The sequence below is a fragment of the Equus asinus genome, chromosome 13 (genome assembly GCF_041296235.1).
Source record: "Equus asinus isolate D_3611 breed Donkey chromosome 13, EquAss-T2T_v2, whole genome shotgun sequence".
Classification (NCBI taxonomy): Eukaryota; Metazoa; Chordata; class Mammalia; order Perissodactyla; family Equidae; genus Equus; species Equus asinus.
Window position 1 is genome coordinate 39,844,517 of NC_091802.1, and position 240,966 is coordinate 40,085,482.

The 240,966-nt window shown below is 47.2% G+C and overlaps 9 protein-coding genes, 1 long non-coding RNA gene and 1 pseudogene across 24 annotated transcripts; 6 read left to right on the forward strand and 5 right to left on the reverse strand.

Moving 5' to 3' along the window:
• The first annotated feature begins 8,088 nt into the window (after positions 1-8,088).
• Positions 8,089-20,521, forward strand: MSL1 (MSL complex subunit 1). 2 transcript variants are annotated; one of them, XM_014833734.3, is made up of 9 exons: positions 8,367-9,473; positions 11,962-12,185; positions 13,255-13,637; positions 15,546-15,593; positions 16,040-16,104; positions 16,750-16,817; positions 17,220-17,344; positions 17,512-17,584; positions 17,979-20,521. In XM_014833734.3, exons 1-9 carry the CDS (start codon positions 8,706-8,708, stop codon positions 18,067-18,069), a joined length of 1,845 nt encoding a protein of 614 aa, XP_014689220.1. In that variant the 5' UTR covers positions 8,367-8,705; the 3' UTR covers positions 18,070-20,521. The 2 variants fall into 2 exon arrangements, with proteins under 2 accessions (XP_014689221.1, XP_014689220.1); XM_014833735.3 differs by lacking the exon at positions 15,546-15,593 and having other exon boundaries at positions 8,089-9,473.
• A 2,635-nt stretch (positions 20,522-23,156) lies between these two features.
• On the forward strand, positions 23,157-43,294 carry CASC3 (CASC3 exon junction complex subunit). The gene is made up of 14 exons (XM_014833718.3): positions 23,157-23,476; positions 23,825-23,852; positions 24,178-24,215; positions 34,540-34,698; positions 34,779-34,930; positions 35,474-35,650; positions 35,833-36,518; positions 38,536-38,600; positions 38,939-39,053; positions 39,293-39,391; positions 39,649-39,863; positions 40,498-40,620; positions 40,770-40,833; positions 41,566-43,294. Exons 1-13 carry the CDS (start codon positions 23,246-23,248, stop codon positions 40,791-40,793), a joined length of 2,112 nt encoding a protein of 703 aa, XP_014689204.1. The 5' UTR covers positions 23,157-23,245; the 3' UTR covers positions 40,794-40,833; positions 41,566-43,294.
• A 3,437-nt stretch (positions 43,295-46,731) lies between these two features.
• On the forward strand, positions 46,732-62,273 carry RAPGEFL1 (Rap guanine nucleotide exchange factor like 1). Of its 5 annotated transcripts, XM_070483215.1 has the most exons (17): positions 46,733-47,208; positions 47,338-47,661; positions 49,193-49,324; positions 50,451-50,529; positions 51,443-51,578; positions 51,810-51,907; positions 53,650-53,762; positions 54,016-54,183; positions 55,184-55,281; positions 55,390-55,512; positions 56,080-56,258; positions 56,350-56,440; positions 57,010-57,060; positions 57,405-57,492; positions 57,681-57,745; positions 58,111-58,165; positions 58,384-62,273. In XM_070483215.1, the coding sequence occupies exons 1-17, from the start codon at positions 47,142-47,144 to the stop codon at positions 58,506-58,508; spliced, it is 1,992 nt and encodes a 663-aa protein (XP_070339316.1). In that variant the 5' UTR covers positions 46,733-47,141; the 3' UTR covers positions 58,509-62,273. The 5 variants fall into 5 exon arrangements, 4 of the variants coding, with proteins under 4 accessions (XP_070339315.1, XP_070339316.1, XP_044601340.2 ...); XR_011493824.1 differs by having other exon boundaries at positions 46,732-47,661; positions 57,010-57,064; XM_070483214.1 differs by having other exon boundaries at positions 46,732-47,661.
• Positions 62,274-72,805: 10,532 nt separating this feature from the next.
• WIPF2 (WAS/WASL interacting protein family member 2) lies at positions 72,806-118,437 on the forward strand. 3 transcript variants are annotated; one of them, XM_014833672.3, is made up of 8 exons: positions 72,806-73,048; positions 93,623-93,754; positions 99,865-99,997; positions 100,703-100,819; positions 101,163-101,819; positions 108,991-109,200; positions 110,531-110,632; positions 110,870-118,437. In XM_014833672.3, the coding sequence occupies exons 2-8, from the start codon at positions 93,692-93,694 to the stop codon at positions 110,908-110,910; spliced, it is 1,323 nt and encodes a 440-aa protein (XP_014689158.1). In that variant the 5' UTR covers positions 72,806-73,048; positions 93,623-93,691; the 3' UTR covers positions 110,911-118,437. The 3 variants fall into 3 exon arrangements, with proteins under 3 accessions (XP_014689158.1, XP_014689159.1, XP_044601715.1); XM_014833673.3 differs by lacking the exon at positions 72,806-73,048 and adding an exon at positions 73,216-73,379; XM_044745780.2 differs by lacking the exon at positions 72,806-73,048 and adding an exon at positions 93,474-93,521.
• On the reverse strand, positions 106,933-108,695 carry LOC106826367 (small EDRK-rich factor 2). The gene has a single exon (XM_070483217.1). The coding sequence runs from the start codon at positions 107,242-107,244 to the stop codon at positions 107,065-107,067; it is 180 nt and encodes a 59-aa protein (XP_070339318.1). The 5' UTR covers positions 107,245-108,695; the 3' UTR covers positions 106,933-107,064.
• Positions 118,438-118,821: 384 nt separating the features above from the next.
• Positions 118,822-131,247, forward strand: CDC6 (cell division cycle 6). Of its 2 annotated transcripts, none has more exons than XM_014833915.3 (12): positions 118,822-119,116; positions 119,929-120,119; positions 120,912-121,193; positions 121,319-121,518; positions 121,767-121,942; positions 122,338-122,444; positions 122,887-123,026; positions 123,568-123,668; positions 124,835-124,899; positions 127,730-127,932; positions 128,371-128,511; positions 128,799-131,247. In XM_014833915.3, the coding sequence occupies exons 2-12, from the start codon at positions 119,942-119,944 to the stop codon at positions 128,886-128,888; spliced, it is 1,683 nt and encodes a 560-aa protein (XP_014689401.2). In that variant the 5' UTR covers positions 118,822-119,116; positions 119,929-119,941; the 3' UTR covers positions 128,889-131,247. The 2 variants fall into 2 exon arrangements, with proteins under 2 accessions (XP_014689401.2, XP_070339320.1); XM_070483219.1 differs by lacking the exon at positions 118,822-119,116 and adding an exon at positions 119,136-119,234.
• LOC106826419 (uncharacterized) lies at positions 130,378-135,051 on the reverse strand. The gene is made up of 4 exons (XR_011493825.1): positions 134,807-135,051; positions 132,971-133,079; positions 132,227-132,279; positions 130,378-131,199 (listed from the first exon to the last, which is right to left on the reverse strand). It is a non-coding gene; the product is annotated as an uncharacterized lncRNA (long non-coding RNA).
• RARA (retinoic acid receptor alpha) lies at positions 134,667-179,113 on the forward strand. 7 transcript variants are annotated; one of them, XM_044745776.2, is made up of 9 exons: positions 134,667-134,814; positions 155,510-156,052; positions 170,228-170,376; positions 171,700-171,841; positions 173,826-173,986; positions 174,216-174,392; positions 175,750-175,954; positions 176,774-176,932; positions 177,567-179,113. In XM_044745776.2, the coding sequence occupies exons 2-9, from the start codon at positions 155,875-155,877 to the stop codon at positions 177,782-177,784; spliced, it is 1,389 nt and encodes a 462-aa protein (XP_044601711.1). In that variant the 5' UTR covers positions 134,667-134,814; positions 155,510-155,874; the 3' UTR covers positions 177,785-179,113. The 7 variants fall into 7 exon arrangements, with proteins under 7 accessions (XP_044601711.1, XP_070339322.1, XP_014688992.2 ...); XM_070483221.1 differs by lacking the exon at positions 134,667-134,814 and adding an exon at positions 142,218-142,513; XM_014833506.3 differs by lacking the exon at positions 134,667-134,814 and adding an exon at positions 143,659-143,867.
• A 3,238-nt stretch (positions 179,114-182,351) lies between these two features.
• On the reverse strand, positions 182,352-185,164 carry GJD3 (gap junction protein delta 3). Its single transcript, XM_070483224.1, has one exon. It carries the CDS (start codon positions 185,162-185,164, stop codon positions 184,277-184,279), a length of 888 nt encoding a protein of 295 aa, XP_070339325.1. The 3' UTR covers positions 182,352-184,276.
• A 7,775-nt stretch (positions 185,165-192,939) lies between these two features.
• On the reverse strand, positions 192,940-194,780 carry LOC123276390 (kelch repeat and BTB domain-containing protein 2-like; annotated as a pseudogene).
• Positions 194,781-198,562: 3,782 nt separating this feature from the next.
• TOP2A (DNA topoisomerase II alpha) lies at positions 198,563-222,944 on the reverse strand. Its single transcript, XM_014833870.3, has 35 exons — positions 222,787-222,944; positions 221,794-221,949; positions 221,504-221,594; positions 221,140-221,203; positions 219,820-219,965; positions 219,536-219,633; positions 219,097-219,309; positions 218,585-218,758; positions 218,119-218,220; positions 217,872-218,009; positions 216,408-216,546; positions 215,050-215,207; positions 214,636-214,761; positions 214,216-214,326; positions 213,739-213,844; positions 213,538-213,647; positions 213,194-213,286; positions 212,676-212,790; positions 212,451-212,572; positions 212,167-212,315; positions 210,130-210,361; positions 209,806-209,940; positions 209,481-209,681; positions 209,107-209,302; positions 207,284-207,375; positions 207,017-207,181; positions 206,795-206,878; positions 205,716-205,898; positions 205,315-205,405; positions 201,904-202,053; positions 201,534-201,657; positions 201,378-201,421; positions 200,824-200,964; positions 199,975-200,171; positions 198,563-199,659 (listed from the first exon to the last, which is right to left on the reverse strand). Exons 1-35 carry the CDS (start codon positions 222,805-222,807, stop codon positions 199,534-199,536), a joined length of 4,593 nt encoding a protein of 1,530 aa, XP_014689356.1. The 5' UTR covers positions 222,808-222,944; the 3' UTR covers positions 198,563-199,533.
• Positions 222,945-240,966: the final 18,022 nt, after the last annotated feature.

The following is a 240,966-nucleotide window of genomic DNA, read 5'->3' on the forward strand; positions in this document are numbered from 1 at the left end:
AAAAGAGAGAGACTAAGCGAGCAGGCTGTTCAGGACTGGGTGGCTCTCCAGTCCAAAGGGCTTCCCCTTGGCCAAGCCCCACCCCAAAGCCCAGGAAGTCCACAGCTTGGCACCCAGCCAGGGTGAGAGCATTCCTCAGGACTCTGATAGGCCAGGGGGAATGGTGGTGGTGTTCCCACCGCGAGGATGGGGGAGGGGAAGGAAGCGTGCAGGGGAGGAAACAATCACAGAGAAGAGGATAAGGGTAAGAGGCGGGAAGCTGGTTCCCAGTGCCACAAGTCCCTTTTAGAGAGAAGGGTTGAGGGTGCAGGCCTTCCCAACGGCAATGAGAAGGGTCTGCAGCTTCAAAGCAGATGACCTCTAGGTCACCTCTCTGATCACGGTCGTCGCTGACGTCCCACACTGTCCTCTGGAGATTCTCTCTCTCTCCCTCCCTTACCCCCGGGCTGTGGTTGAGCTCGGGAGCCCCCGAGTGGCGAAAATCTGGAACTGCAGCTGGGCTGGGGGAGGAGCCTATCGAGGCTCGCTCTGTCTCTCCATCAGGGCCCCTCCCTTTTCCTCCACTAGGCCCAGGACTCTGGAAATAGCACCTGGTAATGGGAGCGCTGACAGAAGCTGAGTTATAGGACAGCAAGTGTCCCTAAGTCCTTAATGTTCTAGCTTGATCGCGTTTGAGCTGTTTCCCTTGAAACAGAACTCCAGGACTCTGCCCATTCCCTTCCGCACATTGCCTGTTAACATGCCCCTGGGTAGTGTGCTTCTTGGCTACAATGAGGTCTCCCTCCACAAGCCCCCAAACACATCTCTTGGGCTATCCACTACCATCTACACGACCTCTATGGCTTTGAAGGGACAAATGGCCCCATGATAATTCTCATTTTAAATCTACCCTTCCCTACCTTTCCTTCTCTGAGCACTGCCTGATGTACAACTCTTTCTCCCAGTCAGCCTCTAACCACATACCTTCCATCACCCCAGTTCCCTACCCAATCTCTCAACCCCACATCTCAAGTAGGGAAAAGGAGTGGGGAGGAAAATGGGCAAAGCAGAGGTCAGAATTTTTCCCAAGGAAACCGGTTCACTCTGTTTGGCTTCACTTGACCTATTTTCTAGCTTTTCCTGGTTAGTCCTCTGGTTCTATGCATCAAGCCTTCCCACTGGACTAATTTTTGCTGTCCTGCCCACTCCCCCTTCCTCCAACATGATCTCCTGGGGCTCTTCCCGTCCAGGGCAAATGTTCCCAGTGCTGAGAGAGGAAAAGACTCCATTTGGGAAATAATTTATGTCAGCTTGAGGAATACAAGCCAAAAGAGGGAGAACTGCTTCCAGGGTTGTAGGGGAATGGGAAGGGTAAAGGAGGCAAGAAGCAGAACATGCACCCTAGACAAGGCCCTATTTCCATTACCCAGCCCACAATTAAAGAACTCTTGGTTCTCATCTGGTATGTGAGGATCTCAGAGAGCTCTGCAAACATCATGAAGAACTCTAGGGGAAATGGAGTTGGAGTAGAGGTAATCCAACTTTGCAGTTTAGGGACTAAAACTTTACCCAACTCCACCTCCAAAGTAGTTTTCTTAGATGGTATCCCTTCTCTTGAATTTGCCTCATCTTTTAATTGTGTGATCCTTAATGTTATTAACCAGGGAGCTATGTGCCTATGAAATGATTTTAAACAGAAGCAGCCACGTTCCGCTATTGTACTCAAGCTCTCAATCAACTTTCCTCTCCTCCCCAAGCTGCCGCCCCACATTCACCCTGAAGGGGGCACTTTTGTTCAGTCGTTAGTTGGTGCCAGCGAAAAGGGAGCCCCAGGAAGGAAACATAACAATTGGTCACGTGTTGGGGGTGGGGTTCTCGCAGGGGTTGCTGGGACAGGGAAGGGAGGTCCACGTGGAGTGGGCGGAGCCCGCTGAAAGTTTTGGCGGGGCTGGCCAAGGGAGAGAAATACCCAAAATTGAGTTATGATTTTATTTAAAAAAAAAAAAAAAGGCACTAGGGAGAGTGTGTCCTGCCCTCGGAGAGGCCCCGGCAGAGGGGAGAAGGGGAACGGCACACGAGCACCCTAATCGCGGAGACCGGGAATGCAGGGCAGGGTTTCTGCCAGAAAGAGCTCTGAGCCGGGGCCGGGCTTCGGAGCCGGAAACCTCGGTGGCTCCATGCTGGTTCCCCATCCCCCAGCCTCCCGAAGAAGGGAAAGGTGGCCTCTCCATCCGTGGTCTCATTTCGGCACCATGTGGGGCTGGGCTGATGCCAGCCACGCAACCCTAGTCTTTATTTACCTTCCCAAGAGCCTCAGGAAGCCGCCCAGATGAATCCTCTCTCCCTGGGAAGAAGCCAAAACAAGCCTCTTTTTACTACATAGTTATGCCCCACTGTTCGCAGGAAAACACAGCTCCATACAGTCTTTAAGCCGGAAAGGGCCTTAAAGATGATCTGTTTCAATTTTCTTTTTGGTTTGAGGAAACCAAGACCCAGACAGGTAAAAGGATTTGCTTGCTGCATGCTGTTTGCACACCATAGGCATTCCCTTCAAAGAATGTAGGTCATAGAAATGGAATCCCACCATTCTGAAAGCCTCAGAGGGATGGTGAAAGTGTTGGCTTTAACTCCAGCCATACCTTTAGCCAGAGGGCAAGAGGGACTGGTCATTATCCCATTAGGGATAAAATAGGCAGAGAATTGTTAGGGACTGGATATATGGGTCCTACGGTTCTCCTAGGCTCCCTCACACCTAGCAGCTCCATATTCTCCCTCTTGGCCTTTACTGTTTGATGTCCTTACATGTTTCCTCCTTACATGTTTCTGTTTAAGGATTACCACAGCTTAAAACCTAATGGTTTGGAAGCAAGAATTCACTTCCCTTCTTAGAAGAGCTTCTCTTCCCAGGTTTCAGTTTTCTGGTGGTTTATCCACCTCATCCTGTGAATTGAGATCAAGAAGATAAGAGCTCCAACCCAAAAATCCCAGCCTTTTGGCTTTGGGGGCGAAAAACACATTTACTTAGTCTGGAGCAGTGAAATCCTAGACTTTAGATTTCAGAGCTGTAAAGTTTCCAGAAAAAAAAATGTGGGGGACTGGTGTAGGATTGCCAGCTTTTATTTTTGCCAAGTAAGGACAGTAAAAAAACTACCACTACTTGGGGCCGGCCCCGTGGCCAAGTAGTTAGGTTCGTGTGCTCTGCTTTGGTGGCCCAGGGTTCCACCGGTTCGGATCCCGGGCACGGACATGGCATCATGCGTCAAGCCATGCGGAGGTGGCATCCCGAATGCCACAACTAGAAGGACCCACAACTAAAAATACACAACTATGTACGGGGGGCTTTGGGGAGGAAAAAGGAAAAATAAAATCTTTAAGAAAAAAAACCCGAAAAACTACCACTACCAATTGCTATTTACTATCACTGTTTCACAAAAGAAAGTACCTTTTAACACACACAAAATGGGAACCATGTAATCTCAGAATAAACAACAGTTCTAAGCTATCCTGCCTTGACTTCCATGGGTACTATAGAGTGCCTTTTTCTTTTTAATTTTGTTGTGGATAGGTTCCAGTTTGGTCTGTTGGTCTCTAGACTAGTGGTAGGCAAACTACAGCCTGAGTGCCAGATCCAGCCCAATGCCTGTTGTGTATGTGCCACATCCAAGAATAAGCTAAGAATTTTTAATAGTTGAAAAATCTACAATATTTCACGACACCTGAAAATTATATGAAGTTCAAATTTCAGTGTCCCTAAATAAAATTTTATAAAATAGTGGAGTCTTACACAAGAGCCTTTGCTTTTAACCATTGAGTCTCCAACCTGTCACTCCTTCTATATCCCCGTACCACTAGCACCTTAGGTTAACCATTCATCATTAGCCACACTCACTCATTTACAGATTGTCTTTTGTGCTACAGTGGCAGAATTGAATTGTGCAAGAGACCTGCAGCTATCAAAGCCTAAAATATTTACTTTCTGGCCCTTTTAGGTCTGCCAACCCCTGGTATAAACTCCAAAGCAGTAGTTCTCAAACTTGAGGTGCACCAGAATCACTTGGATGGCTTGTTAAAATACCGACTGCCGCGTCCCACCCAGTTTCTGATTCATTAGGTCTAGAGTGAGGTCCGAGAATTTGCATTTGTAACAAGTTCCCAGGTGATGTTGATGATGCCAGTCCAGGACCACACTTGGTCTACTAAGAACACATAGGGAATTTGCTCATGGAATTACCATCTGTCCAGCCTTAGAAATCTTGATCACAAAGTCCTCCTTCTCCTTCACCCCCTCCCCACACTTTGTCTTGATCAACAAATTCTGCCTATTAATAATAATGTGGGGGCTGGCCCCATGGCCAAGTGGTTAAGTTCGTGCGCTCCACTGCGGTGGCCCAGGGTTTCACCGGTTCAGATCCTGGGCACGGACATGGCACCGCTCATCAGGCTATGCTGAGGCAGCGTCCCACATAGCACAACTAGAAGGACCCACAACTAAAAATATGCAACTATGTACCAGGGGGCTTTGGGATAAAAAGGAAAAATAAAATCTTAAATAATAATAATAATGTGATAATTACACTATCAAGTATTACCAGGTGCCACATGCTATGAGAAACACTTTACATGAATTATCTCATTTAATCCTCCCAATAACCCTGTGAGGTAAGGTATTATTATCACTTTGCAGATGAGGAAACTGAGGTAGAGAGGTGAAACAACACATGGTGGAACTGTAAGTGCTGCTTCAGTCCAACACCGGAGACTTTGCTCTTCACCATTGAGTCTCCCACCTGTCATCCCTCTATATCCCCATACTAGTGCCTTAGATTAACCATCCATCATCTCACGCCTGGACTATAGGCTTCAAATTGGTCTCCTGCCTTCAGTCCAAAGATACAAATATTGAAGTTAACTTTCAAAACCACAAATCTGATCAATCCACACTTCGCTGGAAACCCTTCAATATTTCACCTTGGCTGATAAGTTATCCATTCCTTAACTAGGCCTTCAGACCTTCATAATCTAGTCTCAACCCACCTGACCTGCTTTATCCCCAGACTTCCTGCTATCCAAGCTAAACACCAGCCAACTTCTCCCACTTACTCCAATACGTCCTTTTATCCCATGCCTTTGCAGTGTTCTTACCTCTGTCTGAAATGTCCTCCTGTGGTCTCAACCTTTAAGACTCACCTCAGTTGTCACTTCCTCAGTTCCTTCCAGATAGTATATTCTATCTTCTCTGTGCTCCTATACAACTTTCTTCCTGCTGAAGTTTCATTGTTTTTTACACTATATTAATGTTATATGACTGTCCCTCTCAACCAAGCTAAAAGTCAAGGGTAGATGCTTTCTCTTATTATATCTAAACAGCTCATTTACTCATGCAATCAATATTTACTAAGTGCTTACTTTGTGCCAGGTATGATTCTGGGTGCCAAAGATACAGCAGTGAACAAAACATGAAACCTACATTCAAGTGGGAGAAGACAATAAACAAGGTAAATTATGTGTTAGATGGTAACAACTACTACAAGAAAAATAAAGCAGAAAAGGGGGAGAGGGAGTTTGGAGGGGGTTGTGAGTTCACATAGGGTGGCCAGATGAGGTCTGATGAAAAGATGATATTTAGTAAAGAGTTGAAGGATGTGAGAGTGGAAGGCATGTGGATATCTGAAAAAAGAGTGATCCAAGTAGAGGGAATGGCAATGAAAGGACCTGAGCAGACACATGCCATGTAGGCTTGGAGGACAGCAAAGAGGAGAGTGTGGCAGGAGGAGAGTGAATAAGGGGGAGAGCAGTAGAAGCCAAAGGCAGAGGGCAGTACCAGGGGGTCAATCCTATAGGCCATAATAATGATTTTATTTTACTCCGGGTAAGATGGGAAGAGCCAGCCCTGGTGGTCTAGTGGTGAAGATTTGGAGTTGTCACTGCTGCAGCTAGGTTTGCTTCCTGGTCAGGGAACCACTCTACCCGTCTGTGGGTTGTACTGTGGCGGCTGCACCTTGCTGTGATGCTGAAAGCCATGCCATTGTTATTTCAGATTTCAAATTTCAAATTTCAGCAGGGTCACCTGTGGTAGACAGGTTTTGGTGGAGCTTCCAGACTAAGACAAACTAGGATGAAGGACCTGGCCACCCACTTCCGAAAAAATTGGCCATGAAAACCCTATGAATAGCAGCAGAGCATGGTCTGATACAGTGCTGGAAGGTGAGAGATGGTACAAAAAGACCCAGCAGGGTTCTGATCTGCTGTACACAGAGTCGCTAGGAGTCGAATCAACTCAACGGCACTAACAACAAAAGATGGGAAGCCATGAGAGAGTTTTGAGCAGAGAAAGAACATGATCTCACTCACATCTTATCAGGATCACTATAGCTCCTGTGTTGAGAACAGACTTAAGTAGGGGAAGGAAAGGGTTGAAACTGAGAAACTAATTACAAGGTTACTGCAATAAAAAAGTGAGATAGGATTAAGGCTTAGACCAAGGTGGAAGCTTTGGTGATGTCGTGATTTTGGATATATATTTTGAAGGGCAATGAGATTGAAGACAGATTGGACATGAAATGAGAAAGAGAGAAAGGCTGTAGAAGAAGCAGGATTTGGGTGAGGGAAATTCAGGAACATGATTTTAGATGTAAGTTTGAAATGCCTATTAGACATCCAAGTGGATATGTCTCCTAGGCAGTTTGGAGATATGATTGTGGAGTTAGGGGATGAGTCCAGGAAGAAGATATAAATTTGGGAGTTGTCAGTGTAGAGATGGTATTGAAAGTCTTGAGAGTGAAAGAGATCAACATATTCTTTGTGCCTCCCACTACGTCCCTCTTCATTGGTCTCCCTAACCCCAATACTTCCCTTGCAGATCTAAGGCCATACAGTCTGGTGGAAGAGGGCTGGGACTCTCTTGGCTTCTTAACACGTTCACACTCATTTGTTTCAGATTTTCAGTGCTTCACGCTTTAGGTGCACAAAGCAGAGAAACAGTTTTAATTAGAGGGTTTTTTTACATTAGGCCAAAGAATGATAGTCATCTCCATTTCCCTACGGATTGGAAAAAATACACCTCAACAGAAAATAACAACAACAGTCAATTAAAACTAGTTAAAAGTTTTTCCACGAGGAATTCTGTGAGGACTTGTTGGCTAAAGTTACCTGAAAATTAGCGCGCGCGCACACACACACACACTGAACATGAATAGGAAGAAGCGCTCAACACAAGAGAATACTCTCAAGTATTCCTATTCCAGGTAAAGGGATAAATCGCTTCGCAGATTTCCTTCGCTGCAACCCTTCATGAACCTCCAGAAGATGCTCAAGTGACTTAAGAAGGCTGGGGAGATGGTCGTTGGGAAAGAACTGTTGGTAGTTGGCAACACTTCATTCCAGGGAGGTTGTGGCAACAACTCCCTCGGCTGCAGACATCATGGATTTTCCTCCCTCTGGGAACCAGAGGTCCCTCCGTTTCTGGTCTGGATCCCTTAGAGACAAAGAACTTCATTCTCTCCCATAGCAGTGTGGGGCTGCTGGGGAGAGGAGGGTGTGGAGGGGTTAGAATTCTACCCCCAGGAAACACCCACAGGCGCAAACAGGAGCCTGAATCCTGACTCTGGTCCAGGAGGCGTGCGGGGCTGCGGGGCCCCTGCGACCAGGGCCAGGCCAGTTGCCAAGGTGCCCGTGGAAGGGGCCGCCCCGCGCAGGCCGGGGACATGGAGCGCACGGTACACTTTTACGAAGGGCGCATCCGCTCCTGAAGCCCCCTTCTCCCTCTCGACTTCATTCTCTCGCGCCCCTTTCTCCCGGGGAGCCTCCGCATTCCCCATTTACCCGTCGCGCCCTCGCCCTTTCTTCCCTCCTCCTGACCCTCCCCCGGCTCGCCCCTCCCTCGGCAGCCCACCTTCACCCCGCTCCTCCGCGGGCTCCTCAGTCCTCGCCCCTTATCCCCGGCCTCCCCTCGCCGGCCCCCAGCACCCGGGGCCCCCGCGGCCCCCTCCCCGCCCCCCTCGAGGCGGCGGCGGCCCCTCTCACAATAGCGCGGCCCGCCTCCCTCCTCTCCGCTCCCGGTTCGCTCCCTCCTGCTTCCCTCCCGGCGCATGCGCTCTCCGGTCGGCGGCTGCTGCGGCGGTGGCTGCTACGAGCGGCTCCGTTTTTTTAAAGGGAAACGCTGAGGCGCCGGGGGTGACGCGGGTGGGGGGAGCCCGAGCCGCGGAGACCCCCAGGGGAGGCGACAGACCCCCTCCCGGAGTAGGAGGGCTTTGGGCGGACCCATCCCTCCCACCCCCTCCTGAGGAGGAGGGGGGGGAAAATGGAGGCTCGGGGCGGCTGAGGCGAGCTCCGGGGCGGGGGGCCGGGGCGGGGAAGGGGGGTGTGGGGTGGGGAGACGAGGCGGGCCCGGCCGGGCCAGGGGGGGCCGAAGCGAGCTCCGGGGATGAGCTCGGGGGCGGCTGGGTGCGAGCTCCTGCCTCTGAGGCGAAGGCGGCGGCGGCGGCAGCAGAGGCGGCGGCGAGGCCCCCATGGGCCGGCGGCGGGCCTCAGCCGCGGCCTCCACTTCTCCGCACACCGGCGGGATGGCGCCCGGGCCCCGGAGGAGCCGCGCTAGCCGAGGCCTGCTGCCGCGCTGCTGAGGCGAGCCCGCCAAACTCCCCTCCCCCTCCTCCGTCCTCGACCCCCCGCACCTCGCCCCTTCCCCACCCCCTCCTCCGCCTCGGTCCCCGCCGCTGCTCCGGACCACTATGACCATGAGATCCGCAGTGTTCAAGGCGGCCGCGGCCCCTGCCGGCGGCAACCCTGAGCAGCGACTGGACTACGAGCGGGCTGCGGCGCTGGGCGGGCCCGAGGACGAGCCCGGGGCGGCCGAAGCCCACTTCCTCCCTCGGCACCGTAAGCTCAAGGAGCCGGGGCCCCCGCTGGCCTCCTCCCAGGGCGGGAGCCCCGCGCCCTCCCCTGCCGGCTGCGGCGGCAAGGGCCGGGGCTTGTTACTCCCGGCCGGGGCGGCCCCCGGGCAGCAGGAAGAGAGCTGGGGCGGCTCGGTGCCCTTGCCCTGCCCGCCCCCGGCCACCAAACAAGCCGGCATTGGGGGGGAGCCAGCGGCAGCCGGAGCCGGCTGCAGTCCCCGACCCAAGTATCAGGCGGTGCTGCCCATTCAGACGGGCTCTCTCGTGGCGGCGGCCAAAGAGCCTACGCCCTGGGCTGGGGACAAGGGTGGGGCGGCTCCCCCAGCTGCCACCGCCTCGGACCCGGCGGGACCCCCACCACTACCTCTGCCCGGGCCGCCACCCCTCGCGCCCACCGCCACCGCCGGGACCCTGGCGGCCAGCGAGGGCCGATGGAAGAGTATGAGGAAGAGCCCTCTCGGGGGTGGCGGCGGCTCGGGAGCCTCCAGTCAGGCCGCCTGCCTCAAACAGATCCTTCTGCTGCAATTGGACCTCATCGAACAGCAGCAGCAGCAGCTGCAGGCCAAGGAAAAGGAGATCGAGGAGCTGAAGTCAGAGAGAGACACGGTACGGGAGGGGTTAATCTGCGTTCGGGACGAGCCGCGAGTTGTGCGCATGCTCGGGGGAAGGGGGACTGTAGGAGGTTAAGGTATCCCTTGGTTAGGGGTAAGGAGGTTGGCCACCAGCGGAGGAGTAGCTTAGGTGCCGGGTCCTTGGGACCCAGGCACACAGACACGTTGGGTTGGAGGGAAGGGTTAAAGGGCAACCTCCCAGTAGGAGGGGGAGGGGAAGTTTCAGGTGCCCAAGGGTTAATTTAAAATGACAGCCCCAGACTTGTGGGAAAGACCTGATTTGTGAGGAGTTGAAAATGAAAAGGTGGGATGCACATTTGGTGGCTTTCTGGAAGGGGTTAAAGTTAAAGAGCTTTTGCGTTAGAAATGCATCCTGAAGGAGAGGGACAGAGCAGCTGTTGCTCTAACCACTGCTGTAGCATCTTTAGATGGGAGGATAGTAGGCCTTTTAATTGGCAGAGGGGTAGAGGTGATTCACAGTGGATTTCTATTTTAGTTTTCTTAAATGATATTAAGAGAATCACTGTCTTTGATTTCAGGCAATTTTTAATGGGAATCTGAGTTATCAAACATGACCCACTGCCCAGCTCCCTTGTATAAGCATGGTGTTTAGAGGCTGGAAGATTTTGAGGCATCAGGGGAAAGTAAGCTTATTAAATGTATTAAGTGGACCAAAGAAAAAAATCTCTATTTTAGAATCTTAGGGTAGTAGGGAGATCATTTCTTATTTCTTTGTACTTCTGAGGAGCGTGACTATATAGGCTTGTTTTTACTGCAGCAGTAGTTAAGGGCACCTTATGTGTTAAAACATATTCCTTCAGATATGAGGAAAGCTGTGGTGGGGGGGTGTATTACTGTGCTAGCATACCTTACAGCTGCCTAAAAATAAACATGGTTTCTACAATTGTGTTCAGGCTGCAGCAGTCTCTCTCCCTCTCTCTCCCTCTCTCTCCCTCTCTCTCCCTCTCTCTCCCTCTCTCTCCCTCCCTCCCTCTCCCTCTCTCTCTCTCTGGCGTTGTGTGCGCCAAGGGCTGAGCAAGGGAGCAGAGGGCTATTCATTTTGTTTGCTTTCCAAATGAATCGCATCAGGCAGCGGCTGTTTTATTGGAGAATACATTCTGCAAGGTGGAATGGGAGCTGAAACAGGTCTCATTAAAATATCTCGTGTTGATTTGTGGAAGTTACTCAACATGGAGGTGGCACTGCTCAGCTACTGTACTGCAGTCTAGGGGTGTGATGGTACTGTAATTACAACACATCATATCCTTACCTGGGGGGGTGCAGGAAGAGAAGGACCAGTGAAGGAGAAGAAATCAAGGAAATGTCACCCACAAACCGTGGTTAAGTAATGTTAAGGCTGTGCATCAAAACAAGAGATGAAATGAGAGTATGGCTGACAGGGGGTCTCTCTGCTGACTGTGGAGGTTTCTGCTCAGTTCCTGAGGTAATGGCCCCTTTGCAGACTTTCCTAGGCAGGAAAAGTGGGGTGAGTTAAGGATAGAGTGTCAGTCTGAACTTGGCATTCACTGCTTCTGTTGTGTGTTGCAGTCTTAGCGTTGCTTAAGCTTGTTTCTCTTATTCTAGTTGTTGTTTGGCCTCTACTGAAATCTATGCAGCCAAGTGGATATAATGAAGGCAGCATTAATATCACTGTCTAACCCAAATAAAATTCTTATTATAGGGTATAAGTGGTGCCGTTGGCACCTTTTCTCAGAACATTTTAACGTGAAGTTTTCAATGATAATTGACTTCCAGTTTCTGTTTGATTATGTAGTCCTCCTTTAATTAGAGTTTAAAAGACTTTGTTTTTACTAAATATTTAGATAAATAGGTATAATTTTTTTCTGTTATCTCAAATGCAAGGCAATATGCGTATTTCATGATCCTTGGGATTTATGGGTACTGGTTTCTATTATAATTCTTCCAAATTGAATGTTCATTGTTTAGGTGGCACCCTCCCACACACACACACCACTTTTAAATAACACTGCACTGTGACTATGTGAGTTTTTAATTCCTTCTTCATGCACTATTTGGACTTTGCCCTTGCGTATAGAGTTTTGTACTGGAAGTAGAGAGGATAGGATTTGGAGAACCTTAGGGCCTCCTAAAAGAACATAAGGTTAAATCTGGAAACTCCCAAACTGACTTGGAGCCACATGGTTAGCAATAACAGAGACCATGCCATTTAAAAGGCATGTTGTGGCCCCTCCCAGTGAAGAGGATCTTCTTTCAGAAGAATGAACTACAAATTCCCCCATGCCCCTCCCCAACTAGGTTAGCCCCTAAAATTAAGCAGTGTACCTTGTCTTCTCTATTGTGTTTAAGGAAAACTATTCAGATTAATGTCTGCCTATTAAGAATAAGTTCAATTGCTATGGTCCATGGCAAGAGGCAGAAGACCATACTGATTCCTAAATGGGGCTAAGTACCTGTGTTTAATTTTTTGTGTTTTGAGTCTGTATTTTGCCACTCTCTTTTAGCTCCTTGCTCGGATTGAACGGATGGAAAGGCGGATGCAGCTGGTAAAGAAGGATAACGAGAAAGAAAGGCACAAGCTGTTTCAGGGCTATGAAACTGAAGAGAGAGAGGAAACGGAGCTAACTGAGAAAATTAAACTGGAGTGCCAGCCTGAGCTTTCCGAGACATCCCAGACTCTGCCTCCCAAGCCTTTCTCTTGTGGGCGAAGTGGAAAGGGACACAAAAGGTGTGCTGATAACTTTGTTACAATGTCTGGACATGATGAGGAGACTTGTTTCCAGTGACTGAGAGCAGGGGATTGAGACTTATGAATTAGTTCTAATACAGTCATATCCTGAATTAAACTATGAGGTCTTCCCTGCTGAGAAACTATCCTGAAATGGTCTTGCGCGGGCTATAAAAGTCTTTTAAGAACATTTTGGTCACAGTAATAATTACAGAATGCAGAGTACATCATAAAGAGAATGGGCAACAAATGTGACAGCTGAGTTTCTTAAAACTATAGCAGTCCACTTCAAGTTAGGAAGTATTAAGTTCCTTCATTGTGTTAAGCACTGGTAGACATAAAAAAGTAAGATGTAACTGTCCTTGGAATCAAGGAAATTAGTCTAGCTGTAAGGATGGCCTAAATTTTGAAAACTCAGAATTCAGCTGAAATAAAATATGCAGATAGACAGCAGCGATACAAACTAGGCCTTGTAAGATTTAGGGATATTAAAGATTATTCTGAGTTAGAATAGTGAAACTTTAAGGAGGAGATGGATCTTGAAAAAGACGTACAGAATTTAAGTTGGTGAAAAGGAAAGAAGATGGCATTCTAGGAATGTGGGCATCAGGGGAGGGAGAAATTGGTAGGAGAAAGAGAGCCAGCATATAGCAAGAAAAAAGAAATAGAGCTTGTAATTGACATAGTATGGGATTAGGGGAAAAGTAAGACTGGTCTGTGGTTGACGGGAATGAAATAGGCCACAGAGCAGTGGCACCTAATGTTAACTATAGGATCTTGAATAAAATAGGAACCTTTTTAGATTTAGTAGGCAATAGGATACCTTTAGAGGTTCTTATGCGTGGAAACTCACTTATGCAACAAACATTTACTAAGGGCCTGTTCTGTATACTGTTAAGCATGACGCTGTCCCTGCTCATGACTGCCAAATGAACCCAGAGATTTAGATACTTGAATACTGGTCATTTTGGGGCAAGAGAACAAGCTAGTTCTCTTGCCCCAAAATGTAATGAAATCAGGTTTTATTTGAGTCAATAAATTTTATAATGTTTTCTTCCCTATCTAATAGGAAATCCCCATTTGGAAGTACAGAAAGAAAGATTCCTGTTAAAAAGCTGGCTCCTGAATTTTCAAAAGTCAAAACAAAAACTCCTAAGCACTCTCCCATTAAAGAGGAACCCTGTGGTTCCTTATCTGAAACTGTTTGTAAACGTGAATTGAGGAGCCAAGAAACTCCAGAAAAGCCCCGGTCTTCAGTGGACACCCCACCAAGACTCTCCACTCCCCAGAAGGGACCCAGCACCCATCCCAAGGAGAAAGCCTTCTCAAGTGAGATAGAAGATTTGCCGTACCTTTCCACCACAGAAATGTATTTGTGTCGTTGGCACCAGCCTCCCCCATCACCGTTACCATTACGGGAATCCTCTCCAAAGAAGGAGGAGACTGTAGCAAGTAAGGCATAGAGAACACTTGCTCTTATACCCTAGTGGTGGCGGTCAAGCTAACAAGTGTGAAAATGCCTTTGGCATTTTTAAAAAAGTGCAATCAATAAAGCAGAGTTCTGTCAAGAATGAGTAAGTTAACAGCCAGAGACAGACACTGTGCAGGCATTGCAAATAGATGGAATTACAGCAAAATGTGCTCAATGTATTTGCCTGCTTACAACACTGGGAGATGTGTTTGCCAGTAAGTTGCTCATCACAAGAGCACCAGACTTGGGGGTGTAATCTCCAGCAACTTGCATGCCCTCTGAAAGAAGGGTTTTCTGTGCTGTGAAATGCATAGAACTTATACTTTGCCATGCACGACTGTTCCTGCAATTGATATTGTGTGAAACCTGGGAGGGTGGTCTTTGGGTGTTCTCAGGGGCCAATGGTAATTTTTGGGTTGGGGAGCCAGCTTGGGGTGGGGAATTTCACCTGGGCCTCCGCTCTTTAACTATATAAACATTTATCTGTATCTCTATGTCCCGGTCTGGGGGGCAGGAGGAATCTGCCAAAGACCAACAGTCTTACTTTATCTTACTATACTTCACAAAGGTTCTAAATGTGAAGAGTTTACTTGGATTGCAGTAGCCCATTGGTTGTTCATATATTTAAATAAAATGGTCTACAAACTATTTTTCAAACAATAAGGACTATCTTGGGATATCTGAGCTGCTTGGGGAGGGTGTGGGGTGTGGGACCTTGGTCTTCATTCCCTTTTTTTTCTTTATGGCTTCCACACAGAGATGCTCCCCTATGTCCTGCATCAACCAGTAACTGGAATGTGCCTTCAATCGTGTAATGTTAGTCTATGACAGTCACTGCGGATGCTCCGGGGTGATGGTGGGGGAAGCCTTCTTGGATAGAGCTGCAGCCCCAAATTTCTACCACTGTGTCTTGCCCTAGCAGGGATGGGGATGGGAGTCCATTCCAATAAGACAAGAGCATTCTCCAGGCTTTGTTTGACTGTTCTGGTGACAAAATTAAGTGGGCAAGATAGATTACTCTTCTTAATTATCTAAAATTCATTAGGCCTCACCCTTAAGAACATGAGATAGACTAGGACCCTGATCTAGGTTCAGGTTTTTTGTTGGTTCAGTCAGTTGAATAGGTTCATCCTTAATGGTTAACCTTCTTGCTGCCATGGCAATGCTGTGTAACAACTTAAGAGAAACCATGAAGCAACTTCCCATCCGGGATTGGGAAATGGCTTGGTCCGGAGCTGTTCTGTATGACTGGCTGTTTTTGAAAACCCTATCTGCCCTAGTACAGAAAATTCCAAAAACCTCTGAGATTGTGGGCATAGCAGTACAGAAAGAGTCTGATTCGGGGGATCCCAGCCCTTTGAGGAGCCTGAGGTGTGAATAAACGCGTGAATCTATTCTTGATGTCCGTATCTCAAGAGGAAGTCTCAATGGCTTGTTCTAAGGAAGCCAAAGTCTTTGTGCATGTTGTTCAGGCTGGACCAGCAAGGTAGTTTGTTTGGAGGGAGGAGGGAGCTGTTTAAGAAGACTACATATGTAAGTTTTGAGAACACTGATCTTTTATTTGAAAAATAGGGTCAACTTTTACTCACCTGCCATGTTCTGAGTTTAAGGTTTGATATCCTTGGCCATCAACTGTTGCAGGGAAACCACCCTAAATAATGAAGAAAAGAAGTCGTCTCAGTGTAAAAAAAAAAGTGGTGGGCTTATTTTCTTTTCTTTTGTCTGTTGTTCCCTTTCCCCTCCCCCAGAGAGAAATTCTCAAAAGAACAACTCAAAAAAACCAAAATGGCTTCCTAGTGAGAACTTCAGTGATGATCCTTTCCTCCATTTTGGGTATGGGCTTTTTTTCTTTTTACACTGAGATGATTCTTCTTTCCTGCATTATTTAGGGTGTCTGATGCCATCAAGTGTTGCAGGAGAAACTTCAGTCTTGGCTGGTGAGTAGAATAGGAATTGTGCCGGCTGGGCCTGGGGTGGTGGTTGGTGGGATGGTGGATGGTTGGGAGCTGCATTCCCCATCAGTTGGATGTGGGAAAGTGAGATTCCTTGGTGTATGATTACACTATAGACTTCAAAATGACTACAAATTTCAGTTGTTTTTCAGGAACTGCAATAGCATCCATTATATGAATTGTCAGGTATTGGTGTAGGGTTTTTTGTGATCCTGTGTTTGGCAGACTGCAGTGGCATTTTAGGTTCTTTTATACCGTAGCGAGGACACTGAATATGGCTTCAGGTGAGGCCATAGAATGGATTCCTATCACTTGGTAACTTTGTCTTATCTGGGGAGAGACCTCTTATCCTAGTGAATAGCAGGAGGGTTGTGTGACCTTGGACTTAAGGGTGGTTCCACCCCTCCTCCCTTTCTTTTTTTTTTTTTCAGTTCCTTCTTGGAGGGACCACTCAGTAGAGCCTCTAAGGGACCCAAATCCTTCAGACCTTTTGGAGGTAGGTACCCAAGACCTGTCTGTGGAAGGGAGTGAGAGACAGACTAGAAATAGGGGTATAATTTGAATATGTCTTAGTAACTGTATGGATGGGTTAAATAGAACTTAAAGCCAGAAGGGAACTTGAGAGATTATCTAGTCCAATGCGTTTGTTGTATAGATGAGAAAACTGAGGTCCAGAGTGGTTAAGTGATTTATTCAAAAATAAATATCTAGGGAGTGGTAAAACAAGCTAGATTTCATACTAAGTAGAAAAGTTAGCATGTACCACTCAGCAGCAACAATATATATTGCAAGCTCATTTGACTCTTAAAAGTTTGATGTTTATTTTAAACTTAGACTCTTACCAAGTATGGAGGTAGGGAGGGTTTATGGCAGTCTCAAGGGTTTCAGTTTGATGTGACTTTCACTTGGAAAGTTATGGAAATGATTTTGAAATCTGGAGATTCTGTAAGGGTAAGGGTGGGGAAAGGAGGATGTGTTTTGTTGATTTTGTTACCAGGAGATTCCCATGATATCCATAGAACTCACAGACTCAGGTGGGACCTGAAGGTGAAAGATTTTATATTCCTGGAAGCTGGAAATGAGCTACTATACCTGTGTCTCACAGTGATGAAAAGCTTATCAGCATCTATTCTTTACACAGAACCTGGATGACAGTGTGTTTTCAAAGCGGCATGCAAAACTGGAGCTGGATGAGAAGAGAAGGAAAAGGTGAGGCTAGAGATATTCATCCTGGGAAGCTGAACCCTAGGACCCTGACCTCTCTCATCCATGCTGTGGAGAGTCCTGGAGCTCTTCACACTCTTAAATCACTGGCTTCCCAATTGGTTGAGTATCTTAGTTTGAAGTGGTCATTGTTGTAGGTGAAGATGTTTGGCTTCTTTTTCTTCATGTATGCTCTTCTTCAGTTCCACTCTCTGGAACACCAACACATGATCTAGACTGCTAGGCGTAATTCCCTAAACAGGCAGGCAGTTCTCTTTACTCCCCCATCAGGAAGAGTCAACAAAGATCTTCCTATCATCTGGATTGTATGAGTTGCTTTTAAAGAGCAGGTTTTCAGTAATGTTGCGTTTGTTTGTTTGTTTTGTTTGTCTGATTTGTTTTTCCCAGATGGGATATTCAGAGGATCAGGGAACAAAGAATTTTACAGCGACTGCAGCTCAGAATGTATAAAAAGAAAGGAATTCAGGAATCTGAGCCTGAGGTTACCTCATTTTTCCCTGAGCCAGATGATGGTAAGTTTTGTTCATGTAAAAGAGTGGTTTTTCAAAGAAGAAAAAGGGTGCAAGGCTCCAGGATACAACTTGCTGTGAATGAATGAACAGTATTTTGGAGCAGGTACAGTTGCTAGACATTTCCCATCCGTGTCACTAACGAGGTCCCATTTGGCTTTTTTCCATAGTTGAAAGTTTGATGATTACTCCCTTCTTGCCTGTTGTAGCATTTGGACGACCATTACCAAAATTAACTCCACAGTAAGTATAAAGTTTTTTCTCCCTCCTCTCTCAGGTAGCCTGCCCTTCACCTCCCTTTCAGATTTCATGAAAGCCTACATATAAGGTGGAACAAGTGGCTTAGAGATAGCCATGGTTCCTCAACAGAAGTGAGGCTACTGGGGCAACTTTTACAATGATAAGATTCCCAAGCCAGGAATTAGGAGGATTGCTTTTTGAGTTAGAAATAGATTATTCAGTCACTTTAATAGCACACTGTTGCTCTGGCTATGAGGCAGGAAAGATGACAAACTTGGGACTTGGGAATCAGGGCTAGGATTGGTGAGGGGCATAGTGTCTTTTTTGGAGTTACTCTCATTCCCGCATTGAATCCCTTCTAGTCTTTAAAGTTGATTTGCTTATTCTTTTTTGCCAGGAATTTTGAACTGCCCTGGTTGGATGAGCGTAGCCGATGCAGGTTGGAGATCCAGAAGAAACAAACACCTCACCGGACGTGTAGGAAATAGCTGTGCTGGCAGGAACCTTCTGTCTTCAGATAGTTGTAGCATGCCACTCCCAGAGAGTGGCAGAGACCTGTATATGTGACCTATGTCCTCATGTATGTTATCATTCGCTGATAGTGCCCTTCCATACTCCCTTGATCTTGGTTCTGTTTTCATCACTCTGATTTCACAAAGACTCTTTCATTGGGCTAATTGTGAATTATGGAGGGTGATTGGGATTTCCTTTCCCTTTTGGGGGAAATGAGCTCTCAAGCTAAATCTATAGGATGGCAGATTTGGAAGCTTCAGGGGTCTGCTTCTATACATTTGCCTGTGTTAAAGGGGTAAAAGGGCTCTCTTCATTAGATGTGTGGAAGATGAAGCAACCCCTGCCTTTAGAGCTGTGCCTGCATGGCACTCTTCTCACGGTGGTATACCCTTCCTTATAGTTTGCATAGAGTGGTTTTTACCCTAAAAGAAAACAAAAAAGCCTCACCATGAGCTTAAGGACCAGATGAGGAATAACAAGTCAAGTGATGAAGCAAGTCATCTTCACAGGGTAGAAAAGAGATTGGAGAGTTGGTAGATAAATGTCTGAAAAGGCAGTTGTTCTCTTAAAACTATTCTGTGATATAGCCATGTGGGAAGGGATGTTTGGCTGTGATTATTTTCGTAGTTAATGGGTAACTGAATTTCTTCCCTCATCCCTCAAAAAATAAAATATTTGGAAAAGAGAATGGGGATGGTTAGTTTTGGACAAGTTATGGCTCCTAAACAAAAGCAGTTGGTATTTGGGGATGGCATGCCAGAACCTGTATAGATGTCCTTGCATCACTTCACTTCTCAAGTATTCCTTAGTTGGGCTTTATCCTTTTAGCTGAGCTCTTGGTGGTGGGATAGAGATGTAGGGAGGGTGGGGGGTGTATGTGGAAATATGTGCTTCCTTTGGCTGGCAAATGTCTACATCTTGAAACAAACAGATGTACCTAATGAGCTTCTCCATTCACTTTGTAAAGGTAGATTTATATGTGTACCATCTTGGTTCCCCCCTCCCCTCCATTTTGTTAAAAATTTTCAGGACAGCACTCCAGGCCACTTTGGTCTCAGTGTAAGATCCCTGTAACTATCTGGAAGGAAAATAGAGCCAAGACCTCTGGTCTTAAATATATAGGAATTGCCTTTCTTTAGTCTTCAGGACTATTGTGTGAAAACAAGTAGGGGTCTAATCTCCTAGAAGGTAGGGGCTGTTATCCTTGAAGAGACTATGTCCCCAGATTATTAGCACTTTTAGAGGAGAAGCCAAGGTATGTAGGGTGTGTGGCCGGCCCATCAGTGGAGCATGAGAGAATGGGATACCATTGTGGGAAAAAATGAAAAGTTCCTCAGGGGCCTCCCACTGCTAAAGCTTTTTTTGTGAGATGTTGATCTGTGCTCCCTGGGTTTGACTTATAAAGGAATTATTCCGGCAGCACATATAGTATTCTTGGATGATCTTGCTGCTCTTATTTCTCCTTTTATGTGTGTGTGTGGCTATGGGTTTTCATTTGTAACTCCATCTACTTAGGAGAGTGGGCTCTCCACAAGGGAACCTGCTGTGAACTTCTTTGCAGCAAGAATGTAGAGAGAAATAGGACTTATTCCACTAGGGGCTCTCATCTCACACCTTAAGGAGAGAAAGGAGAGTTCTAGAAAAACTGGGCCAGATTTTCTTTGTTCTCCATCATTTTAATATGGCAACCTGTTCAGCTTTCCTACTCTGACCTATGTTATACTCCTTGTAATGTGCCCAAGAAGAAAAAAAGACCAATCAGTGTCTCTTTACTTTATTCCTTCATTCCTCTCAGTTTCTTCTTGACTTCCAGTATTTGACAGATTCTTAATTTGGATATGGGTTAGCAAATTTAACCTTTGTGTTTGTGACCTACCCAGGGGACTACCCAGATTCTGAACTTGAGCTAGACTAAGAGGAATTCATGAGGTGCTATCTGGCCAGACTTAAGTGGATTCTGTTTCCTTGGTTCTCCCTCTACCTAGGACCTTTTATTTTATTGTCCCCTCTTCTAGATCAATTCTCCTTTGATTTGGATATGTTGAGGTTTGTTGAGAGGAGGTTGGAGAGTAGATTAGCAAAGTTCCAAGAGCAAAATTACAGTGTGTTAGAGTGTGGGGGGAAAATTAGTCTTATTTTTTCCCTACATGGGATACAACACTGTGAAATTCAATCTTCAACTGAAGGCCCTGAAATTCTCCTAAAACATAGTTCTTTGTTTCTTTCTTTAACAAAGTTTAAGCTAGTGTTAATAAATTAAAAAGAGAAATTGCTTGTCTGTCCACTTCAGCTTTGTTTTATGCCCATTTCATATTGTTGTCTGTGTTGTAATTCATACTTTTGATACCATTTCTGATGTGTAAAATTGGTTGTCTTGTAAATATCTTATAAAGAGTTCAATTGTAAATAAACTATTGTGGCTGTTAATTTTTGAACTTCTGCTTCAATTTATTAGATCTACTGGGAAGCATTAAATCTGCTTGTTTTTGTTTTTGATGAAGATTAGCCTTGAGCTAACATCTGCTGCCAGTCCTCCTCTTTTTGCTGAGGAAGACTGGCCGTGAGCTAACATCCGTGCCCATCTTCCTCCACTTTCTCTGTGGGACGCCTACCACAACATGGCTTGCCAAACGGTGCCATGTCCGCACCTGGGATCCGAACTGGCGAACCCTGGGCCACTGAAGTAGAATGTGCGAACTTAACCACTGCCCCACTGGGCCGGCCCCAACAATTCTGCTTGTATATTTTAAAAGATTAGAAAAATAAATCAATTTTCACAAAATACGAAAACACACCATTTTCGTTTTTTATAAGGTATTCACTTCCATTTGTATGTGAACACAACATTTCATCCCTCTTTGTCCTGTGTTCTTCCTTACACACATAATTGGCAACTTTAAAAACAATAGAGTATAGGGTGCTTGGTGTCCAAATTTTTACAACCTCATAGCTGAAAAGACCTTAGAGGTGATCTAGTCTGACCTCCAATACATGATTTGCCCTTGTCAACATTCCAGACAAATGAAGTCCTGCTTCTTTTTTTCTATACATTTTTTTTCTGAATGTTAGAAAATTCTTCCTTGTTGATAAAAATCTAACTTCTTGTAACTCAACGCCCATTGGTTCTTGCTTTGCCTTCCATGATGATAAAAAAAAGATCAATCCCTCCTTTTCCTCATAGTCCCTGGAATAAAGATTGCTATGGCTATCCCAGTCTTGTCTACATGGTAAACATTCAGAGATCTTACCATTGTTCCTCAAAAGAAAGGATTTTGAATTTTTCACTTCTCTCTGGATGAGTGAACAATTTGCTCATGTCCATTTAAAAACTGAACCCTTGGGGCCGCCTGGTGGCATAGTGGTTAAGTTGGCCTCCTCTGCTTCAGTGGCCGGGGGTGTGGGTTCAGATCCTGGGCACTGACCTACACACTACTCATTAAGCCATGCTGTGGCACATCCCACATACAAAAAAGAGGAAGACTACCACAGATGTTAGCTCAGCGACAATCCTCAAGCAAAAAGAGGAAGATTCGCAACAGATGTTAGCTCAGGGCCAATCTTCCTTACTCCTCAAGAAAAAATTTTTTTTAATTTAAAAAGCTGGGGGCCGGCCCGGTAGCGCAGCAGTTAAGTGAGCACGTTCCCCTTCTGGCGGCCGGAGTTTGCCGGTTTGGATCCGGGTGCAGACATGGCACCACTTGGCAAAAGCCACGCTGTGGTAGGTGTCCCACATATAAAGTAGAGGAAGTTGGGCACAAATGTTAGCTCAGGGCCAGTCTTCCTCAGCAAAAAGAGGAGGAGTGGCAGTAGTCAGCTCAGGGCTAATCTTCCTCCAAAAAAAAAAAATTAAAAAACTGAACCCAGACCCAACAGCTGAAAGGCAAAGTGGCAGCATATTATTTTCCTTATTTACACTAAACTTGGCAAGTTTATTTGCATCAATTTACTTTGTGATCGATAAGATCCTGCAGATTTTTTTTTTAATTTACTAAATCATCTATCCTCCGTTTTGAACTTAGGCAATTGGTTTTTGGAGCTGGATTTACAAGTTGTCACATTTGGCCACTTGTTTAACCAGCTGACATCTGTTTAGATACTGATTCTATCTCTGAAGGCATTCAGAATGCCTTCTACTTTCAAATTGTCTACGAATTTGTTAAGCATCAGGATCCTTAACCATCTAATTTGTAAAAATATCACACAGGACAGAATCTGTGCTATGCTATAGTGACCTTTCTCTGTTTGATGAGTATTATCAATATGCACTCCTGTAGGTGCACTAATAACTTAGCTCACGCATTTTGCATGTCTTCATTACGGTCCAAAGAAAATACACTGATTTCTTTCATTAGTGACAAATGTCTTGCCAAAGTCAATATCAAAATCCCTCATCTATCCGTCTGGTAATCCTTAGCAAGAATGAAAATATGAGAATATTGAACCACGCCGGTTCCTATGATAATCTCTTCTTTTTAAATCCGTTCTAAAATCTTGGTAAGACTAGCATCATACCAGCCTGCACTTCGGGAGAGGTGATGGCCGGGGTGAAAAGACACATGAAGAGGGAAATGAGAATACAGGGAAAACAGTGTAGTGCTGCAACACCAAATCCTCGGGCTTCACTGTAGACAAGTGGTTTCTCCTTAGCCTTTCAGCTTAAGATGGGCCGGTGAGGCAAATCTGATGGAGCACAACGGCTTTAGAGATTTACCTTGATTCGTGATTTTACCAAGAAAACGAATGCAGTAAAATCTGCTTCAAACGTAGGTAGAAACGAGAAATCGAAAGAGAAAACCATGAAGCAGCTACAATGCCGCAGTAAAGCTGTGCAGGACGCCTTCCACTTGGAAAGCCCAAGATGGCCGGGGCAGGAACCGGAGGAGGCTTGCCGAGCGCCGCTCCCCTTGCCCGGGGCCTACCCAGGGGAAGTCAAGAGCCGCGCCACGCCCCCCACACGTCATGGATTTACGTAATCCCGCTTGCCCGCAAAGGTGCCGCAGGGCGCCAGTCCCGCCCCCAGCCCCGCCCTCTGGAAAGAGGAGCGGCTCGCCGCACGTGAAGCATGCTGGGACTAGCTCTGGAGCCTCCCGGCAGTCCCTGCGACGGGCGCGGTACGTAAGGAGCTGGCCGACGGCGGCCGCTCTCCGTAAGATGGCGGACCGGCGGCGCCAGCGCGCTTCGCAGGACACCGAAGACGAAGAGTCTGGTGCTTCGGGCTCAGACAGCGGCGGTTCCCCGGCGCGGGGCGGCGGGAGCTGCAGCGGCAGCGCTGGAGGCGGCGGGAGCGGCTCTCTGCCTTCCCAGCGCGGAGGCCGAGGCGGGGCCCTTCATTTGCGGCGGCTGGAGAGCGGGGGCGCCAAGAGCGCCGAGGAGTCGGAGTGTGTGAGTGCGCGCAGGCGGGGCGTAGGCGATGGTGGGAGGCTGCGAGTTGATGGTCGATGCCGGGGCATATTGTGTTAGAGAAGGGAGCTATCCCAGTGCGGTTTGCATCCGGAGCCCCAAGGGAAGAGGAGGGGTTGGGGGGTTTTAGGGGGCGGCAGAGCTGTCGCGGATGGAAAGCGGATGTTTATTCGGAAATTGGGGTTGGAGGTGAAGAGGCTAGACCTCCCTCGGTTGGTACTTGTTAAAGACGTACCTCTCCTCATCTCCCTTTTCAACCATTTTGTATTGAATCGTCCACTCTCTGCCGTCTGGAAATCACAGAACTAACCCGTGTCTTATTTCCTTCAGGAGAGTGAAGATGGCATCGAGGGCGATGGTGAGTAGCATCACGACGAGAGTTTTGCCCGTAAACTCAGGTCATCAACTTCCAGCAGTTGACGTCCCCTCGGCCTGTTAGGAATTGGGGGCGGGTGTCACAAAGTGGCTCTTGGTAGCGTAGCGCTTAAGAGAATACGTTTGAGCAGTAAGATCTTGGGCAAGTCACTCTCTGAGGCTGTTTCCCGTGTGTAAATGGAACTGTCCCATAGTTTGATGTCAGAATTAAATGAAAGTCTTAGCCTGACCTATAACAAGCAGTGGGGAAATGTAATTATAGTAATTTGTGTTGCATTTTTTCTTTATGTATTTCTGTTTTCTTTCAGCTGTTCTCTCAGATTATGAAAGTGCAGAAGACTCAGAAGTGAGTGTAATAGATTCTTTTTCCTATGGTGTAGGTCGCGGAATGTACTTTAAAAACATGTAGACGTGTACCATGACCTGCTTGTTACTCCTCTTGTGCATTCTTTATTTATGCTTCTGAAAAACTGCTACAAAAGGTCTTGTTCAGTTAGAGTGAGGGAAAGTTTTGGTGTAAGCCTCTTCAGGCCACATGTGTTGCACTGTTAAAAGGTGGTTTTTCACCGTATCTGAAGAAAGTAAGATTCTAAATAAGAGAATGAGAACATCCTGAAGCCCTTCACAGGACGTTTGACAGTTTATTTTATGCTGCCTAAGTAGTGAAGCCATCTGGTTGCATATTTTTTTTCCACATGTATCTGAAGACCTCGAAGGGGTGGGATTCTGAGTGGTTTGTGCCAGAAACATCCCTCAGTTTAAAGATGGGGCTTTCTCTGTGTCTGGGAGAAAGATTCCCTAAGCCAGTCTTTTGTTAGCTTACTTGTTTTGATTGGATGAACTGCTAGAGGTGCTATCAGAATGACTGTTTGCTGGAGTTGTTAAATGAAGTCCTGAGTTCTGGATTTTGGTCTTGGGGTTATATCCAGGGAAATTGGATTGTGGATTTTCTGTAAATTTTATTGAACTGTTACTACATATTAAAACTTCATTAAGCCCTGGAGATGCAACAATGAACACTGTAACAAAATTCCCATCTTTAGGAATGTTACAACTTAGGAAGTCACAGATATTCAGACAGTCAAAGGACTTAGTGACAACTGCTGGAGGATAGGGTTAAGTAGGGTGTGGATGGCTGGGTACTGAATCCATCTTAGGCAGTCAGAAAGGAATAAGTTGGAGTTAGCCAGGCAAACTGTGTTCTAGGCAGAGGGAACAACAGCTGGGAAAGTCCAGAGATAGGAGAGAAATTGAATGTTTGGAAAGTTGAAAGTAGTTTGATATGGCTGGAATATTGTTGGTACAAGGTGGATACAAGAAATAAAGGCAGATAATGAGCAGAGGCCAGATCATGAAGGTTCTTACTTGTGCTTTCTCTTTTTTTTTAAGATTTTATTTTTCCTTTTTCTCCCCAAAGCCCCCTGGGTACATAGTTATATATTTTTAGTTGTGAGTCCTTCTAGTTGTGGCATGTGGGGTGCTGCCTCAGCGTGGCCTCACAAGCGGTGCCGTGTCCGCGCCTAGGATCCGAACCGGCGAAACCCTGGGCCACTGCAGCGGAGCGTGCGAACTTAACCACTCGGCCACAGGGCCGGTGCCCGATTGTTCTTTCTCTTTCTTGAGTACCTGCTCTATGCCAGGAGCTGTATTAGGCACTGGAATAAAAGGCAAACATGATTCTGCCCTCATTGAATTTATATTCTGTGTCAGAGGGAGAAAATAGACAGTTAAAAAGTAATTACAGTAATGTTTGGTGAGTGCCATGATATTGGAAGCATAGGGTGCTTTGGGAACACTGAGAAGAAGGGCTAGAAGGGATGGACTGCGTGACGAGTTGGAGGATGTGAAAAGTTTAGTATGACGGTTGGTAAGTGATGAGTCCGAGTCTAAATCTTAAAGTACCTTATAAGCCAGGTTAAAAAGTATTTGGATTTTGGGGCTGGCCCCATGGCCGAGTGGTTAAGTTCGCACGCTCCGCTGCAGGCAGCCCAGTATTTTGTTGGTTCAAATCCTGGGCGCAGACATGGCACTGCTCATCAAAGCACGCTGAGGCAGCGTCCCACATGCCACAACGAGAAGGACCCACAACGAAGAATACACAACTATGTACCGGGGGTCTTTGGGGAGAAAAAGGAAAAAAATAAAATCTTTAAAAGAAAAAAATATTTGGATTTTATTCTAAGGAAGTGAAGGAGTATAACAGGGTTTTAAATAAGAGTGTGATAAGGATTAGACTTAACTTTTAAAGCAGTTTGTCAGATCCAAGGGACATATGCATCAGGAAATCCAGTAGGCCAGTCCTCCTGAAATAGAATCTTACAGATGGAGGAAGAACTCGGGCGTTTATATGTTAACAAGTTCCCAGGGTGATGCTTGTGCACAGTAAAATTTGAGAATTATTATTTTTGTTTTTTTGGGTCTTTTTACTATATATTTTTAAATTTAAAATTTTTTTTTTTTTTTGAGGAAGATTAGCCCTGAGCTAACTGCTATCAATCCTCCTCGTTTTGCTGAGGAAGACTGGCCCTGAGCTAACATCTGTGCCCATCTTCCTCTGCTTTATGTGTGGGACGCCTACCACAGGATGGCTTAGCAAGCGGTGCCATGTCCAAACCAGGGATCCAAAGTGGCGAAACCCGGGCCGCCAAAGGAATGTGCACAGTTAACCGCTGCACCACCAGGCTGGCCCCTAATTTTTGTTTTTGAGAAAGATTAGCCCTGAGCTAACATCTGTGCCAGTCTTCCTCTATTTTAAATGTGGGATGCCCGCCACAGCATGGCTTGACAGGCAGTACATAGGTCTGCACCCGGGATCTGAACCAGTGAACTTTTGGCTGCCAAAGTGTAATGTGCGAACTTAACTGTTGCACCACCGGGCAGGCCCCGAGAATTATTTTTTTAACAGTTATTTTGTCTGCAATGGGGAGAGTTGATTTGAGGGGAGCAAGATTAGAGCCAGAAAAGCTAGTTAAGAAAGCTATTCTGAGGGGCTGGCCCCATGGCCGAGTGGTTAGGTTCGCACACTCTGCTGCAGGCAGCCCAGTGTTTTGTGGGTTCGAATCTTGGGCGCGGACATGACACCGCTCATCGAGCCACACTGAGGTGGCATCCCACAGGCGACAACTAGAAGGACCCACAACTGAAATATACAACTATGTACCGGGGGCACTTTGGGGAGAAAAAGGAAAAGTAAAATCTTTAAAAAAATTTTAGGGGCTGGCCCCTTGGCTGACTGGTGAAGTTTGCGCGCTCCACTGCAGGCGGCCCAGTGTTTCGTTGGTTCGAATCCTGGGCGCAGACATGGCACTGCTCATCACAGCCCGCTGAGGCCACGTCCCACATGCCACAACGAGAAGGACCCACAACGAAGAATATACAACTATGTACTGGGGGGCTTTGGGGAGAAAAAGGAAAAAAATAAAATCTTTAAAAAAAAAAATTTTTTTAAAAGAGAGGTCTAGTTCTTCTCTGTTCAGTACACCAGCCAAATGTGGCTAAATTTAAATTAATTAAACTTAAATTAGGGGCCGACCCAGTGGCGCAGTGGTTAAGTGCACACGTTCCGCTTCTCGGTGGCCCAGGGTTCGCCAGTTCGGATCCCAGGTGCGGACATGGCACCACTCGGCAAGCCATGCTGTGGTAGACGTCCCACATATAAAGTAGAGGAAGATGGGCACAGATGTTAGCTCAGGGCCAGGCTTCCTCAGCAAAAAGAGGAGGATTGACAGTAATTAGCTCACGGCTAATCTTCCTCAAAACAAAACAAAACAAAAAACCAACAACAACAAAAAGCACTTAAATTAAAACTTAAGTTCCTCAGTTGCAATAGCCACATTTTAAGTACTAGATAGTTACATGTAGCTAGTTGCTGCTGTATTGGGCAGCATAGATGAAACATTTCCATCATCCCAGAAAGTCCTTTGGGAGAGCACCTGTCTAGGGTAGAGAAAAACTTTTTTTTTTTTTTAAAGATTTTATGTTTTTTCCTTTTTCTCCCCAATGTCCCCCAGTACATAGTTGTATATTCTTAGTTGTGGGTCCTTCTAGTTGTGGCATGTGGGATGCCTCCTCAGCATGGCTGGATGAGTGGTGCCATGTCTGCACCCAGGATTCAAACCGAGGAAACACTGGGCCGCCTGCAGCGGAGCGCGCGAGGAAAGCCGCCACTGGGTCGGCCCCTAATTTAAGTTTAATTAATTTAAATTTAGCCACATTTGGCTGGTGTACTGAACAGAGAAGAACTAGACCTCTCGGCCACGGGGCCGGCCCCAGAGAAACATTTTATATCCTGACTTTCATAGTAGTCCATTTCTTGCTTGTGTTTCTTCTCTGTTACTAACTGTATATACCTAGACATTACAGTTTAGTCTTACGTATTTCTTAAGATTTTCTGTCTCTTAGTCTCCAGATTAGTTTTTCGTCTCTTTCTTATCCTTACAACTTATCCTTTGAAAAGATTTTGATGGTTGCTCACTCATGGTACAACTCAGTGTGCTCCCTTTGTGTGTTGTATTTCCTGCAAATTTGTATTTCCAGATCCGTGGAAAGATAAATAGGAGTCAAAGAGTTTATCTTGAACAAAACTGACTGATGATCACCTAATTTCTTTTTTCTTTTTTCTTTTTGAGGAAGATTAGCCCTGAGCGAACATGTGCATTGAACTAACATTCGTGCCCATCTTCCTCTACTTTCTCTGTGGGACGCCTACCACAGCATGGCTTGCCAAGCAGTGCTATGTCCACACCTGGATCCGAACCAGTGAACCCCAGGCCACCAAAGCAGAACGTGTGCACTTAACCACTGCGCCACCAGGCTGGCCTGATCACCTAATTTTCTTTCCCTTATAAATCATTTGCTGTTTTGGGGGGGAGGGTTTTGAGGAAGATTAGCCCTGAGCTAACATCTGCTGCCAATCCTCTTTTTGCTGAGGAAGACTGGCCCTGAGCTAACATCCATGCCCTTCTTCCTCTACTTTATATGTGGGACACCTACCACAGCGTGGCTTGCCAAGCGGTGCCATGTCCGCACCCGGGATCCGAACCGGTGAACCCTGGGCCGCCAAAGCAGAACGTGTGCACTTAACTGCTGTGCCACCAGGGTGGCCCCGGTCATTTGCTGTTTTTGTCTAGATAGTCCCAATATATTTTCTCTAAGGCCCAGTAATTCTGTTAGAATTGTCTTGGTGTTGGTCATTCTGGGTCAGTGTTCACAGGTATTAGATGTGCTCTGTAGTATATCATGGAACCCTTATCCAAATAATTTCTTTGCCTCTCTTCAGTATTTGATCCTTTCTCACTAATCCTTTTTATCTTTCTCTTCATTTGTTTGTGATTTTTAAATACTTCTTTCCTTTTCACTTTTGTATTTTTCTTAAGGCGTTATTATTGTGTGTCCCTCTTGTGTTCCTTCTAGTTTTAGAGTTTGTATTTGAAATGATTTTTTTCTTTAATTTCTGATACCTTCCTGAGTTCTTTCATTTCATTTTTGAGTTTTTCCAGTTCTGATTGATGTTCTGTCTTATATACTTTTTTTAAAATGTCTTTTTAGCTCATTTTGAAATAGAAGTTACAATTTTGATATATGTGCATGTCTTTCTGAAATGCTTTCATTGTAGGAATGGTTTTCTACTTATTTTTTTCCTCATAAGTTTCTGTGGGATTTGATCTCTGTATTTTTCTGTCGTTGATTTTTGTGTAAAATCAGTTTTCCTGATCTTTTAGAAGGAAGTGTGGCTCAGAGTAGCTTTTTCTAACTTAATAAAGCTCCTTCTGTTCTTCTCTTACAGCAGTAAAAAAATATGGTGGCTTGCTTTCTGAGATTTCCTGCTTTCGTTCCCTTCCCTAACCTGTTTTGAACTTTCTCTTTCCTTTATTCCTTTTGTCACTCTCCTCCTTAATTTCATTCTCCTCTCAACAGTTTCTCTTCAGTGTGGGACCCTATCCTAGAAGGGAACCCTGGCAGCCAGGTCAGTTTCAAGATTTCAGAGCAGTTAGCTTCTTCAGGTCCCTGCAGAACCCTTGTGCTCACATGCTATTGGTGACAGTAAAACCCCTCCTAGTTAGTTTCACCTGTTGTTCTTAGTTTTGCCTTCTGTTGAATACCTGTTGATTAGTTCACAGTTCTCCTGTTTTCAGGTCTATTTACTACTCTCTGCTTCCTGCCGTTACTGACAGCAATCTGACGCAGATCCTGTGGCTGTTGGTGCTTTGTTCTTATGTGCTTGTATTTTGGGGTCTGGGGGATATCTTTAACCTAGTTTGGTTGTAAATGTTGTCCAGAGGGCTTTGATTTTGCTGTCTAGAAGATCTTACTTCATGTGGAGGTTTGACATCAAAAGCTACACTGCTATTTTCCCAGAATCCTCCAAGGAAAGTTTCAAAAGAAATTTGACTCTGAAAGGGGGGCTAGAGAGATGGTAGCTGGAATGGAGGCTATGAGGTAAAGAGAGGGTTTGGTGGTTATTTTTTAAAGTTGGAGAATCAAGTATGGTTAAAGATTGAAGGAACAAGTAGAAAGGGAAAGAAAAGGGAGGAGGTGGGTAATAAGTGTGCTAGTGTCCTTAACTGAGTTTGTGAGAAGAAATAGGAACCAGACAAGGGAAACATCAACCGTTGTAATTATAGAGAGGTGGGAAGAAAAGGTGTGTGGGGAGGAAGCTGTGTTTCCTTCTTTGTTTGGTTTTCCTTGTGAAATAAAAGGAAAGACATTAAGAAGGGTGGTTGGGGTTGGGGTGGGGTAGGAATTGTGAGACTAAAGGAGGTTTGAGTAGCTGAGATTGGAGGTGGCCCTGATGTGTTAAGTTTTATGATTTTTTTTTTTTTGAAGTACCTTTGGTGGTGATCAGTGGTCTGGTTGTAGGCCTAGAAAAAGCATATATTTTAGTTGGTCCAGTCCTGGTACTTGGGAGTAGCAAGGGACTTGAGGGTGTTACTGGTAGTGATTGAAATGAATGGGCCGCGGAGACTAGAGAGAGGAAATTGAATGTGGGAAAGGACTGATTGATCGGGAGAAGGTGGAAAGGTCAAGGGAGTGGATGTCTTAAGAAGTTGGAGGGGCCGGTGCAGTGGCGCAGCGGTTAAGTTTGCATGTTCTGCTTCTCAGCGGCCCAGGGTTCGCCAGTTCGGATCCCAGGTGCAGACATGGCACCGCTTGGCAAAAGCCATGCTGTGGTAGGCGTCCCACATATAAAGTAGAGGAAGATGGGCATGGATGTTAGCTCAGGGCCAGTCTTCCTCAGCAAAAACAGAGGAAGATTGGCAGTAGATAGCTGAGGGCTAATCTTCCTCAAAAAAAAAAAAAAAAAAATAGAAGCGACGTTGAGAACGAGGAAGACACCAGCTCCAACTCTTACTCTGAAATATGTAAGGAGTGGAAGAATGAGCTAAACCTCTGCATGCGAATTCTGCCGGGGAAGCAGTTGCTTCAGGGGAGAGCTGGCTTTAGAATTGGGAAGAGTGTTCGCTGAATAGTAGAATCAGCAGAGGAGCTCTCTCTGGAATAGGGTTTTGATATCAGCCCTTAGCCAAAGCAAGGGCATGTTTATAGGGATATGTGACCCTATGGTAACACCTTGGCTTCAATTAGACCAGACTTTGACTCTAATTTGGAGTCTCCTCAGCAGTATGCTATTAGTGTCTTTCTGTCCTGTCCTAGAAACAAAATTAGTTCTCATTTGGAATAAAAGAGTTGCCTCATTTGACATTCCACCACAGACCAGAGAGGGTGGGGCATAAAACAAAGTTCCCTCATTAATCATGCTGTGATGCTATTTTAGGATGTTTGAATTCAGTCACTGTTTGGGGGCTGGGGGGCGGGTAGTGTGTAATGAATTAAGGTCACATGTACACACCAAGCAGGATTCTTGCAATGTCTGCTTCGGAACCTCCAGGGAACATAGGATCAAAGAAAGAACTGAGGGGCCAGCCCAGTGGCACATTGGTTAAGTTCGCACGTTCCGCTTCTCTGCGGCCCAGGGTTCGCTGGTTCGGATCTGGGGTGCGTACATGGCACCGCTTGGCAAAAGCCATGCTGTGGAAAGCATCCCACATATAAAGTAGAGGAAGATGGGCATGGATGTTAGCTCAGGGCCAGTCTTCCTCAGGAAAAAGAGGAGGATTGGCAGTAGTTAGCTCAGGGCTAATCTTCCTCAAGAAAAAAAAAAAAGAACTGAATGCTTACCACATACCTATCCCCTTCTCAGGAGGGAAAATTTCTTATGATTGAGAGAAAATGGGAAGAATCAAGGGTACTTGGTTGTTAAAAAGTTGTGGTGGGGGGGCCGGCCCTGTGGCCAAGTGGTTAAGTTTACTCACTCTGCTGTGGCAGCCCAGTGTTTTGCTGGTTTGAGTCCTGGGCGCGGACATGGCACCGCTCATCAAGCCATGTTGAGGTGGTATCCCACATGCCACAACTACAAGGACCCACAACTAAGAATATACAACTATGTACGGGGGGGCTTTGGGGAGAAAAAGGAAAAAAATAAAATCTTTAAAAAAAAAAAGTTGCGGGGGGCCGGCCCAGTGGTGCAGTGGTTAAGTTCACATGTTCCACTTCGGCAGCCTGGGGTTTGCCGCTTCGGATCCCGGGTGTGGACGTGACACCGCTTGGCAAGCCATGCTGTGGTAGGCATCCCACATATAAAGTAGAGGAAGATGGGCACAGATGCTAGCTCAGGGCCAGCCTTCCTCAACAAAAAGAGGAGGGTTGGCAGCAGATGTTAGCTCAGGGCTGATCTTCCTCAAAAAAAAAAAGTCGTGGATAAAGGCTTGATTCTCATAGTTTGGCTGTGGTCAAGCAGTCTCCCTCAATTCTGTGGGTTTCATAACAGATTCATCTTTCTGGAAATCCTAACCCAAAACACTTTGAGGCCTAAATACCCGGATGCTGAATAGGGAAGAATGGGAAAGAAGAATTAATTGGCTTATCTGGGCCAATCAGGCGGACTCAGCTCTGTTTGAAGAAAGGGCAGCAACTTTGAGCTTGAAAGTTTCTTGCTTTATCAGGAATCTCACAGAGAGTCTCTGATCAGATTCCTGGGTCTGGAGTTACAAGAGGGCCTGGTTCAGGTCAATGAGAACCCAGTAGGAGAATAAGAGCCCAGTGTACATATATTTACCAGGTTGCAGAGGTGTATTGTTACCCTGACATATTATGCCAGCAGTGGGGACTAGACCACCTTCCCTTGAACTTGTTTCTTTATGTTCTTACAGGTCTCTAAACCTATCTCCTTAGCCTGTAGTTCTCTGCCTCCTTAGATCCAAATCTTGGGAGGACGAGATAAGAGTAGCTCTGTTCTAAAGCCAGGCCCCCTAGCGTGAGCCTTAGCTGCTCCTTTTCCCTGCCTGGAACTAGCCAGACCTCTCTTACCTGATCCTTTCTAGTGGCCCCTATTTCCCTAGAGGATGCCCTAAGGACACCCTTTGTGTGGACAGACCCAACACTTTCTCTGTCACAGGCAGGATTATCTAATCTCGATGTGGTAAGAGAGGGAAGAAGATGGTGGAGAGGAGAGAGAGCAGTTGGGCTTTTTTTCATTTCTAAGAGGCAGTAGTTTTACAAGTTGTTCCCTAAGGTTTTCCAAGTCAAAATCTCATAATTACATAATTTTCGACAGTTGTTGGATAAAGGGATCTCATGCTGCAGAAAATTTAGTGTGCATATCATAGACATCAAAAATGTAAGCCACTATTTCCCAGCTTGAGGGTAAGTAGTGCCTTGGGAAGTCATGGAGTTATTTATTACAAGGAGTTTGCTAGCTCAGCTCTCATTCTCTTTAGACTAAATATCTATCTCCCACCTTTATGTACTGCTATTTTGAATATATATAAATTAATAAAATGTAAATATATTTTATAGTATTAAATGTATAGCAGTTGTTTTTCATTATGTATTTTCTCAGTCATGTATACTTTCTGGGGTATGTCTCATGGGAATCCATGAAAATATTAGATCCTAAAAGGGGTCTGAAAGGTTGGGAATCTTTGCTGTAAGCTGTTTTGTGATGAGAGAATTCACAACTTGAGTTAGAGTGTTGTTATTAGGCATTAATGTTTAAGAGAGAGTTCATGGAAAGGGAGAGAAATTATCAACAAAGATTAAGCTCCTTCTTTATGCTAGGCACTTTAAAGATTTTATTTTATTTTTTTTCCTTTTTCTCCCCAAAGCCCCCCAGTACATAGTTGTATATTCTTCATTGTGGGTCCTTCTAGTTGTGGCATGTGGGACGCTGCCTCAGCGTGGTTTGGTGAGCAGTCCCATGTCCGCACCCAGGATTCAAACCAACGGAACACTGGGCTGCCTGCAGCGGAGCGTGCGAACTTAACCACTTGGCCAGGGGGCCAGCCCCTATGCTAGGCACTTTAAAGCCTCCCATCCATATCCCTTGGGCTCTTTCCCCAGAGGCCGCCACTGTTTAGAGCTCTTTGCATATCTTCCTGGAAAACGTACATGGATCTATATAAGCACGTGTATGTGTGTATATATTTTTTAATGTGCTTTTTTAAATAGTGCCCTTATCCTCTAAAAATTTTAGGAAGAATATTGATGTATTTGCTTTTAATTCTTACATTGTAGTAAAAGTTTGTTGGAAAATATTTTCCTAAAGAATGGAAAGTAAATGAAATGCACCATTCAGATCTTATCTCCATAGCTGATGGGGAAATTTTTTTCAGGGTGAAGAAGGGGAATACAGTGAAGAGGAAAACTCCAAAGTGGAGCTGAAGTCAGAGGCCAATGATGCTGCTAATTCTTCAGCAAAGGAAGAGAAAGGAGAAGAAAAGCCTGACACCAAAGGCACTGTGACTGGAGAGAGGCAAAGTGGGGATGGACAGGTCAGTACCCACTCATTTGGGGGCTGGTATAGTGGCTTTTAACCTTGGAGGAAGTAAGGAGCCCTTTATATGTTCTCTAGGAGAGCACAGAGCCTGTGGAGAACAAACTGGGTAAAAAGGGCCCTAAGCATTTGGATGATGATGAAGATCGGAAGAACCCAGCATACATACCCCGGAAAGGACTCTTCTTTGAGCATGATCTTCGAGGGCAAACTCAGGAGGAAGAAGTCAGGTAACAGCCATTTTCTGCTATTTAGTATGTGTTTAGTATAGTAGTGTGTACTTACTATATGCCAGGACTTTGCTAAGTGCTATGTGTATTATCTCATTTACTACTCACAACATTTTAAGGTATGCATTATGATTCTCCCTCTTGTACAAATGAGAAAAGTGAGGCTTAGAATATTTGGTAACTCTTGGTGAAAGAGTTGGGGTCCAGACCCACACTTCCACTGCCTTCCTTAATCTGAGGCTCAAGGCCCCTGGGATATGAAGTGCTTGCATAGGCTGCCTTATAGGAGAGAGGTGTTTCCAAAGTGCCGAGTAGTTTGAAGTGAAGTCTTTCTTCATTTCTATTCCTGTTAGACTTGAGCCCATCAGACCTGCGGTGCTATGATTCACTCTTGCTTTTCGAAGGCCTGTTTTGTATAATCTGGGAAGATGGGGAGACTACATGAAGTTCCTACTGTTTCCCTGCCCAACCATGTATGTTTCATGAACATTTTTACTTGGCAGAGTCTCTCAACCTAAGACACTTTTCCCTGGTTTTATCCAGACCCAAGGGGCGTCAGCGAAAGCTGTGGAAGGATGAGGGTCGCTGGGAACACGATAAGTTTCGGGAAGACGAACAGGCTCCAAAGTCTCGACAGGAGCTCATTGCTCTTTATGGCTATGACATCCGCTCAGCTCACAACCCCGATGACATCAAACCGCGGAGAATCCGGAAACCCAGGTGAGGAAATTTGGGAGCCTACTCTGTTGGTATTTGTAGAAAGAACTCTGCTTTTAAAAATGCCTTACTAGCCCGTAATTGAATGGGTGAGGAATATGGTAAGTCCCTGACCCTCAGTTTATATGTCTACTGGTCCTTTTGTTATTTCTTTTCTTAAGACTTTCTCCATTCCATTTATTCAGGTTTGGGAGTCCTCCACAAAGAGATCCAAACTGGATTGGTGAGCGGCCGAACAAGTCCCATCGCCACCAAGGTCCTGGGGGCACCCTACCACCAAGAACATTTATCAATAAGAATGCTGCAGGGACTGGCCGCATGTCTGCTCCTAGGAGTTACTCTCGATCTGGGGGTTTCAAGGAAGGTCGTGCTGGTTTTAGGCCTATGGAGGCTGGTGGGCAGTATGGTGGCCGGTCTGGTGAGACTGTTAAACATGAGACTAGTTACCGGTCACGGCGCCTGGAGCAGACTCCTGTAAGGGATCCGTCTCCCGAAGCAGATGCTCAAGTGCTTGGCAGTCCTGAGAAGGAAGAGGCAGCCTCAGAGATAGCAGCTCCTGCTCCTGACACTGCACCACCGGCCCCTGATAGGCCTGTTGAGAAGAAATCTTATTCCCGGGCAAGAAGAACCAGAATCAAAGCTGGAGATGCTGTCAAGGTTGCAGAGGAGGTGCCCCCTCCACCCGAAGGGCTGACCCCAGCACCTTCAGTCCCAGAATCTACCCCTCCTCCACCTGCTAAGACTGGTAACTGGGAGCCTCCAGTGGATTCTAGTACAGGTGGACTTGAGCAAGACGTGGCACAACTAAATATAACCGAACAAAATTGGAGTCCAGGGCAGCCTTCATTCCTGCAACCACGTGAGCTTCGGGGTAGGTACCTTAGAGGTAATGACTAGCCTTTTTCCCTTTGTATCATCAGCTTAGTGGCATGTGACTTATATCTCTGAGGGAGCTGGTGATTGACGAATAACTACATTTTCATTAACTGAAAAAAACAGATGGATTCATAGGTATATTCTTCCAAAGACCTCAGAGCAATTTTATCTACCCCACTACTTTGCCTTCTATTAACTGATCAGTCATCAATATGGACCTCCTGAGTGCAGAATCATTTACCACTTTGTAGAAAAACTGGAAGAAAAAGGTAGTGTTCTTATTATTTGAGCTAATGGTTAAACATTTGAAGGCAGAAACATACTCATTTGAATTTGGATGAGTATCTTCTAATCTCTTTGAAGGTAAAACCTCTCTAATTTCCTTAATCTTCTAGAACCAGGCTGCCCAGTAGAACTTTCTGTAATGATGGTGCTTTTGAGGACTTGTAATGTGGTCAGAGTGACTGGGGAACTGATCTTTTAATTAATTGAAATTTAAGTAGCCACATGTGGCTAGTGGATATATTGGACAGCATAGTTCTAGAGACTAGGACCTATTTACCATCCCTCTTGTCCATTCTTCGTTGTCTTCCTCCAATCAGATAGTTCAAAGGATTTTTTCTTTAGTTTCTTTTTTTTTTTTGAGGAATATTAGCCCTAAGCTAACATTCGTTGCCAATTCTCCTCTTTTTGCTGAAGAAGGCTGGCCTTGAGCTAATATCCGTGCCCATCTTCCTCTACTTTCTATGTGGGACACCTACCACAGCATGGTTTGCCAAGCCATGCCATGTCTGCACCCAGGATCCAAACCGGCAAACCCTGGACTGCCAAAGCAGAACGGGCGCACTTAACCACTGCACCACTGGGCCAGCCCCTCTTTAGTTTCTGAAGTCTTAATTTGAATTTAAAGATTAGAAATCCTCGTTTGGACTGGGAGTTTCAGCATCCTTCTCTGATGTGCGTGATTTTTGAAAACCAAAAATGATGGTAGTCTAAATGGGACCTGGAATTGATCTTTGGATAGAGGAGTACAACTCCTACCAATATCTTATTACCGTTGGAAGATAGTCTCTAGAATATTTCTTTTTTGTCTTTAGTCATTTTCAGCCAGAGGGGAATCTCTTCCTACACTTGAAGCCCAGACTTCTGTGGTCAGGAATAATCACGTGGATTTAGAGAACAGTCCTCCCCTGTCCCGTTGTTGCTCAGAAACTTTGGGGCTGAGATTTTTTCAATATGTTTGATAATGTAATATGCTAATTATAACCTCCCAGGGATTCTTTTTTTTTTTTTTTTTTAAGATTTTATTTTTTCCTTTTTCTCCCCAAAGCCCCCCCGGTACATAGTTGTGTATTCTCCGTTGTGGGTTCTTCTAGCTGTGGCACGTGGGACGCCGCCTCAGCGTGGTCCGATGAGCAGTGCCATGTCCGCGCCCAGGATTCGAACCAACGAAACACTGGGCCGCCTGCAGCGGAGCGAGCGAACTTAACCACTCGGCCACGGGGCCAGCCCCCCAGGGATTCTTTTTTTTAAGATTTTTCCTTTTTCGCCCAAAGCCCCTTGGTACATAGTTGTGTATTTTCAGTTGTGGGTCCTTCTAGTTGTGGCATATGGGACGCTGCCTCAGCATGGCTTGATGAGTGGTGCCGTGTCCGGACCCAGGACTTGAACTGACAAAACCCTGGGTTGCCGCAGCGGGGTTCGTGAACTTAACCACTCGGCCATGGGGCCAGCCCTCCTCCCAGGGATTCTATACAGGGAAGTATGTGGTGGGAAAAATTTGAACTTGGATTTTCTCACTGAAGTAATTTTTTTCATGTTATTGCTATATTAAGGTGGCAGGCAGTGGGGGCAAATTTCCAGATGCTGGTGTTGACAGGAAGCAGAGATAATTTAAAAGAAGAAAGTTATTCCCCATGTTGGATTCTTCAACCTGTCATTTTCTTGATGCTATCTTTAGTCCCACTCACATGTGTCTGCTCTGCAGCAGTGACTTTTTTGGTGTATTACAGGTATGCCTAACCACATACACATGGGAGCAGGACCTCCACCTCAGTTTAACCGGATGGAAGAAATGGTACAGAAAGGGAAAAGTGGGTAGATGGGGAGGGGGCTGCATGTAATAGCTTATGCACTGTTTAAACCAAGATACAGTCTTGAAGTCAGTTTTCCTATTGTTTACCCATGTTTCTTTTAATTTGGGTCTCCAGAAAGTTAGGATAGAGGGGTTAGGTGATTCAGATCTTGGTGTTTTTCAATGGTTTTTCACTTCATTTTGCAAATGCTTTTTAAAGACTTGCCATGTCCCAAGTAAGTGTTTTGCAGCACCTAAAGGAAGGTGCTATGCACCTAAAGGAGGCTTGATACAAGAGTCAGCCCTCTGGAAGTCTTCTTGCTCAGACCTCTTTATTTCAGGGTGTCCAGGGTGGGCGAGCCAAACGCTATTCATCTCAGCGGCAAAGACCTGTGCCAGAGCCCCCTGCCCCTCCTGTGCACATCAGTATCATGGAGGGACATTACTATGATGCACGTGAGTTTTTTTCTTATTGTTGGGGTACCTTTCTTGGCAGGGTGAAGTGAACTAAGAGGCCAGCCTCCTGCCTCCTGAATTTCTCTTCTGACCTCTCACAGTGGTTATCATTGTCTGGTTGCTGTTTTCTTCACATGGAAAGTTGAGAACATCTTTTAAAGAGCTTGGGGGACAAGGAGACTTGTCTGTGTGATATGAAGAGTGAGGGTTTATGAGAGTCCCAATGTGATATCTTACAGTGCAGTTCCAGGGACCAATCTATACCCATGGTGACAGCCCTGCCCCACTGCCTCCTCAGGGCATGATTGTGCAGCCAGAAATGCACCTTCCCCACCCAGGTAAGCTTTGCACCTCTGCTTGTATGCTTCCAGTACGGGAGAATGTGTGTTTGGGGCTTCACAGATCCCATCCTCTTGAGCTCTGTGCTGCTTGCCTATGAGTCTAGCCACTCTTGCTGCTTGGGCAACAAACTCCTCTTGGGTCCATCCTGAGGACTTCCATCCTGAGCCTGTTTGTGCTGAGCAGCCCAGCCAGGCCATCCCATGGAAATGGTGTTATCTTCTATTTCAATTTTTGTTTTCCTCCTCTTGTCCAGGTTTACATCCCCACCAGACACCGGCGCCTCTGCCCAATCCAGGTCTCTATCCCCCACCCGTGTCCATGTCTCCAGGACAGCCACCACCTCAGCAGTTGCTTGCTCCTACTTACTTTTCTGCTCCAGGAGTCATGAACTTTGGTAATCCCAGTTACCCTTATGCTCCAGGGGCACTGCCTCCCCCACCACCGCCTCATCTGTATCCTAATACACAGGTGAGATGGCTAATGAGCAGATTTTTCTAGGTACACATCCTTTAAATCAGAGAGGAATGTGGTATGGGGAGGACACTCAAGGAATTGGAGAGAACATTTCAATGCCACTGATTTACATGTGGCGCCAGGACGCCTCTTGGTGGTGTGGAGCTGGAAATGCAGCTTACGTAATGCCCATCATCCATTTACTCTCTTCTGTTTCTTTGATGGTGTTTTGTTCAAGTGGTTTGGTACATCTTAGGTGGTCACGTCTTCATATTTATTCACCTGCATATAAAGAAACTGTATGGTGCTTAACAGCCCTACCCCTCCCTGTACTGCTTCACTCCCAGCGGGTTGACACCATCTGGTATCTGGAGTGTCACCACTAAGCTCAGCCTCTTCCATTTGTCAGTTGATGATAGGAATTAGAGAAAGCTGGGCAGTACTTTGAAGAAGTAGGAACCAGAGCATAATTATGACATTATTAAGGCAGAAATGAATAATCACTTTATTTTAAAGAGGGGCACTTAGAGAATTAAAAAATTATAAATTCCCTAACACTCTTACTTTTGTGCCTTAATAGTGTTTCCTGTTCTTCATAGTATGGATGAATTAATTCCTGACTTTTTCTTCTGGCTTATTGGGGTCCCAGGCCCCATCGCAGGTGTATGGAGGAGTGACCTACTATAACCCTGCCCAGCAGCAGGTGCAGCCAAAGCCCTCCCCACCCCGGAGGACTCCCCAGCCAGTCACCATCAAGCCCCCACCACCTGAGGTATGAGAGCTCCTTCCTATGCTTAGAGCACATCCTACTCAGTGGGTTTTCCTTTTCCCCAGAAGATTGCATTCCTTTTCTGGGTGTGTTTCTGTGGAAAACAGTCTTTTTTTATGACCTGATAACAAATTCCAACTTTATTATTTCAGGTTGTAAGCAGGGGTTCCAGTTAATATGAGTTTCTGAATATTTTAAATCTAACATCATATAAAAGTAAGTGAATAACTTACCATGACTCTTACAACGTTCATTTTTTCCCCCAGCATTCTTAAAACTAATGCTTAACAAACAAACAATTGTCTGATTTTTTAAGTTATAATCATGGGATGTCTTGGGGGAAGTCTCAAAGGAGCCCCAAAATTTGCCAGCTTCTTTGTTTTGCGAATGCATTGAGCAGGGCTGAAGTAGAAACCATTGATAACTTGGCAGAATTTCATTTGGGAAGCTGCAAGGAAAAAATGCAGGAGGGCGTTTTTTTATTGAGGAGAGGGGAAATCTAAATTTGAGGTGCTAGAACAGAGCCAATTCTAAAGGTCATGGAGGACAAAGACCATGGGAGTTTTGTTGTTGTTTTGGTTTGGTTCTTTAGGAACATTAATAAAACACGTTATTTAGAAGTGTAGCTGTTTTTTTTTTTTTTTTAAGATTTTATTTTTCCTTTTCTTCCCCAAAGTCCCCCGGTACATAATTGTGTGTTTTTAGTTGTGGGTCCTTCCAGTTGTGGCATGTGGGACGCCGCCTCAGCGTGGCCTGATGAGCAGTGCCATGTCCGCGCCCAGGATTCAAACCGGCGAAACCCTGGGCCGCTGCAGCAGAGTGCATGAACTTAACCACTCGGCCACAGGGCCGGCCCCATAGAAGTGTAGCTTTTTGAAAACAACTTGGAAATGCCTAGAAGGTCCATTAATAATTTGGTGGTTCTTCCCTTTTTCCCACCCCTTTCAGAACAGCAGAGGTGAGAACCCAGGAGAGAAGAGAAATACAACTGGCTGTCTGCTACCAGGAGGGCTTCAGAGATAAGGGCTTGCTCCTACTGGCAAGCAGCTGAATGAGGAGAACCCCTGCCTTTCTCTGAGGACAGGCTTTTTTGGAGAAAGGGAGAAACAAGTGGACTTCTTCCCATCTCCACTCTGTACTTGAGTTGGCTGTGCTCAGAGGAGCAGAGATCCAGACAGCCCAGGCTTCTAGCTCTGCATCTAGAAGCCCATGTGTTTTGCTCTTCTACACTTTCTCCTGGGAAATTCAAGTGTCTTCTGCTCCCAGGGAAGCTCTTTCCTGTTTGTTTTGTTTTCTGAGATGTTCGTTTTTAAAGCCTGGCTTGCTATTCTTAACTTAATATTCTTTTAGTTTCTTTCTCTCTGTCTGTCTCTTTTTCTCTCTCAGCTTTTAAATGAGACAAGTTCTTCCTTCTGGTTTGCTAGCTCTTCTGGGTTCCCTTTTGACTCTCTCCTGCATCCCAGATAATTGAGAATGCACCAGCTAGTCTTCTCCCACTAAGTCTACAAAGAGCTGGCCTTTCATTTTTGGTTGGTTTTGTTATTGTATACTTGGATTTTCTTAACTTCTTTAACCCTATGGAAACATAGCTGTTTGCACAGTGTCCTATTATGGAGAAAAGCTCAAAGTTTGTGGTAGGAGCCTTTATTCTTGCCTTTGGTTTCTAGGAGTCTGAGCCTCTATCAGTCCCTGTACTCTGGTCGGCTTCAGTGTTCTGTTGAGGGAAAAGTCTCTACTGTGGGGAGAGAAGGCAAACCAGATGCTTTGATGAGAAAGGAAGGGTAGAGTTGAGAGCCTTTGCATCTTAGGGATATGTATTCACACAGTCCTCGGGGCTCAGTCTTTGAGGTAAGTGGAATTAGAGGGCCGTGCTCCTCTCCTTTCCATCCCTCCTACCACACCCCGTTTCCAGTTGCTGTGGACCAATGCATCTCTAGAGGCAGATATTACCCAGCAAGCACTCTCTCCTGTCCTTTGCAATTGCTCTTCATGTCTTTCCTGCTACAAATGTTTTAGATGTTACTACCTTATTTTTCCCAAGTTCTATTTTTGTCCTTGGAAACAGAAGAAGATACCACACCTGGGCTTAAGGCCTAAGGAAGCCGGTCACTTTTGGGGCAAGGGCTCCTCCCTCCCTCCTTCCCTTCCATGGCATTGAACCACTTCCCTGATGCCTCTGCGGAAGAGATTACTGTTACTGCAGCACTTGTGTCTGCCAGGGGTAACTTGGCCCCTGTCCCTGTCCTTCTACAGAATCTGAGGGAGAAGGTGGCGGCTGTGTCTCTCCCGAAGTAGTGTCACTGTATTTCTATTCCTTCTCTCCAGCAGCTGGCCTGACCACTCTTAGTCACAGGTGTGGGATGGGGAGAGGGGAGAGGCACTCAAGCTGTAACCCCCAAGGAGGAAATACCTAAAACATTCTTCTAGGGGTAGCTGGTGGTTGTGCCTTTTGTAGGCTGTTCCCTTTGCCTTAAACCTGAAGATGTCTCCTCAAGCCTGTGGGCAGCATGCCCAGATTCCCAGACCTTAAGACACTGTGACAGTTGTCTCTGTTGGTCCACTGTGTTTCATTGCAAAGATTTTTCCGTGTGTGTTGTTTTTTGTTACTGTTTTAAAGGGTGCACATTTGTGATCAGCATTGTGACTTGGAAATAATAAAATTTAGACTGTAAACTTGGCTCGTTTGCTAGTGTTTTGCATGAATCTTGATTTGGGAGGGAGGGAAGAGGGCTCTGATCCCCCAGAGTCACATTTACTACTCGAGCCAGGTCAGACTTGTGAAGTGGAAGCCCAAAGAAGTGAGGAGCGCCTTTGAGGCCATAAGTGTGCCTGCACTCCCCATCAGTTATCTTTCCTAACCACCTTGCCATATAGATACCAGGATATCACGAGTCCCTTAGATTGGAAGTATCAAGGACAGAAAAACTGGTGAGATGCTGCTTACCCACATGAACATCTAAGCATCCCTCATGCCTGCCTTTGTGTTTGACAAGTAAGTTTACCAGGGTAATTTATCAGGTGTCAATACAACTCTCACCAGGAACTGGGTGAGGAGAAGGTGTAGGTAGCTAGCTTTTTTTCTTTTCTTTCTTGAGGAAGATAAGCCCTGAGCTAACATCCACTGCTAACCCTCTTTGCTGAGGGAGATTGGCCCCAAGCTAACATCTGTGCCCATCTTCCTCTATTTTATATGTGGGATGTCTACAACAGCATGGCTTGATAAGTGGTGCATAGGTCCATGCCCGGGATCTGAACCCTCGAACTCTGGGCTGTTGAAGCAGAGTGTGCCAACTTGACTGCTATGCCACTGGGCTGGCCCCTATCTTTCTTGAAAAGTAAAGATGTTGGCACTGAAGTATTCAGGACAGTCTAAGAGAGGCTCCTATCAATCTTAGTACAGGTATAGAGGAGGGGCAATTGAAAGACCACCAGCTGGGCTCATTCTGCTGGTTACCTAGGCCACTTGGCCTCCATGTGTACAGGGCAGTTCCTAGCTTTGAGTTGACTGTTTCTTCCTCCAGGTCCTTGGTGGGGTGGAAGTTGACTACAGAGGCTGTCCCTGGTACGGGAGAGCAGTTGAGTTTAATGTGGAGCTGGCAGCATCTGTTCTTGGGTCCCACAAATCCTTGTACAATGGGGGCATGGGCATCGTGGTGCATCTTAAAATGACAGTTGCAACTCTTCCTACACCACTTGGTACTGCTGCTACACCCAGAGGACCGTGACTCTCCTGACCCCCATCCCTAATTTCTCTTCAAGTCAAGTCATGTTGCTTCCTTTCTCCTCCCCCACAGGGTGATGGGTAACTATGGGCCTGATCTCTGAGGTCATGCAAAGAATGCCAGCCAGCCTTGGGGGTGGGTTACTAGTAGGAGGAATGAGTATGTTAAGATGCTTCCTCCCTCACCCCTGCCTCTTGCTTCCCCAGTCCTGCAGTTAGATCCCATTGCTCTCTGTTGCCCTGGTAACCAGCTCAGCAAGAAGAAACTCAAGCTCAGCAAAGCCCCCAGGTTCTCTCTGCCCCTCGCCCCAGTCTGCCTCTCGGTGGGCAAAAAGAAGGGGAGTCTAAGGGGCAGACGGATCATCCTTGGGTAGCCCTGCCCAATCCTCTTCTAGAAGTCCATGGGCTGGGCTCTCAGTTAAAGATTTTTGCCCTGATCTCCTCACAGTTCTGAATCATACCCTCTCCCTCTACTTCTTCCATGATGCCCTGCCAACCCCCGTCCCCCTTGTGGTCAGCACACAAGCTTAACTTGTGGACAACTGAGAACAGCAAGGTCTTAGAATCTCAAAGTTGTCTGCCAGCATCTCCAGCCACTTGGGTTGGGTTGTCCCTCTAGGGCAGTGATTTTCAACCCTGGCTATTTGAATCACTTAGGCATCTTTTAAAAAATACCGTAAACTTTGGCCCCACCTCAAAGATCGGATTTAATTGATTTGGGGTGTGGCCTGGGCATCAAGTGTTTCTGAGAAGTTCCCCCAGGGTTCCAGCATGCAGTTAGGGTGAGAACTACTGCTGCTCTACAAGGACCATGACTTGAGGCTGGCTTTCCTCTCTGATCCAAGGTCTAGAAATTAGTGTCTGCCTGATATCCTTGAGTAATTGGAGGGGTGCTGGAGTCCTTCTCCCCAAGCTTCCAGTTTCCAGAAGTCTCTCTGCCCCTTTTATTTCCACCCCCCCACACCCTCCACACTCCCAAATTCTTCCCCCTTCCTAACCGACAATCCCAAATCCTGCCCAGAGAGGAGGTTACCAAGGCAACCAGCTTAATCTGGTAACTGTGGCATGTGCTGGGAGTAGAGCCCTCCCCTCTTCTTATTCGGTTCATAAAATGCCTGGGGAGCACCAAACCACTCCAGCTAGTTTCACTCTTAACCCCAGTGATATTGGGGTATCCAATAAAGGGAACCCAAGAAACTGATACTCAAATCTCTATTCCAGCTTCTTAGCCAAAATTGTGCTCTCTCTTTTTCACTGTCCCCTTTCCAAATCCACAAACAGATGGGTGTGCAAATCTTTATTTCTGTGAACACATGCTCTAGCACATAGGACCAGATATACACACACAGTGACACATGTGTAGTACACACCCTGTTCAGTTCTAACACCACTCCCAGCCTTTAGCATTCCTGTCCCTGCCTGGTTGGTGCACAGTAAACAGGGGTGGGGCATTGTTGAAGGAGCCTCAACCCATCTGGAACCTGGTGCCACTTCCCCACCTTGTTACCTTAACCTTGATGTGCTTACACTGAGCATGTCTTTATACCCCTCCTCCTCCTTCTGGGGGCAGTGTACCCTTAGGTACACAATGCTCCTGGCATAGGCATCAGGAATAAGAACTATTTGGAGTGCAAATTTGGCACCACTTTCCCCACTCCATGGCTATGTCAACTCTAGAGGGGCTCTCTATGTTTGAAGATGTTGGTTGGCAGTTCTGGATCTCTTTACCTATCTCCACAGCCCTGCTTCCTTCTGCTGCCAGCTGGGCTCAGGTGCCCTTGTGCTCCTGGTCTCCTCCCCCCTGCTACTGTCTCTCTCCTCACCCCAACTAGACCTGCCACAACCTGCTTCTCCCTGCCCAGCTCCTATCTGCCTGCCAGTACCTGCCTCTCACAGACCAGGCCCTCACCACCTACCGTGCCTTACCAGAAAGGGCAGATGAGTACTGCCCCCAGTGCCAATGCCAATCCACCTGGGGCCTTCCCAGTCCTTCTTACGGAAGATAAAGAGCACATATTCCTGTGAGTATGGCAACAGAGCACACTATCGGGGTTGAGAGTGATGGACATCCAATCAGCAATCTTTGTAGGCCTCACCTGAGTACAGGTAGGTGGGTTAAGCAGTGCAGGCCACAGACCTGCCCTGGTTCTTTGAAACGATACGAAGGGTCCCTGTAAGCCCCCGAGCCAGGAGTCCCCCTCCATTAGTAAATCACTCCCTCACCTTTGCCATTAATTTTTGGTCTGCTCTGAACCCAAGCGCACTCAACCCCTTACTGTTTCCCGCTTGGTCAGCCCCAGCACCCAAATTCAAGCCTCGCGCGGCCAGGGGGCGGGCCCAGGAAGGGCAGGGGCGGGGACTGGGCGTGGACTGGAGGAGGGGGCGCGGCCTCAGTTCTGCCACCTTCCCCCGGGCCAGGAGCGCAGCCGCCGCTGCCGCCGCCGCCGCCGCGTCCTCTCAGTCTTGCGCTCCGCCCGCTCCTTCTGCCGCCGCAGCCCGGCCCAGGAGCGCAAAGCCGGGGGCACTGGCCCCGAGCCTACCCACCTTCGGGCCGCGTGCCGGCTGCAGCCAGTATGGGGGGCCACTAAGAGCGGGCGCTCGTTCGCTCTGGCACCTCCCCCGGCCACTGGCCACTGGACTCCAGCCAGCGAGCCTCAGGCACCTCTGGCCCCCAGTCCAGCGCCTGGGACGGCCCTCCGCTCTGCCCCTCCGGCTCTGAGCATCGTGTCCCCGCCCCCCCCGCCCGCGCCTGGGACACCTGGGTCCCCCGGCGGCCCCGAGGAGAGGGGCGGGGGGGGGGGGCATGAAGCCGCTGGAGAAATTTTTGAAGAAGCAGACGTCGCAGCTGGCGGGGCGAACGGTGGCAGGAGGTCCCGGCGGGGGTCCAGGGAGCTGCAGCGGGCTTGGAGGGGGTGGGGGACCTGGCGGGGGAGGCGGTCCAGCTGGGGGACCGCGGCCGCTGCAGCGGCGTCAGAGCGTGTCTCGCTTGCTGCTTCCAGCTTTCCTCCGGGAGCCCCCAGCCGAGCCGGGGCTGGAGCCGCCTCCTGAGGAGGAAGGGGCAGAGCCCGCGGGAGTCGCGGAGGAGCTAGGCAGTGGGGGGCCCTGCTGGCTGCAGCTAGAGGAGGTACCAGGGCCTGGGCCGCTCGGGGGAGGGGGGCCCCTGCGCTCCCCTTCCTCGTACTCCTCAGATGAGCTGTCCCCGGGCGAGCCCCTGCCTTCCCCGCCCTGGGCCCCCCTAGGCGCCCCCGAGCGGCCGGAGCATCTTCTGAACCGGGTTCTGGAGAGGCTGGCCGGAGGGGCCACCAGGGACAGCGCCGCCTCAGGTAAGGAGTCGGCTGGCTCATCCATCCTTGAGTAGGGGGTTGCCACCTGCTTCCTCTTCCTTGCCCTTGGAGAGTGGGAGTGGCTCTAAGCAGAGCCTCGGTGTGGGGTTGAGTGGTCAGCTGAAGTGGGGTGGGGGCCTATAGGAGGAACAGACCCTTCTGCAGAAGAGAAGTGGCAGTGCCACCTTCCTCCCTGTAGCAGCCTCACCCACGGCTGGAGAAGACGCTGAACCTCTTTCTCTCCTTAAGTCACCCCTCCTTTCCCCTGGGCATTTTATGCAGACTCTCATGGGTCTCAGATATTGACTACCTCCTTCTGTGGCCCAAAATGAGGGCCTGACACACTAAGATGGAAGCTGCCCAGAGCAGCCCAGCGCCACCCCCCCTAGAGTACCCAACCCCTGAAAGATCTTCCAGGAGCCTGATTCTGTTTAGAAGCCTCAGAGCACAGGGCTGGCCCCCTCAGTGGGGCAGTGCCAGACAGGCACAGGGCTCAAGCTGCCTTTTGGGCTCAGGCAAAGGGATGCATTGTCCTTAGCAGCTTGGGCTGGAGGGAGGCATTCTAATTGGGGGCTGACTCAGAAGGTGTTTGTTGGGGGAGAGTTGGCTGGGCAGACATCAGAGCCCTGCAGCATCCAGGGGGGTCTGAGCCTCTCTAACTCCCGCCCTTCCAGTGGCAGGCCTCAGCACAGGGCCTGTTAAAAAAAACCACACCCTGAGAGGCTTATTCCCTGAACGATGATGCTATTTCATCACTCCTCGCCAGCACCCCTACTAAGGGGACTTTGAGGAAACTGAGGCCCCAAACTGCTGGTTAGCGGCCAGCATAGAAGACTTTCGGGTCTTTAGGTCTAGCTCTTGGCATGTCACCAAACGCAGCAGGGTCTGAGGATTGGGAGCCCTGGTTGAGGGCCTGAAGATGGGGATTTCACACTTGGCTCTCAGACTTCTTCAGGGAGCCCTAACCTAGTTGTATGGAATGGGGCTCCACTCCTCTAGATTTTTCTCAAAACCCAGGTCCTCTCCTTGGCTCAGGCTGTAGTTGCCCTGGGGAGCTGACACCTTTTGGATTTAATTAGAAAAATATCAGACACACACAGCTCTCCTAACCATAACTTCCCGCCTACACCATACACCCTGTATCTCTATGACACATTCCCTGGGGAGGCTGTGCGTTGGACCAGAGCCTGCCTTGGAAGGGACTGATGCCAAACTGTAGCCCCCATAGCAGCATCTCTCCAACCCTGCCCCATGTTCCTCTTCCTTTGCTCTGGCTTTGCTCTCCTGTGAATTAAAGAGTCCGTATAGGAAGGATGTTGGGCATCCCTATTTCTAGTTTCAACCCTGGAGCTGGGGGTTGGGGCGGGGGCTCTCAGATTCACTTTATGATCACAGCAGGAAAGGAAAAAGGAGAGGAAAAAGGAGAAACTGTCTTTCCCCTTCTACAGGAACCTGGTGCCACAGACTCTGCTCAGTCTCCCCTGGGGAAGGACTCCTGAATTGATTGTCACTGTATTATCTGCCCTGGCAGGCTGGATCCCTGGAGAAACTGGTTTAGGAAACCCCAAACCAGTCCTAGAGTGGATGAGAATCAGCTTAACCTGCTACTCTGATATTCTCCAATATAACCAGTGTTCTCAAGCCATCTTGGTTTCCTCCCAGGGTGTGTGGGAGAAGGGAACTTCCAGAAGGTACCCCCAAACTAGCCAAAGTCTCTGAAACATCTAAGCAGCCCCATATGACCACTGGGCTCTACCCTGACACTCTACTTGTCTCAGGCATATTGAGAAAAGAACAAAGACTCAGGAGTCTGGGTTCTTGTTCCAGCACCAGGCAAGTACCTCCCAGCTCTGGGCCTCGCTTTCTCATTTGTGAAATGAAATAGTTGAAGGAGAGGATCTTGTGTTGGTTCTCCTCTTCCACCTTCATGGCTAGAATTGGAGGCCAGGAGATGGTGAGCCACGGGCCGTCAGAAGCCTTGCTTTTGTCCTGGGGCAGTGCCTGGGGACCTGGCCCTAACCTGTCCTGGTGAGGACACCTGGCTCCCTCTCTGTGCCCTACCTGTCTGTGTGTGCCAGGCTGCCCAGCCCCACCCCAGGGCAGGCTGCAAGTCAGGGCGACCTTGTACCTGGCTGACTGGCTGAGCCAGGCCCAGATGGAGGTGTGGTGGGGAAAAGGGTGGTGAGAAGAGCCACTCCCATCTACCCTTCCATCATTAACCCTTCCATCTCTGGGCATTCAGAGGACATAGGTTTTCTACTTAAAGGCTTTGGGATCAAAGAGATGGCAGTTGCTCCCTCTCCCTTTTAATGGGCTGGTTCTCACCTGCCTAGTTGGAACTCAAAGCTGTTAGGTAGGGAGTGAGGAGGAGAGGAGGAATACATAAACACACACACACACACCCTGCTGACCCTAACCTCTGTGTGTGGACGTTCTCTTTATCTAGAGATAATTCTGTGGGCTACCTCTTTTTTCAGGCAGATCTCGAGCTTGGTGTATTATCTGACCAGCTTCCCACACATTGAAGAGAAGTGGGCGTGGCCATGGAAGGGCACCCCCTCCTTCCCTCCAGCTGCCTTGGCAGCTGCCAACCCCACCCCCGCAGCGGCTGCCCAGAACCTTCACACGTGTGTGTGTGCGCTTGTGCGAAGCATGACAGGGCAGGTGGCTGGGGCTCCAGCCTGGCTAATGAGAACTCAGCCTCAGAGGCAAGAGAGGGGGATGGGAAGTGTCCAGTTGGGTCCTGGAAGTGCCCTCCTGACATCAGTGGCACCAATTGATCTCTACAGATATCCTGCTGGATGACATCGTCCTCACCCATTCTCTCTTCCTCCCCACGGAGAAATTTCTGCAGGAGCTACACCAGTAATATCCTTTTGTAGTGCTTGCAAAAGGGGAGGTCAGGAGGGAGCCACCCTGCCCACCCCACATGTGATGTCAGGCCCTAAGCTCTTCCCTAGAAAGCACACGTGAGTTTCAATTCCAGGCTTTTTACTCACCAGCTTTGTGACCTTGGGCAGATCACCTAACTTCCTGGGGCCTCAATTTCCTCTTCTGTAAAATGGGGGTAAATAGCACCTGCCCTGCCTACCTACAGGAATGCTGTGCAGATCCATCTGATAGCAGATGTGGGAGTGCTCTGGAGACTGCAGAGCCCTGTACAAATGTAAGGTGTCATTATTCTATTAAGAGTGCCTGTTTCCCCACTGAATTGTTGCTCTAAACATCTGGTTGCCCAGTGAGTTATTACAGGGTCTGATGTAAACATCAGGTCATGGCTGTGCTGTAGTAGGGTCTGCTAGAGACCAGCCACTGGCTGGGCTATTCATAGGGTCTCATGTAAGCATAGGGCCTCTCATTGAGTTATTTTAGGACCTAATTGTAAATGTCAGTCTGCTGAATAGAATATCATAGGCTTTCTTAGAAATGCCAGGCCTTACATTGAGGTATGGTCAGGTTTGTGGTAAGCACCATTGGCCTTCATTAGGCTGCTGTGAGCTCCAGGCTGTGGGCCGGCCAGAGGTTGGGTGGGTCCAGGCAGGGTATCCTCAAGTGAAGTTCAAATAGGCAGGAGCTGGATATGGTCAAGTGGGTGCCATCCCTACCTAATCCGAGCAAAAACCTGGGCTGGGGCATGAGGGGGTCTTGGTTCCAGGAATCCCTGGCCTCTTTCTCCCCGGCCCCAAACCTAGAGAATATCTCTAGGAGGTTTAGCCTCCCATCCCCTTCCCAGTTTCCTCAGATCTGCTTGCCCAAGGCTTTTTCTTAACTTAGGGGTCAGCTTTGTTTGGGCAGGAGGCATGGAGGGCCCCGAGGGGCTGGGCCGGAAGCAGGCCTGCCTAGCCATGCTTCTTCATTTCTTGGACACCTACCAGGGGCTGCTGCAGGAGGAAGAGGGGGCCGGCTGCATCATCAAGGTGGGCCTGGGGGAAGAGGGCCTGTGGGTGAGCGGGCTATTAGCTCTGGAAAGGGGCCCTTTGAAGGAGCCATACTCCTCAAGCTGGGTATCTGGAAGGAAAACATGCCAGTAGGCCTTAGCTTATATGGTTCTTCTACGCTTGAAGGCATGGGGACCCTGCCCCAGCCCTTGCAGAGAGTGATGCTCAGAATGAGACCCCTGCCGTCACCTTCTCTCCTCCTCTCCCCAGGATTTGTACCTGCTGATTATGAAGGATGAGTCCCTTTACCAGGACCTCCGAGAGGACACACTGAGGCTGCACCAGCTTGTGGAAACAGTGGAGCTAAAGTGAGGGGAATGGGTCGGGGGAGGGGACAGGAATGAGGGCCCCCATGTTCTTCTATTACAGGGCCTGCCTCTGGGCTTTGAGCTCCAATATGGTTTTATTTCAGTCCCTTTTCTTACTGGAGAATAGCACTGTCTCCAGTCAGTTTTTTGTCCATTCTCCTATCCATTTATTTGTCAATCTGATGGGTGTACTGGTAAATATTTAACAACCAGCACTTCAGGAAAAAGAACCCTGATTTGTAGCTTTTGCTGATTCCCATGGTGTAAACTCTCTGATTTCAAGCTACCAACGAGCCATCACTGCATGTGAAGTTGGGAAGAGCTGTGCAGTTGCAAGCCATTATATAGTATTTTCACCATATAAGTACAATAGATGTAAATAACCTGAAGAGCACAGATAGTACAAAACAATTAGGAAACTACTTTTTTGGTAATAATTTGACTGTACGTTTATAAAACATATATATATATATATATTTTAATGGCTTTGATATATATATGATGATATATGAGATATATATGTGTATTTATTTATTATTACTACTTTTAATGGCTGTGTTTAAAAACCAGTTGGCAAAATTCCCCAAAATGTAACAATCTACTCTCATGAGCCAGTGTCAGTGGCTTCAGGACACCACTGCATCCATCCATCCATCCATCCATCCTTCCATCCATTCCTTTGGCCCTTTTGGTTTTTCTCCACTCCATCCCCACCATCACAACCCTCGTTAGGCCTCATTATCTCTCACCTGGATTATTGCCACAGCCTCCTATCAAGGGCTTCAGCTTATGGTCTTGTATCTTCTCTCCCTTCTTACGCTGACACCAGAGAGATCTTTCAAACTCGACAACAGAATGGTTCAGTTTCAGAAACATCCATGGCTCTCCATTGTCTACAAGACAAAGTTGCAACATCCTAACACAGCATTCAATGCCCTTCGCTTTCTGCCTTCTGCTGATCTTTCCCATCTCATCTCCCACACCCCCCTCCACCCATGACCCTCCATATACACCCCACCATTCTCTGAACTCCTGTGCTTTCCCAGCTTCCCTGATGTCATTTATATGGTCCACTCCAGAAGGACCTCCTCCCATCCCCTTCTCTTCCTGTTGTCCTTCAAGGCCCAGGTCAAATGCCATCTTCTTAATGAAAGTTCCACAGATCCTCCCTTTAGGAGCAGCTTTCTCCCTCCTCCATACCCAACATAACTCTCCTTGTACCTTTGTTATATCACCTAACACCTCCTGCCTTGTGTTAGAAGTAGCTGTATGCACGTCTGTCTCCTTCGCAGACTGTGAAGTTCTTGTTGGCAAAATTCAGCAAACAGCTGATGACCTACACTTACCATGTGCCAAGCAGTGTGCTAGGCCTGGAGGATGAAAAGAAATTCAGTAAGAACTAATCCCAGCCCTTAAAACTTCTCAATCCTGTAGAAGACATAAGACAAACACATAAACAAATATTAGCCCAATGTCCTATAGCAGTTGAGGCAAAAAAGTGACCTTTCCTGGTAGGTGGGGTGGATCAGAGAAGAATTCATGGAAGAGGTGGCATTTGATTTGGGTCACTTGGACAGTTGTGCCATGCTGGTCATTGTCCTCTCTTCTGACCTCCTTCACCACTTTCTGAACCTGGTGCTGGTGCAGCCTTGACCCAGTTCTGATATCCCTGCTTGATGTTGCCTGCCTGGTGCTCCATATGCCTGGCAGGGCTCCCTGATGCCCAGCTGTGTCCATGCCAGGATCCCAGAGGAGAGCCAGCCACCCAGCAAGCAGGTGAAGCCACTTTTCCGCCACTTCCGCCGGATAGACTCCTGTCTGCAGACCCGAGTGGCCTTCCGGGGCTCAGATGAGAGTGAGTATGGGCATTTGGAGGGGCAGGGCTTCCTGAATGGCTCAGGGGCCCTGTGGGGTCTCTGGGTCTTAGGCCTCCTCTGTGGAGTCTCCTTGTGCACTAGAACCAGTCCTTTTCACAGCATCTTTTTCAGAGACCAATCAATTTAGGGTTAGGGGTGGAGTGGGTGGGGAACAGATGTGCCCTGGAGGGGACTGTGCCAGTGTTGCCATGCTGCCCTCTGATGAAAAGCCACCTTCTTCTGTCTGTCCAGTCTTCTGCCGGGTCTACATGCCTGACCACTCTTACGTGACCATACGCAGCCGCCTGTCAGCGTCTGTGCAGGACATTCTGGGCTCTGTGACGGAGAAATTGCAGTACTCGGAGGAGCCTGCAGGGCGTGAGGATTCCCTCATCCTGGTAGCTGTGGCCTCCTCAGGAGGTGAGGGTCAGGAAAAGCTGGGCTGGGGGCCACAAGAAGAGAAACTGACAAGTCCAGTGCCCTGGGGCAGGGGTGAAGACTGAATTCTAGGCCTGGGCTACTTGAAGTGTGATCCCTGGGCAAGCCACATGAATATCACCTGGGAACTTGTTAAAAATGCAGTATTTCTGGGGCTGGCCTGGTGGCATAGTGGTTAAGTTCGCACGCTCTGCTTTGGCAGCCTGGGGCTCACAGATTCTGATCCCAGGCGGAGACCTATGAACCGCTCAAGCCATGCTGTGGTAGCATCCCACATACAAAATAGAGGAAGATTGGCACAGATATTAGCTCAGGAACAATCTTCCTCAAGCAAAAAGAGGAAGATTGGCAAGAGATGTTAGCTCAGGGCCAATCTTCCTCACAAAAAAATAAAAAATAAATGAAGTAAAATAAAAATGCAGTATTTCAGAGCCCACTCCAGACCTGCTGAATCAGAATGTACATTTTAACAAGATCCCCAGGTGATTCCTATGCACATTAACATTTGTGAGGCACTGGTCCAGGACACGTGGATTCCAATCTGCGTGCTTGCCTCTTACTTTGGGATCGTGTTCTGGTCCTTTAACTTCCTCTAATACCTAAGGATGCTACGTTTTTGAGGCTAAAGACACAGGATAGGCCTCCAATCCCTGTGGGAAAGCAAAAAGCCTGCAGTGTAGTCATAGCCTTATTTTCCTCTAAGATGGGAAAAAAATTCCTGCTTTCCCAGTGTCACACGGATGATAGAATGAATCAAGAGCTATGAAAGAACGTTGGGAGCAAAAAAGAGGTTATAAATGCAGAAGAAATCATTTGAAAAGTTTCATATAAATACAGCTTAACCTGGTGTTAGTACGAGTCCCGTTAGTCTAGAACCTGTCCATGCAGGGTTAGGAGCATCTGCATGGGATGGCGACAGTGGCTGGGGTGTGTGGGGGTGCAGGTGGCCCGGGCTGAGGCAGAGCAGCTCCTTCTTCTTCAGAGAAGGTCCTTCTCCAGCCGCATGAAGACTGTGTCTTCACCACACTGGGCATCAACAGCCACCTGTTTGCCTGCACCCGGGACGGCTATGAGGCCCTGGTAAGAAGTTCACAAGGCCTTGGCTGGTAGCCAGGGCTGGGAGGGGCTGGGAGCAGAAACTCACAAGCCCAGGGTGGAGCCAGCCCCTGTGTCCCTGCTTGCCACCAGGTGCCCCTCCCTGAGGAGATCCAGGTCTCCCCTGGAGACACAGAGATCCACCGGGTGGAGCCTGAGGACGTTGCCAACCACCTTACTGCCTTCCACTGGGAGCTGTTCCGATGTGTGCACGAGGTAGAGACTGAGGCCTGGTGCAGGGCTGGGGGCCTGGAGGGAGAAATGTGCCAATGCCGGGGCCTGGAGGGAGGCAGTGTCTGCAGCCGAACTTCCTAGTAGGAGTGCTCACTTGCAGCATGCCTTTGGGCAATGCACAGTTATAACCTCTCTAAGCCTTTGTCCCTTCCTCTGAAAAAAACAATAAACAGATAGACCCCCTAGCAGAGTAGTTCAGGGCCCAAGTGAAGCTTACACAGAACCTGATCCATAGTATTTTTAAAATATTCACTATTAAAGAGATCAAATAAGGCAGCGACAATAATGTCTATCAATTGGCTGTCTTGAGAACAAGTCAGCCTCTAGCAAGGGCGGGGCACCTAGTGAGTGCTCCATAGACGGTAGAGTATTATTAATGTTGGTTGTTTTTTTCCCCATCTCTGCTGCATCCTGTCCTGTCCTGGTTTGTTCTATTTTCTACCCCTCCCGCCCCCGCCCTCCTGCCTTTCCCTCCTCACCGCCTTGCGCTGCCATCTTCCCACCCACACCCCCCACGCCCTGGCGGGCCCTCCGCCACCGTGGGTGCAGCTGGAGTTCGTGGACTACGTGTTCCACGGGGAGCGCGGCCGCCGCGAGACGGCCAACCTGGAGCTGCTGCTGCAGCGCTGCAGCGAGGTCACACACTGGGTGGCCACCGAGGTGCTGCTCTGCGAGGCCCCGGGCAAGCGCGCGCAGCTGCTCAAGAAGTTCATCAAGATCGCGGCCATGTGAGTGCGGCCGGCTGGCGATGGGGGAGCGCGGAGGACGGGCGGCCGCCGCCGCCTGACCGCCCCCTGACCCGGCCTCGCACCCCTACAGCTGCAAGCAGAACCAGGACCTGCTGTCCTTCTACGCTGTGGTCATGGGGCTGGACAACGCTGCTGTCAGCCGCCTGCGGCTCACCTGGGAGGTGATGAGAACTCTTCCCTCTCCTCCCGTCTGTGCTGGCCCCCCCCCCCCGGGGATCTTGGCCTCCAGCCTCAGTCTTGACACCCTGGGCTCACCCGATGCGACCTCCTGGGGCTGCTGCTAGCCTATAGGGAGCATTTGTGCCCATTGGAAGGAGGCGCCCTCTTCTGGCAGATCCGGCCCTAGGGCACACAGCTTGGCTAATGGACCCTGGCCTAGTCCAGATTAGTCCAGAGGCGGAGTCCTCAGCCTGAGTGGGGTCAGACATCCCAGGCAAGGTCACAGACTCGGCTACTGGATTTCAGCCAACGTTCAGTGAGGCACCTTGTCCGTGGCACGTGTATAAGCAGAAGCCTCCATTTCCCCCAGAATAATGTATTCCTTTGGGCTACTGCAAGCTCCCCAGACTGAGCTAAGGGCTGACTCTACTTCACCACCAGCCTCCCAGCCCCTTGCGAGACACACTTAGGCCCTTTCCACCTCTAACACCTGGGGATTAGCCAGAAGCTCCCGTGAAACCCAAGGAGTTTCACTCTGACATTCCTTTTCTTTCCTTCAAACTCTCTGCAGAAGCTGCCAGGGAAATTCAAGAACTTGTTCCGCAAATTTGAGAACTTGACAGTGAGTAGGTTTGGCTCTTTGATCTGCCTCTGGACTTGTACCCCAGAGACTCTCTGTTCCCCTAAACCTTCTTTCTAGGGCTTCCCTCTCAAGGTTGTTAGTGCCTGGGACTCCCCCTCCTCCTCCTTGCCCCACCCTCCTGGGAGGGGCAGAGTGCAACAATGCTACCCCGTTTTCCCTGGAGGAAAGGGGAGAGCAGTCAGGTCCCTCCAGCTAGACACTCATACCCACCCCTATCTGATCGGAGATGTGTCTAGGACAAGTGGATGAGGGAGGGAGTACAGGATGTCTTTGGGATCCTTTGGGCCTGTCTGTCCCTTTATCCCTCTTCTGTGGAATGCTAGGACCCCTGCAGGAACCACAAAAGCTACCGAGAAGTGATCTCCAAGATGAAACCCCCTGTGATTCCTTTCGTGCCTCTGGTCCTCAAAGGTGAGTCGTTCCAAGCTGTGCTCTCCTCTCCACTTCTCCTTGCCCCAGTTCTGCCTCTCAGTCCCCTCTCAACTGAGCTCTGAGTGCCTACCTAAAGAGGAACCCCCTAGATTGAGTGGGTTCTGGGGCAGGGGAAGGGCCCTTTGGACCTCCTCTCTTATCCATTTACTTCCCTCCTCATCCCCTAGACCTGACTTTTCTGCACGAGGGGAGTAAGACCTTTGTGGATGGCTTGGTGAACATTGAGAAGCTGGTGAGTGGCACTGCCAGCTCCAGTCCCATGAGCGGGGGGCTGGCATCCTCCCCCTCTCCTGGCACCCCCCTAGAGACAGCAGCCTTCCTCCTTGGCATCCAGCTTGCCTGGCAGATAGATGCCTGACTATCTCCCTGACTGTCACCCCGCCCACAGGTGGCCAAGCTGACAGGCAGTTGGGGGCAACTCTACCTCCTCTCACCTGGCACCCTGTTACACCTCCTTCTTTGGTCCTCCTGAGACCGTCCAGAATTGGGGACTGGAGGGAGTAAAATCAACTGAGTTTGAGAATGGAGGCAGAGGAGCATGAGAGGGGGAGGGTCTTTCAGTGTCCTTTTTAGGGCTCATTCTTTGTTATCTCCCAGCATTCAGTGGCCGAAAAAGTGAGGACAATCCGCAGATACCGGAGCCGGCCCCTTTGTGAGTACCCAGGGCTCTGAGTGCATTATAGGCAGAGCAGTGGAGTGTTCCGGGGAGAACTCCCTGCCCAAATGTTCTCCATTCTCTCCTTGGCCTCCTTAGGGGCCCTCCTGCCCAACACCTGTTCCAATTCACACCCTTCTCCTCTGGCCCATTTGTGTGTAGAGGAAGAAGGGAGGCTAGGCACCCAATGGGCCTCTCTCTTCTTATGCCCCCAGGCCTGGATATGGAGGCATCTCCCCATCACCTGCAGACCAAGGCCTACGTGCGCCAGTTCCAGGTCATCGACAACCAGAACCTCCTCTTCGAGCTCTCCTACAAGCTGGAGGCTAATAGTCAGTGAGAACAGAGGTTCTGGTCGGCCCCCCACCAGGGTCCTCGGGCACCTGGCACTCAAGCACTTTGTATGATGTCCCAACCCACCTCTGACATCTCTCCCCTGGAGCAGCTTCCCGCCCCATGGGAAGGAGTTGGCTGGATTTACCCCTGGACTCATAAGCCTGTTCATCCTGCTGAAGTCCTCTCCCCCTGGCTCCTTCAAGCCAAAACCACTCTGCTGGTTCCTGCCCTCGAAGGGAAAGGGGGCAGAGAGCTCCTTCCTCTGTCCCCTCCCATGGAGGTCTGTTCTGGAGATGGAGTGTCCGACCTCCTCTTCCCAAGCAGGGAGGAAACCTGCCCACCCTCCTGTCTCATCGAACAGAACTGTGGGCGGGATTGGCAGCCTTCCTCTCTGCCACCTGTCTACCATCTCCCTGGTCAGGGCTGGGACCCCTGGATGTACCCCCCTGCATATTATATTGCCCTTGTGTCTGCGTGTGTATGTGCGTGTGTCCCCTTTTAAGGAGGAGGAGCGCATCTGGTAATTCAGGGAGGGTGTTGTATGTGCTGCGGGGGAGTCCTTCGGTTTGGTGCTACCCTTGTCCACTCTGCCCCTGGGACAGTGCGGGCTGCTTTCCCCACCCGCACCACTCCCTGCTCAGCTCCTCTGCTGCCCTGCATGCCCAGGCTTGTGGGCGAAGCTGCTTGTGAGGTCAGGGAGCAGCCGCAGGTAGGAGGGGTTACCCATCAGCCCTTGTAAGCTCCCCACTCAGGCCTCTTGAAGGTCCCTGGGTGGGCTCCCACGAGAGGGTAAAAGAAGCTCAGGGAAACACGGGCCTAGGCTTCCTACTGGACCCTCCCTCTGCACTGCAGTGAGGTAGGGTGTGGCTGTATCAGGAGTCAGGGGTGCCTGCTTTTGGGGTGTCTCACTGCTAAGAAGGGAGCTGTCATCCCCTTCTGGCTCTTGTATATGACACCAACAACATAGTCTCTATCCTTCTCCCTCTCTCTCTCTCTTTTTTTTTGGTGAGGGAGATTGGCCCTGAGCTAACATCTGTTGCCAATCTTCCTCTGTTTTGTATGTGGGATGCCACCACACCATGGCTTGATGAGCGATATGCAGGTCCACGCCCGGGATCCAAACTGGCAAACCCCAGGCCACTGAAGCGGAGCACATGAACTTAACTCCTACGCCACCAGGCCAGCCCCTCCTTCTCCCTGTCTTGACTCCCCGTTTGTCCTCTTCATCAGAGCTTGGGTGGAGCGGGCCCTTGTACCTGGACCCCTGTACCTGGGGAGGGCATCCCCCAAAAGTGGGGGGAGGAAATGGCGGAGACTGTAAAGGCAAAACTGGACTCTGGCCATGCCTTTGTTACCTCTCTGTCTCCCTTCCCTCTCCCATCACGGGCCTCCAGGGCTGAGGGGTGCAGGGGCTCCTGGCAGCTACTAGGTGGGGTTTCCTGGCGCAGCCTCACCCTCTTCTCTGGCACCACCTCTTTCCCTTCTGAAGAGGCAGCAGCAGCAGCAGCAAAAGCAGCTGCCGCTCCTGCTCTGGAGGTGTATATATTTTTTACCAAAAGCTCTGGAATTGTAAATTTATTTTTTAAAACTCAAAGAGAGAAAGAGCCTTGTATCATATGTAAACAATGTATCATAGGTTATGTTGTACAGTCCCTTTTATACAGCGGTCTGTCTTGCTCCTGCTGCAGAAAACGTCTATGGACTCCCCACCCCCACCCACACATACATGGGCGCTGTCCCCCCCCCCACTTTGTCCCCTGTAGACAATGACCATGGCCCCCCTCCTGCTCCTGCCTCCTCCCTGCAACTGCTAATGCTCCCTCCTTTCCCTGCTGCCACCCTTCCTCCTAACCCCCCTCAGCAGCCTTCTCACTCCAGCTCCCACAGCCCTCCTCGAACACTGGGGCCCACTGGTTCAGTCTGGCTGCTGCCCGCCCCTAGCCTTGACGCCTGCCCTGCTGCCTCCAAGGGGCCTCCTGGTCCCCCCTGGACCCCATTCCTCCCCACCCCGTGCCCCACAGCTTTAACAGAGTGAACCGTGTGTACTGTACAGGCTCGGTTGTCTTTGCAGAAACCTCTGGGTGGAGTAAAAGCCGACAAAGTCTATGAATCAACCCGCCTGCTGTTCTCCATTCTGTTTCTTTGAGCCTGGGGAAGGGCTGAAGGAGGCAAGAGGGGACTGTGCTGGGCTCCTCAGCAGGACTGTTCTGGAGTGACTTTGAAAATGTGGATGAGAGGAAAAGGTGCCAACCTCATGAGACATGTCACATGGAGCCTGGAACTTGGAAGAGTGAATATTTTAGTTGTTCCATGTTCCGGGTGCCATAGATATGTGATCTTGTTTAATTCTAACACTGTAAGGTGGAAGACGGAAGCTGGGCAGTCCCAGCATAAGCTCCAAGTTACAGGGTGAGTGAGGGGGTAGAACTGGGCCCCTAACCCAGATCCGTCCCCTGCAGACAGCATGCATTATTCACACCACCAGTATTTACCATTTACACTAAAGTATGGGGCATCTAGAGCCTAAGCTGCAGGAGACATCATGTACCCAAAAAGCTACACACGAGCCCTTGACCTTCCCTCACCCTACATCTGCTATTCCCCAATCTGCTGCATCTTAAAAAAACAGTCCTCTCATCCACTCAAGTTTTCTTTTTTTAAAGATTTTATTTTTTTTCCTTTTTCTCCCCAAAGCCCCCCGGTACATAGTTGTGTATTCTTCGTTGTGGGTTCTTCTAGTTGTGGCATGTGGGATGCTGCCTCAGCATGGTCTGATGAGCAGTGCCATGTCCGCACCCAGGACTCGAACCAACGAAACACTGGGCCGCCTGCAGCAGAGCACGCGAACTTAACCACTCAGCCACGGGGCCAGCCCCAAGTTTTCTTTTTTTAAAAATTTTATTTTTTTTCCTTTTTTGTCCCCAAAGACCCTCGGTACACAGTTGCATATTCTTCGTTGTGAGTCCTTCTAGTTGTGGTATGTGGGACGCTGCCTCAACGTGGTTTGATGAGCGGTGCCATGTCCGCGCCCAGGATTCGAGCTGACGAAACACTGGGCCACCTGCAGCGGAGCGCGCGAACTTAACCACTCAGCCATGGGGCCAGCCCCCCGCCCAAGTTTTCAATGCCTCTTTCTCTCCTCCCTCACTCATCAGCCAGTCCCATAGGCTACAGTTCCAGAATATATCCTGGATTGGTCCACTTCTCTGAGACTCCTCTATTACCACCAGTCCAAACCACATTCATATCTTCCCTAGACAACCACACTAGCCTCCTACCTGGTCTTTCGGCTTCCTCTCTCTGACCCACCCCTGATCGCACCATTTGGTTCTTTACTCTTCAGTTGGGTGTTCTTTTAAAAAGCCTAAATCAGATTATGTATGCACAAAATTGAAAAGAGTGGCAATACCAGGCCTCAGTGAGGAATGGAGCAATTGGAACTTTTATACATTGCTGGGGAAGTGTAAATTGCTGCAACCACTTTGGAAAACTGTTTGATAGTATCTACTAAAACTTAATGTACACCTAAACTATGACCTAGCATTTCTACTCCCAGGTGTATACCCAAGAGAAATTAGTGCTTATGTCTACCAAGAGATATATACAACAGTGATCATAGTGGTTTTATTAATGATAAAGAAATTATTGTTTCTTTGGGGAAAAGCCCAAGTGACTTTCAACAGGTGAATGAATAAATTAATTATGGTGTATTCTTATGGTGGAATCCTATATAACAATAAAAAAGACAAACAACTACTACCTGCATGAATGAATCTTATAGATATAACATTCTGCAAAAGAAGCCAGACACATAAGACTATACACTCTACGATTCCATTTAGGAGAAGTTCAAAAACAGGTAAAATTATTTTGGGGGAATAAATTATGTTGGGGGGGCTACCCCCATGGTGTAGTGGTTAAGTTCAGTGCCCTCTGCTTCAGTGGCCCAGGATCATAGGTTTGGATCCTGGGAGTAGAGCCACACCACTTGTCAGCCACGCTGTAGTGGTATCCCACATATAAAGTGGAGGAAGATCGGCACAGATGTTAGTTCAGAGCTAATCTTCCCCAAGCAAAAAAAAGAGGAAGATTGGCAACAGATGTTAGCTCAGGGCTAATCTTCCTCAGCAAAAATAAATAAATTAGGTTGGTTGAAGTAGGAGCTGTAAGAATGGGACTAGACGCAAGATGATAAGTGCTCTAGGAACAAAGCCCAGGCGATTCACTACTGGTCTGGAGATGGGAGTTGACACATAATAAGAGAAAATGTTTTGGAAGAGATGACCTAGGCCTTGAAGCAGGCATAGGGCTTGACAGCCAAAATGTGGAAGTGGGAAGTCAGGAGGACAGAGGAAGTAGTATGGGGCTCTCCCCTCATCCCCATCTCAGCCACCGCCAGACTGGTTAGTCATCTGCCCCCTTTCAGGGCTGACGATAAGAGTTGACCTTTGGAAGAGTGTCCTTTGTCACTCACTATGTTTGGCTTTACGTGCATTCTCTCATTTAATCTTCCCAATAAAACCAGGAGGTTGGTTCTATCAACTCTGCTTTCCAGATGAGAATTGAGGTCTCGAGAGATTTCTCATCAGAGGCACAGAGAGGCCAAGTCCTCAGCCCTCATCTCACAGCTAGCAGAGATTTGAACCCAGTTATTCTGACTCCAGAGCCCACAGTTTAAGCTCTGCACAATCCTGGAAGCTTATATAGCTGAGGAACATCCACCTTGCGCTCCCCAGGCTGCAGTGGCCACCTGACTGCAACTGGGAGGATTATCTTTCCTGGTCCCTTCCTCCACCCCGCCTGTGTTCTGCCTCGCTGTGAGGAGAGTGGCGGAGAGACACAGAGGTGGTCAAAGGGCTTTGTGGGCTGTGTGAGGGAGAGGATGAGCTTACTTAGCAGTGTTGTACTTCCTAGGCTGGTCTAGCAATGAACAAAATAATATGAGCATAATTATATATGTATAACAATTGAAAATAATTTGGAGTGGTCAGAAGACCAGCGTAATGCTCTCCTGGTTGCGGGTGTACGTAGAGCGGAGTGTGAAGAATTTAAGCAGTGCCCTTTGAATCCACTAGATGTCACCACAAAGACTACTTTCTCACCACGCTTGGGGATAGCGAGGAGGCGTGGAACGGGGAGAGGTGGGGTAGAGCATTTCTTAGGGGGTATCTTGAATCTCTCTCAGAGGGTCTATCCCCAGGCATGAGTCAGAAATCTGATCAGAATAACTTGTATCTTTCATTCTCTTCCTCTCTACTGTCTCTTTCCCATTTAGCATTTAAACGCTCTCAAGTCCCTATTTTTAAAAACACTTTCCTTGACCTTACATACCTGCTACCGCTACTGCCCTGTTCCTCACTTCAGTTCATGGCCAAACTTCTTAAAAGGGTTGGCTCCACAAACTGTCTCCACTTCCTCATCTCCCATTCATTCTTTTTAATTTTGTCATTTCCCTAACTTTTCATCATGAAAAATTTCATACACAGAGAAGTTGAAAGATTAGTACAATGAGTATTTGTAAACCATTCTAGATTCTATAATTAACATTTTGCTAAATTTGCTTTTTTTGGGGGGGGGAAGATTAGCCCTGAGCTAACATCTGCTGCCAATCCTCCTCTTTTTGCTGAGAAAGACTGGCCCTGAGCTAACATCCGTGCCCATCTTCCTTTACTTTATATGTGGGGTGTCTACCACAGCATGGCTTGATGAGCGGTGCCATGTCCACCAGGGATCCAAACCGCCAAACCTCAGGCTGCCAAAGCGGAACGTGCGCACTTACCCGCTGCGCCACCGGGCTGGCCCCTAAATTTGCTTTTATTCTCTCTCTTTCTCTCTCTCCACACACACAGACACACACACACACACACGCACACACTTTTTCTTTTGCTGAGCTATTTGAAAGTAAGTTGTGAAGATTATACCACTTCACTCCTAGATGCCTTAGCGGGAATCTCCTAACAACGAGAACGTTCTCCTACATATCCACCACACCATTCTCATACATAAGAAAATCAACATGTTTCTATAATATCATCTAATATCCAGCCTATATTTAATTTTCCCAGGTTGTCTCAAAAATATCTTTTAATGAACTTTAAAAAAAACCCTGATTCAATCAAGTTCCACCCATTGCATTTGGTTATGTCACCTTAGTCTCTTTTAATCTAGAACAGCTCCTTTTCTTTTTTTCAATGACATTGACTTTTTGTAGTCTCGGACAGATGTCTTGTAAAATATCCCAAATTTTGACTTGTTCTAATTGTTTCCCCATGTCCCTGTTTACTTGCACCTTCATCCGCTCTATAGAGTATAAGATGTAAGTTCTGTCTAGAGCATTACTGTCCAATACAAATCTAATGGGAGCCACAGATGTAATTTAAATTTTTCTAGTAGTTACATTAAAAAAGTAAGAAGAGGAGCCGGCCCCGTGGCCGAGTGGTTAGGTTCGTGCACTCTGCTTCGGTGGCCCAGGGTTTCTCCAGTTTGGATCCTGGGCACAGACATGTCACCACTCATCAGGCCATGCTGAGGCGGTGTCCCACATAGCACAACCAGAAGGACCTACAGCTAGAATATACAACTATGTACTGGGGGGCTTTGGGCAGAAGAAGAAGAAGAAAAATGGAAGATTGGCAACAGATGTTAGCTCAGGTGTCAATCTTTAAAAAAAAAACACTTCTTTTTCTCTTTGCAGTTAGTGTGTGATGATTTTTGCATCTTGTGATATCCTGTGCATCCCAATCACTCACTCTTGTTAAACAGTTATTTTAAATTGTGTTGTGTAGTATTTCAATCATACAAAAAGTTTAAAGACTGATATAATGAATACCCGTGTCTCCACTGCTCAGTTTAAGAAATGAAACCCTACCCACCGCTGAGCCCTCTGGTACTGGTCCCTAGTCACATCCTCTTCCTTTCTCCCTAGAGGCAACGACTTTCTTGAGTATGGTATCATTTCTGTCAACTTTTACTACCCATATATACATCTCAAAACAATATAGTGTTTTGCATTTTGGGAGGTAACAGTTTTATTGAGATATAATTTACACACACTAAAGTATACAGTTCAATGGCTTTTAGTATATCTAGAGTTGTGGGACCATCACCACAGTCAATTTTAGAACAATTTCATCACCCCAAAAAGAAACTCTCTGTACAAGAACGTTCATAGCAACATTGTTTGCAACAGCCAAAAAGTGGAAACAACTCAATGTCCATCAGCTCATGAATGGATAAACTAAAATGTGGTATATCCATAAAATGGAATATTATTTGGCCATTTAACAAGTGAAGTACTAATACATGCTACGACATGGATGGACCTCAAAAACATTATGCTAAGTGAAAGAAGCCAGACACAAAAGGTCATATATTATTTGATTCAATTTGTCCAGCACAGGCAAATCCACAGAGACAAAGAATGGAATAGGGGGTGGGAGGAAAGCTGAACTGGGAGAGACTGCTAATGGGTACAGGGTTTCTTTTAGGGCTGATGGAAATGTTCTGGAATTAGATAGTGGTGATGGTCGCACAACATTGTGAATATACTAAAACAGCTCAATTGTACACTTTAAAGTAGTTAAAATGACTTCACGTTATATGAATTTTATTTGCTTAACTTGTAGATACATCGCTCCAATCTCTGCCTCTGTCTTCACATGATGTTTTCCCCTCTGTGTGTCTCTGAGTCCTCTCCTCTTCGTATAAGGATACCAGTCATTGGATTTAGGGCCCACTCTAGTCCAGTATGACATCATCTTAATCTAGTACGACTTTAATGTAACAAATTACATCTGCAAAGACCTTATTTCCAAAGAAGGTCAAATTCTGAGGTTCTGAGTGAATGTGAATTTTTAGAGGACACTATTCAACCCACTATAAGATCTTTTGCCCATTTTCTAATTGGGTTACTTGTCTTTTTATTATTGAGTTTTAAGAGATTTTTATATTTGCATGTTTTTAAACTTTATACAAATATTGTCCTACAGGATGTAGTGTTCAGCAACTCTCTTGCCGCAACACTTTTTTTCCCCTAAAGATTGGCACAATCTTCTTTTTTTAAAAATCTCTGTTTTTATTTCATGGTAACTGTGTCCTTTTTCCTTTCCCAGAGAATAGATGGCAGCTATTTTCTAAACTCTTCTTTTTTTAAATTGCTTTTTTTTCCCCAAATCCCTCCAGTACATTGTTGTATATTTTAGTTGTGGGTCCTTCTAGTTGTGGCATGTGGGACACCGCTTCAACGTGGCCTGATGAACAGTGCCACGTCTGCACTCAGGATCTGAATCAGCAAAACCTTGGGCCACTGAAGCAGAGCGTGCGAACTTAACCATTCAGCCACGGGCCGGCCCCAACAATCTTCTTTTTTTTTTTTTTTTCGCTTCTTCTGCTCCCCAAAGCCCCCCAGTTGTGAGTGCCTCTTCTTGTGCTATGTGAGACGCCGCCTCAGCATCGCTTGATGAGCGGGCCACGTCCGCGCCCAGGATCTGAACTGGTGAAACCTTGGGCCGCCGAAGCGGAGCGTGCGAACTTAACCACTCGCCCACGTGGCCGGCCCCTCACCTCAACACTATGCTTGTGAGATTCATCCAGGTCAATTTATCTAACTCTAAAAGAAAATATGTCTAACTCTAGTTGTCTGGTTTTGTTGCTCTTTGTTTCCCTTTCATTCTTCAACCCAGGGCATGTGGCATCCGCCCTTATTACTCACAGAAACTGTTCTTGTCAAGGTCACTGATGCCCACATCTTAAATCCAAAGGACAATTATCTTACTCTTCCTCTCTCTGGCATTTGATGTTTTTGACTGTTCTTCATTTTTGAACACTGATCGCTGCTTCCAGGACACTATGCTCTCAGGATTTCCCTCTGTCCTCTCTTTCTCAGTTTCCCTTGCTGGACTTCTCAATCAGCTTGGTCCTTGTGCCGGGAGTTCCTTGGCTCTGTCCTAAGCCCTCTTCTCTTCCCGCTATACACCTAGGCTTAGACTTCATCAATATATTTCTGTTTGGGGATCTATTGCTGCAGAACAAACTATTCTAAAGTAAGTGGCTTAAAACAACAACCATTTTATAACTTCTCATGATCCTCCGGGTTGATTGGGGCTCAGCTGGACAGTTCTGCTGTCTCACTTGGGGTGTCTCATGTGGCTGCACTCAGAAGGTGACTGGAGCTGGAATGTCCCAGATGGCTGGCTTACCCTGGTGGTAACAACTGGAATGCTGGCACAGCTGGACTTCCCTTTCTTCAGGTCAAGGTCGCTCCTTCCAGGTGGTCTCTGCAGCACAGTAAATGATTTCTCACATGGGAGCTTAGGGGTCCCAAAAGCAGAAGAGTGGAAGCTTCTACTGCATTAAAGGGAGTCACAGGCCAGCCCAGATTCAATGAATACAAGGAGTCCCGGGTTGACGGGGGCTGTCTTTGGAGACTAGCTACCGCAGTTTTGAGTCCCAGATTACTAGGATTGCTTTTCTAAGTTCCAGACCCAAACATCCAGTGGCCTACTGGACCTCTCTTCCCTCCCTTCCCCTCCAGGCTCCTCAGGTTTCTTCAACTCTCTCCAGCCAAGCTTGAACTCCACACAGGAGTTCAAGCCAGAAACTTGGGAATCATTTTTGGCTCCTCCTTCTCTTCAGCCCTCAATTTCCATTTATTAACTATCTCTAGAGTTACTTCTCTCCATCTCTACTGCTGATACCCTAATAATGATTATGGCTAAGATTAGTGAGTGCTTTCCAAGTATGTACACACTTCTTTTTTTTTTTGAGGAAGATTAGCTCTGAGCTTACTGCTGCCAATCCTCCTCTTTTTGCTGAGAAAGACTGGCCCTGAGCTAACATCTGTGCCTGTCTTCCTCTACTTTATATGTGGGACGCCTACCACAGCATGGCTTGACAAGCGGTGCCATGTCCGCACGCAGGATCCAAACTGGTGAACCCCAGGCCGCCGAAGCGGAATGTGCAAACTTAACCTCAGTGCCACCGGGCTGGCCCCTGTACACAACTTCTGATGCATTCTATTTAGTCTTATCTCCATTTTGCAGATGAGGAGCCTGAGGCTGATGGAGGTTGAATAACCTGCCCAAAGTCTCACTCTGTTCAGTAGTGGGGAGAACTTAGACTTGAGGCCTTGGGCTCTTCAGTCAGTACAGGCAACCATCATCTAACACTTAGACTTCCACAGCAGCCTCCTGCCTGGCATTCCTGCCTCCAACCTGGCCCCATCTGAGCCATCCTCCCTGCTGCACTCAGAGTAATCTTTCTAGAAGGCAAAGTGGGTCATGGCACTTCTTGGCTTAAAATTTTCAATGGTTTCTCTCTTGTCCTCAAGATAAAATCTAACTTTTCACAATACATGATACAGTCCTTCACAAATTGTCCCCTGTCACCTTGACAGTGTAGCATGGGGCAGTGGTTCTCCACGGGGGCATTTTGGAAATTTGTGGAGGCCTTTTTGCTGATCACAACGATAAAGGATTTAGCAGGCAGGGATGCTAGAGGCTGCAAGGCAACAGATGGTTCCACACAACCAAGAATCTGAGTTCCACATGACTTTCAATGTCCCACTGGACATTCTACATGAAAAATGTATTTATTACATCTGAGCCTAGAATCTGTCTCCATTAACCCTACACCTAAGGGAAAAGGGGACAGGCTTATTTCTGGTTCACCCTTCCCATGAGGATGTAGTTCTTTGAGGTCCCATCTTTTTTTATTTTATTTTATTTTTTTGGGAAGATTAGCCCTGAGCTAACATCTGCTGCCATTCCTCCTATTTTTGCTGAGGAAGAGTTGACCTGAGCTAACATCATGCCCATCTTCCTCTACTTTATACGTGGAGTGCCTGCCACAGCATGGCTTGATAAGTGGTGTGTAGGTCACACCCAGAATCCGAACTGGTGAACCTCAGGCTGCCAAAGCAGAACATGCGAAATTAACCGCTGGGACACTGGGACGGACCCTGAGGTCCCATCTTTATGAAGGAGACTCTCCTGTTAAACTCCCCTGTGGAGGAGCTCCATGGGGCATTTCCTTTTCCCATGAGACCCTGACAGAAGCTCAAGTTCACCCAGCTAGGCAGCGTCCTCAGAACAAAGCCTGCCTCAGTGTTCCACTTACCTCTCTCTGCATCATCTGCCTTCACTTACTTTGTTTTGCCCTGAAAATTCCTTACTTTTTTCGTCAAAGCATTTAAGACTTTTTAGTGTTGCATCCAGGATTTTTAGTTGTTTTTAGGGAGAAGTTCTCCCAGGTACTTAGCCTGTCATATTATCAGAAAAGGAAAGTACAAACACCAAATATTTTTTGCACGTGTTTAACATAAACTGTCTTTTTTTAGGAATACAACTACTGCGTTGTTCAGAACTTTAACAAGAGTCGTTCACCATTTTGGAAAATCACAAATGACAACACTGCCCAATATAACTCCTTAGGTCAGTCTGCTTTTGTCCCTGTCATGTTCTTATTGATTCTAGGCATGAGTGCAAGCATGTGACTATTTTACTGTGTATCTTCCAGCATAGTGGTGCCTGAGCATTGCCATATTGAAATGCCTCCCTCTTGTCTTTTTTATAGTCAGGGCGTTCTATTGATTTGTTTCTTTGAAATCAGATAGGTTCTATTATCTGTTAATTTCACTTCAGGATGGTGAAACTAAGTTACAGAATATTTGTTATAATAAAGGGACATTGGGTCTGGTAGGGTGCAGAGTCACAGTACGGGCATTAGGAGAACAGACTCCGGAGAAAGTTCTGCTACTTCGTAGGTATGTGACTTTGGGCAAAACAGTTAACCTTGCTGCATCTGTTTCTTCATCTGTAAAATGAGGGTAATATTACCTACTTCAGAAAGTTCTTGCAAGGATTAAATGAGTTATGACATGTGAAGCTATGATAGTGCCTGGCACATGGAAAGGGTTAATAAATGTCAGATGTTATGGTTACTTCTTTGACCTAATTTCTTGCTTCTCCCATAAGTTCTAGCTCTAACCACATCAAAATGCTTTCAGGTTTTGGAACGTGCCATGTTTCTTCTGTTTCGCATATACTCTGCCTCTGCCCTTGCATGCTTTCCCTCGCCTCTGGCCAATTCCTACTTTGCCCTCAGCCCTCACTTAGATATTACTTTCTTCATGAAGCCCATGCCTATCTCCCCAAGTCTGGCTGAGATGTCCCTGTATTCCACCCCATCCGCTGCCCTTATCATGGAGTGATGTTATAGAGAATGGGGGGCTTACGTTAACTAACGTGAGCAGGGAATGCCCTTTGAGGAGGGAACATTTGAGCTAAGAGCTGACAAATGAGGAAGACACAGAGTAAAGCCAATAAAAAGGCCTTGAAGAACCTCTTGGTGCATTGCAGTGATAGAAAGCAGGTCCACACAGTGTATAGTGAGGAAGTGGACAGGATGGAGATGAGATTGAAGAGCTAGGAGGTGTTTTTTTTGTTTTGTTTTGTTTTTGCCGAGGAAGATTTGCCCTGCACTAACAACTGTTGCCAATCTTCCTCTTTTTGTATGTGAGCCACCGCCACAGCATGGCCACTGACAGGTCCGCGCCTAGGAACTGAACCTGGGCGGCTGAAGTGGAGCACACTGAACTTAACCAGGATTGGCCTGAGCTGAGAGTTTAGATCCATTATCTCCCTGGCCTAATCACCCTGCCTTCACATACACGGGACTACATACCTGAAAATCTTCACCTCTGCATCTATGATCCTTATGTCTGGAATGTGTTTCTGGCCTTCTCTGATTGGTAATAAAATCCTACTCATCCTTCAAGGCCCAGTTCAAAACCATTTATGAAAACTTCTCCCATTCTTCTTCTTCTTCTTTTTTTTTTTTTTTTTTGTTTTGGTGAGGAAGATTAGCGCTGAGCTAAAATCTGTTACCAATCTTCCTCTTTTTGCTTGAGGAAGATTGTCCCTGAGCTAACATTGGTGGCAATCTTCCTCTATTTTGTATGTGGGACACTGACACAGCATGGCTTGATGAATGGTGTATTGTGTAGCTCCGTGCCCAGGATCTGAACCCATGAACCCCAGCTGCCGGAGTGGGGCATGCAAACTTAACCACTATGCAACAGGGCCAGCACCCCTTCTCCCATCCTTTAGCAGGAATTAATCACTCCCTTGTCTGATGTCCCACAGCAGATATGTCCCCATGACACTAATCACAGGCTGACTTGTATCTTAGCTAGCTGCTTACATGCCAGTCTGCCCACCACACAGTGAGTTCCCTGAGGGCAGAGGCTCTGTCTTAGTCACCTCTGTAGCCATCTCCTGGTGCCTAGCCCAGTAGGTGGCCCACAGCAGGTACTCAACGAACACTGTGACATTTATTTGACTCATGGGTGGTGCCCAGCATTACTCATGGCAGAAGGAAAACAAAAATAATAACAACTTATGGCTTACCACGTGCTTTCCCATTCATTACCTGATTTGAGCCCTCCAACGACCCTATGAAACAGTCGGGACAGGCACTATTAGCCCCATTTTACAGATAGGGTGGCTGAGGCCCGATGGTACACACTAAGTAATGGGAACTAAGTCCCAAACCTGTCAACTTACTCTGGATTCAGCGCAAGGAAGGATGATAGAGAGACCTGAAGAGCATTTTGAGGATATAAGGCAGTGAGATTGGCTGCAGCGGAAAATCGCTTTTGTGGGGGGACTAGAGAGGGACCCTTAGTCAGCTGGGACAAAGGTAACAGCAGCCCCACCAGGAAGGGCACAGGATTCCTCTCCCTGACCCAAGCAGCTGGAGGAATCCACAGCACCATCCCCTGGCCCTGGAAGCTGGGGAGCCCCCGGCCGCCAAAAAGACGGGTGTTCACGGGTGTTCAGCTTAGGTAGCTAACATGACGTTAAAGATGATTTGTTAGCAGGGGCCTGTCTCTCGGTTGCTATGACAACCGGAACTTGACTACCCGGCCCTTACGAGGTTGACTGAGGCCTTCTTCGTTAACTTGAAACTAGGGAAAGACATTTAGGATGAGTGTGGGCGCTCGCTCGTGCGCGGAGGAATAAAGAGGAAAAAGAGGCGTACTCAAGGAATCTTTAGCTCAGCGAGTCTCCACCTCGACAACGTGTTAGAATCTCCTGCGCAATTTTAAAAGTTCCGATGCCTACGCCGTACCCAAGACCAGTTAAATCAGAACCTCTGAGGGTGGAATGCAAGCATCACTATTTATTTAAGTCTTCCTAGATGATTTCAATTGTAGCCAGAAGTCTGCTTCTAGCTGGTAAACGGAACCCTTGTGACCTTCCCAAGATGGCTGCCACCCGACCGCTTCCGCCTTAACGTCCGTCGGCCGGGGGCGGGCTTTCCAGGGGCGCATGCGTGTAGCGTCTCTTCACTCCTAGCTCCCTCCTCCTTTTTCCCCCGCCTCCATTTTGTTCGCGGACGCTGGGGACAGTGGGAGCAGATCCATTTCCGGGTTGGCAAAAGGGGCGGCGGCGGCGAGAAAGGGAGCTTGCTGGGGGGCGAGCAGGACGGCAGAAGCCGGAGCGGAGGTGGCGGAGGATTCGCTCCCGGAGCCGCTGCGGCCAGGTCGGAAAGGGGCCGAGGAGGCTGGGTCTGGCGCTGAGATGACCTGCGGACCCGAGTGGGAGGGAGAGCTAGGGGAGGGGGGATTGGGGCGGAGTTTGAGGAGAGGGGGGGACATTGGAGGAGGGACCTGAGGGAGCGAGGGGTCCTGGGGGCGGGGCCTGAGGGGTGAGGGGACTGGGGCTGAGTCTGAAGAACCAGGAGGAAAGGGGGCGTGGGGAATCTAAGTAGGGAGGGCTGGTCGGGAATTGGTGTGGGGCGAGCGCTGACTGTGAAAATGGGGAGGGAGGTTAATGAGAGACAGGAAACAAGGGATCCTGGAGGGTTGGGTAAGGTGAGTAAGACGGCAACTCAGGCTAAGGAACGAGGTAACCGTGCGCCAAAAGGGAGATGGGGCGGGAGGACCTGTTGGGAACAGGTGATTAACAGGATTCCCCGGGTGAGGAGGCCACTGTGACATTTTGGGGGTTGAGTTGAGTGAAAACCGATGGTGGAGAGGATAACTCGGGACAACTGCTTACACTAGAGGGAATCTTAAGAGGGTCGGTTGAGAAGGAATCAGAGTCGAGTTAAAGGTCGGATTGAGAAATGTTGAGATGCGCATGGGAGCAACCTAGAGTTGAGAGTTCAGGTTGGAGTGGTGTGAAGTGAGGAAAGATGGAAATCTTAACCTGTTAAACCTGGGCAGTGTGTCGTTGAGTTGCTGATCAGGAAGGAAACATTGTAAAAAATAATACTAGAGTGAGGAACTGGAAGAAACTGGTATGTACTGGAATTTGTATTTTTCAAGGGATTTGAACAATCTGTTACTGCTTTGGGCACCCCCAGCATCCACCTCCTTTTTCATGTGGTTATTTTTGCCTTACAGTTTCTGTTTCTGAATGACTTACTGAATGTTTTGGTGACTTTTTTCTCCTTTTACAAACCAAAAGAGAACCTCAGGGAATAAGGACCGTCCTAGCCCACCTATAGATTTACTTACTTTGAGGCAAATCATTAAACTGTCTCTTTTTTTAAAAAATATTTTATTTTTCCTTTCTCTCCCCAAAGCCCCCTGGTACACAGTTGTGTATTTTTAGTTGTGGGTCCTTCTAGTTGTGGCATGTGGGACGCTGCCTCAGCATGGCTTGTTGAGCGGTGCCATGTCTGTGCTCAAGATCCGAACCTCCGAAACCCTGGGCCGCCAAAGTGGAGCACGCGAACTTAACCACTCTGCCAGGGGGCCGCCCGTATCTCATTTTTTTCACCTTTGAAATACAAGTTTGGTCCCTCTCTGCCTCTAAAAGATTGTTAACCAAAGGGAATATTTAAAGTGGTTGCAAAAAGGTGATCCCCGAAAACAAGACTGAGATACTGATATTTAGAAGATGTGTCTTTCTCAGGTTCCTCCTCTCAGCCTTGCTGCATTTTTTTTTGTATCAGGGAATACTTGATTTTGATTTGATACATGTCCAATTTTTTAAATTTTCTGAGAGTCAACTTTTAGTAGCCAAAAATTTCATATTATTGTGTTACTTTGTATTGGTAGCCAACAAGATGGAGATAGGGAATTTAAGAGTTCAGGGTGAATGAGGTCGGTTGATAGAGAATGCGGAAGAATGCAGTGTTTTGTTTTCTAACCACCACAGTATTTTACTCTTGACAAACACTGACTTTCCTCGTGAACTCTTTGAGAATTCACTGAAAAGTAGTGTCTTAGACAGTTGAACCTTTGGCTTTGGTCCAGTCACTTTGGACCAGTTAGTTGCCAGTTGGGGAGGACCAGTGTGCTTGTGGACAGTTTTACCTTTTTTGTTGTTAATCTTTTGAAATCTTGACTGTTCTAGCTTTTCTTTGGACATAGGTGAACTTGTTTAGCTTAGAAGAAATGTTCCTGAAAGTCTTGGCATTTCTGAGGTCTGACGTGGATTTGCTTAAGAGGGGGCAGTTTCTAATTCTGCCTCGCACTTGGTATCAGAGTAGTGTTTACCTTAGTTGGTAGTGATTAGTTATGTCAGCACAAAGATGAAATGCAGGGGAAGGTGGAAGGGGTTGAGAACAGTGGAATTTTCAGGTTTTACTGATGGCTTTTAAGAAGGGAAGAGAGGAGTGCTGTTCCTATTGAAGAGAAAATTGTCAGATGTTCTTTCTTGACTTCTTAGGCTCTTTGATTGGTTCACTTGAGTCTCTTTTCCTGTTGCTCTGAAATAATTCTGGAAATCATGGGCTACTGGTTCCGGTTGTTTCAGCAACCACAGTCTTCATACGAATCCCGGGAAGAGCTCTAGGCTATGAAGTATAGACACTTATTTGGAGGTAAAAACCTGCTTAATATTTTGCCGTCATTTCAACCTACAGTGTGTCTTTTTGGTTTGTTTTCAAGAAGGTTTTGAAATAAATTATGGAGGCTCAGAGCTCTGGGCAAGCTTTTGATATAACCTGCTTCTGTAACATAATGACTTTCCATTTTTCCTATCCTGTCACGTTTTTCCATTGCTCTACTTGAGCCAGTCCTAAGTGGGAAACGGCAAATTACACATTTTTTTCCTCCTTTTTAGTTTCTGGTGGACATCTTGTCTGTGTCACAGTTTGATACCACCAAATTGAAAGGATTTTTGACTGCTTCAAATGGGGAAAGTAACAGAAGCTAAGCTGGGTTTCCTGGGCCAGAGAATAGACTCTGTCAAAGCAAAGAATAGTTGCAGAGACACGAACTGGGACCTTGAAGCTGTGACTAACATTTTGGCAACATGCTTCCCTTTGGCAAATAACTTCTTTTCTTCTTGAGCGTGATTGTTGATCTCCTTCTCCCAGTAGGCTCTTGTTGCTACTGTTCCTCACACAACACCCGAGCAGGAGTTGGCAGAGTTCCGCTTGACTGACCGTCTCTTGAGGGATATGCCCCGGATTAGAGTGGATGGGGTGTTCCATGTCAAAATGAGGTTCATTGGCAGATCCTGAGAGCTGCCCTGCAGGGAAATAGAAGCAGTGCTCTTTACTGAATGTGTGTGCACTCCTTTATGGTTCTTCAGAATTCAACCCTGTTTCTTATTCATCTGGTGGTTAAATGCAGAATCATTGCCTTTGCCTGGCTTTGAAAGTCCAGGGCATTGAGGAAGAGAGAGAGTATTTTTGACTTTTTTCTTGCACCCCCCCCCCCCCCCCAGGTTTTTGAGCCTTGGGAGCCATAGGCTAAACTCATGAGCGCTTCTCGGTATTATTATAGAGGGGTGTTTAAAAATGCTGAATAGAACTTTATGGAGAAAAATAGTGTTACAGGGGAAAAAGGCCGTAAGTTTGCTAATGTCTGTGTCAGTCTTAGATCTCTTAAGAGGAGAGAGCCAGGAGAGGCAAATAAGTTATCAAATAGAGGAGCCAGGAATCGGCTTCTGACTTGCCATTCGGGCTTGGTAAAGTTGTAACAATTTAGAATGGCTACACTAAATACTTAGTTCTACTTAGTAACTGCGCTTTCCAGTGTGTTCTACTTAGTAAGTAGTCTTTTGTTTTTCAGGGGATAATTAGTTGAAGATAAGTGTGTCTCCAGTAGGTCTTGGGATGGATTATGAAGATCATTTCTTGCAGTATATGACAGTGTGATGTTGGAGATAACCCCGACACAGATCCTCTCGTTGGTGGCCCTGGATTCAGCTTTCTCCGGCCATCATTAGTCCAGAGTGTTCTGTTCCTGATGTGCAGGTTTGGGAACCTCATAGGTTCAGATGTAAAGGTTTTGATTCTGGTCCAGGGCTTTGATTGTGGTAACAAATAGGATTGCTGGAGTTGTGTTTAGTGTCAGATCTTTCTTTCCTAAAGATTGTCTTAAAGTTTGGCAAATCTGTATATCTAAGGAATGTGTGTAGATTTCCTCCCTGTTCTTATAATTGGTTTTCAAAAAAATTTTAGTTTCTTACACTTTGTGGCCAAATTAAGCTCCATTTAGATTTTGTGGCCCTTCAGTGGAAGTAATTTTTTTTTTAGTCAGTATTTATGATATTTCTTCAGGACAGATTCATCAACCTGCTTTCTATGCTTATAGAAATGCTGAATCCAATAATTCCGTTTTTTCCTCCCAATAATCCCGACTTTGAAAACATTTTCCATATGTCCACATTGGGACAATTGGTAGTTAAAAAAAAAGGAATTTTCTTCTAAAATGGTACAGTCTACTATGGGGTAAGCTGTCTGAGTTTTGTGGATAGGTGAGTTTTTCTTCTTTCCACTTCCATCTTCCCAGTGTTCAGCTTGTAGGCAGAATGTTTGTCATTAAAGATCCAGGTATGAGATTTTTAAACTCTTCATCACTGTCTTAGAAATAAGGACAGGACTGTCTTCAGCAAATTTTATTTTATTATTATTATTTTTAAATTTTTATTTTGGTGAGGAAGATTAGCCCTGAGCTAACATCTGTGCCAGTCTTCCTCTATTTCATATGTCGGATGCCTCCACAGCATGGCTGATGAGTGGAGTAGGTTCACACCCGGGATCTGAGCCTGTGAACCTGGGCCACCAAAGCAGAGCTAGACTTCAACCAGTCAGCCATGGGGCCAGTCCCGCAAATTTTATTTTTTAAATACACATAGTTCACAATTCGAAAGATAAAAAGGGTGTACTGTGAATAGTCTACCTTCTACCCTTGTCTACTTATCAATCCAGTTCTTCTCAGAGAAGTTCTTCAAGCCAGTCTTCTCAGAGGTAACTAAAATGATCAGTTTCTTAAGATTCTTTCATGGGGCCAGCCCGGTGGCGCAGCGGTTAAGTGCGCACATTCTGCTTCGGTCGCCTGGGGTTCGTCGGTTCAGATCCCAGGAGTTAACATGGCACCGTGTGGCACGCCATGCTGTGGTAGGTGTCCCACATATAAAGTAGAGGAAGATGGGCATGGATGTTAGCTCAGGGCTAATCTTCCTCAGGGAAAAAAAAAAGATTCTTTCTGAAGATACCATGTACTTGTAAAGTAAATATATGTATATTTTTTGCTTTTTCACTATTTGCATTTTTTTAAACTTATTTTGGCAATCATTCTGTATAAGCAATGAAGAGATTTGACACCTGCCCTATACTGGTAGACATTTTAAATTGTTTCCAGTCTTTCGCTATTAGAAACTGTGCTCCAGTGAATAACCATATATATTTGGCCCTTTGCATGTGTGACTGTATCTGTAGGGTAAATTATAAGTAGAGTCGCTGGAGCTGATGGTTCTCTTGGCCCTGTTATTCATTTATTTGACAAGAATTTTTGAGCTGCTGCTCTGTGCTGAGCACTGCTAGGTGTTGGCAATACAGCAGTGAAAGAAGCTGATTCAGTCCTTGCACTCATGCCGTTATGGTCTTGTGGGGAAGACGTCCATTAAACGAGTAATTAATTACTGTTGCTCTAAATGCTGTGGAGACAGCTAATGGGAAGCCTAACGCAGGTCAGTTGGGAAGGAGAGCAGTCAGGGAAGGTTCCTGAGGACTTGACTTTTAGGCTGAAGCCTAACGGATGAGAGGGGAGGACAAAAGACTCTTCCAGATGGAGGGAATGGCATGGGTGAAGGTCCGGAGGAGGGAATGAACATGGCTATTTTGAAGAATTGAAGGAAGTTCCCGTGTGTCTGGAGCTTAGGGAGTGAGCAGCAGAGAGGTAGGAGGCAAGGCTTCAGAGCGTGCGAGCTCTCCCAAAAACCAGGTAAAAAGCATAGTGAATTTTGAGCTCAACATTTACAGTAGAGATTTTTTCTGTCAGTTCTTTCCACAGATATTAATGTATTAGTGTTGATGCTGAAACCATCAATATCATAAAGAAATTTGATGCATGTACAATGGAACGTCTTTTCTATACGAACTTTCCCGAATAAAGGCTATTTTAAAATAGGTCCTGCAAATTAAACTTACATGGTTGGGTTAGGTCTTAAAATTTTAGGATCTTGGAAATTGGTTTGGAGATTAGTGATTGTTGGGGAACAGTTCTTAGTTTATGGGGGATGGTGGATTGTTAGTTTACCAAAACTGCTATTCAGGAAACAGAAAACCTCTTCACTTCTGGGGAATATTGACTGTTTTTTGTAAGTCTCATAGGGCTAGAGAGAGTGCACAGATGTTCTTGTATGAACTGGTGAATGTGATATTCTTTCATACCCGCCATCTAGGCCATATGTCTTAACACAACGCGTAACTCTTGTTGGACATGCAAATGAATCAGTAGCCTAAGGGCCAGTATAACTCTGAATATTTGAAAGCATTTTTATCTGCAAGTATATTGACTTTTGTTCAGAAATCACAGCACTCTTCCTCAAAGCCAGATGGTCCTGTTTGATTTAGTACCTTTCTTGTGTAATTGGATCAGCTTGCCCTGTTTTCATAACTTAAAGTAGACTTCTGGTTTAGCAGCCCATCACTGGTGATCAGGGAATGAAAATGTGCATATTTTTCTTGCATTTCAGCAAGGAGCATCTGTGTATCTGATGGCTTAAGGGTATTAGAGTGAGAAAGAAGGGACTCCTCGACAATGAAAGTCACAGCTTTGTTATTAGATTATCTGTGGTGTGTTGGGACTTAATATATCATCTTTGAAATGAAGCATGACACTTCTCTCCATGTGAAGTCTGGATCAACATTTTATGGAGCATCTGCTTAAGTTATCTTTCAGGCCTTTTCTTAATGGCAGCTGTCATCACTGGATTTTCCTTACTTCTGACTGTTCTCTGTGTATGCTTTTCTACTTTTATATTTGGGGTGTGTAAGTGCAGATGGCACATGGAAGTTGAGGGTTAGTAATATTAGATATGGCTAGCCTAGAGGGAGAAGAGCTGTTTTTTGTCATCAGTGACTAGGTTTCAGCCTACCTTTTAATCTAATTAACAGTGTCTTAGAACTTTTGAAGATGTTTTGACAATAGATGTTGGTTGTTTTTCTATTAATGTTATTTATTTTTTTTAGGAAGATTAGCCCTGAGCTAACATCTGCCACCAATCTTCCTCTTTTTGCTGAGGAAGACTGGCCCTGAGCTAACATCCATGCTCATCTTCCTCTATTTTATATGTGGAACACCTGCCACAGCATGGCTTGACAAGCAGTGCGTAGGTCCGCACCCAGGATCTGAACTGGCGAACCCCGGGCTGCCAAAGTGGAATGTGCGAACTTATCCACTGCACCACCAGGCTGGCCCCTGGTTGTTTTTGTTTTTCGGTTAGTTGCATTAAATTGAAAACAAGACCTAAAAAGGAGCTAAGGTAGTTGATTTTAAGATTTATCTCTCTATTTATTTGATCCAATTCTTTATTTTATTTTTATTTATTTACTTATTTATTTGAGGACGATTAGCCCTGAGCTAACATCTGCTGCCAATCCTTCCTTTTTTTTTTTTTGCTGAAGAAGATTGGCCCTGAGCTAACATCCATGCCCATCTTCCTCTGTTTTATGTGGGACACCTGCCACAGCTTGACTTGATATGCAGCACATAGGTCCCCAGCTGGGATCCGAACCAGCGAACCCCGGGCCACCAAAGCAGAACGTGCAAACTTAACTGCTGCACCACCAGGCTGGCTCCCTTCTCCTTCTATTTTTGTGCTTTCTTTTGCAATTAATTTTGGTTGTGCTTTCTTATGGTGGCATGTAAGTTCCTCATGTATTTGACCTGTGGTAGAGTAAGCTCTGGGGTGGTGAACGTTGTTTGGTTACACCCAGGCTGTGGCAGAGATTTGGGTCATATTAGATAGCCTGCTCCTATTAGAATTGAATCTGAGACACAGGTTCTAGAATCAAGCGTAATGGCCTTGTAGTTATTTTGGTTTGTTTGGGATTTTCTACTGTCCTTAACTGCATTGGTAACAGATCTGGTATTGACCTTATTTTTTGAAATTTTGGTCAGTCTGAAGTTTGGTTTTGCTTATGCAGTGTTAGGATTTTTTGGGTTTTGGTAATTAAATGTTTTTTATGAAAATGGTGAGAGGGGCTGGCCCAGTGGCACAGCGGTGAAGTTCGCACGTTCCGCTTCGGCAGCCCGGGGTTCGCTGGTTCAGATCCTGGGTGTGGACCTACACATTGCTTGTCAAGCCATGCTGTGGCAGGCGTCCCACATAGAAAGTAGAAGAAGATGGGCACAAATGTTAGCTCAGGGCCAGTCTTCCTCAGCAAAAAAGAGAAGGATTGGTGGCAGATGTTAGCTCAGGGCTAATCTTCCTCAAAAAAAAGGAAAAAAATAGTGAGAATACAGAGTTTAAAGAGTCAAATAGTACTCTGGGGCTTATAATTAAAAAAACCAGCTGGTCCATTTCTCCTTATTTGTCTTCAATCACTTTTAATACTTTCGGTGTTTTTTCTGATGTATATTATCTCCATATTTCTACATGGTATATTTATACTGTTATTTCTTGATTTTTCTGGTCTTAGATATTATCTGTTGAATTTCTACTATGAAAAATGATTTTGCGTTCTTATACTACTGTCTACCCTCAACCCTTCCTGCTGTCCTCCTAAAACACATACATCACAATTTTGATTAAATCAACATGTTGTGTGTTTTTAGGTTATATATTAGGGTTCAATCAGAAAAACAAACCATTCTTGATATTTCAAAGAGAATATTAGATACTTACAAAACCATTGGAAGGCAATGGGAGCATAGGTCAGGGAAAGCCACCTTAAAGGGGTTACAAGAAACTGCTACCATTAATAATCTTGGCTGCCTTAAACACCAAAGTAGGCAGTTTGTAGACTGTTGGAAAATGCTGCAAAGCACGTCTGCCATCTGTTGGAGCCCACACACCTGCTCCTTGCTACTGGAGGAGCAATAATGGCATCTACCTTTCTACCATCTTCCAGATCTTGAGTGAATGACTCATATTGGTGGAATTTAAACCACAATCCTATTGACAGGGGATTCTGGGAAATTTAGTTCCAGCCTCCTCTCCCCTCCCCCATGAGTCCAGAAGGGAGTAGAGGTGATTGTTACCAAAAGAAGAAAAAAAAATTTAGCATCTAATATAATGACTGTGTGTACTATGATTATATTTCCTTCCTTATAAATTTTTCCCCTAAATATAATAATTGCTATTCTTTTCTTTTTTTCACTTGATTCATCCCTAAACTCTGATAGAAGTATAAGTCTCCTTTTAAGATTTTTTTTTTTCCTTTTTCTCCCCAAGCCCCCCGGTACATAGTTGTATGTTCTCAGTTGTGAGTCCTTCCATTTGTGGCATGTGGGACGCCGCCTCAGCATGGCCTGATGAGTGGTGCCATGTCTGCACCCAGGATTCGAACCAGCGAAACCTTGGGCCATGGGGAACTTAACCATTCAGCCACGGGGCTGGCCCCTAAATCTCCTTTTAGTACAAACATGTTAGTGGCACTTCTTCCACAGGCCTTATGGAAAAGAGTCCATTGGAGGGAGTGCATTTTTTGTGGTCTTGCAGGTTTGAATTGTCTGTTTTCTAGCCTTATGCTGCTTACCAATTTGACTAGAAATAAAATGTTATGTTGGAGATCATATTTCTTTGGAAGTTTAAGTCTTGCTCTCTGGTCTTATAACTTTCAATAGTAATATTGTATAGTTTGATGTTATTCTGACTTGGATTCTTTGTATGGGATCTGTTTTTTCTCTGAAAGATTTTAGAGTCTTATCTTTACCCCTAGTATTCTGAAATACAAAATGTCGTACCTCCGTGTGGATATTTTAAAATTCATCATGTTTGGCATTCAGTGGGCCTTTTCAGTCTGAAGCTTATTTCCACCTATCCTGGGAAATTTTCTTGTGCTATTTCTTTGATAATGTATTCCCTCTTTGATAATTATTTCTCTCCTCTCTCTTTCTGGGAATCCTTATTATTCAGATGATGAAATTCCTATACTGGTCCTCTAATTTGTTTTTCCTTGCGAATTTTTTGGTTTTTGTTTCTCATTCAGTTTTCAGATATCCTTAGCTTTTTCTTTCGACTTTTGTGTTTTTAATATTTGCTATCAATTTTTAGATTTTCAAGAGTTTTTTTTTTTTTTTTAAGATTTTATTTTTCCTTTTTCTCCCAAAGACCCCTGGTACATAGTTGTGTATTTTTAGTTGTGGGTCCTTCTAGTTGTGGCATGTAGGATGCCACCTCAGCATGGTTTGACAAGTGGTGCCATGTCCGTGCCCAGGATTTGAAACAGTGAAACCCTGGGCCACCAAAGCAGAGTGTGCGAACTTAACCACTTGGCCACTGAGCCGGCCCCCCAAGAGCTGTTTTTACTCTCAGAATTTTATGTGTAAATTTTCAGATGGTCAGGAATTCTATTTTGTTGGTTTACTTTTATTCCTGTCTTTTGTGTTAGAGGTTTTCTTCAAGTGTCTGATAGTTCTTGGCTATTTTTTTTTTTTGCCTGGGGAAGATTAGCCCTGAAGTAACATCTGTTGCCAATCTTCCTCTTTTTGCTTGAGGAAGATTGTTGCTGAGCTAATGTCTGTGCCCATCTTCCTCTATTTTATTCAGGATGTTGCCACAGTGTGGCTTGACAAGTGGTGCTAGGTTTGCGCCCGGGATCCAAACCTGCAAACCCTGGGCCGCACAGAGTGTGCAAACCTAACCACTACACCACTGGGTTGGCCCCTATCTGTTCATTTTTAAGAATGAGGCACTAAAAAGCTCTGAGTGTGGAGCCCTGGCTCATCAAGTGGTGGGCACCACTTTAGGGTGACTTGGCAGCTGGTCAGCTTCCTCAGCGAGGACTTCTCCAGTCTCCTGCTTAGAGAGTATAAGTCTGGCAGCAGGTGTTTTTGGAGCCAAGTGGGAGAAAAGAACTGGGGAGCGGGGAGAAGTCTCATTGGTGAGTAAGGTGAGTAAAGGTTAGACTTTCACTTGATACCCTATTTTCAGTATGGCACTCCTGCCCTTAGCTGTGACTGATCTCTTGGTTCAGAGGCCCTCCCCTGTGGTTCGTCTTCTCCAGTCTTCTGCCTGCAGCATGGGGAGGGGAAAGAAGGGATGGAGGAGTCTATTTCTTGTGCAGACTTTCAACCGATTCTCCTGTTTTAGCTCCTCCTACACTCTTTCGTACAAAGGTACCAGGTGCCTCTAATTTCTGAACCTTCTCTGAGATTCTGTGATGGGAATCAGCTTGCTTCTTTCCACTGCATGCGTTTAGCCTTTTCCTTTCTGTGAAGTTATTTATCACTAGTGCATCTGCTTTCCAGCTTCCAAAATTTTCTTGACATCTCTCTTTCTGCTGTTCTCTCCTTTCTCATTTTCTTCACTTTTTTTTTAGGTTTATGTCTTTAAAAAAAGTCCTTTTGCTGTAATTTTAATGGTATTTTATGAGGGGGCACTGATAAATGCATCATATTCATGTTTAACCAACATATTCATCAGCTTTTTCTTGCTGATATCCATTCGGATAATATCTCTGTAGTTGATTACTAATGTTCCTTTAGAACAGTGTTTTCCAGACTTCCCTAATACCGGGAATCACTTAAGGTGCTTGTTGAATGTAGAATCCTAGATCCCTCTCCTGGAAAATTTCTGATTTTAGTAGGTCTGGATTAGGGCCCAGGAGTCTTTTTGTATTTGTTTGTTTGTTTGTATTTTAAACAAATGCCCTGGGATATGTCTTATCTTCAGGCAAATTTGGAAACTCTGTTTTAGAAGAGTCTTCTAAACCATTTATTGCTGTCGTAAGTCTGCAAGGCAGACTCTTTAGGCTTCCTCTAGTAGCACTTTTGTATTCAGACTGCGTTTTAGTCTGTGTAGCTTTGGTCTGGATTTTTAAATTAGAATGTGTGTCCTTCATCTGATTAACTCTCTTCTCTAGTTAAATGCTGGCTAATGGTAATAATAACTTTGGCCTTGTGTGACTTTATTTTTTTAGCCAACATTTCTAAATCCACTGGTTCCTGAGAAGTGTGGGTGGGGCAGAAACATTAGTTATGAACATTGAGCTACTCTCTGCATCATTTCACATCCAAATCCAGGAATTTGTTAATTTTTTTTGGTGAAATGGAAAATTGAAACAGATGTACTAATTATCTGCCTTGGCTTTGTGCAGCATCATTTTTGGCGATGTTAAAGTACTGTGATTTGAAGTTTGTTTTTAACTTTGACAATATGAAAGGGCATATTCTTTTCTCCTTTTTGTATTATAGATCCCTAGGCCTAGAAAGGAAAACTTGTATATTCTACTGCCAGTCTGTGAAGCATCTGGAAATGAGACGTTTGCAGCTGCTCCCTGGTTTCTATAAATTGCTTGGAGGTCAGGAGCCAAATGGTACCTATCTTAGTAATGTAGAGGCCAAGTGTAGGACCCTAGTTCTTAGTTCTTGGAAGTCTTGTGGCTGTTATTAACTAACGTACAGTCGTCTGTCACTTCATGACAAGGACACATTCTGAGAAATGCATCATTAGGCAATTTCTTCATTGTGAGAACATCATTGTGTATACTTACACAAACTTAAATGGTCTAGCCTACTACACACCTAGGCTATACGGTACTAGTCTTATGGGACCGCCGTCGTATAGGCAGTCCATTGTTGACTGAAACGTTGTTATGTGGAGCTTGACTGTACAGCCTGAGGAAACCGTGTTGGCTCTGACATAGAGCTGATTTGTGTTCTAAGATGAGCAGCTCTATAGAAATAGCCCTAATATGTTTTTACATGTTCCGTTGAAACGGTTTGAGCACATTAAGTCACAAAACAATGCTAAATCTGAAGTTATTGTGTCATTGATTATTGATCGCTGACTATGTTATAAGGCACAAATTTGAACTATTACTGATTTACTGCTATCTATTTGCTGTACGTGTTTCCCTACCTTCCCAATATTCAGTTTTCAGGATAACAGGATTTTCTCTTTGCTCTAAGTGTGGTAGAGATGTGGTAGAGGTTGGGGATGTTTGGTGAGGTCATTCCCTAATCTCTGTTTGGCATGATTTTGAGACATTTAATTTACAGTTGCTCTTGCATTTATCTCTCATTATCTTTCTTATGAAGCCATTCTTTGCAGCTGTGGTTATTTAATTGACCACAAGAGAAGACTTCTCATTGATTTGCCATCATTAGATGAGAGGACTTGTCTTCCTGGTTACCCTGTATCTGGGAATAACCCACGGTACCTAATATTTACCACATCAAGTAGTATATGAATAAGTAGACTTCTGGGTTTATGTTTTTAGGGCTTTTCAAAAATAATCTGGGACAAGAGGAAAGAGTCATGTTTGAGGGAAAAGCTGTTGTATTGGGAGAAATTATATTTGAAAGGATTTCATCATATAGTTATATATTTTTCTTCTGCCTCCTTCCTTTTCTCTTCCAGGGTTGTGTGCTGCCTATTACAGTGGACAATCTTTGATGTAAAGAGTAAAACATCCAGGTTTAGTTGTAGAAGTCCTAGGATTTTCAGTTTAAATATTTATCGTGTGTATGTAATTTTTTTATTACTTGTTGGATCAATCAGATTTGCTGCATAGTTGAATTTCCATGATGGAAAATGCCTGTAGTTGGAAAGATCATTTTTTCCCGTTCATGGAGTAACATTGGAATTTTAATTCATTCCATCTTGACACATGATAGAAATCTGTTTCACCAGAGGTTTGACTGAATTTAATTTCGGGGGCCGGGTAGCACCTTCTCCATTGAGAGAAGAGGGCTGTGGAATATTTTTAAACTGTATAAAGCCTTTAGGGGCGATGGTAAAATATGTTTAACATGAAAGTTATTCTCATCTGTTTCCTTGTATTTTAGAGAAACCAAAAATGCTTTAGTAGAAACCGTCTGCTGTATTTTGTCCTACAACACATGGAGGTGTGTTCATAATTATGTGTTGACATCAGTTTCCACGTAATTATAGGAACCTGTTTGGTTCCTGCTGTTTGGTAGTCTCCTGGGGTGGCATGTGGATACTCTTAGCGCCTGGCTCTTCTCCCATGTTGGGATTCTTTGGCCTAGGAACTGGATGCCATTATGCCACTGGGATAATGAGCTCCTACCTCCCCATACTGTACTTCTTTTCAGGAGCAAAGTTGATGGGCAGGTGGACAGGCAGGCAGATTATCCAGGTGACTTTTAACCCTGGAAGGCTTCCAGTTAGTACCTAGGTCCCTAGCTGTGCTTAAGCCAAGAGATCAAGTAAAGTCTGTGGGATTAATGAGGTAACTGATTGAAGTTGTTTACTTTGGGTGTGAAGCTGTTCATTGGTTTAGACTTCTTTGGTATTACAGGCATATTGGATAGAGAAGGATACTGCTTTTGGATTTGGAGGCTGGCCTGTAAGGCCTCAGATTTCATCTCCTACCACTCTCCCTCTCACTGTGTTCCAGCTACCCTGACTTTCTTACTAGTTCTCTCACACATCAAACTCTTTCCCATCTCGGGGTTTTCAGTTGCTGTTTGTTCATTCTTTCTGGAATGTTCTTATCCCAGATATTCATAGGGCTTGCTGTGCTCATGGAGAGGCTTCTTTGGAGAGCCACCTCCCCCCGCAAGCCCCCCTCACTGCAACCCTATCTAAAAGAATACTCCACCATACTCCTGCACTCTCCCTTTATGATTCTCTTTCTTAAATTCTTTTTATCAGTAACTGAGATACTGAGATTATATGTTTCCTTGTTTATCTCTTCTACTAGAATGTAAGCTACAAGACAAGAAACTTGTCTTGTTCAGCCTCTAGAACAGGGTTTATCAACCTCAGCATTATTGACATTTTGAACCAGATAACTTCTTTGTCATAGGGAGCTGTCCTATGCATTATAGAATGTTTAGCAGGAGCCTTGTTTTGTATTCACTTGATGCCAGTAGCAGCCCCAGTCATTACAATCAAAAATGTCTGTAGGGGGCCGGCCTGGTGGCATAGCAGTTAAGTGCGCACGTTCTGCTTCTCAGCAGCCCAGGGTTCACTGGTTCGGATCCTGGGTGCAGACATGGCACCGCTTGGCAAAAGCCATGCTGTGGTAGACGTCCCACATATAAAGTAGAGGAAGATGGTCATGAATGGTAGCTCAGGGCCAGTCTTCCTCAGCAAAAAGAGGAGGATTAGCAGTAGTTAGCTCAGGGCTAATCTTCCTCAAAAAAAAAGAAAAGTCTGTAGGCATTGCTGAATGTCTCCTGGGGAACAAAATCACCCCAGCTCAGAATTATTGTTATAGAACAATGCTTTGGCACCTAGTGGGTGCTTAGTAAATATTTTTGAATGGATTAAGTGGTGGGTGCTCAATAAATATTTATTGCATGGTAGATGAATTCATGAATGAATGAATTCAGCAAGTTTTTTTTAAAGATTGGCCCTAAGCTAACGTCTGTAGCCTATCTTGTTTTTTTTCTTTTTCTTCTCCCCAAAGCCCCCTAGTTCACAGTTGTATATGCTAGTTGTAGGTCCTTCTAGTTCTACTATGTGAGACGCTACCTCAGCATGGCTTGATGAGTTGTGCTAGGTCCGTGCCAAGCATCTGAACTGGTGAAACCCTGGGCTTCTGAAGCAGAGCATGTGAACTTAACCACTCGGCCACAGGGCCAGCCCCTCAGCAAGTTAAAAATTCTTGGAACACTGAACTTTGCACGTAGCCCTGTGTTTCTTCCTTTCCTCTTTTCGTAGTTATCCATTTTTCTGTCTTTTCTGTTTCTGGCACATTGATCCTTCTTTTGTTGCTTTTTTACTCCACTCAGACTTGCTTGCTCTTTCAGACAGTGCTGAGCTTAAATTTACTTTTGTTCAGTTCAGCACGTGACTATTGAGCAACTACTCTGTGCTGTAAAATAATAGGAAAAAGCTGTAGAAAGATACGGTCCAGTCTGTGCTTAAGAGCTCATTGGGTTAAATGGACATAGATAAATGAAATGTTCCTTTCAAGTTTAATTCTTAGTTCCGGGTACTGTCTAAACTATACTAATGGGCCGTCATGGGGTATTTGAGTCAGTAGTCGTTAAGTGCTCATCAGAATGGGGTGAAATTGCTGTTGAATTTGGAGTCTAGTTTTAACAAAAACCTACCCACTCACTTTTTATTTTCATTTGTTGCAGTTACCCTTGGTTTCTTGCTGTTCATTCTATTTGTCTAAAACCTGGTTGAGAAATGTACAAAATGGACTTGCTCATTTTGAGCTTGTCTGATGTGAAGGTTTGTAGGGTTGGTGGTTTTATTTATTTATGATTGTGAACAGCTGACTCATCAATGAGTTTTTAATGTCTGTGCTTGGAAAGTCTTGCCACCCCACCTACCTGGATTATTGAAGCCACATTAGGCAAGGCTGGAGTTCCTTCTGGCTGGGATTAAAATATACCAAACAAAAACTCCATTCTCTGTTATGTGACTTTCTTTGTCCTAGAGCAACTGGCTTTCTCTTTCTGCCAAACATTTTATGTTCCATCTCTGATTCCTTTAGAAAGCTTTCTTTTGATTTGAACTGTGGGATCAGAAGAATTCCGTTGGGAGAATATCTGGAACCATTTCCTCTTGAAGACACAGCTGTCTAGATTATCTAGAAGGCAGGGTGGGCAGAGCTGTTGGTCTTTCAGAGAAGATCTTGAAATGTCTCTTTTACCTCTCTCTCTGTTTCTTTATGTTGGGAAGAGGTTTAATAGGATATTAAAGAACTGAACATGTATTTAAGAAAGTTGTAATTTTTTTGTTGACACCCCAAATTCCTGTTCATATGACTGGTTCTTGTAAGGCGGAACTAAGGCCCTTGAGACTTTGCTGAGGGAGGCAGCCTACTTTTTTAAGGTCAGTTTTTTTCCCCTGTGGGATTTTGTTGGATACTTCGATACAAAACCTGTAATTTACTCTGTAATCAAAGCTGAGATCAAAAGAAAGTGTTGTTACCTGAGGTCTCTTAGCATGAAAGTAGATGGCATTAAAATTTAGAATTAAAGAAAAATTTTGTTTAATAACTTGCAATTGAAACCTGAGTTTTTAACAGCAGAATGCTATTTGAAAAGAGGCCCCAAATTGTAGTAGTAACTATGATGTCTCTTAGATCATTTTTAAATATATGAAAAAAAGCAACAACTAAATTCGATTTTTCATTTATTAAATGTAAAAAGCAATAGTCGATGTCTCTGCATTCAGAAAGTCTCTTGCTCTTAAAATTTAGGAATATTTGGAAAATTAGCTTTAAAAAATTTAGGAATATTTGGAATGAAATGTTAGGAAATTGAATAGAAAAATAGGTTTTGCCTTTTGAAGAACAGAAGAAAGCACTTGTTAAAAGTACATTGCTTGAGTTTTGTGAAGACTTATTTCTGAATTTTGTGATAAATTTGACGTCAAGAAGATTTGAAATAATGCTCCCTGATCTTTATTTCAAAGAAACTAACTTCTGAGGATGTGAAAAGCTTATTATATCATGGTTTTTAAGATGGAAGGGCTTGGGGCCAGCCTGGTGGCACATCGGTTAAGTTTACATGTTCCACTTTACTGGTTCGGATCCTGAGTGCAGACCTATGCACCACTTGTCAAGCCATGCTGTGGCATGCGTCCCACATAGAAAGTCAAGGAAGTTGGGCATGGATGTTAGCTCAGGGCCAGTCTTCCTCAGCCAAAAAGAGGAGGATTAGTGGCAGATGTTAGAGGCAACCCAAAATATTTCTGAAAATCAAGGACTCTGAAGAGCACAGATGGTGAGATTTGTAGTTCTGATGTAATAGATCAGAAAGGAAAAACAATTCTGTAGAGAACTCCCCCCCGCTTTTTTTTTTTTGCTTAAGAAGATTAGCCCTGAGCTAACTTCTGTGCCAGTCTTCCTCTATTTTATATATGGGTTGCTGCCATAGCATGGCTCATGAGGGGTGTAGGGTGCCCGTGATCCAAACCCACGAACCCAGGCCACTGAAGCAGAGGGTGCCGAACTCAACCACTAGGCCACGAGGCTGGTCCTCTTTTTTTCTTTTTAAGTTTAATCTCAGGTTTAACCTCAGGAATGTAAGAATCTTACAATTTTAATAGACAGTGTTTCCAGAAGGCCTGAATTTGTCTTTGGATTAAAAATTGGTCACTAAAATTTGTCTTTCTGTCATAAAACTTCATAAACTATTTTTGGTTCATTTGTCTTTAACTAAAAGCAGTTCTCGAAACAGCACTCTGCGTTGGATTACTGATTCTAAGTATCAATACTAAATTGGTTTGAATAAAGGGAAAGGAAAGTTGTATGAATTTAAATTTACATAAGTTGGGCTGCTCTTGGAACAGAAAGAGAGCTGTTTGTATTCCCTCACTAAGGTAGAAATTTGGAATGGGGTGAATTTCCATTTGGGGAAAAATAGTAGAAAATTGCTAAACCAAACCAGTTTCTAGTAGAGATGTTGTTCGTAGTGATTAGCGAAATAGAAAGGGATCAGAAGACCTAGGTTTGAGTCCTAACTCTGCAGTTTACTCCTGAGCGGTCTTGGGCGGTTGCCCTTAGATCAGTCAGTCTTTTTTTTTTTTCTTTCTACTTTTTCTCCCACAATCCCCAGGTACATAGTTGTATATTTTAGTTGTGGGTCCTTCTAGTTGTGGCATGTGGGACGCCGCCTCAGCATGGCCTGATGAGCAGTGCCATGTCCGTGCCCAGGATCCAAACCGGTGAAACCCTGGGCAGCCGAAGCGTAGTGCGTGAACTTAACCACTCGGCCATGGGGCTGGCCCCTCAGTCAGTCTTTCTAATGAGCATGCGTGCATTGCCATTCCTGGAGCTTTGTTGTCCTCACCTGTAAAATGAGAAATGATAATACTCTTCTGTTGTGTACCATTGTATGCTAAATGTCACTGATAGGAGCGTGTCATACATGCAGTCCTTATAGAAGCAGAAGAAAGATTGAAGGCCATTGCCGGTTGTCAACACTAAAGTCTATCACCTGATGAAGGTGATTTTTTTTTGGATGGATCTATTTTGAAATTGGCATTTGAATTGAGCCTATTTTAAGAAGGCATCTTTGGGGTCGGCCCGGTGGTGCAGCAGTTAAGTGTGCATGTTCTGCTTCTGGTGGCCTGGGGTTCGCCGGTTCGGATCCCGGGTACGGACATGGCACCACTTGGCAAGCGGTGCCTCGTCCGCACCCGGGATCCGAACCAGTAAACCCCGGGCCACCAAAGCGGAATGTGCACATTTAACCGCTGTGCCACCAGGCCGGCCCCCACAAATGACGTTTAAAACTCAACAATAAGAAAACAAGCAGCCCATTTAAAAACTGGACAAAAGACCTGAACAGACACCTCACCAAGAAGATATATAGATGGCAAGCAAGTAAGCTTATGAAAAGATGTTCAACTTCATATGTCATCAGGGAATTGCATATTAAAACAGTGAGATACCAGGGCCCGGCCTAGTGGCTCAGCAGTTAAGTTCGAATGTTCCACTTTGGTGGCCCGGGGTTCGCCGGTTTGGATCCTGGGTGCAGACCTATGCACTGCTTGTCAAGCCATGCTGTGGCAGGTGTCCCACATAGAAAGTAGAGGAAGATGGGCACAGATGTTAGCTCAGGACCAGTCTTCCTCAACAAAAAGAGGAGGATTGGCAGGTTAGCTCAGGGCTAATCTTCCTCAAAAAAAACAAAGACAAAAAAACCCAATGCGATACCACTACACACCTGTATGGCCAGAATCTAAAACACTGACAACACCAAATGCTGATAAGGATGTGAAGCAGTAGGAACTCTTGTTCATTGCCAGTGGGAGTGCAAAATGGTGTAGCCACTTGGAAGATGGTTTGGCAGTTTATTACAGAATATAGGCTTACCATATGATCCAGCAGTCATGCTCCTTGGTATTTACTCAAGTGAGCTGAAAACTTATGTCCACACAAAAACTTGCACGAGGATATTTATAGCAGGTTTATCCATAATTGCTAAAACTTAGAAGCAACCAAGGTGCCCTTCAGTAGGTGAATGGATAAACAGTGGTGCATTCAGACAATGGAATATTATTCAGGGCTGAAAAGAAGTGAGCTATCAAGCTGTGAAAAGACATGGAGGAAACTTAAATGCATATTATAAGTGAAAGAAACCAACCTGAAAAGGCTACATGTTACATGATTCCAACTATGTGACATTCTGGAAAAGGCAAAACTATGAAGACAGTAAAAAGATCAGTGGTTGCCAGGGGTAGGGGGGAAGAAGGGATGAATAGGCGGAGCACAGAGGATTTTTAGGGCAGCAAAACTATTCTGTGTGATAACCGCAGCGGTGGGTAGTTGTCATTGTACATTTGTCCAAACCTAAAGAATGTACACCACCAAGAGTGAACCCTAATGTAAACTGTGGACTTCGGGTGATAATGAGGTGTCAATGTGGATTCATCGCTTGTAGCAAATGTACTACTGCAGGATATAGATAGTCGAGGAGGCTGTGTCTGTGTGTGGGGTATATGGGTACCCTCTGTATGTTCTGTTCAATTTTGCTGTGAACCTAAAACTACTCTAAAAAGTAAACATTTATTAATCTAAAAAATTTTGTCAAAATAAAACAATAATATGTGACAGAGACCATATGTGGCCTACAAAGCCTAAAATGTTTATTATCTGGCCTTTTACAGAAAAAGTTTACCAAACCCTGGACTGTATCCCAGTGGAACTAGGAGATGAGGTGCTTAGTTTCTCTCTACTGTCATGCCTGGTCCTCTAGTTCTCCTAGGTACTCAGTGTCTCTAATGGGAAAGTTCTCATGAATTTCTGTTTCATTTGCAGGTATATGAGTGACCTAAAGCTGCAGATTAAAAGGGAGAGAGAGCAGTGCCAACTGCAAGCAGGGCAAGGATGCCAATTCCTCCTCCCCCTCCACCCCCGCCTGGTCCTCCTCCACCTCCCACTTTTAACCAGGTAGGTAATCCTTCCACCTGGCTGTCTCAAAACCTCAATGAATACTTGGGGCTTCCTAGTATAAGACAGCATACTCAAAGACATATGGTGTAGGACGATGGAGAATTAACAAGTCAAGTCTGTCCTCATCAACTAGGTTGTGATTCCTGAGAGGTCATCTTAGAACCAGAGTGGCTTATCTAGTTTTCTCGTCCTGGTTCAGTCTAAAGGGAGATTTGTACAGGTGATATCAGAGTGGGAACTAGTGCTTCTCCCCTAAACTATTTTATAAAGGTCAGTGTGTCATTTCTCTGGCATCCTTGAGAAAAGGTATGGCAATTCCTGGTGTTTGTTTCTTGCTGCCGTTTCATCTCCTTTTCTTCTACTCCAGATCAGTTAGTTTTACAGCCAAGTCCATCAAGTCTAATACACCATCAAGAAAGAAAGGAGTTTATGGAACATATTAGTAAAAAGACTTAAAGGTTCGATAATGGGCGGAAAAAAAGCAGTGTGGCTTCTGAACCAAGGAGGTAGCCACTTTTCCAGTTGTCCCCCCGTATCCACAGGGGATTGGTTCCAGGACCCCCGTGGATACCAAAATCCAAGGATGCTCAAGTCCCGTATATAAAATGGCATAGTATTTGCATATAACCTGTGCACATCCTCCCATATACTTTAAATCATCTCTAGATTACTTATAATACCTAATACAATGGAAATGCTATGTAAATTGTTGTTCTACTCTATTGTTTAGGGAATAATGACAAGGAAAAAAGTCTGTACATGTTCAGTGCAGACACAACCCTCATAGGCCTTTCAGTCAGCGGTTGGTTGAATCTGTTGATGCGGAAATGGCAGATACAGAGGGCCAACTGTACTGTATCTGGATTGTGATATCTAGTGTCACATGAAAAAGAAGCAACCTGGATGCTTTTTCTCATTTTTGTAAAATTTAGAAGCAAGAGTAACTTTAGAGAATGAATATCCTGGAAGTGTGTGTTTGTGTGTGTGTGAGGTGTTTAACAGATGAGAAATGGTTCCCTAAAGAAGAAAAGTGACTTGTATAGCTAATTTATTTCAGAACTAGGACTAGAGTTCAGGTCTACCAACTTGTTTTTTCCCCTTAACTTCTGGTTTTCAGACATTTTATTTGAGGATATGTATGAACCCCCTTTTTGGATGAAATTTTATGTGGAAGTGCAATAAGTGAAGTAGATAAAAGCATAGCTGCTCCACTTATAGTGGCATTCAAGGACCCAAAGACTGTGCTTCGATCTCTATAACTTCTTGGATTACTGCCCTACATTTTGATTTACTCAACAGCCTTTTACTGGGGGCTTACTATGTGTCAGGGACTTGGCTAGGCATACAGTTAGAAAGTCCAGGTAATTTTACTCTGTGCTTACATATTGCTTCACTCTTTTACAGTGATAACTTATTTATATAATTAAAGAGAGGAAAAATATGCAGATAAGCAAAAAGAAGCAAATAAAAATCATCTGTAATACCATCACCAGAAATGAGACAGTTTCTGTTTTCAAGGCTCCCAGTGCAGTGGGTCAGACAGACAAGTCAACAGGCAAATTCTCTGCTATGCAGAGATAAAGAGGGCCACAAAGAAGGGCACCTCACCTAGTGGTTGGAGGGAGAGGAGGCAGTCAGAGAAGGCTTCCAGTAGGGAGGTGATACTTGAGCTGAGTCTTAAAAGGTGGGTAGAGTTTAGCCAGAAAGAGAAGAGGGAGGGAGGTCATTCGAAGTTGAGGAAGTAGCCTGTGGAAGGGTGCTGATTTGTGAGAAAGCACCTAGAGGGTTAGATTATTGCTTGAAGAGCTATGGTGAGAGACGAAGCTGGAGAGGAATGGGCTGGAGTTTGGATTTTTCTTCTTCTGATGATAGGGAGGTGTGTATTTCAGCAGCAGGAGTAACCTGGTTGAGTTTGTATTGGAAAGATCTTTCTTAACAGTGTGGAGAGTAGGTTGTGGGTTGAGACTGGAGACAGGGAGGCCGAAACTAGAGACAGAAGCCTATTGCAATTGAAAATTAAGGCTCTGGACTAAAGCAGTGAGGATGGAGAGTGGAGACGAGAAACACTTATCTTAGAGTTTGATGGCACTATCTAGAAGAGTGAGGAGAGGAAGGAGATTTGAATGACTCTAGTTTGGGGGATTGGTTGAATGACGGTGCTATTTACAAAGAGAATACGAGCTCAACTTTCGACACGTTTGGTAATATTTTAATATTTTTCTCTTTACAAAAGTAATATGTTCAAGAAATTTATGAACTATGGATGAGCAAAAGGGAGCAATTACCCATAATCCAACCATTCATAACAGTTTTATATGTATCCTTCCTCTCCTCCCTCCCTTTTATCTATCTATTTTTTTAAAAAAGAGGTTATGCTATATATACATACTGATTTCTAATCTCTTCTTACTCAATACATCGTGAATGACTTCTCATATGATTAAATGGTTAGTGATACCATTAGAACATTTTTTACTGTACTGAAAATGTGGAAAAAATTAGAGAATACCAATAAAAATAGAAAATGTTAAACTATCTATAACCTTTGTTAACATTTTAGATGTTATATATATTTATTGTAGGAAAACTGGAAAATACAAATAAATGTAAAGAATTACTACCTGAAATTAACTTTTGCTATTATCAGTGTATATCCTTCCAGAAATTTTCTATATGTGTGTACCTTTTTTCTTCCAAATAATAACCTAGGTATTGTTTTTTGAGCCCCTATTATACACCAGGCAGTGTGCTAATTAAGCTCTTGAAAAGTGTTATATTTCACTTTATTCTCAAAACTACCCTAGATAGTTTTGATAGGTTCTCTTGATGGTCCTGTTCGATAGAATAGAAAGTGAATTATGTTGCATATATTGTTTTATGCTTACTTGATTGTGTTAAACATTTACTGCTACGTAAAGATATTTACTTGTACATCTTTAAGAACTTAACTGGCATCCCATTGTATGGTTATACCATCATTGTTCCTTTTGGTTGAACTTTTAGATTATTTTCAGTTTTATGCTATTATAAACTTTTTGCTATTATTAACATCTTTGTGCACTGCTCCAATTGTTTTCTTTTTTTTTTTTTAAAGATTTTCTTTTTTTCCTTTTTCTCCCCAAAGCCCCCCGGTACATAGTTGTATATTCTTCGTTGTGGGTCCTCCTAGTTGTGGCATGTGGGACGCTGCCTCAGCGTGGCTTGGTGAGCAGTGCCATGTCCGCGCCCAGGATTCAAACCAAGGAAACACTGGGCCGCCTGCAGTTTTCTTAAAGTTAATTCCTAGAAGTAGAATTCTTGTGCTAGACTTTATAAGGGTGTTTGATACATAAATTACGTTCTGGAAAGATCACCCAACTTGTCTTACCCCAGGTAGTACAAGAGTACTTGTTTCCCTGGATCCTTATTGACTACCGTAGGACAGTTATTTATTCTACACGTTTTTTTAATATCCTCACTGTGCTAGGCACTGTACAACAGTGATCGGTGGACCCTGCCTTCATGAAGCTAGCAGTCTCTTTAGTTACAATTTTAACTTTTACCAGTTTCATTGGTAAATAATGATACTGTGTTTTAGCCTGCATTTTTTATTGTAATTGAAAAATTTTTTCATATTTGCTGGCTCTTTGATTTCTTTTATGCAGTATTGTTCATATTCTTTGCTTGTTATCCTATTGATTCATAAGTCATATTTATATGTTAATGCTCTACAGATTTAGGACACTACCTTTGTGTCTGTCGTATGTTACATTCGTCACATGTGATTTTTCCTTCCCGTATGTCATCTGCTTATTTACTTATATTCCTAAGTAAATAGTTTGTAATAGGCAAGTCTGTCAATCTTTTCCTGTATTTTAGTTGTCATGCTTTCCTTTCAGTTGTGTCCTTCCCCTTACCTAATTTTTTAATATACATTAATCCCCCCCTCATGTGCAGGGGATATGTTGCAAGACCCCCAGTGGATACTTGAAATCACGATAGTACTGAACTGTATGTACTGTTTTTTCCTATACATACATACCTAGGGTAAAGTTTAATTTATGAATTAGGCACAGTAAGAGATTAACAACAATAACTTCTCTTTGGCATATCTGAATTGCCGACATCACTACTCTTGCACTTTGGGGCCATCATTAAGTAAAATAAGGGTTGTTTGAACACCAGCACTACAATACCTCAACAGTCGATCTGATAACCCAAGATGGGTGGGGAGCATATACAGCATGGATACACTGGACAAAGGGATGATTCATGTACTAGGCAGGATAGAGTGGGATAGCGTGAAATTTCATCACACTACTCAGAACAGCATACAGTTTAAAACTTATGAATTGTTTATTTCTGGAATTTTCCATTTAATATTTTTAGACTGCAGTTGACCATGGTAACTTAAACTGTAAAAAAATGAAACTGTGGATAAGGGGGACTACTGTAGTATTTTTAATTTACATTTTATAATTCAGCTAGAATTTGAGAGTAAGCTATGAGGTAGGGATTTAACTTTGTTTTTTTCCAAAAATTAATAAGTTGTTATTAACAGCTTGTTTTTAGTAATCTATGCTTTCTGCACTGATGAAATATACTTTTATTATTTCTTATATAGACCTAGGCTTGCTTATGGACTTCCTGTTGTGTTCCATTTATCTAGCTGTCTGTCCCTGTGCTCCTGTTGTAGTTGGTCCTAGCCTTTAGTGGTGCAAGTACCATTTTCATAGTTTTTTCCAAATACTTAGTCTTCCAGATGGATTTTAGAAGAATTTTTTTTTTTTTTTTGCAAGATTAGCCCTGAGCTAACCTGCCAATCCTCCTCTTTTTGCTGAGGAAGACTAGCCCTGAGCTAACATCCATGCCCACCTTCCTCTACTTTATATGTGGGGCGCCTCCCACAGCATGCTGGCCAAGCAGTGCCATGTCCGCAGCTGGGATCCGAACCAGCGAACCCCGGGCCACCAAAGCAGAATGTGGGAACTTAACTGCTGCACCACCGGGCCGGCCCCTAGAGGAATTTTTTAATGGTTTCCAAAAGATTCCATTGGGTGTTTTAATTTAAAAAGTTCTACATTTAAAAACTTTGTAAGGGACATGGTATTGATGTGTTGTATTTAGGTATGTGTAGGATATTCATTTGGAGATGTCCTATAGGCATTGGCATATATTGGTATAAAGCTCAGATCAAGGAGTGGGGAAAAGATATAAAGATTTGAGATTTTGGGGGTTATAGGTGGTATTCAAACCCTGAGACTGGATAAGCTTGCTTAGGGATATTTAGATGGAGGCTGAGGATAGAATTCTGTGAAATGACGTTTAAGAGGTAGGTAGAGGATGAAGAACTTGAAAAGAAACAGAATGTTGTTGAAAGAGACAGTAGGGAAAGTGGAAAAGACATGGGCTTTGATGTTGTCAGACCAGCCTTCAGATCTCAGCTCTGCATTTACTAATCATGTGGCTAATTTTCCTCACCTTTGTTTCCTCATCTTTGGAATGGGAATAATACAGTCTATTTTATAACATTGTTTAGAGGATAAATTGAAGTAATAGGGAGGCAATCAGGTATGTTAGTTGGGATAAGATATGAATTTTAGAGTCACTGTCTGGGTTTGGATCCTTTCTTTACTATTTACTGGATTCATGGCTTTAGTAAACTGTCAGCCTTTGGCCCACACTTTCCAAATGAATAATGATAATAGTACCTTTCTCACAGGAATATTGCAAGATTTAAATGAGATAATGCAAGTAATGTTCTTAGCACAATGCCTGAGGCATAGTAGGGACTCAATGAATGTTTGTCCTGATGATGATGATCATGATGATGATGGTAGATGTAAAGCCTGTAACACACAGCCCAGCACGTAGGTACTCAGTAGATAGTAGTATAGGCCTCCTATCAGAAGGTGCTGATTAAGAGGGAGACTGATCACTTTCACAGAAGGTACAATAGGAGAAAAAGGATAGAGAGCGATAGTGCACATTGTTACTGTCGTTTGGCACATATATCTGATTAGATTAGAGAAGCATCTCATGGAATCCAGTTTGGCTTAAGGTATTTATCCCAAGCTTTTGATGAAGGGAACTATTTAGGATGAACTTATATTTCCCTCTTCCTCCAGGCAAACACAGAGCTGCCCAAGCTGAGTAGAGAGGAACAGCGGGGTCGAGGTGCCCTCTTACAGGACATCTGCAAAGGAACCAAGCTGAAGAAGGTGACCAACATTAACGATCGGAGTGCTCCCATCCTTGAGAGTGAGTCTAAGCTTCATTTCCTAGTGAACCACCAGCATCCCAGGATTGACTTGGAGACTTAGCTGGCTTGTCATATTTATTGTTGGGGCTTGAGTGGGAGAGTTTTGTGCTTTGGGAGAGTTTTCTTTGCCTGTCTTCTTATCTGTTCATTTGAATACCTTAGAAATTTCTTTTTTACCTTGGAAGCATTCTCAGGATTAAGACTCCTATCTCCTACTGTAATTAGTGCTGTTTAGGGCACATCTTTGGCTGTTCTCTGGGGAGACTACCACATTCCCAAAAACTGCTAAGCTAAAGCCAATGATGATTTTCTAATTGCTACAAGTGTCCATTCTGATAGGCCTATGGAGAGTTTGCTCACACCTGGGTCCCCTGAGTCATTGGCACCCTTACCAACTGGTACTTGGAGAGGAGAGCCCAGAGAACTCTGTCGAACATGTCTTTGTCCTGGTTATCCCTCTGCCTTAAAAAGGGAAGATTGGCTCTTGTTTCTTTTGTTGTCTCTCTTTCATCACAGTGAGGAGTTTCATCTCCACGTGAAGTTGTGGAGCAGTGGCCTAGCCTTTATTTATTAATGGGAAGGCAAAAGCAAGATTGCTTTGTTTGCAAATTAAAGCCCAGATAGAGGAGGGATTTCTCCTCAGAATTGACTTGGTCATCAGCTCAGAGCATATGAAGTGAAAACCCTAATGGTATGCTTTCCAGAACCCAAAGGAATCAGTGGTGGTTACGGCTCTGGAACAGCTGCCCTGCAGCCCAAGGGAGGTCTCTTCCAAGGAGGGGTGCCAAAGCTCCGACCTGTGGGAGCCAAGGATGTTTCAGGTACCTCATAAGTACTTTCTTGGCACATTAATTTCTGACTGGTCCCAAGTGAGCCATCTGGGGTTGAGGAGTGTGGTAGAGGTGGTAGGAAGGAGGCAAGGAAGGAGGGGAGGAGTTATAGAATGGAATAAAGCAAAAGCTGAGGAATTAAATAAAAATGTATTCAGCTTATATCAGCAGTATTTGTTAATGGGCCCTGAGCCTAAAACCAGATTAAAACCCAGAACTATACAGGTACTTTCCCTGCTACCATGCTGATTGCTCTAGGAGGCTGGGTGAAGTAGGGATACTGACCAACATATATCTGGCTCTGTTGACCCAGTGCTGTCTGGTGTGTTTGTAGAGAACCTAGCTGGTAAGCCAGCTCTACAGGTCCCCAGTTCTCGAGCTGCTGCTCCAAGGCCTCCAGTGTCTACAGCCAGCGGGCGCCCTCAAGATGATACTGACAACAGCCGAGCCTCTCTCCCAGAACTGCCCCGGATGCAGAGACCCTCATTACCAGACCTCTCCCGGCCTAATACTACCAGCAGTACGGGCATGAAGCACAGCTCCTCTGCTCCTCCTCCGCCACCCCCAGGGCGGCGTGCCAATGCACCCTCTACACCTCTGCCTATGCACAGCAACAAAGCCCCAGCCTACAACAGAGAGAAACCCTTGCCACCCACGCCTGGACAAAGGCTTCACCCTGGTCGAGAGGGACCTCCTGCTCCACCCCCAGTCAAACCACCTCCTTCCCCTGTGAATATCAGAACGGGACCAAGTGGCCAGTCTCTGGCCCCTCCTCCTCCGCCTTACCGCCAGCCTCCTGGGGTCCCCAATGGACCCTCCAGTCCCACTAATGAGTCAGCCCCTGAGCTGCCACAGAGACACAATTCTTTGCATAGGAAGACAGCAGGGCCTGTCAGAGGCCCGGCACCTCCTCCACCCACCTCAGCTTCCCCTTCTTTACAGAGTAATAGGCCTCCTCCTCCAGCCCGAGACCCTCCCAGTCGGGGAGCAGGTAAGTGCCTGGAGACACCTTTTTTCCCTTTCTTACAGAAAGTTGAGTTTATCTTTTCTCTTCAACCTTTTCCCCAAAGCTCTCCTTCAGTGACTGAAGAGAATAAGAATTCACTTACTCATTCATCAGGTTTATTGAGTGCCTTTTTATGTGTTTGGACTGTGTTGTTAGGGAAACAGCAATAAATAGAAAAGACAAAAAATTCCTGTTCTCTTGGACAGTCAAGCAAATAAATTAGTAAAAAAATGTGTAAATACATAGTATGTAGGTGCTTTAGAGAAATACAAAGCAGAGAAGGGGATTAGGATATACTAGGGTGGGGATGGAGTGATGATGTTTTCAGTTGCAGAGGTGGGGAGTGAAGTAGGGTCAGGGAAGGGCTTACTGATAAAGTGACAGTTTGGCAAAGACCTGAAGAAAGTGAGGGAGTAAGCTAAGCAGGCATTGAGAAAGCAAACGCAAAGGCCATGAGACTGAGGACAGCAAGGAGACCATTGTGGCAGGACTAGAATGAGGGAGAGGGAGAGTGTCGGGACTCGGAGGTCAAAGAGCTAGATTTCCATGGGAGAACATTGTAGGACTTTGTAAAGACTTTGGGTTGTACTCTGTGTGAGATAAGGAGCCGCTGGAAGGGTTGGAATAGGGGAGTAGGATTGATTGACCTTCTCAAAAGATCACTAGCTCCTGCGTTGAGAACAGACTTGCAGGAGGACAAAGGTGGCAAAAGGAGACCACTTAGGAGGCTGTTGCAATAAACTGGGCAGGTGGGTAGGACCACAGCAGGTTTGGGGGAAGGGAGAACAAGTCAAATTTGAGATACCTGTTAGGCATCCAAGAGGAAATACTGAATTGGTGATTGGCTATCAAACTCAGAAGGGAAGTTCAGATGAGAGGTCTGGCTAGAGAGAGAAATTTGAATGATATTGAAAGCCACATACTGGGTGAGATCACCTAGGAAGTGAATATAAATAGAGAGGAGATCTGAGACCTGAGGTCACAGAGGTGAAGAACAGCAAGCAGAGGAAGCTGAGAAAGAGTCTCTAGTGAGGAAGGAGGGAGGGACACCAGGAGAGTGATGGAAAAACTCCAAGATAGAGTGAGTGATCAACTGTGTCCAGTGCTGCAGATGAGTCAGGTAAGTTGAAGACTAAGAATGACATTGATCTTGGCAACAGGGGAGTCTTTTTGAGGGACCCTCAAACAACATGGGACCCTTTTGAGTAGTTTTAGTAGAATGGTAGAGGAAGGGTGATGGTGGAAGTCTAATTGGGATGGCCTCAAGAATGCAGGGATAGGAGAAGAGGAATTGGAGATAGCAATATAGACATCCCTTAGGGAGTTTGCTGTAGAGGGGAGTGGGGGTGCAGATGAATGGTTGCTGGAGAAGGATGTGGGATTGAAGATTGGGTCCCCCCCTCCAAGAGGAGAGAGACTTCACCATCTGTATACTGGTGGAATGATCCAGTAGAGAGGGGGAAAATTTCCTGAGTAATGTCCTTGAGGAGGCAAGAAGGAATGGAATCTGATTCATAGATAAGGGGTTGATCTTAGATAAGAACACAGATAGTTCTTCTGTGGTAACAGGAGGGAAGGCAAAGCATAGAGGCATAGAAGCAAGTGGGTAGGTGGACGTAGTGATAGGAGCATGTGGAAAGTTTCTTCTGATTTGCTTCTGTTTTCTTGGTGTGATAGCAAAGACATCTGCTGTGAATGAGGGAAGAGAAGAAGAGGGAGATGTGAGAGAGAGAAAAGGGCATGAAGTGGTCATCTGGAAGTGTGCGAGAGTGAATGGAGTAGGGAAGTGTACTAGGATAACCAGCCACAGGAAGGGCCACTCGAGATTAGGGACCATACATTTAAAGTGAGGTGTGTGTTCAGCTGTGCATGTGCAGGTACTGAGTAGGGGCAGAGTTGTATTTAACCAGGGTTAGCATTTTTTAGGGGAGAGTTGGGCAAGGGAGTGTGTAAGGGAGTGATTGTAACAATGGGCCATAGCCCTAAAATGGGTGAGGAGGGGATTAAGGAACCCTAGAAAAGGTAGACGAGGTTGTATAATCTTTTTACAAAATAGCATGACAAATTAGAGGGTGAAGGAGACCATGACGGCTGTCTAGGGCCTTCTTAGAACCAGGAATTTTGGCTTCCATATCCTCTTGTATCATTGGGCTTTGAGCCACACCTTCCACAAATGGCTTTTGAGCTTTTATTTTAAACAATCAGTCACTGCAGGTATAGATCATTGATTAAGAAGTTCTGTCCTCAAGAAGCCTGTATTAAAAGCGCATTAACTTGTCCTGCTGCTTGGTTAGGTACATAGAGATTTGTAGTGTAGGAGCTGGCAGTCTAACATAAGGCACTTGTGCAGTAGCCTGCTGTGTTCCTGATCCCGTGTCTCCCTGGCTTTAGCTGTAAGGATACAGTCCTAAAGTGGACTTTGATTCTACAAAGTTTAGGTTTAAAATTATTATTTTTTCGTTTTGAGGAAGATTAGCCCTGAGCTAACATCCACAGCCAGTCCTCCTCTTTTTACTGAGGAAGACTGGCCCTGAGCTAACAACTGTGCCCATCTTCCTCTACCTTATCTGTGGGACACCTATCACAGCATGGCTTGCCAAGCAGTGCCATGTCCGCACCCGGGATCCGAACCAGCAAACTCCGGGCCACTGAAGTGGAATGTGCAAACTTAACCACTGCACCACCTTAACTTTTGTTAACTTTTGTTAACTTTTTTTAAAAAAAAGTTAAAATCAAGTTTTTTTATTTTAACTTAGGGATTTTTGAAAGACCCTTTATCCGAGCAGTGCCCATATCTTTCCAACGCTATCCAGGACTAGAAGTGGAGAAAAATGTAATTTCTCTGCATTGAACTGAGTAGTTTTAAATGTCTGCGTACTTCTTGCTTTCCATTTCTCAGTTCTTTCTTTGTGGTTTCTTTAGGAAAATGTGAAGTTATGAACCCTGTTCTTCTGTCTGTTGGGCATCTCCAACTTTGAGGGCTGGTAGAGGCCTCAGTCTGCTTTCCTTGTCAGTAACCAGAGCAGCAATTCTTAAGAATGACACACTGGAAAGAAATTGAGTTATTTTAGTCAGATCTTTTGAGTATTGGCCCTCTTTGTTGTGTGACATTGGGAAGATCACTCTGATTCTCTGAGTTTGTTTCCCCATCTGTAAAATGGTGTTCATAGTACTTTCAGAGGTGGTTGTAAATCAAAGTATATATGAAAGTGCTTTGTAGTATACTGATGAATGTGAGTGGTTTTATGCAAAGGACTTCCAGGTAGTTCATGGACTTATCTCTGTTATTAAATAATGTTATGACAATATTATGTGATAATATACTTTTGTTTTCATATGAATTATTTACATTTGAAAGAGTATGGAGTCTTTTGTCTTTTCAGGGTACGTAGGGACCAAAGAAATCCCACATTATTGGTTCATAGAATTGGTTCCTGAATTTTTTCCTTTGGAGAGTAAAACACTATCTTTTTTTTTTTCCGGAGGAAGATTTGCCCTGAGCTCACATCTGTGCCCATCTTCCTCTATTTTATATGTGGGACGCCTGCCACAGCATGGCTTGATAAGCAGCACTAGGTATGCACCTGGGATCCGAACCTGTGAACCCCGGGCCACTGAAGTGGAGCGTGCGAACTTGACCACTATGCCACTGGGCCAGCCCCTACACTGTCTATTTTTAAAGGAATTTTTTTCTTTTCAAAAGAATCAATACCATCATGCTTTCCTCAAAATTGGGTTTATCTTAGAGTACAAAAGGTGATCTCCCACCCCAAGGTTTTTTTACAAACTGGTTTCTTAGGGTCTTGGGTTCTGATTCTGTCACTTGAAACAGTCTTAAAACTGGATATGGCAAAGAGCTCAGAAACTTATTGGAGATGGTGGAACCTGGTTGGGATGACTGGCCCTGCTCTGTTTTGCCAGTCCAGGTTGGCTTTAATCACTGCCACCTGCCAAGTGTCCAGCTGGTATCCTTTTGAGCCTAGCTAATTCTGTCTGCCTTACTCTGTCTTGCCCTGCCCTGGGAATACAGACAAGCTCTTAGGATCCTGAGAAATCTGGGTTTTAGGGAGATAGTTTGAGGATGACCTGAAAGACCTTTGGTTTGGGCAGATTTGGAATGAAAACAAGGCTCAGAGAGCTGCTGGGAGGTGTTAAGGAGATTTCTCTTTAATTATTGCCTCTAATGGCCACTGTACATACTTAAAGAGACCTTAAAAAGAGTGAGGGAGAGGGGCTGGCCCCGTGGCCGAGTGGTTAAGTTCACGCGCTCCGCTGCAGGCGGCCCAGTGTTTCATCGGTTGGAATCCTGGGCGCGGACATGGCACTGCTCATCAAACCATGGTGAGGCAGCGTCCCACATGCCACAACTAGGAGGACCCACAACGAAGAATATACAACTATGTACTAGGGGGCTTTGGGGAGAAAAACGAAAAAAATAAAATCTTTAAAAAAAAAAAAGAGTGAGGGAGAGTTGACATTTTGGGTGTGTCTTATAGGAAGCAAAAACTAAAATTTTTTAGCCTGCAGTGCTGGACCCGTTATATATATGCATCATCCCATTACTGTTACATGCTTAACTGTAGTCACTCTGTAGAGATTCTGATAGTAATTCAGGAAGAATAATAAGATGTACTTTTATTACTAAAATGGTGTTGTCTGTTACGCCAAGTAGTCTCTCCATGTACTATTTAGGTTACAGCTATTTATTGGACATGGCCTAGGTACCAAAAGATGCACTGCCTTCTCACTGGGCTGTAAATTTGTTGGGGAGATAAGATACATAATACTTGTGGCAGTTATGGAAGAGCAGTGTGGGGGAGGGGAAGAGCAGACATGTGCTGTGTCTGTTTGTATTAGTTCTGTGACCTTAGACAACCTGAGTCCCAGTTTCCTCATCTGTGAAGTGGAGACAATACCACGTACTTTGCAGGGGTGACTGTAAGAATTTTTTTTTTTTGACTTATAAAGCTACTTTTAATACTTTGGGGTGAGCCCCACAGGAATAAAAAACACTGGGAAGGGGTAACCTCCTCACCCCCAGGAGTGGCCCAGGGGGAGAGAGGCTACCTGAGGGCAAGGAAACACAAAAGGGACCCGCTGCAGACTCAGGGCAAAGGGAATGCCATCGGTGCTGGGACCTGTGAGCACTACAGGAGAAAACGTGAGCGTGGTGGGACTGGCTCCAGGCACACAGGCGAAGGGCAAGAGGGTTGGACACGAAGCCACAAAGCTACTTGGGTTCCTCCTCCTTCTCGTTTGCCTTTTTCTGCTTCTGCTGCACGATCTCCGAGTCCCTCTGCTTGCGGGCGGCAGCAGAAAGCCCGTCATCTCGGCGCTTTCCCTTACCCGAGTCGCTCTGCTTTTTCATATTCTTCTGGCGGGCGAGCTCGCGCTGGTTACCGCGCGTCATGGCGACGGCAGTGGCTCCGGCCTGCCTCTCTTGCGTCCCCTCGTTCAGTCCGACGTTGCAGGCCCCAGAATTTTTTAAGATTTAATGCATATAAAGCACCCAGGAGAGTGCCTGGAACATAATGGATACCAAACAAGTGGTAGCTACTGTTATTGTTAATGTAGAGCATAGAAGTAATACAACTTAAACACATTAGAACCTATTCCAATGATGCCGCCATTTCTTCAAATAGGCTTTTGACATTACCTCCAACTTGGTGGCAAAGTTTTCTCTTTTATGGATGAATGTGACTTTTGAAAATGGCCAAAAAGCAGAGTCAGACGTAGGTACGAATATTTTTGTTGTTGTTGGTGGGGCGACCTCAGAGATGTCTAGCTATCATATAATAATATTTATGGATCTGTCTGATGAACTGGGTTTGGAGGCAGTTCCAAAAGAGGTATTGCCAATTTTTTTGAGCAACATGACTTTCCTTGGAGATACGTAACTTCCTCAAATGTATTTCATTTTAGTCTGTGCTATTAAATGCTAGAATAAGTGACGTAACCTATATATGCTGTGGGAGAGCAAAGAAGGAGGGGCTCAGAATAGAGTGGATTGCTTTGGGAAAACCTGGAGAAGATGGGACTTGAGTTGAACCTTAAAGGATAGGTAGGATTTGGTAGTAAGGGAAGAGGCACGCTATTTCAGAGTATTGTGAGGGAGTCACAAGAGCAAAACATATCTAATTTGGTTTATTCAGCAAACGTCGTTTGGGTACTTCCCTTGTGCTGTACATTCGGCTAAGCTTGGGAACACCAATGAATGGACACTGCTCTGACTTTAAGGAATACACACAGTGTACTGGGAAAGAAGCACATGTAATGAATAATTATAATTCAGTATAGCAGAGTGGTAGAGAGTTACAGAGGCGACAGTGGAAGTGCAGAAGAGGCTACCCAGCCCAGCCTAGGAATTAAGAAAGGAATAAGAGAAGGTGAGATCAGGCTGACCGATGGGGAGGTTACAGTGTAAAAAAGGAGGATAATTGGATGAGACCCAGTTGGGGATGTAGGAAATGCAAAGGCCTTGAAAAAGTTTGGGCAAGTTATTTTGGGGAGATTAGTGAGTTGGTGGTATGCAGAATGGATTGGAAAGGTAAGAGATTAGAAGCCAAGAGAACATTTGGGAGGCTTTTTGCAGTGGAACAGGCTAAATATGAGAAGACCCTGAACTGTGGAGGAAGGCATGGAAAAGCAGGAAAAAAATCATCAAGAATGGGTAGAGGGGCCGGCTCCGTGGCTGAGTGGTTAAGTCCACACCCTCAGCTTCGGTAGCCCAGGATTTCACTGGTTCGAATCCTGAGCATGGACGTGGCACTGCTCTTCAGGCCATGTTGAGGCGGTGTCCCATGTGCCACAGCTAGAAGGACCCACAACTAAAATATACAGCTGTGTACTGGAGGGATTTGGGGAGGAAAAGCAAAAAAAAAAAAAACATAGGTAGAGTTCCTGACTGACTTCTCATGGGAAATGAAAAAGGGTCATACCTTTATTCTGAACTTCGGTTTCTGGAAGAATAGTGATGCTGTTAAAGAAGTGGGGATGAGAGGAGTGTGAATACGCTATTTAACATGCTGCACAGAGGCTCACAGAGCCCAGTTCTTTGGGAAAGCACCCAGGCACTCTTTTAGTCCGTGTCTCTCAAATCCCTCTACTCCTCACCATCTCTACATCCAAACCTAACTGCTCTGGATTTTAATTGCAGCTCCTCCACCCCCTCCACCCATGATCCGAAATGGTGCCAGGGACGCTCCTCCTCCCCCGCCACCATACCGAATGCATGGGTCAGAGCCCCTGAGCCGAGGAAAGCCCCCACCTCCGCCCTCCAGGACGCCAGCTGGGCCACCCCCTCCTCCTCCACCACCCCTGAGGAATGGCCACAGAGATTCAATTACCACTGTTCGATCTTTCTTGGGTGAGTAGCTAGTTCGCTGTTTTAGTCTCATAGTTCCAGTGGTGACGTTGCTAATTCCAGTGGCTACTGTAGAGTGGGATGATCACTCCGTATCCTCCATTCACAGCTGTTCCTCTCCTGACTTCACCTCAGACTTCCAGGCCCTGTTTATTGACATCCCTTTCCGTATGCGAATTCTAGGCATGGAATAGGCTTTGGAAAAGATTGAAGTAAAATCAGCAAGTGTCGTGCTAACTCTAAAGCCACCCATATCTGTGGTTAGCTTTTAGGTCAGAGACTTATCCTCTTTAGGATTATTCAGATAGGACTTATGTATTCTCTTAGGAAGAAGAGCTCCTTTCTGGCCCTTTAAAAACAAAACTAAACACTGTGCACAACATTTATCTAGTAATCCAAAGCTACTAACTATTTGGGTTACTTTGAGGAAGTCACTTCCCTATCTGTGAAACAAGGAGGTTGACTAGATTATGAGTGTATCAGCTTAAATTTTCCAAAGTTGTAAATGAAGCTTGGGCTACACCTAAGAGATTCTAATTCATTAGATCCTGGATGGAGCCCCAGGCAAAGGTTGTCCAGAGGGTATGTTAGACCCTCTGTTGAGGACCCCTGGAAAGATCTATATGGCCTCTGTCAGCCCTAACACTCTAGATTCTTTTATAGTTGACTCTTCTCTGCCCCTGCTCTAGTCTGTTCCTATTAGGTGGACCAGAGTTTTTGCTTTGAAGATATGTCCTTTGGAATGTGATCGAGCTATACAACTAGAAGATTTGAGCCTTCCTGTAGAGGGGCTGTGGAAAGTGGGAGTGGGGGTCATGGGATGGCTCTCCCAACTGTGTTGCAGACCTAAATGAGAGTGACCTGGGCCAAAAAGAGAATTATCTAATCAGATCTCTCACTGGCTGGTGACAAATATTCCCATTTTAGGTTAATTTCTACAAATTTGTGGATTCAGTTCATTTGGTTTCCCATGGTGATATTCTGTAAGATGACTATGTTATAGAAACACAGAACCATAATTTCTTTCTGCTCTCATGCAAACAGCTGGGCTCCTTTCCTGTTGTGTGCCTGATTTTTGATAGGAGGATTTAAAGAATCAGCTCAAAGACTCATTCTTTAATGTAAAGAGCTTTTGAGCACGTCCTCTTTGCATATGAGGCACATGGAGTGATGCTCTTACTGTCTTCAGGCACCTTGGTTTACAGGGCAAGGTAGGCCCTCATAGTACATCCGAATGCATGAGAGACTAGTAAAGGGAAGATCAGAAGTGGTACAGAGGCGTGTGGGCTCACAAGAAAGGGTGATAGGAATTAATATTCTGTTCCTTTCACAGATGATTTTGAGTCAAAGTATTCTTTCCACCCAGTAGAAGACTTTCCTGCTCCAGAAGAATATAAACACTTTCAGAGAATATATCCCAGCAAAACAAACCGAGGTGAGAGGAGTAGTGATGAAAATTTTTCCATAAGTGCATAGAATGTAGAATTGGTGTCCTTTTCTTAGGTTAAAAATTGCTTTTCCTCATCTTCATTTTCTTAAAAAAACAACAAAACATAGTCCCCAAGTTGTAAAGGTTAGCATAAAGAGCCTGTCGCTCATTTCAGGAATGTTTGGGTTATTCAGGGTCTGGTGGGTGACCTTGTGTGCATTATTTTTATTTTATTTTTTTCAGCTGCCCGTGGAGCCCCGCCTCTGCCACCCATTCTCAGGTGAAGCCTGGCTTGGTCCTGTTCCTCAGGAAAAGGATGGACCCTCTCCTCTTCTCAGATGGTCCCTTCCATTCCCCTGAAACCTGCATGAGAGCTCCTAACGTGTTTCTCCAGTGCAGCCAACCTCTAGACTCCAGGCTTCCTCCCTGCTCATCTCCATCTATGCATCTCGTCTCTCGACTTGGTGATCGGACTCTTTATATTGACAGTAGGGTCTCAAACCCTGCCTCCATCCCTCCTCTAGCAAGCCCTGCTAGCCAGATGAGGAAAAAGCTTCCATGTCTCCTGCTTTCCTCTTGGGGAAAGGTGCCTTGTTGTGATGAATTAACTCATTGTTGGGGCAGGATGGAGAATGGTACTCCTACATCCTCCTACCACTGTGGGGGGAACTTGGTGGGTATGTATTAGATTTCATCATTTGGGAGGCTGGAGGCTGGCATGGCCAGGACTTCTGGGGAGTGGGCATTTTTAGTGAAACAGGAAAGGAGTTTGCAGAGAAGTGATCTGTTTTAAAGGTCAAGTTTGAAGAAAGCTCAAGGAAATGGGTCTGCTTTATTTTTAGGGGTGTTTTGATTTTGCTCTCACCCCATGACTCCACCCCAGGGATAAGTTGGATATAAACACTAAATACTAATCAGTTGAACTAAACATCTAATAAAAAGAGAGGATGAAATAAACTGGGGATCCTTTTGGAGCTAGTCAGTTCCTCTGAAGCAAAGGGACCAGGGGCCATCTGAGTCCTCTGGGCCTCCCTGCCCCGTTTCCTCAGGGTGCTGAGACTGAGGGATCTTTTTCCTCCTTCCCCTCACCTCCCAAGAGAAAAGTCACTTTCATTCATTCATTCCTTCCAGATTCACAAATCCCAAAAACCTCCAGTGGGGTACAGGAAGAGGACCTTGGCCTTAATCTTGAGCCTTCCTCAGTCTTTTCTGACTGGCCCTGAAGGCCACTGGCCCTTTCAGTCCTGTCTAGAAACTTCAGCCCCTGGTGGGTGCTCCAGGATGACAACGAAGGGAAGAGTGAAGCACCTCCTGGAAGGGAGCAGCTCTGTGGGCTACGAAAGACTTTAACTAAGGCCTGCTCATTCTGAAGTTCACAGCCCATCTGACTGGGCGGGCTCTTGCTGTTCCTTTCTCTACCACCCTTGCCTTCGCGAGACTGCAGGGGTTAACAACACAGAAATAGAGAAGGGCGAGGAAGTCTATGGGGGTAGTCAAAGATTCCTCTGTGCCAAGAAGCACAGAGACTTTGGTGAGGTGTGCCTAGTCCAATTGATCTTCCTTGGCAGCCAGCAGTATGTTGTTTCTTCATCTTCCAAGTTCCTAGGTAAAGAGCACAGAGAAAATGGAGGTTCCCTATGTAGGAACTGAGCTTGAATGATGGGACAAGGACTTCTCCTTCTCCAAAAGCAGGATGAGGCTCCTGAGCTCCACACACCAGATGGTTTGGTTTGCTACAGCTCTTGCCAAGTGTAGAGACTGCTCCAAGCTTGCAGAGAGGACATGGCTATTCCTTGAAATGGGTAGGGAAAGTCAGTTTAAAAACTTCACCAGATACATCACAGGCTTAAACCACCTTAGGCACTTTTCCAGTCTATTGGATTGCAGACTAAGGATCTGTGCACGGTGCCCGGTGAACCCCAAGTCTTCCCAATACTAGATGAGAGAGGGCTCACCTTGGCTTATTTGTGTGGGGCTGCTATCCTTTGCCATCCCCTGGACCACAGTGACTCTTGGGGCAAACCATGATTAGGTCTGTCACCAAACTTTTCCAGTCATTCTTTATTTATTATTCTACTTTTAAAATCCGTTAGCAGTTATCTTCCAGCAGTATCCCCAGCATCCTGAAGCCAGTAGAGCTGTGAGAGGGGATGCTGGTGGAGGGAAAAGGAGAGAGTACAGAGTTGATAGTGCAGCAGAGTTCCAGGGTAGATACTGACCAGTTATTGAACTTGGACTGTGAAACCTTCCCATTTATTTTTTAAATGGGAGTTGATGCCTTTGTACAATTTTATCAAAGTGTATCTTTTTTCCCCCTTTACTCAGACATAGAGCATCAAAATAAGTATCACAAGTAAAAGCCAAACCCCAGCTTTTCACTGGGGCTATCTTCCCTATGACCTGCTGCTCCTCATATTCCACTACATTTGGACTGTGTCAATGGGTATTGATTGTATTTTCATTTTCTTGGCCTCATGAGAAAAGGCCTAGGCCTAGATCTAGTCAGGTGTATTTTCTTCTTCAGAACATGTTGATGACACAGTACCTACTTAAATGTCTTTGCCTTATACATTATTTGGTCCCTCTGTTAATAACAGATTTGTCATGTATATTTACTATTGAAGAATGGGAATGTGATCCTCATAGTTATTGATCTATTTTGTATGTTGTAAAAAGCTTGTAATATAGGTTTAAGGTGGGCTGGCTGCAAGAGCACTAAAACTTCTCACCTTTTAAACTGCTCTTTTTATCTGCTTGTGGGAATATCGTCTCTTCAGTGGCAGATTGGGTGGTCTCATGTTGAGGCTGTTGCCCAGTCCCATTAATCCCCTTATCCTTTCCTAGAAGGAAGAGACATTGCCCAACTAAGCATCAGGAAGCTGTATTAAAAGCCCTTGTGTGGGTTTGGTTTTATGATGTTTTTCTCTAGTGGGAAAATGCTTAATTATTTCTTACCGCCCTTTCTGGGAAGGGGGGCAGTGGCTTCCAAGTTTTTAAATGAGCTAGATGCCCCTCTTCCCCCTCTTCTCTAGTCACCAAACCTGGATCAAAACACTTTGATATTCCAGGTGTGATTTTCTCTATTGTGGGGATTTACTCCTGCTGCAGAGAAAATGATGGCATTTTCACAGCCTGGGCCCGCAGAGTGAGAGCACTTAGGGCTACCCCACCCAATGGATGTGAGGCTGCTGTCTCCAGCAATTCACCCCAGCCCTCCCAACCGGCAGAGGCAAGGAGACTAGCCATTGGCCATTGCACTGGGGGCATCCTCTCACCCCATAGCTTCCCAACTTGAAACCCAGATTTACCTCCAGAGAGAGGTGAGAAAAAATTGTAAATAGACTTGCTACGGAGCAACTCAGGGTTGGGGTGTGTTTTAATTCTCCTGATCACTTGAATCTGTAGGCTGAGTGCTTATGGGAGTGGGGGAGAAGTGTGACTCCAGGGTCCTTCCCTTCTTCGACGTTCTGGGGGTGGAGTATAGGGCATCTGAGGCCCTTTGATCACACTACACTGAGCTGTCTGTCTTTCTGGAAACCCAACCTACAATCAACTGCAAATCAAATTCTTCACATTCCAGTTGTAGTCTTTCTTTCCCTGTTGAATCTCAGTCCCTGGCTATGTGGTCAAGATGGTTTTCTGTAAACCACCCTAATTTAGGGAATAGGAGGCATTACAACTCTGCCTTCAAGACTCATCTCTTAAAAACAAAATGAAACAAAACTACAACCACCTTCAAAACACATATAAAAAAAGGGTAACTGTTTAACCGAAGGAAGGGTTTGGTTCCATTCAACTCCGCGTTCATTGTGCCTTTACTTGTGTTAGATTTCTGTGCTTTCTTCCTCTCTCCCTCTTTAAAGCAATTAAAATCTTCCTTGATAACTGCTGTTTCCTTCTTTCCTCTTTTGTTTCCAACAAGCTAGTGGGTTCCCTCTTTAATTGTCTTAAATCTCATTCTTCTGGTGACAGAGGGGCTGAGCCTTCTTTTTTCACGTCTAACCTTTGTCCTTCCCCATGGCAACCAGCATGGAAGTCATAGTCAACACTGAATAAAAGACCAGAGTGACATTTGTGAAGAGCGTGTGTGCGTATGTGTGTGCCCATCTTTGCATGTGGATCAGTTTCTTTTCTTTTAAAAAAATAATTTATTGTATGATTTATTTTGGAGTTATATTTCTGATTACAGCGCTCCCTCTCCCAGTTAGCATTGATTTTTTTACCCCTCTACAATGTATAATCTGGTCTCAGGTTGGATTCTTTGGTTACATTTCTTCTGGATGCCGTGCAGTTTAATTAAATCTTGCTTAAAAACAAAAACACAAAACTGAAAACTGTGTAGTCTTGTCTGGAATACCACCCCAAGTGGTGGCATAGAGAGGAGAAAATCTGTTGCCTCAGGTTAGTGTAGGGGCTTGTCTCCAGGTCCTCTGTGAAAGCAGATATACTGACTTGGGCAGAAGCATCTGTAGCTTCCTGAGGGTTTTTTCTCCTTCCTTCCTGCTGTGTTTTGAAAATCACAGTTCTAGTTAGCCATGCTGACTGGGTGATTCTGATAGACTTGGTCATTATTTATATTTGCCACCTAACTCTCCTTTGCTCCTGATTTCAGGGAACCCAGGAGACCCTCTGGCCTGTGTCCTTTCTTTATATCCCTTATGATTCTTTCTCCGTGTTGCATGGCAGATTCTCACACTGGGGTGTGAAAGTGAAGTTGGGGGGGCAGAGCATACAAGACTGTGTGTGTCTATTTTTATGTATGTTGCCTTTCTGTCTTCACTGCTTTTTAAGTTGAAATCTTAGCTGGCTTTCTTAAACTTTGACTTTAGGTGTAAAAATTGAACCAGACATTCTCTGCTTACTGTGGTCAGCTGACTTAATCACCACTAAGACTTCATGAGCTTAACTTGCACTTTCATGACTAGCAAAGGTCTTGAAATTATTTCCCATACTGATTCATAATGGGTGTGTGTATGAATCATTCTCACATAATTTAGATATAAACTTATGAAGGTGAGGGAGGGAGGGGGGAAAAAGGCCCCCTTTCATTTTCATCATCCGTACATGCCAGATTGGATGAATTCCTGATTATTTGACCCATCATTGTTATTAATATGATAAATAAACTACCTATTTATTGATTTAATTGTTCCTCCTGTGACTTTAAATAGCCTTCAAATGGAGCTTGCCTAAATGACCCTCAGCTTCCTAACCCTATAAGCTTTTCTATGCCCTATTGGGATGGTATTGCTAGTCTGCACACGCGTGTGTGTGTGTGTGTACACACACAAAAAGGATGCTGAACGGGTCCTTCCAGTGTGATTTGATTCCTTCCCCCATGATACTTCGTATGAATTAGCAGCTGATAAGGGCACCAGTTTACGCACTCTAATTATTACTGGAACATAGCAGCTCATTATTGTGAATGTGCCTCTTAAGTATTTCCTGGCCCACCCCAGCCACAAACTGTGTGACTCACTTCGAGGAAGCTGCCCCTCTCTGACTTCCTGTTACTCTGCAGACAGAGGTAAGAGAACTAAAACGTCAACTTCAGGATCCTGACCACACCACAGGATACACTGTGGGGAAATGCTTTGCCTCTGATACCGCTGGAGCCCAGTTGGGGTCGTTTTTACACATAATTGAATTCATACTCCACTCCTGGGTGTAGGGGTGTAAGATTTAAAGGACTATATGCTATCCGACCACAAAAAGTGTTCGTGAAAAAGGTGGATATCCACTTGGCAGGAATGTCCTTTCTATTCATTCAGCAAGCATTATTGCATACTTTACTCTGTGCCAGGTACCTACAATATGTAGATGAATAGGACACGGTCTTTGCCTCCAAGGAACTCAAGAGTCTAGTAGAAGACTTCAGGACAGCTACCAGGAGAAACCTATGTAGGGTATTAAAAGGCTTTATGGTAATTAGCCAAGGAAAGAGCTTGGTGAGTAGCATTCCAGACAGGAAACAGCGAGGACAGAGGCAGAGAAGCAAGAAACAGTCTGGTGGTATGTGCATCATGTTACTGGAGTTTTGAAAAGGGAAAGCTTCAAGTAGGTAACCTTTTAGAGATGTTTTGATCCCGACGTTCTCTGATTTCTTTGCCTGCTTTTATAGTGGTCATTTACATTGGTAGGCTTCTCTTGGACTAGTGCTGTATTCCTGGTGAATGTGTTCACAGGCTCCAACACGCATGTTAAGTTCTCATAGTTTCCTCTGCTTCCTCTATCCCACTGTAAGTGAGGGAGGTGGTTCACCTCCATCCCTTAAAGCTGAGGTGCCCAGGTTATAAAAATAAATATGAACAGTAAGGGTTGCTTCCTGGGTTCTATTGTCCTATTAAGAGGTCAAAAATAGGGGCTGGCCCCGGTGGCACAGCAGTTAAGTGCGCACGTTCCGCTTTGGCAGCCCGTGGTTCGCCGGTTCGGATCCCAGGTATGGACATGGCACCGCTTGGCAAGCCATGCTGTGTTAGGTGTCCCACATAAAAAGTAGAGGAAGATGAGCACGGATGTTAGCTCAGGGCCAGCTTTCCTCAGGAAGAAAAAAAAAACGGATTGGTGGCAGATGTTGGCTCGGGGCTAATCTTCCTTAAAAAAAGTCAGAAATAACATTTGGTCAAAAAGCCTTCATTCTGTGGTAACCCTTTTTTCCATTCACAGCAGCCTAATCTCTTCAGGATGTAGTTTTCAGCTCCTGCAAAGCCTTCCCAAAATGTGCTCCTTTACCATCTCTTCCTCTTTTAGGGAAGGCCTATAGGCCACTTTAGAACCTATGTCTGTCTAATCCTTCCCCTTTGTTTAAGTGGTCAAGAGTGATCTGTCAGACTTCCTGAGTTTAAATTACAGCTCTTCCATTTACTAGTCGTGTGACCTTGGGCAAATTTACTCAACCACCTCTCTTTCAGTTTCCTCATTTGTGAAATGGAAATAATACCAACCTCATGGGGTGCTTGTGAGAATAAGTTGATATAGGTGAAATACTTGAACTCAGCCCCTGGCATACACTTAAGTACTCAATATTGGCTCTTATCTCCTGTATGAACTAACTAAATTGACTGACAATTGTAATATTGTTTTCCTACTTCTTAGCTTTATTGCTCTGTTTCATTTGATATTGAAGGATGAAAGATAAATGCTTACCATTACCTAGAGCTGGGTCCTGATCTTTAACAGAACTTGAGGCTTAACTAGGTTATTAGCTTTGGATACTGGCCTGTAAATTACTGCTCTAATTTATATTTTTCATTAAAAGCTCAGCTTGCCTCTTCTATAGCAGTCTTCTCTGGCCCTGAAACCCTGGTGTTTAGCCATAAAAAAGATTTTAAAATTAAGGGGTCATAATTCTCTATACCCCCCACAGTGTGTGGATTAATGGGATTAATGATAAGGTGCACAGAATATAATATTTTAACCTTTAACAAAATAAAAGCAAAGGTCTAGCTCTATTTCTCATATTCGAAATACAAATCAGGGAGGATACTGTGATGAAGTGTAGTCTATTTCTTTATGCATGTGTAGAACTTTACAAAAGCACATTAGTTTGGCTGTCAGGGTGTCTGGGTCCTTGGCCCGTCACTGCTACCAACATGCTGTAACCTCTAATTAACCCTCCGCACATATGCCTTGAGCTTTGCAGGCTTGAGCATTAGAGAAGTAAAGCGCCTGAGGCCCGCCCAGTGACCGAGTGGTTAAGTTCGGGGGCTCTGCTTCGGTGGCCCAGGGTTTCGCCGGTTCGGCTCATGGGCGCAGACATGGCACCGCTCTTTAAGCCGCGCCAGGCGGCGTCCCGCATGCCACAACTAGAAGGACCCACAACTATGTACGGTGGGGGGCGGGGGGGGCGGCTTTGGGAGATAAAAGGAAAAACAAAATCTTTAAAAAAAAAAAAAAAAAAGGAAGTAAAGCGCCTAGCATGGTGCCTGGCGCCCTGCACCACCCCCAAAATGGTAGGTACTATGTGGTAGCTCTTTGATATTCTAGGCAATTAGGGTAGTAAACATGGGTTCCAGCACCCGTGAGAAGGGGCAACCCACATCTTTACACCTCCCCTCGAAAGAAGGGCGTGGAAATAAGAGTCCTGTGCGGCAAAGACTACATCTCCCGCCGGGCTTTGCGGCGCAGCAGTGCCTCCTTACCCAGAGCCGCAACCGCGCGTCCTTCCGCCGAGGCCCCGGATGTAGATGATCTCCTTGCTTGGAGGGCGTGGCCTCCCCGTGGCGCTGAGACCTGGGGCTCTCTTATTGGCTGTGGGCCTTCCAGCTGGATTGGACGCGAAGGAGGGGGCGTTGGCCAAGGCGCGCGGCGCTCTGGCGACACCCAATCAGAAGCCTGGTCGGGCCTTGGCGGGAGGCGGGAAAGCTGCGGCTGTGGAGATTTGGCGCGAGCGCGTCTGGGCTTTGCCGCTGCGGGTGTGTGGTTTGCTTAGGAGCTTGTCGTGGAGAATCCCTGAAGCCGTGTGCGAGAGACAGGAAGCAGCCCGCCGAGGTGACGCAGCCCGGGGAGGTGGAGAGGAGAGCATTGCTCGGGGAGGCCTGGGGTCTGGGAGGCAGCGGAGTGGGGTGAGGGCCTGCGGCGAGGACCGCGGGTTCCGACGAGGCCCGAGGTGAAGCGAGGGGAGGAGAGCTCATCGCGGGAGGTCTGGGGTCGCGGCAAGGGCAGGGGGCTGCGCGCCCTCGGAGTAGTCTGGCAGTGTGCGTGGGGTAAAGGAGCTCAATGTGGTAGGAAGGCGGTGTTCCGGGCGGGGGCCGAAAGTTGTGTGGAGTGGGGACTCCGTGCAGAGTGAGGACTTGGGGCAGACTGTGAATGTGGAAGGTTGCTGGGCTAAGCTGGTGATAAAGATAGGTCCCGTCCCTGGAGTGAGGACATTAGGAGTGTTCTAGAAGTCAATTAAGATAAACTTCTTATTTCATTGCTCAGCTGGTTTAGAACTTGGGCTCTGGAGCCAGAAGGCCTGGGCTTATATCCCTGCTTTGCTGTGTCTTTGGGCCGCTGTGTTCTCAGTTTTCTCATCTGGAAGATGAGGGTACTAGTAGGACCTACCTCTAAGGTGGGTGTAGAACTTAAATGAGTCAATGCCTAAAATGCTTATAGCAGTGTCTTACACATAGTAGGTAGACAACAGGTGTTCCCTGTTATTGCAAAGATTAGGATGTGAAGCAGCACTGAATGCGAAAATATTGTTATAGCATAATTTTCTCATGAAATGAGTGTTGATCATCTGTATAAATTCCATGTTAGTTATTTTCCTTTCGCTTTTGCCCGTTGACCGGCTGTCCTGTTCTCTCTTTTGTACCCAGCTGTGTTGCCATCATGCCTCAAACCCGATCCCAGTCACAGGCTACAATCAGTTTTCCAAAAAAGAAGCTGTCTCGGACATTGGACAAAGCTAAAAACTCTAGTGACACCAAGGTAGCACTGACAAATGTCCAGGCCACACCCCGTCCTCCTTGTGTAAAAATTCTGCCTCTCAGCCCCAGAAAACGTCTGGGTAAGCTATCCATTATATAAGTACAACTTTTTGCCTGGTGGCTCTCGACTTCTCTTTCCTCAATAAGATGCCTAGGCCTTTGAAGCAGCTTTCTAAATTCAGCTAAGACCACTTTATTCGCTTTGGTTATGTTCAGAATGGTTGCTAAGTGCTAACTGAACTTCAGAGTTAAGCCACTTATGGAGATGATTTTCTGAACTACTTCGTAAATTTGATCTTCAGTTCTAAACACTGAACTTGGTTTTGTCAGTGTTTTAAATGACCTTGCGGTTAGTTATAAAGTATTTGGAAACTTGCCTCAGTAATTGTGAATAAGAGAAACAGGTGACATTCTTATTTTAGAACAGTGGTTGGTAATCCTTTCTTGTTTTAGATCAAATGTTTTTGATGAGGGGTGATTTGGTTGTATCCAGAGACATTTTGGTTGTCACAACTTAGCTGGTGCTACTGGCATAATGGATAAAGGCCAGGGACGCTGCTAAATATTCTCCAATGCACAGGACAGTCCCCACAATGAAGAATTATTTGGTCCGAGATGTCAGTGGCGCCAAGATTGAGAAACCTTGTTTTAGAACAATCACAGAATTTCATCCCACTAAAACCCATTTGGTTTCTACCATATAAGAGGCAGTGGTGCCATCTGGTGGCCAATATTTGCTCCTAGATGAGAGGCATTTTATTTTGGTGGTTCTGAAGTGTTAGAAATTCACCTTTCTGGGGGTTGCAAGATCTTCACCAGTCATTTTAATATCCTTTGCTATGAATTACCATATTTTGATTTTAATGTTTCAGGTGATGACAACCTGTGCAACACTCCCCACTTACCTCCCTGTTCTCCACCAAAGCAAGGCAAGAAAGAGAATGGTCCCCCTCGCTCACATGTACCTAAGGGGCGCAGATTGGTATTTGACAATCAGCTGACAATTAAGTCTCCTAGCAAAAGAGAACAAGCCAGAGGTCGCCAAAACAAAATTCATTCCTCAGTTCAAAAAGGTCAAGACATCACAACAAATTCTGAGCAGAGATGTCCACTGGAGAAAGAGTCTGCATGTGTAAGACTGTTCAAGCAAGAAGGTTCGTTCCTTACATGGCAGCTGTTAGTGCAGCCTCATAAAGAAGGCTGGTGACTCCAAATGAAACCCAGTGAGTCTTCTCAGTCACCACTGTTGTGTCTTATTGTCCTTTTATATCTGGCACAGGTACTTGCTACCAGCAAGCAAAGCTGGTCCTGAATACGGCTGTCCCAGATCGGCTACCTGCCAGGGAAAAGGAGATGAACGTCATCAGAAATTTCCTGAGAGAGCACATCTGTGGGAAAAAAGCTGGAAGTCTTTATCTTTCTGGTTGTCCTGGGACTGGAAAAACTGCCTGCTTAAGCCGAATTCTGCAAGACCTCAAGGTACATTGAGTCTGAATTATGATGCTCTTGCTAAAGTGACACTTTGTTATTAAGGGTTAAGAAAGAGTAGAAGTGCTTAGGGGATTGAAGGTTTGCCCAAAATAAGACGTCTTTAGTTTCATTGTCTAAATCTTCCCAAATGAAAGTAAGCTTATTCTTTTATGTGCTGTTAATTCCTCAATGACCCTTCAGGTTCCATCAAATCTTTATTTGAAGCCAAAATAATGCCCATGTTTGTGTTTTTCTAGAAGGAATTAAAAGGCTTTAAAACTATCATGCTGAATTGCATGTCCTTGAGGAGTGCCCAGGCTGTATTCCCAGCTATTGCTCAGGAGATTTTTCAGGAAGGAGTATCCAGGCCAGCTGGGAAGGACATGATGAGAAAACTAGAAAACCATATGACTGCGGAAAAGGGCCCCATGATGTAAGTATTGCTCTGTTGCATGTTGTTCTGTGAAAATCTGCAAGATCTATTGCCCACAAACTCACATTCTAATCTCTTGAATTTATCAGTTTGCTCATAAAGAGAACAATTCCTATATTCTATGAGAGGTGGTTACATAAACTTAAAGGGAAAGAAGAAAGGAAAAATACACCTTCTAATTTTAAATTGGAAAAAATGTTTTTAAACGAATTGCTTGATTGTGTTACTTTTTCGTAATGGTGGGGGTATTACATAATAGTGAATGGAGGTAGGACACATTATGATCTTCAAACTGGTCTCACTTGTAGGAATGTGACCTACAGTCAGCCCAGATCAAACAGATTGGAGAGTTTAGAAGGTGAACATGGATACTAATTGTTTCTCTTTATGTGTAGTGTGTTGGTGTTGGATGAGATGGATCAGCTGGACAGCAAAGGGCAAGATGTATTGTACACACTGTTTGAATGGCCATGGCTAAGCAATTCTCGATTGGTGCTGATTGGTTAGTACTCAACTGTTAATGTTACGTGGTGGTTCTAAAGAATTCGTTTTCTTTCATCTCTTCAGCTTATTTATCACCTATTATTTTATCTTTAACCAGCTTTCTGTTTGTCAAAATAAGAAAGTTGCTATAAAATAATAATTTTAATCTAAGGCAAATCAGTTTTTTTAAGTCTGAATAGAAATGACATAGTATTGCATTTCAGAGACAATTGAATTTGAGAGTATCTTGTCTTGCTTATCAGTCAACAGCTGTAACCTAACTTGAAAAAAGCATTCTATGATGACATCTTACCTGATGAGTGTTGGTGGGGGGGGTGGCAAGTGGGAAGCAACAATTGCAATGCTGGATTATGAGTGGAAATTCTGTTCAGCTTTAGTTTAGTTTAGTTTTCTTTTTAGGGTGATGTGACCAGTGATGGTTAGTGTTATTTCCTCCTCAGGTATTGCTAATACCCTGGATCTCACAGACAGAATTCTGCCCAGGCTTCAAGCTAGAGAAAAATGTAAGCCACGGCTGTTGAACTTCCCACCTTATACCAAAAATCAGATAGCCACTATCTTGCAAGATCGACTTAGTCAGGTAGGTGCCAACCATTGTACCAAATTATGCGTTCCTTGGATCACCTGTGTTGGGGAAATGTAAGAATAGTTCTAAAATATTTTGCTTTGATTGCTTTACTAAGCAGGGAGTTCCTATGGGCCATAGTGAGAATATCTTATGTGAATTTCCAGCCATGGCTCCATTTATTGGATGCCTCAGTGTTGGAATAAAAATAAAAGTTAGAGGAATTACTCAAATGCTTCTTTAATGGCATTTAAAATAGGGCCTATAAAAAAACTTTCTGTTTTGAAAATGACCAGATAGAGTTTAGTTTAGTTTAATTTTGCTAATTTAAGTTCTGATTACTTTTTTCCCGTTTATGAACCTCTACCACATTCCTACAAAATATTTAAATATGTGAAATCTCCCTTTACTCATGAGTAGAAAAAGTATCTTTTAGACCCTAAAGGGTACCCATCAAGTTTAGACTTAAGTGTGAAAATATTTATGTCTGGGACCTAAATTACAGAGAGGGGGAATCTTATAGTTCAAGTTGTCATCTGCTATGTCTTGTCCAAAGGTATCTAGAGATTGGGTTGTGGACGATGCTGCAATTCAATTCTGTGCCCGAAAAGTCTCTGCTGTTTCAGGAGATGTTCGCAAAGCGCTAGATGTTTGCAGGTGAGTTATGGCACTATTGGCTGTTTTTATTAAAAAAAGAAATGCTGTTAATTGTCTCTTGTAACTCAAATGATTGTAACTTAAGAGGCTTTATTCTGCCACTTTTTACACTCAGAAAGGAGGACTTGTTTCTCAGTGGGGAGCTCTGCATTTCCACCGTGTTAATGTCTGAAACATTATCAGTCCATTACCTACAGAGGGAGAAACAAATGAGATGTTGCTGGCACTCCCTGTGGTGATTATAGATTGGTTAATTACATTTGTATTAAAAAAGACTCCAGTTTACTTTTCCATTAGCTGGTCTCAAGCAGGTTTATTTATGGACCTGAACCATCTTTGCCTTTAGACTTTTTTCCCCTTTCTTTGCTTTTGTGAGCACCCCTTCCTCCACTTGGTGGTCCCCCACAGTTGTACTCCAGACCTCTCTCCCTTCCCATCCCCCAGCCCCTCCTGCTGAGGAAAGCCTCTGTGCTGACTGATGAAATTTCTTCCTTCCCAGTAGGGACACTGGGTCCATTAAAATGATACTTGCTGTGCTGGCCTGCTGGTCTAACCTCCCCCTACTGCCATGCACAAGATCCAGGTCTGGCTTATGGCTTCCTGTGGGCAAAGTACTTTGGAGAGAGCAGTGGGAGAGTAAGTTCTTGCTGTTGCTAGATGGCATGATCCTGGATTTGAAAGTTTCCCCTAGTCTGCAAACTACTTGGGTAAAGACTGCAGCTATGAGCAATAGTCATGTGGGCTGGTGTGGTTTAGCCTACACATATTCTATGTATATAAAACTGAGGACTCCCCTTTTAGGTCTGGTGTAGATGGGTGGTACTGGCTCTCTTTAGTCAGTCGCCCACATTACATAACCTCTCTCCTATCCATGACATTTTCTCCTCATCCAAAATGTTATCATTGGCTTGATGTGTGATGACCTACTTGGCATCTATTACAGGAAACCATGTAGTGTTGAAGTTTCTCAGATTCCCTGGTCCATGAGTTATTTCAAGGCAATTAAGTCCCCTTTAGCTGAGACATAACCCGGTTTTGTTTTGGTGGCTTTAAAATTATAAAACATGCTGTTTTTTTTGTTAATGTATCTGTTTTTGAACTTGGTGGTTTGATGTAGTGTTTGGTGTGACTCAGTCTAAATTAATTTTAGAAATATTTTTTTATAGGAGAGCTATTGAAATTGTAGAGTCGGATGTCAAAAGCCAGACTATCCTCAAACCACTGTCTGAATGTAAGTAGTTTATCTCCTTCCCATCTTCCTTTATAATTAGAAGCTTAACTTTTCTTAGGAAAGAGGGAGAAAGATGAACATAGTTAAATCCACACTCACCCATTTTTGTGTGTGTGCCTGTGTTTTTGGTCAATTTTATCTACTTTATTTCAATCTTGCCTGCCAGTACTATAGTCCATCCATTACTGGAAATGAGTTCCCCAGGGTGTTACATAAATGGCTGGGACAGAGTAAGTTTTCTTTCCAAGCTCTAGGAATGAAAACTGTAGACAATAAGGTTGGATCAGCTTCTCTTTGGGTGTTTATATTGAGTGCACTTCAGGTCTCCGTATGGGTGAAAGCAAAGCCTGGTAAATAGGAGAGAGTCAGACAGTGAAAGAATTCAGTTCAATGTGCCATGTCTCAAGACTTTAAACAATGCTAGGAGGGTCAAGGTATGAAGATGATATTGCTACAGTAAACTATGGGCTGTTAGAAAAACAACATTTAATTTTCCTTTCCCTCAGCCTTGTTCTCTTAGTTATCCCAGATGTAAAATGGCCATGAACTACATACTTATCTTGTCAGTGTTTAATATCCAGCGTTAATCTTTAGAAACAGGACAGTCTGATTTGATTGTTTCTTCCTTAACTCCTGCAGTGGTTGAGAGTTATTAAAATTGTTTCTAGCACTGTAGTTTCACAGAACACACTTTGTTTTTTTCATCAACTTATTGAAAGAAAATTCATAAAAATATTTCACATGAACAGACATTTCTCCAAAGAAGATATAAGTATGGCCAATAGACACATGAAAACATGTTCATCATCACTAATCATCAGGAAAGTGCAAATCAAAACTACACTAAGATATCACCTTATACCCATTAGATTGGCAAAAATATCCAAAACCAAGAGTGACAAATGTTGGAGAGGTTGTGGAGAAAAAGGAACCCTCATACACTGTTGGTGGGAATGCAAACTCGTGCAGCCACTATGGAAAACAGTATGGAGATTCCCCAAAAAGTTAAAAATAGAAATACCCTATGACCCAGCCATCCCACTACTGGGTATCTATCCTAAGAACCTGAAATCAGCAATCCCAAGAGTCCCCTGCACCCCTATGTTCATTGCAGCATTATTTACAATAGCCAAGACGTGGAACCAACCTAAATGCCCAGAAACTGATGACTGGATAAAGAAGATATGGTATATATACACAATGGAATACTACTCAGCCATAAAAAAGGACCAAATTGTTCCATTCGCATCAACATGGATGGACCTTGAGGGTATTATGTTAAGCGAAATAAGCCAGACAGAGAAAGACGAACTCTATATGACTCCACTTATAGGTGGAAGTTAATATATAGACAAGGAGAACTGATCGGTGGTTACCAGGGAAAAGGAGGAGTAGGGGAGGGCACAAAGGGTGAAGTGGTGTACCCACAAAATGACTAACAATAATGTACAAATGAAATCTCACAAGGTTGTAATCTATCATAATCTTAATAAAAAATAAATAAATAAAAATTTTTCAGAAGTAGCCGCACTTAGTGCTTAGGCTGATGGTAGGTAATATATGCCAATGCATAGATTAGATACTGGTTTCTCTTCAACTTTTCAGATTATTCCCTTTTTTCCCCGTCCCAATAACATTTAGGCTTGTCAGTGGTCCCTGTGAGCACCACTGGCACACATAGCTGAAAGAGGCTTTAAGTTCCGGCCATAAATTACTAGACAGAACCTAATTTTTGTCATTTGATCTCTGGTATTTGTGATTAGCTTTTAATGGCTCTAGAAAGCTATAGGGAGACTGACTTCAGCTAAATATAAGAAGACACTTTCAATAAATAGCACTAACTGGGCTTCTTTGACACACAGTGACTTCTCCAGCACTGAAGACATTCAAACAAAAGCTGGATAGATGACCATTTGGTTGGGATTGTTTTAGAGGAGATTCAGCCATTGGGTAGGGAGCAAGAACAGACCTCTACATTCCTTCCAACTTTAAGACTCTGCTACTTGATCAGTGATCTCTAGTTTCTCCACTTTTAGTCCTCTGCAGCATCCTGTTTGTGGTAATGAAATAGAAGCAAATTGTTGTGGGGCTACTGCACATGGTCTCAGGAAGTAACTTTAGGCAAAGGTTGTTTCAGAGCAAATCCCTCCTCTGTCTTGCAATTCATGCATCTCCAAACAATGAGTCCATAGTCCTGTGCGGCTGTTGGCAGCTTCCCAACCTCCGGCCTCTGGGATGGTACTATCTGCTAAGATATCCAATGACATTTTCTCAAGTGTTGCTCTACTGTAGATCAGCTTGGACAAGTGAACGAAAGCTCAAAGGTCATTTGGGGAGGCTATCTAGAGGACTTACGTAGGATTGACTTGCCTGTCCACATTTAGCCACTCATTTGATTCAAAACATTAGGTAATTTTTCCAACTTTTTTTTCCTTTCTTAATTACCAAGCATGGTTGTCTTTGCTTCAAGATTCTGTTCTTTTTTACCTTTGAGATATGAGCAACTTCCAAGGCAGAACTCAGTTCTCTGTTTGGTTCTTTCTTGACGTGGATTTTGACTCTTTGACATTAAGTTGCATTCTATAGGACAGACTAGTTCACCATTCTGCCAGAAAAAGGATAACCCTGCTTTGCAAGTTATCCTCATTATTTGGGCATCTTTCTGAGGATAGCATTTTCTCTCATCCTTAGTTTCTGTTACAGAGTTGGAACCTCTGCTTTGGTGCGACATGACTGCACTTGAATTTCCTTCAGCTAAAACTTCATATCACCTGTCTCAGTACACACAATATCTTAAAATCTAATTAAGCTTGATTTATTTACTTTATAGGTAAATCACCCTCTGAGTCACTGGTTCCCAAGCAAGTTGGTCTTATTCACATATCCCAAGTCATTTCAGAAGTTGATGGTAACAGAATGACTTTGAGCCGAGAAGGAGCACAAGATTCCTTCCCTCTTCAGCAGAAGATCTTGGTCTGCTCTTTGTTGCTCTTGACCAGGCAGTTGAAGATTAAGGAGGTCACTCTGGGGAAGGTTAGTTGGGAATCTTAGCAGATGGAGCTGGGGTGGAGATGAGAATCTGCTTTGCAGAGCAGATATTTTCCAAAAGGTCTGTCAAGCTCCAGATGATATGAATTAAAAATGGATTTTAACAGTAAGAATAAATACTGGTACCATATAAAAGGCAGCTGACTCTATTTCCCTTGGGTTGTGGTTGAGAATTTACCATTAATCTTCTCCCCTTCATTTCTGCCTCTCCCTGTGAAATATATAAAGTCCCTTTCCTGCATTACAGTTTAGGGTTTTGGCAATATCTACAGAATGCCTGTTCAAGGATTTTATTGAAAAGAGGGAGAATTAGAGTATTCAGATATCTTTTTTGCAAACCCAAACTCACATTTTAAAAGGGATTATAAGGTGACAAGGGATATGACTTTTAAGCAACATTTGTTCTCCCTTGTTTCCTCTCAGTTATATGAAGCCTATAGCAACGTCTGTCGCAAACAGCAGGTGGCAGCTGTGGACCAGTCAGAGTGTTTATCACTTTCAGGGCTCTTGGAGGCCAGGGGCATTTTAGGATTAAAGAAAAACAAGGAAACCCGCTTCACAAAGGTACAACTAACTGCTTCTTTGTGACATTGCTTTTAATTGTCGTGTTTTGGAGAGCTTATCTTTTGCTAAAGATTTAAAAATGACCACAATTGATTTGTTTTTTGTTAGGTAGGATTTAAGATCTGTGAGGACGGGACTGCAGTATGAATGAGATATTTTTTGCAGGCCATTGAAAAAGCAGTGTTTAGCCTCTTGTAACAAAAGTTTAACATGGTAGAAGTTTATGTAATAAAAACTTTGCTTTTGTGAGTTCTCTACCGTGAAAAGTCCTCTTCTCTTCTTTCCAGGTGTCTTTGAAGATTGAAGAGAAGGAAATAGAGCGTGCTCTGAAAGACAAAGCTTTAATTGGAAATATCTTAGCTATTGGATTGCCTTAAATTCTTTTATACTAATGCCCCATCTGAAAGCATCCAGCTGGCATTTAGAAAGCTGTGGAGTCTTCATTTTAGTGCTTTATACACTCAGGTCTGAAAACAAATATGATCTTTTTTACATGAAACTGGTAAATTTTAATCTATAGATTCATGAATATTAGCACAGCATAATATGTTTGGGTCTTATTATTTTTATGCATTAAAAATTACTGAGTAGACCCTTTTTAATTACATTCACTACTTCTACCACTTCAGTGTCGCTAACCAATATGCTTGTAAGTATACAGATTATTTTGTACAATGTGCATATGTTTACCTCTTAGTTTCCTCAAACACTGGTGTATTTTAAAGAAGTTTGAGGCTAGAGTAAGAAGAATGAAAAAGGATGACAGGAAACTAAGCAAGTCCACATGGAGATTTGGAGGACACTTTGGTCAAAGAATTTCTTTCTTTTTGGAGTATACTGTGTTCATGTTTCACTTACTTCCACATTGTGACATTTTAAAGACTACTTCAGTTTCTTGGATACTCCCAAAGTTGTGGGGGTGATAAGGAGAATGTAATTCTTCAGATTGTGAATATATTTATTTTTAAGTTGTGTTCTTTGTCTTTTTAAGCAATCACATTTCAAGAGAGCTCAGACTTTTAAAAGGCAATGTGAAAATTCCTCCCCAAACTGTCCCACAGTCTTAGCTGCCCTAGATGAAACCACTTGTTTCAAGACACCTTAGTTTGGGGTTGGATTTTCATCTAAACCTCATATTGTTCCAATCTTAATAGATAAATCAATCCATATGGTTACTCAAGTCCCCTTTTCTGGGTTTGGTTTCCAGTGGCATTAAATGGCAATTACTGACGGGGACACCAGAGGGCACTGAGTGCCTTGAAAGCACAAACATGGGGCTGGGGTAGTCTTGAGGAAAGGGAAAAAAGCTTAAGTTTGATTTGTTTGGGAGATTGCTGTACTTTTATAACTCAAACAAATGCTTGGAATGTAAACTATGTGTGATTTGAATGGTCTGAGAGCCAGTGACCAAGTCTGTGCTTCTCCCTGAGCTCTTCTGACTCCTGTCTTTCTGATATGGACTTGAGTTTGGGAACTTGATACATGTACAAATGATCTGTTGGCCACTGTTTCATTCATGCTGCCCACTGTATCCTTGCAATGTGATCTGGGCTACAGCAGGTGGTGTGGGATAGAAGGGCACACAGAGCCCTCTGAAATGAAAACTCCCCACTGGTGTGTGTAGCTGAGCATAGTCTGTAGACAGGAGTCTGAATGTCATTCTCACCCTCACACTCCTTTATTAGAGCATTCATTCCCTCCCTTGGCTATGGAGAGAGGGTAATGTGTGAGTGGAGAACACAGTTCTATACCTAGAAGCTTGGAAAGTGTCCGGGGCTATAAGGGTTAACAAGCATAATTGCAAAGATTGTCCGAAGGCTGATGGAAAGCAGAGACTGAATGGGATTGAGAACAGATGCAAGGCTTGATTTAAATTACATTTTATTGGATGCTGCAGCCTTAAGAGACGTGACTGCTTTACAGTTTGTTTCCACACTGTGGGCAGCTGCTGTCTGTTCTGTGTCCACAGTAGGATCCTGCCCAAAAAGGAGCGGCCTCCCCACCTCGTTGTGTTTGAGGCTTGGCGCCTTCCTCTTAACTGTAGGGTTTGAGTCAGGAACATGGCTTGACTCGCAATGGGGCTGCTGTGTATCCTCCATGGCTCTGAGCCAAGATCACATTTGCAGATTCAAAGGGGCCAAATCTCTTTCCCCTCTACCTCCTTTCTCTCTCTTTCCCCTGGTATTTGGAAATAGGGTTTTCTGTGTACTGGTTTGTCAGTTTCCTTTCCTTCAGTTCTCCCCCCACTGTCAATTTCTAGGTCATTGCTGCTCTTAAGACTTCAGCAATTGGAACAGGGTTGGTTCTGTCAATGATGCGTGAAGCAGACTTAGAGTCCCTGCTTGGCTTCCGCTGCCCTTGTGGGAGCAAAAGCTGATGTATGTTTGTCAGTGAAGTCTTAAGTGTAATTCAAACAGCCGGGGAGCAGATTGAAAGGAGGAAGAAAGTCCTTTTCTTGCTGGCTTTTCTTACTGAAGCTGAGAGCTATGGGAAGGTGGTGGGATTTTTAGTGGGATGGGATGGGCTTGTGGTTACTAGTTTTTGCCAAGATCATAGGCTGTTTCACATAGAGTAGTGGCAAAGATGCTGACCTACATTCTTCCTCTTGAAGGTGGTGGGGTGTGTGTCTGTATCCTGGCTTATTTATTTTTCTTCAAAGAAGCCTCCATAGAGTCTTGGTGGGTATTGCTATGGAAAGAACATAGACACAATAAAATTGGTGTGATTTTCAACCCCAGAGCTGCCACTAACATTTCTGGCTCAATGAAGACTTGCCTGTGGCTAGATAACTGGCAAGAGTGTGTGAGGTCCAAGCTACCCAGAGATCAAAAAAAGTTGGCAGAGCTCTGTTCTCTCTTCCCCTCGTTGCTCCCTGCTTTTATTAAGTGCCCTTTTAAGATACACCAGTAAGAATTGGGAAGTAGGAATGAGATACAACTTGGAGGTTTTTAAAAATATCTTTTGAAAGGTGTTACCTTGACTACTGAGGAAGACCAGGAGAGAACCTGGACTGAGGTTTTTTTTTTTTTTTTTTTTGAGGAAGATTAGCCCTGAGCTAACTACTGCCAATCCTCTTTTTGCTGAGGAAGACTGGCCCTGAGCTAACATCCATGCCTGTCTTCCTCTACTTTGTATGTGGGACGCCTACCACAGCATGGCTTTTGCCAGGCGGTGCCATGTGCAGACCCAGGATCCGAACCAGCAAACCCCTGGCTGCTGAGAAGCAGAACACATAAACTTAACAGCTGTGCCACCAGGCCAGCCCCTAGACTGAGATTTTATTTACATTTGTATCTGTCCCCAGCACTTAGTAGAGTGCCCCTGGTACCTGGTAGGTACTCAATAAGCAATTGTTGAATGAACTAATAAATGAACCAAGATGTTGCCTTTCCCTCCGTCTTGAGGACAGTTCTGATCTGGGGTAGACATGGCTGATGCTTTTGCACTGAGGTGGAGCAGGCCCCTGTAAAAGAAGCGTGCTCTGTCTTATAAAATGTGGAGCATTTATTGGCCTCACAGATGCGTTCCAATCGCTCCCTCTGATGTAGTGGTATTTTGCTTGAGGCAACTTCCATGTTGCTACCAGGAAGCCTTGGCTATGGAGAGAGAGACCTACCTGCTGGGAAGAGGGGTGCCTGTCTGGGTGTTACCTATGTCCCTAGAGATTGGCCAGGAGCTGTGCCTGTAGTTGGCAAGGGATTAAGGAGGAACCCACCTTTGATGTCCCACATTTTCACTTTTGGGGAAAGTTCTGATCTCAGGTTCCTCCTAAAAAGATAAGGAAGGTGCCCTCTAAGACATTCTCTTCTAAGCTACCAACAGGGTAGGTCTCCCTCTTCTCAGAAGAGGTACATTCTGTAGGGGAGAAGGCGTGCCCTCTGGCCTCCCCTTCATTTTCAACCCCAGCCCCAAGGCACTGGCAGTAGAAGCTAATTGGGTGCAAGGGGCCTGGGTAAAGGCTGTCTGAAGACTGGCGAAAGGAGAGAGCCAGCTCCTTTTTTAAAAAGCTCTAATTGAGTTCTGAATCAGCCTCGCTCCCTTTGATCCCTCCTCTGTTTCCCACACCGCCTGAAAGAGCTAGATCAGCACTTCATAACAAGGGTGCGCCTGCTCCCCACACCCGCCCCCCCTCTTGACGCTCTGCTGCCGCCATCCACCGCTTGTCTCCTTCAGTTAAGATAATGAAGATGCTGAGAGATAAAATGTGTATTTAATAAGGGCGGGGGTAGGGAGGTGGAAAGGGGCAGCCAGGGCCTTCCCTAGTTTGGGGCCTAGCCAAGACTCAAGCTGAAAGCAAAGCTAGAGTAAGACTTGGCCCCAGAGTGTGGGGGTTTCTGGGCCTCAATCCAGCTGACTTCACTGCCTGCTGTTTGCCCTAAATTCCCCTACCTCCACCCTCTCACCCCCACACTCCTTTCTTTCCTCTCTTCTTGCTCCCAGTGGGAAAAAGGAGACTTACTTCAACTTTATTTTCAGCTGGTAACTTGGACTTTGGTGCAGTGTCCCCCAACCCGGAGTCAGTTGCAAGGTCAGCTAGGGCAGCCCCCTCTGGCCTAGGCCTGTAGAAGCTGTGGGTTCACAGTGGGGGGTGAAAAAAGCTGGAGTTAATGAAGACCAGCTGTTAGTCTGGGTTCTGCCTGCAGTTAGCTGGAGACCAGCCTTTGGTGGTGGTTGGAGGTACCAGGGTGTGTGACCTTCATCCCTGGGCACAAGGATATCCTGTGGCAGCTGAGGATTGTGCTGCTCTGAGTTTGGTTGTATCCTTAGTTTGTAAGAGAGTAGTCTGTTTCCCTCTTGGCTTTCTCTTCCCCTCCCCAAATAACACTCAGTGCTTATTGAGCTTTATAACTGTAGTGGTGGCCCAGCTGAGATCTGAGGATCTCCAAACTCTTGTAAACATTCATTAGCTGCCTGGGAAGAACCAAGAGCCTGGTGTAACAGCTGGGAGGGAACTGAGGCACATTAGGGTGAAAGGCTTGACCTGAACTCACCCCATGGACTCCACCCTGGGGCCCTCGTCCATACTGTCTAGCTTCTTTCCCCATTTTTCTTGCAAGACAGAGGAGGTGGAGGCAATGCCACTGCCCTCTCCCCTTCTAGGAAGAGGATGTGCTTTCTCCCTTCCCTCAAGACTGTCCCTGGTTTCCCCTGGCCCTTTACCCCATGACGTTTTCCCTGCTCTGCTGCTGTTGGAGATATGTGCAACTCTCCTTGCAAAATGTTCTCAATCTAGCCCTCTGCAGCCTTCCTGTCCACCTTTCCCTGGCCCACCTGGCCCACCAAACCTGAATTCTCCTTTCTGAGTTACTGAGATTAGCTATGCTAAACTGGGTCTGTAATGTTGAAGTTGATCTAAGTGTGTTAAGAGGCCCCTCTGCCCCCTGTATTTATCTCATATGGTACCTAGGAAAACATTTTCTTTAACTTAGTCATTCTGGTAAAGTTTCAGGATCCTATTAGGGGCTGGGTAGGGGCACTAGCTGACCCCTAGATTCTGCATCCTGTTCTTCCACTGACAATTGCCGTTTTTGGTAATGGATGTAGCTCAGAGTCCCCCAGCCCCACCTGCTCATACTCTCACTGTATATGTATATCTGCACACCAACACTCCCAGATACACACACCTCAGTCTAAGGAGATATAACTTGACCAGTTTCTAACTGCCATCCAAGTCATGCTGCCTTTTTTACTTACTGGAAAGCAAGGTTTTGGAGGGTTTTCCCCCTGGGGTGACCTCCTTGTCATTTAGGAATAGTAGGGAAGGATGAGGAGACTGTGCTACATCTATGAGGGATAGGGAGAAGTGAGCACCCATCCAAAATGAACGCCCCCTTCCCCAAATTCTCAGTGGTTAGGTGGCTTAGCTGGAGTGATAGGGGAGGAGATCTTAACCCCATCTCAGCATCAAAGCCCAAATCCATCTGCTTGAGGCAGGCAGGAAGAAATGTCTTTTTTCTCCTGTCCCGTGTTATCCTATCCTCAGCTAGAGTCATCCATGTGCTGTGTATCTGAGACTGGGGACTGTTCCTGTCTCCAGCCTATGACTCAGATCCCTGTCTTTCTCCCAGTGAGCCTTTCTCTCCCATCAGTCCTCAGCTCTGCACCCGATGACCCAGTCAGGGCGGGTGGAAGAGGGCGGGGAGAGCCTACCGTTTGATGAGTGGGCTTTAGGACCCAACGGGAACCCGTGCCTCTTGCAGCAGCCTAACCTAGAAGCAGGGGGGAATCCTGAATCGAGCTGAGAGGGCTTCCCCGGATCTCCTGGGAACCCCATCGCCCCCATGCCAGCACTCACCTGAGCAGGTAGGACTACACACACCCCTTCCCAATTCCCTTTCGGCCGCCTTCTGCTGGGCCTCTCTGCTTCTGATCTGGTTATTTCCCTCTCGCCAGTTCAGGCTTTCCCCATCCCTCCTCCCCCACTGCTCACTGTAGTCCTGGGAGGTGGGAGCCTGGGAACAGTGGGGTATCTGAAAGCTCAGAGCCCCTGCATCCTCCAGCGTTTTTCCTGCACTTCCCCGGAGGCATTCCCTGTTCTCTGGCTAAGAATAGAAAGTGGGGGGAAGGTCTGTTCAGGCCCCACACCCTTGCACCCTCCTTTGCACTATTGCCTAATACCCCTTCCCCCATGTCACCTCCACAGGAGAATTGGCAGTGCTGGGGTAACAGTGTAGGGAGCAGGAGAGGGAGCTGAGCCCTTCTGGGGGGTTTCTCTCTTGCTGCCTCTCTGCCTCCCAGCCCCAAGAGCTCAGGACTTCACCTGCCACTCCTTACTCACCTTGTAGGGTAACTACTGTCCCTTTCCAGGCTCATCTGGCACTTGGGTGACCGAAGGCTTTGCTGGAGGGTAGTGGAGGTTGTGAGCGGTTTTTGGTGACCTTTTCCTCTAGGGAAACTTCTTTCAGCTTAGAGCCCCCATCCCTGCCAACACCTCAGGGCCCATAGCAAAGTCCTCCACCCCTACCTGCACCCCTGCACCCCCCTGCTGTGTGTGTGTGTGTGTGTGTAGACCATATAGTTGTAAGCTCTATAAGCTTTGGATAGAGGTGGCTACATGCATTGAAGGGGAGAGATCCAGGAGTATGGCCAAGGCCGGAAGAGGCTCAGCCCAGATGGCTGGGGTTGGGGGTGTGGACCAGATCAAGGAGGACACCCAGCTGTGCCAGCTCCCTGGGCTCCTTGACTGTCAGAGCCTCAGCCTCGTGGTGTTACCCTGAAGCTTCTGCCCTCTTGCAGGCTCTCTGGGAGAGGGCTGAATGGCACCTACTGTTTACAGTGGCTTGTTTTCTCTCCAGAGGGGGGCTGACAGGCCCAGCTCTCTGAAGATCTAGGGCACCTCATTCTGGTTTGGTGGGTTTGTAGGGGGGAGTGTGTGAGTAACTGTGTGTGTGAGTGTGTATATTGCCTCTGGGTGTAGCAGACTGCAGAAGGGAGTGATAGAAAAGACCGGTCACACTTTGGGGGAACCCCTCTAGCTCTCTATAAGTTGGGGGTGGGTGCCATGTCCTTATCTGGTAACTCTGTCTAGGTGAGGGGTTGGTTTTGGAAGAAAGGATGGATAATGGAGTGACTTTAGACTTAATTCTGCTCTTGACTCAGAGAGAAAAGTAGAGATTCTGAGTGTGAGCAGTGGACTGAGAATCAGATGCCTAAATCTGAGACTCAGTCCTGTCATTTAACTATATGTATTTATACAGGTTTCTAAGCCGCAGTTTCTTCACTTGTAAAAATAGCCATCAGTAACAAGCCCAGCTTGCCTGATAGGGATACTCCCATAAAGACTCCGTAAGACAGTGTATCCTAAAGCCCAGTGCAAATGGTAGTTATGACTGGAGTGGTGGGGGGAGGGTTCCAGGATGGGATTCTCTTCCTAAATCTAGGTCAGTCTCTCTGCCTTCAGTTTCCTTCCCCCATCCTTGCCCATCTGGGGGATAGAGGAACCAGGCAGGGCTGTTGCCCCAGGGTTCTGCAGAATTCCCCTAGTGCCGGTTGTAGCTGACGCCAGAGCGCCTGTGGTCAGAGAGGACAGATCGCTCTACCAGGCTGTTCTTCCTCTGGGGGCTCCACACCTTTTCCCCTGAGCCCTGTCTCCACCTTCCTTCTGCCTTTCCTGCTCAGCGTCCTTGTCCCTGTCTCTCCCCTGCCCACTGGCCTCCTTGTCCGGCTCACTGGGCAGGAGCCCTAATCGGATTCGACAGCTGAGATATGTGTGGCGGCTGAGAGCAGGCGGGAGGAAAGCCAGTGGGAGGATGGTAGGAGGGCTACCCTTGGCACTGCCCAGGCCTCCCAGTTACCACCTTGGGCTTGCCGACTCCCACCGTGGCTTGGCCCTGGGGAAGGGGTGCCAGAGGAAGCTTAGGAATGAAGGGGCTGGGGTCTGAAGATTAGGGGAGAGGGAAACACACTCAGGACCCCAAGACCTCTTGGATATTTGGTGGCCTTAATGTCAGTATCTCTGACTCTGACAGGGAGGAGAGGACAGGAGGTAAGAGCCAGGCTGGCCCCATCCCTCCCATTCCCATGGCCCCACTTTCTTCTCTCTTGTTCAGAAATGTGTTCACTTTCCCCATCCAGCGCCTTTGGCCAGTTCCTCCTTATGGGTCACATCTGGGAGCTGCTGGGGGTACCATGTGTCTGCCTTACTCTGGGCTGTTTCCTCCCCTCCAAGGTATTTCTCTCACTCACTCTCTGGGCTGGGTGCCAGGACTCCTGGGTTTCCTGCCTACCTCATGGTGCAGAGCTGCCCTGCAGGCCTCCAGAAAGTCACTAAGCTGGTTTCCTTCCTCCTGTGTGAGGAGGGCCTTCTCCCAGGGCTGGGAGGTATCAGGAATCTCAGGTGGGATAGGGGTGGGTGCACTGTAGCCCCTGGCACCGTAGCACCCTGACTCCTCCCTCCTAGCCTCTGATTCAATTTGGGGGTAACACATTCCCAGCCTGGCAGGCATGGCCTGTTCTTGCCTCCAGCCTTCCATCTTTACATGTGGAAGCCAAGATCTTCTGTTATCCTTTTTAGCTTTTTTCCCATGGTATCGAGGGGTGGCTATCGAAACCCCTATGTCTGCACCCACACATTTTGGGGAACAGGGGATTAGCATAATTGAAGCTGGGGCACTATTTTGTCTTCCCTCCAGCTGGGCCAGGATGAAGGAAACCAGCACAAACTTCCCCACGCCAATTCTCTCTGCCCTCAAAAGACCAGTCAGTGGAGCCAGGCCCTGCCCTCACGGTGCCCACAATGTGGTTGGCACAGATTTGTCAGAAATTGGGAAGGTTTCCCTTTAGACCGCTTGCCTCCTCTCTCCTCCTCTTGCGGGGAAGGGACAGCTCTGTGACTGTAGGCACTTATGGGCAGGCCTCCCCCTAGGGAAGGGGTGTGGGATGCCCCCAAGATGGCCAAGTTGGCACTAGCCCCAGGCTGGAGTGCTGGACATAGTTCTGAGCTGGGAATTTGTGGAGGAGAGCAGGACATGGGCCTCCCTGCCCCCCTCATTTCCTGCTCTTTGGGCAGCTGTGGGCGAGAAAGGCTGCAGGGACTATTTTTAGTTGGTCTGTCCCCTGGCAGAAGGGACGTGCAGAAAAGCACGGGCAGGCAGAGGGGCTGGCCAAGGTGAGGGTAAGCAAGCAGGCAGGGTGTCTTGGGGACCCCTCAGGGCTCTGTCTGTCCAAGTGGACTTAGAACCACAAAGGGCTTGAGAAGTCACATAGACAATCCCTCTTCCTTACAGAGAGGGAAACTAAGGCCTAAAGAGGGGATGTGACTGGCCCTAAGGACTCAGCCAGTTGTTAGCTGCATTGGAATCCCCACCTAGGCCCTTTGCACCCTTCTTTCTCGTCAAGCTCCCTCACCACACATGATTGTGCGTCCCTCCCCAAGGGCAGCAAGGAGGACCTCAGCCAGGCACGTCTGGTCGGTTTTCCTCTCTGCTTGTTTGTGCGGAGTCTCCGGTAAACCCCAGCTTGGTGTGTTTATAAGTCTCCACTGTATGGAGAGAGCCTGTGTCCAGGCTGGAGGGAGGTGAGGGTTGGGGTTTGTTTAGGTGGCCTGTGGCCACTGGTGTGAATCGAGGTGCTGGGCGGCTTCCAACAGGCTCACAGGCTGGCGAGTAGTGAGGCTTGGAGACAACTTAGAGAAGGGGCATCCGGTCTAACTCCATTTTAGAGATGCACAGATTTGCCCACAGACCCAGAATGAGTTAGGGACAGACTGAGGACTAAGGTTTGCAGACTCTCCAGAGCCCTTTGTGAGCCCCCATCCTGCCATGTGTAGGTCCTCGTGGTTGTGTGCCAATCTCCTCAACAAAGGAAGGGTGCAGGGCTGAAAAGTAGGGAGATTACTACGGGCTTCTAATAACAAGTCAGAAATGAGTTTTCCTCTGATGCCTTGATTGAGGTGCAGGTGGAGAAATTTTGGTGGAGAATTGTGGTCCCTCTGAATTTGGTCTCCTGTCTCAGCCTCATCCCCAGGGCCACCGTGTTGCACAGCTGCAGGAGGAGCCATTGCATAGACTCTAATGTGAATGGCGCCCCCTGGAGTTGTTCAGGGCCCTGCCTGTGTAGCCAAATGTGGTGCTTCTGTCCCCTACCTTCTTTCTTCAAATCAGCTTCAGATCCAGCTGGAAGGAGGTGTTCCAGAGGAGCCTTAATCCAACACCTACTCCTTGACCCTGCCTCCTGCTACTCAATATCTATTCCTCTGCTGCCCACCCCCTGCCCACCAAGCTGGTCTCAGTGGGCCACAAATTGTGGCGCAGGAGTCCCTCCCTCCCCCCCCACTCAGTTTCTCTGTCTCTGGGGGGCTGATTTATCATGTCCCCCCCTCCATCAGACCTGCTGCAGTGTGTGAGAAATCAATAGTGCAAATGGATTGAGGTTGTTCAGCCTGTGGACTCCCCTTGGGCCCTATCAACTCTCCTGGGACTTGGGGAGTTATTCAGTCCCCTTACAGCTCCAACATACACGGAGATAGACACACTTAGTGGTTGTAGCCAGAGCACTGAGAACTGGAATTATTCTTTCTGTCCATCTCTGTCTCGATCTCTCTCATTCTCTCTCCCCCTCATATACCGGGCTGGTCTTAGCATGACAAATACTCTTAAACATTTATTTCCTAGCTTGGGTGGAGTGGTGGTGGAGGGGCATAAAGGGCAGGAGGCTGCCAGCCAGAGGTGGGAGGAAAGCAGGTAAGGGAGACTGTGCCCAAGGAGGAGGACTAGCTGGGGAAGGGATTGGGTGACGGCCCACCCCATCGGCCTCTGGTAACTCAATCCCTGTACCCCACCCTCCCGATTCCTCTCCTGCTCAACAACTTCAGCAGCTGCTGGCAGAAGTGTGTATGAGTGTGTGTGTGTGTGTGTGTATGTGGGGGGGTGGTGAGAGGGGCTGTGGGGGCAGGAGGTGCTGCCAGGACATGTTAAAGGAGACTCACAGCCTGGGTACAACTTGGGTGGCAGGAGGAGGTGGGGCTGGTGGGAGAGTGGGTGGTGAGTGACAGGCAGGGGGCAGGCTGCAAGGGAGCAGGGCAGCCCAGGGGTCTCACAAAACTTGTCTGCACTGGAGCAGCGCCTGGTGTGGTGGGAGTGGGCAGTGGTGAGGGGGCAGGGGCAGATACAACCATGGCTCACCCCAGGATGCCTGTTCTTCACCAGGGGGTGTATGTAACTATGGAGGGCACAGCCTGCCCCTGTCCCCAATCCCTGGGGTGTGCCTGCTGGGCATCACAGTCTCGGTGACTAAGTCACTTCTGTCCTGGGGCTGGCAAAGTGCCAGGCTCAGCTCTTCTCGGTAGGTGAGTCACTGCCCTGGCATCTCCCCCGGATGCAGCTGAGTCACCCGGCTGTGCCTGCTGGGCAGGTGGGCATCATGCTTAGGGTAGGGTTGGGGGATATGTGTGTAGCCCACAGTACCTTCTCTGATCTTTCTCTGGCATGTGTTGGCCCCACCCATAAACCTGCAGAGCCAGGCAAGGATGGTGTTTCGCTCAATTGCTCTGTTAGGGGGTGAAGGAAGAGGCAGCAGGGTACTGTGTAGAAATATGTTTGATTCCGAGTAAACGGGGGGAGGCGTTGTTGAGGAGCCTGTGGGTTTGAGTCTTAGCTCTGCCACTGACAAGCTGTATGACCTTGGGCAAGGAAATTTCCTTTTTGAGCCTCAGCTTCCTCATCTATGCAATGGACATAGGAGCCCTGCCCCAGATTACCCTTCCGTACTTTGAGAGTCAAATGGGGGTGGGGCCATGAGGGTGCTTGTGGGAGGAGCTCCTTTGGGGATGAGCTGGGAGGCTGTGGAGAAGAGAAGTCAGTTGGGGCTGGTTCTGTTCCAGCAGACATCTCCCACCCCACCCACATCCAGGTGGTCTTGGAGGGGCAATGCTTCCCATCCTTTCTTCAGATTACCAATGATGCTGTTCTTCAGGAGTTCCTGGCAGGCTGAGAGGGAGGCTTTGTTTTGCTGGAAGTGTGGGCCCTCCTGGGGTGTCTCAGAGCTATTTTGTATCTCCTTTGACTGCTGGGGGCTGTCACTGGCAATGCACCTGTCAGGGTTCTCTTGGTTTTCATCTTGTTTGGAGAGGGATCACTGTCTTGGGAAACCAGCAGCTCAGGCTCCTCCCCAAGCACATCTACTTCTGTGTGCAGGAGGGGAAGGGTAAGCCCCAAGAAGTGTCTTTCCTAAAGAGTGAGGAGCCCCTGGGCCTGTGGCTTTTCCCCCTCCGCTAGTCCTCTGCTGCTTCCTGCACTCTTCTCAACCTCCTGCACGAGGGTCCTTGGAGGATGGGGGATGGGAGCCCTGTTGCAGGCCCAGCACAGCTGCAGTTCAGCTGCTGCTGCAGATTGAAGACTCCTAGCCTCCCACCTGGGGACCTCTCCTGCCTCCTGGAGTCAAGCCTGGGTAGGGCTAGACATTGGACATGCAGTACTGGGTGCCCTTGGCAGGGAGGGAGTACCCTAAAGGTGTGCAGGCTGTGTACTTATACACATGGGTGCCAGTCTTGTATGCATGAGTGACTGACCCCCTGTGGGGAGCAGGTTTGTGGGTGCATGAATTTCTTCCCTCATCTGCACATGGGCCTACTGCTGTGTCTGTTTAGGAGTGTGCCCCACCCTCTGCTTCATGCCCTTGTGCTAGCACAGATGCCTGTCTTGTATGTGCTTGTTCCATGTGCCCATGGATGTGCATACATCCTGGGCGTGCATGTGGGGGCATACACATGTGTGCTCTGAATGTGCACATGGCTATGCATGTATGGGTTTTCTGGGAGTGCATTTGCATACCTGACTCTCAATGTGCACGAGTGTATCTGACCCCACGTGCTGGCAGGTGTATGTGAAGGCCACCCTTGGTGGGAGGAAGCGTACCTACGTTTATGCACACTTGCATTTTTGTGTCCATGATCCTTCCCCTCTGGCCTCAGCTGGAAGGAAGACTGGTAGAATCTAGGCCAGGAGAAGCCTATGCAGGCTGGGGGTGGCTGGTGCTGGGTCCCATCTCAGGCTGGTCCCTCCCTAGGGCGCCGTCCCCAGCTGCTGCCTAGGCTCAAGCTGGAAGGCCTTTGGGGTGGGGGTGCTGGAGGGGAAGGGGTTAAGCGTCGGCGTCCACATCTGGGAGCCATTGGCGCATTCCTGCCCGCTGAGCGCATGTTTGCGGATGGATCTGGACGGGACGGGGCGGGAGGGGCTGGGCGGGCGGTTCGCACCGGCAGACGGAAATCCAGACGGGAGCGGGAGACAGCCCAGCCCAGGAGGCGGGAAGGGGCCTGGGTAACCGCTGCTTGGCGCTGCCCAGGCACCTTTCCCCTGCGCCTGACCTCAGGGCAGAGCGTCCCCACCGGGCCTGTCCTACCATACCAAGGCTAGGGGGCTAAAGCTGGAGAGAGACAATCAGATACCTCAATTCTAGACCCGGCTTTGTAACCACTGCGACCGTGGACAAAACCCAGTGTCCGCTCCCGGTCTGTGTACACTCCTCGTCTCTGGTTCCTCGTCTGTAAAGCGGGGTCGTCGGACCGGTGGGTTTGAGAGCTCTGCCAGCCGGATCAAGCTGAGTCTCCTCACTGGGATGGAGGCCTGGGAGTGTGGCACTTCCCTTTCCAGTGGGAAGTCCTGTGGGGGCACTTGTGGCCACTTCTCTGACGGGAACGGGGAGGGGAGGTTGTTCTTTAGTGATTCCGCTTTCGCCCCACCCCCACTCCAGTAGACTGCTGGAGGTGGGGGCACGATCCTCCCAAACGGAGCAGCAGGCTGGGGGGCTTGGAGAGGGGCTCGTGACTGTGTTGGGGATTGGGGTCTCTGCAGATGGAGAGTGATTCAGATCTGCCCCACTGGAACAAGAACGCAAGCTTTCCAGGCTCCTCCAGCCTGGGCCAGGAGGGAGAAGCTTGAGTCTGAGAGTCCTCTAGCATGGAGGGGTGCTCCTGGGCGCCCCCTACTTGGCTCTTGGAAGATCCAAGAGCCGCTGCCCTTTTGGTGGAAGGGTGCTTGTGGGGCGCTGAAGGGTTTGGTTGGGCCAGAGTTCTTGTGACCCAGTCGAGATGGAGAGGTGTTTGGGGGAAGAGGAGAGGAGGTGTACTTGCGGGAGGTCTACTCTTGCCCTCCTCTTTTGCAGATAAGAAAATTAAGATTGAGAAAAAGGAAGCGACTTATTCAAGGTCACACAGCTCTCGGCTCCAACCGGTCCCTGGAGCAAGATTATAATTATGGGAATCAGGGGCTTGACAGCTAGGGCCGTCCGTAGTCACCGTGTTCACTTCCATACTATGCCGCCGCCTCTCTTGGTTTAGGTGTGAGGGCTGTGTGTGTGATCCATGCCCCCGTGAGTGTGGGTGTGTGTGGTTGGGGGGAAGGGAGTGTGATGCCACACACTGCAGTCCTTTCTTCACCGAGCCCTCTTGCCATTCTTTCCGCATATCTTCACCCGCTCCTGGCTCTGAATCTCTTCTTTTGGGGCAGAGGGAGGGATTCTCCTAGATTCCCACGGTCCTGCCTTCCGTTAGGCGCGGCACCTTTAAGACTCGCCCTTCCCTGGGTCTATAAGGGCGGGGGGGCGGGGGGCGTGATCCTGTGGGCCCGCCCCTGGATGGTGATTGGTTGTTGGGCGGACGGAGGCGGGCCTGAGGGAGAGGGCCTCCCCACTGCTCGGTACCCTCCGCCCCCCTAGTCTGGGGCTCCGGGTAAAGTTTCAGCCTCCGCACGTGACTCGCCATGGCCGCTGCCTTCGCCCCGCGCCCCTGAGCCGCGGCCCCCCGGACTGCTCCTCTCCCGGGACCCCGCACCTCTGACGGCGAGCGCAGAGGTTAGGCGCAGGGTTAGGGCAGACGCCGTGCCCGCGGGCGCCCCGGACGGATTGCGTCCCCCCACTTCGAGGTAACCTCTCTCCCGGGGATTTTGGAGACCCCCCTGGCTCCCGCAGGCAACGGAGCCCCGTGGCCTGCTGTTGAGGGGAGCGGCGGGCGGGGACCAGGTGCCAGACGGGTTCCGACGGGAACCTGGGGATTCCTGGGCTTCCCAATCCGCCGCCGCCGTGCCCAGGGTGGGGGTGCCCCGTCTATGTGTCTGTCTGCTCCCGTGTCTTCGCGCGCAGCCGTGAGGCGTCTGGGGCGGTCTGCCGCGCGTGTCCCCGGTGCCCGAGCTGTAGCAGAACCGCCGCTGGGAACCCCTGTTCTCTGTCTTTTCTCTTCAAAACCAAGCAAAACAAAAAGACTTTCAAACCTGTTTGGGGAGAGATCGGATGCCCAACGGACTAGCCCCCTCCTTCTTTCTCTCCTGTTATCTGAGACGCCCTGTGGTTTGGGGAGAATCAGCCCGCGGGCCCACCCCCATCAGAGGCAGTCGGCTGGGGGGCGGGGCCCGCTCAGCTGGTGTCCCCCGTGGAGTGAGGGGAGCCGTCAGAATTGGGTGCGGGAGCCAGTGCAGTAGGGGGAGGGATGTCTCTGGGTTTGGTGCTACCATGGGGTTGTGGAAGGTTTTTGGGCTGAGGGGAGGACGGAATAGACTGGTCGTCGTCTTTGCTCTGATGAGGGTATCTAGGACCTGGTGCCACCCACGAGGCGCAAAAGCTGCTAGCCAGATGTGTATGTTCAGGGGAGTGTTGGATAATTGGCTTGGCTATGTCCCCTCTCTGGGCACTGCCCTATTGTCAGGCTGCTCCATGGGAAGGGGGATAGGCCCCCAGTGTACTAGGCTGGGGATGAGGACCAACTCCTGTGGAGATCAAACAAGAAAAGCCTCCAACCTTAGAGGCTTCTCCATGATCCATCCTGTCTTGGATAGGATGCCCAATGTGCTGGCATGGACGAGTACCCTTGGCCCCTGCCTGGTGCAGGCTCCCTCTTCAGTAACCAGATTGTCCTTTGCCTGCTGGCTGTCTGCACATGTGTGTGTGTACACGTTCAGAGGGACTTGCTCCCTAGAACACTCCCCCACCTCCCCACCCCGTGCGGCTTGCCCCCAACCCTCACTTCTGCTGCTGACCACCATCCCTCCTCCAGTTTCCTGGTTAGGAGATTCAGAGATGTCTCTTGTCCTCTTCCCTGGCTGCAGTCATCATAGGGCAGGGTTGTTCTGGAGAAGTGGTTCAGTAAGGATATCAGGTCCTGCTAGGAAACTGGGGCTCAAGCCCCAAACTCTCCACCAGGGCCTTGTGCTTGATGGGGCAGCTGGGCCAGGGAAGCCCCAGGTTGGAGTAGGGTGGCTTGGAGGCTTGGGGTTTCCCCTGTGAGGGGGGAGGTGGGGATGAGTCTGGAGGAAGGAACAAGAGAAAGAGTATTTGGAGCTGGAGGAAGAAGGAGGGTGGTTGCGGAGTCAGGGAGTTTGTGGCTGTGAAGGGTGTTGGTGTATTGGGAGGGGCTAGGACATCACTTCTGCCTGGGAGTCTGGACCATGTCCATCTTGGGACAGAGCCGTCACTAGGGTCAGACTCAAATAGGCCCTTGGGAGCTGAGGATGTTGGATTTGGAAGGACTTTGAGGGTGTGAGTGAGTGTGGATGAGGTGGTCGCTGTCGGGGTTTCCCCATCAGACTGGTGAGGGCAGTGCACAAGCAGTGGCAGATCTGAGAAGACTCTGGGCTTGGAATAGCTTAATCCTGCCCACCCCCTATAGCCTCTAAATCTCTGTCCCTTCAGTCTGACCTTAAATGCCCCTGCTTCCACTCTGGGACACCTCTCTGATCCCCCTCCTACTCCCAACCATGTGGCAGCCTGGCAGGAAGCTAGCTGTGGGCAGCCCCATCTTGATCACCCCCGTGCCTCCCCCGCTGGGCACAGTCACCCACTTGTGCCATGACGTGGTTCCTGCCACCCTGTCTAGTGTGGGGGAGAGGACGTTGTCTGAGTAGCCCTTCAGGTCCATTTTGGGGGTATTGACCCAGACCCCAGTTAATTAGCACCCCTTCCCTTAAATCATTTGGTCTTGGAAGCTGGCTCTGCCCTCTGAGACCTTTCCCGCCTGCTCAGACTCTAGAGTCTTAGGTGGAGTCATCCTTAGAACTGTGTGACATGAGGGTGAGGCCTGCCCCAAAATGTAAACCTCAATGCCCGGTTCCCTGTCCTCTGGGCGGCATGGGCAGGGCAGGGCAGGACTTACTCTGGGCTGGACGGCTGAGTGTGTTTGGGCCTCTGTGGGGTCTATTTAGGAGCACTGTCTTGGATCTGGGGTGATGGGCATCTGGGGAAGGTAATCCTATCCCTGTGACAAATAAACGGGGTACTCCCCACTTGCCCAGCACCTCCCACCCCCGTCCCTTTCTGGTGGTGGTGGTTTTGGGAGTGTGGGAAGCTGTCAGGGCCCTTGGCAAGATGACGAGGGTTGTCTGGACTTACTGGGTTTTGGGAAAGGAGTGTGGCAACTGATACCCCCAGCTCCCAGGGCTTTGGCTGCACGTCTTCTCTGACGCCTGCTGTCTTTCCTCCCTCTGTTCCCGTCCTCACCCTCTGGCTGCTGTCTGGAGCCCACCCGGTTTGTAGGGGGATGCAGGGTGGGGGTGAGGGCCAGGATCTCTGTGTGTGTTCAGGGAGTGTTCTGGGGATTGGCAGGATTGGCTGAGGGTGTCTGGGCGGGCATGCGGGGACCAGGCCCAGAGTGTGAGAATGTGTCAGCGTCGGTGTGTCTGTCCCCAGTCTGGCTCGGGTGTGGGTGTCTCTTGCTTCGTCTGGATTTTGCCTCCCGCTCCAGTCCCCGCCCCCCACCAGCTGGGACCGCCCGCTTGCTCTCCCTCTCTCTCCGCAACTGGAGCCTCCCTTGCCTGTTCCTGGAATTTGGAGAGGAGGAGGAGGAAGAGGCAGGCAGACAGACCTCCCACACTCTAGCCCTCCCGCCTGGCATCATGGGGAAATGAAATAGGTGCAGTGGAACTAAGGTTTCCCTGCCTTCCCCAGACCCTCCAATACACATTGTAGTGTCCAGGGGGCCAGGTCTTACACCCCCCCACCCCCCACCTGGCTTCGATGCCTCCTCCTCCAACCCAGCATCGTGTCCACCAGGGCCCCTGCTGGGACCTCCAGGCACCACTCTCAGCCTGGGGAGTGGGTGGGGGATTAGACTGCTGCCAGCCTGGCCAGCACCTGTTGCCAGCCCCCAGCCCTGTAACTGGAGCTGGCCTGGGAGGGGGCTGCAAAATGACAGGTGGAATTTCTGCAACCAGGCAACCCCCTCACCCACTGGATATGCCTTTCTCTTCCTTCTGCGAAACAAGGAAAGCCTGCCCCCCTCCAACTGTCAACCTGATCTCATGGATGATGCCCCTGTCCTGCCTCTGGGGGTAGAGGCGAGGAGATGATGGGCAAGGGGATGAATTTATTGCTCTTTGCCCAGTGACCCCCCCCAACCCCCATCACTGGTTGCAGAGCTGGGCTGCCCTTGTTCAAGTTTTCTGAGCTCTGCTGCTCTGGCAGGGCTGGGGGACGTGGGGGTGTGTGGCTGGGGGTGGTTCTCTGTTAATGTTTTAATTGCATAAAAACTGGGAGCTCAGCTCCGGGCCAGTGGGGAGTCTGGGTCTGGCTGGCCGCCCGGTTTGGGCTAAATATAGTCTGGGACATCTGCAGAGAAGGGGAGGGGGATGGAGGGAGGTTCCATTCCCCCCACCTCCAGCCAAGGTGCCCTCATCTAGGCGGGCACCTTGGAGCAGGGAGGGGGATTCCTCTGCATAAAAGGCGGGGGAGAGGCAGCGGAGGCTGTGCACAGTTGCGACCTCGCCTGCCTGGAGGCGGTAGACGCCTGAGATGAACCCGGAGGCTCAAGACAGGGCTGGAGTGGGGCACGCCAGGGCTGGATCCAATGGCTCTGCTCCCCTCCCCCCACGGCTGTCCGAGGTCAGGCAGTCTCGGTGTGTCACTGCGCCTGGTGGTGTGTCACCGTGACCCACTCGCTGTGTGCCTGTGTGTACACACCTACCTTGGAGTGGCTCCCTCGGGCCCCTACCCCAGAGCTTCTGTCCCCTGGGTCCTACCGCAGGTCCCCAGCCCTCCTTCCTTCAGTCCCTCACCCCCAGTGAAACCTTCAGCCCAGGAATCGAGACTTGAGAAGGGGAAGCTGCGGTGGGGAGTTCTCTGATCTCCAGTCACGGCAGGAAGTGGAGGGGAGGGTGACCAACGAGGAGACTGTGAGTGGCAGGCAGGGAGGGAGGGTTGTCAACCCTGCCACCAACTGTGCACACTGCGCTGGGGAGTGGCCACCCTCCCAGCCCCCCTTCCCTCCAGCTCAAAGTGAGGGAAACTTAGGGGGACAGCTGATTCCCCAGGGGCTGCTAACAATCTTCATCACCCCCCCAACGCTGAAAAAAATGTCTTCCTGTCACGTGGCTGTCACTTCCTGTCCCACTGTGGTTCCCGGGATGTTTGTTGTTGGTTGCCTTGGAGATAGCCACCGTGGGCACTACCCTGGTTCTTGTGGGGAGGGAGCTGCTCCTCCCCCCAGGCCCACAGTTGGGGGGGGTCTTGGGGGGCCTGTCTAGGGGGCCGTTTCAGGCTGAGTGTGTGTGGTCTCCGATGCCCCAGATCCCCCAGGGCCCCCCAGACTTCTGTCTGTGGGAAGGAGTCACAGCCACCTACGCAGACCCAGCATTGGGGAGACTGTGACCGCGTCTGGCTGTGCTTGACTGTGGCCGACTGTGTGAGTCTGATTGATTGTGCAGACCCTGTCCCCTCTGGCCTGGGTCCTGCTGCCTCGTGAAGATGCCGGTGCCTGGAACCTCTGCTCTCTAGTTCCTTTTACTTTTTGAGCCTTCTCCCATCCTGTGTTCTCATGGAAACTACCTTTCCCAGGGCATTTCTGTGGCTTCTTGGGATCCAGGCTGGAGTAGGGAGGGGCTTGGGACAGGATCCCCAGTTGTGTATGTTTTTGGGGGTGGGAGGGTCGTGGTCTGCAGAGTGTCCTTTCCCATACACACACAGCCTGCAGCAGCTTCTCCTTGATCCCGCAGGCCTGTACTTTAAGGGGCAGGCCATAGGACTTTGTGACCCATTTTGCCCACCCCCTTGTGGGCTTCCCTGTTCAGCTGAGGATGGAGAGGGGAAGAGATTGCCCCTAGTTCTAGCCCCAACTGAATAGGCGGGTATGGAGTAGGAAATTCCTGGGGGGTCGAGGGATGAGGGAGTATGGGGCAGGGCACAGTCTGACTCAGGCCTGGTCTGGGGTCAGAGCCAAAAGGATATCCTGAGGCAGCAGGGGGGCCATTCCCGGCTTCCCTGCAGCCTGGGTCCCCAGGGAGAGATGCTGGGAGGGGGCTGGTAGCACTGTGACCTGCAGACAGTCTGTCTGCCCTAGGATTTAGAATCTGGCAGTCTCAGGGTTGGGGCAGAGCTGAGGGGATGGGGGGATTGCTGTAGACACACACACACACACACACATACACACACACACACACACACACACTCGCTTGCTCTGTGCTCTGACCCCCCCATTGTGAGGGACTTGTGCTTCCTGCACTGCATGGGGGAGGGGGAGACAGTGGTGAGGGGGCAGCTGCCAAGGTGAGGGTGGGGAAAGCCCCGTGCCAGGCTGGGTATGAGGACGGTGGTTTCCAGGCTGGGGGGTCCCCTTTTGTCTGTGCCCCTTTGGTCCCCCACAAGGACAGAGCTGCCTTTGTATGGTCCACACACTCCTGTGGTCTGGCTGTGGCCTGGGCAGGCTCATCTCTTCCTCTTCCTGTTTTCTTCCTTCCCCGTGGGTTGCTCCCTCTCCTTGCGGCCTGGGCTGCCCCCTGCCCTTTCACCTACTCTCTGCTTGAAAGAAGACTGGGTGGGAGGCTTCAGCTCTGGTTCTGGGTGGGCCCCTTAGCCACCCTGGACTTCAGAGGTCCTGAGCATGTTTCCCAGGGGGCTCTGGGTTGCGGTCCTTGGGGGTGCAGGAGTTGGGGGCACTGCCCTGCTTGGCAGAGACCCCTGCTTCCTCCTCCCAGAACCTGGCCTGTCTGGGCTTGGGCTTGTCCAGTTGCCCTTTCTGCCTGGTATTCAGTCACTGCTGAGATTGTGGCACGTGAAGGTCAGGCAGCCCTGCGTAGCTGAAGCAGGACCTTAGGCCAGGTGGGGCACAAGTTCGGGAGACATCAGACCCACTCTTCTGGGACTAGGTGCTGCGCTTGAGACAGTGGGCAGTGGGCAGTGGCAGTATCCAGAGGAAGATGCTCGACTTCAGCCTTCCCCTACCCCCCTGAGGATGTGCTCAGGGCTGACACATGCTTGGGACAGGTTTTTCAAACAAGCCTAGCTCCAGTGAGGCAGGCCTGGGGTCCTCAGGGCTGGTGGGGAAGAGGCACCTCCATCTGTCCCAGCCTTGCCCACGTGATCCTTCTCAGGCCGTCCTGGGGTGGTCCCTTTCAAAGAGAGGTTGGCCTGGCCAGGCTTTCTGCAACCCAGACCCTGGTGAGCAAACGGTAAACTGAGACCAGAGTAGCTGGACTGTGGCCTTGCCGGGGAGGAGCTGGTGAGAACCTTGGCCAGAGGGGCTCCTGGATAAAGGGAAAAAAGGGAGTAGTAGCCATTGCTGCTCCCCAACCGCTGCCTGCAGATCTGAGGAGCGTGGGGGAGGAGAGAGGTTGTGGCTTTGTGTGTGTGTGTGTGTGTGTGTATATGTGTGTGTTTTCCTGGAAAGTTTATAAATAGTTCCAGCCCACTGTTCTGGTTTGAAATCTGCCCTGTCCTGCCTTGCCCTGCTCTGCCAGCTCCTAGCAGGGGTAGGGGGTCCAAAGGGGCCAGGTCTCTGTTTCTGCCAGGGCTGGAGTCCCCATCCCCACCCCCACCACCCCCCAAGTTGAGCTTGAGCTTTGAGTGTTATTTGCATATGATTCATTGACTGTCTAGAATGCTTAGGAAACCCCCTGTCTCCCCTTCTTTTAAGCTCCCCAATCCCTGTCCCCTCCTCTCAGCCCCCCTGGGACCACCTGACTTTTCTACCTTGGGAGCCATTGTTTTGGGAGAGCCTGAGGAGTAGAGAGGAGAAAGTAGATGAAGAAGGGGGACTGGGCCAGCTGGGTTTGGGGACCCCTGACTCCTCTCCCCTGAGAATAGGGGAAGAAATGGTCTATTTCTCTTCCCCTCCCCAAATCCAAAGGTTTCCCTTTTTTGGTTTGTGACATGAAAGAAGGGAATTTGGGAAAGGATTGTGGTCGGGCCTCTACCCACACCCCAAATACCCCTCTGCCCACATCCCTCTCTTCAGTCTGGGGGGAAGCAGACCCTGGAAAATGGGTAATTCTCCTGCCCAGCCCTGTCAACAGATGCTAGCCTTGGTTGGGGAACGGGAAGGGAGAGCAGACACACTGCCCAGGGAGGCACTCAGGTGGTGCTCAGAGGTATGGGGGAGGGAGGGGACCCAGTTGCCCAGCACCTCCTCTGTGTCAGGCGCTATACTAGGTGCTTTCCAGGACTTTTATCTCTTAAATCACAGAGCCAGTTGTTGAGGTATGCAGTTCACAGGCGAGTAAACAGATGCTTAGAGAGGTTAAGTGACTTGCCTAAGGTCACCCAGAGTGGCAGAGCTGAGATTTGACCCTTCAAACCTCTGGTTCTTTCTACCATCTTTGTGGCTCAGCCAGCTCTTGCATTTGTCTCTAGGCGTGTGACTCTGGGGGATATAACGAATGGGCAGCTGGGGATGTCTGACACTGGGGAAGGGATCCTGGCACCTTTTTGGGGTGAGGGAGGCCCCAGCGGGCAGGGGTGCATGGTTGCTGGCAGACACTCCAGCCCCCAGCCCTCTTTCTGCTGTGCCGAGGCTGGGCTTAGTGTTGTGGAGGTGTGGGCATGTGGTTTTCTCTCCCTCGAGGGAGGGAACCTGTGGGCAGTGGAGGTGGCGGGCATAGGGTGGAGGTTGGATGTGGGTAGTTTGTTTTCCCTTTCTTTGGTGCTGGTTTCGATTCTCTGACGGTATCGTCTCCACCCCTGGGTACAGGGGGCCTGGGCCCAAGCGTCTGCCCAAGTCTCATGGCTACAGAGAGACCTTCTGAGGCAGGGCCTACACTCTTTGGCCCCGCCTCCATCATCCCTACCCTTGCCCATCCCTGTTCCCTGGCCAGCCTGGCTCTTGGCCCATTTCTGTGACCTTTACCCCCTCTCGCAGCTCAAGGCCCTCCCCAGGGAGCTGAGTAACTTTGCACCAAAGTTTGCAGGCTGAGTTAATGAGGCTCTGATGGGGGTGGGGGAGGCCTTCCAGCCTCTCCCTGGGTGTGTATCTGTAGGGGGTTGAAGTATGGTCCGAGATTTCAAACTCCTCTGGGGCAAAGTTGAGGCATTAAGGTGGCTGCAGTTCTCTCTCCTCTGGAGGCAAGGTGGGCTCCAGAGGGTCCAGACTGGCCTGACTGAATCTTCTCCTGATCCCCCAAAAGCTGGGTCAGGGTGCTTGGGGTCTGGAGTGCATGGCTTTCCGGGCTTCAGCCTCCTGGGCCTCACCTTGGGGAGGCAGGCCTCCGTATGGACTTGAATCCACTTCAGTGTTTCTCAGAGGGAGCACCTCTTGGGTGTTTGTGGATCCTATAGTGCGTGTTGAGGGGCCTGCAGGGAGGTGGGTTCAGAGGCCAGCCCGGCTGTGTGAGGGCCAGGGAATGTGCAGTTTGGAGAACTGTGGGCTTGTGATGGTGTCTGTGGGGAGCTGTGTCCTGGGGCCATGCACGCAAGCAAGCCCTGAACCACGCGCTGTGTGGCGGAGCCCAGGTGTGGAGAGATGGTATCTCCAGGTTCCCTCTCCTCACGTGCGTGCCCGCACACACACACAGGCTGGGGCACGCAAGCGTGTTCTTACCCACCCGGACACTTTGCGTAGACCTGTGTCCAGGAGTTTGTGTAAGTGTGTGGTGTGTGTGTGTGTGTGAGGGTCTGATTGTCATGCTGCTGAGGCTCAGCCAACTCCTCCTTCCCTTGCCTAGCTCCCCAGCTTGAGTTCCCATTGTGTGGGGCCCCACAGGGGTGTGGGGGGGCCAGGACGGCAGCTGGCCTGATGGGTGGGGCCCCTGTTCCTCTGACATCAGCCCTCTCAGCCTGGGAGGAGCCTGGGGAGAGAAGGGGGCACCTCGTTCAGAAGTAAGGAGAAAGGCCCTGTGGCTGTCGTAATTAGTAACAGTAAAAATCATGGTCATTAATAAGGTCCAGATTTCCCTCCTGGCAAAGCTGCCCCTCCCTAGCAAGTACCTGTCTCCCACCTCTCCCTCCCTCAGCCTGGCCCAGCTGGGCCCAGAAGTCCTGGCCTCCTCAGAGTGGCCTTGGCAGGAACTCCCCCGTCCCAGGCATTGTCCTCAGCCAAATGCTGGCCATGTGCGCATCCCCTGGACTCCAGGTCTGAGCCTGGAGCCTGGAGCTTGGAACCTAGTCTGGCCTGAGCTTGGGGGAGAAGGGGTTGGAAATGGAGGTAGTTCTTATTTTGGGTCTGTGTTTCTTTTCTTTTCTCTTTCCTTCCTCTCTTCCTTTCTTTCTTCTTCTTTTTTACAGCTTTATTGAGATGTAATTAATATACCATAAAATTCACCCATTAGAATGTACCATTCAATCGTTTTAGTATATTCACAGAGTTGTGCAACTATCACCACAGTCAATTTTAGAAAATTTTCATCACTCCAAAACAAGCCCCCATACCCATCAGCAGTCACTTCCCATTTCCTTCAAACCCACGCCCCAGCCCCTGGTAACCACAATCTACTTTCTGTCTTTATAGATTTGCCTTTTCTGGATGTTTCATATAAATGGAATCATACAATATGTGGTCTTTTAGAACTAGCATAATGTTTTCAAAGTTTATCCATGTTGTAATGTATGTCAGTATTTCATTCCTTTTTATGGCAGAATAATATTCCATTGCTTGGCTAGACAGCATTTTATTTATCCATTCCTCAGTTGATGGACATTTGGGTCCACTTTTTGGCCATTATGAATAATGCTGGTATGAACATCCATGTACAAGTTTTTGTGTAGACGTGTGTTTTCATATCTGTTGGGTAGATACCTAGGAGTGGCATTGCTGGGTTATATGATTACTTTGTATTTAACCTTTTGAGGAACTGCCTGACTATTTTCCAAAGTTGCTATACTATTTTACATTCCCACCAGCAATGTATGAGGGTTCCAGTTTCTCTACATTCTTGCCAACATTTGTTATTATCAGACTTTTTTATTTTTGCTGAGGAAGATTGTGGCTGAGCTAACATCTGTTGCCAATCTTCCTTTTTGCTTGAGGAAGATTGTTGCTGAGCTAACATCTGTGGCAGTGTTCATCTATTTTGTGTGTGGGTTGCCACCACAGCATGACTGACAAGTGGTGTAGGTCCACACCTGGGATCCAAACCCATGAACCCAGGCTGCTGAAGCAGAGCATGCCAAACTCAACCATTAGGCCACAGGGCCAGCCCCCTTATCAGACTTTTTGAATACAGCCATCATAGTGGATGTGAAGTGGTATCTCATTGTGGTTTTGATTGGCTGTGTTTCTTTTTGTCTGTTTCTCTTCTTTTGTTTTTCTTATAGATATATGTGTCATATATATGTGTACAAACATATCCATATATAAATACGTGCATATGTATTTATGTATGTATAAACTCCTATAGCCCAAGTGGACGTGAAGCATCCTCTTGTGGATCTGCTTCTCTTTTTCCGTCTCTTTATTCTTGTTGCTGCCTGTCTGTCTCACTGTGTCGTGGGATCTCCGGGTTCATCTCTGTCTCTCTCTATCCCAGGGTGTTATCTGTTCGTGTCCTCTGGTCCCAGCTGTTCAAACAGGGTGTGGATCTGTGTACCCACCGGTGGGGGTGCACCTGGCCTTTCATCTTCAGCCCACCTCCCACCCCCTCCAGGGATGTGGCTTCTGCAGACAGGGTGTGTGGGTGAACTCTGAGATCAGTCTCCCTCACCCCTTCATTGCCTGTGAGTAGGGGGCTTCCGGCCGGGGCAGTCCCTGCCCTCCTGACACACTGCCTGCCCTCAGCCCATCGTGCTGTTGGGCATTGGAGGTGATACCTAGGAGTCCTTGGTTCCCATTTCCCTATTTGTCTGTAGGTCAATGGGCCTCCTCCCTGGGCCTGTGGGACAAACCCATCTGGGGTGCTGGGGCTTGATTTGGGGGGGAAGTGGTGTGAGAAGGGCCCCCTGGCTTAGGAGTCATTTTTCTGAGAAGTACCAATGCTTTAGGGAAGCAGCTTTTCCTCCCCCCCTCCCCTCAAGCACACATTCTCCGCTCTTGACCTCAGGTAACCCTCACTGGGGGAAGGACGGCCAGCTGCCTGCCTCTGCTGCAGGGATCCTCTGGGGTGGCACCCTGGACCCTTGCCCCTCAGGATTGTGGGTGAGAGACCCTCCATGGCTCTGGCCTCTGTCTCCGTCTCCCTAGCCTGGCTGTGCTATCCTGCTACCCCCAGCAGTGTCTGGGCCCTGCTCCCAGGCTGTCTCTGCCAGCCAGGCATGGTGCCAGCTGTCTGCTCAGCCGGGTGCCACAGGAAAATCTCCGGCCGCCCAGGTTGGGGAGCTCCATGGGGAATGCCTGTGTGCCTGCTCCTCAGTGCCCACTCACCTGTCTTTCTTCTTTCTGCAGCATCACAGGACATGGCCCCCCCAGCCGCCTAGCCGGGGCCCACCTAGGAGAGGCATCCTTTTCGGCGTCCTGAAGGCCAGCTCTGGACCTTCCCAGGAAAGTGCCAGCTCACAGAACTGCTTGACCAAAGGATCAGCTCTTGGGACATCCCCCAACCCACCCGGCCCCCAGCTAGAGTGGGGGCTCCAGAAGGCGGAGATTAGCCTGCTGGCCTTGGACAGCAGCTCCAGGACAGAAGGGGGGGTGGGCTGACCACCCAAACCCCCTCTGGGCCCAGGCCCCATGCTCCGAGGAGGGGCGGCCTGAAGCCCGCCAGAGCCCTCTGCCAGACTGTCTGCTTGCCCTTCTGACTGTGGCTGCTTGGCATGGCCAGCAACAGCAGCTCCTGCCCAACACCTGGGGGAGGGCACCTCAATGGGTACCCGGTGCCCCCCTACGCCTTCTTCTTCCCCCCTATGCTGGGTGGACTCTCCCCGCCAGGCGCTCTGACCACTCTCCAGCACCAGCTTCCAGTTAGCGGCTATAGCACGCCATCCCCAGCCAGTAAGTGGGGTGGTGGGAGGTTTGGTGGGTGGGGGCTGTGGAGGGCGGCAGGCCTCAGGGCTTGGCTTCTGGGCACACCTGTTTCGCTGTAGTGTTGAGGTGTTCTCCAGAAGTGGGGGACCATCATGTGGGGGGCTCAAGGATGAGAGGCCATGGCTTATAGGCGGATCACAGTGGTTGTGTTTGATGTTGGGGGTGGCAGAGGGAGAGATGAAACAGTGCTGTTACACAGTGCCCTCGGGCCCTCTCCTGTGTTCTGTTGTTGAGGGCCTTATAAATAGCTCTAGGGACTGGACACAGAGGTCGGAGGCGGGTAAACAAACCTCTCGACATTTGGTGGAAATGGCAGCTCTACGGAGAGTGGCCCCCCACCTCCAGCCCACCCCCTCCAGTGCGTCTGAGGGAAAGAGCTTGAAGGAGTAGACAGGGGCAGGCCAGCTGGAACCCCCCCTCTTCCTGCCAGCTCCACCCTGGCCATGCTAGGTTGTGCTTCCCTTTGTGGGGAGGGTGAGAAGGAGGGACCCATGGGTAGCCTGGTGGATAGGGCAAGTGTCCCAGGAGGGGGTGCTCAGCCCGGACTCTGGCTGTGGACGCATTCATGCTCTTGGCAGGGCCTGTGTTTTCTGTCTGCCTCCGCCCTCTGCCACAGGGGTCGCCTGTTGGCTGCGCGCGGGGGTCTCAGTACCCTTCCTTGGCTGGCCGAGCCAGGTAGTGGGAGGTGGTGGCGGCTATGGCCAGCTGGCAGAGTCCAGGCCTTGGGCCTGCCAGGCCGCTTACAGTAACTCTGGCCCCCAGGGCCCAGCTGGGCGCCAGGCCAGGGCTGGGGGGAGGAGAGAGCAGAGGCCTGGCCTGGGTGGGAGGGGGTGGAAGCAGCAGAACGGGCTGGCTGGCTGGTCAGCTGCTGACCTGGGAAACGTGTCCCACCTCTCCTAGCGGGCATGGACTGAACACCCTGCCCTGGGCACCCACCGTCCCTCCCATGACCACTGGCAAGCTGCCTGGCACCACTGCCCTGTGCGCCTGGCTCGACTGGGTCAGTGCCCCCTTCTCAGTGTGGGGGCAGTGCACTCTCCCTGGAGCCAGGGAGTCTCTTTGTCCCTGGGGCAGGCCCTGGCTGGGTGCCTCACTGCCCGCACTGGCTGTCTGCCCACCGCCACCACTGCTTCCTGGATCGCCTCCTGTGGCTCCGCGGTGGCCCCCTCCTTCCCAGGCCCCATCAGCCGCTGGGAGCAGGGGCTCTATGTCTGTACTCCTTTAGGCCCCGTCCTTTATGCCCTGGGGCCAGAGGGCAGACAGATACTGCCTCAGTTCCCACTGACACCCCTTCTTACACCTCTACCTTCTGTTCCCACGCCGTCTTCTGTCCTCCTTACATAGGAGTGTGAGGTGGACAGCATAGTGACCTGGGAGTTGGGGAACCCCGATTCTAGTCCAATCTTCCAGGCTGTGCTAGGTGATGGGGGAGGCCAGTCTCTGGGTTCAAGGTTGCTAGGGAATGGGTGGGTGTGTCCGTGCTTCCTAATATCTGTGGAGTGGGTACTGCGTCTACAGGGACTGGGGGTCATATCCTCAGCTTGGGTAACTGGAACATCTGCTTCCTACCAGGGTGGGATTTTTAGGGAGGGAGAAGTCAGAGGCCCGTAACCTGGTGCCTGTGGACAACTTATTCTTGCCCAGGTGATGGGAACGGAGACGTAGAAAATCTGCCCACCTGGGCCTCGACTCATAGAGGTTTGGAGGGGCCTGGCGCCTGTCCTTGCCCTGTCCTGTGCCAGATGAGTGAATACTTTGCCCTCCTCTGAATGTTGCAAGCTTCTTCCTCTTTCTTAGAGGTGGGTGGGGAGGGCTTCCGGGTCCCCCGCTTCCCACCCTGGTAACCTTCTCCCCCTAGGGTGGGGTGCCCACATTTCAGGCAAGTGGAGCCTTCTCTGGCTTTCTCCACCCAGGTTAGGCAATGCCCCTTCCTGCCCCCTCCCTCTGTGAGCCTGTGGGTTTCCCTGCCCCTCCTCCTTCCTAGTAAACAATAACAATTTCTCTTCCTACTCAGACCCCCGGCTTCTGAGCCTCTCCTTGACCTTCCCCTTCTCTGGGACCAGAGGTGTGGCTGCGGCCTGAGGGAGCCAGGTATCTCCCTCCTTCTCGTGCACGGCTGAGGGGCCTGGTGACCCAAGCTCTCAGCTCCGTGTAGTGAAGCATGACAGATCAGAATTCACACTCAGAGATAGAGGCAGCTTCACCTTCCCTGCTCCCTTCGCCTTAGTCTGGTGTTGGGGGTCAGGCAGTTCCCGGAAAAGGTCGACATCGGTGGCCCCCATTCCTGCAGGGAGCAATGATATGCTCTGGTCCTCTGCCACCTTTTTTGTAGGAAACCTCGCTGATAAGGCTCCCTCCTCCCACTTCCCACTTCCCACCAACAAAGGCATTCAGATGGCCCCCCTCACCCTCCCATCTCTGTCTTAAGTTGGAAGGAGGCTGGACTTTGGATATCTTAAGTGTACCTTTCAGAGACCCTGGAACGACAGAAATATTCTCCAGGTCACTGTGGGGAGGGGTGGGTATTTGTCCTGCTATAGTCTCTCAGGGAGCCAGAGTGGGAGGCCCCAGAGATGGTACTGGATCCCCCACCCCCAAACAGGCCCCTGGGGCTTGGTCTCTGAGGACTGCTGTTTACTGTGGAGGGTTGAAATTCTGTGTGCATTGTGGGGAGGGTCAGGGTTGTGTGTGTTTTGGGAGGGGGGGTCAGGGTTGTGTGTGTGTTGGAAAGGGGGTTAATGGCTGGTGTGTATTTGGTGAGAGGGTCAGAGAGTTGAGTGTCTTGGGAGAATCAAATCTGGAGTCAGGGAGGGGGGTGTCAGTTAGTTTGTGTGCTGGAGGGGGCAGTGACTTAGGGCGTAGAGTGTTTAAAGGGAGGGGTTTGGGGAGGGGAGGATCACTGGTCTAGGCTGGAGGGGAAAGTAACCTGCCTTTTTGGTTACTCACCCTGGGAACTCCAAGGGCGGCTGTGGAGTAGGCAGTGTACCTTGGGTTCTGGCTTTGCCACTTACTGCGTGCAGTACCCTCTCTGAGCATATTTCCTCATCGGTAAAGCAGGGATATTACCAGAACCTCCCTCAAAGGGCTGAGATTAGGCAAGACATCAACGTAATGTGCTCAGCTCTGCGACTTGCATGTGATCATCGCTGTGTCACTGCTGCGGAAGTGGCTATTACGACACTGAAGAGGGACCCAGGCCCTTTCTGGGTCAGAGTTGGAAAGAAGGGGATGCTAACATCTGTGGAGTGCCTAATGTGTGCCCGGATCTATTTTACCAATCTTAATCCCTGCAATCCTGGGTGGGGCATTATCCTCATTTACACATGAGGGAACAGCACTGGTGGATGTTAAGTGACTGGGTTAAGTATAAAGCTGGGCTATTTTCCACCATCCAGATAGGCAGCTGTGGGAGGGTCTTGTGGGGAGCACTCCTGGGTGCGAGGAGCCTTGGGAGCTGTCAGTGCCAATGCTGAAACCCCCTTCTCCATGGCTGAGGCCCTGCTTCTCCTTTAGGACCTCCTCCTTGCCCCAGTAGGTGCATAGGGAAGCCACCCCCCCCCCCCCCCCAATTCCCCCTCTTCTCTGTTTTGGATCCTGAAGACTGGAGGGAGAGTGATAAGAGGCCTGGGCCATATCTCCATCCTGTCCTGGAAGCTGGGGAAACAGTCTGTTCACACCCATCCCCACCCCCGAATCTGCCCACTGCTGCCTGGGGAGTTTGCAGAGCTCAGCGGGCACCCTCCCCGCATCTTCAGACAGACACTGTAGGAACAGAGTGTAAAAGCCATAGTTCTTATTCTTACTTTGTTTCAATGTGTGGGGTGGGGGCAGGAAAGTTGGAAGCAATCAGTAGAGGAGCCGGGGATAGGAGCCCCAAAAGACTGGCTCCAGGCTTTTCCTTTCCGTCCACATAATTGCTGTGTGTGGGGAATGGGCCTAGGGTCTGGGAAGCCTGTGGAGACAGAGCTGGGGGTGTGCCTTTCTCTTCTCCTCTGCCACTCCTTCCCCTTGGTAGTCTGTGTCTTCCCTCCCTCCTGCCCACTCCTTCCCTGGACTATAGGAGGGACAGCCTAGGGGAAGGGGGTGCTACTAGCAGTGCCTTTCCTGAGATCTAAAATGCAGAGTCAGCCAGAAGACTTTAGTATGGGGTTTTGATGAAAATGGGGCCCCCTCACCTTTTATCTCATAGCATTGATAATGCACAGTGCCCCTCAGGCAGGATCCCAGGATGGGCTGGGGGAGAGGAAGGAAGGAAGCCTGTCCTCTTAGGTTGGCCAGGACCTGACACATTGTGTCCACCCCATGCCAGGGGCCGTGTGCCCATGGGGATGTGCCAGTGCAGGCCCTGACGACTCTTTAGGGGTTTAGCATCTGTGGAAAGAGGAAGTGTTTCCCTTTTCCAAATTACTTTGGGGCGGTGCCCACACCGCCTTCCTCCTCCTCTCCCTCCATGGAGTCCGGGCACAGCCAGTGGAGCTGGGTCTCCACGGTAGACTGGAGGCCCTCAGCCCTGGCTAGATCAGAAATAGAGGCCTTCCCCTCCCTGTTTTACATCTGGGTTGCCAGGAACCTCAGCCAGCCCTCAGACTAAGGCCCCCCGTGGGCAGAAGTCTTAAAAGGACAGCTCTTCCTGTGTGGCCTTCAGCAGGTCACCCAACCTCTGAGTCTGTTTCCTCTTCTTTAAAGCAAGACTCCTAATCGGTCCCTGGCTGGGCAACTTGCTATGAGGCCACAGTGACCTGCTTGCTGGTGAGGCCCTGGGTGAGCTTCAAGTACTCTGCGAGAGCAGTGATGACCAGGGGCAGGTGGAGTAAGCATTGTCTTGGGGGATGGCCACCTATACTGGGACCTGAAGTCCGTCTGGCTCCAGCCTCCTGATTTCCTGTTGTCCCCTCCAGATGGGGTTAGGGACAGGAGGAAGTCCTGCCTAGCACAAGTGGTGGCCAGTTTGGTTCAGCCCACACCTGCTCAGCACACAGCCCTGGTGGAGCTGTGGGGGATGCAGCAGAGGAGGACAGGGCCTCAGGCCTCCAAACAGTGGCTACCCGAGTCCTCCAACCCCCAGTGGCCGGCTAGAGTCTTCCTTTTTCACTCTTCTCCCACTGCCCCAGGACACTGTTCTGCTCTGACCTGCCTCACAACCTTGCTGTTGCTCAGAGCAGGCATCTCACCCCGACTTGTCCCTTTCTTCAGCTCCGGAAATCCTATCCATCCTTTAAGGAACATCTTAAATGCCATCTCTTCCCAGAAACCTTCACAGATGTTCCCCCTTCCTTGCCACACTCTCCCTCCCTCCTTTGAATGCCTGTGGGTCCTTATTTTTTCTCTTAGACAACATTCATCTTTCCACCACGCAGTGACTTCTCCCCACCTAGTTCCTGCCATGAGCTGTAATCATCTGTAATCCTTCCTGATCACCAGGTCTTTGATGGCAGGGACACCGCAGATCCCTTAGTACCTGGAAGCTGTGAACACAGAGCCTCCCACATAACTGGTACCCAGGGGCTACATCATTTGGCAGGACAGAGACCAGGGCCATGGAAGCAGTCTGCCCTCTTCCCCAGCAGTCTTATGCACTGCCAAGGCCTGTGTCTGTGCCCCAGACCCCAGCCTTCCACCTGCAGCCTAGACCTCACTCAGGGGAGACCTCACTTTGGAGCCCCACAACCACCTGTCCACCAGCTCAGGAAACTTCTCTACTTTGAAGTCTCAGGAACTTTGCTGTTGCACAAGCTACGTACCAGACTCCTCTTTGCTACCTCCCACTCCCCCTCCTTTGATTCTACTTTCAAAATGTCTTGTGAATCCACCTTCCTCTGTCTATCACCACTGCATTTCCTAGGCTGCGCTACCATCGTGTGCCGGCTGGACTGGTGCAGTAACTTCTTCTTCTTCTTTTTTTCTTGCGGAAGATTAGCCCTGAGCTAATCTTCTGCTAATGAAGCTAACTACTGCCAATCCTCCTCTTTTTGCTGAGGAAGACTGGCCCTGGGCTAATATCCGTGCCCATCTTCCTCTACTTTATATATGGGACGCCTACCACAGCATGGCTTTTTGCCAAGCGGTGCCAGGTCCGCACCGGGATCTGAACTGGCAAACCCCAGGCCACCGAGAAGCGGAAGGTGCAAACTTAACTGCTGCGCCACCCAGCCGGCCCCTGGTGCAGAAACTTCCAAGTGGTCTCTCTTGCCTTCTTACAATCCATTCTTTACACAGCTGACAGAAAGATCTTACAACACTGTAAGTCAGATCTTGCCTGTGCTCTGCTTAGAACCTTTCTGTGGCTTCTCCTTGCATTTAGGGTAAAATCCAGTTTTATTGAGGCCAACAAGCCCCCCTGGTCTGGCCTCAGCCCATGTCTCCAGTCTGGTCTTGTGCCCCTTTTCCTCTTGAGTTTTATACTCCATTCACCCTAGTCCTCTGTCAGTTCCTTGGATGAACTCACACGCTTCTGCAACCCCAGGACCTTTGCATAGGGTCTTCCTCTTGCTGAAACTGCAATCCGTCCTACTCTGTCTAATTTCCAAACTTCTCCTCTTTCTTTACGTCTCTACTTTGAGGTCTTCCCAGACCCTTCAACCTAAATTAGGTACCTACATTAATTCTCCTTCAAAGCACACTATACTTGTGTCATAATACCAATTATCTGAGTTTGCAATTATATATATTTGTGATTATTTGCTTAATGGCTGTTGCTCCATATGGTCTGCAAGGGCAGGCTCACCAGGGTATCTCTGTTGGAGGTGCTCAGAAAATAGTTTTTCTTGAATCTGCCTGGCATGGTGGGAATATGGGCTTTGGCTACAGAAAATTCAAATGCTCACTTCACCCTTAATTAGTAGTGTGATCTTGGACAACCCATCTAGCGTTGCTGAAACCTCATCCTATTTATTTGTAAAATACGAATAATGCCCACTTATCTCTTGGAGTTGCTGTGAGGATTAAATGACAACGTAGGTAAACAGCCTAGCTTCTAGAAGAATATCCTTGGGAAGCATGTGAATTCCCATCGCTTTTTTAGAGGGCGGGAGCTGCGCAGCAGGGTCAGAGGGAGTAATAGGATACCCTCTCCTCTGGGGGCATCCCCTCTTTAATGGACCTATCCAACCTAAACCTTTCTTCCAATGAAAGAGGGCTTCGGGGAGGAAGTGGTCAGCTGGAAGGCACCAGCTCCTCCTTTTCTCTCTCCAGGGCTGGGCTGTGCGGTGGGGGGTCGATCCTGTTCCCGCGGCCGGGAGACACCCTGGGCGGGGCTTTGCTGGCCGGAAGCACGCAGAGCGTGGGGAGGGGAGCCCCCTCTGCGCGCGTTTGTGCCAGAGCACCCGCGCTGCCGCGTCGGGTTCCGGCGGCGGGTGGGCGGGCGGCCGGAGTCACACATGATGTCACAGACAATGACACAAGCCGGGTGTCTCATTCCGACACAGCGCCCGAGCTGCACAATGTCACACCCGGGACACCCGGCACGCCACATTCGTGGCGCTAACCCTTGGCCACACGCACCGCGGCCCTTCGCCTCCTGCGGCCGCTCTCCGCGTCCCCGGGGGAGCTTGCCCGGCTCAGTCGGGCAGGGGGCCGGCGGGCGAGCTCCGCGGGCGGGCTGGCGAGCGGGTGATGTCACGGGCAGCGGTGGGTGGGTCACCCGGAGGTGAGGCGCCGCCAGGCGAGTTCAGCGAGAGTTCAGCCGCATTGCATTAGGCAAATGAGGCCGGGGCTGGGTGGGGGGTGTGTTAGGGGGAGGACACCGGGACCACCCCCCTCCTCTCCGCCCCACCACCTTCCCCGCCGTGGTATCGCCGGGCCAAGGACTGACCAAACCACGGGGGACCAAACCACGCCGGAACTAGGGTGGGGGAGACGCCCGCCCCTCTTCCGTCCTCGCCTCCGCGCGCAGCCCCCTCCTCTCCCCGTACCCGTCCTTCGTCTGTACTCCGCGTACTCCTCCTCTGGAGCCTTTCCCCGCTTCCGTCCCCTCTTCTCTCCTCCCCCTTCCCAGGCTCCCCCCACTCGCCTATCCTCATCCCGCCTCTCGCTCTCAGTTCCCTGCTTTTCGCCCACTGCGGTCAGACCCGCCGGGAAAGGGTTAAGCCAGGGGCGGTGCCTGGACGGGACGGGGCGGAGGAAAGGGGGTAGGGCCGCAGGGGAGGGGGCGCGCGGGCCGGGGGGCCTCGGCGGTGCGCGCCGGAGACCGAGCGACGGCCGGCCGCCCCGGGCCTGGCGGAGGCGGAGCCGCGCCTTCCCCACCCCCACCCGGAATCCTCGCCCGGAGAAGCCAGGGAGCCCCGGCGGGGAGGAGGAAGTGCTCGGTGACCCCCCTGCCCCGCGCCGATCCCGCCCCCGGCCGGCGCACTTGGGGAGCCGCGAACTCTGCCTTGGACACCATGAGACACGAGACGGGAGCCCCCTCGAGGTGAAGCGGCTGAGTTCCCGGGCCTCGGCCGGGCGTTCCCGGGGGGAGCCGAGGGACCCCGCTCCCGGCACACACAACTTCCCCGCTTTTCACCTGGCGCTGGCGGAGCGGCCGGCCGACTTAGACGCTGGACTTCGGGCAGAGGGCTGCTCCCTGCTCGGGTCGCCAGTCGGGGCGAGGGCACGTGCCCCTCGCCCCCAGCTTCTTTCGGATGGCGCCGCCGCCTGAGTGAGGGAGGCGTCGTGCAGGACGTCCCCGCCCGGACCTCTTATCTCCGCGGGGAAGATGTACGAGAGTGTAGAAGTGGGGGGCCTTACCCCCACCCCCAATCCCTTCCTAGTGGTGGATTTTTATAACCAGAATCGGGCTTGTTTGCTCCCAGAGAAGGGGCTCCCCGCCCCCGGTCCCTACTCCACCCCGCTCCGGACTCCGCTTTGGAATGGCTCAAACCACTGTAGGTACCGGCCTCCCCTCTCCTGTTGTGGGAGCTGGGGGTGGGGGTGGGCGGTGGGGCTTCCCCTTCTACCGTGGGATGCGGGTCTGGGGGCGTGGCGGGGGTCTTGTCTCTACCCTTCACTTTCCCTCGTCTATCTGGCTGAAACTCGGGTGCCCTTGCTGGACAATTGGACTGCCCCGAGTAACCCTGGGCACTGTTTGTGTTATATTAGGACTGAGGAACTTTGGGTGTTCCTCCCTTCAGGAAACATTTGTTCTCCTCTCCTTCTACGGCTTGCAGGGGAAATGAAGCCTTTTGCCTCCAGTTTATATCTTCGTGCTTGGTATCCTGTAGTTTCACAGGAGAGGGGTCCTTTCTGCCACCCTGGAGGGTAGGGTAAAGGTCCTATCTGCGGGCTTGTCTGCCCGAGGAGGAGGGGCCTCTTCCCCTGACCCCACCCCTGCCAAAGCCTGGGGGAGACCTCCTCCTGTGCGACAGCTGCTGCCCCCAGCCCTTCCCCTTGTGTTATTAGAGTCGGTGTCAGGGGAGCGCTCCGTGTCTTTGGTGTTGGCAGTGGGGTGTGGCAGGAAGGGGCAACTTCATCAGACACCCGTCTGCCATCCTAACCAACCCTTTCATCTTGGGGAGGGGCACGTCCATCTGAGGGTTGTCCTGGCCCTAGACACTGGCTGGCATTTTTGAGGCTTCTGCCCTGGGAATGGAGGGGAGAAGCTGTTCTGGTGGGAGAAATCCCACTCCCCCTAATCCTAATCTGGTTTGATCTCTGGGGCATGAGTTTCTTTTTTGTGGGTCTGAGGCTACTCTGGAAATGAGGATGCATCCCCTCCCAACCAAGCCACGTCCTTTTGTTACCTTGTTTTCACTTGGGGATAGGGGCAGGCACTGGGCTATCCCTTTCTAAGAGGGGCGCTGATGAGAACCCTGGGGTTCTGGCAGCCTGCTCACCTTCGTTCCTCGCTGTCCCCTGTCTGGGTTCCAGCTCCTCTGCAAGAGGGGCTCTGGGCACCAGCGGTGAGCGCCTGGGGTGCACACCTGGACGTGTTCATTCCAGCTGGGAGGTGGTGTATCTGAGTTCGAGAGAGCTGCCCTAGGGGGTTATTGTTACCAGCTCGAGTTTCTTCCTCTACCTGCTCAGCTCCTCTCTGGAGCTTCTGCCACCCTCCCTGACTGGCTGCCTCCCCCCGGCCTGCCAGGGAGCAGGAGTGGAGTGGGTCTCTGGGGGCAAGGAAGATTGGAGAAGGTTGAAGGGCAACTCCCACCCCCTTTACTCTAGGAAGACAGACCTGAGGTGGAGAGACACCCCACCTCTGCCCCTCTCAGAGCCACCTCACCCCCAGCCTTTCCTATTGTCCAGCCTCCGACCTTTGCCTCTGGGGCAGATCGGCTGGGAGGCTGTGGGCTGCAGACGGTGGGAGATGTTGGGAGATGGGGTGAGACGGGGTGTGAGCATCGGTTGACTTTGGCAAAAAGGGAGAGGTGAGAGGTGTGACACCAGGACCATTCTTCTATCCTCCCAGAGCTGGAGGAAGGTGTCCCCCCAAAGTGGGATAATTGGGGCACAGCTGCCAGGGTCACCCCCTCCACCACCTTGGCCACCTTTGCCAGAGGACTGGGAGGAAGCTGGGATCTGAGACCTTGGGCTCTAGCCCTGACTCTTCCTTTGCTGGTCAGGGCAGCTCAGCTCTTCCTGGCCCCAAACTGGAGCTGGAGAAGCAGAGTGGAGCCCACAGGCAATGGGGAAGTGGAGCCTTGTTCCCTACGGCCTGTCTGGGTTGGAGGAGAGTGAGAGGCCTGGGCTTCCCAGTTCCTGTAGTCTGCATGTAGATGTGCATATGCCAGTGGGGTGCCAGTGGGCTCACCCCCAAGGCTGTGGGCTGGGAATGGTGGGTGTGGAGGTTGTTCTGAGGCACAGGAAGGACCTGGAGGCCAGGGGTGGTGACTTGACCCTGTCTACCACTGCGTTGGAAGGAACCCCTTGGTGTGTGGAGGTTGTCTGGTGACAGGAGCCCTCCAGCACTCTCAACCACCAAGTTCTCACTTTCTCCTGCCACCTCCACCAAAGGTGGGAAGAGACAGCAGGTTGGCTGGGGGAGGAGACCTGGATCCTGCAGGGCCGTGGGGACCTTGCCTCTCCCTCCCCGAGCCCTGCTTCAGGGCACTAGAGGACAAGGGGTACACAGGATGTGGTTCCCCGTCTGTCCCCCACCAATCTCGCCTCTCACGCCTCCACCCGCTCCCAGACGTCCAAGAATGTGAAGCACGTGGATGCCCGGAGTGGGGGGAGGGGGAGAGATGCTTATCGGCCGCTGGGCCAGGGGCCTTCTTCCGCCCGTACTACCCCCAGCGCCACCCCCACCCTCCCCTGGCGAGGAGGAAGGGCGGCCCCGAGGGCCCTGCGCCCCCTCCCCAACCCTCCCTAGGGGCTGCGAGGGGAGCTGCGGAGGAGCGGGCGCCAGCTGGATTGGGAGGGGAGCTGCTGGCCGGGGGCCCGGCTGATTTCCTGCTGATCTCCTCCAGGAAACCGGCCCCTTGTGCGAGCCTGCGAACGGCTCTGGGGTGTGGGGAATCCGGAGGCTCTGCGCCTCCTGCCCGCCCGGAGGGGGGCGGGGGAGGGGACCCTGGCAGAGGGGACGCCTGGCTTCCTGAGCCGGTTCCAGCCCTCCGCTGGGCCCTGGACCTTTGAGCTGAGAAGGTGTGGTGCTTCTCCAGCTTCGTCCTTCTGCAGGAAGAGGAGAGATTTGTGGGCTGAGCCTCTGGGGAGGGAGTTGAGTGGGGAGGGGCCAGGCCGTGGCAGTCCTTCCCCACTAGGTGGGGTGTGGAGAGTTAAAGCTGTGTATTAACTCTTGGTGAAGCTGTGAGGGTGCCAGAGTGCCCCAGGCTTTGCTGGCTGGAGGCCTGGGACGGTGAGGACTGGGCCAGGGCTCTAGGTTCAAAGGGCACAGTGGGAAACCTCAAAGCTGTTACCTGGGTGACAGGTGGGGACGTGCTGGTGGGGGGGTGGTGTGCAGACGGTGTTACAGTCTCAAAGGCAGCCAGCTGCTTGGAGTGGGCCAAAAGGAAGCCTCGCCCAGCCCAAACTGTAGCCCCCACCTTGGGTCATCTCCCCCATCCTGCCAAAAAACAATTTTAAAAAGCATGTTCTTTCAGCTCCATAAACGCCCTCTGGACTTTGCCTTAGCTCTGAATTTCTATGGGCCTTTGCCCCTCCAGTCAGTTCCTGACCTTAAAGCTGTCTGTCCCTCATCCCAGTATCCTGTGTGTCTCCCCTTGCACCCCTCCCCTCCCTCCACCCCACTCTGTACCCCAAAGTTCTCTCTGTCCTTTCTCCTCTTCCTATCTGGTCCATTTTAGAGGTGGGGCTTTGGAGGAGGCCAGCCCTGGGCAAAGGGTGGAATGGGAGGGGAGGTCAGGGCCTTCATCCTCTGCCTGTTGGAACGCTGACTGGGATTCTAGGCCACAGTCCCCCTACACCCTTGTCCTTGACCCACCCCCCCCAGTCTGGATTGTCTATTGTTACTCCTTTTACGTCTTGGAAAAAGTTAGCACAACAAAGGGTTCCTTTGTCGCTCACCCCTCTGCCTCCTGGCCTCACCCAGGCCCCCCACCCTGCCCCCCAGCAGCTGTTCTCAGGCCTCTCGCCTGTCTGATTTGCTTGTCGGGCCTGGGGAGAGTGAGGTAGGGGAAAACCAGGCCAGGGCAGTTTGGTGTCGAGTGAGGAGCTGAACGTTGGGCTAGGTCAGTGAAGAGCCTGTGCACTGGTGAGGATGTGGGCATCCACTATTCCTTTGCTGCAGGCTGGCCTCTGGGCAGGGATGGGGACATGGGACCACAGCAGTGCTGGTTAGCCAGGCTGACTGGGGAACTGGTGCCCAGGCCCTACTAAGAGCCAGGAGGGCCTTGCCAAGGTCGTTGGCCAGGTTCCCGGTCATCAACCGCCTGCCTGGCAGTCCTGGTGTGTCTGCATGTAAGGGGGGAGGGTGGTAACACGCAGCCAGCCCCCAGCGTCTATGCACTTCTTTTCTCTCTGCCTGGATTTGGGGCCATGTGACTCACGGCTGTAAGTGCTTGGGCCAGGAGCTCTGGGCCGCTTTGAATTTCGGAACCTTGTATGCCAGAGTTTAGGGTGAGACTAGGTAGGATTTTGAGGTGTGGGAAGAGATAGGGCTCTACCTATTTAGGGAGGCGTCCTTGCCCCTCCTTGGACCTGGATAGGTGGACCTGGCTAGGGTCTCAGGAGGATGCTGGGTGGCCCCTTGGGAATCTGGGGTTGCCTCGGTCATAGTTCTCATCCAGCATGGTATACCCCCAGCTGCCCAGGTTTTGGGCACAGACAGCCCCCATCCAGCCCTGCTGTGTTCTGCCTGGGGTGATGGGCATGAGGCCAGACACTGGGGAGGATTTGGCTAGTGGGGGCTGCTCCTGCTGGCTGGGTCACCCCTCCTGGCTGCCCTCTTGGAGCTGAATAACAGGAGGGGAGGGGGGTAGTAACCCGGACATAGTATTGAGGCCAGACAGACAGAGCATTGATGGGAACAGACCCCCTTTGTCATGCTGCTTCCCCCTAGACGGGGCACCCAGAGCAGTGGGCTTCCGGTGCCCATAGGGACTCTTCCCTGTCTCTAGGGAGTCCCCCTGCTTATCTCAGGGAGTCCCTGCCTCTTGGCCCCAACGTTTGCGAGACTCTGCGAACCCTGCCTTGGGTCCTCGGCCAGGGGATTGTTTGGGTGGAGGAGGGGCTGTGGCTTCTGGCAGAGGCGGTGGAGAGGGGAGCGGGTGGAGGGGGGGAGCGGAAGCAGAGGGGGTGGGGGAGTGGCCGGCTTTGAATATCCTGTTGACCCCAGTTTCCTCTGCCCCCAGCTTGTGTCCTCTTCCCTCCCTCCTCATCAGGGCTTAACTCCTTCCTAACGTGGAGACATCGTGCCAGGCCACCCAGGGCCCAGGGCTTTAGAACAGGGCTGACCCCCACCCTCACCCGCCAAATGTCACCATGTCCACATACAAATCTCATGGTTTATCATCTGATCTTTCTGGTTTTGAAGGGGGGATCCTGGGAAAGTCGGCACGAGTGATGGGGTGCTTGCGGCTTCATTGGCAGCCTCATTCCCCAAGTTTGGCTGGGAAGTACCAGCTTCTTGAGACTGTGTCCCTACCCCAGAGTTTGAATCCTGGCATCAGTGATGAGGCTGGGCAAGGCTCCTGGGAGAGATGAGGCAGGGTGGGCATGGAATTAAGGATGGCGACCCCGGTCTCTAACCTCCCCTCCGTCTTCTCTCTCTAGCCATCGAGACCCAGAGCAGCAGTTCAGAAGAGATAGTGCCCAGCCCTCCCTCGCCACCCCCTCTCCCCCGCATCTATAAGCCTTGCTTTGTCTGTCAAGACAAATCCTCAGGCTACCACTATGGGGTCAGCGCCTGTGAGGGCTGCAAGGTGAGTTGAGAGGGTCATTGGGAAGGACAATCCTGATTAGATAAATGGGATGTCCCCACTGCCGTGCCCTGGGAGTATGCTGTTGGGGGCGGGGATGTCCCTAAGCTGCTGATCTTGCTTCTATGCAGAAGGTGGCAGCAGCCTTGGAGGAGAAGAGGCCTGCAATCGAACTCCCCCAGAAATGAGCAGGGCTCCCCCAAACCAGAGGTCCCTCTCCTGCCTGAGCTCCTTGCCCTGTCTTCATCCTCCAGCTGGCAGGGCATACACCCACTCTGCTGCCGCTGCCCAGGTTGCCATGGTGAGCTGGCTGCCGACTGGCTCTTGGCTGGGGACCCAGGAGGCCTGTCCCCGGCGGCCTGGCCTGAACCTCGCCGCGGCAGCCTGGCAGGCGGCAGTCTGGAGTGGGCGCCCTGTCTTGGCTTCTCCCTCAGGTGCCCAGGCTGTGGGCTGCTCGCTGGCTGGCTGCATTTCCCTGTGTGCATGTTAGGCTCCAGGGCGCAGATGTGGCTGCTGCCCTCCCGGCAGTGGGCCTGGCCTCTCTTCCTCCTCTCTGCAGAGCCAGAACCTCTGTGCCTGTTTCTTCCCTAGAGATTGGGGCTCAGAAGCTGCACAGCTTTGGGGCTTAGGGCACTGGGCTGCCCCTTGGTGTGGAATGGCTATCCTCAGGTGTGGGACAAAGGGCACAGATCAAGGGCAAAGTGCAAGTCCTCAGACTGTGTATGTCTGCCCGTCCTGTCTGGTTGTTCCAGTTTGTCCCTGGTCTGTCTGTCTGCCTCTCTGGTTCGCCCGAGTGTACAGCCCCTGACCTGCCTGGGTCTCCCTGTGATCAGTGCATGCACATCTGCCTGGTTGGTGAACGTGTGTCTGCTGCCTTGCTTCTGAGTGTGTGTTCGTCTCCATCTCTCTGGTCAGCCTGTGTCCCTCTGTGGCCTCTTTGTGCTTGCCTTCTCTTCCTGCACTCTGAGCCCAGGGCCGTGGGTTCTGGAGCCCTGCCCTCTCCTGTCTGGCCCCATCTCCCCCTTTTCCTGCCTCACTCGCAGCCCTGAGGTCCTTTTCCCCAGGAGGGAGGAAGCGCCGGGTGTGTGGGTGTAGGTTGGGGGAAGACCCCTGCCCACCTGCAGTGTAGAGGCAGGTGCTGGGATTCTCTTGGGGGTATTCTTGTAGGTGGACCATTCTCCCCACCTTACCTGGCTTGGTCAGGTAGGTGATGGCCACAGGCTTGGGGGCAGCAGTTGGCTTGGCCACCTGCTCTGGGTGGGGGCCTTAGGCCGCAGTGCTCCCGCGGTGGGTGTGGCTGACCTGACCCCTTCCCTCCATACCCAGGGCTTCTTCCGCCGCAGCATCCAGAAGAACATGGTGTACACGTGTCACCGGGACAAGAGCTGCATCATCAACAAGGTGACCCGGAACCGCTGCCAGTACTGCCGGCTGCAGAAGTGCCTCGAAGTGGGCATGTCCAGGGAGTGTGAGTGCCACGGGCCAGGGGCCGGCCTTGTCGGGCAGGAAGGCTGGGGAGCAGGGGTGTGAGTGTGTAGGGCTGTGCACTTGCATGCCCTTGGGGTGGTGTGTGGGCTCAAGGGACTGTCTGTCTGTCTGCATCTAGCCAGCTGTGTGTCCGTGTATGGACAGCTGTGCCTGTTGGTGCAGGGCTGGCTGTGTGTGCTCGCACATGTCTGTGTGTGTGTCTGCTCCTGGCCAGCTGGCTTCCAGGCCCTGCTTGGCTTTGTGGCTGGGCTCAGAGGCATACCTGAGTCCCTCTGGATTGTGCGTCTTCGGGAAGGGCCTGTGCTGAGGGGTGCTGGTTGGTGTTAGTGTCTGTGTGGTGTTGCGGCTGGCACGGGGATCTAAAAGCCATTGTCTGGTGAAGCCTGGGACGTGGAGTTGGAAGAGAGAATTGGGACTTCTCAGATCCCAGAGGAACGGGGTTTCCAGTTTGGGCTCAGCTGAGGCCCACTGGAGGGAGGGAGGGACGGCTGGACAGGGAGACCCTCTTATGTTGAATCATGGGTGTTGCCGTGGTGACCGGTGATTGATGATGTCAGAGATAAATGACGCTGACAGACGCCTCCTTGTCTGCGTGGCCGTTGCCATGGAGCCTGAGCCTTGGGGGATGGGGTAGGGGAGGGCGCTGCAAGACCCCTAGCTCTTTGTGGGGAGGGCATTGGAAGAGGGAAGTGGAGACGGGATGTAGGGGGCATGCGAGGAGCCCCAGACAGGAGTGGAGGGGCCCTGCAGCACCCTGCCACCTCCTGCCACAGGAGACACGGGCTGCAATGTCTAGAGCCCAGGAAGTGGTGGCTCCATGCTGCAGAGCAGGTGACAGCTTGGGACCCGCAGCCCTGGACCCTTCCCTTGGGGCCCCAGCACCTCCTCCTCCCTCTGCTTCTGCTACCTTCCACTCCCAGAGCTTTCTAGTGCAGAAGGACCAGGATGGGGACCCCCTCTCCCTCCCACCGCCTGCTCCCCCTTTCCCTCCCTCCTCCTCTCCGGCTGCTCTGTGCCCCCGAGCTGAGCAGCTGCCATTTCAATAGAATTAAAGCTTCCGAATGATAAACGTCTTGTCACAGCTGCAATTTTCTCTTCCCAAATTATCCCCCCACTCTCCCTCTCCCTCTCTCTTCTCTCCCTTGCACTTTATTGAATTTGCAGAATCGACATGAGTGATCTCCAAATTATGCCAGCTCCCCCCAACCCGCTGCCCCCTCCCCGGGCCCCCACCCCCACCCTCTCTTCCTCCAGCGTCAGCAGCCGCCACCACTGGCCCTGTGAGTGATTGTGTGTCTGGGATAATCGGCTGGTAACGACCCCATCGCTTCTTTAAAGCCGAGTGGTGTGTGCGGCTCAGCGCCCCTGGTGATTTGTCAGCTCCCCCGGCTAATGGGCCGAGAGATTCTCCCGCCTGGCCCCCCACTCTCAGGCTGGGGAGCCCTCCTCCTTGCCTGCCTGCTGGAGGAGCTGCTTGGAGCTCCTGCCAGGGACGGGCTGCCAGGAGGGCTGGGGGCCAGTGGAGGCAGGAGTTGGTCCTTCCTGGAAGCAGAGGGAGTCGGGGGCGGGGGAGGCAGAGCACGCAGATGGAACACTGCACACTTGCTTCTGGCCCCGGACACCTGCACACCTGGAGTGTGGGCTGGAGTCAATGTGTGGGAGCGCGGGGCACGGTGGGCTGGCTGAGGGACACATGTGCTGTGGTTGTGGGGCCCTGGGCAGGACTTGGCGTGTGGGTCAGGTGGGCGTGGAGGGGTGGACGGTGTGTTGACACCTTGCCTGCCTGTGCACTCATATGTGTGTGCTTTTGTGTGTGTGCACATTTGCCTGGTGTTCCCGTGTGTGTGTGCCCCCACTGGGTGACCTCCGCAGCCAGCGGCTCTCTGTCTGGTGGGAGGAGCTCGCGTGGGGATGGACTGATGCCCGCACCTGCCCGCTAATGGCCAGGTCTGCGCCCTCCACAGCCGTGAGGAATGACCGGAACAAGAAGAAGAAGGAGGCGCCCAAGCCCGAGTGCTCAGAGAGCTACACACTGACGCCGGAGGTGGGGGAGCTCATCGAGAAGGTGCGCAAAGCGCACCAGGAAACCTTTCCTGCCCTCTGCCAGCTGGGCAAATACACTACGGTACGGCTTCCCCCGTCCTGGCGGGGCGGGGCACCCCTTCTCCTGCCGGGCTTGCGCCTCCTCAGCCCTGCCTCCGCCTCCACGTCCCTCTCTTCTCCCACTTCCCCTTCCTCCTGCTGCCTTCTCTCAAGGAGCTCTCGGGAAGTGAGGCAGGCCTGTGGGGGCGGTGGAGGCAGGCTGAGAATGGGTGCCCTGAGGAGAAGGCCCTCACTCTCCGCCATCCTCCCAGAACAACAGCTCAGAACAACGTGTCTCTCTGGACATTGACCTCTGGGACAAGTTCAGTGAACTCTCCACCAAGTGCATCATTAAGACTGTGGAGTTCGCCAAGCAACTGCCCGGCTTCACCACCCTCACCATTGCTGACCAGATCACCCTCCTCAAGGCTGCCTGCCTGGACATCCTGGTGAGGGTCTGCACCCTGCCCACTGGGCACTGCCCCCATGTCCTTGGAGGATGTCCGGCCACTCAGATCACCACCTTCCTAAACATCCATCTGGAATCGATCTGCCAAAATGCCCACCCACCCAAAAATCCACCCTTCCTCTCCCCTGTGTGTCCACCAGTCCACTCAGCCACTTAGCACTCGGATGGGCACTGGTTCACCCATTCACCGTACATGCAGCCATCCACCTCACCCCATCTTTCCATTGAGCCTTCCATCCAAACCACCCATTTTGCCATCTATGTCTGTAATAAAGATTCACCTGGGACCCTGCGTGGCCAGGCCTTGAGCTGGGTGTCAGGAACAGGGATGAACACGACACCATCCCCTCTCTCGAAAACCTTCTGTTGGTGGAGGTAACAGATATGTAAACAGAGGTTGCAAAACTGAGCTAAGTGCTGGATGGAGATGGGAGAGGGCTGTTTCCTCCTTGTAGAAGAGAGAGCCACAAATGCTGGGCCCCAGGGACAAAGTCCTGGAGGAGGTAGCATCTAGGGGCCATCGTGTAGAAGGAGCACATGAGAGGGCGTCCCTAACTTAGGACCAGGATCTGAAAGGCCTGCTGGTGTGGGACTAGCTGGGTTCAGAGGACTGCAGGACATTTGGTGGAGCCGAGGGTGGGCTGGGCTGGAGGCGGGATGGGGGGCAGTGGAACTTGCAAAGCCAAGGCTGGAAGGAGGACCCTTCTCCCTGTCATACCTGATGGGTTCAGCCCATCTCTTCCCTCTTGGCCACCTCCAGGGTGGGGAACCTGGGAGTGACCAGGCTGCTGCTTCCTCGTAGGGCTGGGGCGCAGTGGGAGGTGCAGAGTGTGCCGTCTCTGGGCAGCCTTCCCCTCCTGTGCCCTGGATGCAGGAGGCAGGATCAGGGTTTGACCCAGTTGGAGATGATAGACGTTTGTTAAGCTCTGTGCAATAGTCCTGGGAACTGTAGACATAAATCCACTGTGGTCCTTGCCTCCTGGCAATTCTAGTTTCCCTTAGAAATTCTCTGCATGGAGGCAGGATGCTCCAGATCTGCACTGTCCACTACAGTAGCCATTCACAATGCGTGGCTATTTAAATTTAAATTAATTAAAATTAAACAAACTCAGTTCCTCAGTTGCACCAGCCACATTTCAAGTGCCCAGTGGCCACGGTGTGGCTGGCTGGTGGCTGTTGTATTGGATGGTGCTGGTGGAGAATGTTTCCATCATTGAAGAAGCTTCTGTCTGATGGCACAGGTCTGGCTGCCTGCCAGGTGGTCCTGTGTGGATGCTGTGCTGAAAGTGCTAGAGGGATGGGCTGAGTCCCTGAACTCGAGCATCCTCTGCACCCAGATCTTGCGGATCTGCACGCGGTACACGCCCGAGCAGGACACAATGACCTTCTCAGACGGGCTGACCCTCAACCGGACCCAGATGCACAACGCTGGCTTCGGCCCCCTCACGGACCTGGTCTTTGCCTTCGCCAACCAGCTTCTGCCCCTGGAGATGGATGATGCTGAGACCGGGCTGCTCAGCGCCATCTGCCTCATCTGTGGAGGTGGGCAAGGGTCTGGGCTGGTGGTGCAGCCCTTGGAGCCCCTCCTAGGGAGAAGCTCAGGGGTCATCAGATCAGAACGGGACCTTGGCCCCTGTCAGGCCCCTCTCAGGGGGAACCTGAGTCCCAGAGGGGCAAAGTCTGATCTGTGGCCACACAGCAAGGGAGTGGCGGTGGAGACCTGACATCTGGTTCCCTATTTCTAGGCAGTGCTCCTTCCTAGGGGCCTTAAGAGTGAGCGCCTGAAGGTCAGACCACCCAGGTCCAAATCTTGGCCAGCTTGGGACCTTGAGCAAGTTGCTGAACTTCTCTGAGGCCCCGTTTCTGTAAAATCGGGGCAATAATAGTCGCCACCTTATGAAGTTGATGGGAGGATTAAGGTGGTAATTAATAAATGGGGCCCAGTGTGCCCAGTGTAAGACCTAGTAAATCTTGGCTGTTATTATTTTATTGTTATGTTTTCTGCCATGTGGTGCTGGCGTGCAGAATAGTGGGTGGGATTGGGAGACCTGCTGCGCCATCCTTCGTCTGCCTACGGACAGCACTGCCTGTGTTCAGGGGTCCCAGCCCCATGAACTGGGCTGTCAGGGCAGCCTTTGGGCAACCCCCATCCCCAGCTCCCCTTTGCTGGCATTTAAGAGCCTCTTAGGGCTTTCTCGCAGCAGACAGACCCCTCCACTACCCCGTGTGGGGAGGCCCCAGGAGCAGAGAAGCTCAGGCCTTTCCTGGGCAGGCGCGCCCCCCAGTGGCCAAGGATGGGAGCGCGGCTGTGTTCCTCGCTTGGCCAGGGCAGCTGCTCAGGGGGCATCTCTGCTTCCTCAGACCGGCAGGACCTGGAGCAGCCAGACAGGGTGGACATGCTGCAGGAGCCGCTGCTCGAGGCGCTGAAGGTCTATGTGCGGAAACGGAGGCCCAGCCGCCCCCACATGTTCCCCAAGATGCTGATGAAGATCACAGACCTGCGAAGCATCAGTGCTAAGGGTGAGGCTCCCACACCTGGACTTGTGCCCTGTGGGTCTGCCCGGGTCGGGCCCCAAGACCTGACCCAGGACCCACTGTCCGTGCCCAGGGTCAGGCTCTCCATATCCGAGCCAAACCCTACATCTTTGTACCCAGGATGATGCCCCACTCATCTGGACCCCACCATGCCCAGGTGACCTGCCTGTGAGCTCTGAGGTGGCAGTGTCACCTTTGCATGGTGGTTCAGAGAATGGCTCTGGAACCAGACTGTGTGGGTGTGTGTCCTTGAGCAGGTCGCTTAATAGCTCTGAGTCTCAGTTTCCCGTCTGAAGAGTGGGGATAATGACGGTGTTTACAGAGCTGTTTTGAGATGTCAGGAGAATCCTTAGCACACAGCACGTGGGAAGGACCCAGAGTCAAGCCCAGGCCGTCTGACCCCACAGCCTGAGTTCGGAACCACTTTGCCCCGCTGCTCCTCAGACTTGGGGACTTATGAGGGCTGGCTTATGTCCAACCGAGGCCCGAGTTCAGTGCACAGGCGATGCTGATAAGGGCAGTATTGATCCCCGTACCCTGCAGCCCTCCTTCCTGGGGCCCTGCTTGCTAGGGGAATGGGCTGGCTGGCGTGCTGACCTCTGCCTCTCCTTTCCTGCAGGGGCCGAGCGGGTGATCACGCTGAAGATGGAGATCCCGGGCTCCATGCCACCTCTCATCCAGGAAATGCTGGAGAACTCAGAGGGCCTGGACACTCTGAGCGGACAGCCAGGGGGTGGGGGGCGGGATGGGGGCGGCCTGGTCCCCCCACCCGGCAGCTGTAGCCCCAGCCTCAGCCCCAGCTCGAACAGAAGCAGCCCCGCCACCCACTCCCCGTGACGCCTGCGCCCCGTGGACACAGCCCTCGCCCCGTGCCCTGGCTTCTCTGCCTTTCTACCAACCATGTGACCCCCGCCAGCCCTGCCCCCCACCCGTCCTCCCTTCTTCGGGGGATGGGAGGGAGGAGGCGGCGACTCTTGGGACAGAGGCCTGGGCCGTGATGGACTGCCTGCTCCCGCAGCCTGGGCTGTCATCAGGGGCAAGGCCATGAACTGAGCGAGGACCCCTGGTCATGGGCCTCAGGATGGGGCTGGGGGCCTCGTGTTCATCAAGACCCCCCTCTGCCTGCCTCGCCACATCTTCATCACCAGCAAATGCCAGGACCTGGCTCCCCATCCTCAGAACTCGCAAGCCATTGCCCCCCGGTTGGGGAACCCCCCTGCCTCGGTTGGTGACAGAGGGGGTGGGCCAGGGGTGGGGGGTTCCCCCTGTACATACCCTGCCATACCAACCCCCAGGTATTAATTCTCGCTGGTTTTGTTTTTATTTTAATTTTTTTTTTGGTTTTGATTTTTTAATAAGAATTTTCATTTTAAGCACATTTATACTGAAGGAATCTGTGCTGTGTATTGGGGGGGAAGCTGGATCCAGAGCTGGAGGGGGGTGGGTCCTGGGGGAGGGGAGCGGCTCAGAAGGGGCTCCTACTCTCTCTCCATGTCCCTGCACCCCCCTAGCCCTCCTCCCCAGCCTTTTCTCCTCAGTTTTCTCTTTAAAACTGTGAAGTACTGACTTTCTGAGGCCTGCCCTCCTCTTCTTATTCTGCCTAACCACTGGGTGTGGAAAGTTCGGAGCAGCCCCCAGAGGAGGGGCTCACCACGAGGGACGGGCAGGAGCAGAGCACGGGGCGTTCAGAACATCCCCGTGTGTGTTTCTCAGCCCCGTGTCCTTGGCAGAGCTGCCTCCCTGTCAGGGCTCATGTCATCCGAGCCCTCCAGCCCCCACTGTGAAGGCGCCGGCCCCCCAGCCTCACAGCCACCAGCACCACCCACAGGGTCCCTAGACACACACACACACACACACACACACACACACACACAACGGACAGATGAGCCGACAGACACACTTGGCCTGACTTCCTCCATCTCCCTGGCCTGCCCCCTGCCCCCCACCCCACACCAATGCCCCCTCCTTGCCCCGCAGGACGGGCCACAGGGGGTCCCCTCCTTTCACCCCCTGCACCCCTGGGCTGGGGGAGCTGGCTCTGCCCTGCCCTCTTGCCCCGGGGTTGAGGTCTCATCCCCAAGAGCCCGCTGGTGCCCTGTTACTGTTGGACTTTCCACTGAGATTACTGGATAAAGAATAAAGTTATATTTATTCTACGCACGCCTCGACCCTCGCTGCCTCGCCGCCTTCTCTGGGCCTGGGGCTGGGCCTGGGGGGTCAGGTGTGAGCACTGGGGGCCACGCTGCCTTTGGGACCTTGTCCTGAGGTCTTTGGCGACCCTGTAGAAGGAGACAGGGCTGCCCTTGGGAAGGCCTCGGTCTGGGGTCGGACACAGCCTGTGTCAGGGAGCCCCAGTGGGGAGAGGGGAGGCGAGAGACTGCCCGGCCTTCAGGGAGTCCCCATTCTGAGGGAGGAAGCCAGCCTCTGCTCGCAGGGAGACCGTAACCACTAGGAAGTCAGAGTTTGCGTCTGGGGTCACTCAGTGGCAGAGCAGTTCTATTTTTGGAGTGACCTCAAGGGAGGAGTGGCAGTTGGCATGGAGATCCGGGTCAGGGGCTCATCGCAACCTTACAAGAACTCAGGATTGGGATGGAAGCTTAGGAGCCATTCATCTCTCTGCCCTGGAGAAGGACTGTCCTGCCCACCCCTCCGGTCATTCTGTGGGCAGGAGGCTGCAGGAGAACCTGGATGCTCCTGGTTGAGAGCATCAAGTATGGCAGGCCTCTAGGGTCTTCACTTTTTTTCCATCCCTCACAGTACACATCAAGGCCCAGAGAGGGCAGTGCCCTTGCCCAGGGTCACACAGCCAGTTAGTGGCAGATCAGCGACTAGTGCTCAGGGCTCCCACTTTCTCAGCTTCTCAGCTTCTTTCCTGTATCCCTGAAGCCCCTGAAGAAGCATCAAGCACCGAGGTCTGGGGCAGGGGTCCGGTGCGGGGTGGTGGCAGGGGAAGCTGTGTTTGGGGAGTTTTAGCAGGACGCCTGGGCGAGCAGAGATTCTTGGCCAGGAAGAGTTCCTTCCACTGGAGTCCGCCTGCCATTTCTACTTCAGCCACCAGGTGGCGGCAGAGCCTCACTTATCTCACCGTCGGCGGGACTGGGGCTGGAGGGAGCGCGGAGCAGGGGCTCTCTGCTTCTGGTAACTATTTTCTAAGACTTTCTCTAAGAATCTGAAGTGAAAGTTATACCTGCACACGTGCTTAACAAAAATCAGCTGTGGGGCCGCCCGGTGCCCAGTAGTTATGTTCGCGCGCTCTGCTTCAGTGGCCCAGGGTTTCACTAGTTCGGATCCTGGGCGCGGACGTGGCAGCACTCATCAGGCCATGCTGAGGGGGCGTCCCACATGCCACAACCAGAAGGACCACAACTATAATATATAACTATGTACTGGGGGCCTTTGGGGAGAAGAACCAAAAAAAAAAAAAAAGAGGATTGGCAACAGATGTTAGCTCAGGTGCCAATCTTCAAAAAAGAAAATCAGCTGTACTGTAAAGGAGAAATGAAGGGAAAGTACTGTGAGTTTCCGTGTGCTCATGCTTGAGCACAACCACATGGCAGATGTGACAGTCCTGCTCGCTTTTATGTTTAATGAATACATTTGGTTTTAAAAGAAGTAAGAAGGTCAGAAACTATTCTGTACAAGAAACCCAGGAAAGTTTAAAGAGTATGAGTGGCTGTTGAAATAAAAACTTAGAATGCATAATAAAAACATTCAAAAAAAAAATTCCCCAAACTAAACCCTTAATGTTTTACATGTAAAACAGTCAGATTTTGGGCTCAGGTAATTATGAAGAGCTTTCTCACTATGTAAATGTCCAGTGGGACATTCTAAAGTCATGCGTGACAATTCTTTACTATGGGAGGACATCTTGGCATTCCTAGCCCTGGCCCACCAAACACCAGCAGGGTCCCCCTCGTTGTGACAGCTAAAGCAGCGGCCCCCACATTTACAAAGTGCCCCTTGGGGTAGTCCCTTTGTTGCTGGGACCCTCTGCGGCTTGGGGCTGCCCTCAGGGGCTCACAGCGCATTGCTGCAGAGCAGAGTTTCTCAACCACTGCCCAGGTGACATTTTGGGCTCGGGAATTCTTTGCTGTGAGGGGCCATCCTGTGCATTGTAAGATATTTAGCAGCATCCCTGGCCTCTATCCACTAGATGCTGGTGGCATCTTCTCCCCGGCTGTGACAACCAAATATGTCTGCAGATATTGCCAAACATCCCCTGGGGAGCAAAACTGCCCCCTCGTTGGGAACCACTGCTGTGGCGTCTGGTCACCACGGGCTGGCATGTGCTTGGCACTGCACCAGGCCCCGCCTTCACCAAGGATGGTGGCAGATACAGCCTGGGGAGGGCGGTGACCGGGTCTTGCTCAGGCCTCTGGGAGCGCAGGGCAGAGGCATCGAACCAGGCTCAGGTAGAGCTTGGAAGCCGCCCTGGAAGAGGTGCCTCCCCCCAGCTTCATCTCTAAGGGAAAGTCAGCCAGGTGGGATGCAGAGGTGATAAATAGCTTCTCGTGATTGGAAATCGCCATCATCTCTGTGTCTCAACCATTTCAGTTTTTGGTTGGATTGGTGGAAGAGGTGAGGATGTGGCGGCCGGAACAGGCTCAGGTCACGCCTGTTCAGGAGCTGGACTTGATCCTGAGGGCAATGGGAGTGAAGGACTTTAAGCCAGTGAGTGAGGTGATCAGTAATCCAGGATGAGGAGTGTGGGGGCAGGGGTGCAGAGCAGAGGCTGTGGGAGTTCTCCAGGCCATTGGTGACGGGGCTGACCCTGTGCAGCCTCTGAGGGGTGGAGAAGAGAGGAGACAGGGAGGAAATACTTAGGTGGTGAAATGGGAGGACAGGTGATTGAGGAGTGTGGAAGGCAGGCAGAGGACAGGCTACAGCAACAGTGGGTAGAGGTGACCTGTGTGGATGGGGACATCAGCAACTGAAAAGAGAACTAAGGAAGTTGAGGTTGTGTTTGAGGTGCTGCTGACATGCCTCCTCCTCCATCCCTTGCTCCACTCAGGCCACACTGGCCTCCAACACCTCTGGCTTATTCCTGCCTCAGGGCCTTTGCACTTGCCATTCCCTCCACCTGGAATGCTCTTCCTGGAGACAACTTCATGGTTACATTCTGTTCCAGTGTCATCCCTCAAGGATGTCATTCTCCCCTTACTCTTATGGCTTCCTGGCAGTACATTCTACATTTATTGTTGGCCCTCCCCACCAGAATGTAAGCGCCATGAAGTCAGGTTTTGCTCACCACTGTAGCCCAACATCTGGATCTGCTCTGTTCAATACAGCAGCCACTAACTACGTGTGGTGACTGAGTCTTAGAAACATGGCTGGCCCAAACTGAGATGTGCTCCAAGGGTAAAATATATACCAGATTCCAAAGACTTAGTACCAAACAAAGAATGTAAAATATCTCCTTAATATTTTCAAATAATATATTGAAATTATATTTTGGATAGGTTGGGTTAAAGAAAATATATTAAAATTAATTTCACCTGTTTCCTTTTACTTTTTAACGTGGCTAATGGAAAACTTGAAATTACATGTGGCTCATGTCCTGTTTCTCCTGAATAGTGCTGATCTCGAACACTGCCTGGCGCAAAGCACGTGTTCAACAAATACTCGTTGAAGGAATATATCTGGAAAACAGCTGGACCTCCACATCTGAGTTTGCGTGGAGGGGTCCAGAATTCAGTGACTTGAGAGTGGCAAGCGTCAGGGAAAGCATCTGTTTTCTTCCCAAATGAGACCAAAAGGCAGGTAGGTGGGTGTCAGCCAGGGGAGGGTGGGGCTGCAAAGAGGAGGCTGCTCCCGGCGAAGGAACAGGATGTTCAAACACTGGGAAGCAGAATCAGGCACCAGGCTTGGGAGAAACAGAAAATTCGGTGTCATTTGGAGCAGAGAAACCGTGGGGAAGTCAATCTGACGGGGCTGGAGGCCTGAGAGGCAGGGCCAGATGGACGTCAGGAGCCTCGTTCAGGTGCTGGGCTTACCCAAAGGGCAGAGCAGCCCCAATGGCCTAAGCAGGGGGGCTATTGAGAAAGACCCTTCGGCCGCCCTGTGGAGTACAGGCAGAGGAGCGGCAGAAGAGGAGCGCAGGAACAGAGAGGGAAGGGCCAGGGACGCAGGAAAAATCAGGCCGAGTGAGTCACTGGCAATCTGCTCAGCAGGGGGGACGGAGCCCCAGGGGAGCAGTCAGATGGTGGCCCCTGGAGTTGTCGCTTAGGCTCTGGAAGATCTTATGGAGAGTGGCCCCATTGGGCAGTGAGGGAGGAAGACAGATGGGGATAGAGGAGAGACAGGAGGGGGACAAGAGGCAGCCATGTAGACAGCTCTCTGTATTCCCCCAGGACGGAAATGGGTGGTGGCTGCAGGATATGCGGGGCCAGGAGCACGTTTGGGGGGACGTTTCTTCTGAGGATGGAAGGGACTCAAGCATGTTTATAAACTGTGGGGACCAGTAGCAGGGTGAGGAGGGTGAAGCTAGAAGAGAAGAGTCCTGCCCTCTGGCCCCACCCCCGCTCCCCACTCTACCTCGGTGAAAGGGCAGCTCGCCTCCCAGCTCAGGCCGCAAGGTCCAGAGTGTGGAGGTGCCCACAAGCCCTACCAGGCTGTGGCCTGCCCCCCTCTTCCTGTGTGGGCTCCATCAGGAGGGGAGACCTTCCTGTGATGCACCCCCCAGGTAGGGAGGGAGGCACTGTGGCTGCTGCTGGCACTGGATCCTGGCCACCCACACAGAGCATATCAGAGATCACACACACACAGCTCGCACAGGGCGTACACATGCGTGTACGTACTCGGGACGCACGCGGGGTATACATATGCACACACAAAACCCACACAGGATGTACAGGTGTGCACACACAGAGAGCTCACATGGAATGTGTATGTTCGTACACACATGCACACAAACGGCTCACACAAGTTTTACATGTGCACCGCATTTGTGTACATGTGCACACATGCACGGAGAGCCCACACAGAGACTCGTCTCACGGTTGTTTTCGTCCCCAGTAAAACAACCAGGTCACCATCTGAACCTCCTCCACCTTGCACTCTGTCTGCCCTCCTTTCACCCACTTTCTCCCAGCCCCCTGGCCTCCTTCCTTTCCACCTGGGTCAGGGCATCAAGGACCTGCCTTAGTTCATCCTCTGACCCGGCCCGGCTGGGATGCCACCCTGCAGGCCATCCCCGCTGCGTGTCTCCTGCTCAGCAGGGTCCTGCGAGCAGTTCTTGCGGAAGCCACCTCTTGCTTCTGCGGTGAGGGCCGGGGGCGGCGGGGTCTGCCGGCCTCTGATCTCACTCTCCGCCCGAGGAGGTGGCCGCTTCTAGATGGCCAGGTCCTGGCGGACAATGGCCAGGGATGCCTTGCTGCGGCCGCTGCCGCCCTCGCTGTCGCCGGCCCGGTGCGCATAGGCGGGTGGGGCGTAGGGATCCGGGCCCGGGCGCCGGGAGGGCAGGTTCGGCGGCGGCGGCGGCGGCAGCGGCGGAGGGAGCAGCTTCTGCGCCACCTCGTGCGCGCGGTTGCAGCGGTTGTCGCGCTCGGCCGCCTGGCGAGAGCCCCTGGCGCACGGACGGCCCTTCCAGAGCAGGTGGCCCAGCTCGGCCACGCTGAGCAGCGCCGAGAGCAGCCCCACGGCGAAGTAGAAGACCACGAAGACGGTCTTCTCGGTGGGCCGGCTCACGAAGCAGTCCACGATGTGCGGGCACGGCGGGCCGGCGCACGCGAAGCGCGGGGCCACGCGGAAGCCGTAGAACAGCGTCTGGCCGCCCAGGAAGGCCAGCTCGGCCGCCAGGCGCAGCACCACGCTCAGCAGGTAGCAGCAGCGCGCGCGGCGGGCGCGCAGGGCGGAGGGCGCGCACGGGCCCTGGGGGCGCCCCCGGGGCGTGGCGTCGGCGCCACCCGGCTCCTTGCTGGTCTCGTGCATAGAGTAGATGAGGAACAGCACCGGGGGCGCCGAGAGCAGCAGGATGTGGAAGACCCAGAAGCGGTAGTGGGAGACGGGGAAGGCGCGGTCGTAGCAGATCTGGCGACAGCCCGGCTGCCGCGTGTTGCACACGAACTCCTCCTGCTCGTCCGCGAACACGGCCTCGCCCACCGTGGCCAGCACCAGGATGCGGAAGATCAGCATGACCACCAGCCACAGGCGGCCCACGAGCGGCACCTGCGACTGCAAGGCGTCCAGCAGCGAGCCGAGGAACGCCCACTCCCCCATGGCGCTGTGGACGCAGGGCTGGAGTCAGAGGCCGGGGCAGATCAGGGACCCCCACCCCTCCATCCCCGTCGGGGTGTAGTCCATTAGACCTCTTCTAACTTCGGGGTGAGTCAGGGGGTCAGCTAGACCTGGGTTTAGGCGGGATTTTGTGGGAACAAATGAGTTAGCAAATGGGGCGGGTGCGGGAGGGGTTCGGTGATTCTCAACTATGGGCGCCCTTCTCCTTGGGGCCAATGGGTGCTGGGGAGGAGCTCCACCCTGGTGCTCTAGCCAGACACCCATGGGCCTGCGTGGTTGGGTCCTGTGCTCCTCCAGAGTCCGGATTTGTAGACAGGGAACGTGGAGATCAGCAGGGCCAGCCCCTGACCGCATTTGTAGAAGCAGAAAGCCAGTGGTGCCCTTATGTGCTCAGGGATACTCCATGGGCAAGAACGGTGGCTCGAACCCGGGACTCCAGACCCAATTTGGTACCCCTGGGAGAGGTGGGAGCCACCAGACCCAGAGGGATCCCTCCTTCTTTCTCCGCCCACCATTTCTACTGTCCTTTTTACTGCAGTGGACTCCTCACAGAATTGGGGGGCCTGACACAAAGGGAGCCCCAATTTCCATAACTCTATCAGGATCTTTTGTCCTAGGTGTCCCCAAACACTCGGACCCCAGGGTGTTGGGAATGCCGGCCTAGCCCTCTCCCATCTCCTTCTGGTGCCTCTCTGCTTCCTCCCACATTTCCTCAGAGCCTCCCCCAACACACACACACACACACACACACACTTGGGTCCCTTGGGGCCCTGAGGCCCCCAGATCCTCACCAGCCCCACTCACCCTGTGGCTGGAGCTGGGGTGTTAGAGCTGAGCGAGGGACCTTGAGAGATGCCTAGGACCTGTTCCTCCTGGTCCCTCTTTCATTTTCCCTTTCGCATTTGGCTGGGATGGATGACAGGACAGGATGGCTGAGAGGGGCTAGCTCTCCCCCTTCTCTTAAAGGGACAGCGTGACCCTGTTGTCTGACTCCACCCTTGGGAACAGGCACAGCGCACACCCCTTGCTGGGCTCTGCTAGCCCTCCCTTTCCGTCTCTCACCCACCCCTACCCCCACCTCACTCCCATCCCATGGTGTGTCTCCATCTAGAAATGGGGGAGGGGGGTCAACCAGAGCTGCACCCCTTATTGAGGGAACCAGGGGACTCATGGAAGCCTGTCCCTCCAAACTGAAAGGCCTCAATCCGCTATTGACTGTCCCCTTTGAAGGCCGTCTTCAGAGCTGGAGGGAGGATTGGTGCTGGTGTTGGGGGCACTGGTATTTTGAGAGGCAGCAAACACCTAATGGATCTGGTTCCAGCTCTGCCACCCCTGACCTTGGACAAGTCCCTGAGCTTCTCTGGGCCAGAGTCTCCTGGCTTGTCAACTGAGGAGGCTGGGCCAGCTGACCCCGTGTCTCCTTCAGCTCTCTGTTCTCATGCTAAGGTCCCAACCATGTTACAGAGAACAAGCAAACTCGTGCCCGGGAAAAACCCACATGGAAAAACATGCAGCTAACCAGAGGGGTTGGCTTCGGTAGCTAAATAACAGCTTTTGCTTCCTTCCTGCTTTTCCGTAATGTCCAGATTTACTATAATGAGCATGGTTTTTATAATAGAGAGAAAGGCTTCTCTTCCCCCATAAGGCTCTGAATTGAGTCACTTCCTACTGCTTTAGGTGGCAGGAGAAGTTGTCCCTTAGAGGAGGAGAGTTAGGAGGATGGACAGTGACCTGAGCGGCCAGGGAGGGGACACTTGCAGGTTGAGATGTTTTATTTGTCCCCTCTGCCTTTCTGGGAGTCTGCCCAGCCCACACACCATCCCCCTCCCTCACCTGGCCACCTGTGCTGGGCCCAGCCCTGTGCTGAGCCCATGGCATGAATTAGCTCATTTAATTCTCTTGACAACCCTGGCAGGAGGGAAGCTGAGACTCAGAGGATCTAAGCCACTCTCCCACAGTCAGGCAGCAAGTAAATGGCAGGTCCCGGCCTCATCCCTGGCTTGACTGGTCCAGAGCCCATGCTCTTAAACCCGTCATGGAACTGTCCCCACTTCAGCCTGGCTGGGCTTCCCAGGTGGTATCCCAGGGCCTGACAGTCCCCAGGGTTTAATGTGGGGCTGGTGGGCACAGGCACTGGAGGTGGGCTGTGCCTCGCCAGGACTCGCCTCCTTTGTTATGTTTCATCTCCCCTTCAGCCATGGGGGCCTGTATGGTTTTCCACGTGCTGATGGAGATCCCCTGGCCTGATTTCAGGAAGAGGTGGAAAATGTGTCCTTAACCCGTGCTGGCTCAGGGGCTCAGCCCAGCCTGGAAAAACCCTAGGTTAATGCTTGGGCGTGCCGGGGAACCCTCCCCACCCTGGTGCACAGTTCCCTTGGGAGTGGGCTTGGGTGGGGAGATACTGCCTGGACGAAGTCCAAAGGAACGCATGTGTTGGGGCCCCACATTCCAAAACAGGATGTGGGGTGGGGGGCACTGCCGACCTCCCCATCCCTGACTTCCGCCTGCTCCTGCCAAAGCTGTTCCCAGACCCCCAACCCCTGCCCCCAGCTGTGGGGGCTCAGGGACACACCTCATCTCCCCTGACTGTCCAGGAATGGTCCCTGCCCTGTCCCCATGGCCCCTGCTGGGTCAGGCCACCGACCCAGCCTGGAAAAACCCCATCAGACCCATCTGCCTGTGGGGAGTGCAAAATGGCAGAGGCAGTGGGCGAGGATGGGGCGGGAGGTGGAGAACGCATGGTCACCCTGCACTGTCCCCAGCCCCTGATATCACAGGGCCAGACACAAGAGACTCTACAATCTCTGGGGCCCATCCTCCTCAGATAGCGCCGTCCAGCCTGGGAGCAGGTGTCGCTGATGCTGCCCAGAGCTGGTGGTGTGTGGTCCCATTCTTGGCCGTACTTGAGATCTGGGCTGGGCTCAGAGGCCTGTCCTGCCCTGGTCACATTCAGTCTCTGTGCCAGACACCCCAGCCTGGCCCATCGGGCTGTGGAGCCCCTTCTCGCGCCTGTTGCACAGATGCACACAGGCATCACATTCATGTTTGTACCCGTAGGTTAATACCAACGACATCGTCAACACACGGCTGTATTTTCTCTCTCCTGCGCCCTCTAACATTTCTAAAAGTCTTGACATAAATGTGGCCTTTTCGTGAGGCCTTCCCTAGCAGCCCTAAGTGGAATTTAACCCCTACTTCCTATCCCCTTTCTCAGCCTTATTTCCTTTGCACTGATCACTATGTAACATCGTTTATATTTATCTTATTTTCCTGTGTAGCGTGTGTCTCCTCAATTAGCCTGTAAGCTCCCTGAGGGCAGGCACTTTTGGTGCTGTATTCACTGTCCTGTCCCCACCTAGAGCAGTTCCTGGCTTGTAGTAGATGCTCAGTAAACATTTGTGGGGTGGATGAATGAGTGAAGGGGGGAGGGTTGTAGAGGGTGCAGATCCTCTCTGCCCCAAGGTGATGAGATCTCTGGTGGGTCCCATGCCTCAGTTGCTCCCTCTGATCTCCTCTAGGGCTTGTGATCACTTAAGTGGCCAATCTGGACTGAGATCAATAATCAGAATGTCTAGTCCTGGGTAGAAATGAAAACTCCGGAATGGGTTAATGGTGAAATCTCCTGCCCCCAGCTCGGCCTGAGTGGGAGGGTCGGGGGTGGGCGGCGGTGGGCCTGGTTGGTTCTCCTTGTTGCTTCTCCTAGTCCCCCGCCTTGCCACACAGTACCTGACCCTTCAAACTCTTCCCCAGGCCTGAAAACCCTCCAAACTAGATGACCTTTGGTTCACTGGCCACCCAGCTCCTCTCCCCTCTCCCCTGGCCTTCAACCTCTGCGGATTTGTCACCACTGGAACCTGCTTCCCTGTCAGGCCTTACCTCCTCCTTCAGCTCCGTGATTATTTAAGATTAGGTTTGGCTGTAACAGCACAAATATTAAACAGTGGCTTAAACAAGAGAAGCTTGTTTCTTTCTCACATAAAAGGTGGAGAGCAGTGGGCCGTTCAGCGCTGGTGGGGCAGCTGTGTGCTCCAGAGTCCTCAGCGGGGCAGGTTCCTTCCTGGGTGTGGCCCTCCTCCTCCGTGATCCACAGAGTCATTCGGACTCCAGGCAGCAGAGGGAGAAAGGGATGAAGGTGGGAGAAATAGGTGCAAGGACATCCATCTCTTATAAAAATCCCAGGAAGCTGCCACGTGACTGACCTGTTCACATATCATTGGCCAGGATGACCCTCCACAAGGAAGGCTGGGAAATGTAGTCTTTATTCTACGTGGCCTTGCACCCAAGACAGGAGAATTCAGCCCTCGCTCTCACAGATCTGCATCTGGCTTTGGTCTTTCATGCTGAGATGGAGAGTCAGAGAGTTCTCCCCAAGTCTGCTCCCACCAGCCACTTCGGCACAACTTCTCCCTCAAGAAGCCTCCCCAGTCTAGTCACCCTGTCCCCAGGTCCTTCCAAACCACTGCATCTCTGGGTCTTCTTTCATGCCCTCTGCCTAGCCCCATCCCCTCTTTCTCGTCCTTGGGCAGAAGAGTCATTACTGCCAGCTGGAGGTCCCCACCTGGTCTCTTTTCCCCATCTCACCCATTTCTAGGTTGTCTATAGAGATCTTTGCTCAGTAGGACAATAACTGGGCCTGAAAGTGGCTGGGCTCTGCAGGCAGCCTCATCTGAGTGACCAGAGGGCTTGGGAGTCCCTCCCTTCTTTTCCTTGAAAGCCCAGAGTGAACTCGTAGATGAGAGAAACTGCTTTGGGATTGGGGGTGAGAGGAAGGGTAAGGGTTTGAGTTAGTTATCAAGAGGCAGCTTTCAAAGTCCCTTTCTCCCTCCATGCAGCTTTGAATGGCCTACGTTTGTGAGGGCCGAGAGGTACAAGCAACCACGATCACTGCCTGCAGCCTGGGGCCCTTTTCTCTCCATAACCCCAGGGGCTGAAGTGGGATCAGGTTAACTCAAGATCAGTTGATGGGCAGATCAACGTAACTCCCTCCCTAAAAGTAACACTCCTGGGTCCAAGGGCTGCCCTTGGCCAGGCCCTGGAAAGTTGTGGAAAGTTACTAGAGGCAGAAGACAGTCACCTGTGGATTGGGCTTCCTTTCCTCCAGCCAAAATAACATTTACTGGAATATCTTTTTGCACTTACCAGGATGTATTGGGGCCACCTTGAGGCCAGTGAAGATACTGTCTTACTCCAAAGAAACAAATCTGACTTGAGAAAGTACTAAGAGAAAATGTAAGGGGGAGTAGTGTACACTGATACAACTGCTTTGAAGAAGTTTGGCAGTTTCTTATAAAGGTAAACACATACTTAACAAATGACCCAACGATTCCACTTCTAGGTATTTACCCAAGAGAAATAAAAAAATATGTCTATAAAAAAGACTTGCAGCGCCGGCCCCGTGGCTGAGTGGTTAAGTTCGTGCGCTCTGCTACGGTGGCCCAGGGTTTTGCTGGTTTGGATCCTGGGCGCGGACATGGCACCGCTCATCAGGCCACGTTGAGGCGTCATCCCACATGCCACAACTAGAAGGTCCCACAACTAAAATATACAACTATGTACTGGGGGGATTTGGGGAGAAAAAGCAGAAAGAAAGAAAATAAAAAGATTGGTAACAGTTGTTAGCTGACGTGCCAATCTTTAAAAAAAAAAAAAAAGACTTGCACTCTGACGTTCATAACAGCTTTATTTACAATAGGCCCAACTGGAAACAACCCACGTGTCCATCAACAGGTGAATGGATGAATAAACAAATCTATGCAATGGAATAATACTCAGCAATTAAAAAAAGAAGGAACAATTGATACGTGCAACAACATGGATGAATTTCAGAAAAATTATGCCAAATGAAAGAAGCCGGACGCAGAAGCATACATTTGTATGATTCCATTTATATGAAGTTCTAGAATAGGTAAAACTAACCTGTAATGGTAGAAATCAGATTAGTGTTTGTCTGGGGTTGAAGAGACACATAAGAAGTTTTTGAGCTGATGGAAATGTGTTACATCTTGATTATGATGGTGGCTTATGCGGGAGTACACACTTGTCAAAAGTCATCAATCTGTACACTTAGAGCGGGTGCATTTTATGTATCTAAATTATACCTCAATAAAATTGATTTAAAAAGAAAAAAGCAATGTTGGTCTGTACTGAAATTCTTTTGAGGAGGTCATGAAAGAGAGTAAGACTTCCTCTAAGTCATTGTTACACATCTCTCTCTCTCCAGCTCTCTGGGGAAACTTCTTTCCTCTTCCTCTTCCTTCACCCTCTTGTTCCCCCACACTCCACGCTGCTCATCTCTCCTTATCATTCTTTATGAAGTGGAGTAATTTGGCTTGCTTCTATCCATTTGAGTTTGATGCTTTTGTACACAAAATCAATATCCTTGGGTTTGAATTTATATTCAGTTAAGACTTTAAATGAAAAAAACTGGGGCTGGCCCGGTGGTGCAGCAGTTAAGTTCACACGTTCCGCATCTCAGCTGCCAGGGTTCGCCGGTTCGGATCTCGGGTGCGGACATGGCACCGCTTGGTAAGCCATGCTGTGGTAGGTGTCCCACATAGAAAGTAGAGGAAGACGGGCACGGATGTTAGCTCAGGGCCAGTCTTCCTCAGCAAAAAGAGGAGGACTAGCAGTAGTTAGCTCACGGCTGATCTTCCTCAAAAAAAAAAAACTTTTTCCTTTTATACCTTCAACTATACCTTTTGTTGTTCTATTATACATTTAATAATTTGAGTATCAAAATAATAATCACTTTCACTTGTTCTTTAATTAATATTCAATTATCTCATAATTTTGAGAAGTTTAATTTGTCTAAGCAATGAGCACTAATTACAATCCTGATTAATTAAATTTCCAAACGTTTCCAGTGCCTAATGGGACTGACTGACAACTCTAACAAGTAATATCTTCATATTTATTAAAACAATTCCTGTAAACCTAATAAACCAAATGTACAAATGTAGCAGTTCAAGTTCAATTTTACAGTAGTGTTTACAAATTTATTTGGATTTCTTAAAACTTTTAAATTAAAATCACATGTAAAGATAAATTATACATTTAAATAGAAATTGCAAGGCTAACCTGTCGGTTAAATTCTCTTAAACCTTAGGGACATTCAAAATATGTAATACAAACACATCATCCTGAATGATTATGAAACATTTCTAAATTTAACACAAAATTATAAATACTTTGGGTTCAATTAGTTCATCATTTCTGTCTTTCTATCTTTCCCTTCAGGGTTGTGGAGTCCTCTACCCAACTAACAGTTTAATCCCGTCAGGTGGACTGAGAATTTCTAAATGAAAAACATCAAGACAGATTAAGGGTTAGAAATTCAAGACTGAGGTTTGGGACCAGGTTGACTCTTTTCTTGTGGTTGACCCCCTCTGCTTTGTCGACAGAGTGCCCGAGCTCACCCCTCTCAGTAGGAATTTGTTTTATAATTCAATATGTGTGAATCTTTGCTCAAGATTAGGTGTAGGGTAAGTCTTTTGACGAGACTACTGCCTGGGGGATGATGTACGTTTCCCGTTGCTTTGCCTGGGGAGCGTGGTATGCCATTCTGTCTCATTATTGATCGCTTAGTTAATGTGGTGTCTGTTAGAGCTCTCCATCATATAGGTAACTTTTTTGCTTTGGAATTTATTAAAGGTATGTTTATGTTCTCACTTTTCGCCTTTTCATGCTTGTTGCTTCATGTCTCTTGTTTAGCAAAGACAGTTACAAAGCACATAATCCGGGTATGCACTGCCTGAGTTCTACAGCCAAACAGTTGGTAATGCAACCATTTCTCCATCCAGTTCAAACTCCTCTGTTCCATCCGGCAAGAAAAGATACATAAATGGTTTCCATGGAGATTCTTCAAGGCAGGATCAAGAGTTTCCCTATGGTGCATTGAAAATCTCTCCCCAGTAACCACAGTATATGTTCTGGTCAATTCCACATCATACTGGTAGGTGACATCTTTAGTTCTCTCTCTTAAGTGGGTTTCTTGCATAAAAACACAGAATCTGAGATTACAACAGCTCTAACATGGGGGGGGGGCGGGTCAGAGCATCACTCAGCAGGAATATTGGCCATTTCCCACATTTATTCACATTGTGATTTTCCACAAGTACTGAAGAACCATCTACTGTGTCAGAAGAAAGTTTTATGCACTATACAAAATATTATTACCAAAAGCTGCAACCCGAGTTAAAGGCCCTGCTAGTCTGCCTCATGGCCACTGTTCCAGACCTTGGAAAGTGACTCTACTAGAAGGTATGATCACATGACTGCACTGTGGACCATGACTGCTGAGCACAAGAAAACGGGCTCACCCTTGTCTGCGCACCCTCCTCAGTGTCCTACCTTTCAGCAGGCCTCTGGTTAAGTTCTCTCCCTACACTCTCTCCTCCAGATTATAGTTGTAGTCTTCACAGCAAACCAAAGATGTGGCTTTATGTGGACAAAAAGCATCAGGGTCTTTGGGAATCTTGCTGTGATTGGACCAGTAAAAGTAATTCCAGATTTGAAGGTAGCTTGATGTTGGCTTGTTTTCACTGATTCCTTTATGTGTTTTTCAGAGCAAATTGACCGCCTGCTCTAGAGATGTCATTATCAAGACTTACAACTGTCCAACCTTACGCAAATCAGCTGGTGGGCTGTATAGCTTGTGAACTTTTTGTATCTGGGGTTGTACGAACAGAAAAGTAAAGGCTGCAAGGCTCTTTGGAAGATGCTTTGATGGAAATCATCATCTTCTCTTTCGTCATCTCAAGAGCATCCACTTTGATATGGCTGAGAAATATTGTGAAGGTGATTCTGGGTTGAGCTCTAGCCACAGCTCAGCAGCTTTGCAAACTGTCCCTTCATTTTCCACAGGTAAGTGGTCACTACTGAAAACACTTATCAATCAGTAGGTCGGGTGGCAGCAGCATGAAAGCTTTCTGGTGGTACCCAGAAGTGAAATTGTGCCCACCAATCTTTTGGCACTTTAATTCCTCACAATCTGCAAAACTCAACAATTCTCTGCATTGATTATTTTTTAATTATATGTTTTTGACATTGTTGCAACACGTCTACTTACACAAAGCACATTGTTTCATAAAACTGTTATACAGTGCTGTCATTTATTGCCAAGTTACTGTGTGTGCCTAAGTTTCTCTTGTCTATTAGGCAGTGTAGTGACACCAACATTCCCTAGGTGTGAGCGTGTCTGCTATCACTAGTTCACTCACAGCGTGGCCTGAAATAAGAACTACACATTGCAAGAACCACCTTATGACGAGGGACTTCAACGCCTTCAACAGCAAACACTATGCCAGTGAGGAACTGCTCTTTATTAAAGAGTTTTAGCTGTTCCAGCAGACACAGCATATTCAAGATCAGTCTCTTCTTGTTGTGATGGACATGACTGTATTCTGTTAATATCTGTAGAATCAGATTGGAAAAGTCGGTCTTTTTTTTTTTTTTGAGGAAGATTAGCCCTGAGCTAATTACTGCCAATCCTCCTCTTTTTGCTGAGGAAGACTGGCTCTGAGCTAACATCTATGCCCATCTTCCTCTACTTTATATGTGGGACGCCTACCACAGCACGGCTTTGGCCAAGCAGTACCATGTCTGCACCTGGGATCTGAACCGGAGAACCCCGGGCCGACAAGAAGCGGGAACATGCGAACTTAACTGCTGCACCACCGGGCCGACCCCACAAGTCGGTCTTTCTAACGAAAGAGGATCAAGTGAATGATTCCTGAGTAAAGTAAGGAGGAGCTCCATGTGGTCTCATCTGCAGCTCAGAACCGAGGCTGGCAGATCCACTACCCTAGGTCATCCTGGGTTCTTTAGGTACCAAAATGGACTTTGGAGTTTGTATTAGTCAGAGTCCTCCAGAAAAACAGAGCCAATAGGATATATATGGATATATATATATAAGAAGAGATTTATTATAGGAATTGGCTCACATAATTATGGAGGCTGAGAAATACCACCATCTGCAGTCTGCAAGCTGGAGAGAAAGCTGGTGGTGCAACTCAGTCTAAGTCTGAAGGTCTGAGAACCAGGGGAGTCATTGATATAAATCTGAGTTCCCAGGCCTGAGAACCAGGAGCGCCCATGTTGGAGGGCAGGAGATAGATGTTTCAGCTTAGAGAAAGGGAATTTGCCCTTCCTCTCCATTTTTGTTCCATTCAGGTCCTCAACAGATTGGACGATACCCACGTGCAGTGGGGAGGGTGAGCTTCTTTACTCAGTCTACTGATTCAAATGCTAGTCTCTTCCGGAGACACCCTCACAGGCACATTTAGAAATCATACTTTACCAGTTATCTGGGCATCCCTTGGCCCAGGGGAGTTGACACACACAATTAACCATCATAGTTTTTCAACACATCCTGAAGACATCCTGTTCAGATTTGCAATCGTACAGCACAAGTGAAAAACACCTGAGATTGATTCCTGGAGTGGTACCAGTTCAGCATGATATTAGAACTGGAACCCATATATTACTTTTATAACCAGAAAAAAATTATAGTTATTTTCATTTTGAAAAACATGTAACATTTACTACTTTTGTAAACTATAGGAAAATGCAAAGAAGAAAACAAAAATCACCCAAATCTTATCATCCTGAGAAAAGCAGCTAGCACTTTGTTGCAATTTGCCATAGGTCTTTCAATGCACATAGCATTCGTTCTCAAATTTTAGTGTGCGTCAGCATTAACCAGAGCGCTTGTTAAAACAAGTGCTTTAGGTCAGTAGTTTTTGGGTGGGCCGGATAATCCGAATTTCTAACAAGCCCTCAGGTCATGGTAATATTGCTGGTCCAGAGACCACACATCAAGATGAACTGGCATGTAGTTACACCTTTGCTATTCCAAGTAAGGTCTCCAACCACCAGCATTGACATCACTTGGGAACTGCTTAATACAATCTCAGGCCCCCCTCAGACCTATTGAATCAGAATCTGCATTTTAACAAGATCCTGAAGGGATTTATAGGCACAAGTTTGAGAAGCACTAGTTTATATTCGAGCCTCATACTGTCTAAAAGACAGTTTTTCCTCCCTACTCTATTGTGGTATAATTTACACACAATAAAATGCACCTTTATTATAATTCAATGTGTTTTGACAAATTATACGGGATAGTTTTGTATCTTTTTCCCCCTCTACCCAACATGAGGACTTTCCTGTGCTATTGTTTGGGGAAAACATGACTTCTAATGGCTGTGTAATACATGGTAAGTAAGGATGTACCAGTTTAACTAATTCTTCTATTTTAGGACATTTCTGCTGTTCCCCTCAATGAACACTTTTGGACACAAGCTTTTTGTTTTTCAGTCTTTAGGATACTTTTCCAAAAGTGGAATTACGAAGGAAAAGGACACAGGGCAGGCAAGAACAGACGTCCATTACTCTAGAAGAAAAGTTAATGAATTAAAAAATTTTCTGTGGGTTTCAGAAAAAATGTCCAGAATTCACTTAAAAAAATTCCATTGCAGGGCCTGGCTCTGTGGCCAAGTGGTTAAGTTCATGTGCTCCACTGAGGCGGCCCAGGGTTTGCATCCTGGGCGTGGACATGGCACTGCTCGTCAGGCCACGTTGAGGCGGTGTCCCACATCCCACAACTGGAAGGACCTGCAACTAAGATATACAACTATGTACGGGGGCGGGGGGGGGGGTGGGTTGGGAAGGTAAAGCAGAAAAAAAAAAAAAAGATTGGCAACAGTTGTTAGCTCAGGTGCCAATTAAAAAAAAAAAAAAATTCCATTGCAGCAAGAACAGTGGGATGCAATGTACCTTAAAAAACAAAAAGGTGGGGCTGGCCCCAGCCGAGTGGTTAAGTTTGCACGCTCCGCTTTGGCAGACCAGGGTTTCGCTGGTTCAGATCCTGGGCACGGACTTGGCACTGCTCATCGGACATGGCACTGCTCATCAAGCCATGCTGAGGCAGCATCCCACATGGCACAACTAGAAGGACCCACAACTAAAAATATACAACTGTGTACCAGGGCAGTTTGGGGAGAAAAAGGAAAAATAAAATCTTAAAAAACAAAAACCAAAAAGGCTTAGTAAGTTCGTGTCATTTATCAGCTAATACAAATTTTGAATCCTTATTTTCTCAGTAACCATTCTTTTGTAATTTATAATTGATATAATATGCATTTAAGCAATGTCTCAAATTTATAGGAACTAACTACACTCTATAAAGGGTCTAAAATGTCCAAGTTATTAGCACTAGAATTTTTATCTCCTAGAATGTCAGTGGCTTAAGGAATAATGAATAAAGTCAAGGAATGTATTCACTTGAAGTCTTTTTAGATAATAGACATTTTACTGATTAGGAGCAAACTTTTCCTTTTAAAAGGGAAACATTTCTTATTTTTTTCTTTCTAGAGAGGGTTTGTAGCTTTTCTCCCAAAATTTATTTTATAAACAAATGCCTACTTACCAGACAGGGATTTCACCTTTGATCTGTAACCTTTCTTCACTCCATGTCATGAACATCTTTTCACATCAATAGATAATATACATGATCATTCTTAATGGACACATGGTATTCCCATTGTACTACAATTTGTTTAAACTAATTGTTTTACCAAATGTCGCCCATTGTTGGACATTGAGGTTACTTTCAATTTTATTATTACAGAAACTTCAATAAGCATCTTTGTATACAGCTTTTTTGGAAGATAATTATAGATTCACATGTAGTTGAAAGAAATAGTACAGAGACCCCTCGTACACTTTGCCCACTTTCCTCCAATGGTAACCTTTTGCAAAATTATAATCAGGATATTGCTATTTCCTGTGTTACTTGAACTCAAATTTGTGTGTGCTTCCACAGCTTTTGGCACATGTCCAATTCTCTTGAACTAAACTTCTTAAAAGTGAGAATTGCTGGGACAAAGAGCTTGGCCTTTTGTCCAGATTCTGATGAAAGGGCTCATTTTCCCTTTGTCAACATTACCCTTGGGGATATGTTTAGGATATCTGTCTGTAACTCACGATTACTTTTCTTCTAGTACCTTTTTTAATAGTTTTGTTTTTGATATTTAAATATTTAGTCTATTTGAACTTAATTTTGGTGTAAGATGTGAGGAAGGGATTGGATTTATCTAACATTTCTTTTTCTAAAAGATTAGCCAGTGGCCCCAATTTACTGATATCATCAAGCAGTTGACCAGGTTTATCAAAATAGTTGTTAAAGTAGGGAAACATTAAAAAAAAACCTGATGGGCCTCTATTAGGTCATGATGCCTATCTCTTAGACCTATCACTGTGGCTGCCAGGCACATCAGAATATGATCGGAATAGCTCTCAAAAGGAAGTGAAAAGGGATATATTTTAGAGTAAGGAAAAGGGTGTAGTGCAGGGGCAAAAAAGGGGCAATCAATGACTTGCAATGTTTTGAACATTTTATTAAAGTACAAAATTGTTGAAGTTAAGCTAAATGGAAAAACATAGTAAATATTTACAAAAACATTGATAACAATACTCAAGTTACACACATGTAACACTGCAGAAAGGTCTCAAAGTTTACAAATTGAAAATTATGGCAATTTCCCAAAATGGATATAATAGCTCACTGCTGAGTATGGTATTGATCTAATATGTACGATCTTTGCGCAAATGTTGTCCCTAACTCTTCTGTAATCCAGTGCTCCCTAGAAATTTGTTCTTTGGGAGATTTAGACTCAGAGGCAGCCAGAGGGGACAAGTCAAGAGTTGAGATAGTCACATAACTTATGGTCTAATTTTCTTCATCCTATTGACTGTGTTGAGGTTGTACAGACACAGTCAGGGTGTTTTTCTTCAGCCTCTGGTGGTATTCAAAAGGATATGAAGAATATGAGCAATTTCTCATTGCTTCAACAAAAAATCAGCACATAAAAGGCTGAGTGGGAAGTATTTGTACTAGAACTACAAAGTTCTATTTGATGGAGAATTACCTATAAAACTAAGATAAAACAGAGAATCATGCTTTATCTCATAGATACTGAAAGTAGGAAAGGAGGCAGAGCAGACACTTTTATATCAAAGTGATCCAATTTTAGCTTAATGGCCGATAAACAAACTACATTATGCTGAAGTAACCACACAGCTACCTGTCCAGAAGAATTTAAAAACAGATTTTAAAGACAAAAGAAAACAGACAAAACAGACAAAGCAGAGAAGAAAACAAGGCCCACGAGATGGTTACTATTTAGACAGTATTGGACACTTGGGGTCTACGTACTTCACTTTGATGGCTCCAGATTAAAACTACCTTCCCCCAAAGTAAATTCAGAAAGGAGGAAATCAAGAGCTTTAGGTAACTTTAAAACTGGTCCTGGGCTCAATAGAACCATTAATTAAAATAATCATCTCACATTTTAAAACAGATCATCTTCATCTGATTCCTCGAGGTACTTTATAGGTTTCCTTGCCCGTCCGGATTTTGCACGAGGAGCCACAGTTGAGTCTAAGTCCAGATGGAAGTCATCATTCTCCTTGGATTTCTAAAAGAGAAAAGCCCAAGTAATTTGCATAATGTCAACCTGACAGCATAATTTCAATGTAAAACATATATCAACAGACTACAATTCAAGGAGTTTTCCACCTTCTAATAAGCAGTAAGAAATAGATTCAAGGCAACTTGCATTGACTAAGTAAGTGGCATATTTAACTTTGTTACAACTAAACATATAGTAAAAGCTAATGGGTTATGGGATTTAAATTTATTTTCATAAAAATGTGCTAAGTTATTAAGAGCAAAGCTTGATTATTGTTTCAAAAAACCTATAGCAAATGGACTGACTAGGATAAATACACACCTTGTTTGTGACTGCTTTAGAAATCATTTTCTCAAAATTAGAGTCAGAATCATCAGAAGTGGATGGCTTCCTTTTGCGGGGATTTTTGGTTTTGGGCATATCAGGCTTTTGAGAGACATCAGAATTCAAACCTGGATCTTTCTTGACTCTTTTTGGTGCAGGCTTTTTGGTGCCGGTAGTGGAGGTAGAAGACTGACCTGCAAGTCAACATAGGCATTTATCATGGCCACTCTTAGATGAACTGTTCTCACTGTGAACTTTTTTTGGCAAACTGTTGACTGCTTTTATTTAACATAGGAAAAGACAGCCCAATGGAGTTGAAAATACACTAGAGAACCAAAGTATCCTTAGGCATACAATTTTTTTATAGGTGTATGTTTTACATTAAATATTTGCAATTGTTTCTATATCCTATCCATGTTATAGGAATGAGCCAGATAATGCCTGGCATTTTGAGAAACACACTGATGTCAAAACTTTTGACCATCTTTTTTGTGTGTGTGACTGACGAAGATTTTCCCTGAGCTAACATCTGTGCCAGTCCTCCTCCGTACTGAATGTGGGACTCCACCACAGCACGGCTTGATGAACAATGTGTAGGTCTGTGCCCGGGATCCAAACCTACAGACCCCAGGCTGCTGAAGCAGAGTGTGCAAACTTATCTACTACACCACTGGGCTGGCCCCTTGACCACCAGTTTTGATTATAAAGATCTAAAGATTTGCTTTCAATTGGAAAAGATTTAATTTCAATTATCAATAGTAAATTTTGGGAATAAAAAATCAAATTGGTTTGTGTCAGCCAGTTAGTTAATCCCAATATTAACCCATCTCAAAGATTTAGGCTTACTTTTTGCTGCTATTTTTTTCACCGTCACCTTCTTTTTAGAAACAGGATTTATAATTTCAGTTTCAGCTGGGAAATCAGCAGCTGAAGAGCTTGGAGAAAGTGGTACACTGTCCCTGGCATCATCAGCATCAAGGTCTGTTACTTCAGTGGAAAGGAAAATAGTACATATAAGCAACATGTGAAAATCCATTTACTGCTTTGTTGCTGCTATGAATTTCTATTTAAACACCAAGTCTGCGACTTTTCTGGAATATTTAAAACACACTCTTATAACTTTGTTAAAATTTCTAGGTTTTCCAGCAGCGAAAACAGTTATTTTTTTTTATCTCTAGCACCTAGCACAGTACCTAGTAAGCACATGATTACTTTTAGTATATTAAATGTAGAACTTCTTTATGTCCAAAACTAAACCTAATGAACAACATCAATGTAATGCTAACAAGAACTTACATTTATTTTCAAAGGCAGGACTTGGATAGTGTAGTCCAGATTAGAACCCAGGTGGACCTGAGTGCCCCAGTAAAGCAGATTCCTCACTATTTTTAAACACATACCTGACACTGCACTTTTCTGTGTCTTCAGTTCTTTGTTAGCATGTCTAGAATAAAAAATAACATCCTGACAACCAATTCTAAATGTATCAAACAACGAAGAATATATTACTGACTATTAAAAGCAATCATAAAATCCATATTATAGAAGATACTTACTTTAGGGAAGTTTTAGTTTTAGGTAGACTAGAATCTGATGGGACAAAATCTTCCTCTTGAGTTTTTTCATCAAAATCTGAGAAAGGTTCATCTGAATCCAAATCCATTGTGAATTTGGTTTTTGCTATTAAAAACATACATATAAAAAGAATCAAAGAGGATAATAGGAGAAATATTTAGTCCACAGATTGATATAACATTTCATGAAGATTTAAGCTTCAGTTTAATATCCTAAAAGATGCTTTAGTTTTTTAAAAATCTAACATAATTACTGCTCTAAGATACAACAATTTCTGGAATTAAGTGCCCTGAAATGTATGGTCCATTCAAATCTTTCGGCCTATCTAGCATGTTCTTCAGTTTTCCTTACTTGCTGCTCTCCGTGGCTCTGTTTCTCGTGGAGGGTCATCAAAATTACTTTCATTACTGCTCATATCTGATTCTGAATCAGACCAAGGGTTTCTCTTCTTTCCTTTGACTGGTTTAAATGGCAATGTAATTTGTTTCTTTGTCTTGGTATCTAGAAGGGAGAGAGAAATTAACCACTTTTGATAATTTTAGACTCAATTTTTCTCCATCTCTATCCATCCACCCATCCTTCAAATATTTATTATTGAGCTCTGTGCTAGTACGGGGAATACAATGGTGAACAGAAATGGATACAGTCCTTCCTCCTGTGGAACTGGATCATCTAATTCCATGAATAAATACAATGTGTTTATGTAGGGCATGTGGTATGTATCTACATGTGTATAAATACGAGGCTTCTCTAAGAAAGAGATGCTTGAGAGCTATCTGAAGGTTAAATAAGAGTTAACTAGTTGAAAAGAGGTGGGTGATGAAACATTCCAGTTCAGGAAAGTGCATGTACAAAGGCCCTGTGAGAAAACATAGTGCCTTTGGGAAAGTGAAAGAAATCCATTATGGCTGGAAAGCATAAGCCAGGGGGAGGGTGACTGGTCTTCTTAAGGATTTTGTTTTAAACACGGAACCTACATGACCAGATTTCCATTTTAAAAAGTTCTCTCAGATCGCAGTGTGGAGATTGGAAAGAGGCAAGAATAGATGCAAAGAGATCAACAGAAGGTTATTGCTGAAATCAAGGCAAGGGAGACAATTCAAAGACAAAAGAATGGCTAGGACCAAACCTTGAGGGGCATTTAATGGCTGATGAGTTAGGAGGTTTAAAGTCACTAGGTCTTGTTAATTCTGTTCCCCAAATGACTCTCATACCCATCCTTTGATCTTTACTTCCCTCTTCTTGGCCCACAAAGGTTACAATGGCAGTCTCCTTATTGGCCTGACATAGTCCTTTCTTCATATTCTTGTTAGATGAATTTTCCTTAAGTATACCCATTTCATATTCCCTAGTTGCATTTAATCTTATATATCCTCCCCCAACAACCTGGTTTTCTAGTTTTCCATAATCTGGCTTAACTATATTTTCTTCTATTTCCCAATATAAAACCTCCCACTCTATTAAGAGGGCCTTTTCATTGTCTCATACATATTATATGCTCATTTTTCTTCTCCCAATCTAGGGATACCTAAATCTTACTCAATCTTCAAGGCTCTAGCCCAGGTTTGACCTCTTTCACAAAGCCTCTATAGTCTACAGGTGCCCACACTGACCTCCCCTTTCTCTAAATCCGTACATGGCCTGTATATACTGCTTTACCTTTCTTTCTTGATAAACCTCTTGAAGGTAAATGCCCATGCTCTCCCACTTCTCGTGCCCTCACAATATTTGCTAGTGATGGGAACATAAATGCTCAAAATACTTAACTGATTCATCGGTTTTACATGCTAAATGATTGCTAGCTAAGTTTAAAGTTAAAGGCGTGCTGCATTCTAAGGCCAATATAGAATTTTGCACAGCATGGCACACACAACACACTTTTCTTACTTCTTTTTAATGCTAAGATATTTCCATTTGTTTTAGTCACCTTTGTATCCCCACAGAACTGAGCACACGTTATCAAGAATAGACACTTAAGGACAGACATATAAATCAATGGAGTAGAATTGAGAATCCATAAATAAACCTTAATATTTATGGTCACTTGATTTTTGACAAGGGTGAAGACAATTCAATATATTGTGCTGGGACAACTGGATATCCACATGCAAAAGAATGAACTTGGAATCCTTCCTTACACCATTTATAAAAAATTAATTCAAAAGGAATCACAGACCTAAATGTAATACTTAAAACTATAAAACTCTTAGAAGAAAACATGGGGTAAATCCCAAAAGATTAGATATGACATCAAAAGCATGAGCAACAAAAGAAAGATAATGGATAAATTTGATTTCACCAAAATTAAAAACTTGCGCGCCAAAGGACATCCTCAAGAAAGTGAAAACCCATAGAATGGGAGAAAATATTTGCACATCATCTATCTGATAAGTGACATCTAGAATATATAAAGAATTCTTACAACAATAAAAAAGACAAATAACTCAACTTAAAAATGGGTAAAGGATCTGAATAGATTTCTCCAAAGAAATATAAATGGCCAATAAGCGCATGCAAAGATGCTGAACATCATTAGCCAACAGGGAGATGCAAACCAAAACCACAATGAGATACCACTTTATATCCACTAGGATGGCTAGATCAAAATGAAGACAATTAGCAAGTGTTGGTAAAGATGTGGAGAAACTGGAACCCTCATATGTTGGTGGGAATGTAAAAGGTGCAGCTGCTTTCAAAAACAGCGTGGTAATTCTCCAAAACTTATACATAAAATAATTATATGACCCAGCAATTCCACTCCTAGGTATCTACCCAATAAAAACATAAGACCAAGTAGAAACTTGTACATGAATGTTCATAGCATCACTATTCACAATAGCCAAAAGGTAGACCCAAATGTCCACTTACTGATAAATGGATAAATAAAATGTAGTATATCCATACAATGAAATACTATTTGGCAATAAAAATAAATGAAATATTGATAGATGTTATTACATGGATGACTCTTGAAAACATTGTGTTAAGTGAAAGAAGCCAGTCATAAAATGACCATGTATTATGTGATTCCATTCATACAAAATGTCCAGAACAGGCAAATCTAGGGACAGAAAGTAGATTAGTTGTTGCCTCAGGGTTAGGAGGAGTTGGGGGGGAAATGTGGAATGACCATAATGGAAACAATATTTGTTTTTGCAGTGAGATATTGTTCTAAAACTCTGAGCATACTGAAACCATTGAATGGTACACTTAAATGAGTAAATTTAGCATGTGAATATCTTAATGAAGAAATTAAAAAAAAAAGTAGGATCTAATATACTGTTTTCTTTAGATCCCAACTGAGGAATTCAAGTTGTCAAATTAACAGACTATTTCATTAAAAAAATGATCTTTTTTAAAATAAATCAAATCCCAGGCAATACTATGGAGCTTCAGGCATACTTCAGACATAGTCCTCCTTCATGTTACTTAATAAGAACTTATCACCTGGGTCCAGCCCCGTGGCTGAGTGGTTAAGTCCATGCACTCCGCTGCGGTGGCCCAGGGTTTCGCCAGTTCGAATCCTGGGTGCGGACATGGCACCACTCATCAGGCCATGCTGAGGCAGCATCCCATATGCCACAACTAGAAGGACCCACAACTAAGAATATACAACTATGTACCGGGGAGCTTTGGGGAGGAAAAAGGAAAAAAAAAAATTCTTTGGGAAAAAAATAAAAGAACTTATTATCTATGTGGAACATTCTAGGTAACAGACACAATTTAATCTCGACTCTATACCATTTTCCGTAAATGGTATACCTGGTTGTCTTTTCTGTTTCTTCTCTAATCTTTGTTTTAGGCCTTCTACCTCTGTACCGTCCTCTTGAGGGCTTCCTTCAGTATTTTCACTCTAAAAGATAGCAAGACAAAAATGGTCAAATTCTGCCAACTTATTATTTGGAATAATATAAGGTCAAATACATATCTGGTCAAAGAGTGTTTTTTTTTCCTTTGAGTTTTGGTTGGAGCTCTGAATAAAGGTAAAAGAATGATTTTTTCAAGCTACTTAAACACTAAAAAAATCAGGCTCATAAGAAGGTTATGATTAGATAGGGGACGAATTCCAACTATGGAACTAGAAATTTTGTAATATAATTTGTCCAATTTTAAGTGGAAATATGCTTAAAGTATTTTATGTATAACATTTTCAAGAGTTTCACCTTAATTTTCTTTTTAAATTTCTTTTCTGCCTCTGCTTTCATCTCTATGGTCACTCGGGGGATGACTCTTTTTCCACTTGGAGAAGGCAGAACTTCAGCCCTTTGTGTTTTTTTCCCCTTTGCTTTCCCCCCTTTCCCAGGAAGTCCTACTTGTTCATCTTGTTTTTCTTTGGCCTCGACAGCCTACAAAAGGAATATAAGAAAGGAAGTTTATAAGCTAACAAAGACATTACAACATCTGTGTTACTTTATAGGGATAGACTAAAACGCAACAGTTAAATTGATTTCAATTTGTTACATCTTAAGATAAATTTGTGATAACCTGTTCCATAACTAGGTATATACCACCACAACAGTGAAGATATAATTAAGGCACACCTTGAAAAGCTAAGTATGGAGACAAAAGATTAGGTTCTACTTGATTCTACCACTTGATCTTTCTGAGAATAAGAAGGGGAAATTGGGTTGAGGATAAAACATATACATATATATATGTATATTTGTAAACTCAAATAAGAAATGAGAAAGGATGTGATATCAGTAATGTACACTTATCTAATCAACTGATTGCAAGCTGGACATCCATACTGAAATGTAATATAAATTTGCATGCTAAGTCTTTTAGCTTAATTTACGAAATGAGATGTTTTTCTTATGTTAAAATAATGTTGGAAGACAAACATTATTAGGGAGATTTAGGTAACAAAGGATCTCCTGAAACTACTGATTAGCTAGCTCTCTGTCCTTTTAAGTTGACTTGGGGGATTGGGTTAGTCTTCCACATTTAAATTCTCTTTATCTTCTTAGTCCCAGGAGGTCCTTCCTTTTATGAAAATCAACTCCTGCGCCCTTTCCTCTCTTTGTTCAAAAACTTCTGGGTAGTATATATCCTGGCATCATTTACTTTATTCTAATAGCATTTAATAATCCGTTCTTTTATGTGTTATCTTGGAATGTTTCATTATGCCTCCTATATTCTTTCTATTTCCAATTGTGAAACTTCTTCACAAAGAGATATATTGCTAGAATACATTATTTCATTAATAAAAATTGTAACATGGGCATTATAAACTACACACCTCCAATTCTTCAATAAAAGCAGCCAAGTCTTCTTTCCACAAATCTGATGGACTCTTTCTCTTTAATGTTTCCAGCTCTTGCTCCTTCAGAAAATAATCAGAAAATTAAGTTACTTCATGTGCACCAAACAGCATTTTCATGCAGCAAGCACACAATTAAGTTTTTGCTTTTATCATTAGGACATAACTTAAGCAACATGTACCATCCTATCATCAACTCACTTTTTCATTTCTTAGTTTGCACAATTCATCTTTCTTTTCCTTAGTTAGATACCAAAGAGGCATATCCAGAAGGTAGTTGAAGGTTGGTCCAGAATCTGTTACAGAACCACTCTTTTCAGTTTCCTTTTCACTGTCACTCTCTTCATTTTCTTCTTCATCTGGAACCTAAATGAGGAATTAAAATGCAGCTTTAATAGGAAACGTGAAACACAGACATTAGATTATACAGTCTTTAATAATATAGAAAAATGTTACCCAAGAAATTACCTTTTGCTGGGCTTCTTTCCAAGCCTTCACAGGATCCGAATCATATCCCCTCTGAATCAGAACTTTAATCAATTCTTTCTTAGGCTTATTTTCTATTTTAAAAAATATAAACAAATAGTTTTGAGCAATATTTTAGGAAAGGAATAAGGTTTTACCATATTAAATCAAAAGATTAAAAGTGGAAATTAAACTATCTTTATCTGGCATAGATTTGTACATCTTGGTATATAGACAAGTCCCTAAACCATTGACAAATGTAAATTACCACAAGGGGGCAGTCAAATCACATATGAAGTTGTGATCTAATCATAAAATAGAAAACAGTCAAAATCTTTATGTCTGATAACATCTACTTCAATTATACCCCCTGGTTTTTTAATTTCAACACTTGATTGGGCAAGTTTTTAGTGCCACCCATCCAAACATCAATTTTCCTTGACTACGGTTCTCTATGATGCACTTGTTCCCTTTCTTTTTTCCAGTGTCTACTGCATTCAATTTATTAGACTATGAGGGATATTGAGAGTTACTAGCTATAGACAGAATGAGGTTTAAAGTACCACCTTTCATTAGTTAACTTGACATAGGTTTTATTTTTAGGCCCTCTATATTTATTCCTCAAGAAGACTGGATAGTCCTTAGTATTTTCTAAATTCCAGTCAACTGAATACAATCTTTATATTTTTCTTTTGAGTCATGTCCAATATCACTCATTTTAGCTTGGCCTTAAGCAATAATATCTGTGAAACTGGGGGATTGATATGCTATTGCTATTGAGGTCACATTGATTTTAATATTATATAAATTTCAGGTGTATATCATTATATTTTGACTTCTGTTTAGATTGCATTGTGTTCACCACCAAAAGTCTAGGTGCCATCCGTCACCATACATATGTGCCCCTTTACCCCTTTTGCCCTCCCCCCACCCCCTTCCCCTCTGGTAACCACCAATCTATTGTCGCTATCTATGTGTGTGTTTATCTATCTTCCACATGAGTGAAGTCATAAGGTAACTGTCCTTCTCCATCTGACTTATTTCACTTAGCATAATACCCTCAGGGTCCATCCATGTTGTTGCAAATGGCAAGATTTCATCTTTTTTAATGGCTGAGTAGTAGTTTATTGTATGTATATATATGTATATATATAGTTATTTAAAAAAATATTTATGAAAATGAACATGTAACCACTAAGTTAAACATTTTTGTGTACTATCAGAAATTATCTTGTGATCACCAGTAACTTGTGTTGTCATGTTTTGGGACTTGCTATTGTATAACCCATTAGCTATCTGGCTTTCCTAGTTAGCCCTGGCCAGAGTTGAGCTATTTCTTTTAACCTTCCTTATACTCCAGTTTTAGTCAAAACTGTTTTCTTCCTGGTCACTTAAACTTTGACTTTGTTGCTTCTAGAACCTCTTTAAAAAAAATCCCCTAGGACATGATTCTTTCAGTGTTGAGTATACAATTTACTTATAATATAAACCATTTATAATTTCCTTCCTGCCTTTTCTTTCCCTATCAGACTTATTATCTCTTCTCTTGATCAGTTTACACAGGGACCTCTTCTAGCTCCCTATTCTCTTCCGGTCTAAATGTTAACTAAATCTTGATTTCTCAAGATGCTCAATCTAGGAAAAGCTATCTCTTTCAAACTATAAATGCCTAAATTAGGCATTTGAAAGAAATGCTTGTATATGTAACCAGAAGAACTAAATGGATTTTGCCCTCTCTCCCCACCATTACTTTCACCAAAAATGTTTAAAGGAAGTTTGGCATGATTATGGTTTTAGTACAGGCAGTTATTATTCCAAAAACATACCAATGATTATTTTGCCATCTATTTTCTCTAAGATAAAGCGAGCCTGATTGTTCAGTTTAGCAGATTCAGCACCAAGCATTCCTAGAAGCCATTCTTTTCTTAATCCATAATATTTAAGCCTGAGTTCAAAGAAGTCTCTTAGAATATCCAACACTGTGTCGTACTTCTTTAAACAGCCTATGTGGTCAAAGAGCACCTGAAAAGGAAAAACAAGATTAAAACCAACAAGAGATAAATTGGCTAATCTTTAATGGTTTTAGAGAAGTGACCCTATTCTTTGAAAATATAAAAGTAGCCTAAGATATCCTTTTAAAATCGATACTAATCTTTAATATAAATGGAAACATATGTATCTCTCATAAAACCAGACATACCATAGAGTTGCATGTGAGACTAGTCTGGAGTTTGAAGACTTTGTGTAGTCCAACTCTTTCTGCTTCTGCCAGTTTTTCTTCAGTCATCTTCACAACAAACTTTACAGTGGTATCTGTATGGTATTCCCTATAATCTGTTATGAGAGGGGGTGTCTTCTCAGTGCCATTCAACATGGGTTCTAGAACCTGTTCTTTATAAGTCTGAATGAAGAAAGAAATAATCCTTTTGTAAGTTTCTAAAACATAGGGTCCTGAATATCAATAAGCATTAACACAAAAAGTATTAAAATCATAAAAATAAAAAAATAAATCTACAATTATTTACCTGGGTCCACGTTCTGATGGGAAGCTCTGAGATTTCAATGGTTGTGGAATTAAGAATAGCCACTTCACCACTAATCACATATTGATTTGGAGCCAGCTCTTCAATAGTTCCCTTGAAGTTCTTATAACTCGGAAGCTAAATTGGTGTTTTAAAAAAGAATATATTTTCTAAATGTGATACTAAAAACAGAAATCACAAGACTATTTAACAAAAAACCTAACTAACATTAAAGCATGAAATAAACTTATATTTGTGTCTTCTTTAACCATAGTCTACTGAATTGAAACCAGAGGAAAACTAAGGTTCCTAATATAGAATAGTTACCATTGGCAAAGGTTCTTCTCCATCCATCAAACGTCTGATGTTATTCACAATTTCACGAACATCAAAGTTAGGGATTTTGCAGGACCATCCAGTACCGATTCCTTCCGCGCCATTTACCAGCACCATGGGTATAATAGGAATGTACCATTCAGGCTCAACACGTTGGTTGTCATCATATAAAAACTTTAATGTGTGATCATCTTTTGGTGGAAATAGCAACCGAGCCAAAGGGCTAAAAAAACAAAGAATGTTATTTTACAAAAAACACTTAACTTTGATGGAAAGGACATGTGTTCTCTCATACATATACATGAACATTATCTTGGCCTTACTTTCTGATTAACACTGATTTAACAATATTTGAGCAGTTTCTATGTGCCAGGGACTGCAGACATAAAGTTTCAGCCTTGAAGGAGCTCACATGGAAGTACAGCGAGGTAGCCAACAAACATACATTTTGTCAGGTGGTGGGGTAAATGCTAAGAAGAAAAATAAAGTAGGTAAGCGTGATTGAGGGGATGCTAAAGAATGGTAAGCACTTTCTGATAGGATTACATTTGAGCAGGGAAGAAACTGAGAGAATGAGCCACGTGGTTATCTGGAGAAAGAGAATTTCAAGTAGAAGGACCCACAAGTAAAGGGCCCCGAAGAGGGAATGTGCTTGACATGTTTGTGTACAGGCAAAGAGGCAAGGTGTGTTTGGAGCAGAGATAGTAAGAGATGGAATCAAAAGACATGGGGAGTGGGGACACAGACCATGTAGAGTCTAGTTAGCTAAAATAGGGCTTCAGATTTTACTCTGAAATGAAGAAGTTCCAAGGTTCTGAATCAGAGTGACCTATTTAAAAAAACTGGCTGCCGTAAGAAAGAAGGATGGTAGAATATAATAGTTTAGATGAATGAGATGGCTTAGTAGTTTTCTAATAAGGAGTCTATAGGATTTGTTGATGAATTGGATGCAAGTATGGAGAAAAGGAATCAAGGGTGATTCTAAGATTTTTAGCCTGAGAATTAGAAGGATAGCATTCCATTTACTGAGACAGGAAGACTAAGGATTTGGTTTTGAACTTATGTTTGAGATATTTATTAGACATCCAAGCGATAAATAATGAGAGGGTAGTTGGGCATAAAATTTAGAGGTCAGGGCTGAAGCTCTGAGACTGGATGTATGAGATATTATCCATGGATGGGAAATAAATATAGCTAGTGGAAAGAGATCTGATGAAGGAGTCCTGGGGTAGGCCAGTATTTAAAGGTTGGGAAGACGAGAAGGATCCAGCAAAGAAGACTAATAAGGAGGAAAACCAACAGCCTCGTGTCTTGGAGGGCAAACACAAAGAGTTTCAAGGATGGAGTGATTAAATTGTATCCAGTGCTGCTGAGGGTGAATAAGATAACAGCTGAAAATTGACTATTCATAATGTACTTCCCATAGACTAGTAAACAAAGTAAAATTTCAACTGTGGTATTTAGAAAGAATCAAGTTCTTCTTTACTCTAACAGACTCTACAGCAGGGTTTCTCAACTTCAGCACTATTGACATTGTAGGTCAGACAGTTCTTTGTTGTGAGCAGGCTGTCCTGTGCATTGTAGAGCATTTAGCAATATCCCTGGCTTCTGCCCACTAGATGCCGGTAGCACAGCTCCCCTAGTCACGATAATCAAAAATGTCTCCAGACATTGCCCCACGTTCCCTGGGGGGCAAAATCTACTCTGGTTGAGAATCACTGCTCTACATGAAGAAAGAAAAGAAAATATAAGAAATGGAAGTAAAACATTTATAGTTTGGTAAGGAAACAATACTTCTAAGGGACAGAAAGGCTCGGGCATCAAACTGAAATAGAATTTTGATTTTCTGCTCATTGCAAAGAATAGCATAATTAAACTTTAATGAGCTTGAAAATTAATAATCTAAGCATCTGTATCAAATACACATTTTCTGATTAATTGAATTTTTCTATTTTTGGTCAACTAAATCTCACAATAGTTCAAAATTGGAAATGGCAAGTATTCACTAAAAATTTAAAGCATACCCACCTGAGCATTGTGAAGATGTATCGAGGACTAGCAGAATCCTTGCCACCATGCAGCCTGGTACCAAACTGACCAATAGGCTGCAAGAGGTTCAAATTATTGCTACCCACAAAATTTTGAGCCAAATTGATAATGGTCATCATTAGCGACATCTGGGGGGGTGGGGAGGGGAGAAAAAAGATTCATTATCTAATCTGCAGGCTTTAAATAATATGTATCCATGATTATGACTTTGCAGGTATTTCTGCTATAATACTTTCTGGGAACATGATAGATTGTGTGTTTACCTCACCATGATGATAAGAGGACATCTCAGCTACTGACCCAGCTAACTGGGCAACCTTCACCTCTCGCTTGTCATTCCGTTTGAAACATGTAAACAAAACCTTTCTCTGACCTGGTTTCAAACCTTCAGAATGAAAGAAGTACAAATATGAGTATCCTCAATGTAATAATTTCTTGGCATTAATTTCCATCTTATGATAAAAACAGGCTAATAAATTAGAACTCACCATCCACCATAGATGGGATAGATCTCTCATTATCAGAATTTGAGAACAGGATAAGTTCCTTGTTTATGAAGTCATTGTATGTCAGATATGTGGTAGTTTGCCCATATAAGTAATCCTGAGGGACCAAAGAGAATATTACATCATCTAGTTTAAAATAAAAAATATTACTGGTCTTAACAACGCTTAACACAAAAATAAAACAAAGAATCCTCTTAACAGTATAATTTCTATTGTAAATCCCTCAAAAATACAGAATTATGCGGAAGTATTTTACATGTTTTAAAGATAAAGCAAGTCTAAATTGCTGCATAATTAGAAAAAAAGTACGTTGCCTTTGTAATTTCTTTCAGGTCCAATACATTTATGTAGCAGTCTAAATAAGAATAAGAATATTTATGTAGTTATCTATTGTTAAACTTTTTACTGAAATAACTATTCAGTGACTTTAATTTGCTACAACATCAATTCTAAAAGGTCAGCAAATAATATATTTTGTGGCATATATGTAAAATTTTTACCTCAGGAAGGCCAAGTAACTTTCGTTGCCTTCTATCCTCCATGAAATGAGTTAACCATTCCTTTCGATCATCTATCTGTTTTTTGCTAAAGGCCTACAAATTAGAAGATGAAAAAGATGTCACTGGTACTAATAGGTTGCAAAATATCTCTTCTATAAAAAATAAGCAAACAACAAAAACTCAATTTTCTGAAACATCTGGTTCCTTTCTCTGGTATATGTTTACTGAAAACATTCTATTCTGTAAAACATTCTATTATATGAAAACTTACATGTTTCAACTGACTAGCTAAAGCATTGACTTCTAAAACTAGTATGTATGTGTAAAATACAACTCAAACTCACCAGGCTGATTGCAGCATCATCTTCAGGACCAGAATATTTGAATTGGATACGATGTCTTTTCATATCTGCAAAATATTCTTTAGCTTCTTTTGATGTGCTGGTACCCAAACCTACAAAATCAAAAACACCAAGTTACTCCATATAACCTTGTACAATGATATATAACAAAATGAGAAGTTCTACATGAGTTTCATTACAAACCTTTGTAATACTTGACTTTCCATTTTTTATGATTTGGAGTAGAACTCTTCCATTCTTCAAATTCAGGGAGGCTATAGAATGCCATTTCTTGCTTGTTTTTAGACACCTGTGGTAAAGGAAACATTGCAGTTGCTTTGCATACTGCTGGATCTCCTGCATACCACCATTCATCACTGGGGTTATTATATGTGTACCCATGGTTGAGGAGTAGGGTCTTTTTTTTTTTTTCTTTTTTCTCCCCAAATCCCCCCAGTATATAGTTGTATATTTTAGTTGTGGGTCCTTCTAGTTGTGGCATGTGGGACGCCACCTCACCGTGGCCTGATGAGGGGTGCCATGTCCCCGCTCAGGATCCGAACCTGGTGAAACCCTGGGCTGCCAAAGCGGACCACATGATCTTAACCACTCGGCCACGGGGCCGGCCCCGAGGAGTAGGATGTTAAAATACCCATTACGGTATGTTAGAAAATAGCATACCTTTACAATGGGAGTGATAAATTCCTCCAGAAAACGATGTCGCAGAAGAGAGGGCCAATTGTGATGGATAAAATTAATCAGCAAGCCTTTGATGTGGGAACCATCTTGGTCCTAGAAATATTTGGAAAGCCAAAACACTAAAAATTTTTTTAGAAACTAAAAAAATTATGATTGACACAGGTAATTTCTCAAAAAACTTTCTATGGGGATTAAAAGAAAAGGCTTTTCAAATTCAGACTGACTTAACCTGTATATGCAATATACATTATATAAGTAAAATATCTGATTAAATATGGACTAGAGATAATGAATAAAACTCTCAAGTTAAATAATTTCCTCTCATGGCAGGAAAGCAATGAAACAATAAGACACGTTTAATTTACTTTAACAATCTATAAAGTATTTGACAACAAATCTGACCTGATCTGTCATAATCATTATCTTCCCATAACGAAGAGTCTTCAATGAATCTTCATCTTCATAGTTTTTCTTGTATTGAAGACCCACAATCTTGATGATATTGTTAATTTCGGCATTTTCCATTATCTGAAATGAACATCCACCAAAAAAGTAATGTTTTGTTTACAAATTTGAAAAGAACAACGAAATACAACAGTATATGTTGCTTGGATTTTCTTGAGCTTCTGTATTAGGCTAATTTATAAGGCAGAAGGATCTGTTAAGTTATGATATAACGTATCCAATTTCCTAAAATAACAAGAACAAGTTGTCCAAGATATATTTCAAAATGCCCAGTGAGGGAACGAAAAATAGGCATGAAGTCCTGCATTACAAAACTAGATTTACATTCTAAAGATGGTTTTTATATTCTACCTGTTTATGAGAAGCTTCTCGAACATTGAGTATTTTTCCTCTAAGAGGGAAAACCCCATATTTGTCTCTTCCAACCACACCAAGGCCTGAAACAGCCAAAGTTTTAGCTGAGTCTCCCTCAGTCAGAATAAGTGTACACTCAGTTGAGTTTCGGCCCCCTAAAATAAAAACACACAAATTAATATTAGTTTTAGTTCACTCTCAAATATACTAACTCAGACATGTGATGAAACACAAATAATTTACAATTCCTAACACGTTGGTTTAGGAATAAAATGGAGCTAATAATTATATTGCTGCTAAAGATTCATTTGATCATCTATTAAACATATTTCTTGGTGATGGAGTTCAGGACATGGTACCCCAAATACGGCACCTTGGCCTATTGACTATTTTAAACTGAAGTTTGAGAAAATGATAGAAGCAGGAATCTCTCTGACCTCCTCCCTAAACTTTCTCTCGTGAAGCAGGCCATAAGACCCTTACGTGAGAGGTGCCTTACCTATACCCAGAGGAAAGGAACATTCTTATCTCCAAAACAGAGGGACACCAAAAAGAATCTGAATGAACAGGCCTTGCTAAGTTTCCCCGCATTTACTGTACTTAGCTCATAACCTTTGCCTTTTTTTCTTTTTTTTTGAGGAAGATTAGCCCTGAGCTAACATCTGCCGCCAATCCTCCTCTTTTTTGCTGAGGATGACCGGCCCTGAGCTAACATCCATGCCCATCTTCCTCTGCTTTATATGTGGGATGCCTACCACAGCATGACTTGCCAAGCGGTGCCATGTCCGCACCCGGGATCCAAACTAGGGAACCCTGGGCCACCAATGCGGAATGTGAGAACTTAACCGCTGCACCACTGGGCTGGCCCAACCTTTGCCTTAACATATCTTTCCACAACTTTCCATTCTTCATCAAACCTGGCATAAAACCACTCAGGTTTATCCATTTCTTTGTATCTTCATTTCCTTATGAAGGTTCCGGTATCACATAAAACTTACATTAAATAAATTTGTATGCTTTTCTCCCGTTTGTCTTTGTCAATTTAATTCTCAGATCTAGCCAGGGATATAAGAGGGTCAAGGAAAACTTTTTCCTTCTGTACTTTAGGTAAAAGATCACTGCATAAATATCCTTGTTTTATACTCCAAAATAATCATTTCAACATTATTTATAACAGCCAAAAGTTGGAAATAACCTAAATGTTCTATAACAAGGAATTGGTTGATTTTTAACAAAGTTAAAACAAATTCTGTTGCATATTAAGTGTCAAGGGAAAAATATCAGTGGTATGCTGTTAAGGAATAAAACATTAACTACAAGATTTAAAGTTTGGAACATTATTAAATGTGTAGTACCTGCATCATTGGCATCATCAAGTTTGGGAATTCCCTTGATTCTGTTATGTTTTACAGCTGAACACTTCTTGTTTAACTGTACTTGGGCCTTAAACTTCACCCAGTTTAGTATGCTTTCTACGATACCACAGCCAATTGCCTGAAAAGGAGAAGACTCATGTTAGGAAAGAAGAGTTCTATTGGAAATCCAGAATACAAATCAGCTCCTATAAAAATAAAAATATTTCAAAGATTGAAAAGAGGTGGAACAATAATTTCTGGATAGAGGTGGCACATCTTTCTGTCTCAGGTTATCACTACTGAGGGAGTTGGTTCCTTTGGGTTCATTTATTCAATATTTACTGACTATGTACTTATATTGTGCCAGGCACTGAGACACATGTTGGAGATCTAATGGTTAAAACAAATTAGACATGGTCCTTGTCCTCATGGAATTTCAGATACAACATGGAAGACAGAAACAAGAAATTACAAGTGTGATGTTATGGATAAGTGGAAAGTGTGCTATATATAATAATATATGCCCAGTACTATATTGGAATCAACTTAGTTGGGAAGAGGGGTAGAAAGTAAAGGCTTTCCTGAGGAAATGACATTTAGGACCTAAAGTAGTTAGCCAGGTGAAAAGCATTTCAAGCAGAGGGATTAGCATGTGAAAAAGCTCTAAGGAGGGGAAGAGTACTATGCTTTTGAGTAATTTAAAGCAAGTAGGACTGAAACTTACACATAGGAAAAAATGGCACTGAGATGAGGTTGGACATGGCACTGTCTTACAGGCCAAATAAGGAACTTGGACTTTTTCTAAGAGAAGAAGTCACTGAAAGACGTCAAGAGTGAAGACAAAAATGTGTGCTTTAACACAAAAAGATTACTTAAGAGCATTGCAAAAAAAAGGACTGAAACAGTAAGAACGTTTAAGAACCTATTATAGTAACACAGAAAAGAGATGATAGCAGGAGGCTACCAGGGTATTCAAGAGGTGATTCTTACTGGTTGGATTAGAGAGTAAGGAGGATGAAAAGAAGGCTCCCAGCTTTCTTGTTTATGCAGTCTAGTGGTTGACCGGGGCCTTTTACTAAGACAGGAAATAGTTTTATTTTGGGGAAGTGGGGGGCTCCTTGTGTGGAGATCATTAAGCATGGAGATAATTAATTCAGTTGTGGATGTGTCAACTGAGAGCAACCTTAGGCATTCAATGCTTGCATTCAATGCAGTTAGATGGGCTGAATTCAGAACTGATCTAAACTGAACGGTGATATGTAATGGGGAAATATAGGCATATAGATGGTAATTAAGGCCCTGGGTAAGACCAGTGAGATAAAAGCTGTTTTTTTAATTTCCTTTTCAGAGTGAGAAGACTTGGAGCAGTGCATGTGGGAGGAATCTTTGTTTCTGCAGAACCAAGAAGGGCAATGGAAAATAAAGTAAGGTACTTCTATTTTTTATTACCCTCTAAGTACTCACAGCTTTGATGAATTTTTCACTTAATTGGCATGTTGATCCAAAGTTCTTGGCTTGTAAAGTCATGTTTTCTTTTGTCTGAGAGTCAAAGGTTGGGTTTTCAATTAAGGCATTCACAAAAATCCACATGTGATTTTTCACCTGCAGTAAAAGTTGGTATTAAATCACTAAAAACTTACTCATGCTTTACTTATAGCCTTTCTCTTCTTCCTTGACTTTAGAAAAAGAAAACTGTTCTAAAACACCATACCTGATGTGCTTTTACTGCAACACCACCCTTGTTCTTCTTCTTCACAACATCGACAAGCTTAGTGACAATCTGATCAGCTACGTAATCAACATGCCTGCCACCCTAAATGAGGAAAAATACCAAATTGCAAAGCTCAGAATCCTTAAAATTATAATAATCAAACATTTAAAAAAAAAATCTAGGGCTGGTCCTGTGGCCTAGTGGTTAAATTCAGCATGCTTTGCTTCAGCGCCCAGGCTCAGGTCCCACTGGCTGGCAGCCATGCTGCAGCAGTGACACACAAATAACAGAGGAACACTGACATACATGTTAGCTCAGGGCGAATCTTCCTCAGCATAAAAAAATCTAACTTACCTTCCTTTATAACAAAGTAGCCAAATACTCAAATTCATTTTACATATTAAAAACAGTAAGAACACTTATATGTAAAGATAAATCATGATTAATAATTTGGCAGTAAAATTACCTTTGAAGTAGCAATGCTGTTGACAAAGCTAATTTGCTGAAAGCCTTTTTCACTCATTGTTAAACACACTTCCCACCTGTGGTTTACTTGTTCATGTATAATTTTCAATGGATTGCCAGTTTCATCTACCTTATCCTTCAAATACATGTCCACATAGCTACGGAATCCTTTTACCTGTACAGGAATTAAAAATAATGGTATAAAAAAAAGTTATAAAAAGTAGATTCAATAACGGGCTATGAGGACTTTTCAAAACTAATGAAATAGTGTTCACTGATGGGCATAAGAGAATGGTCATTAAAGGTCACAAACGAATTTAGGTGTTTTTTTGAGAAAGAAATTTCCTTCAGTAAGTTTAAAATGAGCTGACTGAAAAATATGGAATACTGTTTTCTTATCAGAAACATATCTGAGAAGTGGTAGGAAAAACATATGGAGGGAAACAAATCAATTGTGCTTTTGACAGTGTTCACAAGTCCCTCATTATCCTTAACACTCAGGAAAATACTTACTGGCAGCTTGTTTCCATTAAGAAAGACTTTGACATCTTTAGTGGATCCAGCAATATCATATGCTCGTCTAACCATTAGTGCAACAATATCTTTATCTAGGCTTTGCATTTTAAACTTAGACAAATCAGGGTGGAAGGTAATACACGTATAATCTTCTCCGTTAAAGGGCTTGAGTTCCATCTCACCAGCTCTCCCCATATTATCCATCCATGTCTAGAGAAGTAAAGAATAGGAAAGATGAAAAATTTAAGTCATCTCACAAACTACAACTAAATAATACAAATTTATAAATCCTAAAAAATAACCTAATATAGGTTCAAGAATAACTTTCCATAATTTATTAGCTTACAAATTATGTTAAATTAAACCAACCATTAACGTGATTATAAATTGCTATAATATAATTTATAATCAAGGCACAAGATACCAAGTTACTTGCCTGTTTGAACATTTTCTTGTATTCTCTACTGGCTGTTTCCACAGTAAATTTGGTACTAAATATGTTACACAATTTGGCTCCATAGCCATTTCGACCACCTGGGCAAATAAATAAAAAATACTACTTAATTGTTATCTCATTAACAGCTTTATTTCTTAATCACTGGCAAAGGTATTCAATTATAGATTTACTCTCATATTTTTAAACTTTATGCCACACATAGTCATTGAAAAAATGCATTTTTTCAGCAACAAATATTTCCTTTATTTTTCTCAATACTCTACCTGTTACTTTCTTTTCATCATCATCATAGTTACTAGAAGTTAGGAGCTGTCCAAAGATGAGAGCTGGGACATACATCTTCTCAACTTTGTGTTCAACAACAGGAATACCTTTTCCATTATTCCATATGCTAATTAAATTGTTTTCCCTAAGAAAAGATTGACATTTTTATTGTAAAACAAAAGTTAAACTTGTGCTTAATATTTTAATATCATCATTTCTAAAATACATAAATTCACAAGTCTCAATTTCTTTATGACTCGTTTTCATATATACCTTCTGAAATTCAGCATGAAATACCTTTCCTATCATGCTTAGTTCCTGACACTCCTAAAATAGGAGCCAAGAGGAAAAAAATTTAAATCTTTTCCAACACCTGGGCAGACACTGATAATGTTGAAAAAACACGAAATTTTAAAACGTTAGGGAACAGAGGGAAATGATTTATGCCCAATGGAAAGAAAAGGACAAAATTTGGAAACAGTATTATTATACCACTTTTAAGAGGATCATCTATACTATCCCAGCTCCCTTAGCTTTTCCATCCAACAAAGCACATTGCAAAACAAATATGAAAGGCAAAGACATTATCAACTGTAAACTGCCCTCCTTGCCAATAAAATGCTAAAAATTTATTTGGACTATTTATCTCTTAATTGAAGTTAATTTTCAGAAGATAATATATTTTATCTGGATACACACTATGGTTCTTATTTCAAATAGTACTTAGTATTATCCAAAAAAAAAGACTAATTAAAACTAACTCCATATTTTTTAAAAGACAATGATACCAAGTCCTTAAGAGCATTCAAGTACATCATTAACACCTACATTTCCCAAAAAGAACCTAAAGTATAGTTTATGTCATAACTGATCAGGCTAATACAAAGGTGAAATAATGATGCTCACCACCCACAAAAGGACACTCAGCATTTATAACCAGAATGTTAGATCAAATTATTCTCTATCACCACCTGCTGGTTTACTATTTGAATAGCATCAGAAGAAAAAGTTAAAGCTCTAGACCCCAGAATACTGACAGTAATTATTGGAGATGCTTACTGAAGTATTTAGTGATGAAGTGTGATAATGTCTGTAATTTATTTTAAAATGCTTCAGAAAAAATATAGATGGGGCAAATATAGCAAAGTGTTGATAACTGTTGAATCTAGGTGATAGGTATCATCGATTATTCATTTTAGCATTCTGCCTTTCTGTGCTTTTGCAAACTTTCATTTAAAAAAAGCCAACCTCCTTATAAATCAAGTAAATGCAACTAACAGTAACAATGAGCTATAACAACAAAAGACCAAGAGACTCACGGGTCAATTGTGACTCTAATACAAGACATTTTTGGGTCCCTTTGTTTGTTGTCTGCAGCATTAACTGAAAATAAAACACATTTGTAAGTGAAGTATTTAAAAAAACATTCTATAACTCTACGATATAGAAAGAAAAAAATCTCAAACAGCACAGGAGTAGCATTAATGAGATGTTAATTTAGCAATTTTTATTCAGAGTACTGTTCCTAGAAAACAATTCAACTTCCTGACTCCAGTAAACTGCCTCACCTTTGCCAGGTATTGTTTGAAATGACACAGCTCTGGCTACAGAGGGTTTGCTAGGAATGATGCTTTTTATGAAGGATTTGGACTAGTAGATCTTTATCTGAAAGAATTTACTCACCTAGAATCTCATCAAAGATTTTGTATAAACCAGGAACAAAAGTGACTTCCCTATAGTTAATGCCAACGTCTTCATCGTAAACCCACATTTGCTAGAAATAAGGCAAAGGAACATAGTTATTTTTACCCTATATTGACTCTGTTTTATCATCATGATTACTGTAAAGTCTTCTGGAGTAAATACAACGATATAGATACGATAGCTTAAGCCACTTCCAGTGACACTCAAAGTACATGAAGTATAGAAAATTAATCTGGAAAATTAACTGCATGTAATTAGCTTGGCTTTACCTGGGTCACTAATTCCACGGAACCAATGTAGGTGTCTGGGCGGAGCAAAATATGTTCCAATTGCGTTTTCTTTTGATAGACTCTTTCAACGGAGAGTCTTTTCTTCGCATCTTCATTTTTCTTTGTTTTGTTGATTTGCATATTTTCATTTATGGGCTAGCAATTTAAGAAAAAGGAAGAAAAGGGATTTTTAACCATAAGTTTATCAGAAACTATAAACGTCTACCATGATGATATGCTTATACACACTATAACAAATCGTCCTCTTTTAGTAGGTACTGGTGAAGTTTACGTCGTTTTGTGCAAATACGGCATTTTAAGGCAACTGAGGCCAGGTTCCCGGGTGGCAGTGTGAGTAGACGTGTGGTCTCACCAGGTCTGTCTGACGTGGAAATATTTTCCTCCAATGTTTTGTTTAGCAACAAAATACACCCAGTTCTTTCATCTACTCCGCAAACATTCACTGAGCGCCTGCTCTGTCCCAGACACGTAACAGATACCTGTTCAGCAGCCGTTTGGGAGGCTATCGATCAATGCTCCGGCCGTGTTAACGTTCCGAACAGGAAGGACAGATTTTGAGCAACACGCCGGCTCCTTAATGGGAACCCTGTGCCGTGCCCTGCCCCTCCCAAGCTCAGGGACGTTCAACGCCGTTTCCGAGCGGAGGGGAGGAGAGGGAAGCATCCGTGTGCGATGCTTCAAGTCACGCGCGGACCACGGTAACACACATTTACTACAGGACCAGGCGAAGCCCGTCCCTAGAAACAGTCAAACGAAAACAACACCCTCGAGGCCGCTTTAGCCGCGAATACTTCACTATCAGCACCATAAGGGGGTTTCACCCCCCTCACGATCACGCCGAGCCCGGGAGACCAGGGTCGCCCCGGAATACCGGCTCCCAGCCCGCCGCGGCCAGGCCACAGCCCAGGAGCCTCACCCCTCGCGGGCAGCCAGAGATACCGCTCCACGACCCGCCTCTCCCGCGAGCTGTACCTGCAGCGGTGACACGTCCATGATGACGGTCGTGAAGGGGCTCGAGAACCCTGCGAGGGACTAAACCGGCGGGACGCACGAGACGATCGCGGAGCAAGCGACTTCTCCACAGACGCGCGTCGGTTAGGCGAGTTCCTCCAGTCCCATTTGAACCTTCCTCTAGCCCGCCCAAACCAGATAAGCCAATCCCTGACTCGCTCTCACCGGTTCCGTCCCGAAGAACCAATCGTAGCTAGTCTTTTATATCTACCAATGAACGGCTGAGTTGGCCCCGGTCGAATGAACCAATGAGGCGGGGGAGGCGGGACTAGATGGTTTTCAAAACGCACCACTCGGAGTCCTAGCTGAGAGACCGACAGGGAATCCGGCCAATGAGGAGAGCTCGTTTGTTCTCTCAGGGCAGAAAGCTCTGAAGAGACGTGCTGGGGAAGCGGGAAGGAGTTTTCGGAGGTGCAGGCTCGGGTAAAACGAGGAAGAAGGCTACTTATTCCTCAGAAGTAGCTAACTAATTTCAGATCCCTGAAGTCTAAAAACCGTCCTCTGGCCTGAGGTTTTTCGTGAGAGGAACGGGAGCGCTAGCTCGATTTTCCTGAGGAAGCCGAGCGCCGGCCTCCTGGCGATTTGGTCAAGCGAACAGGTCCTGGCCTTTTCCTCAGCCTCCCCTCCCCCCCGAGAATTTACATATTTTCAGAGAAACAAAAGCGCTACAGTTGTGGTTTTTAGTTTTCGTGTAAAGAAGGGTCTAGAGAAGCCGCGCAAAATAGCAGCATTCAGGTCTCACAGTGGAGGGGCGTTGGGCTGCAACTGGTCAATAAAAAGGAATGATTCAGAGTCACCGCCTCAGGAGCTGAGCATGGGTTAGGGGCCACTCTAGGACTGGAACTTTCCCCTCAGACTCCCGATAGCATGCCCTACTACGCGTTCCTTTTGCCCTCCCCTGTGTTCAAGTCCCTGAATTCTGCGGTCCAGAGCAGCGGTTCAGATTTGACAAGGAGATGCCAAAGACGGAAGTTTTTTTTTTTATTACTCTAGCATATACATTTTGAGGGGGTTTATTCTGTCCTGGTCAATCCACAATGGTGAAAAGACAAAAAAATGTTGCCCTTACTAGATGCTAGAAAAAATAACTGCACATTTGACCATCGGAACCACCTTCCAATTATTATTCCCTCGGTTTTAATCCTGGCCTCGCCGTGTGCCAGTCGTGGGGTTTCGATGGAGGCAGCTTCCTGGTGCTTTCCTTTCCTCTGCTTAAAAAAAAGGAATAAAAATAAGCCTTACCTCAGAGTTGTGTGAGGATTACACGAAGTAAATGTAAGGCATTTAGAATAGTAGGCTGACAGTATCGGAATCTGGAAGCAGGAATTTTTCCTTCCGCTGCCCTGACAATTTGTGGACTTCATTCTTTTTTTTCTTCTAAAAGAAATCAGAGGGCAATCAATTGTTAAATCCCACGAGCAGATCCAATGCCCACTCCGCCTGCAGAGCCCCAGGGAGGGCCAGTGAGGACGGGGTGTGTTGTGACAGGAAGTCAAGGATGGAAGTAGCCCAGGGCTAGGATGGTTGGGAAAGCCATGGCATTGCTGTGGTCCAGGTCCTCTCGTCGCCTGGCCTCCAGTAATTCCTGAGTGTCTTCAGCTCCTCTCTGCTCACCACGTGTGTTGATATGGGAAGGCAGTCTCAATGCACAGGACCACCAGGGTCTCAGAGCAGTTGTGGGGAGGCCCTTCCAGTAGCTGCTGCCCATCAGAAGGCTGACTAGGCCCTGGGCTCCAGGGCCAGCCTGTCAGTCTCTGCAGGTTCCCCAGGACAGAGGATGACCCTGACAGTCAGAGACCAGCCATACCGCCTTCTACCTCCTGGAACACAGAGGCCCCAGGCAGTAGGGGAGGGTGGGCATGATTCCCCAACGACGGCAGTCCAGCCTCTGCCTCTCTCAGCTTCTACTCTGTAGCTCATCCTAGCCTGCAGGAACTACAAGAGTGTTTCAGATAGTTTTTCTTGCTAACAATCCGACGTACTAATACAATTCATCCTAACTACCATTACTCGTTTAAATGTGATAATTACCCTGCAAGACCCAGCTGGAGATGAGTTAACAGGAATTTAATAAGCAGCTCTAGCCCATTTTCTGGGACCCAACTTTAAAAGTCCCCTGCAGTTTAGCCTGATCCTGACTGTGTGGGTCTCTGTTCCAAAACGCAGATGCAGAACTGTGGAGTCAAAAGGACTTTGGAGTCTCATATGCCTGAGTCAGAAATCTCCCTGAGCCTCAGTTTCCCCATGTCACTATCCTTTATCAAAGGTACAGAGGGCTAAATGAGATGTGGAAGCACCCTGGACGATCTTCCAGCCCTCTAGCACGGGATGGCCTTGGTGTGTGTCGGGGTTGGGGTTGGGGGGAGGGACGACTGGGGGGGGCGGAGCCTCTCTTCCCGACACAAGCTGTTTGTCAGCTCCTTCTCCCTTCCAGATCCTGTCACAGGAGGTCCTGCAGGACTTGTCGGGGGCCACTGAAGGAAGTCTGGGGTGGGAGAGGCTGGGAAACATTTTTACAAAGAAGGAATTCCAGGCACTTGCCAGTCATTAGTCCTGGAAGGCGAGAAGGGGTTGGGAGTCAGTTCCAGGGGCTGTGGTGGGGAGAGGGGGCAGCCATCATCCTCATTATCCCCTCCCCCTTCTGCCTTCCGCCAACTCTGCAGGGGTGCAAACTAGCTACTCTGGACATTGGGACCTTGTCCCCATCCCTACCCCCACCCGTAGGGGCCAAGCGAGTAGTACTTGGGTCAGACTCCTGACTACAGTACTTGCTGGGTGTATGACCTTGGGCAAGACACTGAGTCTCTCTGTGCCTCCATTTCTTCATCTAAAATGGGGATAATGAGAGTACCGCTGCATAGGGTGAGACAATACATGTAAAGTGCTTAGTGCATTGCTTGGCAAATAGTAAATGCTCAAAACATGTTAGCAGTTGTTACTTCTACTTTTCAAGACCCTCCTCCCACTCCCCTATCAGTTCTCCAAGTTCTTCCTCCAAAACCACTTCAGAATTCCCCTCGTCCAAGAGTCTTCTCAGCCCCTCACTTTTATTGAGGCTCCCTCACGTCGTTTGGAGTACATTTGCATATGCGGATGAGTTCCTTTGATAAGTGTTGTGTTTCCTGTCTCTCCCCTCTGGCAGAGGAAGGAGTCCTGAAGGAACTGTGTCTCCATCCTCCACCTGGGAGCTCCCCTTGAAGGGGCAGTGTTTCTTCTCTCTAGCGGGAGGACTAAGTGATGGGGGCTGGGCTGAAAGCGTGGCTCTGGATTTGGGGGATGGAGCTGCTAGGCTGGAGCATACTGGGAATTCCTGAATGAGGCTGGGCCAGTGTCAGGGTACTGGGGTGGTTAGGGCTTGGCCAACAGGCCCTGTTTACCTTGACGTTAACAGCTGGAAGGATTCGATCAGTCCTCTTTACTAGGGATACCGGCCTCAGGTTGGAGGAGGCAAGGAAAACCCAAAATGTCCTATACAGCTCAGCCTCTCCCTGCTGGTGGCACTGTAGGTCTGCTCCTTAGACCGTTAGTGGCCCCAGACAAAGGGACATTGAGGGTCACCAAACAGAGCTGGGAGGAGAGCAAAGGAAGTTCCAGTGGGGAGCAGCTCAGGACCAGAGATTGGTCCCCAACAAGTCCAGTCAGGGGTTTCCCTCGGCAGTCTGGCAGTCCAGTATCTATCAAAATTTGAAAAGTGTATACACTTTCTGACTCAGCAATTTAACTTCTAGGAATACTGATACACTCCCACAATTGTGCAAAGAAATACACACACACACACACACACACACACAAGGTTATTTATTGCAACACTGCTTTTTATTAGCAAAGAATTGGGGGCCGGCCCAGTGGCGCAGCAGTTAAGTGTCCACGTTCTGCTTCAGTGGCCCGGGGTTCACCAGTTGGGATCTCGGGTGCGGACATGGCACCGCTTGGCAAGCCATGCTGTGGCAGGCGTCCCACATATAAAGTAGAGGAAGATGGGCACGGATGTTAGCTCAGGGCCAGTCTTCCTCAGCGAAAAGAGGAGGATTGGCAGTAGTTAGCTCAGGGCTAATATTCCTCAGAAAAAAAAAAGAATTGGCAGCAATCTAATGGAATGGAATGATTTGCAGCTATTAAAGAGAATGAAGTTGATCTGGATGTACCGATATGGAAGTATCACTAAGATATCTTGTTAAGTTTAAAAAAAGTGAGATGAAGAATGGTATGGAGAGCATAATTGCATTTGGGTAAATGTTTATGGATGCATTGAAAACTTCTGGAAGGAACTGTAAATAGTTGGAGGTGGAGGAAAATTATTCATATTTTCCCTTCTATTCTATTTGAAAAATTTAAAATTATAGACATATTATTTTTATAATGTAAAAAGTTAGCTTGAATAAACACAAAAGATTTCTCTCAGTAATTGTGGATCTTGATAATTCTCTGTGTTTATTACCTTTCGGCAGTATGTGACTTTTTTCTGGTGTATGTGAAGAAGATTAGTCCTGAGCTAACATCTGCCACCAATCCTCCTCTTTTTGCTGAGGAAGAGCAGCCCTGAGCTAACAGCTGTGTCCATCTTCCTCTATTTTATATGTGGGACGCCTACCACAGCATGACTTGATAAGCATGACACCTGCATAGGTCCATGCGGGGGATCTGAACTTGTGAACCTCAGGCTGCTAAAGCACAGTGTGCCAACTTAACCACTATGCCACTGGACTGGCCCCAGTATGTGACTTTCTAAGTGTTGCTTTTCACCTATATACCCTGTACCCTTCTCACCCACATCTCTTTTCCCCACCTCACTGAAGGCAAGGCAGACCTGTCTAAACAAGTTAGTGTGAGAATATGTTTTGTGGATAGAGATAGATTTTCCATATACTGGGGGAACTTGCAGTTTAAGTGAACCCAGGGGTGAGGACTCTATAGAAAAACTCAATTTTTGCACTGAATTGAAGGACAGTGTGCTGTGGTGGGAAGTCCTAGCCTAGCTCTACTGTTACTGGTTGCATGATCTTGAGTTCATCTCCTCTCTCTAGGTCTCAGTTTCCCCACCTCTAAACTGAAGTCTTGGTAGCCCAGCAAAATGCTTTCCGTTGAGCCATAGAGAGGTAATGGTGGAGGTGGAGAGGGCAGTTAGAGGAAGTGAGGCCCAGGTTCCCTAACCCAGAGCAGCCTCCACGTTCATCTTTTTAGATCCTGTGTAAGATTTCTGTTTTGTGTAAGATTTCATTTGAAAATGAGGATTCATCACTTATTATTTTTCTTTCAAATACCCTGGCGAATAATTGTTAAGAGCCCTTCTAGTTCTGCTTTTTTTTGCATTTTTTAAATTGAGTTCATAGGGCCGGCCTGGTGGCACAGTGGTTAAGTGCACAGGTTCTGCTTCTCGGCAGCCCGGGGTTCACTGGTTCGGATCTCGGGTGCGGACATGACACTGCTTGGAAAAAGCCATGCTGTGGTAGGTGTCCCATGTGTAAAGGAGAGGAAGATGGCACGGATGTTAGCTCAGGGCCAGTCTTCCTCAGGAAAAAGAGGAGGATTGGCAGCAGATATTAGCTCAGGGCTAATCTTCCTCAAAAAAAAAATTTGAGTTCATAATAGTTTACGTCATTGTGAAATTTCAATTGTACATTATTTCTTGTCTGTCATCACATAAGTGCTCCCCTTCACCCCCTATGCCCACCCCCCACCCCCCTTCCCCTGGCAACCACTGAACTGTTTTCTTTGACCATGTGTTTGTTTATATTCCACATATGAGTGAAATCATATGGTGTTTGTCTTTCTCAGTCTGGCTTATTTCACTTAGCATAATTCCTTCCAGGTCCATCCATGTTGTTGCAAATGGGATAATTTTGTCTTTTTTATGGCTGAGTAGTATTCCATTGTCGTCTTCTTTATCCAATCATCAGTTGATGGGCAGTTCGATTATTTCCACATCTAGGCTATTGTGAATAGTGCTGCAATGAACATAGGGGTACATACGTTACTTTGGATTATTGATTTCAAGTTGTTTGGGTAGATACCCAGTAGTGGGATAGCTGGGTCATATGTTATTTCTATTTTTAGTTTTGTACCCTGCAACTTTACTGTAGCTGTTAATTATTTCTAATAGTTTTCCAATGGATTCTTTAGGGTTTTCTATATATAAGATCATGTTGTCTGCAAACAGTGAGAGTTTCACTTCTTCACTCCCTATTTGGATTCCTTTTATTCCCTTCCCTTGCCTAATTGCTCTGGCCAAAACCTCCAGTACTATGTTGAATAAGAGTGGTGATAGTGGGCATCCTTGTCTATTTCTTGTTCTTAGAGGGATGGCGTTCAGTTTTTCCCCATTGACTATGATGCTGGCTGTGGGTTTGTCATATATGGCCTTTATTATGTTGAGATAATTTCATTCTATCCCCATTTTGTTAAGTGTTTTTTTTTAAATCATAAATGGCTGTTGGATCTTGTCAAATGCTTTCTCTGCATCTATTGAGATGATCATGTGGTTTTTATTCCTCACTTTGTTAATGTGGTGTATCACAGTGATTGATTTGCAGATGTTGAACCATCCCTGTGTCCCTGGTATAAATCCCACTTTATCATGATGTATGATATTTTTGATGTATTGCTGTATTTGGGTTGCCAATATTTTGTTGAGGATTTTTGCATCTATGTTCATCAGCAATATTGGCCTGTAGTTTTCCTTTTTTGTGTTGTCCTTGTCAGGCTTTGGTATCAGAGTGATGTTGGCCTGTAGAATGTATTGGGAAGCATTCCATCTTCCCTAATTTTTTGGAATAACTTCAGAAGGATAGGTATTAAATCCTCCCTGAAAGTTTGGTAGAATTCTCCAGGGAAGCTCTCTGGTCCTGGGCTTTTATTTTTTGGAATGCTTTTGATTACTGTTTCAATCTCTTTGCTTGTGATTGGTCTATTCAGACTATTTTTTTTTAGAAGGAAGCTGATTTTTTTTTCTTAAAGATTGGCACCTGAGCTAACAACTCTTGCCAATCTTCTTCTTTTTTTTTTCTGCTTTCTCTCCCCAAATCCCCCCCAAACATAGTTTATATCTTAGTTGCAGGTCCTTATAGTTATGGCATGTGGGACGCCACCTCAATGTGGCCTGACGAGTGGTGCTATGTCCGAGCCCAGGATCCGAACCGGCGAAACCCTGGGCCGCCACAGCGGAGCACGCGAACTTAACCACTTGGCCACGGGGCCAGCCCCCAGACTATCTATTTTTTTCTTGATTCAGCTTTGGGAGGTTGTAAGAATCTAAGAATTTATCCATTTCCTCTAGATTGTCCATTTTGTTAGCATATAGCTTTTCGTAGTATTCTCATATAATCCATTGTATTTCTGCGGTATCCATTGTTATATCTCCTCTTTCATTTCTAATTTTATTTATCTGAGCTTTCTCTCTTTTTTTCTCTGTAAGTCTGGCTAGGGGTTTGTCAATTTTCTTTATCTTCTCAAAGAACCAGCTCTTTGTTTCATTGATTCTTTCTACTGCCTTTTTTGTTTCAATAGCATTGATTTCTGCTCTGATTTTTATTATTTCTCTCTTCTGCTGAATTTGGGCTTCATCTGTTCTTCTTTTTCTAACTCAGTTAGGTGTAATTTTAGATTGCTTATTTGGGATTTTTCTTGTTTGTTAAGGTCTGCCTGTATTGTGATGAATTTCCCTCTTAATACAGCTTTTGCTGCATCCGATATGAGTTGGTATGATGTGTTTTCATTTTCATTTGTCTCCAGATATTTTTTGATTTCCCCTTTAATTTCTTCAATGATCTATTGGTTGTTCAATGGCGTGTTGTTTAGTCTCCACATCTTTATCCCTTTCTCAGCTTTTTTCTTGTAATTAATTTCTAGCTTCATAGCATTGTGATCAGAAAAGATGCTTGTTATTATTTCAATCTTCTTAAATTTATTGAGACTTACCTTGTTTCCCAACATACAGTCTATCCTTGAGAATGTTCTGTGCACACTTGAGAAGAATATGTATTCTGCTGTTTTTGGATGAAGTGTTCTATATATGTCTATTAAGTCCTACTGGTCTAGCTTTTCATTTAATTCCACTGTTTCCTTGTCGATTTTCTGTCTGGATGATCTATCCATTGATGTGAGTGGAGTGTTGAGGTCCCCTACTGTTATTGTTTTATTATTAATATCTTCTTTTAGGTTTGTTAATAGTTGCTTTATGTACTTTGGTGCTTCTGTGTTGGGTGAATAGATATTTATGTGTTCTGTCTTCTTAGTGGAGTGTCCCTTTGGTTACTGCCCCTCTATGTCTCTCTTTACCTGTCTTATCTTATTTTTGTTTTAAAGATTGGCACCTGAGCTAACAACTGTTGCCAATCTTCTTCTTTTTTTCTGCTTTTTCTCTCCAAGTCCCAATACATAGTTGTATATCTTAGTTGTAGATCCTTCTTGTTGTGGTATGTGGGATGCCGCCTCATTGTGGCCTGACAAAGGGTGCCATGTCCATGCCTAGGATCCAAACCAGTGAAACCCCGGGCTGCCGAAGCAGAGCGTGTGAACTTAATGACTCGGCCACAGGGACAGCCCCTACCTGTCTTCTCTTGAAGTCTGCTTTGTCTGATATAAGCATTGAAACACCTGCTTTCTTTTGTTTGCCATTAGCTTGGAGTATCGTTTTCCATCCCTTCCCTCTGAGCCTGTGTTTGTCATTTGAACTGAGATGTGTTTCCCAGAGGCAGCATGTTGTTGGGTCTTGTTCTTTAATCCATCTCACCACTCTGTGTCTTTTTATTGGAGAATTCAATCCATTTACATTTAGGGTGATTATTGATATATGAGGGCTTAATGCTGCCATTTTCGGATTCTCCTGCACTTCCTTTGTTTCTCGTCCCATGTGTTTTGGTCTACCACTTGATTTATGTAGTTTTTAATGTTGTATTTCTTTGTTTTATCCTTATTTACTATTTGTCTCTCTGTTCTGCTTTTTTGTTTAGTGGTTACCGTGAGGTTTGTATTCAAAATCTCATAGATAAGATAGTCCATTTTCTGATGGCCTCTTATTTCCTTAGACTAAATCAATTCAGTCCCTTTCCTCTTACCCTCCTAAGTTGTTTTTCTCACTTCTTATTCCATCTTGTGTTGTGAGTTTGTGGTTAAAATGACAAGATTATCTTTGGTTTTGGTGTTTTCCTTCTCTTTATCTTTAATGCTATATTTGAGTATTTGCTAAACTGTTCTGATGTAAAGCTATGATTTTCTGATTTTGCCTACCTATTTGTCTCATTACTCTGTGTTTTGTAACCCTTTTCTCCACTTTTTTTTTCAGGTATGAGGGCCTTCTTGAGGATTTCTTGTGTGTGTGGGGGGGTGATCTTGTGGTTATGAACTCCCTTAGCTTTTGTTTATCTGGGAAAGTTTTTATTTCTCCATCATATCTGAAGGATATTTTTGCTGGATAGAGTATTCGTGGCTGAAAGTTTTTGTCCTTCAAAGATTTGAATATGTCATTCCAGTCTCTCCTAGCCTGTAAGGCTTTTGCAGAGAAATCCACTGAAAGCATGATAGGGGTTCCTTTGTAGATATTTTCTTCTTCCTTGCTGCCCTTAGTATTTTTTTCTTTGTCATTCACTTTTGCCAGTTTCACTACTATATACCTTGCATTAGGTCTTTTTACATTGACCTATTTAGGAGATCTGGTAGCCTCTTTCACATGGATTTCCATCTCCTTCCCTAGGTTTGGGAAATTCTCTGCTATTATTTCTTTGAACAAGCTTTTTGCTCCATTCTCCTTCTCTTCTCCTTCTTGACTACCTATAATTCTTATGTTGCATTTCCTAATTGAGTCAGATATTTCTCAGAGACTTTCTTCATTTCTTTTTAGTCTTAGTTCTCTTTCCTCCTCTATCTGGAGCATTTCAACATGCCTATCCTCGATTATGCTAATTTGCTCCTCAATGATGTCTGCTCGAGCATTCAGGGAATCCACATTTTGTTTTATCTCTTCCATTGTGTCTTTAATGTCCAATATTTCTGATTGATTCTTCTTTATAGTTTCAGTCTCTTTTGTGAAGTAACTCCTGAACTTGTTGAATTGTTTCTCTACATTCTCTTTTAACTCATTGAGTTTTTTGATGATAGCTATTTTGAATTCTCTGTCATCTAGATCACATATTTCTGTGTCCTCAAGACTGATTTCTGGGTACTTGTCATTTTCTCTCTGGTCTGGAGATTTAATATAATTTTTGGTACTGCTATAGGATGTGGCTCTGTTTTTGCGCATCATGGTAGTATTTGGTCACAGTTACTGCCTGTCACCACTGGGTGGGGGTCAAGAGCTGTGTATTCTGAGCCCGCTGCCTTCAGCTGAGATCCCAGGAACCGGAGCTGGCACTGGGCGGGTGAGGGGGAGGGGTTCTTTCTTCTGGTTGCTCTTGGGGTTTTCTTGCTCTGCTCTTACTATCTGCTCTCCTGGGTGTTGGCTTGATGAGGTCACCCCCTGTGATAGCTTTCACCCTGGTAGAGGGTATCCCTCTGGCCTGCAAGAGCCCTGGGGATCTTTCACATTCCCATGAATGAACATCCCCTCCCCCATTCCTTCCCTCTCAGTGGCTGCCCATGGGCCCAGTTTTCAGTCTTTTGGGGAGGGAGCGAAGTTTTCTCTTACTTCATTCCACATCCTCTGAGAGGGGCTCCAACCTCTCCGCCCTCTGTTATATGGCTGCATGGGTCTCTCAGACATCTTTTGTGTTGTGTCTGGATGTCCTCTGTTGGAGTATGAATGTCTGTTTTTTTCTTTTTTTAAAGATTGGCACCTGAGCTAACAACTATTGCCAATCTTCTTTTTTTTTTTTCCTGCTTTTTCTCTCCAAATTCCCCCAGTACGTAGTTGTATATTCTAGTTGTGGATCCTTCTAGTTGTGGCACGTGGGACGCCACCTCAATGTGGCCTAACAAGTGGTGCCATGTCTGCACCCAGGATCTGAACTAGCGAAACCCTGGGCCACCAAAGCAGAGTGCACGAACTTAACCGCTTGGCCATGGGCCTGGCCCCTGAATGTCTTTTTTGTTGTATGGTGGAGGGGAGAGATTACTGAGAAAGCTCACTCTGCCATGATGCTGACATCACTCTCAGAGCCCTTCTAGTTCTAATAGTGTAATTCCAACTGTGATTTTTTGTGCATTGAGTTGGTTTAAATCAGGGTATGCCTGCATCTTTGTCTTCCTCTTCCCCCACAGTGCTCAGCCCAGAGCTGCATAGGAGCTCAAGCCCACGGTGTCTACAGGGGAGAATGGTCTCTGATTCTTTCCACTCCTTATGTGACACCCCTTCCCCCACCTCCTGGACTAGTGGCATGGCTGATCTGAACTTAGATCTCTGCCAGGACCCCAAGACTCCCCAGCTGCCCCTTTCTAGCACCAGCGGCTGCTGATGGCAACTGCTGGAACTGGAATTTGGGCTTGGCTTCTGTGCCTGCTGGAGGCTTGGTCAGCACAACCTGGGCAAACACTGTCATGAACCCCTCCCTGTTCCCTCACCCCGAGACTATGCAGCTCCCCACATCCTTCCTCTATACCCCACAGAGTGAAAGTGGTAAAGGGAGTGGGTCAGGGAGGCCGTCCCATTTGACAACAGAGGCCAGGGCTGGGCCTCTCTTCTCACTCAGCTTCTCAAACCAAGAAGGGGAGGCAAAGCTGAATTGAGTATCTTGATGGTCAGGCTACCTGAATTCTCACTCCTGGTACAGTTTACCTGATCACTCTGGAGCATGGAAGGTCATCATTGAGGAACTCTGTGTCAGAATCCTCCACCTAGGAAGAGGAATAAAAAAGCACATCTCTGAGTTGTCTTCTGTCTGAGACTAATCTGACAGCTGTCCCTTCTGCTGATATGTTCACAGCCACCAGGGCCAGGTTTAGGTCTACAGGGCCCCATTCACAGATTATCTGAGAGACCAGGCAGGTTGGAAAGGGGTGAAATGGAGCTAGGAGCAAGTTATTCACCTCAAGAAAATAGAAAGCTTTACCCTTCTGTTTGGGATTGAAGAAAATCATACTTCCCAAAGGCCTGCAGCTAAATGCTGCTTACATATTTCTCTCTCTTCCCTCTTGATCATGAAAGGAAAGAAGCTACAGGAGCATAAAGGCGGGAATTTTACAAAGTATAGGGAAGACTGTCAGTTGGAGCAGGCAGGTAGACCTTTTCTTATTAGACGAACTAGAAGCTGCAATAGGAGAAAGCCTGCATGGGCTTTTGAAATCAAGCTGTCTTGAAGCTCTCTGAATGTCTAAGAAGGAAGTTTTGACCTAATAGATGAACATTTAGGGCAAGTATAAGCAAATATTCTATTTGACATTGGGCAAAAAACCAGAATAAGTTTAGTCTTTGATAGGTAAGAAAGAACTATTAATAAGAGAGGTGCTGATCTAAGAAAGTACCACGTAAAGAAAAAATTTCCAATTAGAACTGTCCAAGAATGGACATTCTTAGGAGATTGGGGCTTCTTCCACCACTAGAATGTTCAAGAAGAATCTAGAGGTGACCATTTTCCAGGTATATTGCACGAGAGATCTCTCCAGAGTGAGAGTTGGATTCAAAGAGCTATGAGATGCCTTCTAACTTTAAGATGTTATGGTGATTTTACCTAGGTGTTCATACTTCTATAAACCATGCTATAAATTGTTTGTCATAATCAAACCTAATCTTCTTTAACATTTTTATTTTACTAGTTTAACAAAGAGTGATTTTTCAAAAAGTGTAATCAAATGGGAAAATGTATTATAGTTCCTGTCTGGAATAGCCTCTGCGTGGAATGACTTCTTTGATGGTTAATTTTCTGTATCAACTTGGCTAGGCTATGGTGTCCAGTTGTTTGGTCAAACACTAGTCTAGATGTTGCTGTGAAATTATTTTGTAGATGTAATTAGCATCTACAATCAGCTGGCTTTGAGTAAAAGGATTATCCTCCATAACGGCGGTAGGTGTCATCCAATCAGAGGAAGGCCTTAAGAGCAAAAAACGGAGGTTTCCCAGGAAAGAAAGAATTCTACCTCAGGACTGTAACATAGAAATCATGCAAGAATCTACAGCCTGCTGATCTGCCCTATAGACTGCAGACTTCCCAGCCCCTACAATCAGAGCCAATTCCTTAAAGTAAATAATTATACATAAATTTTTTGAGTGCCAATAATGTACTAGACACTGTAATAAGTACTTTGCATAATATCCCCCCTAATCTTTACAATAACCCTCTAAACTGAGGAAACTGAGGCTTGGAGGGGTTAGGTAATTTCCTTAATGCTGCAAATTTCTTTTCTTTCAAGACTCAGATCCAATGTCATCTCCCTTTTAAAATTTTTTTTTAACTAAAACAAATTTTAAAAATTTTTCCTTCTTCTCCCCAAAGCCCCCCAGTACATGGTTATATATTTTAGTTGTGGGTCCTTCTAGTTGTGGCATGTGGGATGCCGCCTCAGCATGGCTTGATGAGCGGTGGCAGTTATGCGCTTAGGACCCCAACTAGTGAAACCCTGGGCCGCCAAAGCAGAGTGCGTGAACTTAACAACTCGGCCAAGGGGCCAGCCCCAAATGTCACCTCCCTTTGAAGCTCTCCCTAACCACTCTGGGCTCCTCTCTGTTTTCTTGGCATTCAGTGCATTTCTCTCTATTACACAACACTGATCATGGTGTGTTTACCCACAGGTCTACCTCTTTAGACCACAAGCTCTTCTGAAGGCAGGGATTTGCCTGCGCCTTTGGAACCCTCATCACCCAGTGCAATGCTCACTCCCCGGGAGGCCCTCTGTAGATGGTCCTATCAGTACTATCATTGTCCACCTGGGGGCAGCAACCCAACGGCAGACCACTTTGTGCAGGAGCACGGGAACTCTGGAGGGATGGCTGGGCAAAGTCAAACCTCAAAGTTTGGGGAAGGTCCACACATGCCTCTGCTTGTGCCCCCTGGAAGCTGGGGCGCACTGTACCAGAGGTTTGCTCCATCCTCTGGGGATGCAGTGGAAGGCTCAGTAACCATTTCTGACGTTGGCTAGGCTGTCCTTGGGGACACTGGGGCTGTCCTGGAGCATCTGCACCTTGAACTCAAAGATCTAGTGAGGAAGCTGTAGGAATGAAAACCCAGAAGGGGCAGAAGGGGTCAGCTGCAAGAGTCCCAGGGGAGACTTTTCCTGAGTAAGGCTGCATCACCAAGAGGTGAAAGGGGTTGGAGGAGAATTCTCTAGGGTGAACGCACCCTGCTCCTAACTGGAAAGTGGACAAAGAGTCAGCATCTCAAGCAATCTCATTCACAAGTCCCCTTTTTCCTACCCTTCTCTCAGAGGTTCTGCTCTTCCTAGATCACTTCTAAGGATGGGGTGAGATGGAGGTTTTGATGGGTGAGGTGCTCCTTCATCCACATGCCTCACTTGAGCTTGGCAGGGAGATGGGAACCAGGTTAACTCTGTCCTCTGGAAGTAGAGACAGGGCAGTCACAGAGTGTCTCTATAGACACCCTCCTACTTCTCTTACTTGGGGCTACCTGGAGGCAGAAGGTGTGTGTTGGGGGGCGGTGATGGTGGTATTGGAGGCAATAGTGAGGAGGGCATCCACTTATCCCAGAGCACTTTGAGAGAGGTGGAACAGATGAAGGAATGAGGAAAATGGCAGTATATTGCCAATGACTTAAATTTTGAGCAAACAGAAGAGAGAAGAGAGTTAGGGAGGCATCTGGAATCATTTATCTAGAGAAAAGAAAGATATTTTCATAGGCTTCACTGACATATAAGGAGTGACATGTCCAAGATGACACAATTCCCAGCTTATTGATGTTCTAGTATACACACTACCTCCTCAAAGCCAAGGGAATTAATCTTTAATGGTGCAAGGTAAGGTTTGAGAGACATAATTGAGAGAGTTGCTTCAGGGAGGAAGAGGAGGCAGAAGAGAAAGAGGGAGGGGCACTCTAGCCTGTTCTCTCAGGGAGATCCATCTGAGTATAGATAAGCTTTCCAGATGGACCTGGGGCTCCAGGAGGCCCCGCCAAGCCTCTGGGATGAACCTGGGACACCCTTGGAGCCTTTCTCTCCTTTCTGGCCCTGTACTGGGAAAGGAGGTAGGACACAGGATGACAGGCTCTCTAGCCCTGGGGCAAGATTCCCCAAGAGGAAGGAGATACCATGGGAGGTGAGGTAGAGGGTCAGGGAACCAACAAGTATTACTGAGCATCTATCATGTGACAGTGGAAGACCATGCTGGGATGTGTGGGACACAGTGCCTTACATGTGAGCAGCATTTGTTGTAGGAAAGGGTGTAGGGAAGGATGGGGGGTGGGGTGGGGATGAAGGCACTAAAGACAAGGAGTGAGGGAGAGAGTAAAGAAATAAGGAAAAGAGGAGGAAAGAAAGGCTCAGTTGTAGAATCCAGTAACTCACATTCTAGCTGTGGCAGTGGGAGTACCAGAGAAAGGATGGCTAAAAGGCTCAGTGATAAAGAGCGGTCCCCAGAAAGAAGTTAAAAAGGGTGTTAGGAGGGGCCTGCCCAGTGGTGCAGCAGTTAAGTTTGCACATTCCGCTTTGGCAGCCTGGGATTTGCTGGTTCGGATCCCGGGTGCGGACATGGCACCGCTTGGCAAGCCATGCTGTGGTAGGCATCCCACATATAAAATAGAGGAAGATGGGCACGGATGTTAGCTCAGGGCCAGTCTTCCTCAGCAAAAAGAGGAGAATTGGCAGCAGATGTTAGCTCAGGGCTAATCTTCCTCAAAAAAAAGGATGTTAGGGAGGTTTCGGGAGGGCTTGGGATAGAGGAGTAAAATGCTGGGATGGATGGCCTCTTCTCACCTGTGGACCTTGTCGGCTTGGAAGAGACTCTGGCCCGGAGGACCCCTCTGGTCCCTGAGATCCCTGGAAGCCCCCCTGGGCCTGGTAGCCTTGGAGGGCCAACACAGTCCTGGGATCCAGGAAGGTTTTGTGTCCCCAGGGTTCCTGGAAGCCCATCAGTCTCCAGGTATCCAGGGTAGTCCTGGGAGTCTTCATGGTCAGGGTAGCCCTGAGGTCCTGGGAGTTCTGGAAACCCTTGGCAGCCAGGGGGACCCAAGGTCTAATTCTATCCTGCACCTAGAAGGAGAGGCAGGAGGGGTGGAGGTGAGCCATAGTAGTGGAGGTGAGTATTTGGAGGTGGGGGACTCTTATAGGGGAAAGCAGTGGGGCCAAGCTGGGAGCTGTGATGAGAGTAGAATGTGTACATGGGAAAGTGTCATAGCCCTGAGATCACTTAGGGAAATATAAGGTGGTCTTGGGGGTGGGGCATTAATTGAGTCATACATGGAATCATTAATTGACTATTGGGTTATAGGCCCTATTACAGTACTTGGGTATGAATATAGGGATTGCCTCAGGAGGAACCTGGGTTCTTAGTTTGAGACTCCTGTTGCCACCTTTACCTCAGACCCTTGGTTCAGAGGACCCTCAACCACACTTCTACCCAAAGAATGCTATTATCTGTCATCCACCCACCATTCACCCATTAATCCACCCACCATTTACTCACTACCCACCTCCCACCAACAATACACTATCCACCCCTCACCTCTAGTCTGTTTCTTCCAAAGGTGGGGATGATCTGGGGCTACAAGATGTGCTGAGAAGCCGGGGATCCCTGGGACTTCTGGACTCCCCACAAGCCCCCTCTCACCAGGAATGCCAGGGGCCCAGTTCTGGGGTACTCCTCTTCCCTTGTTCTCCCTTTTGGAGCACACAAGACATGTACAGAGATATAAGCAGGGATGGGAGGGCTTTCTATCTCAACCCAACTCCTCAATCTTCTTTCTGTTCCCGTACCCCATCCCTATTGTTATCCCAAAGTCCCAAAGTCCCTGAAATTTCTCACCCAAACTAGCACTGTGTGACATTTAGGAGGTCCAGCAGGGCAGGCACACCCAGAAGGTGGGTCAGGAGCAGGGTTGGAGTCCCATGGAAGAGAGAAGATTAGAACTAGGCTGGCTCTTAGATGACTAAGTCCAACCTCCTCATTGTACAGATGGGGAAACTGAGGCCCAGAGAGAAGTGTAACTGCGGGTGACTGCAATGGGGCAGCAAGCTGGCCTGGGGCCTGGGGTGAGAAAGCCAGTTATGTCTCCTAATGTGGTGGAGAACGGGGTCACCTGGACCTGTCACTTTCTCCCCTGCTCTAAAATAGGCAGAAATCCCAGATGAGGTCCTTGGGAGGTATGATATTGTGATTTATAATAAGAAATATACATTTGGTCTTCATCTAGTTCCTGGCACAGAGCTCCTAAAACCCTTGGAATTTCCCAAGTGATGAGAGCCAGAAGGTGTCTTTTGTTATGTTAATGAGGTGACTTTTGGACAGTCCCTAGGTAACCTAAGGGTGGGGGCTGGTTGCCAGGTGAACCAGTCAAATGAGTAGAGGGTTGGAACATTCAGCTCCACCTTCTAACCTCTGGGGTGGGGAGCGGGGCTGGAGATTGAGTTCAATCACCAATGGCTAATGATTTAATCAACCGTGCTTACATAATGAGGCCTCCATAAAAATCCAAAAGGACAAGGTTTGAAGAGATTCCAGGTTGGTGAACATGTGTAGGTGCTGGGAGAGTGGCTTGCTCAGACAGTGCCTGGAAGCTCCACATTCCTTTTCCCATACCTTGCCCTATGCATCTCTTCCATCTTGCTGTCCCTGAGTTACATCCTTTTATAATAAACCAGTAATCTAGTGAGTAAAATGTCTGAGTTCTGTGTCTCTCTGAGACTGCTCTAGCAAATTAATCGAAGCCAAGGAGATGTGTCATGGGAACCTCTGATCTGTAGCTGGTTGATCAGAAGCACAGGTGACAACCTGGACTTGTGATTGTCATCTGAAGTGTGTGTAGGGGGCAGTCTTGTAGGACTGAGCCCTTAACCTGTGGGATTTGATGCTATCTTCAGGTAGATAGTGTGAGAATTGAGTTAAACTGTAGGACACCAATTGTGTTGGAGAATTGCTTGATGGTGTTGGAAAACCCATGCGTCAGAATGGTGTCAGCATCACAGGAAGCATTAAGGTGGGACCCAGGAAGAGAGGAGTAGGATGCAGTGGGGTGCTGTATGCCTCTACCCACATCTAGTTCCCTGACGATCTCACCTCTTTGGTTTCTAGGGGACCTTCCCTTCCTCCCCCACTCCACATCTGCTTACTTG

Coding starts and splice junctions, on each gene's coding strand:
- MSL1 (XM_014833734.3), top strand. CDS start 8,706: ATGACCATGAGATCCGCAGTGTTCAAGGCGGCCGCGGCCCCTGCCGGC. Junction 17,345..17,511: donor TTTCCCTGAGCCAGATGATG/GTAAGTTTTGTT, acceptor TTTTTTCCATAG/TTGAAAGTTTGATGATTACT. Junction 17,585..17,978: donor TTACCAAAATTAACTCCACA/GTAAGTATAAAG, acceptor CTTTTTTGCCAG/GAATTTTGAACTGCCCTGGT.
- CASC3 (XM_014833718.3), top strand. CDS start 23,246: ATGGCGGACCGGCGGCGCCAGCGCGCTTCGCAGGACACCGAAGACGAA. Junction 23,853..24,177: donor AGATGGCATCGAGGGCGATG/GTGAGTAGCATC, acceptor GTTTTCTTTCAG/CTGTTCTCTCAGATTATGAA. Junction 39,864..40,497: donor ATCTGTATCCTAATACACAG/GTGAGATGGCTA, acceptor TTGGGGTCCCAG/GCCCCATCGCAGGTGTATGG.
- RAPGEFL1 (XM_070483214.1), top strand. CDS start 47,142: ATGAAGCCGCTGGAGAAATTTTTGAAGAAGCAGACGTCGCAGCTGGCG. Junction 47,662..49,192: donor CAGGGACAGCGCCGCCTCAG/GTAAGGAGTCGG, acceptor CTGCCCTGGCAG/GCTGGATCCCTGGAGAAACT. Junction 55,513..56,079: donor TGTTCCGATGTGTGCACGAG/GTAGAGACTGAG, acceptor CCGTGGGTGCAG/CTGGAGTTCGTGGACTACGT.
- WIPF2 (XM_014833672.3), top strand. CDS start 93,692: ATGCCAATTCCTCCTCCCCCTCCACCCCCGCCTGGTCCTCCTCCACCT. Junction 99,998..100,702: donor GAGTGCTCCCATCCTTGAGA/GTGAGTCTAAGC, acceptor TATGCTTTCCAG/AACCCAAAGGAATCAGTGGT. Junction 100,820..101,162: donor GGGAGCCAAGGATGTTTCAG/GTACCTCATAAG, acceptor GTGTGTTTGTAG/AGAACCTAGCTGGTAAGCCA.
- LOC106826367 (XM_070483217.1), bottom strand. CDS start 107,244: ATGACGCGCGGTAACCAGCGCGAGCTCGCCCGCCAGAAGAATATGAAA.
- CDC6 (XM_014833915.3), top strand. CDS start 119,942: ATGCCTCAAACCCGATCCCAGTCACAGGCTACAATCAGTTTTCCAAAA. Junction 120,120..120,911: donor CAGCCCCAGAAAACGTCTGG/GTAAGCTATCCA, acceptor TTAATGTTTCAG/GTGATGACAACCTGTGCAAC. Junction 123,669..124,834: donor AAAGCGCTAGATGTTTGCAG/GTGAGTTATGGC, acceptor ATTTTTTTATAG/GAGAGCTATTGAAATTGTAG.
- RARA (XM_044745776.2), top strand. CDS start 155,875: ATGGCCAGCAACAGCAGCTCCTGCCCAACACCTGGGGGAGGGCACCTC. Junction 174,393..175,749: donor CTGCCTGCCTGGACATCCTG/GTGAGGGTCTGC, acceptor CTCTGCACCCAG/ATCTTGCGGATCTGCACGCG. Junction 176,933..177,566: donor GCGAAGCATCAGTGCTAAGG/GTGAGGCTCCCA, acceptor CCTTTCCTGCAG/GGGCCGAGCGGGTGATCACG.
- GJD3 (XM_070483224.1), bottom strand. CDS start 185,164: ATGGGGGAGTGGGCGTTCCTCGGCTCGCTGCTGGACGCCTTGCAGTCG.
- TOP2A (XM_014833870.3), bottom strand. CDS start 222,807: ATGGACGTGTCACCGCTGCAG. Junction 205,406..205,715: donor AATTTAAAAAGAAAATTAAG/GTGAAACTCTTG, acceptor GCTATCTTTTAG/AGTGAAAATACTGAAGGAAG. Junction 200,172..200,823: donor GAAAAAAATAGCAGCAAAAA/GTAAGCCTAAAT, acceptor GTTGACTTGCAG/GTCAGTCTTCTACCTCCACT.